The 288358-nt window shown below is 38.5% G+C and overlaps 2 protein-coding genes and 2 pseudogenes across 5 annotated transcripts; 1 reads left to right on the top strand and 3 right to left on the bottom strand.

Moving 5' to 3' along the window:
- Nucleotides 1-61867: 61867 nt before the first annotated feature.
- ADGB (androglobin) lies at nucleotides 61868-260014 on the bottom strand. 4 transcript variants are annotated; one of them, XR_003036243.2, is made up of 37 exons: nucleotides 256331-260014; nucleotides 226095-226251; nucleotides 220025-220117; nucleotides 217126-217197; nucleotides 214817-215026; nucleotides 203437-203576; nucleotides 199768-199854; nucleotides 182642-182871; nucleotides 177885-178025; nucleotides 174705-174799; nucleotides 167394-167568; nucleotides 164250-164340; nucleotides 157676-157805; nucleotides 153181-153214; nucleotides 151407-151590; nucleotides 150324-150387; nucleotides 145889-145991; nucleotides 143575-143716; nucleotides 141610-141724; nucleotides 136962-137129; nucleotides 130571-130706; nucleotides 129809-129946; nucleotides 127863-127956; nucleotides 124361-124495; nucleotides 123466-123619; nucleotides 121117-121304; nucleotides 116054-116238; nucleotides 107587-107780; nucleotides 105492-105603; nucleotides 85896-86068; nucleotides 79749-79925; nucleotides 78909-79011; nucleotides 75880-76014; nucleotides 65075-65165; nucleotides 64209-64392; nucleotides 63840-64016; nucleotides 62493-62575 (listed from the first exon to the last, which is right to left on the bottom strand). XR_003036243.2 is itself a non-coding variant. In XM_024996676.2 (36 exons), exons 1-36 carry the CDS (start codon nucleotides 256402-256404, stop codon nucleotides 62390-62392), a joined length of 4890 nt encoding a protein of 1629 aa, XP_024852444.1. In that variant the 5' UTR covers nucleotides 256405-260014; the 3' UTR covers nucleotides 61868-62389.
- Nucleotides 82023-85667, bottom strand: LOC101906904 (calcium-independent phospholipase A2-gamma-like; annotated as a pseudogene).
- Nucleotides 227885-229360, bottom strand: LOC101906837 (medium-chain specific acyl-CoA dehydrogenase, mitochondrial). Its single transcript, XM_059889927.1, has one exon. It carries the CDS (start codon nucleotides 229289-229291, stop codon nucleotides 228194-228196), a length of 1098 nt encoding a protein of 365 aa, XP_059745910.1. The 5' UTR covers nucleotides 229292-229360; the 3' UTR covers nucleotides 227885-228193.
- An 874-nt stretch (nucleotides 260015-260888) lies between the features above and the next one.
- LOC781799 (F-box only protein 25-like) lies at nucleotides 260889-270667 on the top strand (annotated as a pseudogene).
- Nucleotides 270668-288358: the final 17691 nt, after the last annotated feature.

Here is a 288358-nt window from a genome sequence, read left to right as displayed (position 1 = left end):
AAGTAAGCCAGAAAGAAAAACACCAATACAGTATACTAACGCATATATATGGAATTTAGAAAGATGATAACAATAACCCTGTATACGAGACAGCAAAAGAGACACTGATGTATAGAACAGTTTTTTGGACTCTGTCGGAGAGGGAGAGGGTGGAATGATTTGGGAGAATGGCATTGAAATACGTATAGTATCATATATGGAGCGAAAAAAAAAAGTTTTTCAAAATAAAATGTTAACTGTGTAAATAACTGAAGTAAAATACCTAGCATCACATCAGGCATGTGCTTGTTTTGTATTGATTCAGTTCAGTTCAGTTCAGTCGCTCAGTCGTGTCTGACTGTTTGCGACCCCATGAATCGCAGCACGCCAGGCCTCCCTGTCCATCACCAACTCCCGGAGTTCACCCAGACTCACATCCATTGAGCAGGTGATGCCCCAGCCATCTCATCCTCTGTCGTCCCCTTCTCCTCCTGCCCTCAATCCCTCCCAGCATCAGAGTCTTTTCCAATGAGTCAACTCTTGGCATGAGGTGGCCAAAGTACTGGAGTTTCAGCTTTAGCATCATTCCTTCCAAAGAACACCCAGGGCTGATCTCCTTTAGAATGGACTGGTTGGATCTCCTTGATTACCTTTTCCCTTTTCTTCCTTTCCCCTCTACTACATGTGTCCACTTTCTTCCAATTGTGATTAGCCCTCATTATGCTTGTTTAAATAGGTCTAGTTGAATTACCCTAACATGAAAAGTAGTTTCAGAAAAAGCGAAGGCACAAAAAAGGTAGAGTGCTGTAAAAATGCCCGGAGTAGTGCTAATTGGCAGCTCCGCAAGGTTGTTCTGTTCTCTGAAAGAAGTGTCCCATGGTGTAGCCTGTTAAACACTGGCATAATTAAGAAATCAGTAGTGTAGAAAAAAGAAAAGATCTCAGAATATAAACATTTCTCAATACTGAAATAGACCAAACATTTTATTTCAGAGTGCTGATTCAGTAATGCAAAACCAAGGTTATCTTTTCTTAGAGCTTTTCTCCCCAAAGTATTACTGATAGGTGGTAATGCCAGTGGAAATGATGAGCATTTATCTGGAAGTTGCCTCAGGGCCCTGAATTATGTGCACATTTAATGATATACCGTGAAAGATATGTCTGCCAAACCTCCTGGCCAGCTTCACTAGTGGGTAGTGTTCTGGGATAGCTTTTCTTCTCTGTGACAGCTTCGTGCCCCTAAAGTTGGAATGGATGTAGGGAGGAAATGGAGTCTGAGTGACCCTTTGGGCCAAGATTCTCTTGAATTTTACTTCTCTTGGCCCCTTTGTAAAATGAGCCCCCTGCCTTTAAAAAAAATAATTCCACCATTAATCCTTAAGCTTCCCTGGTCAAGAGAAGAGAGTGGCAAATTATCTACTGCAACCTGTAGAGCAAGGAAACAGTAGGAATCATGGGGAAATTATTTTCTAAAACCGTACAGTAAAAACTCAGTTTCTCCTTCTACTTTTATTTTACTCCGTGTATATGAAGCAGTATGTGAAATACAGAAAGATGTGAGGAAGAAAGGCATTTAGGGCATAGTTTCTGCTAACTAAATAATCATGACACTAACAACAAAAATATATGATTGTGTGACATTGTGCTAGCTGAAAAATTCTACCCATGTGTAGGCTGCTATGATTTTATTCAACAAAGTCATCATCATCTTCCTCTTCATCCTCCTCTGTGTTTATATGATAGGATTCTTGGAAATTGAGGAAGAAAGAAGAAACATTATTTACTGTTTGGGAAAACTAATTATAAGTAAATTTTGAGTGAAATCCATCATACTGAAGATTTTTAAAGACATACTTGTGCAAAGGGTGGGACAATTGTCTTCAAAGGGAAGATGTTGCTGGTGTGATGAGGAATGAGTTCAGTTCAGTCACTCAGTAGTGTCTGACTCTTTGTGACCCCACGGACTGTAGCACTTCAGGCCTCCCTGTCCATCACCAGCTCCTGCAGCTTGCTCAAACTCATGTCCATTGTGTCGGTTATGCTATCCAACCATCTCATCTCCTCCTGCCTTCAGTCTTTCCCAGAATCAGGATCTTTTGGAGTTAGTTCTTCGTATCAGGTGGCCAAAGTATTGGAGTTTCAGCTTCAGCATCAATCCTTCCAATGAATATTCAGGAGTGATTTCTTTTAGGATGGACTGATTGGATCTCCTTGCAGTCCAAGGGACTCTCAAGAGTCTTCTCCAACACCACAGTTAAAAAGCATCAATTCTTCGGCGCTCAGCTTTCTTCACAGTCCAACTCTCACATCCATACATGAATACTGGAAAAACCATAGCTTTGACTACACGGACTTTGTTGACAAAGTGATATCTCTGCTTTTCAATATGCTGTCTAGGATGGTCATAACTTTTCTTCCAAAGAGCAAGTGTCTTTTAATTTCATGGCTGCAGTCACCAACTGCAGTGATTTTGGAGCCCCCCAAAATAAAGTCTGTCACTGTTTCCCCATCTATTTGTCATGAAGTGATGGGACTGGATGCCATGATCTTAGTTTTCTGAATGTTGAACTTTAAGCCTGTTTTTTTTTTTTTTTTCACTCTCCTCTTTCACTTTTATCAAGAGGCTCTTTAATTCTTCTTCACTTTCTGCCATAAGGGTGGTATCATCTGCATATCTGAGGTTATTGATATTTCTCCCAGCAATCTTGATTCCAACTTGTGCTTCATCCAGCCCAGCATTTCTCATCATGTATTCTGCATATAAGTTAAAAAGCAGGGTGACAATATACAGCCTTGACATACTCCTTTTCGATTTGGAACCAGTCTGTTGTCCCATGAGAGAGAGGATGAAAAACTAACTCTTGGCAGCAGAATGGTAAAGTAGCAAGAAATATGGCAATCAGGGTTGGAATAAAATGTGAGAGGATTGGAGGCCCAGCAGTTGAAAGGCAATGAAGCCTGTAGTCTTAGATTTTAATGGGATTCAGTTCAGTTCAGTCGTTCAATCGTGTCTGACTCTTGGCGACCCCATGAACCGCAGCACGCCAGCCTCCTTGTTCATCACCAACTCCCGGAGCTTGCTCAAACTCATGTCCATCAAGTCAATGATGCCATCCAACCGTCTCATCCTCTGTCATCCCCTTCTCCTCCTGCCTTCAAAGGATCAGGGTCTTTTCCAATGAGTCAGCTCTTCACATCAGGTGGCCAAAGTATTGGAGTTTCAGCTTCAAGAGGCAGGTAAAGAACAACTCTAGGATTCTAAGAGAGCGAATATTGTGATAAAATGACACTTGGGAAGATGAATTATTTTCAAGTGTTTTGCCAGCATTGCTTTGCTGACAAAGGTCCGTCTAGTCAAAGCTATGGTTTTTCCAGTAGTCATGTATGGATGTGAGAGTTGTACCATAAAGAAAGCAGAGCACCGAAGAATTGAAGCTTTTGAACTGTGGTGTTGGAGAAGACCCTTTAGAGTCCCTTGGACTGCAAGGAGATCCAACCCGTCCATCCTAAAGGAAATCAGTCCTAAATATTCATTGGGAATTTTTATTCAGAAGGACTGATGCTGAAGTTGAGGCTCTAATACTTTGGCCATGTGATGTGAAGAACTGACTCATTGGAAAAGCCCCTGATGCTGGGAAAGATTGAAGGCAGGAGAAGGGGACGACAGAGGTTGAGATGGTTGGATGGCATCACTGACTCGATGGACATGAATTTGAGCAAGCTCCAGGAGTTGGTGATGGACAGGGAGGACTAAAGTGCTATAGTCCATGGTGTTAAAAGAGTCAGACATGACTGAGCAACTGAACTGAACTGAACTGTAGTGTGGACAGTTGAAACCAGAAGAGGAAGAAGGTTTTTAAAATAGAACTAGTTCAATGAAATGAAGATTTTGATTTGATCAGCTATGCTAAGATCAAAACAGTGGACGTTTTGAGAATACACCTGGCACAAATTGCTCAAGAAGTAAGGTTTTGTCTAGACCTTAGGTGTGTGGGAACAAAAGCAGACTATAAGGTATCTAAAGTCAGAAAAGATTCCCCCGGGAGCCTGGAAAGAAAGAGGGACCTAAATGAAACTCAAGCCTGTTAGATGAGACCAGAAACCAAATTAGCATTAAAATTCGTGCAGGGAAGATCTTGTCTCTCCCAGCCATCATCTGAAATCTGCTGATCACTGGCTCCCGCTCTCTAGTTCTCTGTGTCTCCAGAGTTACTGTGAAAGAATCTTCTCTCCATCTCAGAGCTGCAGGGCTCCAGACGTCCTGTTGTGGTCTCCCATTACCAGGACAGAGTCAGTGCCAGGGCAGTGATCAGCAGCTTGCCAATGCATATGTGTGAGGTCTTGCTGTTGCTGTTTCTTCTTGTTTTGTCTCAGAGAATTTCAAGTAGCATGTGATTTTAAAAATTGATGTCATCTCCTTATTGCTGACTTGTATACTGTCCTTGCAAAAAAAGAATTGAGTTGCCCTGCAGTGTTCTCCCTGAACTCAAATGTGCTGCATGGCACAACCTGTGGATGTACACATAGACGAGATGCAGAGGATGCTATGATGATCTGGAACCATGTCCCTGTCTGTGGCTCCCATTCTCCTCACAAGGTCCCATAGTTTCCTCTCCCTGCTGTCCAGTATTGTGGGAAGAAAGAAATTCTAGAACCATGTTTTTTAATTTATCTTTTTACTATATATTTTTCTATCAGGACGCCCAAGAACTCCTCATACCATCATATGTGTGTGTGTTAGTTGTTCAGTCGTGTCTGACTCGTCACGATCCCATGGACTATAGCCCACCAGGATCCTCTGTCCGTGGGATTCTCCGGGCAGCAATACTGGAGTGTGTTGCTATTTCCTTCTCCACATACCATCATATTATATATTTATCATGAAGATGACTAAGTCCACAGGGGCCCAGAGGCTTCCCAGGTGGCTCCGTGGTAAAGAATCTGTCTGCCCATGCAGGCAACATAGGTTTGGAAAAATTCTCTGGAGGAGGAAATGGCAATTCACTTCAGGATTCTTGCCTGGAGAATTCCATGGACAGAGAAGCCTGTCAGACTGCAGTCCATGGGGTCACAAAGAGGCGGACACGACTGAAGAGACTGAGCAAGCACACATGCATAAGGCAGATATAATTCTCTTCCTCACTGTCTTTGTTTTTTATGTTTTTAATGTTCGTTTGGTGGGGACCATTTTTAAAGTCTTCATTGAATTTGTTAAAGTATTGCTTCTGCTTTATGTTTTGATATTTTGGCTGTATCATCTGTCATATCATCTTTGTTTCCCTTGGGTATCATATGACCAATCTTCAAATTTCAAAGGCAGCTGATATAAATAACTCAGAACTCTCATTTTTATCATTCCAGGATACCACTGTGGTAACTGATGTGGTTGTTTTTGAGTCACTAGCCCAAATCCAGCTTTACCAGTGACTGTTCATCCATGCAATTAAAACATAAAGGGAGGGTGCTGGTGGTGGTGGTGCTGGGGCTTCTTCCCTGAGCAGAAGATTATGGCCTGAGCAGTTTCTAGTGGTAAAGACTCTGTGTTTCCACTACAGTGGGCATGGGTTCAATCCCTGGTTGGGGAACTAAGATCCTACATGCTTGTGGCAGGGCCAAAAAAAAAAAAGAAAAGAAGGGGTCTCTGGGTATGACAAGCCTTATGACCTCTGTATGCAAACACCTCCATTCTAGCCAATGTGTGTGCTCACTACAGTCCAAACCTATTTTATGCTTTATGCTTTGGTTTTGGTTTATGCCTTTTCCTCTTTCAGTAGTATCTCTTCACTTTATTGGCCTAAATCCTTCCTATCATTGAAAACTCAATTGAAATTGTCCAAGAAGTCTTCCAAGCTTATCCCACCTGGAGACTGTTGCTATCAGATTTTAATTTATGTTCCATTTATTTTGCACACATCATTTACCACTTTTTATAGCTTACTCATGAGTCAATGACTCATCTCCCCAATGACATTGTATGCTATTTGAGTCTACACAATGGATATTTAATAAAAGCCTGTTAATTGAGAGTCACTTCAACTAAAATCTCTGGGAACTCATTGGGGTCTTAATTTTCTCTTGTCAATCAATATCCTGAAGGGGTGCCCCATTCCCCTGAAGTACTAATGTTACAGAAGTGTGTCAAGGGCAAAACCAAGAGTAGAACGCTGTCTGTTAACCAAAGGGAGGGAAGAAGTATCAGAGGAGGCTCTAACAAGGAGATTCAATGACCTTGACTACCTAATTTTAAGGCAGCAAGGATTTTAGGCTCCCAGAATCTATCCCATCTCAAGTAAAGCCAACAAAAACAATGGCACTAGATGGGTGGATTATCAGACTCATTTCCACTAAGATCATGCCATCCTGCAAACAAATATAAAAGAGGAGATTCATGAACTAGAAAATCAATTTAGAATCTATGGGGAAGCCAAAGGCTATCTTAGTTTGACCTTTAGCACACAGTTTATTTCAGACTAAATTTTGTTATGAAGGCACATTCCACAATAGGCTTATAGTGAGGAATAGAATCTAATCAGAGCTGACAGCAGCTCCCAGCCTTAGCAGTACTAACAGTCTGAATGAGAACTTGGCCAGGTGGGAATCTGAAAGGAAAATAGGGTAAGATTATAAGATGAGTATCTCCACGAAACCCGAGGAGGGGCTAACAGGGACACTAGTTACATGGAGTAGACTGGCAATGGTTAAAAAGTTAAGTAACTTACTGCATTGAGGAAAGGAGCTAAATAAATGCTGTTTTTGAAGTCTGTCTGTCAGCAAAAATTCAAGTGAGAACAGAAGTAGCTAAAATATATGAACACAAATCAGAGGAAAAAACCCCACACAAGACAAAGAAATGGTTTACAAAAATAATTCTTTGAATTTAAAGGATTAACATGAAAATATTCTACTCTTTCTTTATGGATCCTAAGGAAACAATTTTTAGAACCATTGTGCATGTTTGCTAAAAAAAAATTCAATTCTGTGGTTTATTTTTTAGCATTACACTTGATTTCAAAGAAGACGAAAGTCTTACAATCATTTCACAAAGAGTTAGATATAAAAATATAAAAATGATTTCCTTACAGTTAGACAATGAGTCAGCATGGGTCCAAGTTTTGGCTAGATCTTTTGGCACCAAATCTGGAAAAATGCTTTCAAATTCTAAAATCCTATACAAATGGATATAATAATTACCAACAGCTTCCCAGGTGCCTAAGTGGTAAAGAGTCTGCCTGCCATTGCAGGGGGACGTAAGAGACATGAGTTTGATCCTTGGGTTGGGAAGATTCTCCGGAGAAGGAGGAAATAATACCCCCACTCCAGTATTCTTGCCTGGAAAATTCCATGAACAGAAGAGCCTGGTGGGCCACAGTCCGTGGGGTTGCATAGTCAGACACGGCTTAGTGACTTAGCCCTGTGCAGCATGATTACCAATAAAGACCTATTGATTTTCACATAGAAAGCCCCTTACAAATCATGTTAAATTGATTGTACACAGAGAATTGGTTTTATGTTATTTCTTTCTCTCTTGAATTGTTTTATTATCTTTTTTCCTTTCCTTTTCTTTTTTAATCTCCCCTCTTGGTAACACTTGTGCATGATATAAGTAAAAAGTTTCCCCACTTTTATTACTATAGGCAGTCAATAGTCAGTTTTGTTCGCTTCTTATGTATACTTCTAGAGTTAATCTATGCACTGATAAGCATTTACGGACAAATAGAATTATATATTGCATGTTATTCTGCATTTTAGTTTTGTAATTCTATTTGTACCATATGAACTTTTACATAATTGTCTGCCTTATCTGTCTTGGATGCCATATAACATTTCATTGTACATATTTATAAGTTAAAATATATATTTAATTACTCTCTACTGGTGCACATTTAAGTTGCTTCCAATTTTTATTGTTTTTATTTCCAGTGGGGCTTTAATTAATATATTTGTTCAAAGATATTTTGCATGAGTGGGAGTATATTAGTAGAATCCATTTCTAAAATTAAAACTTTCCGGGGAAAATGGTAGGGTGCATCTGTAATTTTGATGGATATGGCTGAATTGTTCCTTATAGGATTTATACCAACTTATATTCATAACAACAAAGAGTGAGAATTGCCAGTTTTCCCACATTCTGATCATAAGCACGTTCAGTTTAGTCACTCAGTCGTGTCTGACTCTTTGTGACCCCATGGACTGCAGCACGCCAGGCTTCCCTGTCCATCACCAACTCCTGGAGCTTACTCACACTCATGTCCATCAAGTTGGTGATGCCATCCAATCATCTCATCTTCTGTCATTCCCTTCTCCTCCTGCCTTCAATCTTTCCCAGCAATAGGATCTTTTCCGATGAGTCAGTTTTTCGTATCAGGTGGCCAAAATATTGGAGTTTCACCTTCAGCATCAGTCCTTCTAATGAGTATTCAGGACAGATTTCCTTTAGGATTGACTGGTTGGATCTCCGTGCAGTCCAAGGGACTCTCAAGAATCTTCTCCAACACCACAGTTCAAAAGCATCAATCCTTTGGTGCTCAGCTTTCTTTATAGTCCAACTCACATCCATGCATGACTACTGGAGCATGTTATTTAAGTTAAAAAAAATCATTGGCAATTTAACCCAGGCAAAATGTTATCGCCATATTTCATTTTTCATTTTTCTTTTTTCATTTCTTTTCTTGAAGAGCTGCATCATTTTAAAAAATATTTTTAATATCTATATTTTAATTTAATTGTTAAATACATTTATTAAAATTAAAAAAATTAACTCTTAAAATGTATTTGTAATTTACATCTTATTGATATAAACTGTCACATTTGCACTTCACCTGACATAGTTTTCTCTGAGCCTCTTCATTTTCTCTTCTTAAAGTGGAGAAGTGTATTATCACCAAGTGGCTTTTATTTGGCACATCACTATATCCTTTGGCAAGCTTATACATCTGTTCCTTTGTTATCTGTCTTTAAATGTCAAAATACTCATGAGTACAATCTATCTGGTTATATTATCCAATAAATGATTTGATTGGCATCAATGAGGGAAAGTGTCAGAATAAAACTGAGGGTTTTCCATGTTTCTCTTTTGAAGATGACTATGAAGTATCATTAGACTTTTTTTCTTGCAATGAACACATTTTGAAAATTCTTTATGTGATTTCAACTCATAGTTAAACCTAACTCCCCTGTTTCATCTTTGAAATTCTTCTTGAGTCTCAGAAATGGAAAGGAGATAAGATATTTGAATCTTTTAGGAGGTTCTGAGGTCAGAAAGAAGCCCCGTGCTACAGGAGATGACTTTTACTAGGAATGGAATGGACTGCATTTTTAGATACACAAATAAGGTCTGTACTATCAATGAAAACCTTCCATGTGAGACCTTCTGGTGAATGATTGATGCCATCCGTCATGTCTGCTGAAAACCTCCCTGGGAGTGTGCAGGCTCCATTTCTCTAATCTTATTTCCATGAAAACACCAGCAGAGAGTGACAGCCTACATCTGGCAACACTCGACTGTGTCACATGACTCAACAGAGCAACTCGGAGGTGGGCAAAGGAACTGCACTAGTCTCTGTTGTCAATTTTATTGACAGAAAAATGAGTCATTAAAAAAGGGCATCTGAAATTATAGACCTAGTTTAGTTCCTGTGTCTTAACCAGCAATTCAATAAAGCTCGAGAGCAGTTTCCATGTACCTAAGTGGCTGAGTGTACCTGGTTTAAAACCTGTTGAGTCAAGTGCCCAGAAAAGTCATAGATCTCCTGATTTCTGTTCCCTTCTCTAAAACATATTGCCTGAAAACCTGGAAAATATTCAGCCCTCTGCAAGATGGCATCACCTGACTAAGAAGTACAGTGTACACAGCCAATAAATATTTGATGATGTATTTTTGAAAATCATTACTCTTACTCACTTGCATTGCAGAAATCTTGCATTATTGATTCTGACAAAAATAATAATTGGAATTATAAAACTATCATTTATATGTAAGCCACCTGAAAGTTAGGGTTTATTCAATGTTCTATTTTGATTTCATAAATTATATAAGAAAGGCTTAACCTTTGGGACCATATATAAAAGGACAGTCCTTGTTCTAGCTTGCTTCGATAGCACTCTTTGAAGTAGAGTGTGACTTTATAGTTCATAGGTTTGGGGAACTTACAAAATTTAATGATCCACTGGGATTTATTTATTGTTTTCAGATTAGAATATTGAAGTCTAATATTTTCAAGGGGAACAATGACATTGACAAGGTATATTCTTATTTAAAGCTTGAAAAGGTAGAGGCAACTAACTGAGTTTAAAAGAAAGAGAAAGAGAGCACTGTAAATGTCTTAAATATTTAGGAATATCTAAATATTTCTTATGACTCAAGGTATTCAATTGAATAAAATTGATGAAGGATACTGTGCAGTTTGTAGTATCTTTTCCTTAGTATTGGATACAGCCTAGTGACTCGCTGTAGCCTTTACAACAGAGTGCACATCCGTGAGTTTGTGGCTGAACTTGAACCTAGAATGAGCTTGTAAAAGACCCTGCTGACAAAAGTCGGAGAGACACCTTAATGGATAATGTGTAGTGTTCCATAGAGTGAGTCACTAGGGTTTCAAGGCAACATCAATTTGGCCATAATATGTTTCCATGGTTTCCACACTTATCACTCTCTAACTTTGTAATGAGCCCCAATAAAATATGACCTGACTGGATTATAGCAATAGGAGAATGTGAAGAACACTCTTTTTATAGTTTCCTCTCTTATAAAACACTTGACTGACTCCTTTTGCTAAGGCTATCCTAACTTTTACTGTACGATGTGGTATGAGGTCATCAGCTTTCAGTATTTCAGGAAGATTCTATGTTGCAATCAGATCAATATTGTGTGTCTTGCTTGTGGTCTTAGAAGAAAAGTATATCTGCCTAGGAACAAGAGTAAAAAAAAAAGTGCTGGATAGAGGTGTAAACAAACACAAATACCCAGTGATGCCAGTGACTATAAAATATATGAAATGCACAAAAATCTGCATCCCTTATGGCTAAGTAACAGAGCTGGCAGGTAAAAGTTAAAAAAAAAAAAAATCTGCTGTAATATAAGTGTTCATGCAGAGTTGTCTGGAGAATAGACACAGTGCATTCAACTTTCCCCTCATTAGGTGATGATCAATGCTTAGGTGATGGAACCACATGGGAGCAATTTGTCATGTTGTGATGGTTCAAAGGTCATGGCATCACCAACTCAATAGACATAAGTCTGAGCAAACTCTGGGAGACAGTGAAGTTCAGGGAAGACTAGCATGAAAGTTGCTCAGTTGTGTCTGACTCTTTGTGACCCCATGGAATATACAGTCCATGGAATTCTCCAGACCAGAATACTAGAGTGGGTAGCTGTTCCCTTCTTCAGTGGAAACAGCTTCCCAACCCAGTACAAAGTGCACTACAATTGGGAGGAAGGAGCTTGCTCCCTGTAGTATTGAACTTCATAGGCTCCCTCTCCCACGTCAGTCCTTTCTGCCTCTCTCTTCTCTGGCACTTGGCTTGACTCACTGAAAGTGACAGTGAAAGTCGCTCAGTCTTGTTGGACTCTTTGTGAACCCATGAACTATACAGTCCATGGAATTCTGCAGGCCAGAATACTGGAGTGGGTAACCTTTCCCTTCTCCAGGGGATCTTCCCAACCCAGGGATCGAACCTAGGTCTCCCACATTGCAGGTGGTCTCTTTACCAGCTGAGCCACAGGTAAGCCCAAGAATATTAGAGTGGGTAGCCTATCCCTTCTCTAGCGGATCTTCTCAACCCAGGAATCGTACTGGGGTCTCCTACATTGCAGGTGGATTCTTTACCAACTGAGTTACTAGGGAAGCCCCACTTGTCTTGGCTTGACTTGCACTTACACTTGACTTGTACTTGGCTTGATTCACTACTGCCTCTCAACTTCCTTTTTTGGATGAGAGGCTTTACTGATGGGCTTTGGGGTGCTTAAAGCCCATCAGGTGGGGAAAGTGGCCCTGCTGGCAAAAGTCAGAGAGGCACCTTGATGGGGAAAGGGGCATGAAGGACCTTTATCTCAAGCATTTGGCAGCCCAGGTGTACCTGTAGAACCCTGAGACAGTGTTGCCTGACAACAGGTATCCTTGTGCTTGGGCATTGATTGCTGCTGATACCCGAGTCATGCATGAAGAGTCCCTGGCCAAAGGTCATAGAGATCTGTTTTTCCCAAGCTTTGAGAAAGCCCTTCTAGTGAACACTGATGAAAACCACTGGAGACCAAGTTTATTTTCAGTTTTGTTTTTGTTTTTCTCAAAGAAAACCAGAGTGAGAGAAAGAGAGAGATGTTTCTACGTTCAAGGCTAATTAAACAGGGGTTGCACAGTGACCATGAAAACTCCTATCCATTTTCATGTTCCGATACCTTGGAGACCAAAGGTTAAGAGTCTCAGAATAGAGAGGTCATCTTGTTTGGAAATTCCTCAAATGTTTATATCCAAGTAGAAAGCTCTGGTCATGACCAAGTTATCTATTTCATCCCATCGCTAGTTGTGTAACCTTGAGTAACTGATTTGCCAACTCTCTGTCATGAGTTCCTTATTTGTAAAATGGAAATAGGAATAATTTCTACAATATTGTCATCATGAAGCTTAAATGAGACAATGCCTCTGATGATGGAGTGTATGATAAAAACCCATTAAATATCACTCAGCAGTATTATGATTTCAGAGGAACAGAAAATATGTATTTTTTCTAATTACTACATATTTTCTAGCTGTTCTTTGCACAGACTACTTTTATTCAGAAAAAAATAACCTTCCAGAAGTGCTTTTATATCCCCAGGGGCTATTAAAATGTCTAGTTATATTATAAAGACTTCTGCTTTCAGCCCAATAGACATGCTCAGAAATGGAATGGACTCCAGGGCAGACAGGGTTTCAGGTTTAATGACATCAGGTACAAAGCAACTCCCACCTTAGGTAAGTTTGAAAATACCCTCTTTGCCCTTCCTAAACTAAATAGCAAGCCAAAATCAAGCAAGCTACAGAGTCAATAAATAATTTCTGGGCTCATGGGTCTGTTTTCACTAATTCTTTATTAATTATGTATTATTTATTGAGTTCTATATGTGAAAGTATAAGATAGCTGGCTTTGGGACTGTATGTAAAAAATATATCACACACAATCTATTGACCTTCAGCAGCATATGTATAGTAAAAAAAGTCATATTTTAAAATTATCATAATAGAAGTAGGTGTGGAAAGTCCTATGGGAGTTATATAAACACAGAAGCTCAGAACATTCCCTTTTTTCCTACTGAAAATTTTGGATTTTGCTGTATAATTATGCTTTGAAGAAAAAGGTACTTAGGGAGGAGAAATGACATAAACAAAGGTGTGGAAATGCTAAACATTATTACTTTAATAATGAAAACTACTAATTTGCATTTTCTACTGTGTGCTAGGCTAGCAGGTGTGTGTGTGTGTATGTGTGTGTGTGTATATATATATATATATATATATATATATATATAATCAAATTCAGATTCTAGAGAGTATGTCTTAGAGTAAGCAAGAGATTAAGCTGCAAAAATAAGCTAGGATAACAGGGTTTCTAATCCTTCAGTGATGTCAGCTCTCCCTAACAGGAATAAAGCAGTTTTCTGATCTGGGGTGAACTTCCGGCTGTGGTGCCCAATGGAAGGTGATCAAGTGAGTGTAGGTCTGGTCTGGTGGGGCAGCTCCTGGGATTCACCACTTTCCAGCCATCCTATGAGGCAGGTCCTTGTCCACTTTCAGGTGGTAAGAATGAGGCTCACAAGACCTGGGTAACTATGTCAAGGGCATTTAGACAATTTCAGAACGGGAACTAGTATCCCATACTTGCTTGGCTGACTTCCAATACAAATTCTCAAATACAGGTTGTCCATTCTTAAATACAGGTTGTTACCCCATGGCCCTGAAATACCTCATGTTGTTGATTTTAGAGAGAAAAGCAGAGCCTTTATGCACAGAGATAACTGTAACAGGTTACAATAAGTGGCAGTGAGCCCAGTATGTTTGGATTACTTGAACTGCATGTAAATTGTAGAAATGCTAATGGTTATAAATGTGCTAATATTTATTTGCGAGGAGTTAAAGGGGTAGCTTGAGAAAACTTGGGAGAGTCCCAGGACCTGAGGATTCAGGATTCATAGGATTGAAAAGTGAGAAAAGCTTTGAGATCATCTAATTTGATTTTATCAGTAAGGAAACTAAGGCTCAGAGAGATCAGGTGAATTATCAAGATCATATGGACAGTGAGTGAGGGAGGGCTAAGTCTCTCTATTATATATTAATTAATTGTTTTCTTATGAAGAATTGGCTTACATGATTATGGGGGTTAAGAAGTCTCATGATCTTTCATCTGCAAGCTGGATATCTAGCTTTACATCAGTGGTATAAATTTGTCTGAATATGAAGGTCTGAGAACCATGGGAGCTAATGGTACAAACCACAGTCTGAGGACTAGAGAAGATGAGATGAGATGTCTCAGCTCAAGAGGGAGGCAGAGAAAAATGATCCTTTATTCTGGGGGTGTTGCAGGCAATTTTGTGTTTCTGATATCCAGATCAGAATACTCATGATACTCAATGTACAGTTCTATGCTCTCCATGCCTGGAGCTGTGTCATTCTGTTTAACACATAAATTCATTTTCTGAAGATTTAGGGATGTATGCTATAACACTTAGGGCTTTCTAGATGTTCAGTTCAGTTCAGTTCAGTTCAGTCACTCAGTCATGTCTGACTCTTTGCGACCACAGGACTGCAGCACACCAGGCCTCCCTGTCCATCACCAACTGCTGGAGTTACTCAAACTCATGTTCATTGAGTCAGTGATGCCATCCAACCATCTCATCCTCTGTTGTCCCCTTCTCCGCTTGCCTTCAATCTTTCCCAGCATCAGGATCTTTTCCAATGAGTCAGTTCTTTGCATCAGGTGGCCAAAGGATTGGAATTTCAGCTTCAGCATCAGTCCTTCCAATGAATATTCAGGACTGATTTCCTTTAGGATGAACTGGTTGGGTGTCCTTGCAGTCCAAGGGACTCTCAAGAGTCTTCTCTAACACCGCAGTTCAAAAGCATCAACTCTTTGGTGCTTGGCTTTCTTTGTAGTCCAGCTCTCACATCCATACATGACCACTGGAAAAACCATAGCCTTGACTAGACAGGACTTTGTTGGCAAAGTAATGTCTCTGCTTTTCAGTATGCTGTCTAGGTTTGTCATAACTTTTCTTCCAAGGAGCAAGTGTCTTTTAATTTCATGGCTGAAGTCACCATCTGCAGTGATTTTGAAACCCCAAAAAGTAAAGTCTGTCACAGTTTCCATTGTTTCCCCATCTATTTGCCATGAAGTGATGGGACCAGATGCCATGATCTTAGTTTTCTGAATGTTGAGTTTTAAGCCAACTTTTTCACTCTCTTCTTTCACTTTCATCAAGAGGCTCTTTAGTTATTTTTCACTTTCTACCATAAGGGTGGTGTCATCTGCATATCTGAGGTTATTAATATTGCTCCCAACAATTTTGATTCCAGCTTGTGCTTCATCCATCCCAGCATTTCTCATGATGTACTCTGCATATAAGTTAAATAAGCAGGCTGACAATATACAGCCTTGGCATACTCCTTTCCCAATTTGGAACCAGTCTGTTGTTCCATGTCCAGTTCTAACTTACTTTCTGACCTGCATACAGATTTCTCAAGAAGCAGGTCAGGTGGTCTAGTATTCCCTTCTCTTGAAGAATTTTCCAGAGTTTGTTGTGATACACACAGTCAAAAGCTTTGGCATAGTCAATAAAGCAGAAATAGCTGTTTTTCTGGAATTCTCTTGTTTTTTCGATGATCTAATGGATGTTGGCAATTTGATCCCTGGTGGGTCAGACGGTACAGCGTCTGCCTACAATGTGGGATACCCAGGTTCGATCCCTGGGTTGGGAAGATCCCCTGGAGAAGGAAATGGCAACCCACTCCAGTACTCTTGCCTGGAGAAATCCATGGATGGAAGATCCTGGTGGGCTACAGTCCATGGGGCCACAAAGAGTCGGACACGACTGAGTGACTTCACTTTCCTCTGCCTTTTCTAAATCCAGACTGCACATCTGGAAGTTCACTGTTCACGTACTGTTGAAGCCTGGCTTGGAGAATTTTAAGCATTACTTTGCTAGCATGTGAGATGAGTGCAATTGTGTGGTAGTTTGAGCATATTTTGGCATTGCCTTTCTTTGGGATTGGAATAAAAACTGACCTTTCCCAGTCCTGTGGCCACTGCTGAGTTTTTAAAATTTGCTGGCATATTGAGTTCAGCACTTTCACAACATCATCTTTTAAGATTTGAAACAGCTCAACTGGAGTTCCATCACCTCCACTAGCTTTGTTTGTAGTGATGCTTCCTAAGGCCCACTTGACTTTGCATTCCAGGATGTTGGGCTCTAGTTGAGTGATCACACCATCCTAATTATCTGGGTCATGAAGATCTTTTTTGTACAGTTCTTCTGTGTATTCTTGCCACCACTTCTTAATATCTTCTACTTCTGTTAGGTCCATACCATTTCTGTCCTTAGAAAGTGAAGTCACTCAGTCGTGTATGACTCTTTACAACCCTGTGGGGTGTAGCCCTCCAGGCTCCTCTGTCCATGGGATTCTCCAGGCAAGAGTACTGGAGTGGGTTGTCATTTCCTTCTCCAGAAGATCTTCCCGACCCAGGGATGGAACCCAGGTCTCCCGCATTGCAGGCAGACGCTTTAACCTCTGAGCCACCAGGGAAGCCCTCCTAGAGGTACGTAATGTGCCTACCAATGCAGGAAACCTGGGTTCAATCCCTGGGTCCAGAAGATCCCTGGAGGAGGAAATGGCTACCCACTCCAGTATTCTTGCCTGGAAAATTCCATGGACAGAGGAGCCTGGTGGCTACAGACCATAGGGTCACACATGATTGAGCACACACGCATATGGGCTGTAACTCTTTAGAGTCTCTGATGACTGGTACAACTTGAGTAGGTGCCAAGCCCCACTCTGCGGCAGAAGGCAGGGTGTGGAGTGAGGAGCAAGTCCCAGGTGTCCCTCTTGTAACTGTGTGATTTCTTTCTCATATAATGACTGTGTCCCTGCCAAACTTGGACCTCTGATGGTCAGACCTCATGACAGCAGAGGATAATATAGCCAGGAGATACAGCAGCAGTTCTCATGCAGTTTGTCTGTCTCCTCACTCCACACCAACTGAATGGAAACCAGGAGCTCATCTACTCTTCCCAAGATCTGACCTTGTGCAGCTGTCAGAGAGGTTCCTATGCATGTTTGCTAGGAGGCTCAGGAACACAAAGGTCCAGTCTGCAGAACATAATCAGGCCCTCAGGCTCCTTCCCACAGACACATACATTCTAGAGGCCAAGGGTGTCTAGATAGGTGTCTAGCAAAGCCAGAGTCACTGTTTCTAGGCTTTGGATCCCTGCCAGGATCTCTAAACCCAAGTGAATGTGGGATAGTGTGTTCATTCTACCTTTCACAGGCAAAGCAGGTCATAGAAATGAGTTGATGAAAAGTACCTGGGAGTTTTGCCAAGCTCATTTTTAGTTCATTATGCCATCTATTATTAATACATTATTGCATAATGATCACTTGGTCTGATTTCTTTGCCTTTTGTACAAGGTGGTGGTTTTCCCCATTTGTGCATGTAGACACTATAACAGAACCATGTCCAAGGCTGAATTTTTAAATCTGATTATTTTAATACTGGGAAATTCTTTCTGATAAATACAGGTCTTTTGGGAAGTTTTTAACTGATTTTATCATGAGGCTCACATTTCAGAATGTAGAAAAGAGAAAAAGAATATTACCATTGTGAGTTGAGCAACTGGGAAGAAAAGCAAGATGGAGTGAAATGGTGAAGAATGTGGGAAAAAGCAACCCTGCTATCTTAGTGTTCAAAATAAACTAAGATAATTTGAAGAATAATAGGGCTTCCCAGGTGGCGATCATTATAAAGAACCCACCTGCCAATGCAGGGGACATAAAAGACAGGGGTTTAATCCCTGGATCGGGAAGATCCCCTGGAGGAGGGAATGGCAACCCACTCCAGTATTCTTGCCTGGAGAACCCCACGGACAGAGGAGCCTGCTGGGCTATACTCCATAGGGTCCGAAAGCATTGGGCACAACGAAGAAGCGACTTAGCATGCGCACATGCGTGGAGGATAATACAGTAGGCAGGTTTTTTGTTTTTTTAATTACTACAGAAAAATGGACACAATTTCAAAAGAAATGAGATTCTCAAAACATTCTGATGATACAATTTTGGAAGACCTTGATAGCAAGGCTGTTGAAGAAACTAGTGCAGCAGGAGAAGGCTCATTGTCTACCTTTAGGATTTTGACTAGAAAAAGGAAGGACCAGGGCATAACAAAGACAAATTTTTATAGACTCGTAAGGGGAAGTGTCTTCTTTTCCAAGAAGACTAAGGTGTGTCCCTGCTTTATTCATCTTCAACTTCAGAACTTACTGTAATACTAGAGTCACTACATTTCTTTCATTGATTCTGCATTTTGAAGAAATTTTATCTCAGGTTCTTAGATTAAGATGCTGATATGATCTCAGCATCGCTGTAGATAATCATAATGAGCAACAGAGAATAAGACAGATGTCAAAAGATGCAAAAATATTGTGGCAAAGACACCTAGTTGACCACCCCAATAGCTAGTCTCCTTTTTCTTTTTTTGGTAATGGAACTCATTTCATCCAGGGGTAATGCATTCCATAAAGGGAATACAAGTCTCAGCCTGTCTTACAGCTTGCTATGGCCATGTGACTATATTCTGGCCACAGAAGTATAACAGCCAGTGTTAATGTGCTAATGTGAAATATAAGAGCCAGTAGAAATGTGATTTCTGAGTTGACAGATCACTTAGCTGGGGTTTGTGCTCAGTCATTCAGTCATGTCCAACATTTTGAGACCCCCCATGGACTACAGCCCACCAGGTTCCTCCGTCCATGGAATTTTTCAGATAAGAAATACTAGAGTGGGTTGCCATTTCCTATTCCCAGGAGATCTTCCTGACCCAAGGATCAAACCCTTGTCTCTTGAGTCTCCAGGATTGGCAGGTGGCTTCCTTACCACTGCACCACCTGGAAAGTCCCTTAGCTGGGGAGAGTGGGCCTTTGTCTCTTTGCTGTTCTAACTACTGCCATCCTGTAGTGATGCCACTTTAGACCTGGAGGGAAGTTATGTGCTGACAATAGTGAAGGATAAAAATTGGAACCTGGATTCTTGATGGCTCCGTGGAGCCTTCATACCTAACTCTGTTTACTTCTGGACTTCTTTTATTTAAGAGGGGGGGAAAAACACTTTTATTTGATTATGATTATGTTATTTCGGAGTATCTCTTACACAGCTGACCCTAACTAATAAAATTTCCAGAGACTATAAATGGTTTTCAGAGACTAGAGATAAGTACATGTAAATTCCAGGAAAAACCCTCCTGACACATTCAATAACAATAATTCTTGTCAAATTACCTTAAGTTTTTTTGGCCTTGTTATCAGAGTAGTAGATTTCACTTAATAACCAACATTTTGGGAAGACTTACTGCTTGCTGTTTTAAATCCCTTACGTATATTATCTTTTATAATCATCACAACAGGTACTTTGAAAAATCCCATAAAGCAAATGATGAAACAGAAACAGAGAGCTTTAAAAAACTGATCCAGTGGAACACAGTTGATGAAGACAAGATACACACTCAAGGAGTCTGAGAATAGAAGCCACTATCTTAGCTCGCTTACTGCACTGTCTTTCAGGGGCAAGACACAGATAACAAGTGAATTTTAATTTTAGTGCATTGGATACAATCTCATAAAAGCAGGGTGGAGAAATGATAGATTGCCATTTAGATAAATTCAAGATGCCCAGTCAATGTCATCCTGGAAGGAAGTGTCCCGGTCCTTGTCAAGGTGTCTTAATGCACTTCTGTTTAAGAATTTTATTAATGCCTAAGACCATATCAGGTCTATTTATCAAGTGTGTGAGAACTAGCCTGGAAAGGAGAAGATTCATGAAAACATGGGAGGTCTCATCAAATATTTATTCTATAATTTTAGAGTTTCAGCAGCCTCAGAATCACCAGTTTAATGCCTTTCAGGAATGGTAGGGATGCAAAGTGGGTACAGGATCTATGGGGACACTCTTTTGAAATTCTGCAATATTTAACAATATTCTGATGTTATATATTTACCCTTTGACCCAGAAACTCCACTTCTATATTACTAACAAGATACACTGGTGAAAATAAAAAACAACCAACCAACCAAACAAACAAAAAACCCAAACAAGTATAAGGGAACAAATTCACAAAGCTATACTTTGTACACTAGTTACATACAACCTCGGAGAAGGCAATGGCATCCTACTCAAGTATTCTTGCTTGGAAAATCCCATGGATGGAGGAGCCTGTTAGGCTGCAGCCCATGGGGTCGCTGGGAGTCGGACACAACTGAGCGACTTCACTTTCACTTTTCACTTTCATGCATTGGAGAAGGAAATGGCAACCCACGCCAGTGTTCTTGCCTGGAGAATCCCAGGGATGGGGGAGCCTGGTGGGCTGCTGTCTATGGGGTCGCGCAGAATCGGACACGACTGAAGTGACTTAGCATAGCATAGCATACATACAACCTAATTTATATGATGGCTCAGATGGTAAAGAATCAGCCTGCAATGCAGGAAACCTGGGTTTGATTCCTGGATCGGGAAGATCCTCTGGGGAAAGGCATGGCATCACACTCCAGTATTCTTGCCTGGAGAATTCCATGGACAGAGGAGCCTGGCAGGCTATAGTCCATGGAGTTGCAAAGAGTCAGACACAACTGAGAGACTAATACTTCAGTTAATTTAAGAAATAAAATTGTAAGGAAAAAATAAAAATTAGATGGACAGTGGAATCTGTAGATTAAAAGAGACTTACCCTATTGTAAGCATAGGCTCTCATTTGCTTTCTCATTCAAACAAGTAGAAAGAAAGAGGGGAGAGAGATTGAGGGGTGGGGAGAATGCACAGGCTGGTGAAATGTGAGCACTGCGTGTATAGTTTAAGATATCTAGGAATTATTTGTTGTTACAAAGTCACAGTCTGTATATTTTAGAGAAACTGATTCATTATGGATAGTTTTATATGATGTTTGGGATTTGCTTCAAACAAATCCAGGGAAGAGGGAAACTGGGTGAACACAAAGATGAAATAAGACTGATCACAAGTTGGGGCTGTATTTACAGCCTGGTGTTAGTTATGAAGGCAGTCACTGTTCTGTTACATCAGCTCTTATACAGGTTTGAAATTTTTCATAACACAAAAGTAAAAGTTAAACTATGTTTCTCAATTTTAAATAAAATATTTTAACATGCTAAAACTTTTCCCTCTTGAAATGTACAGATGCAGCTCTTTAAGAAAAGAAACTTGCCAAAAAAGAAAAAAAGAAATCAATAGCAAAAACACATTTGATTTGAAGCAGAGCTAAGGAGAAAATTTGGGGCTCCAGAAAATTATTTTAGTGCTCTTTTTATTTTATGGTTGACTTTCAGTCAATGGGAAGTGATGTCAAAGGGAGCATACTGTTTTCTGATTGATTACTTATTGAAGTAATCAATAAGTGATTACTTATTGAAGTAATCAATCAAGGTTATACAAAGGTATATTTTGACTCTAAAATAACAAAAAATTTTCCTCCAATTGAGGCTATTGAGAGAAAAATTTTCTCTAGGTTTTGGCTAGCCAGGTCTGGTTGAATACACAGGTTGAGATTTGATGTCCACCTGTTAGGGATACTATAAAGAGAATTCCTGTATCAGCTTGGAGGCTACATTAGATGAATTTGAAGATCCCTTCCTACTTGGTGATGCAATAATTCTATAATGAGATGGTCCTTCTTGATTCAACACATAACTCATAACTCTTGCTGGAGGGCTGGCATGTGCTGTGGGGAGCACTGGTTCCTGATAGGAAGGAAAAACACTTGATTTTCAGGTACAGACTGATGCAGTCCTTCACAAACCAAAAACTTAAAGACTCAAATTATTAATGTGAATAATTGCAGTTTTAGTCATTTGGGTTTTAATACATATATTTAATTCCTAGAAAGTGTAAGGTGTTTGGCCATAGATGAGAAAGGCCCTGGTTCAAGTGCTGAGTGCCCAAATGGGTTTGATACCTATGGCTTCTCCTCCCCCTTCCCATAACTTGTTTTACCTGCATGGAAATCTGCTCAGAGACAAAGTTCTATGACTCACCTTGAGTGCCAAGTTTGAGTTGAAAGCAATATGTCACCATTCCCAACCATTTTTTAAGCTTTATTTCTAACTGGAATAAATATACTTATTTAAAAAATAATTCCTGATAAATCAGAAATGAAAGAGGAGACATTACAACTAATGCCATAGACATATAAAGGATCACAAGAAACTGCTACGAACAATTATGTGCTCACAAACTAGACAATCTAGAAGAAATGGAAATTTCTAAGAAATGTCAGGCAAATTTCCTATAAATCTACAAACTTCCAAGACTGAACAATAATGAAATAGAAAATCTAAACAGAATGATGATTAGTAAACAGATTGAATCAGCAATTAAAAACCTCCCAACAAACAAAAGTCCATGAATGAATGGCTTCACTGGTGAATTCTACCAAGCAGTTGAAGAAGAATTAGTGATAATTCTTCTCAAACTCTTCCAAAAGATAGAAAAGGAAGAAACATTTCCAAACTCATTTTAAGAAGCCAACATTACCCTGATACCAACCATACAAAGATATCACAAAAAAAGGGAAAATTACAGTTTAGTATTCCTGATGTCCACACTTAGCTAAGGTAATCTACAGATTCAATGCAATTTCTATCAATATTCCAATGGTGTTTTTCATAGAATTAGAACAAACAATACTAAGATTTTTATGGAACCACAAAAGACCCCCAAAAGTTAAGGCAATCTTGAAAAAGATGACCAAACTAGAGGTATCACACTCTTTGATTTCAAACTATATTTCAAAGATATAGTAATTATAAACAATATGGTATTGGCATAAAAATAGACACATAAATCAGTAGAACAGAACAGAGACCAGAAATAAATCCATGCATATCATACATGGTCAATTAATTTATGACAAAAGAGTCAAGAATATACAATGGGGATATGACAGTCTCTACAATGAATGGTGTTGGGAAGCACGGACAGCCACATAGAACAGAATAAAACTGAACCAGTATTTTATACCATACAGAAAAATTAACTCAAGATGGATTAAAGACTTGAACATAAGACCAAAACCATAAAACTCCTAGAATAAAACAGGTGATAAGCTCCTAGACACAGGTCTTGGTGATGACTTTTCAAATCTGACACTAAAAGCAAAAGTAAACTAATGGAACTACATTGAACTAAAGAGCTTCTGCACAGTAAATGAGATCAGCAACAAATAGAAAAGGCAACTAACCAATGGGAGGAAATTGTTGCAAATAATATATCTGATGAGGACTAATATCCTAAATATATATATATATATATATATATATATTTAAAAATACCTCACACAGTTCAATAGCAAAAATCCCTATACAATCTGATTTTTAAAATGGGCAGAAGTTCTGAATAGACATTTTTCCAAGGGAGACATACAGATAGCCAATGGGTACATAAAAAGATGCTTATCATCACTAATCATCAGAGAAGTGCAACTCAAAACCTCAATGGACTATATCGTCTCACACCTGTTAAAGTGGCTATTATCAAAAAGACAAGAAATGACGAGTGTTGGAGAGGGTGTAGAGAAGAGGAAACCTTTGTGCTTTGTTGGTGGGAATACATGTTGGTACAGCTGATGACAAAAGCTCAGCTCCTCTGTATACCAGTGCCAAATTGAATCTCAGAGACAGAGTTTTGGGTAAAGTAGAAGAGAACAGATTTATTATTTTGCCAGGCAAAAGGGAACACAGTAGGCTCCTGTTTTGAAAAAGTATGTGTCCCAACTTGGGAAGGATAGTGAGCAGTTTTCTAGTAATCATTCAAAGAGGGTGTGAAAAGCTCATAAACATTCTTCTGATGGGTTGGTGGTGAGGTAAGTAGGAGTCAGCATCATCAACTTCAGGTTCCAACTGGTCTGGGGTCTATAAGCTTGTGGGCAGCATACCATCCTTAATCATTAACTTCTCTTTCTTGTGGCTCAGCTGGTAAAGAATCTGCCTGCAATGCAGGAGACCTGGGTTCGATCCCTGGCTTGGGAAGATCCCCCTGGAGAAGAGAAAGGTTACCCACTCCAGTATTCTGGCCTGGAGAACTCCATGGACTGTAGAGTCCATGGGGTCGCAAAGAGTGGACACAACTGAGTGACTATCGCTTTCTCCGACCTGTAGGAGGTTTCAGTATCTGAAACGTCAAAGATATTGTTGTATATATCTGTTGATGGGGAACCACAGCCTTGTCTCAAGGCTGCACTGCTGTTTCTCTTGACCGTTTGTTTCCCTCCCTTCCCTAATTAACAACTGCTTGAATCTGCCCATTGAAACTCAGGGGAAGTCATGGAGGCTGAAAGAAGGCTATTTCCTATAATCAAAGAAATAGGGGATGCAAAGGCTTTGTCCCCACAGGGTCCTGCTCAGTATCACAGCCACTGTGGAAAATATTAGGGAGGATCCTCAAAAAATTAAAGAGAGAATTACAGTAAGATCCAGGAATTCCACTTTGGGGTATTTATCTGAAGAAAATGAAAACACTAACTCAAAAGATGTATGTACCTGCCTGTTCATACAGCGTTATTTACAATAGCCAAAATACGGGAAGCTACCTGAGTGTTCATTAATAAATAGAGTGGGTAAAGAAGACATGTGTGTGTGTATATATATATACACACACACATATACATATATACACACAAAATGGACTGTTATTCAGCCATTGAAGTCCTCATTAAAAAATAAATTTTGCCATTTGTAGCAACATAGATGGATCCACAGTGTTTATTAGGCTAAGTGAAATGTCAAAGACAACTGTATGATCTCTCCTATATGTAGAATCTGAAGGAATAGACAAAAAAAAAAAAAAAAGATCATAGATACAAAGAACAGATTGCGTGCTGCATGCTACGTGCTAAGTTGCTGTAGTCACGTCCAACTCTTTGCAATGCTATGGACTAGAGCCTGCCGGCCTCCTCTGTCCGTGGGGATTCTCCAGGCAAGAATACTGGAGTGGGTTGACATTTCGCCCCCCAGGTGATCTTCCTGACCCAGGGATCAAAAACCGCTTCTCTTATGTCTCCTGAATTGGCAGGCGCGTTCTTTACCACTAGCTCCGCCAGGGAAGCCCAAATTGGTGGTTGCCAAAAGTAGGGGGGTGCGAAGTGAGATAAATGGGTGAATTTTTTTCAGTTTAAATAAATTGAATAAAATTTTAAATAATAATAAAGAATTCCTAGTGTCAACAAATTAACAGGGTGAGGGTTGAGGTGGGTGTTCTGAAATGACACAGTATAACTAATCCAGCTGTTTTGGTGATTCCAGAGAGAAACTAACCACATGGTCTATGTCAGAGATGATCAGGAGTCCTGCTGCTCAGGCTGAAGGTGACTGCCATCCAGGAACTCAGAGTTAGCCTTGGTTCAGGGAAACCTGAATGAATGGTTCAGGGAAAAATAAGTGCTGGACTTCCAAAGATCTGTGAGTCCCTCCTGTCCCTAACATTGCTTTTAGCTTTTCTTTCTGTAGTTGTCAGTGACACTTCTGCTTTATTGATTGTGCCAAAGCCTTTGTGTAGATCACAACAAACTCTGGAAAATTCTTCAAGAGATGGGAATACCAAACGACCACCTTACCTGCCTCCTGAGAAAGCTGTATGCAGGTCAGGAAGCAACAGTTAGGACCGGACATGGAACAAAAGACTGGTTCCAAATTGGGAAAGGAGTACGTTAAAGCTGTGTATTGTCAGCCTGCTTATTTAACTTATATGCAGAGTACATCACACAAAATGCTGGGCTGGGTGAAGCACAAGCTGGAATCAAGATTGTCGGAAGAAATATCAATCACCTCAGATATGCAGATGACATCACCCTTACGGTAGAAAGTGAAGAGGAACTAAAGAGCCTCTTGATGAAAGTGAAAGAAGAGAGTGAAAAAGCTGGCTTAAAACTCAACATTCAGAAAACAAAGATCATGGCATCTGGTCCCATCATTTCATGGCAAATAGATGGGGAAACAATGGAAACAGTGACAGACTTTATTTTCTTGGGCTCCAAAATCACTGCAGATGGTGACTGCAGCCATGAAATTAAAAGATGCTTGCTCCTTGAAAGAAAAGCTATGACCAACATAGACAGCATGTTAAAAAGCAGAGACATTACTTTGCTGACAGAGGTCCATCTAGTCAATGCTATGGTTTTTCCAGTAGTCATGTGTGGATGTGAGAGTTGGACTATAAAGAAGGCTGAGCACCAAAAAATTGATGCTTTTGAACTGTGGTGTTGGAGAAGACTCTTGAGTGTCCCTTGGACTGCAAGGAGATCAAACCATGCAATCCTAAAGGAAATCAGTCCTAAATACTCATTGGAAGGACTGATGCTGAAGCTGAAACTTCAGTATTTTGGCCACCTGATGCAAAGAACTGACTCACTGGAAAATACCTTGATGCTGGGAAAGATTGAAGGCAGGAGGAAAAGGAGATGACAGAGGATGAGATGGTTGGATGGCATCATTAACTTGATGGACATGAGTTTGAGTTAGCTCTGGGAGTTGGTGATGGACAGGGAGGCCTGGAGTGCTGCAGTCCATGGAGTTGCAAAGTATTGGACACGACTGAGCGACTGAACTGAATGGAACTGAACTAAGTGACATGAATCTCAGCTCCATTCTACATGGATTATTTCTGATCTAATTCTCATAGCCCCTACATTTCAAGAGGTAGATTTAAAGATCAGATGGATATTACAGGAAAATTGGATTGTTCTGCAGCGAGTGAGATATGAAAAAGCCTTTTCACAACCAAGCAGTGGACAGAATTGTCATAGTAACTTGTGTTTCAAATAAAATGGTTCATAGATCAGAGGTGACACTGCCTTTTGTCAAGTGTGAAAATGGTCGTTCTGTCGGGCAGAATGAGGATCAAAAAAGGAAAAAGAAAGAATACCCATAGTTTACTGTCTATTTATTATGTTATGATCTGTCTCAATTCACAAATATCTACCAATACCAATATCTATAAATACAGTGATAAGTCTTTGAAAGGCTACATATTTACTACATTTTCATGCTTGGTCTAGAGCAAATCTGGTTTGAACCTGCAGACAAATCATCTCCAGCTCTAGAATGCTAAAGGGTTGACTTTAAATAGGCACCTGCTAGATTTCTAATGTGACAGATGAAAATGCCTTGCACTTATTACTCAATTATATCTCGTTTACACTCCAGGCTATATACTGTTGCACCCTTGACATTGTTTTTCAGTTCACTCTTCCACCTTTCTTAATCATTTTGGCACCCAACTCACAATTTTGCTCCTTATGTTCTGCCAAGATCCTTGGTGTCCCAGTCAATTCTGTGACCATTCTAGCACCTTACACTTTAGCACATAACACTTTGTATTGAAGTTTTACAATACATAAAATATTACATAAAATTTTATACAGATATATAAAAATAATTTTTATCCCTCGGAACACTGTAACTATAACAAACTTTACATTTCCCATATACAGACCATAATGTTGCACTGCAAAAATATAAGCATAACCAGTATTTGCTGTGACCCAATGTGTGGTGGGGACAGCTTTTATCTCGCTTTCAACCTTCTCACCATCGTTCTCACCTTTAATCCTCCCTAGAGTTTAGTATCTATCAAGGCTATGATGGTAGATCAGATCAGATCAGATCAGTCGCTCAGTCGTGTCCGACTCTTTGCAACCCCATGAATCGCAGCACGCCAGACCTCCCTGTCCATCACCAACTCCCGGAGTCCACTGAGACTCACGTCCATCGAGTCAGTGATGCCATCCAGCCATCTCATCCTCTGTTGTCCCCTTCTCCTCTTGGTAGAAGAGAGCTTTAAAAATGTAATCAGGCTGAAAAGAAGATGCACTTTTAGGAAAATTCATGAGAAAACTGTCAGGGAGCTCTTCTCAGTGCAAAATATCTGCCTATCCCTTTGTCTCTACTCTACAGACCAGATCACTTCAAGGGATCCACCCTCTTTGCCAGTCTCTCAACTTTCAAAGCCTCTCTCCAACAGTAGACCAAATACCCAGTAACTCACCCAGGGGCAGAGGTAAGTAGAGGAAGCCGTGGTTGTTATTTACTTATTTATTTCTGAAAGGCTATAAAAGGCTTCTAGAAAAGAGTATTCTGTGTGAAGATTGAGGGTGTTCTCTGTGAAAAAAATGGGGCTCAGTAAGGCCCTTTGACTGTGGATGGAGCTAGAGGGCAGGTTGGAATAAGTAAGAGAAGCTATTTCCAAATTGCCATCATTTTGTGGACTTTGAATGTATTATTAAATATTATTAAAGATCCACTATGATTCCACATAAATGCTTAGCCAGCTAACAGGTGAATCTTTAAATCCCACAGCAAGTGGTGAGTGCTGACATTATACTTAGGAATGGTACAATCTCAGGGTCTAGGTGAACTACAACTTTGGATGAGAAAGGACTGGAAAAGGGAAAGGGAAAGGAGTCATTTCCAGAAGAAGGTGCTAAAGCATGGCTCTGGGCCATTTTGTTGAGAACCAATTTACTAAAATTAACTTCATGAATGATCTCCTGATTCATGAGGGTTTTGTTTAAGTTTTGGTATAGTTCCTGCCACTACCTCTGCCTCTCCTTGACCCTGCCTCTGAACTTGACCCTGCCTCTCTAAGAAAGCAGCCTGGGTAAAACTCTGACACAGGGCCAGGGAAAGCACAGCTGATGATAACAACAAAAACTTTTTAAGTATTCTCCCAAATTTGGCCAACTAGGCATCTGACAAGCTGTTTTGAATAAATTGCATTTCAGTGCAAGTCGGTTCAGTCAATGAACTTGCTTCCCTAAAGTAGGATTATTTCCTAATTGTCCCTTTCTTTCCTAGCACGGGTTTCTGTCTCTCTCACATTCAGTTAAAATAAACAGATGAGATCTGCGAAGACATGCACACCCAGCTGCGCACACGTGCACACCCTGAGATGGCACGTGCACACCTGGATGTGCAAACAGTTATAAAATCTGAGTCCTGAGGTCAAGAAAGCCTTCTCAAAGGTCATCGTTTCCCCACTGCTACCATCTTACCTGATTGTGATGCAAAAATTACAGGATTCTCGTGTTTAGTCTTTCTGACCACAGTGGGATTTTAGTTATTAAAATTAAGTAATCAAATTTAAGAATTATTCCAACCTGGATCCCCAGGCACAGTCCCTGTCTAATCTTCCTGGCTGTGAATCTTCTCCACTAAGGATCCTTAGTCTCTATCAAAGCATCTGTCTATGCAATGTCATCGAGTCTCACGTGTCTTAAATGCCAATGTCTCCCACTGCATGTTCCTTGATTCTTCAGCCTCTATACACTCCTTTGTTGGAAAGGTCCTTAAAGGAAATCTGAGAAATTCAGAAGAAAGTGGCAGAGGAATGCCAATTAGAAAAAGTAACAAAATACTACTAGTAACCTGTATAACTGGCAGAGCATGAAAAGGAACTATATCTGTGTTGGCTCATGATTGTTGGTGAATGTACAAATTGGCATCATGGTTCTGGAGGGCATTTGCAAATACACGAACTGAGTGTCTTAAAATATCCATTGATCTTCAATTTCTCTTCCAGGATTTTTCCTAAGGAAATACAAATGTACATAAAGATTATTATCCCAGTGAAATGTACCATTGTAAAGAACGGAAATATCTTTAATTTCCATCCCTATGGGATTAACTGAATATATTACACTACATTTATGTAATATATGATAAAGAATACTATGCAGGTATCAAAAATGATCACAACAAATTAAATGAGGAAAATAATAGATTTTTAACCACCATGTAAAATATCATAATGCTTTGTATAATAGCATACACAACATTAGAGGGGAAAAGATCATTAATTCATGTACTGAATTAAATGACAGTATTTATCTCTAGGTTAAGGGAATATGGGTGAATTTTATCCTGTTTATTTCTAGACCTATATTTTCCAAACTTTTTACAATTAAGATGTTTTCAATGAAGTAAGCTTGGTTTTGATCTCTTTCTTATTTTTCTTTAAAAAATAATTTCATGGTTTTCCTATATGGAAATAATTAAGAAAAGAAAGAGATTAAAAAGGCAGCTCTAGTTCCCTACTAGAAACAACTACATAATACCTTTTCTCTCCCTTTTAAGCGGTATTTTTTTTTTTTTTTGTAGAATACGGTATCAAAAAAGATCATGACACATTTGAGGGGAATTAAAAACAAAATACATATGCAGTGTGCATGTTCACCTTAAATGGTAAAATAGCAACAAGATGCAACCGATTTCAGAGGAAAATCAACCGATATTCAATTTCCTATTCTTTCTCTAAATTGCCTGATAAGCCCAGTAAATTTGAGAAGGGATGGCTTTCCTCTCTCCTTCCCATTAAAAAACAAGCTGTAACGGTATGTTTTATATTATGTGACTTTTACCGCAATAAAAAACATTAAAACAAACAAACCAAAAGAAAAAAAAATCAAGCTGTATTTAACGTAGCAGCAAGGTCTGAAGTAAGGCGCTGGTAGGACCCCTGGCTGCTGGATGAGTGGATAGAAAACGCTGAGCAAAAAACTGCCGCACAGCGCACATCAGGCGCCCTGCTCGCTTGAGATCAGGGCACAGAGAAGCTGCTCACGGAAGGGTCCTATTATAACTATTATCATTTGGCCTTTAAAAAAAAAAAAAATTCAGGACAGCCCTTTTTGGAAAACAAACAGGAACACTGAGCTCGTGTCACCGGTTCACAGGCAGCTGACAGCTGTACGCAGCAGCAAGTCAACCAGAAGAGCTACTAAGCCGTTTCCAGGGTTTCATGGGAAGGAGGATGAGTCCCGAGAGCCCGTCCTTCCCTCTGGGGAAATGGGCGGCTGGGTCCCCAGATGCGCCTCTCTCCCGGAGTCAGACCCGCGTCAGCATCTCCAGGCCGTGAGGTCAACCGGCTCTACCGTGCGCTCTCCCGGTTGCATAACCGTCCCGCGGCGGTCTCCCGCCCGCGCGCTTGTCGGAGGCGCCCCCTGCTGAACAGACAGGAAAATGACGCTCTCGTTGACATCCCCTCTTCAGTTCAGTTCTGTCGCTCAGTCGTGTCGGACTCTTTGCGACCCCACGAACTGCAGCACGCCAGACCTCCCTGTGGACATCTCCTGGCCCCAGGCTTTCTCCACCTTCAGTAGACCGCGTTTTCTCACTGTGCTCCACCAGAAGTGCGTCGACCGCGGAGAAAGAGAGGCGATGAACCTTCATCCCGCAGCACGAACATCCACTGGAGCACTCGTCCGTTGACAGTTTCCGTGGGAGGAAGGGGTCATTCTCAGCAGTTTCCTCACATGGCTTCAGCTCTTGCCTTCAGCTGGAACACTGGAGGACAGAGAGGCCGGGCCTCCCTCTGATAGAGCCTAGAAGGGGCCAGGCAAGATTTCTTACTGTCCAGGCGAACTTGAAGGGGCAGAGTTGCAGCTTTCTCTGCCTCATCGTATCATAGAAACAGAAAGACCCTCAGATCACAGGAATGTCCTAAAGCGGCTTTCTTTTCCCTTTACTCCAATCTGGGCGAACTGTTTGTCCCTTCTGTCAATCACAAAAGTCTCTCTAGAATTTTAAGCTGTTGCCCTCACCCAGGTGTAAGAATATCAGGGGAATTCAGTTTTGCCTCTTAATCATCTCTTTTAAAAGTTTTATGGCCACTAACTTGAGTGGGCCGTTGTTCGGTCGCTAAGTCCTGTTGGACTCTTTGCAGCCCCGTAGACTGTAGCCTTCTAGGCTTCTCTGTCCATGGGATTCTCCAAGCAAGAATACTGGAGTGGGTTGTCATTTCCTTCCTTCAGGGGATCTTCCTGACCTAGGGATGGAGCCCACGTCTCCTGAGTCTCCTGCATCCAAGGCAGATTCTTCATGGTTGAGCCGCTGTAACAGCACACAATTCCCCATACCCTGTATGCTTTCCCTAGAGGAAGGTGGCATCGTTATTGTTCAGCTGAGCAAAGGTTAATGATATTGTCATCTTCCCTTTGTTCAGCTTGTGATCGATGTGACACATCTCTCACCGGAGCTGTGGCTAAAGTGTGGCTGGGCTGATCAGAGATGGTGGGAACAGCAGGGTTGTGCCAGAGCAGGACTTGGGCCCCAGAGTACTCTCTGAATCTTTTAGGCAATTCTTGCCATTTAATTTTGGTCCAAGTTATTTATGCTCCTGTCTTCTCATGGATCTCAATCATGACTGCACTTTAGAATCACCTAGGGAGTTTTTCGGAGAAGGCAATGGCACCCCACTCCAGTACTCTTGCCTGGAAAATCCCATGGATGGAGGAGCCTGGTAGGCTGCAGTCCATGGGGTCACTGAGAGTCGGACATGACTGAGCGACTTCACTTTCACTTTTCACTTTCATGCATTGGAGAAGGAAATGGCAACCCACTCCAGTGTTCTTGCCTGGAGAATCCCAGGGACGGGGGAGCCTGGTGGGCTGCCAGACGTCTATGGGGTCGCACAGAGTCAGACACGACTGAAGCGACTTAGCAGCAGCAGCAGCAGCAGGGAGTTTTTAAAAATCACTGACCCTCACCCCTGAAATGATTTAATTAGAATCTCTGGGAAGTAGAACCAGAGTATCTGTATCTTTTTTTTTTTAAGATTCTCAGATGACTACAAGGATCACTAAGCCTGAAAACCACTGCCTTAGTCTATATCTTCCCAGCTTGTAGGACATGATGTTATACAAAATGGGAACTCAGCAATGTTTGATGAATGAGTGAGTGAGTGAATGAATGAAGACTAAGAAGGGCAAATACAGGTGTATACTCCTTTATGACAAATATGCTAAAATGTTGTGGTTAATGAATTATACTGATAGTAGATCAAACAATAAAGGCAGACCCAAAACTAGGTGTGAAAAGCTCCAAAGACAGGCTTAAGGGGATGGGTCTGGTGGTTAACGCTGAAGAGGAAAGCCCTGAAAGTGTATATTGTCTGTATTTGTCTAGTAAAATCCTCCTTTTCTCCTTGGAGGGTAAGGACGACAGTACAGGAAGGAGTGGGAGAGAGGAGAAGAATTTAAAATCTCACAGCTGATTAGAAAAAGACGAGGGTGGTGCTGACCGTGTTTCAGGGAGTCAGCCTGGCAGAAGCCTTTGCTGAGCACAGAGCACATGGAACCTGGGGTGCTGGGGTTGGTGGAAGTCAAGAACCAAGGGGGTGTTCAGGGAGCAGGACCCCAACCCCTCAAAGAGACGCAGTGGCAAGAATACACATTTGGAGAATGCAGGCAAGTCCAGTCTCCCTCCCAAACTAGACAGTGGCCTTCTTGAGACCAGGAGCAGTATCTTTCTCAGACCTGGTCTGAAAAGTTTCTGATTTCTCAAATATGTGGGAAATTGGCTCAAATGTGTGGGAAATATGAGTGGACTTGGCTTCTCAAGTGAGTGCAAGCAATAGGGGAACTTACCGAAAAATTAAGGACAGAATTAAAATTCAGTGGGATTGTGTAGCATTTAAAATTCAGGCAGCGAAGGGTGGGGCAGGTGCATCACTAGAGAAGAGCCAAGTGCTTAGGAAGGAAAATGGGTCTTGGGCAGGACAAGGGTGGTCCTCAGGAACTACATCTCCAGGCTGGCAGCTGATCAGTTTTCCTAAACAACCAAGGCTATTTCTTTTTTCATTTTAAGATTCTTCATATTCAAAATAGAATTAACAACATAGAGTTTCTCTTAAGGGTTGGGGCAGAGCAGTGTGTCTTAGGACTGACTTTAGAATGATCTGCTTCATAATTCTGAGGAATCCGTTCTCTCCCAGAGAATTCCAAATACATCTGGTTTATTTAATGCAATGGAGTTGGTAGGTAAATGTGGAAACTTTTAGGTAAAAGTGGAAGGAAGAAGTTCTCATTCCATTCTGGGATGAGGGAGGGGGCTTTGGTGAGGTCTTGGACACTCACAAACATTCTTTGGCTTGGCATTCAAGAGCCTTGTCCCGTCTAATCATGACGTGATCCACTGTATAATACAAACGTGAACGCTTAATTTAAAGCATCTTCGTTCTCCTAGTTTGGGCCTCAGCCAGGCCTGGAAGAGCCAGGGGGACAGCTGAGAACCTTGGAGCCCTCTCACTTGCTAGCTGCTGTTATTTCAAGCCCACTGAGTTTAGGGGAGAATGGATACATATATATGTATGGCTGAGTCCCTTCGCTGTTTACCTGAAACTATCAAAACATTGTTAATTGGCTATACCCCAATACAAAATTTTTAAAAAAGAAAATAAATATATAAAAAAATAACATCCACTGAGTTTGGGTCCAGGGGAATAGATGGATGAATAAGGTTAAGATGAAGGTTTAGAAGCTGGCACAGTTGTCACCTCTGGTCAATGCTAGATGTTTGAAGCTCTCTTGGTGGATGTTTGTGAGTCTTTGGAGGTCCTTTCTCTGGAGACCCTGACCTGAGCTCCCTAGAAATGGGCAAAGCCTGTCGCCTGTCATCCGGCAGTCAGCTGTGACTCCCAGCTCCGTCCCTGGAATGAGAGAGGAGGACTTGCCCTGCTTAAGAGAGGGGGAGCTAGCTTGAAGTAAGGTCTGGCCCTTCTTCCACTCCTGAGGCTTATCACATCACCTCTGACTTCAGTCTTTTCAAACGTATCTCAGAATTTAGACCTTACACTCCAGGATGCACTCGTCAAAATCTCCTAAGAGTCCCCATAAATCCCTGCTCATTTGGGCTTAAAATATGGGGGCATCCATCCCTTTCCCCATGTTGGAATGACTCAGGGAACATAACAACTAACTCCAGATATGTTCTCTGGGCACTTCTATCGTAATGTCTTATAAAAGTTGCAAGTGAGGTCGAGCACCTCCCTTTAGAATACAGGGATGCTTGTCACCTCTTGCAGTTTTAAAATATACCTGTAAATTCTTTTGGACTTACCCACTGGCTCAGCAGTAAAGAATCTGCCTGCAACATATGAGCTACATGAGATATAGGTTTGATCCCTGGGTTGGAAAGATCCCCTGGAGGAGGGCAGAAACCCACTCTGGCATTCTTGCCTGAACAATTCCATGGGCACAGGAGCCTGGCAGGGTTGCAAAGAGCAGAACACGACTGAAGCAACTTAGTATGCATGCACACATAAATTCTTTTATACTCCTCCCTTTGAGAAATGGAGCCTAATTCCCTTGCCCTTGGTTATGGGCTGGACTTACTGACTTGTTTCTGGTAAATAAAATAAAGAAGTGATGTTATGAGAATTCCAAGATAAGGTCATAAAAAGCCATTGTGGCTTTCTGCTTGCCCTGTTCTTCTCCTTGGATCACTTGGTCTGGGGGAAACCCGCTTCCATATAGTGAGGATGTTCACACAACTCTCTGAAGAGGTCCATGTGGCAAGAAGCTAACCTTCCTGACAATGACCACCTGAGTGAGCCAAGGAACAGGCATCCTCCAGCCCTGGTCGCCTCCAGGAGCATTTCTCCTCTAAAGATGGAAAGGGTTGGTGGAATCATCTCAGCTGCTTCTCCTCCTGGGTGGGACAACTTGAAGACATGCTCTACTTAGTAGCTCAGGGTCTCCAGCGGGATGGGGCCCCATGTCCACAGGAATAACTAGCCCGTTTATGGGCTACATTGGCTTCCTTCCCTTCTAGATCTCACTTTCTCACTCCACTGCTGGTGTTTCCTGAGTCATTTTCCAGGAAGCATTAATTATTTGTACTCAAATTTTCAGTGTCTGCATGTGAAGAAACCTAGATTTTGTTCCTTCCACCCCTTTCCTCTTTGTCCCCTCCCCCAGGTCCCATACTCTCTTCCCTTGGAGAAGATGGACTGAACTGATTGCTGAGTTTTAGAGAAGGTGTGGAGAGTGGATATCTCAGCCAAGGCTAGGTTGTCTCATCAGAGATAAGTGTATCAAGGTCAGTGTGTGTCCTGTCTTCTTGATGCCCATAGTCTCTGCAGCCAGTGCTCCAGTTATCAGGATATACTCTGTCTTTGCATGGAGTATCTGAGATTTGAGATTTGCAAGTTCAGTGGGGATTAGATATTTTAGATAACTTGATTGTGGATCAATCTATAATTTTCAATTCTGTCCTCTCTCTAATAAACTACTGTCATTCTCTTTCCTAAATTAGTTTAGTATTCAGAAAGGGTAAAAAAGACTGTTTTTTATTTGTGCTCTAAAACTTCAACTACATGAAAAATATAGAGAGGTGAAATGTCTTATTTATGAGCATTTTCAAATAACCTGCAAAATTAATTGTAGAACATTATACTGACTAGCTGTTCTTTGTTTATTAAAGAAGCTCAATCTTTAGTGAGCCCCCATTGTTAACTGTTTATCTCAGGTAATCAGACCCTTCAAAAGTCTGAAAGGGGAAAATAATGTGGCAGAAAGCAAGTGTCCATCTAACCCTGCAGTAGGGTTCTAGAATAATGTGGGGATTTTAGCTTCACAAAATGAAATCTCTCTTTGCTTAGTGTGAATTTGTTTCTGGCACAGTTGGAAGTCCTTAGTCATAAGCTTCTGGGTATTTTCTAGTCAAGATGGTATTTAACATTTACTTTTTAGCTGCATTAAGCTGAATTCCATTGCACCCCCACACATCCCTACCATTCCTTAAGAAAAAAATAATTAGAAAATGATAAAATTTTTTTTTAATAAAAAGGATGTGGCCCACTCAAATTTTAAATTCTTTTTGAAAAGAAAAAAAAGAACAGAAACACACAGTAGAAAGTAGAGCTACAACTGTGGATGTATCAACTTGCAGGAACAGAAACAGGCGTTTTTGACTTCTGTAGGATGATGGAAACCAAATATATCCCATAGACAACAGGAATGAACCAGAGCCAGGGTCAGGGTGTAAAATTGGGACCTAGGGTGGTATTCTTCCTCCAGTGAAAGGAGACAATGAGTCTGCTCACTGTAAAGTGCTGTGACTTGTCTAAGCTGCATGAGGGGAAGAAGACCACAACCAGTACTTGAGCCAAGCCACCTGTGAGCCAATATGGAACCCAGGAGTCAATGATCTTTAAAATGCGATATGAATTTAACTGTCTCCCCAGAGCTCCCTTTGCAGCCAAACGCTTCCAGTGGTGATAAAGTCACCAAGAACACATGCCACTGTGGTCTCTCACTCTAATTTTTAAAGGATGTATTTATTACTACAAGAAAAAGGTCAGCCCAGAAGAAATAAGCAGGATTCCGGACAATGCAGCCAGTTTAGAAAAACTGTTAAAGTCTGTCAGGAAAAGTTGAGCTGCATGTATTCATGAGTTCTGTTAGTCTGATAAAATGTTGATGTGTGACAGACAACCTTCATTTATATATCCCCTGGGTTTCTTTGACCTTCCAAGGTGGCTCAGTGGTAAAGGATCCACCTGCCAATGCAGGAGATATGGATTCGATACCTGAGTGGGAAAGATCCCTGGATGAGGAAATGGCAACCCACTCCAGTATTCTTGCCTGGCAAAGCCTATGAACAGAGAAGCCTGGCGGGCTATAGTCCATGGGGTTGCGAAGAGTCAGACATGACTGAGCATGCACAAACCTCCAAGTTTCTTTAAGAAAAGGAAGTCAGTCCCTTTGATGAAAATGATAATTTATACCAGTGGCTGAGACTATATCAGGAACAATAGTGACAGAGAAATACAAGCCTGTTTGTGCTTCTGTTTTTAAGAAAAAGAGAATCATTTTGTCCTACAGTTGTGCCATTTTTTTCCCATAATATGAAAGACCATAGTGAATAAAAAAAACTTGGAAAGTGTATTTTACTTGGTTTGTAATACCTATATTTGCAATAAAAGAAAAAAGCTATAAAATATTTAAAAGTTTTGGAAAACAAAATTTTGAATGAATGAGGTTTAACGGTAATGGATCACCCTGCAGTGCGGGAGACCCATGTTCAATCCCTGGATCGGGAAGATCCCCTGGAGGAGGATATGGCAACCCACTCTAGTATTCTTGCTTGGGGAATTCCATGGACAGAAGAGCCTGGAGGGCTACAGTCCTTGGGGTTGCAAAGAGTTGACCGAGCAACTAACACTTCAATTTCAACTAAATTTATGTGTATTGACATACATACAGCATACATCTGAGTGAAAAAATCATTTTGTAGAATATTTAATAATGGCATCATATAAATTCAGTTTTAAAACCATGCTGAACATAAGCTAATACACATGTGATCATCACTTATGTCCAAAGAGATTAATACTATCATCTCACAATTTCTTCTCTTGTCCCCTGACAAACTCCCTTTCCTAAAGGTAACAAATATTTTAATACTACAGTTTTGTTTTCAAACTTTATATTAATGAAATCACTTAATATTCATTCTGTTATATCTTCATTCTTTTGTTCAACATTACTTTTGTGATATATTGATTTGGGTTTAATTATTTATTTGGAGGAAAATTCTATGTATAATCTGTTCATTTTGAAGTCATATTATATCATATGCTATTAGTTATGATACATTTAGCTTATGTTAGTAACAGTAGTAAAACACCCATAAAGTCTCAGTGGATTAACACAAAGTGTTTATTTCTTGCTCCTGCAAAATGCTCTGCAGGTCATATGAATCTCTGGAACTATCGTCCTCTACACACAATTCAAAGACCCTTGGGTTTTTTGACCCTGATATTTCAATACATGGCTTCTACACTTGCTACCAAAAGGGAAGCAAAGGAGGTGAAATCACAGAGTGCCTGTCTTCTATTCCAGCATGGAAGTGACATATCAGCTCACATCCATTTGTCACAACTAGTCATAAAGCACTGCTCACCTGCCTAAAAGCTGGAGAGCATCATCTTCTGGATGCCTAACCAAGAGAAGAGAACCAGATAATGGTGGGCACTAATGAAGTCTATCACATATACCTTAATAAAATAAACTTTTAGATTTATCTAACATAAATTATATACTGTAACTATGTTAGAAGAATTTTGGCTACTGTCTGTAATAAACTAATGATAGATGAAACTTATTTAAGCAAGATAGGAAATTCAGCTGCAATAAAGGAAAAAAGTGACAAATTTAACTACAAAATATGTTGAAATTATTGTGTATTAAGGAACATAGTAAATAAATTAAAATCTAAACAAATTGAAATGTAAGTAGCAAAAATGTGATTAAAATGTTTGGACGGAGGTTCATGACTTTGTACAGGAGACAGGGATCAAGACCATCCCCATGGAAAAGAAATGCAAAAAAGCAAAATGGCTGTCTGAGGAGGCCTTACAAATAGCTGTGAAAAGAAGAGAAGCGAAAAGCAAAGAGGAAAAGGAAAGAGATAAGCATCTGAATGCAGAGTTCCAAAGAATAGCAAGGAGAGATAAGAAAGCCTTTCTCAGAGATCAATGCAAAGAAATAGAGGAAAACAACAGAATGGGAAAGATTAGAGATCTCTTCAAGAAAATTAGAGATACCAAGGGAACATTTCATGCAAAGATGGGCTTGATAAAGGATAGAAATGGTATGGACCTAACAGAAGCAGAAGATATTAAGAAGAGGTGGCAAGAATACACAGAAGAACTGTACAAAAAAGATCTTCACGACCCAGATAATCACGATGGTGTGATCACTGACCTAGAGCCAGACATCCTGGAATGTGAAGTCAAGTGGGCCTTAGGAAGCATCACTACGAACAAAGCTAGTGGAGGTGATAGAATTACAGTTGAGCTATTTCAAATGCTGAAATATGATGCTGTGAAAGTGCTGCACTCAATATGCCAGCCAATTTGGAAAAACTCAGCAGTGGCCACAGGACTGGAAAAGGTCAGTTTTCATTCCAATCCCAAAGAAAGGCAATGCCAAAGAATGCTCAAACTACTGCACAACTGCACTCACCTCACACATTAGTAAAGTAATGCTCAAAATTCTCCAAGCCAGGCTTCAACAATACATGAACCATGAACTTCCAGATGTTCAAGCTGGTTTTAGAAAAGGCAGAGGAACCAGAGATCAAATTGCCAACATCCACTGGATCATGGAAAAAGCAAGAGAGTTCAAGAAAAACATCTATTTCTGCTTTATCGACTATGCCAAAGCCTTTGACTGTGTTGGATCACAATAAACTGTGGAAAATTCTGAAAGAGATGGGAATAACAGACCACCTGACCTGCCTCTTGAGAAATTTGTATGCAGGTCAGGAAGCAACAGTTAGAACTGGACATGGAACAACAGACTGGTTCCAAATAGGAAAAGGAGTACATCAACGCTGTATATTGTCACCCTGCTTATTTAACTTATATGCAGAGTACATCATGAGAAACGCTGGGCTGGAAGAAGCACAAGCTGGAATCAAAATTGCCAGGAGAAATATCAATAACCTCAGATATGCAGATGACACCACTCTTATGGCAGAAAGTGAAGAGGAACTCAAAAGCCTCTTGATGAAAGTGAAAGAGGAGACTGAAAGGGTTGGCTTAAAGCTCAACATTCAGAAAACTAAGATCATAGCCTCTGGTCCCATCACTTCATGGGAAATAGATGGGGAAACAGTGTCAGACTTTATTTTGGGGGGCTCCCAAATCACTGCAGATGGTGATTGCAGCTATGAAATTAAAAGACTCCTTGGAAGGAAAGTTATGACCAACTTAGACAGCATATTAAAAAGCAGAGACATTACTTTGCCAACAAAGGTCCGTCTAATCAAGGCTATGGTTTTTCCAGTGGTCATGTATGGATGTGAGAGTTGGACTGTGAAGAAAACTGAGCGCCCAAGAATTGATGCTTTTGAACTGTGGTTTTGGAGAAGACTCTTGAGAGTCCCTTGGACTGCAAGGAGATCCATTCTAAAGGAGATCAGCCCTAGGTGTTCTTTGGAAGGAATGATGCTAAAGCTGAAGCTCCAGTACTTTGGCCACCTCATGAGAAGAGTTGAGTCATTGGAAAAGACTCTGATGCTGGGAGGGATTGGGGGAGGGAGAAGAAGGGGACGACAGAGGATGAGATGGCTGGATGGCATTACCGACTCAATGGACATGAGTCTGAGTGAACTCCGGGAGTTGGTGATGGACAGGGAGGCCTGGCGTGCTGTGATTCATGGGATCGCAAAGAGTCGGACATGACTGAGCGGCTGAACTGAACTGAAAGACATTAAACATGCTTATATATAAAGCATGTTATATATATATGCAAGGTTTTTTATGATTGCTAAGTGAAAAAAAGCCAAATTACTGAATATTTTATGTTATTACCTCTTTTTGGCAAAAATGATTGGGAATGACACTATGAACAGTGATTGTGTCTGGGCTCATACAGCATACTAATTACTAGTTTTAAGATCCTGAGACAATGCAGAGGAATACATCCCAGCTCCACAACTTACTGTAAAACTTTGGGTAATATAATCTCCTCCTCTTTAGTCTTACATTTTTTAAAAACTGAATATCTAGGATGCTAATTATTCTACTTCACAGGGAGGTTGTTATAATTAAATAAATAGACTAATTGTCAGACAATAGATAAACTACACACTGCATCTCTTATATATGTTGTTATTATCTGTATTATTCAAATTTATTTTAAAATGAGCATGTATTAGCTCTGTAAAAATTAGAAGAAATCTATAAGGTGCACTGAACTTTTCAAATAGGTTTTCCTATACTACATATGACTGCTCTTTCCTGAATAATTTGAATAAATGCATAAATTTGAATAAATCTGAATGTGTATAGGTGCATATACACCTATACATGATTCCTGCAGCTAGTACTGGCTCCCTTTCCACCTTCCTGCTACTGACTGATTGAGATGCTTCTCTAGTTTTTGACTCCTAGATAAAGCAGGTTTTTTCATTTTGAGTACCATAATCAAAAATTTTTATCATCTTTACCTATTTCTCCTGTACATTTGGAGCACTGTAATTTTAAATAACAATGAAATACATGTTTTTTCACATAAGGTATAAATAGCCACCATTCTTTGGTCCTTATTTCTGTCTTTCTTTTTGTTTTCGTTTTTTGAGGGGAGAAGAGACTTTAATGTAGAAACCCTGACTCCATGGTTCCCACTCACCTGCCTTTTGGGGACACTGAAGATCGGGTCTGGGAGAAGTTAGGGAGCTCCTAGAAATGTGATAGCAAACTTTGAGGATTAAGGAAAAGCAAAATCCTAGACTCAGACTATCTACCCAGTGACAATATTCTTCGGAAGAATGTGTTAAGAATGTATTAAGAATGTATGAAGTATTCAGAGCATGAACAAGCCTTCTTTCCCTTAAATTATAACCAAATGCTTTGTTGTTGTCATTCAGTCACTCAGTCGACCCCATGGACTCTTGTGATATCATGGACTACAGCTTGCCAGGGTTCCCTGTCCTTCACTGTCTTCTGAAGTTTGCTCAAACTCATGTCCATTGAGTTGGTGATGCCATCCAATCATCTTATCCACTGTTGTCCCCTTCTCTCCTGCCTTCAGTTTTTTCTAGCATCAGGCTCTTTTCCTTTGAGTTAGCTCTTCGCATCAGGTGGCCTAAGTATTGGAGCTTCAGCTTTAGCATCAGTCCTTCCAATGAATATTCAGAGTAGATTTCCTTTAGGATGGACTGGTTTGATCTCCTTGCTGTCCAAGGGGCACTCAAGAGTCTTCTTCAGCACCGCAGTTCAAAAGCATCAACTCTTCAGCATTCAGCCGTCTTTATGGCTTGTCCCTTAGCAATTGTGAGGAGGAAGACAGACAGTAGGTTGAAAACGAAAAAGGTGAAGACTATGACAAAGCTGAGGGAAGGTAGTGAATCAGTGTAGATATATAAAGATGTAATTTTTTCCCCTCTGCTTCATTATGAGAAAATTTACATAATGAACTTTAATATTGTTGGGAATTACAGCAAATCAGTTTGCAACATCAAGCTTCCTTCCCCTGGCCTTCCTTAGTTTTAGGTCATCACATATTAGGAGTTATTCTGGGTGCTCTGTTATTCAGCCTTGTATCTGAGGCTTGGGAATCATTTCACATTTCACCGTATCTTTAAATGTGGCGTCAAGTTATCTCATAATTGACTCGTTGCCACTCGGTGTTTTAACACACAACATTTCAGCCAAATTAAAGTACAGCAGATGGGAAAAGTCACTTGGAAAGGAACACTAGTGAATCAATTTAACTTGCTCTTGGCAAGTTAGGATTAATATACTGATCTCAGATACCTAAGGATTTATTTCAGATACTTTGTGTTTGGAACATAGGTACGTAGGTTGAAAATCCATGCAACATTTAATGCTTATTTTGAGCCTGTAAGAAAATCTCCCCATTTCAGCTGGTTCTTTATCATAGTCATCTTGTATCATGATCACCATCATAGGTATGGAGCTCCTGTTTGAGCATTGACCTGCTGCTCACTGCTTGTGAGATCAGCCAACACTACTGGCATCAACTTGGTGCTTATCAACCCTGTTCACAGACAGGGATAAAGCAAGAAAATCAGAGCTAGTCAGGACAACTCTAAACAAAGCCCCAAACACAAAGCTCTCAATGGCATAGTCTTCTGCTGTAATATAATGTCCCGTTTAGGATATTTGCCCTGATACAATTCACCAATCTTATTCAGATTTCTGTAGTTTCACTTGTAGTCATCTCTCGGTGTGTATTTATTTTTATGAAATTTTGTCATTTGTGTAGCTATGTGGGTCCGTTACCATAGCCAAGATGCTGGGTACTTCCCACACAACAAGAGTACCCAGTGTTGCCCTTTTAAAATGAAACCAAGATCCTCTCTCCAAATCCTGGCAACCATGAATTTGTCCTCCACTTCTAAAATGTTGTCATTTCTACAAAGGTATATAAAGGGAATCATGTACGTAACTGGGGGATTGGTTTTTTCACTGATTGTCATTCCCTAGAAATTTATCTGCGTCATTGTGTGTGTGTGTGTGTGTGTGTGTTTAATTGCTGAGTAGTATAACCATGGTATATGACTAGCACCATTTATTTGCTTAATAATTTACCTATTGAAGTACATTTGGGCTGACTCTAAATTTTGGCTAGTGTATAAAGCTACTATGAGCACTCATGTAAAAGTTTTTGGGTAAAATGTAGTTTTCATTTCCTGGGATAAATGCCCAAGAGTTCAACTGCTGGATTATAAGCATGGGAATTGAAGCACATCAGTTTGCAACATCAAGTTTCCTTCCCTGCGGCCTTCCTTGGTTTTAGATCTTTACAGATTAGGAGTTATTCTAGGCGCTTTCTCATTCAGCCTGTAGCTGAGCTTTGAATGATTTCATTTTTTTTTTGAGAAACCGCCACATTGTTGGCCAAAGTGGCTGTACCATTTTATATTACTACCATATAAATATATGTGTGATCTAGTTTTTTCTTATCCTCACTGGCATTTGGTGTTGTCAATATTTTTCATTTTAAGCATTCTAATAAACTATACGGTGGTATCTTATTGTGGCTTTACTTTGTATTTCCCTGATGGTTAATGATGTTGAACAATTTTTGTTGTGTTTATTTGGTGTCTCTGTTCTCTTCAGTGATGTCTCATGTCATTTGCCCATTTTCTAATTCCTACTGCTGAGTTTTGAGAGTTATTCATATAAATACTAGTTCTTTGTCAGGTATGAGGTTTGCATATATTTTCTCCCAGTGTGTGGTTTGACTTTTTCTTCTCTTCATATGATGCTTAAGTTTTTAATTTTGATGAGGCCCAATTTACTAATTTTTCCCTTTAATGGATTGTGATTTTGATGACAAATCTAAGAATTCTTTGCCAAAGATCCCAAGGGTTTTATGTTATGCTTTTCTAAAAGTTTTATGTTTCCAGTTCAAATGTGCGATCCATTTTGAGTTAAATTTTGTTTGAGGAAAGAGTTTTAGGCTGAGATTCTTTTCTCTTTTTCTCTTTTCTTTTTTCTCCTCCTCCTCCTCCTTCTTCTTGTCTATGGATATGCAGTTGCTCTGGCAACATTTATTGTAAGGCTATCTTCTTTCCACTGCAGGAGTTTTGCATCTTGGTCAAAAATTAGGTAGGCATACTTGTGTGGGTCTGTTTCCTGGATTCTTTATTCTGTTCCACTGATTTATTGCCTATCATGCTATATATATCATATTGTTTTGATTACAATAGGTAGATAGTTAGTCTTAATATTGAGTGGAGTAATCTCGCCTTTGTCAATATTATTTTAGCTACCCTAGGGCTTGTGCCTTAGAGAATCTTTGGTCCCTGGGGACAATGATGCTTCTTTGACCTGGTACCAGCTGAAGCTGGGTTTCTCCTAATGGATCACTTGACCTGCCTTGGTATTCAGTGAAAAGGGGGAGTTGCAGCCCTGGCAAGGAAGCAGAATGCTTTCTCTAGTTGCTTATCTGTGGTGGGGCTACCATTTGATCATCCTTGCCTGTGATGTCAGCTTACCTGATATTGTCAGAAAGATTCCCATTCTAACTGGGAGAACATCAACCTATTTGACTGCCTTCTTTTGCTACTCTGGTGACCAGAAAACAATGAGTCTAGGTGGTCTTCCCTTGTTGTGTGTGCATTAGTTGCTCAGTCATGTCCAAGGCTTTGTGACTCCAGGGGCTGTAGCCTGCCAGATTTCTCAGTTCATGGAATTCTGCAGGCAAGAATGTTGGAGTGGGTTGCCATTCCCTTCTCCAGGGAATCTTCCTGACCAAGGGATCTAACCCGGGTCTCCTGAATTGCAGACAGATTGTTTACCATCTGAGCCATCAGGGAAGATTTCTTTGTTGTGTGGGGAGAAGAATTATGGCCTTGCTTCTGTGCTCTTCCTGCAGTCCTGGCATCCCAAACCAGCTCACTCTCTTACAGTACTCCAGAAGTCTCCTTTGTCTGTCTCTGCCATCATTTCCAGACTTTATAGGTCAGCTTCGTGGGGAAGACCAAGGATAAGACTGTAAGTCAGTGTCTATCAAATAGATATTTTAAAAAGCAAATAGATAAGCAGCTGCTTATTTAAATAAAAAAAGATACTGGTGTGTCAAGAGCAACACTTCAACCTTTATGCACAATTAAATAGACATTTCAGAGTCTGGAAAACATGTGCCCTATCCCCAATCAACCAATGTTCTTGTGCTTTATTAAAATGCTCAAACGTTTATTCTTTTCTCTTTTTCCTTTGACAAAAATAGAGTCTGGGCTGAATTCCAATTTGAATAAGTATACTGATCTTCCAAATTCCCCTGGCAGTGTAAATCACATGCAGTTTTCTTCGTGTTCTGTCTTTAACTAGTGAAACGAGATGGCTGTGCACACTGAGATAGATGCCGAGTTCTACTGAGAGCTGCCTGGAGATGAAACACCTTTTAATTAATTATCCCACCAGATTTGCAATAACACCAAAGCCCACCAAGATGAATATTTGAGTCAGCACTCTTTCTCTCAAATTGAAACCCTCTTATTTTTCTTGCCATTGTTTTTGAACCTGATTAATGCTTTTATGAAAATAAAGAGATCTGTTTGCTGAAAAAAAATCATGTTGACATTTTCAAGTGCAACATTTGGATGGATGTATTAGCTCCTGCCAATGAATCTGTACACAATCCAGTTATTTTCCTTCCCACATGATAATTCTCCTGCAGGAAGAATCTCCACCACTACGTCTTAATTGAACATCTCCCAGTTAAATCTCTTTGCTCTTACTTCCTTCTTTTATAACAGCTCTGACATCATATAGTACTTTGTATTAGATGTCATTCTTTTTTTTTTTTTTTAAAGACAGAATCTTAAAAACTTAGGGTTGGAAAAGGTTAAAAATTCACAAGATGTCCAACTCAAATCTTTATAAGGAAGATACATTTAAGCTAAACAATTTGCACTATAATAACCTCCAGAGAAGGAACTTTCATGATAGCTAGTGCACTCTTGCCTGGAAAATCCCGTGGATGGAGGAGCCTGGTAAGCTGCAGTCCATGGGGTCGCTAAGAGTCGGACACGACAGAGCGACTTCACTTTCATTTTTCATTTTCATGCATTGGAGAAGGAAATGGCAACCCACTCCAGTATTCTTGCCTGGAGAATCCCAGGGATGGGGGAGCCTGGTGGGCTGCTGTCTATGGGGTCGCACAGAGTGGGACATGACTGAAGCAACTTAGCAGCAGCAGCAGCAGCAGTGCAGATGCATTCTAATGTTGAATAGCTTTGCTTCCAAATGAATGTCTCCAAGTTGACTAGATATAAAGCCATTCTTTAAAGAAAAAATAGTTTGCACTAAAAGAACATATTTAATTATTTTACTATCCCTTATGCTAACTGAAAACTGCAAATAAATTTCTAGAGCAGTAGTTGTTAGAATTTTATGGGATATAGGCTTCTTTAATAATCTGGTGAAATTGTAGATTTCATCTAAGGAAAATACATATAATTGCAAGAGGCTCAGGAGTCACCTAAAGCCCATCCAAAGTCCCCAGGCTAAAGAACCCTTACTCTGGAATGTAAGTCATTGTTTTTTAAAAACTTCTAAAGTGTATCTTCTAAATTTCAGAATCTAGCTAATTCAGAGAGTAGAACCCCAAATGAACTTTAAGTGTATGAGTTATGGTCCTTCAGTTATGTATAAAAGAAACAAACTCTGGTTAACTTAAGAAGAAAATCATTGAAGTGATATTTGAATAGCTCATAGATCTGAAGAAAAACCCAGACCAGAAGAGATACCAAGTGAGGTAGCAGATACTAATATAATGGACAGTCCTTCGAGATGCTCATGACTCAGCTTTAGCTTTTTTATTGATGCTAACACACACATGTGCACTCGCACACACACACACACACACACACACACACACTAATAGAGGAGATTTGGGGCAGGCAGGAACAAGAAATTAAATGTACATTATAGTATCCACAGGCTCCTAGGAAGATAAGAATGGAAACTATTGCTATCTCTTATGTAACTGCCTTTTCTATTTTTATTATGGCCACAATTATTCTATTCTCAATAATTTATACCTACTTACAAAATATCTATAGGAATTTTGAGGAACCAGGATACAAACACTGGTCAGTTTTCAAGAAGGACATACTTTCAAGCAGCTACTTCAGATATAGCCAAAGAGAATAGTAGACAAGAAGAAATTCAGAAACCTTGGAGCTCAAATGAACAGATAGGTCTCCCTAACATGGAAAATCAGACTTGAGCAAGGATCTTCTGCATTGTTTGGTGGAGGCTTCACAAGTCTACCCAGAGGAATTTCAGAGTTGCTATGATACAGTGATGGGTGTGTGTCCCATTCTTCCCCTTTCATTCACTATTATTCTGTGACTCACACTTGTATATACTTGTATACTGGAGTTGCAACTACAAATTGGCACTTGCCAAGAGCACTGCCAGGTGGCACTAGTGGTAAAGAACCCACCTGCCAATGTAGAGACACGAGACAGAGGTTCGATCTCTGTGTTGGAAGACTCCCCGGAGGAGGAAATGGGAACCCACTCCAGTATTCTTGCCTGGAGAATCCCATGGACAGAGGAGCCTGGCAGGCTACAGTCCATAGGGTCGCACAGAGTTGGACATGACTGAAGTGACTTAGCACAAGCAAGAGCTCTGTCTCTTTGGAGCAGTCTCTCATAGCTATCTGAGGTGCTGTCTCCTGGGCTACAGTCCTCATTTTGCCCCAAATAAAACTTAATTCACAGCTCTCAAGTTGTACATCTTTTTTAGTTGACAGAGTTGTGTGAGGGAAAGGGCCAAAAATCAAATAAAGGGATGCTCTTCTAGCCAAAATCATCAGTAAAAGGTATATGCTGTCATCAGATTGGAATGTTCTCATTTCGGTCTCATGGATCTGAGCTCTCTGGTTGCTTTAATGGTATACAATTTAAGATCCTATCTGGAGAATGAAGCTGTCTCAACTAGACTATGATACATGTCTCCTGTGAATGTTGCAAAATACCATTGTTGACAACCTGCCATCTGGTGTTATCACAGTCTCTTAGTGGTGTAAATCCTTTTTTAAAGCTTTGTAGATTGTATTTTTCAATATTTTCACTTGAAGGCCAATATATTTTTGAAAATTATCATAAGCATTCATATAAGCCTATTTTCACATCAGCTTAATAACCCAGATAATACAAATCTATTCAATATAATCTACTGAGTGCCTACTCTGTGCAGTTCTGTGCTATAAACTGAGGATAATTAAGATGCATAAGATATGACAATTTTAATGAGGCCCTGACACTCAAGTAGACTATAAACCATTACATAACAGAAAAAGTCTTCATACAATGCATTATAAATTATTCTAATGTGACAAACTAGTTAAATAGTAATGAGACAGCTTAAGAGATCAAGTTCATCAGCCAGATTGGAAGTATCCAGGGTACTGAAGGGCCAGGGTTATTGAAATGCGCAGATGATAGATGAGCTTTTCATGAGGAATTTTTACTTCCCTTCAGGAAATTTTTAAATCATTTCTGTAAACCACACATGAAACTCTGGTTTTCTGCTGCTTTCTTCTTTGCTGGAGATGGCTAAAACGTTGATAAATGGAAAAGGAAGAGTAAATAGAAGTCTCAATGAATCATAAATTGGAAAATGTCTTTAGATTTCAAGTTGACTATTCTAAAAACTATTTGCATAGAATGTTACTTTAAAAATTTGATGACTCCCAATGATTTGCCATGGAAATGAGGGTCCTTATACAAACAAACAGTTTAAGTCTATTTGCCAAAGGTTGTTTTCCATACATCCTAATGTAAAAATATGCAGACTTTGGGCACATGCTACTTCAGAAGCAATGAGTTAAAAGTTAGCTGAGTTCATGGAGAAATACATGAAAACTTCAAAGATCTTTGAAAGAAAAATATATAATCATGATTTTTTATTAATCAATGGAATAGTCTTTGATGAAGTTGTATTTAATATAACTTTGGCCATTTGCAAAAGTTTGAGCTAATCTTCTTGGTGAAAACAGCATGTAAAATATTTTTCAAATCCATAAAATGGTATAAATATGTTAACTAACATAGCCCAATTTCACCCAAGAGCTACAATCATGGTATATCATAGTTAACCTTTTAAAGATTAACTGATATGTCTTTAGTGAGTGAAATTTGCTCGGTTGCATTGGATTTTTTGCAACCCCATGGACTGTATAGTCCATGGAATTCTCCAGGCCAGAACAATGGAGTGGGTAGCCTTTCCCTTTTCCAGGGGATATTTTGAACCCAGGGTGTGAAACCTAGGTCTCCCATATTGCAGGCGGATTCTTTACCAGCTGAGTGGAAGGGAAGCCCAAGAATACTGGAGTGGGTAACCTATCCCTTCTCTAGCGGATCTTCCTAACCCAGGAATCAAACTGTGGTCTCCTGCATTGCAGGCAGATTCTTTACCAACTGAGCTATCAGGGAAGGTCATAAATATTTATTTATTTGTCGGTGGCAGGTCTTAGCCGCAGCATGCAGGATCTTTAATTGCAGTATCCAGGATCTAGTTCCCTGAACAGGGATGGAACCCAGTCCCCCTGCACTGGGAGTTCAGAATCTTAGCCACTGGACCACCAGGGAAGTCTTTACTATGTAACATATTAATTTGAGGGCTTCCCTGGTGGCTCAGTTGGTAAAAAGTCCACCTGCAATGGCAGAGAACTGAGTTTGATCCCTGGGCTGGGAAGATCCCCTTTCCTGTGGCTCAGGTGGTAAAGAATCTATCTGCCTGCAGTGTGAGAGACTCGGGTTCAATTCTTGTGTCTGGAAGAGACCCTGGAGAAGGGAATGGAAACCCACTCCAGTATTCTTGCCTGGAGAATACCATGGACAGAGTAACTTGGCAGGCTACATTCCACAGGACCACAAACAGTAGGACACAACTGAGCTACTAACACTTGCTTACTTACATTAATTTGATATAGTTTTCAGTATAGCAAACACCGTTTTTTATAAGTTCTTTTGAGACAACCATATGCTATCTGAATTGGTGATTCTGAATCAACAGTTTGATAAATATTGAAAATGAAGATGGTCATTATATTATATACCAGAGAGGAAAGTGATTTACAGGTTAGTGAATTTTTATAATTTACAAAGTGTATTAGAAGTGTTGAGCTTATTTGAATAAAGTTAGAATTGCTTAAAGTTACAGGTTGACTATATGTATCTATATATATTATATATATACACATACCATATATATATATGGTAGAGTGATTATACAGGTTCATTTCAAAACAAATCATACCATTCATGTGGTGATGCTGCCATCTGTATCATACCAAAAACAAGGATGTTAGCCTTAAGTTCCAGGCACTTGCAAAACCTTCAGTATGTAATGAAGCTCTTACAAGAAAACACACCTGTGGTTAGAAACTATTTTATCTAAATTAAGATGAATAAAATCTGTTTTATAATTGAGTAGACAAAAAAATACAGTGAATGGAGGCTCAGTTGGTAAAGAATTCACCTGTAATGCAGGAGACCTGGATCCGATCCCTGGGTCTGGAAGATCCCCTGGAGAAGGGAATGGCAACCACTCCAGGATTCTTGCCTGGAGAATCCCATGGACAGAGGAGCCTGGTGGGCTACAGGTCATGGGGTAGCAAGAGTCAGACATGATGTAGCAACTAAACCACCCAACAACCACAGACAAAAAATATTATAATGACCTTTTTGAAATAAAGTTCTTTTATAATGTTAATTTCAGAAATGTTCTGTAAAGGTCTTGAAGGTTTTCATTAGGCTGGTATAAATAATCCCACCCAGGATATTGTCCAATCTAGGGGTTAAGTGTGGTATTACAGTGCTTCTCTGTTGAGGTAAAGCTCATTACTGCCTGGCTCTTCCTGCCACATCTCCCCCTGTTTTTCCTTTTTCAAGAGTCAGTGGATGCAAAGATTTCTTTTGAATGAAGAGACACAAGGTAAATATCATTTACCATATCAGAATATATGCAGCATTTCACATGTAGAATATATCTTATATGTGCAAATAGTTTATATTAACAGGGAGCTTGAGACTAGAAATCAATGTTTTATTGTTTTGGAAACTTGATTTCTAGAAGCCAGTTAGAAGTTTTTTGAAGTTAGCAATTTTCTGACCCACTTAAATGAAGGCTATCTTTTGTTACATTTCAAAAAACACTTTAGTGGACACTTTGATTTTGCAAATGGAAAAATCACAATTCTATTTTTCAGTGGAGGTGTTGGAGGCTCTGGGGAGTTAAATTGCTTTTGTAATGATGTTTCATTATCACCTGAATTGCACCCTGGGGATTATAACCATTGACTCAGAGTTGAACCTTGGGGGTAATAACTATAGACTCAGAGGCAGGCCTATGACTGCTGAAGAGGAAAACTAAAGCTGTCTTTTCTGCTTTTACAAGAGACCCTAGAAAGGAAGAGTTTGTTGACCTTGAAGTACTTGGTGGGGGGTGGGTAGGTTGTAAAAATGTAGATAGCAGGAAACTAAGGAGGAAGAAATTAAATGGTAAGCCATATACTTTATCAAAGACAACAGCCTAGGGACTGTAGGAGCAATGATATATGCCTTATATTAATAGCTCTACTCTGGTTAACTCAGTCAACACTTTGGAGAATATTTGTATGCCCCTGATGGCTCAGCAGGTAAAGAATCCTGCAGTGCAGGGGACACAGGAGACCTGGGTTCGATCCCTGGGTTGGGAAGACTCCCTGGAGAAGGGAAAGGCTACCCACTCCAGTATTCTGGCCTGGAGAATTCCACAGACAGAAGAGCCTGGCGGGCTACAGTCCACGGGAAAAGAGTCTAACATGACTGAGCACAAGGCACATGTATTCTTAGAGAGTTATTTGTTAACTATGATCTACAGACATTACTGTCTTTAGCTTCCCAGCAATCTTCACTGTTTTTCTACATGAGGGTGATCTCAGTATGGAAAACACCACCTCTAGAGAATATTTAGGAAGTACGAGAGGGTGGAGGGCATTTCAGATTGTCCCAATAATAGGAGAAAACTACCGTTATTTAGTGATTGAAAGCCAAGGATGTTAGATATCTTTCAATTTTTTAGAGAGTTACAGGGAACAAAGAATTACCTTTCCTCCTATAAATGATTTGAATGGTCCAACATTCATGTAGCCTAAAAGCAAATTGGAAAACCAAGAACCTAACTTGGTAAGATATGAAAAACCTAAGTATAATTTGTGCCGGTTTGAAGTTCACTATTCAGTGAACTTTAGTGAATTTCAGGAATACAATCATTGTACACAATAAGGGCAGACTAAACATTGTTATCTTTGAAAAGAGTTATTCACTGTTAAGGAAACTGTGTCACTAATGGCAACCTCATTTCAAATATTTGAGTCACAGTTACAAACCACCTGTACATCAGTCTGCAGTTGTAACAGCTGCATTTTCAGTGACTTCAAGTATAGGTATGAACATCGGTAACAAGTGTTCCATGTACCATATATTTCTAGTGTAGTCTCTCCAAGCATTTATACATTGATATTCATATCTTATTACAAAATATTTTTGTTTTGGTTTTCTTTTATTTTAAAGATTGGCCTGTGTAATTATTTTTATTTATTAAAAATACTCTGTTAAAACTACCATCTTACCATTTATTCTCTGTTCTTACCAGTTTTTCTTTGATATATTTTTGGATTAATTGGATTATTTTTATTATTTCATTTCATTAATAACTTATTATCTTTGTTTTTTTTTTGTTTAAAGATTTGAAATTAACAATATACCATGGGGACATAAAATCTTCGTTCAAATAGTATTCTAACAGCTTGAGTATTATTTAAGAACATCACATTAGTGCATTTTATCTCCTTGTCATTTATGATGATTATATATATGTACACATATAGTGAAATGAAATGATAACCACAATCAAGTTAATTAATGTATCCATCACCTCACATGGTTACCTTTGTTTTTTTGGTGTTTGGTGAAAACACTTAAGATTTACTCTCTTATCTCTTAGTAAAGTTCAAGTAGGCAATCCAATATTATTAACTATAGTCACTGTCGGGAGCTGGGTTAGGCATTACTGACAAAATGGAGGCACGGCCCCCAGCCCCCTCTCCTCATTCTACAGGCACAGATCCTGGGATGAAGGAGTTAGGCCTTGTAATTCTGACTTGTCTTTTCCTCTCCTTGGCTGAGTTGACTGAAAAGGAATATTAAGGTGTGTATTGTTCTTGAGAGGAGCATGAGAAGGCACAAAACCTTCTGCAGTATTTCTCAGAAAATAATTCATAAAGTTAATCACTGACATTTGTTCAAGGACTTTTACAAAAGAGTGTTCCAGGATGAGCACATAGGCCATAGCTTGAGGCCATGGGAGGGATTGATATCTGAAGCCTATTTGTGAGGAGAATGTTTATGGCAAAGGAGTTTACTGAATTTAGGGCTTAGAAATAATTAAAATCGTTAGAAGTTAAAGATTTAAGGAATGTTGTAAAGTTAGCATATTTTACTATAGCTTATAGAAGTTAGGAATTTTTAGAGACACTATAGCTAGAAGCCTTTTTAAGAGATAGTGAGCTCAGGGTGTTAGGAGCAAACAGGATTTAGGAAGATAAGTAGTAAACTGAGAAATGTAGCATGAGCTACAATGTAATCACAAGTTTAGTGTGTCCTCTAGGACACATTAGAGGAGGTAGATAATAGATGATAAGGCTGATTCCGAGAGAATCGCTGAAGCGGGAACTCTGTTTGAAGAGCAACAATGATTTATGGAGATAATAATCTGGGAGAAGGGGAACTGAAAATGTCAAACCTCTGGCCTAATGTTTTTGTAAAAGTATAAAAGAGAATTTTAAACTTGAAATAAACAGGCAGTCCATGGAAAAATGAGAGGCTGTCTCATCGCCGACACCGTTCATCTTTTCAGGTTGAATTCCTGGTTGCTGGAGTTGGACTCAGGCAAGTCACCATCTATACATTAGATTCCCCAGAACATAGTCATCTTATAATTAAAATTTATACCCTTTTGATCAACATCTTCCCATTTTTTTTTTTTGCCTCCCAGCACCTGGTAACTACAGTTTTACTTTCTGATTCTATGAGTTTGACCATTTTATATTCCACATGTAAGTAAGACCTCGCAGTATTTATTTGTCTTGCTATGTCTAGCATAATGTCCTCTAGGTTCATGTTTTCACAAATGGTAGAATTTCCTTTTCTTTAATGGCTGAAATGTACCTATTACATGTATTTTCTTTCTCTATATGTCCTTTTATCTACCTGTCCTTTATCTATCCATCTGTTTATGAACACTTTGGTTGCTTCCTTACTTTAGATATTATGAATAATAGCTCAACAAACAAGGGAGATGCAGATATCTCTTTGAGACTGGGATTTTGTGTTTTTTTTTTTTTTTGGAGGATATATACCTTAAAAAAAGGTGTATATATATATATATATATATATACACTTTTTATATATATAGGGAGAAGGAAATGGCAGCCCACTCCAGTATTCTTGCCTGGAAAATCCCAGGGATGACAGAGCCTGGTGGGCTGCCGTTTATGGGGTCGCACAGAGTCGGACACAACTGAAGCGACTTAGCATAGCATAGCATAGCATTATTGGATATATAGGTATTATATATATAGGATTATTGGATACCATGGTAGTTCAATTTTTAATTTTTTTGCAGAACCTCCAGAATGTTTTCCATAGTGGCTGTATCAATTTACATCCCAATCAACAATGCACAATGGTGGGGGATCCAGAGTACTATAGCAGCAAAGTAAAATAGCTAAACGTGAGAGTTCTACCTTGAAAACCAAGGTTTATAGAGAATTAGGCAACAGAAGTGTATTGGCAAAAACCGAACCAAGCCAAGACAAAAAACTTTGATGAACCAAGATTATCTTTGAGACCGAGAAATATGGCTGGATGAAAGGCCATATTTGATTATTACAATAGGGGAGGGTATCCTTCATCCATTAAGCTGGGTAAGTTATTCTTTACTATTCATCATACATGGGCATTTCATAAGAACAAATCTTTTTAAAACAGTGGGTAAAATCTGTCTAATGCCATAAAAGTTATTAAAGGTAATGAGATGAAGGTGAAGCAAATGATGTTTAGATAGAAAATAACATACCAGACAAGTGTTCATTAATCAGAAGAAAAATGTTGCATAGTAAAAAGTTTTTAAGTTTCAGAGCTTTGGATAAATCATAAATAGAACAAAATAGAAAAGCTCAGAAAAGTAATAGGTTTAAAAGTATATCAAGAAAAGTAGAGAACAAGGAAGAACAAAGGCAAAGAAAATTTAAAAATCAAACAAATGACAGCAATAAAAAATATTGACAGAAATGATTGATGATTAAAGATACATATTTAATTTATAAGGACCAGATATGCTTTCAGGTGAATTTCATCTAACTTGAAGACAATTTACTAGAATTGAGCCTTAAACAATGTGGAGGTTAAGGGCACCAATCTCTACCCATTAAGTAGAAGTAGATTATCGCAAAGGTCTTCATCCTTATCATCTTCACATTGAGTAGTCTCAGGAGAAGGAAGAGGAAAGATTGGTCTTTTTGTGTCAAAGGTGGCAGAGGTGGTAGAAGGTGGAAAGGAAGGAGGAAGAAGAGGACGGGAGGCAGGCACACTCGGTGTAGTGTTACAGAAATACATCATAATTTGTCTGACTTTTTTGCTTTTTTATTCCTCTGAAAGCTTCTTTATGGTTCCAATCTTTCTTCCACTGTTCCCTCTAGTTTCAGTGGCTGTATTATAGAAAGGTCCAAGTTGTGAAATAAGTCAGAAGCCATCTTGAATAACTGGAGACCTTCCACCAGATTGTCTCATTTCAGTTCAGTTCGGGCACTCAGTTACGTCCAACTCTTTGCGACCCCATGGACTGCAGCATGCCAGACTTCCCTGTCCATCACCAACTTCCAGAGTTTACTCAAACTCATGTCCATCGAGTCGGTGATGCCATCCAACCATCTCATCCTCTGTCATCCCCTTCTCCTCCTGCCTTCAATCTTTCCCAGCATAAGGGTCTTTCCCAATGAGTCAGTTCTTCACATCAGGTCACCAAAGTATTAGAGTTTCGGCTTCAGCATTAGTCCTTCCAATAAATATTCAGTACTGATTTCCTTTAGGATGGACTGGTTGGATCTCCTTGCAGTCCAAGAGACTCTCAAGAGTCTTCTCCAACACCACAGTTCAAAACCATCAATTCTTCAGCACTCAGCCTTCTTGATAGTCCAACTCTCACATTGATACATGACTGCCGGAAAAACCATAGCTTTGACATTACTTCACCACCCTTGTTGGTGAAGTAATGTCTCTGCTTTTTAATATGCTGTCTAGGTTAGTCATAGTTTCTCTTTCAAGGAGCGAGTGTCTTTTAATTTCAGCTTCTCTAATGTCTATCTATTTTCCAGCACTGCTTCTGTGTCTTCTTCCTCATCATCTGGCACAGGTTTGGAAGCTCTTATCTCCTTTAAGTTATCTTCTCTCAATTCCTCTGGTGTGTTGTCTGTTAGCTTCGGAGTTTCTCCAAGATTCTTATCTTGGGACCCTTCACTCTACTCCACCACTTTGCTTTTCTTTTTTTGCCATATCCACACTTCTAAGATTTTCTTGATTGACGCCACAGTAAATCCTGTGGAGTCAGGCACACCTTCTGGATCTGGACATAGTTTTCTCCAGTAGAAATTTGTTGCATTGGGTTTGGATGGCTTTCACAGCCTTTCCCTATTACAACGATGGCATATTCAATGGTGTAATTTTTCCAGACTTTCATAATGTTCTCTTAATTGGTATTCTTTTCCATAGCATTAATACTCCTTTCCCTAGTGTTCTGTGAGTAACAAATCTTAAAGTTCCTTATTGTTACCAAGTCTAAGTTAGTACTGCTCACTTCATGTCAGGCCAATAAGTTGAGAGACAAGGTATCGGGGCAAGACACAGTGACTCTATTTGAAAAGTCAGCAATCTGAGAGGATGGCGGAACAATGTCTTAAAGAGCCACCTTCACGTGGAGTAGATTCAGGCTTCTTTTATGCTAAGGGAAAAGGGGAAATGGGAAGGTTCAAGATTAAAGGGTAAAGGCAGATTGCAGGGTTTTGGGAGTCACTTGTTCTCCAAGGGAAGCATAACATTTGTTGGTTCTACTTGCTCATATAGGCTAGATCACAAGGCTCCTGCAAAATGAGTTGTTAGCAGTTATTTTTACTTTACCATTCTTATCTCCACTTACTTGTAAGGTTTCTAGGCTGAGCTTATCTACACCATGTAACTAACAAGGACAACAGGATGGGAACTTCTCAGAATTTAATGAGCTATTTGGGCAGAAGCAACATTTCTCTGGGGTTTCCCAAGTGGTGTTAGTGGCAAAGAACCCACCTGCCAATGAAGGAGATATAAGAAACATGGGTTCGATCCCTGAGTCAGGAAGATGCCCTGAAGGAGGGAAAATGGCAACCCACTCCAGTATTCCTGCCTGGAGGATCCTATGGACAGAGGAGCCTGGTAGGCTTCATAGGAGTCCATAGGGTTGCAAAGAGTTGGGCATGACTGAAGTGACTTAGCATGCATGCACGCACAACAATTCTCTAATGTTTGACATGCAGGGCTAAAGTAATAGAATATACAGGGCTCAAGAATGAGGGATGGAGTTTCAACATGGTATTGGCACTGCTTTCCTTCTGTTGCATTATGACCCTCTGATCTGGAGGCAGCAGTAGAGCTGTTGTGTTTAGGGGCAAGTAGACCATTTGTACCTCTTCCATGCTGAGCTCAAGGGATTCTGGGGGGCCAGGGTCATTGTCCAATATCAAAAGTTAAAAGGCAGCCACTAACTGGCAAGGTAGTTCCTGACTGACCAATCCTGAAAAGGGGTTCCATTGTCCAGACCTTCCTGTGGTACAATCAAGACTGGCAACTGGTGCTGATCTTTTCATTTCAAGACTCAGAGGTTAGCAGTTTTATTGTTAAGGGCTGTTCTGATCATAAACCTGACTGTATTTGCACAGAACGACGTGTTAGCCTATTCCTTCCTACTTTAAAGCCTGGCGCTTGCTTCTCTTCCTTACTAGTAAATGTCTTTTGTGGCTTTCTTTTTTTTTTTTTTCTAGAATAGGCACTTTTGTCTGCATTAAAAACCTGTTCAGGCAGGATACCCTTTCAGAAAGATTATTCCTGTTCAGAAAGATACCCTTTCTCATTTTCTTAATGGCTTTTGGGAAATTGTCTGCTGCCTCTCGGTCAGCAGAAGCTGCTTCTCCTGTTATCTTGACATTTGTTAGGACAAATCTCTTTCTAAAAATTATCAAACCATTTTTTTGCTGGCATTAAAATTCTCTAGCTTCAGATCCTTCACCTTCCTTTTGCTTTAAGTTGTCACTTAATGATTTTGCTTTTTTTTTCAATCATATTAGAGTGTATAGATATGCCTTAGAGCAATCCTGTGCCCACAGAAAAGCTACACTTTCAATACAAGATAAAAAGGTATTTCTTTAAAAAATGCAAAGTTTTCCCACCTGTTGGCAGAGTTCCAGTAATGCCCTCATGATTTCCTTTTCTTTTTCTACTGTGGTCCCTATGCTAGATTTATTTATCTTGAAACATTGGGCAATCGCAGCAGCATACCCCAATCTACAGCACCTGTCAAGCAATTCAACTTTTTCTTGTAATGTCAGGACTTTTCTCTGTTTCTTGGGAACACTTTCAGCATCATCTGTGATACTTCATATGGGTCCCCTGGTGTTAATCAAGATTTACAGTATTGCACTGAACACAGTGAAAAATAGTTGAGTACCACAGGAGATCATTTTTTTACTGCCATATGCATTTTACTAGAGAGGTGATTGTTCACAGGGAGATGATTAGCATTGCACGGCATTTTAAGCAGGTATTTATTACACTTGCGTGTGTGCTAAGTTGTTTCAGCTGTGTCCGAATTGGTGTGACGCTGTCGGACATGACTGAGTGACTGAACTGAACTGAACTGTGGACTGTAGCCTGTCAAGCTCCTGTATTCATGGGATTCTCCACGCAAGAATACTGGAGTGGCTTCAAAATTATTACAGTAAATACTGCAGATAATTTTACTGAGTTGTGATTTAATGCTACCTCTTTTTGTTTGTTTATATTTCTCTTGATTGCTGATGGTACCACATATGATCTTCATGTGTTTGCTTTGATACATTGTAGCTTTTTATAATGGCTTTGTGACATTTTCATGGTAGTAAATGATAAAACAGATTAGGATCTACATGTACTTTATGCATTTATGACATATCTGACTTTTAATCTTCTTTTTATATTTCTAGGCTACATAGTTCATCTGTAAACTTTTTAAATTGTTGCAAATCTCCAAAATTTTTTCAAATATATTAAAAAATGATATTTGTGTGTAAGTAGACCTGTACAGTTCAAACCTATGCTGTTTAAGGGTCAACTTGAATATCTTGATCCATACACATACATGCACATTTTCCCATAGATAGCTTGTATTGCAAAAAACAAACAAAGTAATTAACTGGTTAAATTATGGTATATTTATACTGTGGAATGTGCTGTGCTGTGCCTAGTCACTCAGTCATGTCAGACTCTTTGTGACCCAGACTGTGGCCCACCAGTCTCCTCTGTCCGGTGATTTTCCAGGCAAGAATACTGGAGTGGGTTGCCATGGCCGCCTCCAAGAGATCTTCCCAACCCAGGGGTCAAACTCAGGTCCCTGCATTGCAGGTGGATTCTTTATGGTCTGAGTCACCACGGAAGGCCATACTATGTAATATTGCACAGCAATTAAAAAATAATACATTATTTTTGACTAGATTTTTTATTATATAGTGAGAAAAATCAAGATTTTTAAATGTATAATAAAATGTCAATTTTTAAACAAGCCATGATATAACAAAATATTGATGTATAATTATAGGAGATGAGTCAAAAATATGGTATCCATATAGATACCATATCCACTAATGGATACTAATATTCACATTAGATTGTTTCCATAGATTATTTGGGAGGGAAGATTGGTAGATCATAGGGCTGTAAAGGGAAGTGTAGGCAAAGAGTAATAGAGAAAACATGCATGTATTTGCATATTTAATTAAGTAAATTTACAATACATACGTATAAAGAATTACTTGTATACAGAATTATGTGTATTCTGTATACATATATGTATAAATAATTACATTTTTAATAATAATTAAATGAAAAAAATAAAACCATCTATTGAGGTGGAACAGCTTCCTTGGTGGCTCAGAGGTAAAGAATCTGCCCGTAACGCAGGAGACTCAGGTTCAACTCCTGGGTTGGAAAGATCCCATGGAGAAGGAAATGCAACCCACTCCAGTATTCTTGCCTGGGAAATCCCATTGACACAGGAGCCTGATAAGCTACTGTCCATGGGATTGCAAAGAGTTGGACACGACTGAGCAATTGAGCAGACAGGCATTGAAGCGGAATAATTTTGACCGGTTCAAAAATACTGTGGGAGTTTTTTATCACAGAAAGTCATGAACTGGAAATGTGTATTTGAGAAAGTCGGTTTCTACTATGTGTCTCAGTTAAGGCATTCACTATTTTTTGGAAACTAGCATACAAGAACATGTTCTGTGTTACAAAATTTGCAATGCTGGTACACAGAACAAGAGATGTGTGCAATCACATTCTTTATGCCTGGGTTCCTCTGACTCATTGTTAAGTGTCCAAACTCCTAACACTTTGCGTGTGTGCTTAACCCACAAATGTTCTTGTCCAATGAAGGAGGTTTGTTGACGTTCTGCTTTGAAAGAATTTAAAAAAGGAGCAAGTCTGGAGCAAATAGTTTTATTAAAATAATTTATTTTAAAGTTTCATTTATGTGGTGAGTTTCTTTCTTTTTTGAGTGTGCTTTTTCAAGCTTGCATCTAGACTCATATATTATCATCTCTATCCTATTCAATGATTTCAAAGCATATTTAAAAACATTTTCTATTTGAAAGTCTTTAAAGTAACAGAAAAACAACAACGATTTTTCTCATTGTTGAATTTTTCAAAGGCATTACGAGCCTATCCTAGTACTAACTCAAAATGAAGCAATTCAGAGTGAGACACATACATTTTATTACATTCCAAATATTTTGAGACTATTTTTTTATTGAAATTAGAAAATTTTAAACTCAAATAATAACTTTCTGGGAAAAACCAATAAATTAACATCAAAACATAGAAACTACTTCTAAGGTGGGAAAATATCTATTTTTCAGTTGACCGAACCTCTTATTTTTATCAACAGGAAAACTTCGAGATAATGAAAAATAGGGTTTTCTTCTCCAGAAGAAAGGTGGTGTTGGGCATGTCCTGGTCACTTTTTCTTCTCTTTCTTTTTTTTGTGTCCGTTGGGAGCTGGGACCTTCTTTTCTGGCTCCACTCTGCTTGCGGCTTCCTCTGCAGCCTGAGCCTCCAGCCTTAGGCGCTCAGCTTCCAGTAATTTGTTCCTATATTCTTCCCGGATGTTAAAGATCTTCTGCCGGGCTTCGTCTAAGGAGTCCTATTCCAAAATGAAACAAAATGAAACGACAAAAACAACAACAAAAACAAAAACAGCGCCCAAGTAAATAAGATCCACGGGTAGAGCCTTATTAAGGTTCCAGAAAAAAAAACAAACTACCCTTCCTTTCCTCATGCCAATAGAGTCATGTAGGAAATTAGAGAAGGAAGATGAAAGTTAGGGTATGATCTCAAATGTTTATTAATGAATAAAACATAAGATAACAAAGGACACGTTAGGTTTTACAGAATGGTGAATAAAAGCACGGGTAGGAGAAAAATAAAGAGAAAAGTGAAGAAAGAAAGAGATTTTGACAAAGCAACTGGCTACTTTAAATGAGTTCAGATATAATCTGTATAAAATATGCAGCCCAGCGTGTCTCTCACAGTAACTGTGCTCAGTAGATGACTAGTTCCCCACACATACTCTAGCCCTGACAAAATGTCTGAGTTGTACTTGGGGAACTTCCTAATAATACCACTTCTTTTCTTCCTCTCTCTTCACCTTCACTTCTTAAGGTGGATGGTGCCACCAGTTTCTGAGCTTTTGAGGGATTCTGCCACTCCAGCACTCTTGCCTGGAAAATCCCATGGACGGAGGATCCTGGTGGGCTGCAGTCCATGGGGTCACTAAGAGTTGGACACGACTGAGCAACTTCACTTTCACTTTTCACTTTCATGCATTGGAGAAGGAAATGGCAACCCACTCCAGTGTTCTTGCCTGGAGAATCCCAGGGACGGGGGAGCCTGGTGGGCTGCCGTCTATGGGGTCGCACAGAGTTGGACACTACTGAAGCAACTTAACAGCAGCAGTGGAGCAAATTAGATTGACTCTTTCTTTGTTGTTGTGTTTTTTTTTTTCTTTAATTTATTTTTTAATTGCAAGAAAATTGCTCAATAATGTTGTTTTGGTTTCTGCCTTACGACACAAATCAACCATAATAATACATATACCTCCTCCCTTCAGAGCCTCCCTCCCCTCCCCTCATCCCACTCCTCTAGGTTATCACACACCGCCAGGCTGGGCTCCCTGTGTCATGCAGCAACTTCCCACCAACTATCTATTTTACGAATGACAGTGTATATATGTTGACGTTACTTTCTGCATTCCTCCCACTCTCTCCTTCCCCCAACGTGTCCACAGTCCATTCTCTGTATCTGTGTCTGCATTCTTTCCCTGCAAATACGTTCATCAATACCATTTTTCTAGATTCCAGATATATATGTGTCACTATATGATACTTGTTTTTCTCTTTCTGACTTACTTCACTCTGTATGACAGGCTCTAGGTTCACTCTTAGGAGTTTTTGTACTGCTGGCTTAGGATTTGGCTGCCTCAAATCTGTTAATGCCATCTTCCTCCACCTACTTTCCAGATTCACAGATGTTTTGCTGTTGTTTTCTCTTCCATTCTTCCCATTTTTGTGGGTAAGTTTCTAGTACTGTGTTTAAGAGGGATTTCAGAGAATGAGTAAATTAGATGTATAATTAATTTGCCAATTTTCTGAGAAGTTGGGAATGAAAGATTTTCAAGACTTCTTTCTACCTAGTTAAAATGTGATTTTATGATATCATTCTAATATTACAAAAGAATCTGTCAACCGTGTTCCACGTGTATGCCCTTGTAGACTCACTCGCATTTCTCCATACATTTCCAGCACTTTATCTTTCACTTTAAACCTTTCTTCTTGCTTGATATCACGAATGCTATGGAGTCTGTTCCGATACTGTCGAAACTGGTGGACCTCCTCTGCCTTTTGCATTGCCTGTTGCTGAGTTAGCTCATCTGTTTGCAGCAGAGGCTCAATATTTGTTTTTCTTGATATAAAAAAATCAAAAGAAAACATAAGTCATTTGGGAACTCTGGAATGACCTTCAGCACTCAAATAATTTAAAATCTTAACAGAGTAGTGATCTGAATCAAATCAAATATCAGAAACAGAAAGAACAAACCACTATTTTTTCATGGACTGGGCTCCATTTATTAAATCACTAATATTTAAAAAAAATAAATTGGATGTACTATTTGAAGAGGTGTTTATGGAATTGGTGTTTGAAACTTTGAGAATATTTTGTAGGTTTTTTCTTTTTAATTTATAAGTTAGGTTTGAAAGTGTTTGTGCTATATAAAACTTATAAATGTGCTTGTACAATTACCTCTATTAATCTTATTGTTTGGTCCCTAAGAAAATTCAATCTAATTAAATAACAGCAGCATGTATGATGGGGTTTTTCCATAGCTCAACTCACCTTAACCAGGCTACAAATTAAGTCCTTACAGAAAGTATTTAAGTCCTTCTATAACTGACTTAATAAAACATTTGCTAAATTTAACATATTAGCTATATATTTCAAAAAATTCAGATGCACTTAATATGCTTAATAAATATATTAAGCATTTAATTTCAAATTTTCAGTTGTTTAGCAACTGCCTATTGACAATATGTTCAAAATTCTATGAACACAGATGTCTACTTTAATCATGTTTATTAAAACTTACCGTATATATTGATTTACGTCTACACATTCTAATTTCTTTCGAATAAGCTGTGGAGACATTTCCAAAATTGTTGGGGATCGTGAACGAGGCCCTATTTAAAAAAAAAAAAAAAAGTCCTAGGCTTTCAAGAAGGAACCAACAATGACTAAGTAAATGATTGTATATATTATTTAAATTGAAATATGTTGGGCTTGCCATGCTTAATGTGATTTAATGACTTTACTGAAGCTTAATTGTGTTTTATGCTTATCCTCTAGCTGGTGTTACCATACTTGTAGTTAAATGGTGATAACAAAATTAATATAGAAAAAAATGAATATGCTCTATAAGAAGAGTTACAAAATCACTCTGTTTTAATTAAATGAAAACAGAGACCAAAGAAGGTCATACTGTGTTACAAAATTTCATTATAAGCAAGTTAAATAATCTAATATTTAAAGAGTTTGATCTATTCGTGCAAGCTATACTAAGCACTATGGGAGTGGAATGTAAAACTGTTTTTAAGACAGTAGCCAGGAAATGGAAACAACTGAAATGTCCAGTGACAACTGAATGGATAGAGATGATGTGGTGTATATATAGATATACACCCACACAGTGGAATATTACTCAGTCATAAAAGGAACATAATTGGGTCATTTGCAGAGATGTGGATGGACCTAGAGTCTGTCATATAGAGTGAAGTAAGTCAGAAAGAGAAAAACAAATATCATTTATTAATGCATATACAAGGATACAGATGAACCTATTTCCAGAGCAGGAATAAAGATGCAGACAGAGAGAATGGACATGGGGACACAGATGAGTAAGGGGAGGGTGGAATGAACTGGGAGATTAGGATTGACATATATCCACTACCACGTGTAAAACAGACAGTTAGTGACAGCCTGATGTATAGCACAGGGGACTTAGCTTGGTGCTCTGTGATAATCTAGAGGGGTGGGATGGAGGGTGGCAGGGAGGTACAAGAGGGAGAGAATACATATATAAATAGTATAAACATATAACTGATTCACTTCTTTGGATGGGTGGGAATGAGAGAGCTGCTGCTGCTGCTGCTAAGTCGCTTCAGTCGTGTCCGACTCTGTGCGATCTCATAGATGGCAGCCCACCAGGTTCCCCCGTCCCTGGGATTCTCCAGGCAAGAACACTGGAGTGGGTTGCCATTTCCTTCTCCAATGCATGAAAGTGAAAAGTGAAAATGAAGTTGCTCAGTCGGTCTCTGACTCTTAGCGACCCCATGGACTGCAGCCCACCAGGCTCCTCCGTCCATGGGATTTTCCAGGCAAGAGTACTAGAGTGAGTTGCCATTGCCTTCTCTGGTTTTATGAAGCTAATAATAATCAAAACATTATGACTTGACATTTTCTTAAAAATTTAACCATAGTTTTTGATCCCTATTTGCATAAAATATCCAGGAATGGCAAATCTACATAGAGAAAAAGACTGAGGCTGTTGATGGGAATGCAGAGTGACTTTAAGAGGGCACAAAATAATTTATTTGGATAAAAGGAATGTTTTGAAACAATATTTGGTGCTGGTGGCACAACTCTGTAAATTACTAAAAAGTATTGAACTATACTTTCAAAATTGGTAATTTGAAGGTATGTAAATTACACTTCAGTATTTTTTTAAAAGAAATTAAATGGTCTGGAAAGGCTGAATGGTTAATATCTTAGTCTCTAAAGTTTCTTTCTTGAATCTATTCTTCTGGGTTCATATGAGTCTGTGGGGGTAAAAACAACAACAGCAACAACAACAAAAACAGTTACTTTTGATTTTCAGTGTTCACTTGTTATACATTATCTACTCTACTGGACTAAAAGATACTGTATGTTTTTTGTTTTTCTTTGAGAATAATTGCTTTACAATGCTCTGTTAGTTTCTGGTGTACAACAAAGTGAATCAGCTATATGTTTATACTATCTATATATGTATTCTCTCCCTCTTTTACCTCCTTGCCACCCTCCATCCCACCCCTCTAGATTATCACACAGCACCAAGCTAAGCCCCCTGTGCTATACAACAGGTTGCCACTAACTGTCTATTTTACACATGGTAGTGGATATATGTCAATCCTAATCTCCCAATTAATTCCACCCTCCCCTTACCCATCTGTGTACACATGTCCATTCTCTATGTCTGCATCTTTATTCCTGTTCTGGAAATAGGTTCATCTGTACCATTTTTCTATATTCCATGCTGCTGCTGCTAAGTTACTTCAGTCGTGTCTGACTCTGTGCGACCCCACAGACGGCAGCCCACCAGGCTCCCCCGTCCCTGGGATTCTCCAGGCAAGAACACTGGAGTGGGTTGCCATTTCCTTCTCCAATGTATGACAGTGAAAAATGATAGTGAAATCGCTCAGTCATGCCCGACTCTTAGCGACCATATGGACTGCAGCCCACCAGGCTCTTCCATCCATGGGATTTTCCAGGCAAGAGTACTGGAGTAGGGTGCCATTGCCTTCTCCATCCATGTATATGCATTAATAAATGATATTTGATTTTCTCTTTCTGACTTACTTCACTCTATATGATAGACTCTAGGTCCATCCGCATCTCTGCAAATGACCCAATTATGTTCCTTTTATGGCTGAGTAATATTCCATGGTATATCTTTATTCATTCATCTGTTATTGGACATTTCAGTTGTTTCCGTTTTCTGGCTACTGTCTTAAAACATTTTTATATTCCACCCGAATAGTGCTTAGTATAGCTTGAGCAGACAGATCAAGTGTAAGGATAGCTCCCCCTCCCCCCCAAAAAAGAAATTACACTGAATTTATGGGTAAATTTAGGGAGAATTAGTATCTCAGTATATTGAGTCTTCTAGCCCAAAGAATTCCCACCTTCTATCCTCCCCACAAAAAAAGATACCTCATGTCTAAAGGCAAAGGAGAAGCCCCAGCAAGATGGTAGGAGGAGCAAAATCATGTTTAGAATCAAACCCCAAACCCATCAGAGACACTCAGAGGGCTCAAACAAAACATTAAGTGCACCAGGATCCCAAGACCCCACAGACACTGAGCCAGACCTGTGTTTGAGTCTCTTGCATAGGTACAGGTCAGCAGTGGCCTACCAAAAGGGCACGAGCTCTGGGTGCAGCTACCTGGTCACACAGCCTGTGGCATAAGCCCTCTTGGAGGAGGTCGCCATTAACTCCACCATAGAGCCACCAAGCAGACGACCCACAAACTGCAGAACAATCATATCAGAGAAATCCTCACACTGTTAAGAAAGTTCTAGGGCACACAACAGATTTCCCAAACTAGGGATCTGGCAAAGGAACTGAGAACCCCCAGGGAATTTGATTTTGGAGGCCAGTGGGATATGATTACAGAACATACACAGGACTGGGGAAACAGACTGTTGGAGGGCACAAACAAAACCCTGCATGCACCAGGACCCAAGACAAAGGAGCAGTGACCCCACAAGAGACCAGACTTGCCTGTGAGTGTCCAGGAATCTCCAGCAGAGACATGGGCTGGCAGTGGCCTGCTGCAGTCTCGGGGCACTGAGTGTGGCAGTGGGACCTTTTGAAGGAGGTCTCCATTATCTTCATTACCTCCACCATAGTTTGGTCTCAGGTCAAACAACAGGGAGGAAACCCCACCCATCAACAGAAAATTGAGTTAAAGATTTAGAGTATGGCCCCCATCAGAAAGCTTCATAAGCCTCTTATCCTTATCCATCAGAGGGCAGACAGACTGAAAACAACAATCACAAAAATCTAACCAATCTGATCACATGGACCACAGCCTTGTCTAACTCAATGAAACTATGAGCCATGCCATGTAGGGCACCCAAGAAGGATGGGTCATAGTGGAGAGTTCTGACAAAATGTGGTCCACTGGAGAAGGGAATGGAAAATTACTTCAGTATTCTTGCTTTGAGAAGTCCATGAACAGTATGAAAAGGCAAAAAGATAGGACACTGAAAGATGAACTCCCAAGGTCAGTAGGTGCCCAATATGCTACTGGAGATCAGTAGAAAAATAACTCCAGAAAAAATGAAGAGATGGGTCCAAAGCAAAAACAACACCCAGCTGTGGATGTGACTGGTGATGGAAGTAAAGTCCAATGCTATAAAGAGCAATATTGCATAGGAACCTGAAATGTTAGGTCCATGAATCAAGGCAAATTGGAAGTGGTCAAATAGGAGATGGCAAGAGTGAACATTGGTATTTTAGGAATCAGAGAACTAAAATGGACTGGAATGGGTGAATTTAACTCAGATGACCTTTATATCTACTACTGTGGGCAAGAATCCCTTAGAAGAAATGGAATAGCCATAGTCAACAAAAGAGTCCAAAATGCAGTAATTGGATGCAATCTCAAGAATGAAGAATGATCTCTTCGTTTCCAAAGCAAATCATTCAATATCACAGTAATCCAAGTCTATGCCCCTACCAGTAATGCTGAAAAAGCTGAAGTTAAATGGTTCAATGAAGACCTACAAGATCTTATAGAACTAACACCCCCCAAAGATGTCTTTGTCATTATAGGGGACTGGAATGCAAAAGTAAGAAGTCAAGAAACACCGGGAGTAACAGGCAAATTTGGCCTTGAGTACAGAATGAAGCAGGGCAAAGGCCACTAGAGTTTTGCTGAGAGAACACACTGGTCATAGCAAACACCCTCTTCCAACAACACAAGAGAAGACTCTACACATGACATCACTAGATGGTCAATACTGAAATCAGATTTATTATATTCTTTGCAGCCAGCGATGGAGAAGATCTATACAATCAGCAAAAACAAGACCGGGAGCTGACTGTGGCTCAGATCATGAACTCCTTATGGTCAAATTCAGACTGAAATTGAAGAAAGTGGGGAAACAACTAAATCATTCAGATATGACCTAAGTCAAATCTCTTATGACTATACAGTGGAAGTGAAAAATAAATTTAAGGGACTATATCTGATAGACAGAGTGCCTGATGAACTATGGATGGAGGTTCATGACATTGTACAGGAGACAGGGATCAAGACCATCCCCAAGAAAAAGAAATGCAAGAAAGCAAAATGGCTGTCTGAGGAGGCCTTACAAATAGCTGTGAAAAGAAGGAAAGTGAAAAGCAAAAGAGAAAAGGAAAGATATACCCATTTGAATGCAGAATTCCAAAGAATAGCAAGGAGAGATAAGAAAGCCTTCTTCAGAGATCAGTGCAAAGAAATAGAGGAAAACAACAGAATGGGAAAGATTAGAGATCTCTTCAAGAAAATTAGAGATACCAAGGGAACATTTCATGAAAAGATGGGTTCAATAAAGGACAGCAATGGTATGGACCTGACAGAAGCAGAAGATATTAAGAAGAGGTGGCAAGAATACACAGAAGAACTGTACAAAAAAGATCTTCATGACCCAGTTAATACCAATGGCATGATCACTCACCTAGAGCCAGATATCCTGGAATGTGAAGTCAAGTGGGCCTTCGGAAGCATCACTACGAACAAAGCTAGCGGAGGTGATGGAATCCCAGTTGAGCTATTTCAAATCCTGCAAGATGATGCTGTGAAAATGCTGCACTCAATATGCCAGCAAATTTGGAAAACTCAGCAGTGGCCACAGGACTGGAAAAGGTCAGTTTTCATTCCAATCCCAAAGAAAAGCAATGCCAAAGAATGCTCAAACTACAGCACTACTGCATTCATCTCACACACTAGTAAAGTAATGCTCAAAATTCTCCAAGCCAGGCTTCAGCAATACATGAACCATGAACTTCCAGATGCTCAAGCTGGTTTTAGAAAAGGCAGAGGAACCAGAGATCAAATTGCAAACATCCGCTGGATCATCAAAAAAGCAAGAGAGTTCCAGAAAAACATCTATTTCTGCTTTATTGACTATGCTAAAGCCTTTGACTGTGTTGGATCACAATAAACTGTGGAAAATTCTGAAAGAGATGGGAATACAAGACCACCTGACCTGCCTCTTGAGAAACCTACATGCAGGTCAGGAAGCAACAGTTAGAACTGGACATGGAACAACAGACTGGTTCCAAATAGGAAAAGGAGTATGTCAAGTCTGTATATTGTCATCCTGCTTATTTAACTTCTATACAGAGTACATCAAGAGAAATGCTATGTTGGATGAAGCACAAGCTGGAATCAAGATTGCCAGGAGAAATATCGATAACCTCAGATATGCAGATGGAACCACCCTTAAGGCAGAAAGTCAAAAAGAACTAAAGAGCCTCTTGATGGAAGTGAAAGAGAAGAGTGAAAAAGTTGGCCTAAGTCTCAACATTCAGAAAACGAAGATCATGGCATCTGGTCCCATCACTTCTTGGCAAATAGATGGGGAAACAGTGGAAATAGCGGCTGACTTTATTTTGGGGGGCTCCAAAATCACTGCGGATGGTGACTGCAGCCATGAAATTAAAAGATGCTTACTCCTTAGAAGGAAAGTTATGACCAATCTAGACAGACAATTAAAGAGACATTACTTTGTCAACAAAGGTCCATCTAGTCAAGGCTATGGTTTTTCCAGTAGTCATGTATGGATGTGAGAGTTGAACTATAAAGAAAGCTGAGCACCGAAGAATTGATGCTTTTGAACCGTGGTGTTGGAGAAGACTCTTGAGAGTCCCTTGGACTGCAAGGAGATCCAACCAGTGCATTCTAAAGGAGATCAGACCTGAACATTCATTGGAAGGTCTGATGTTGAAGCTGAAACTCCAATACTTTGGCCACCTGATGTGAAGAGCTGATTCATTTGAAAAGACACTGAATCTGGGAAAGATTGAGGACAGGAGGAGAAGGGGACAACAGAGGATGAGATGTTTGGATGGCATCACCAACTCAATGGACATGAGTTTGGGTAGGCTCTGGGAGTTGGTGATGGACAGGGAGGCCTGGAGTGCTGCAGTCCATGGGGTCACAAAGAGTCGGACACAACTGAGCGACTGAACTGAACTGATATCTGCAGAAAGTTTGCATTGTTTTAAGTCACTAAGTTCATGATTATTTTTACAGGATAGGAAAATCATACAATTAAGTTAATTTGTTTTTATTTTTGTTAAATATTTTATTTAATTGTACACCTTCAGAATTTTGAAATATTTCTAAATCAATCTTTTCCATTTGATCATTGCTTTTTGGGAGAGGCTAGGTCTAGTTTTCACTGTGTCATGCAAAAAATCCCAATCTCCCATTGACCATTTAATCATGATTTTCACATGTGGTTGTAAAAGTCTCCAGGAATATTGTAAAGTGATTAATTCATAAAAACTTTTTAAAAGGGATTATTCATTCATAAATATAATCTAATGCAAAATTTTATAAGCATGAAAAACAATATCATCAAATTAGTTTTTCATTTTTCAAAAGTATGCCTTTATCAGCAGGATACAAGTAAGAAAAAAGAATACCATACTACAAACCCCAACTTTGCTCCATCAATAAAACAGAAATTCAGCCATGTTTTTCACTTTATAACATTAGATAAAATATTCCTAAAATATTGGCATCTTATATACAACAGGACTCTTCTAGAAACCAGTGGTTAATAACTTATTTTTTCATTATGGTTACTCTGTGATTTTAGATTTCTAAAGTTCAAGTGTTTTTCTTAGGAACATATCTACTTTTGTTGCATTTATTTTTGGCATTCAAACTTAAATTGTTTCTTTTTTTATTTTATTTTATTTTTTAACTTTACAATATTGTATTGGTTTGCCATATATCAAAATGAATCTGCCACAGGTATACATGTGTTCCCCATCCTGAACCCTCCTCCCTCCTCCCTCCCCATACCATCCCTCTGGGTCGTCACAGTGCACCAGCCCCAAGCATCCAGTATTGTTAAGACGCCAACTCTGCTCACTTTGATTGGAAAGAAAATGTTTTTGATTAATTAGATGTTTATGTTCTTTTGCATCCTGCCAAATAATATATATTTTAACAGAGAGGATGTAAAAGGGGCCAAGAAGGTTAATCTTCATGTTCATCTGTAAAACTGTTGTATCAGAATAAAGTGTATCTGAATAAGGTGCTTCCCAGGTGGCACAGTGGTAAAGAATCCACCTAACAGTGCAGGAGATGTAGGAGACATGGGTTTGATAGCTGCATTGGGAAGACGCCTGGAGAAGGAAATGGCAACCTACTCCATTATTCTTGGATGGAAAATCCCATGGACAAAGGAACCTGGCAGGCTACAGTCCACGGGGTCACAAAATAGATGGACGCGACAGAGCGTGTGTGCACAAAATAAGGTGTAAGCAGAGGATGGACTTGGACCTCCATAACAGTGTAGCTCAAAGAGTCTGTGTGTGTGTGTGTGTGTGTGTGTGTGTGTGCCCGCGTGTGCTGTCGTGCTGCAAACAGATACTCTATGGGATGAGTCTTGAGAGTGCACATTTAGAAATATTTTTATAGCAACTACTCATCACTGGATCATTTTATTGTATCCTATAAAAGTTTCAGTTTGCAACAGAATCAGCAGAAAACTTTTCATTGTAGATAGTAAGAAAATAACCATTTAAAAGGAATGGTGAAGAATGAGTAAGTGAAGTTGCTCAGTCGTGTCCGACTCTTTGCGATTCCATCAACTATAGCCTACCAGGCTCTTCCATCCATGGGATTTTTCAAGCAAGAATACTGGAGTGGGTTGCCATTTCCTTCTCCAGGAGATCTTCCTGATCCAGGGATTGAACCTGGGTCTCCTGCGTTGTAGGCAAACGCTTTACCATCTTGAGCCACAAGGGAAGATCCATCAACTTATTGTAAAGCCTGGAGAAAAGTTTGGGAATAAAGACCAAGGCACTTTCCAAGGCCCCCAGAAATAATAGGGAAATTGAAAGCCAAGTTGGCACTCGACCTTGATGATGGCTTGGTGTTGCAAAAAAAATGCTTGGATGTGAAATCAATAATGATATTGTTTACATGTCCTCTGGCATTATGGAGGAAGTTGTTCTAAGTTACCTATTATATATGAAGATAGTAGCAAGAGTAGGGTAGTATTTGAAGAGTCACAAACAAATGAGTAAATAAATATACATATATGTATATGTATGTTGCTATTTGGGGATTCCAGGTGGTGCTAGTGGTAAAGAACCTGCCTGCCAGTGCGGGAGACATAAGAGACGTGGGTTTGATCCTTGAGTTGGGAAGATCCCCTGGAAGAGGGCATGGCAACCTACTCCAATATTCTTGCCTGGAGGATCCCTTGGACAGAGGAGCCTGGCGTGCTACAGTCTACAGGGTTGCAAAGAGCTGGACACAACTGGAGCAACACGGCACACACATATATTGCTGTTCAGTCACCAAGTCATGTCTGACTCTTTCAAGCCCATGGACTGTAGCCCTCCAGGCTCCTCTGTTCATGGAATCCTCCAGGCAAGACTGCTGGAGTGGGTTGCCATTTCCTTCTCCAATGTATGTGTGTATATGTATACAAATGTAAAGCCCAGAGCATGTAAAGCTGTCACAGGGTCTACAGTCTCCTATGGGTAAGGTGTCTTCAGGAGAGAGGGCCAATTTGTGATGCACCAACAGCAGAGGTGGGAGCAACACACAAAGTTCCAGAGAACAGCTAGGTAACTGGACCTGTGATTCTGAAGCAGGATGGCTGCTACAGCAGCAGTATCTGGGGTATACAACAGGGTTTCAGAGCCATATGATGTACTAGAACCACACAGTAGCACATCCCTTTTTGGTGGGAGGGTAAGTAAATTTCTTTTTGATGGTACATAATTAAACTTATCATTTTATATTAAAATAAAATGATAATAAGACATATTTAAGAGTTCTTTGAAGAATTTTTTGCTTGAGGACAGGCTGCTTTGGTCACTAGATCTTCCATCCCTACTCATTTTTACCTGTCCTCTCTGTTTTGTGACCCCTCCTTATTACCCCAAACTATACCCACATAAGGGGTTAATATCTAAAATATATAAACAGCTCATACAACTCAATATCAAAAAAATACAAATCTGATTAAAAATGGACAGAAGACCTGAATATACATTTTTCCAAAGAAGACATACAAATGACAAATAGGCACATTATAAGATGCTCAACATGCTAATCATCAGAGAAATTCCAATCAAAACCACAATGAGGTATCACTTCATACCTTTGGAATGACTATTGTCAAAGAAATTATAAATAACAAATATTGGCAAGGGTGTGGAGAAAAGGGAACCCTTGTACACTGCTGGTGAGTATGTAAATTGGTGCACCCATTGTGGAAAACAGTCTGGAGGCTCTTTAAAACACTAAAAATAGAGCTACCGTATGATCTACTCCAGGGTATATATCTGAATTCCGCTCTTGGGTATATAGCTGAAGAAAATGAAAACACTATTTCAAATAAGATACATGCACCTCAAATGCACATGCTCCATAGCAGCACAATTTACCATAGTCAAAATATAGAAGCAACCTGAGTGTCATCAGCTGATGAATAGATAAATAAGATATGTTGTGTACACACACACACACACACACACACACATATATTTGGCCACCTGATGCAAAAAGCTGACTCATTGGAAAAGACCCTGATGCTGAGAAAAATTGAGGGCAGGAGAGCAGGAGAGCACGGGGTGATAGAGGATGAGATGGTTGGATGGCATCATTGACTCAATGGACATGAGTTTGAGCAAACTCCAGATGGTGAAGGACAGGGAAGCCTGGCATGCTGCATTCTATGTGGTTGCAAAGAGTTGAGCATGACTTAGCAACTGAATAATCAGTCAGTCAATCTATCTATATATAATATAATGGAATATATTGTATATATATAGTGGACAAATTTGTGTTCAAAACATGGATTTACCTTACCAATAAGGGCAATACTTACTGATGTTTTCCTTCCGTAAGCTCTGATCACGCTCTTCCTTCCCTGCTGGGGAAGATCCTCCACTTTCACTGTTTGTTGACTTTGCTAGATCCTTCATGCCCTTGCCTGCTTGCCACTTCTTCCACAGCATGCTCCCTGATGGGTATAGACTCTTTGTTACCAAAATTCATGGAACTTTTTATGACTCTTTTATGGCACTCGAAGATGTTACTACTAAGTACGACATATACAGCACTAAAAAAACCTTGCATTCTATGAAATCACACACAAAAATAACAAGACATATAGAATACATAAATATGTAAAGTTCAAGAATGGGAAAAATTAATTCATCATCATAGAGATCAGATGAATGGTTTCTTTGAGGAAGGAAAAGTCTGGGAAAGAGAATGAAGAGGACTATTCAGAAAACGAAGATCATGGCGTCTGGTCCCACCACTTCATGGGAAATAGATGGGGAAACAGTGGAAACAGTGTCAGACTTTATTTTTCTGGGCTCCAAAATCACTACAGATGGTGACTGCAGCCATGAAATTAAAAGACGCTTACTCCTTGGAAGGAAAGTTATGACCAACCTAGATAGCATATTCAAAAGCAGAGACATTACTTTACCAACAAAGGTCCGTCTAGTCAAGGCTATGGTTTTTCCTGTGGTCATGTATGGATGTGAGAGTTGGACTGTGAAGAAGGCTGAGCGCCAAAGAATTGATGCTTTTGAACTGTGGTGTTGGAGAAGACTCTTGAGAGTCCCTTGGACTGCAAGGAGATCCAACCAGTCCATTCTGAAGGAGATCAGCCCTGGGATTTCTTTGGAAGGAATGATGCTAAAGCTGAAACTCCAGTACTTTGGCCACCTCATGCGAAGAGTTGACTCATTGGAAAAGACTCTGATGTTGGGAAAGATTGAGAGCCGGAGGAGAAGGGGATGACAGAGGATGAGATGGCTGGATGGCATCACTGACTCGATGGACGTGAGTCTCAGTGAACTCCGGGAGTTGGTGATGGACAGGGAGGCCTGGCGTGCTGCAATTCATGGGGTCGCAAAGAGTCAGACACGACTGAGCGATGGATCTGATCTGATCTGATCTGACTGGGATGTTTTATCGTGATCTGAACAGTGGCTCCCGAGTATACATGTATGTGAAAATACATCAAGCTGTTCAATTAAAATATGTGTCTTTATTAACTGTAGTTTACATGATAAGGTCAGCCTTCTCTGAGCTCTGTTCTCCACTTGGCTTTGTCCTTAACTGGTGGTGAATCCCAGTTTTAGCAAAGAATCCAGCTAAACTAGTTTGAGAATCTCCCCACCACTGATATCTAATTAAACTTCTTATCCTCCTCTTCCCCGACCCTTGATACCTAGTCAAATTCATAGAGGTATTTTTTCATTAGTTCCCTGCTTGTTATAAGTCTTCAGTTGTTTGTGTTGTGTTCAGAATTGAGTTCAATCTCTCTCCTCTTACAATGGTCTTGAATATAATCTTCTTTGCCATTTTTAACAAGTATTCAGTGCAATAAATTTTCTTTTACATAAACTTAACATAACTTTTAAAAACTTAATAATAAAATATAGAGCTTAATGAACAAGGACTGTATTCTATTCACCTTTATATTCCTAACATTATATTGAAAAGAAAGTGAAAGTATTAGTCACTCCATCATGTCCAACTCTTTATGACCCCAAGGAGTGTAGCCCACCAGGCTCCTCTGTCCATGGGATTCTCCAGGCAAGAATACTGGAGTGGGTTGCCATTCCCTTCTCCAGGGGATCTTCCCAACCCAGAAACTGAACCCAGGTCTCCTGCATTGCAGGAAGATTCTTTACTGTTTGAGCTACCCAGAAAGCCATTACATTAGACTCTACTTATTACAGGAGTGAGTACTTTAAGAGTTAGAAATATTTAAATTTTTGTCAATTTTTAGATATATGATGTAGGAAGAATAAGGTGACCCTCTGAGTTTTTGTCTCTAAATGCTATAAAATAGGAATAAATAGTAAGGTGTACCTCATAGTTGCCATAGGTTAAAGTCAGGTAATAAGCAAAAGCACTTTGCGCCCACCCCAGAAAAACAGGATTAGGATGAAATTTATTGTTTATACTTTTCATATGAAAAGTTATGGAACATTACTTTTATAACAGTTATTGAGTTATACTCCCAAAGATGTGAAAGTGGAAAAGCACAATTTGTGAAGTGAATGTCTTTAGCTTCCCTGGACAGTGCAGTGCGGTGATAGATGTAGGCAGATGAGTATTTGTGGGAAGACTATTGGGTGACAAAGAGCACTGTCTGCTTGCTGGCTGTTTCTTGGTAGCTTGTGAATTTAGAAAGTTACTCTGGGTCTGTGTCCTGGTAAGTTGGAAATAATATTATATATCAGTGGGATGAAGTGAGTAGTAGATGAGATAGAAGTAAAGAATCTGTCGGCCAATGCAGAAGACGCATGTTTGACCCTGGCTGGGGAAGATCCCCTGCAGAAGGAAATGGCAACCCATTCCAGTATTCTTGCCTGGAAAATCCTATGATCAGAGGAACCTCGTGGGTTACAGTCCATGGGGTCACAAAGAGTTGGACACAACTTAGCAACTAAACAACAGCACCTGATTAGTATTTCATAATCCCAGACCCAAGCAAGTCGCTCAATAAAAGTAGTTAACTTCATTACTATGATTCTTATTGCTATTATTTATTGTTATTGGGATTAGAAAAGTGCCAGATTTATAGTTGTATCCCTGCCTTCAAGTTTATATACTGCTACTTTCTAACCAGACTGCACCCTTATTTCTGGTTTCATCTTTTCTTAAGTGGTGAAAATCATATCTACTTGGGGACAAAGTGAACATCTGCTTGGTAAAAAGAAAATGCTTCAGAACCTATTTTCTTATTGAACAGTCCATGACTTTACAATCCTATAAGGAAACAGATTCTGAATTTTTTCTTTTTAGCAAGCATGACTTGTTGACTAGCTATTAAGACGTGCAGGTAACGGCTCCATGCTTGGGGCAGCTGGGACAGGGCCCACTGACCTTCTTCCCCTGCTTTGATTTGGCTTTCAGACACAGGCACGCACTCAGCATCAGGCGTTTTCCTAATGAACTGGCTGAGATAATGGAGACGAGCCTGGGCAGCCTAAAAGACAGACAGCATCAACACATAGTCCAGGAAACACCATCTCAACAGTACTCGTGACAAGGGGAAATGTCAGTGAATATGGCAGTCTGGTCCAGGCCAGCTCTTACGAATCATCAAAGAAAAAAATTCTGAACCATTCATGATTTTGACAGTGATTTGTGAGAACTAGTGAAGAAGCAGTCCTAAAACTTAGACACTGGGCATGCCAGCTTAGATCCAATTGCTCCTGAACTGTTTTTGTCTGTCTCAATAACCCTGAGTTGGGGATATGAAACATATATAATAACAATGTTTCACTATGGCAATGATTCTTATATAAAATAGAGAGAGGGGGAATCATAAAGTATCTGTATTTCACAAGGGCAGTGCATGCTTCTTCTTTATCTAAGGCATGTTCAGAATACTTGAAAGCATGTATTAGACATTTTTATGCTTTTTTAGTTGGCAGTGTTAAGGACACAGAGTGTTAATCCCAGATGATGTGAAAGAACAAGGTGACCTAAGGTTTGGGCCATAATGGTACCATAATGTGCTTTGCTTTCGCAAGTCATCTGGGTATCCAGATAGTATTAATAACATTTCACAATGTGTCCAAATGTGGTCTTAACTTAGTTAGTTGATGTCTGACAAAATTTCAGATATTTCCTAAAGGCTGTGGTTTCACCAATATGGCTCTTCCTTCAGACCACGCCCAGGAATGAAAGGTAAAGGACAATTTTTCAAACTCAGATAACCTTGATTGATCTTCCTGGCTCCGCCATCTCCCAGGCTTGCTTCATGGCTCGGATTTCATCTGCTCGTTCTGTATCTTTTTTCACTTCAAAAAATTCCGCTTCATTGTGCTCAGTGACCAGCCTCAGAATCCAGTAGGGTTTATTTGGGTCGTCTTGTTGAGGGTGGGCAGCGCACATCTGACAAGGCACAGTAAAAAAGTTTGGGTCAGATGCTTTCTTCCTTTCAAGAGGGTCTAGATTTTACCTTATGATCCATAATTTCAGTATTAAGTAGTTTACCCAAGAGAAATGAAAACATGTACTTGCAAAAAGACTTGGAAGAGAACATTTATTATAGCCTCGTTCATAACAGCCAGAAAATGGAAAACGATATAAACATCTGTCAATTGATGAATGGATAAACCAACTGTAGTATATTACTTTGTTGTTGTTGTTTAGTCGGGAAGTTGTGTCAGACTCTTTGCGACCCTATGAACGGTAGCCCACCAGGCTCCTCTGTCCATGGGATTTCCCAGGCAAGAGTGGCTTGCTATTTCCTTCACCAGGGGATCTTCTCAATCCAGGGATCAAACCTATCTCTCCTGCTTGGAAGACAGATTCTTTTCCATGAGCCACCTGGGAAGATCACATGGACCACTACTTAACATTAAAAAGTAATAAACTATTAATGCACACCATCGTGTGATTGAAGTTCACACAGACAATATTCTGAAATAAAGAAGTTGAACATAGAAGAGTACATCTTGTATGATTCATTTGTATGAAATTCCAGGACAGGAAAAACTTGTATGGGGGAGAGGTGTGGGGATGACATAATCCACTGTGGGGAGGTTTAGGGGAATTGCTAGGCTTATGGACATGGGCTATAACCTAAACCTTGACAGAGATATATAGGTACATGATGAGTGCACTTGGCAAAATTCATCTCACTGAAGTGTATATTTAATATTGCTGTATTTCATCGTATGCAAATTTCAACTGAAAACTATAAATAATTCTAAATTCCACTTAGGCTCATTCATACCATCTCTTTACATAAGGGCAGAAATAGTTATTTCCAAGTCTGTATATATTGATATACATTTGTTATGAAAGATAACATTTTGATGTCCTGTAGGATCACTTTCATGTACCTTAAGCTGGGAGATGATCGTCATAGGACTTGAAAATGTCTAAAAAATTGAGACTTATGGGTAGCAATCTGGTAGGGAGAGGAGCTTGAATCTGATGTGGTTTCTAGCACTTTCCATAAGACTGAGACAATGGCAATTATCCATATTACATAATGCAGATGGGGAAGTGGAGATTGGTGGGGCCACTGAATAAAGTTTTCATAAGCAGTTTGGTTTTAATGTTACCAAAAAGATCTCCTAGCTTTCTACAATATTCCTTTACTACTCTGATGAAAATTTAAATCTCACAATTGGAAATTCTTTTATTTGTTCTTTCTAAAGCACAGCACATAAGCTCTTGCCATCTTTCATACTGCTTGATAAATAAGTCTTTAAGAACCTTCTCCAGGATAAAGTTTTGATTAGGGAAGGGAACACTTTGAAGAACTAAGGGAAGGCCACGTGTCTGTAAGAATTTATGGATTGAATTTAGCTTGTTTGCTTTAACGTGGAATAGTTTTGTTGTAGTTGTTAATGATAGGACTATTTTCTCAGAAAATTCAAATAATTGATTTTATATCAGTGAATGATAAACTGGAGCTTCATTTAGAAAAGTTAACACTCAACATTATCTTGAAGTTTCAAGGCAAAAAAAAGTGGTTGATTGGAACTTCATCTATATTTTTGAGCCACATAATGTTGCAAGAAACACATTTCAAATAGAAAACATCATCTGATTCTTTCACATTTCAAACATAATTGTAATTTGATAGAGAATGTTCCATTTTTCTGCATGTTTTTCAGATGATATTACACTAAAAGGCAACATTTGGACTGCAGAATACAGCTAGTGAGAACATAAGTAATGTAAATTTAGGAAGAGATTAGCTTCTTCATATGAAATAAGACCAGTGATCAAATAAATTCAACATGATTTTGGTGACTAAAGCAAAAATGCAAAGTGTATGATGTTTGGTTCATATGTTAATAAATTTTCAAACAACCAACAGTATCATACCAAAAGCTACTAAAATCAACTAGCACAATATTAAGATTCCTAAAACTTAGTTCATTATTAATGTCATAAAACCCAACTCCCATATGAATTCTGAAAGCAAACATACCCTTTGTACTTCACATGATGGTCTAAACATCACCTTTTTCAGGATTCCCTAGAACTTTTGGGTGTTTGAAAGTTACCTCATGCTGAATCCCACAATTCCATACTAAACTTGATGTATCTTCGGAACAGACTTTCATTTCGGAGAATATGCAGGCATTCCTCACAGTTTGGAAGAGAACAGAAGGCTTTCACACATGTCCATTTTTAGTTTTATCCAATCATTAGCTTTCTGAATAAATTTTTTGGACAATATTTCTGCAAGTTTTTCCATTTTTTCCTTATTTTCTTTCTATGGACTTCAATCTTTTTACCTGAATCTTATCTAGCCTTTTGTTTCAGCTTTCATCTAGAGTTAAGTGTTTACACATTATGAGATTGAATCTAAAGTAGTAACAGGAAATAACAGAACATCAAGTATTATACGGGTTTTTTCTGTATCTGTAGCACTGTTGATAACTTCAGTTTGGTTTTCAAGTGTGTGTATGTCACAGTTTTTCTCACATCACTCTCATAATGTCCAATGCCCAATATTCCATGTCCTAGGCACGCTAATCGGATGTCTGACCAAAGACATTTACACTCATTCGTTGCTAATACTGAGGGGTTAGTTGGAACCAAACTTCCCTCTTGATGAAGATCATTTTCCAAATGCACACTTTGCAAAGTAGCCTGAAGCAGCAGATGCAGCTCTGGTGGCCTACCACATCTTATACTGACAGCCTTCCAACTACTAAGAGCTAGTAATAAAAGCTGTGGGCATTATCCCTCTGTTTACCGTGGTACCTACTGCAGCTACCTTAAGACTTCTGGGATTTCTTGCTATTCCTATCATCAGTGTGTATCCCATTTTATCCTTAAGAATATTTCGCAAAGTTTGATTATCATAAAATGCAGGGCTCCAATTCATTCTGACGGTTCCAACAAGTACATTTTGTGAAAACACATCCTATCTTCATTTTTGACAGAGTTCCTTGCATTCACCCAAGGACATATGAAATGATTCCAATGTGAAGCTAATATGGTGCTTGTACTTCCACCACAAATGCAACCAAAGAACTGATAAACTGGCTTGTGTGTGAGTTCACCTGATTTCCATAATGTCTGAAGAGTTGTCACGTCCCTTATTCCTCCATCATCAATTGTGCAAATTCTTCCTTTCACTGGATTCATGTAGCTAAATTAAAGCCAACATTTTTCTAAATACAGTCTGAAAAATGCCATCTTCAATTTGTCTCAGTCCTAAAAAATATGGAATAATTCTTTCCTTGGCAGCCACTCCTTTTCCCTAAGGAAATTTTCGAAGATGAAAGTCACTTCTTCAATCCATTAATGCAGAGCTTTGGGTCAGTTGTTCTTAATGCTTGAATGAATGCCCAGGTTCTGTCATCAATACCTATCCTGGCACTTTTTTCTTATTGAAGAGATAAATGTTTTTTCTTCTCTCCTTTTTTGTCTTTGCTCCTAGTCTTGCTTACTTTTAACTGCCTCTTCCTGGAACTGAATCATACTTTAATTTGGTAACGAGTACACCAATATAACTACCTACACTAAAGCTCATCCACCTTCATTGAAATGAGTAAGAGAGTTTGCAATACTTTGCTTAGTATTAATAGAAGCTAGAGGAAGCTCAAGTGACCCACTTGGACCTACAGGCTTGTCCACAGCATATAAAGAAGATTCTGAGTCTAGCTTCTTACAAGTCAGGACACCAGTAACTGAAGAACTGTATTTTCTCTTTTCAGTGTTTCTATTTTCAATTTATGATTTGTCTTGGAAATGTCTATTTCTTTTTTTTGAGACTTTTCCCCTCACCTTTCAGGCATGAATTAATATGATTTGATAAAAGATAGAATGACTCTCCAAATTTTGTGGTTAAACCATTTGTGCTATGAAAACGACTTTGTTTACTCTTCCTTCATCTTTATACCCTGACTTCTCTTTTCTGCTGATTTAACACTATTTTTTCAGAGATTTGGCAGTTTGCTTAACATTTACCTGTTTTCATTGGCCACTGTAGGATACTTTTCTTAATATTTGAGAACTTGCTTTATTGAGCTAAACATGAAATCATTTCATTCTGATTGCCAAAACAGCCTTTGAAACAAAGTTCAAGGGTGACATATGAATGCTCACTTTTCTAAGTCCCTTAGGAGCACAAATGCTAAATTTCAAGATTCTAATATATAAACCTTGGTTGCTTGTAGAGTACCAGTGTTACTTGAAGTACGCGCTTCATTGTGGTCTGTTTACACTTCATTTTGCTTTTACGAAATCCTCTTTGTAAACTGATGTGGCTTATCCTCCAATAATGCTGAGGTGGGCCTAAGAAATACAGTTGCTTGCTTCTCTACTTCTTCAAAAGACCATTTGCATTATGGGATGCAGGCTGAAACTGCTTTTGTGACAGTGGCAATTCTCCTCTTCCTGGCATCGACATCGGACTGGAGCTGGCTTGCAACAGCTGAGCTTTCAACACAAACAGAAGAGCAGCACCCTAAGCACCACCAGCCCCTCAGTTTCCCCTTGTCACCAGTGGAAGTTAAGTTAAGGTTATTTACCTTTCAATGTTTCCAAAGGTATACACTAAGAACTAAGAAATTACACCTTGAAAATGCAAGTGGACAGGTATTTCTATGACTGGAGTATGGGAAAATGGAGTCATCATCTTTGAATCTGTTCATTTTTCTTTAGTGTCTGTTTTACTACCAATTGGAGAAGGAAAGGGCAACCCACTCCAGTATTCATGCCTGGAAAATCCCATGGACTGAGGAGCCTGGTGGGCTACACTCCATGGGGTCGCAAAGAGTCGGACATGACTGAGCGACTTCTGTGTGTTACTACCAATATACTATTTGGTTAACCAAGCTGGGAGATATCCTTTGTTCCTTCTTGCTGTTTGTCACCCCCTTTGGATTAATAACTACATACTGAGTTTGTTTCTTAGCTCAGACCAGTTTGTTTTTTAGTTCTTTATTTCTCTTCTTCCTTTCTTTGACCTGTATCTGAAACAGCTTGTACTCTTTTGTCTGGACTATTGCACTGCTTTCTGATGGTCTTCCTATCTCTAGTCTTTTTGCCTTTAATTTCATACCTTTAAAAGTCATCAAGGTATCTGAAATGTAAATCTCATCATGTCAATACACTTCTTAAAGGCTCCACCTCCCACCCGTCAGCCTTGCATAGCCTAAGCTGCAAGCACCAATGATGGGAAGATTTTGTCCTTAAAGATAATTTGTCTTGAGTTCAGTGTTTAAACGGCTTGAATCTGAGTATCTTTAGGATTGTACTTGTACTCCTCAAATTTCCCACCCACATACTCCTCCTTACCCCTAATCACTGGGATTACTTAACAGGCAGTGAAAAAATTTGGAATCAGGATCCCTGGCTTGTAGAGTCCCACCTTTCTAACCAGGCTTGAAGGCTCCTCTCCATTTGACCCTTACTTAACCTCATAACTTAGTGACTAAAAAACCAGATGGTGTTGGATTTTGCCTCAGTATGTCTTTGATCACTGATTCAGTTCAGGATTCCTCTAGGCAGAGGTACCTATCCTTTCTACCACTGTGTATATCATATGTAACATCACAACTCTCTTTTTACTTCAGTCTCCTCCATTAGACTGTGAGTTCTTTGAAGGTAGGGGTTGTATAATGTTAACATCAGAAATCCAAGTCCCCAAAACATCTTACATATTAAAAGCTCAATTAATGCTTTTTGATACTAAACTAAAGAAGACTGCTTACAGAAGATGTCCAAGGAATTGGGCATTTAAAATATTTAAAGTATCCAGATGATTGCTGGACACAAGGAGATGGAATTTTTTGATTTTTTCCTTAAAAGATATGGTTAAATAGTGACCCAAGGAGCCTAAAGCTATGAAGCGATTCTGATAAGAAAGAGCATCACACCCACCTGAGGCTCAAAGCGAGGTGCTTGTTTTTCTTTGGCTGTCTTTTCTTTCTCAGAAGACTTTTCTTTACCTTTTCTTGTTGCTTTGGAAGTTCCTGAAGATTTTTGTCCCTCACTAATAGTGTGGGAATCTGGACTTCCTAAGGTAATTAATTCCTCATGTTTCTCTCCATGTGCTAGTGGAAAAAAAAGGAAACCAGTGAGTCATAATATAACATATCATATAGGAAGAAGGGAAGAAGTCAAAGAAAAATGGTTAGTACAGACCTTTGTATTTTTTTTCTTTTTTTAAACAAACAAGTAAGCAAATGAACAGAATTTTTATAAAGACCTATGAGACTCACTTGTATACAATCGAGAGATAATTCACATACTATAAACTCCCCATTGAAATTATAAATCTGTAGTTTTGGTTTATTCATAAAGTTATGTAATGATCACTACTATCTAATTTATTCCTGATCTGGATGTTCTTAGGTCCTTTTCTTGCCTAATTGCCTTGACTAATATCTTCAGTACAATGTTGAATTGATTTATCTCTGTTTTAATATTTATTAATCCCTTCCCACTGCCTATTTTGGGTTTAGTTTTTTCTTTCTTTTCCAGTTTTCTAGATTTTTTTTTTAAGGTGGAAAGTTATTGATTTGAGATCTTTGTTCATTTTAAATGCAAGCATTTACAGCTATAAATTTCCCTCCTAGTACTGCTTTCATTGGGCTTCCCAGGTGGTGCTAGCCGTAAAGAACCCGCCTGCCAATGCAGGAGACATAAGAGACATGGGTTCAATCCCTGGGTAGGGAAGATCCTCTGGAAGAGGGCATGGCAACTCACTCCAGTATTCTTGCCTGGAGAATTCCATGGACAGAGGATTCTGTTGGACTCTGGTCCACAGGGTCACAAAGAGTTGGACACAACTGAAGTGACTTAGCACTCATGCAGGCACTGCTTTCGTGGCATCTGGTATGTTTTGCTATGTTGTTAATTGTTTTTCATTCATCTCTAAGTACTTTTAAATTTCCCTTATAGTGCACTTCATGTGGATATGAGTTACTGCCTACTGTCCTTTGATTTCAGCCTGAACGACTTCCTCTGGTGTTTCTCATAGAGCAGATTTGTTGGTAACATTTTTTTCAGTTTTTGTTTTTCTAGAAATGAGGCTTTGAAAGAGATTCAGTTCCATTTTCCTGTACCAGGAACACAGATTGTTAGATTTCAAAGACACTGCTTTGCTGGAGACCATGGGATGGGAGTGGGACAAGTAAAAACCCTATAAACCTTCCTGTCCTTAAAGAGATAGGGTCATTTTTCTGGAAAAGAGCCTTTGATGATTTCTAGAATTCTAAAAGTTGATTCTGATAATCTCTGCTAGCTTTTTTTATTGTTTTTATTGAGGATTTAATTTTTTTAATCCTTTTTATATTTTTTTGGTATTTCCATTGATGTTCTCATGGATTTCTTTTCTTCTTTTAACCTTCTGAGTTATCTCTGCACGATGTTTGTCTGGAGCAGAATCCTGAGAGAATGGAGAGTTCACATAGGCCAGTTTTCTCACAGTTGCCTGGAGACCTTGTCATAAGAGCATGAAATAGCGAAAAGCTCTGTGGAGGTAGGTGAGATTCCATTCCAAACAGCTCAGCCCTTGAATGTGATGAGTAGGCAAAGTAAAAAACGAACTGATTTAACTTGTGGGCAGAAAAGTGAAAATAATAAGACCACAGAAAGAAAATAAGGTTACTTAAATGAGAGTAAGAGTGAGGCACAAGGGTAGAGAAATGATGAATCATGGCAACTGAACCAAGAGACAAAGAAGGAAGGAAGACAAAGATTTTTATAGGAAGCCACACAATAAAATCATCTTCTATCAGAAACTCAGGAGAGAATGTAGAGACACTGCAAAGGACATGTTTTCTCTTTGGTTTTTTTGAGATCCTTGGTTAGCCAAAAACTTTGATGGTGAAAAAGCAGTACTTGCACAGAAATGGGAGCCCATGTATTTCAGCACTGCTTCCCTGCAGAGCCCCTCATGGTGCCTCTGGTACATACAGATGGTGCAGTACCAGCTCTCCACCTGTAGCCCAGGTATGAGAAAACTGGGCCTTGACCAGTCTCATTGGCTACTACCCCAGTAAAATGCAGGTCCCAGAAGTCTCAATGGCAGCAAAGTCAGGATTTAACTATATGTTAGAGATCTATCTATCTGTGACCAGTGCTACATAACAGGACCTCATAAAAGCTGGAGTAGAGGAAGTCATTCCTTATCATAAAGCAGCAATTCACAATTGTAATGAATGTATGAATTACTCAGGAAGACTGAAAAATGTAGATCTTGAAGCCCAAACCTCAGTCAAACCCCTTAGAGTTTAATATTGTTGTTGTTCACTTGCTCAGTTATGTCTGACTCTTGCGACCCCATTGGATTACAGCACACTAGGCTTTCCTCTCCTTCACTATCTCCTGGAGTTTTCTCAAACATATGCATTAAGTTGTTGATGGCATCCAACCTTCTCATCCTCTGTCACCCCCTTCTCCTCCTGCCTTCATCTTTCCCAGCATCAGGGTCTTTTCCAGTGAGTCAGTTCTTTGCATCAGGTGGCCAAAGTATTGGAGCTTCAGCTTCAGCATCAGTCCTTCCAATGATTATTCAGGATTGTTTTCCTTTAGGATTACTGGGTTTGATCTCCTTGCAGTCCAAGGGACTCTCAAGAGTCTTCAGTCTTCTCCAGCACCACAGTTCAAAAGCATCAATTCTTCAGTGCTCAGCCTTCTTTATGGTCCAACTCTCACATCTGTACATGACTGCTGGAAAAACCATAGCCTTGACTATATAGACTGGCAAAGTGATGTTTCTGCTTTTTAATACACTGTCTAGGTTTGTCATAGTTCTTCTTCCAAGAAGCAAGCATCTTTTAACTGATATGGAGCCCAGAAATGTACAGATTTAAAACTACCTCAAGTAGTTCTGGGAGAAGGCAATGGCACCCCACTCCAGTACTCTTGCCTGGAAAATCCCATGGACGGAGGAGCCTGGTAGGCTGCAGTCCATGAGGTCGCTACGAGTTGGACACAACTGAGTGACTTCACTTTGACTTTTCACTTTCATGCATTGGAGAAAGAAATGTCAACCCACTCCAGTATTCTTGCCTGGAGAATCCCAGGGACGGGGGAGCCTGGTGGGCTGCCGTCTATGGGGTCGCACAGAGTCGGACAGGACTGAAGTGACTTAGCAGCAGCAGCAAGTAGTTCTGAGTCATACTTAAGACTTTTAAGCAATGTATACAGCTTTCCCTTTCCATCGAAGCAAATGCTGCAAAGAGCTGGGCTGAACGGAAGAATACCACTGAGTGAGAGTTCAATGAAGCTGAAGGTAACTTTGATTTTTATTTTATTTATTTATTTATTTTATATTTAGAAAAATTATTTATTTTAATTGGAGGCTAATTACTTTACAATATTGTAGTGGTTTTTGCCATACATTGACATGAATCAGCCATGGGTGTACATGTGTTCCCCATCCTGAACCCCTCTCCCACCATCCTCCCCATACCACTCATGGGTCATACCAGTGCACCAGCCCTCAACACCCTGTCTCATGCGTCGAACCTGGACTGGCAATCTGTTTCACATATGATAATATACAAGTTTCGACGCTATTCTCTCAAATCATCCCACCCTCGCCTTCTCCCACAGAGTCCAAAAAAACTGTTCTATACATCTGTTTCTCTTTTGCTGTCTCTCATGTAGGGTTATCGTTACCATCTTTCTAAATTCCAGATATATGCATTAGTATACTATATTGGTGTTTTTCTTTCTGACTTACTTCACTCTTATAATAGACTCCAGCTTCATCCACCTAATTAGAACTGATTCAAATGTATTCTTTTTAATGGCTGGGTAATATTCCATTGTGTATATGTACCACAGCTTTCTTATCCATTCATCTGCTGATGGACATCTAGGTTGCTTCCATGTCCTGGCTATTATAAACAGTGCTGTGATGAACATTGTGGTACACATGTCTCCTTCAATTCTGGTTTCCTCAGTGTGTATGCCCAGCAGTGGGATTGCTGGGTCATATAGCAGTTCTATTTCCGGTTTTTTTAAGGAATCTCCACACTGTTTTCCACAGTGGCTGTACTAGTTTGCATTCCCACCAACAGTGTAAGAGGGTTCCCTTTTCTCCACACCCTCTCCAGCATTTATTGTTTGTAGACTTTTGGATAGTAGCCATTCTGACTGGCATGAGATGGTACCTCATTGTGGTTTTGATTTGCATTTCTCTGATAATGAGTGATGTTGAGCATCTTTTCATGTGTTTGTTAGCCATCTGTATGTCTTCTTTGGAGAAATGTCTATTTAGTTCTTTGGCCCATTTTTTGATTGAGTCATTTATTTTTCTGGAATTGAGCTGCAGGAGTTGCTTGCATATTTTTGAGATTAGTTGTTTGTCCGTTGCTTCATTTGCTATTATTTTCTCCCATTCTGAAGGCTGTCTTTCACCTTGCTTATAGTTTCTTTCATTGTGCAAAAGCTTTTAAGTTTAATTAGGTCCCATTTGTTTATTTTTGCTTTTATTTCCGTTTCTCTGGGAGGTGGGTCATAGAGGATCCTGCTGTGATTTATGTCGGAGAGTGTTTTGCCTATGTTTTCCTCTAGGAGTTTTATATGTTTAGATCTTTAATCCATTTTGAGTTTATTTTTTGTGTATGGTGTTAGAAAGGGTTATAGTTTCAATCTTTTACAAGTAGTTGACCAGTTTTATGGCAGAAAGTGAAGAGGAACTAAAAAGCCTCTTGATGAAAGTGAAAGAAGAGAGTGAAAAAGTTGGCTTAAAGCTCAACATTCAGAAAAGTAAGATCATGGCATCTGGTCCCATCACTTCATGGCAAATAGATGGGGAAACAGTGGAAACAGTGTCAGACTTTATTTTGGGGGGCTCCAAAATCACTGCAGATGGTGATTGTAGCCATGAAATTAAAAGACGCTTACTCCTTGGAAGGAAAGTTATGATCAACCTAGATAGCATATTAAAAAGCAGAGATATTATTTTGCCAACAAAGGTACATCTAGTCAAGGCTATGGTTTTTCTAGCAGTCATGTATGGATGTGAGAGTTGGACTGTGAAGAAGGCTGAGCGCCAAGAATTGATGCTTTTGAACTGTGGTATTGGAGAAGACTTTTGAGAGTCCCTTAGACTGCAAGGCGATCCAACCAGTCCATCCTAAAGGAAATCAGTTCTGGGTGTTCATTGGAAGGACTGATGCTAAGCTGAAACTCCAATACTTTGGTCACCTCATGCAAAGAGTTGACTCATTGGAAAAGACCCTGATCCTGGCAGGGATTGGGGACAGGAGGTGAAGGGGACAACAGAGGATGAAATGACTGGATGGCATCACTGACTTGATGGACATGAGTTTGAGTGAACTCTGGGAGTTGGTGATGGACAGGGAGGCCTGGCTTGCTGTGGTTCATGGGGTCACAAAGAGTCGAACACAACTGAGTGACTTGACTGAACTGAACTGACCAGTTTTCCCAGCACCACTTGTTAAAGAGATTGTCTTTTCTCCATTGTATATTCTTGCCTCCTTTGTCAAAGATAAGTGTCCATAGGTGTGTGGATATGTCTCTGGGCTTTCTATTTTGTTCCATTGATTTATATTTCTGTCTTTGTGCCAGTACCATGCTGTCTTGATGACTGTAGCTTTGTAGTATAGCCTGGAGTCAGGCAGGTTGATTCCTCCAGTTCCATTCTTCTTTCTCAAGTTTGCTTTGGCTGTTCGAGGTTTTTTGTATTTCCATACAAATTGTGAAATTATTTGTTCTAGTTCTCTAAAAAATACTGTCAGTAGCTTGATAGGGATTGCATTGAATCTATAGATTGCTTTGGGTAGTATACTCATTTTCACTATATTGATTCTTCCAATCCATGAACATGGTATATTTCTCCATCTATTTGTGTCCTCTTTGATTTCTTTCATCAGTGTTTTATAGTTTTCTATATATAGGTCTTTTGTTTCTTTTTTTTTTTTTGCTTCCATGAAGACAATTTTTATTTTTCTTCTTTACATTTTATTTTGGATATGCCTTAGCTAGATTAAGAGAAAACAAGGATTTGAAAAGCAGAGTATCCCTTTTATTATAGTTTCTTTTTACATAACCTTTTCGACCTAGATTCAGGTCTCTCTCCCATCAAAGGAGAAGGGTCCTGCACATTACAACAGGCAAAAAAAGGCTTTTAGGAAATAAAATATTTTAAATTGATTCATTACAATTTTTCAGTTTTCTTGAGTACATTGGAAGGTGGGAAAAAGGCAGGAGGGAAAGATGGTGCTTCAAACAACCTGTAGGTAGATATATTCCCAAGTATTTTGTTCTTTTCGTTGCAATGGTGAATGGAATTATTTCCTTAATTTCTCTTTCTGTTTTCTCATTGTTTAGTGTATAGGAATGCAAGGGATTTCTGTGTGTTAATTTTATATCCTGCAACTTTACTATATTCATTGATTAGCTCTAGTAATTTTCTGGTGGAGTCTTTAGGGTTTTCTATGTAGAGGATCATGTCATCTGCAAACAGTGAGAGTTTTACTTCTTTTCCAATCTGGATACCTTTTATTTCTTTTTGCTCTGATTGCTGTGGCCAAAACTTCCAAAACTATGTTGAATAATAGTGGTGAGAGTGGGCACCCTTGTCTTGTTCCTGACTTTAGGGGAAATGCATTCAATTTTTCACCATTGAGGATAATGTTTGCTGTGGGTTTGTCATATACAGCTTTTATTATGTTGAGGTATGTTCCTTCTGTGCCTGCTTTCTGGAGGGTTTTTCTCATAAATGAATGCTGAATTTTGTCAAAGGCTTTCTCTGCATCTGTTGAGATAATTATATGGTTTTTATCTTTCATTTTGTTAAAGTGGTGTATTATGTTGATTGATTTGTGGATATTAAAGAATCCTTGCATCCCTGGGATAAAGCCCACTTGGTCATGATGCATGACCTTTTTAATATGTTGTTGGATTTTGTTTGCTAAGGATTTTTGCGTCTATATTCATCAGTGATATTGGCCTGTAGTTTTCTTTTTTTATGGCATCTTGATCTGGTTTTGGTATTAGGGTGATGGTGGCCTCATAGAATGAGATTGGAAGTTTACCTTCCTCTGTAATTTTCTGGAAGAGTTTGAGTAGGATAGGTGTTAGCTCTTCTCTAAATTTGTGGTATAATTCAGCTGTGAAGCCGTCTGGTCCTGGGCTTTTGTTTGATGGAAGATTTCTGATTACAGTTTCAATTTCCTTGCTTGTGATGGGTCTGTTAAGATTTTCTATTTCTTCCTGGTTCAGTTTTGGAAAATTATACTTTTCTAAGAATTTGTCCCTTTCTTCCATTTTATTGGCATATAGTTGCTAATAGTAGTCTCTTATGATCCTTTGTAATTCAGTGTTGTCTGTTGTGATTTCTCCATTTTAATTTCTAATTTTGTTGATTTGATTCTTCTCCCTTTGTTTCTTGATGAGTCTGGCTAATGGTTTGTCAATTTTATTTATCTTCTTAAAGAGTCAGCTTTTAGATTTGTTGATTTTTTGCTATGGTCTCTCTTTTTTTTCTTTTGCATTTTTTCTGTCCTAATTTTTAAGATTTCTTTCCTTCTATTAACCCTGGGGTTCTTCATTTCTTCCTTTTCTAGTTGCTTTAGGTGTAGAGTTTGGTTATTTATTTGACTTTTTTCTTGTTTCTTGAGGTAAGCCCTTATTGCTATGAACCTTCCCCTTAGCACTGCTTTTACAGTGTCCCATAGGTTTTGGATTGTTGTGTTTTGATTTTCGTTCATTTCTATGCATATTTTGATTTCTTTTTTTATTTCTTCTCTGATCTGTTGGTTATTTAGCCTCCATATGTTGGGATTTTTAATAGTTTTTCTCCTGTAATTGAGATCTAATCTTACTGTGTTGTGGTCAGAAAAGATGCTTGGAATGATTTTAATTTTTTTGAATTTACCAAGGCTAGATTTATGGCCCAGGATGTGATTTATCCTGGAGAAGCTTCCGTGTGCACGTGAGAAAAAGGTGAAATTCATTGTTTTGGGGCTATAGATATCAATTAGGTCTAACTGGTCCATTTTGTCATTTAAAGTTTCTGTTTCCTTGTTAATTTTCTGTTTAGTTGATCTATCCATAGGTGTGAGTAGGGTATTAAAGTCTCCCACTATTATCGTTATTGTTAATTTCCTCTTTCATATTTGTTAGCATTTGCCTTACATATTGTGGTGCTCCTATGTTTGGTGCATATATATTTATAATTGTTATATCTTCTTCTTGGGTTGATCCTTTGATCATTATGTAGTGTCCTTCTTTGTCTCTTTTCACAGTCTTTATTTTAAAATCTATTTTATCTGATATGAGTATTGCTACTCCTGCTTTCTTTTGATCTCCATTTGCGTGAAATATCTTTTTCCAGCTCTTCCCTTTCAGTCTTTATGTGTCCCTTGTTTTGAGGTGGGTCTCTTGTAGACAACATATATAGGGGTCTTGTTTTTGTATCCATTCAGCCAGTCTTTGTCTTTTGGTTGGGGCATTCAACTCATTTACATTTAAGGTAATTATTGATAAGTATGATCCCATTGCCATTTATTGTTTTGAGTTTGAGTTTATACACCCTTTCTGTGTTTCTTGTCTAGAGAAGATCCTTTAGCATTTGTTGAAGTGCTGGTTTGGTGGAGCTGAATTCTCTGAGCTTTTGCTTGTCTGTAAGGCTTTTGATTTCTCCTTCATATTTGAATGAGATCCTTGCTGGGTATAGTAATCTGGGTTGTAGGTTTTTCTCTTTCATCATTTTAAGTATGTCCTGCCATTCCCTTCTGGGCTGAAGAGTTTCTATTGAAAGATCAGCTGTTATCCTTATGGGAATTCCCTTGTGTGTTATTTGTTGTTTTCCCCTTGCTGCTTTTAATATTTGTTCTTTGTGTTTGATCTTTGTTAATTTGATTATTATGTGTCTTGGAGTGTTTTGCCTTGGGTTTATTCTGTTTGGGACTCTCTGGGTTTCTTGGACTTGGGTGACTATTTCCTTCTCCATTTTAGGGAAGTTTTCAACCATTATCTCCTCAAGTATTTTCTCATGGCCTTTCTTTTTGTCTTCTTCTTCTGGGACTCCTATGATTCGAATGTTGGGGCATTTAACATTGTCCCAGAGGTCCCTGAGGTTGTCCTCATTTCTTTTAATTCTTTTTTCTTTTTTCCTCTCTGTTTCATTTATTTCTACCATTCTATCTTCTGCCTCACTTATCCCATCTTTTGCCTCCATTATTCTATTGTTGGTTCCCTCCAGCGTGTTTTTGATCTCATTTATTACATTAGTCATTATTGATTGACTCTTTTTTATTTCTTCTAGGTCCTTGTTAAACATTTCTTGCATCTTCTCAATCCTTGTCTCCAGGCTATTTATCTGTAACTCCATTTTGTTTTCAAGATTTTGGATCATTCTCACTATTATTATTCTGAATTCTTTTTCAGGTAGACTCCCTATCTCCTCCTCTTTTGTTTGGTTTGGTGGGCATTTATCCTGTTCTTTTACCTGCTGAATATTTCTCTGCCTTTTCATCTTGTTTAGATTGCTGTGTTTTGGGTGGCCTTTCTGTATTCTGCCAGTTTGTGGTTCCTCCTTATTGTGGAGGTTCCTCCCTGTGGGTGGGGTTGGACGAGTGGCTTGTCAAGATTTCCTGGTTGGGGAAGCTTGTGTCAGTGTTCTGGTGGATGGAGCTGGATTTCTTCTCTCTGGAGTGCAATGAAGTGTCCAGTAGTGAGTTTTGAGATGTCTGTGGGTTTGGTGTGACTTTGGGCAGCCTGTATATTAAAGCTTGGGGCTCTGTTCCTGCATTGCTGGAGCATTTGTGTGGTTTGTCTTGCTCTGGAACTTGTTGGCTCTTGGGTTGTGCTTGGTTTCAGTGTAGGTATGGAGACTTTTGGATGAGTTCTTATCAATTAATGTTCCCTGGAGTCAGGAGTTCTCTGGTGTTATCAGGTTTTGGACCTAAGCCTCCTGCCTCTGGTTTTCAGTCTTATTCTTACAGTAGCCTCAAGACTTCTCCATCCATACAACACCAATGATAAAATATCTAGGTTAATGGTGAAAAGATTCTCCACAGTGAGGGACACCCAGAGAGGTTCACAGAGTTACATGGAAAAGAGAAGAGGGAGGAGGGAGATAGAGGTGACCAGGAGGAGAAGAGGGAGAATCAAAAGGGGAGAGAGGAGTCTAGCCACTAATCAATTCCCTATGCACTCTCCACAGTCTGGAACCCTCAATGAGGTTCACGAAGTTACACAGAGAAGAGAAGAGGGAGGAAGGAGATAGAGGTGACCAGGAGGAGAAAAGGGGGAATCAAAAGGAGAGAGAGAGATCTAGCCAGTAACCAGTTTCCTAAGTGTTCTCCACAGCCTGGAACACACAAAGAGATTCATAGATTTGGGTAGAGAAGAAAAGGGGGAAGGAGTAAATAGAGGTGACCTGGGGGAGAAAAAGGAGAGTCAAAAGGGGGACAGAGTAATCAAGACAGTAATCACACTCCTCAGTAAAAATGGGTACTGAAGATTGGGTTCTTAAAGGTACAAAATTGATAACATACCAAAAAGCAAAGGTGAAAAATCTAGAGTAGAGGTTAGACTCTCAAAAATACAATATTAAAAAAAAAAAAATCACAAAAATTATAAAAAATATATGAAGTTTGCCTTAAAAATAGGGTCTTTTTTTTTGCAAAGTAATAGTAGGTTATAAAAATGAAAATTAAAGGAATAATAGAGGACTTAAAATTTTTTTTAATTTAATTAAAAAAATGATAATACTAAAAATATATCTAGGAATTTCTCTAGAGCTGTTGCAAGCAGGGTGGGGTCAGTTCAGTTTCAGATAGGTCCTTGTTCCAGCTTATGCTTCTCAAGATCTATAGGCCCCTCCAACATAGTCGGTGCTAACTACAGGGTTTTAATCTGTTGTACCTGTCACTTCCAAAGCGGTTCCCTCTGTTTATTTTGGCTTCTTCTGTTTGCAGTTCTCTTCAGTGTCTAATTTCCACCCTGACACAAGGCGGTGAATGTGGTCACTTATTTAGACTCACGTTCAGTTGTGCTGTGGGGAGGAACACTGCAAACAAATATCACTGGCGTCTGTGGGGAGTGCTCGCAGTGTCTGGGCCACACTGGGTTTGCCCCTGCTCACGGCGTGTATGCTTTCCCAATCTACACTGCTCAGGCTCTGGGTTGCTCTGCAGAGGAACTGTCTAAAATGGGCCCTGGGTTGCGTGCACTTCCCAGGTCTAAACCGCTCAGGTTCCGGTTCTCGGGTACTCCACACAGGTGCAGACTTGGTTGGCCTGCGTTTTGTGCCCTTCCTAGGTCTGAGCAGCTCAGGTGACCAGGTGCTTGGTGAGTGCATTCTCCCCAGCTGAGGTGTGCATCTTATCGCCTCCCCTGTCCCAGCCGCTCTGTTTCCTGGGTGTGCAGTGGGCGCGCTGTCTCAGGTGTGCTGTGTGTCTACTGGGGAGCTGATCTCTGGCTGCAACCCTTTCAGAGGATGTCAACTGTCCAGAATCCCAGGAAGTCTTGGTTAGCAACTGGGAGCCTGCTCGCAGTTTGGTAGAGGATACCGTCTCTGGGGGCCGAGATTGCCCCTTTCTGGTTCTGGCTGCTGCCTGCCTGCCTCCCTGCCTCTGGCGGGGGATGGGCTGGTCTGCAGCTGGCTAGCTCTCCTCTGGTATTCGCTCAGTCCTTTGTTGTGTGAGAGGCCTGGCAGTGCCTTAGGTTAGGGCTTTTCGCGGGATAGTTCTCTCTCTCTCTCTTGTTTTCCCTCTCTCTGGCTATCCCACAGTTTGGGTTGCTATGTCACCTTACTTCCCTCAGATTGCCCTCAGGGCATTCAGGCCTGGTCCTTATCCTAAGCAATGCAGCCCGCGCCTCCCTATTCAGCCCCTGCTTGCTGGTGGCAGAAGCGAGCATCTGGGCTACTTCTCTACTGGGAAGCTGTTAAGGCACGTAATCTGTGGGGTTTATTTATTTATTTTTCCTCCCGCTTATGTTACCCTCTGAGATTCCAAAACTCCCCACAGACCCGCTGGTGAGAGGGTTTTCTGGTATTTGAAACCTTCTCCTCTTTTACGACTCCCTTCCCGGGATGGGTCTCCATCCCTAACTCTTTTGTGTCTCTTTTTATCTTTTGTATTTTGTTCTACCTCCTTTCAAAGACAATGGGCTGCCTTTCTGGGTGCCTGATGTCCTCTGCCAGCGTTCAGAAGTTGTTTTGTGGAATTTTCTCAGCGTTCAATGTTCTTTCAATGAATTTGTGGGGGAGAAAGTGGTCTCCCCATCCTATTCCTCCACCATCTTAGGACCGCTCCCCTATGTTTGGCTTTTAGTTATGTCTGATTCTCAGTCGTGTCCGACTCTTTGCAGCCCCATGGACTGCAGCACTCACTGATAGTCTGTCCATGGGATTTTCTGGGCATGATTACTGGAGTGGGTAGCCAATTCCTACTCCAGGGTATCTTCCCGACACAGGGATTGAACCAATGTCTCTTAGTCAGTTCAGTCGCTCAGTCATATCCGACTCTTTGCTACCCCACGGACTGCAGCACACCAGGCCACCCTGTCCATCACCAACTCCTGGAGCTTATTCAAACTTATGTCTGCAAGTCAGTGATGCCATCCACCATCTAATCCTCTATTGTTCCCTTCTGCTCCTGCCTTCAATCTTTCCCAGCATTAAGGTCTTTTCCAATGAGTCAGTTCTTGGCATCAGGCGGCCAAAGTATTGGAGCTTCAGCTTCAGCATCAGTCCTTCCAATGGATATTCAAGACTGATTTCCTTTAGGACTGATTTGTTGGATCTCCTTGAAGTCCAAGGGACTCTCAAGAGTCTTCTCCAATACCACAGTTCAAAAGCATCGATTTTTCAGTGCTCAGCTTTCTTTATGGTCCAACTCTCACATTCATACATGACTACTGGAAAAACCATAGCTTTGACTAGACGTACCTTTGTTGGCAAAGTAATGTCTCTGCTTTTTAATATGCTGTCTAGTTTGGTCATAGCTTTTCTTCCAAGGAGCCAGCATCTTTTAATTTCATGGCTGCAGTCCCCAACTGCAGTGATTTTGGAGCCCAAGAAATAAAGTCTCACTGTTTCCATTGTTTCCCCATTTATCTGCCATGCAGTCATGGGACCAGATGCCATGATCTTAGTTTTCTGAATGTTGAGTTTTAAGTCAATTTTTTCACTCTCCTCTTTCACTTTCATCAAGAGGCTCTTTAGTTCTTCTTCACTTTTTGCCATAAGGGTGGTATCATCTGAACATCTGAGATTTATTGATATTTCTCCCGGCAGTCTTGATTCCAGCTTGTGCTCATTCAGCCTGGCATTTCTCATGAGGTACTCTGTATATAAGTTAAATAGACAGAGTGACAATATACAGCTTTGGAGTACTCCTTTCCAGAAATGGAACCAGTCTGTTGTTCCATGTTCAGTGCTAACTTCTGCTTCCTCACCTGCATACAGATTTCTCAGGGGGTAGGTCAGGTGGTCTGGTATTTCCATCTCTTGAAGAATTTTCCACAGTTTGTTGTAATCCACACAGTCAAAGACTTTGGCATAGTCAACAAAGCAGAAATAGATGTTTTTCTGGGACTCTTTTGCTTTTCCGATGATCCAGTGGATGTTGGCAATTTGATCTCTGGTTCCTCTGCCTTTTCTAAATCTAGCTTGAACATTTGGAAGTTCACCGAGGCCTGGCTTGGAGAATTTTGAGCATTACTTTGCTAGCATGTGAGATGAGTGCAATTGTGTAGCAGTTTGAACATTCTTTGGCATTCCCTTTCTTTGGGATTGGAATGAAACTAACCTTTTCCAGTCCTGTGGCTACTGCTAAGTTTTCCAGTACAGCATTTTAACAGCATCATCTTTTAGGATTTGATGATTCCAACTGGAATTCCAACACCTCCAATAGCTTTTTCCTTAGTGATGCTTCCCAAAGCTCATTTGTCTTCACATTCCAGGATGTCTGGCTCTAGGTGAGTGATCACACCATTGTGGTTATCTGGGTCATTAATATGTTTTTTATATAGTTCTTCTTTGTATAGTTCTTCTTCTTTTTTGTATAGTCTTTTGTATAGTTCTTTGTGTATGTGTATATATATATATATATGAACTATATATACAAAATATATAGTTTATATATATATATACTATAAATACAAAAAACTATACAAAAATCCACCTATTCTTACTATCTTCTGCTTCTGTTAGGGCCATACCATTTCTGTCCTTTTTGTGCCCATCTTTGCATGAAATATTCCCTTGGTATCTCTTATTTTCTTGAAGAGATCTCTAGTCTTTCCCATTCTATTGTTTTCCATTTCTTTGCATTGATCACTGAGTAAGGGTCTCTTATCTCTCCTTACTATTCTTTGGAACTCTGCATTCAAATGGGTATGTCTTTCCTCTTGCTTTTCACATCTTTTCTTTTCTCAACTATTTGTAAGGCCTCCTCAGACAATCATTTTGCCTTTTTGCATTTCTTTTTCTTTGGGGTGGTCTTGATCACCGCCTCCTGTACAATGTCACAAACCTCCATTCCTAGTTCTTCAGGCACTCTATCAGATCTAATCCCTTGAATCTATTTATCACTTCCACTGTATAATCATAAGGGATTTGATTTAGGTCATACCTGAATGGTTTAGTGGTTTTCCCTACTTTCTTCAATTTAATCCTGAATTTGGTAATATTGAGCTTGGTAATATTTGGTATTATTTGGTAATGATCATGAGCTCATGATCTGAGCCACAGTCAGCTCTGGGTTTTGTTTGTGCTGACTGTATAGAGCTTCTTCATCTTTGGCTGCAGAGAATATAATCAATCTGATTTCAGTATTGACCATCTGGTCATGTGTAGAGTCTGGTCATGTGTAGATGACCTTACTTGTCTTCTCTTCTCTTGTGTTGTTGGAAGAGGGTGTTTGCTATGACCAGTGCGTTCTCTTAGCAAAACTCTGTTACATCTCTAGCATAACATGTTTTTACGTCTCTTTTATTGGCAGGAGAATTCTTTACCACTAGTACCATCTTGGAAGCTCTGACACCATTCCCATAGACTTTAAATAATCAATAAAGAACATATGAAATAATATCATACCTATGAATAGTATCATACACTCTATGTTTTTAAGATGTTAACAAATGTCTGATGAAATAGAATCTCAAGCTGCCCCATTAGGTATTTCTGGGGCATTCTTTTCCTACCACTCATAGTTCTTAATGAGTCATACAGTAGGCATATTTGATTCCACTCAAATGAGCATATTCTAAGGAGAAGGGCATGGCAACCCACATCAGTATTCTTGTCTGGAGAATCCCCATGGACAGAGGACCCTGATGGGCTACTGTTCATGGGATAACAAAATCTGAAATGGCTGACTAAGCACAGTACATATTCAAGTTGACATACGTGAACATTACATAACTATATATATTTATATATTCATATATATATGTATAGTATTTCTATTTATATATACCAAGTTTGATTATAATTGTATTGGTGTCTGTGTGGTATATATATATAAATCTACAGCATTTGTTTTCTTCAGACTCTGAACTGAAAATATACCATGCACATAGGTTTTTCTGTTTATATTTACCATGTGTGATTGTAATTGTATTGGTGTGTGCATGTGCTACATACATAAATGAATATATAAATATATATAGTATCTACAACCTTTGGTTACTTCAAAGACTCTGAACTGGATACACCATGCATGTATTGTGCCTGAGAAAAAGCAACAATAATATTTATTTTAATTCAGGAAATTATTTTATATTCTGCTAATAAAATTAGCACTGGGACTTGAAATCAAATACTTTTGAGAATGATAAAGCTTATGCTTAATGCACATAGATTAGAACTTCAAATATGTGGGCCAGGAACAGAAACAAAGGGCTTCCCAGGTGACTCAGTGGTAGAGAATCTGCCTGCCAGTGCAGACCATGTGTGTTAGATCCCTGGGTCAGGAAGATCCCCTGGAGGAGGAAATGTCAATCCACTCCAGTATTCTTGCCTGGGAAATCCCATGGACAGAGGAGCCTGATGGGCTATGGTCCATGGGGTCAGAAAAGAGTTGGACATGACTTAGTGATTAAACAGCAGCAACAAACATAAAGACTTTAAAATAACAAAACTGCTAATTATTATACATATAAAGGCAGACAATATCACTAAATACTACCTGCTCGGGTTTCTCCATTTTCTATTTTCTTAAGTGAAAGTAAGCAATTTTCACTAAAACGTAAAGTACTGAAATATACTAAAGGTGGCAGTGTTGCTTCATGTTAACCAGAGGCCAAACTTCTTAAAGTTTTATCATGGTTTCAGGTGTTACATTTTATCATGACTTGTAACAAAGTAAATCTTTGAAAAAAAATAAATTAATGTATTTTATTTCTCATATAAATTAGATACTGAGGTTAAATCAGTTAATGGGGCAACATTTCCATTTAATTTACATATAATTTTAAATTGGGTCACCAACATACTAATGAAAGAAATGTTTGACCAATTTATATTTGATATATTTATCATTGAAAAGTAAGCTAAGTTAATAATTTCAAGACATTGATAACTTAATTACTCAAAAATATATCTCACTCTTAAAGTTCTAGTTTGTAGGCTATGGGTTGTAGATATATTGGTTACCCACAAAAAGCACATTTATAAGCATGAAATTACAAAATAATTATTCTGAATTCAAAAGCTATGTAACTTTCAAAAAGATTGTCCAACATATTTTTTTCAAATAAAAAATTTTCCTAGCTCATTTTAAATACAATTCAATCCTGAATTTCTTTGCTACTTTCAGCAAAGGTGACACAAGGTGTCATTTAATTTTAGCAGCTGATCATTCACACTTAAAATTGTCAAATAGGATGTCAAAAAAGAAGACATGTAATTATTACTAAAGACATTTTCTAGTTGGAACACACAATAATGATAAAACAATTTTTTGAAGTGCTGCTGGGTTCTAGGAACTTTATATATATTATCTTGGATCTTCATAACAACTCTGAAACAGAGGAGTTATTATATAACACAGAAGTTGTTCTTATTTTACAGGTGATAAATAACCCAGTTTCCACTACTCAAATGTACAGTAGCTTAGCCACTTTACTGTATTTCTCTATTTAATGTTAACTTCATTTTAAAATTTTAATTCACACTATTAATTTGTACCATAACCAAGATCTACATTTTACATTATTCTAGTTCTTAAATTATACTACTGTGTTCAGATACTGAAAATCCACCTGTGCTGGATTTTGAACTTAAGAAACATATATGCTGTACATTACATCCCTGGGGGTTATTTATCTTGTAACTGGAAATTTGTGTCTTTTGACCACATTTACTTATTTTATATATCCCCCAGCCTCCTCTGTGGCAACCACCAATCTGTTCAAAGTTTCTATGAGTTCTCTTATTTCAGATTCTGCCTATAAGTGAGTTCATATAGCATTTGGCTTGCTCTGTCTGACTTTTTTTCCACTTACCATAATATCCTCAAGCTTCATTCAAGTTGTTTCAAAAGGCAGGTTTTCCTTATTTTCATGGCTGAATAATATTCCATTATATATATCTCACTATGTCTTTACCTGTTCATCCATCAATGGGCAATTAGGTTGTTTGCATGTCTTGGCTATTGTAAATAATGTTGCAATGAACATGGAGGTACAGATATCTCTTGATGATAATGATTTCATTTCCTTAGAACATATACCCAGAAGTGGAATTGCTTGATCTTATGGCAGTACTATTTTTAATTTTTTGAGGAATCTTCATCCTCCATCTCTAGTGGCTGCTCCAATATACATTTCCATTAACAGTGTAATAACAGTTCCGAGTGTAATAACGGTTCCGCTTTCTCCATATTCTCTCCAATATCCACTATCTCTTATCTTTTTGGTAATAGCCATTCTAATAAAATATCTCATTGTGGTTTTGAATCACATTTCCCCAATGATTAGTGATGTTGACCATCTTTTCATGTGTCTGTTGGCCATCTGTATGTGTTCCGTAGAAAAATGTTATTCAGATCCTTTGTCCATTTTTTAATTGGATTGTTTCTTTTTTTGATACTGAGTTACATGATTTCTTTGTATATGTATGTTTATATATGTGTGTTTTATGTTTATATATATATATATGTTTATTAACAATCAGATACCTGGTTTGCAAACATTTTCTCCCATTTCATAAGTTGCTTTTCATTATGTTGATGGTTTCCCTTGACATATTATTGTCAGTTTACACAATCCAGATCTAAGCATCATCCTAGCCCTTTGCACCATCAAGAAGGAATGTCATCTTTTAGGAATTTTTTTGTGGATGCTAGCAGAATGTTGCTTTTTATGGAGGAGCAGGTATTTCTAATGATGGAAGAAGGTTGGTAGATGCATAATGCAGATACGTAAGGCACAGCAGAGGAGAAACAGGAAGGCACAGGACAGAGAAATCTTTTTTATATTTCAACTTATCTAGTCTTGCCATAAATTGTGAACTTTATTTCACAGTAGTAAGTGCATTTTTAGTTTTGTAAGAAATTGAAACTCTTTCAACTTGACTGTACCATTTTGTATTCCCATCATCAGTGTGTGAAAATTTCTGTTGCTCTGCACTCTGACCAGCTTTTGGTATTGTATTATGCTCTTTTGTAGTGTACAATTTTCTTTTTAAAATAATGTACATAGGTTAATTTTATGATTGGGTAATCTTGTTTGAAATTCGAAAAGGATATACATTGAAAATATTCATTCCTTTAGATTTAATTATTAATAAATATATAAATAAATAATTAAATAAATAAATTAATAATAATAATAAGAGCCACTTCGTAAGGGTGGCTCAGTGGTAAAGAATCTGCCTGCAATGCAGGAGATGCAAGTTCTATCCCTGCACCAGGAAGATCACCAGGAATAGGAAATGGCAACCCACCCCACTATTCTTGCCTGGAAAATTCCATAGACTGAGGAGCCTGGCAGGCTGCAGTCCATGGGCTCACAAAGAGTCAGACATGAGCATGCATACATGCAATATATGTTTAAGAGTAGAGGCTGTTTCCAATTTTTTTTAAATCTAAAGCATCAGTTTGTTATTTCCTGCTCAGAAATATTGAGAATAGTTTACTTTTTGAAAAAATAAACCTGAATTCTCTTTCAGTGGAAGATTCTTTTTCTCTTAAATATTTTAAAAACATATCTTTAAAGTTATATTTTTTAATAAATTGGACAAAAATAATTTATAATTAGAAAAGTTTAGAGTACCTTTGTTAGATAATCATCAAGTAATTTTTACTAACTGGACAAAAGTTGTTTAAACTTGACTAAACAATCATATATTTTTTGGTTTTCATAACCAAATACTGAAAATGTTGAAACACGTAATCAGTTGATAGAACAGGAAATGCCACTGGATTAGAGCATAAATTGTAAGCAATAATATTTTAGTAATTACATGACAAATTTACTGTTAAATATGTATAGACAATATAAAATGCAGGAATAATATTTGGAGTGACATACCTTTGTTATCATTTTTCTCTAAGTCTTTTAGTGCTTGAACAAACATCTGTTGACTTTCAGTGAGAGGCCAACTGTTATATAACACCAAACACTGTATAATATACTTGTATACCTGGAAAAATGCAATATTTAAGTATAAACAATAAAAAATAAATGTAGTATATGCTTAATCATTTATTATTTTAGGCACATAATAAATGCATTTTTTCTGGATCATACAATAATGATTTAATTAAATACTGTTAAATGTTCTCCAAAATTCTGTAATACCACAGTCTATAATAGCCTCATATCCCCATCAATACTATCATATATTCTAGTATTTATAATTTTTGCATTCATGTTTATAAGTTAAATTTATTTTACTTTTGTTACTCAGTTTTGGCATCTGGATTACATTAATCTCTTAAAAAAGACTGGAAGGTTTGTATTGTTTTTCTATTTTCTAGAATAATTTACTCCTCAAAAGTCTGTTAGATCTATTTTGTTAAGCAGCTAGGCCTATGCTTTTTGGAAAGGTATGACTTTGATTATGATTTGTTTTATTATTCTTTCATATTTTCTGCTTTTTGTGGAGCAGCTAGTCTCTTCTTCCTCCTACCCCAGGAATTTTACATTTAAAACAATTTTTCTAAGTTTTAAATTAGCTTGTGTGTGTGTGTGTGTGTGATCAGTTGCTCAGTTGTGTCCAATTCTGTGGCCCAGTGGACTGTAGCCTGCCAGGCTCCTCTGTCCATGGAATTTTCCAGTCAAGAATACTGGAGTCAGTTGCCATTTCCTCCTAGAGGAGATCTTCCCAACCCAGGGACTAAACCTGTCTCTTGTGTCTTGCATTGGCAGACAGATTCTTTACCACTAGCACCACCTGGGAAGCTCTAGCTAATATAAAGTTGTATATAATACTTAAAAAAATTTTTAAACCTGTTGTTTGCATTTATACCTTCATCCTAATTTTTGTTCTATACTCGATTCATTTATATTTTCTTTCTTTTTTCTTAATTGATTGGTCTTACAAAACGCAAGCGTTTTTATTAATCTTAAAAACCTTAGAGTTTAATTGTTGTAGATTTTGTTCCCCATTTCTTAAATTTTTACTCATTTTATCAATATTTTTTCTCCTTATTTTTGAGTTATTATTTTACTTGTTCTCTAACTTTTTTGTTTCAATAGTTTAGTTCATTTGTTTGAATCATTCGTATTTTCTGATGAGTTAATTAAAAAAGTCAACGTTCCACTGAATGCTACTTTAGATGTGGTTTACAAATTTTGATTTGTAGTTCTCATTTTTATTGAGCGCTTTGTATTTGATACTTTTTTTTTAAAGGATTTTTAAGCTAAAGAATTATTTAGTATATTTACATGTTTTCATGTTTATGTGATTTTAAGCTGATAATTATTAATTTATATATTATTAAATTATGTTCAGATGACAATTACACAGTATAGTTTGGGTTTTTTTGAGGCTTCTTGTGTGTTCTATGAAAAAGTATATTTACTTTTTATGAGGTGAAGTGTTCTATTTAGAAATCTAAAAGATTAAGTTTATACTTAATATTTCAAATCCTACTGATCAAATGTATTTTGTTTTTCAACTTAATTTACTCTTTTCTGAAAAGTATGTGTTAAAATATTCAAATATTAACTACTAATTGATTTTTCTATGTAATTCTGTGTATGCTCAGTTGCTCAGTTGTGTCCAACTATAGTCATGTCCCATAGACTGTAGCCCACCAGGCTCCTTTGTCTATGGCATTCTCCAGGCAAGAATACTGGAGGCTTGCCATTTCTTTTCCCAGGGGATCTCCCTGACCTGGGGATCAAACTCGAGCATCCTACATTGGCAGGTGGATTCTTTATGCTGAGCCACCAGAGAGGCCCAATTACTGTCATATTAGGACTTGGTTTTGACATTTTGTTTTTATTTCTTTCAATTAATTTATTTTCTTGATCTCCAATGGATAAATCATGTTTTTATTTGCTGCTTTAAATTATATACATTGTTCTATATTTCTTCAATTTTAGGAAAATAATTGTTATGATTTATGTTGAGCTTTAGGAGTAGTACAATTGAATAAATCTTCTAAATGTTAATTACCTGCTGTGGTGTGCTAGCATTTTCGTCTATAGTGGGTATATAGCTGGTATCTTCATCCATAATAGGCTGACCAGTGTCTACTATTGCACTTCCAGGCCTTTTATAGGATTTCTGACCTCCTGCAGATTTTTTCTTGATGTATAAATCTTGCTCTTTCTTTAAAGCAGCATGAGCTGAAAGAATTTGCTTGCTGGCTGAATATGAGAAATATTGTTTATGTTAAAATATGTGGAATACATAATCATTGAAAGTGAAAGTGAAGTCGCTCAGTCGTGTCTGACTGTTTTCGACCCCATGGACACCAGGCTCCTCTGTCCATGGGATTTTCCAGGCAAGAGTACTGGAGTGGGTTGCCATTTCCTTCTCCAGGGAACTTCCCGACCCAGGGATCGAACCCAGGTCTCCCACATTGTAGACAGACGCTTTACTGTCTGAGCCACCAGGGAAGGTCAAGTTATAACGTCTACTTAAAAACCAAGCAGGGAGGACAGAACTGACAGCTTAAGAAAGAAATAACACAAACCGGTTTCCAATGTGGACTGAAAAGACTATATAATAATAATAAAACAAGTCATACTATTTAACACTAAATTATCTAGTTGCAGAGAAAGACCAAAGTTCTAGCTATAATTTTTTTTGTCTTAAAGAAAAATTTATATTTATAGAAAATTTTAAGTTTGGTAAATAATTACTACTCAAAATTTTTAGGGATGACATTTCTGGTCAAATAACATGAAGTATATTCACAAAATTGTATGACAAGCCCCTTCTTAGTCTTCTAATTATATAACATTTTTTATTATTCATGATGGGGCTTCAACATTTAAAAATTAAATATGTCATACCAACTGTAGGACATTGATATTTTAATGAATAACTAATATGAAGATACTTCCATATGAAATATAAATTTTAAAGGGTTAAGGAAGATTACTCCTGAGTAGACTTTCAACATTATTTTCTAAAGAATACTATGTTTACAGAAATATATAATCATTACTGTGTTATTTATTATATCCTTATAAAACACATTCAAAGGGACAGGTCAATTTATTTTTTCATGAGATAAAAAACATCACTGGCTTCTAGGAAATATCCTGGTTTTGAAGAAACACTGTAATGGTGTATGACTTGGATAGAACAACGCATTTTCTGAGCAACCACTGATTGCTTCAAGAATGTAATTCAACAAATTCTCATTCATGTGCCGTTTGAATGACAATAAACTAAAACCACATGTTCTGACTACTTCAGTGTTTAATACTATCCACATGCATGTTATTGTAATTTTTAATGTCTATATTATTTGATAATTGACAAATCATACAAGTACCATTATATTACTCACATGATTTGTTAATTAAATACAGCTATCAAATGGTATAATCTACATAAGTTCTTAGTCCTAGATGGAGTTCCCATAAAAATAAATTTCTTACATAGAAATTTAATAAACTAGTTGTGAAATCTGTACATTGAGGGCATGAAACATTGTTGAGAGAAATTAAAGATATATGTTCATGAACCAGAAAACTCAGTTTTGTTAAGATGCCAATGTTCCCCAAGTTTAACAAAATTCCAATAAAAATCTAAAGCTATAAACCATATGGTATATCCATACAATGGAATAACATTCAACAGTACAAAAGGGAATGGAGTAGCACAACATATATGTATCTTAAAAACATTACATTGAGTGTGCTAAAAGAGCATTTACATTTTATGGAGTTTTAGAAGATGCAAAACTAGTTTATTGTGATGGGAATGTGAACAGTGCTTGCCTCTTTGGGTGTTGGGAAATTGAATAGAAATAGCCTGAGGGAATTTTTCTGGGTAACAGAAATGTTCCATATCTTGTTAAGAGTGTAGGTCACACTGATGGATAAACTTATCAAAACTCATCAACTTAGATTTATTTTTTTGCTCTATGTAGATTATACTTCAATAAAAAATTAAAAATGAATCACACAAAGTCCCTATTCTTTCCCTCATTAATTCCTTCAAGTGTGTACTTAATCATTCATAACCCACTGTTATGAAAAATATTTGAAACAAATATAAAATAAAGAAAACATTTTCTTTAATATATGATAGTCTACACATAAATTGATGCTTTTGAACTATGGTGTTGGAGAAGACTCTTGAGAGTCCCTTGGACTGCAAGGAGATCCAACCAGTCCATTCTGAAGGAGATTAGCCCTGGGTGTTCTTCAGCTAAAGCTGAAATTCCAGTACTTTGGCCACCTCATGAGAAGAGTTGACTCATTGGAAAAGACTCTGATGCTGGGAGGGATTGGGGGCAGGAGGAGAAGCGGACGACAGAGGATGAGATGGCTGGATGGCATCACTGACTCGATGGACGTGAGTCTGGGTGAACTCCGGGAGTTGGTGATGGACAGGGAGGCCTGGTGTGCTGCGATTCATGGGGTCACAAAGAGTCGGACATGACTGAGTGACTGAGCTGACTGACTGACACATAAATTAGAAAAAAACAACTAATTCCAATAAAAAAATGGGCAAAGCACTCAAAATTTTTTTCAAAGAAGGAAATATTAAAAGGTGATATATAAAATATATAAAAATACGCTTAAACCACTCTAATGGTAAGCAAAATATAAATAAATTTTTAGCATTCAAATTGAAACCAGAAATATGAAGAACCAAAAAATATGATAACCCTGTCATTCAGGGGCATAGGTAAAAGAAGATAAATTTATGAAACTCAACAGAGGGTAATTTGACAATATATACCAAAATCACTACTGTCTGTACCCAGTGACTCAACAGTTCTAATTCTAAGCATTTATCTAATACATGCATATTATATGTTTAGAAAAATGTCTATTCAGATTTCTTTAAAAATTTAAGTACTATTTATATAAACTAATGATTAGAATGATAACACATTACTATCAGTAGGAGACTGCTTGCATTAATTTTGAAAAATCATCAACAATTTTGAACCTTATACAACTATATGAAATATAATGTTATACTACTATTCATCCATATTTCTTCCTCAAATCCTCAATTGCTTAGATTTGAAGGAAAGTTATGACCAACCTAGATAGCATATTGAAAAGCAGAGACATTAGTTTGCCAACAAAGGTCCGTCTAGTCAAGGCTATGGTTTTTCCAGTGGTCACGTATGGATGTGAGAGTTGGACTGTGAAGAAAGCTGAGCACCAAAGAACTGATGCTTTTGAACTGTGGTGTTGGAGAAGATTCTTGAGAGTCCCTTGGACTGCAAGGAGATCCAACCAGTCCATCCTAAAGGGTATCAGTCCTGAATATTCATTGGAAGGACTGATGCTAAAGCTGAAACTCCAATACTTTGGCCACCTCATGCGAAGAGTTGACTCATTGGAAAAGACTCTGATGTTGGGAAAGATTGAGAGCCGGAGGAGAAGGGGATGACAGAGGATGAGATGGATGGATGGCATCACTGACTCAATGGACATGGGTTTGGGTGGACTCTGGGAGTTGGTGATGGACAGGGAGGCCTGGTGTGCTGGGGTTCATGGGGTCACAAAGAGTTGGGCACGACTGAACGACTGAACTGAACTGAAGAAAATTTTGTGGAAAATTATGAATTTTATATTACCCTTACAGCATGAGTACTGATATTATTCCTAATAAGTATATGAGATATACAGACATGCTTTTAAAATTTCCATGAGATAGCAAAAAACCTAAAGAGGCTTAAGATCTTTGTTCCTAGCTCATTTAAAAGCCTTCAATATCTTTGCAATGGAATTTATTCCTTCTTTAGTATCATATAATGTTTGTTTACAGGCTTCCCTGGTGGCTCAGATGGTAAAGAAACTGCCTGCGATTCAAGAGACCTGGGTTTGATCGCTGGGTCTGGAAGATTCTCTGGAGAAGGAAATGGCAACCCACTCCAATATTCTTGCCTGGAGAATCCCATGGACAGAGGAACCTGGCGGGCTATAATCTGTGGGATCTCAGAGTCAGACACTACTGAGAGACTTAACACTTTACTTTTCCGTGTTTGCTTACAGAATATATAACTTAATCTGTCATGTCCCATTTCACTACAAATATAACACACATAAACACATTTTTTGCATGTATTTTTGGTGGGGGCCTTCCAGAAATACATACAGTAAAAAATTCATAAATGGATATGTTTCCAAGAGAAGCACCTTAAAAAACATTTAGAAAGGAAAAGAAATTTCAATATCTGCTTATATGATTCATAAACATAAACTAATAGCATTCTTTAAAACTAGAGTCTGTCTGACATCTAAATAAAGAAAATATCTAATTTATGATAGCTAATCTATCAAATCTGCGGAGAAAATTTGCAATCTTTTCTGTGAACCATAAAGAAGTCCTGAATAGATGGAAATAAATAGCCTTTACTTGCATAGAAATTCAATACTATGAAGGTATAATTAATCTATATATTCAAAGCAATCAGAAGGAAAATGATTTTTTTGGTTTCAGTGGAAATTTAAAATATTGTGTTAAAGTTCATTTAGAAAATACAATTATGAAATAGAAGCATCTTGTAAAAGAAGAACATTCTTGGATAATGGCTCTAATTTGGGGTCAATTTGTGAATTATGTTCTCATTATCTTTCTCCTCCATCGCTGTCACTTTCTTGGCCAGAAGTAAAAAAATACCATTGTGTCAAATGGTTATGTGTGATCCTCTTGCTAAAGCTAACTTTTTAAAAAATTAATTTTTTTGAAGGATAATTTCTTTATAGAATTTTGCTGTTTTCTGTCAAACCTCACCATGAATAGGCCATAGGTATACTTATATCCTCTCCCTTTTGAAACTCCCTCCCATGTCCCTCCCCATCCCACCCATCTAGGTTGATGCAGAGCCCCTGTTTGAGTTTCCGGAGCCATACAACCAACTCCCTTTAGCTATCTATTTTACATATGGTGATGTCAGTTTCCATGTTACTCTTTCCATACACCTCACCCTTTCTTCCCCTCTCCCCATGACCATAAGTCTATTCTCTATGTCTGTTTCTCCACTGTTGCCCTGTAAATAAATTCTTCAGTACCACTTTTCTAGATTCTGTATATATGTGTTAGAATACAGTATTTATCTTTCTCTTTCTGATTCACTTCACTCTGCATAATAGGTTCTATGTTCATCCACCTCATTAGAACGGACTCAAATGCATTCCTTGTTATGGCTGAGTAATATTACTCAGTCACAGAGTCAGACAAGACTGAGTAACTGGACTGAACTGAATATTACTCAGCCATAAAATGCTAAATTTTAAAATGAAATAATGATAAGCTATACAAGCAGGAGGAGATGGGGACAACAGAGGATGAGATGGTTGGATGGCACCACCGACTCAATGGACAGGAATTTAAGCAAGCTCGAGGAGTTGGTGATGGACAGTGAAGCATAGCATGCAGCAGTCCATGGGGTTGCAAAGAGTAGGACATGACTGAGCAACTGACCTGAACTAAACTGATATGATAAACTACAGTGTTTGCCTCTATGAATATAAATCAAAAACTTTGGAAAATAATGTTTGGGGCAACTAGTTACTTAAAGAAAAGATGTAAGGCTGTAAACAGGATAGGAGAATTGCCCACAGTACCTGCTGAAGTTTTGGGGAATTACAGTGTTCCTGCATGAAGTAAAGCAAAAAACAACAACAAAAAATCTGTACAGCATGGATTAGAGAAAAGAAAACAAAGTCATCTTCAAGAGTAAGAGTGGAATTTGGACTAGCAAAACCTAATAGTACCCTTACTGGTCTTAACATACTTGAAGAGAAATATGTATAAATATTATATTTTGTTATTTGGGCTTATCCAAATAAATATATAGAAATGGTGCAGGCAGATTGGCATGAAAAGCCACAAAGCAGAAACATGAACTAGTACTGAAGATGATCTAGAGGATGTTCAGGGATAAAGGGAAAAAGATGGGAGGAAAGGAGGCATGATCTGAATTAGAATTTTAACTAAGCTCATTGTGTTACTGATATAATAGGGAATTTCCCACCTTCCTGTGTCTAAAGCGTGACATCTGTGCCCTAATTGTGTCATTACAATGTAGTGTCTTCTCAATTCTCTGCTCCTCCAGATTTTCATTCATATTGGAAAGGAATGTCCCTGGGCAGCAATAACAGTTTCCAGGGTCAATAACAGAGGAGAAAAAGAGTCCTGATTTGGTTGCATTTATTTTAAAAAGGAGGAAGAAAAGAAACATATGAATATTAGAAAATAGGCAACAGGTAAATTCTTTTTAGTGATTTGCTTATATACTTGAGATAATCAGCATAAACGCTATTGGGAATAATGAGAGATCAGGAAGAATGCCAGCCACCACATAGCTATGCAAAGATCAGCTAGACAGTATAATCAATTTTAAAATAAAGCACGAAGGCAGAAAAAGCAAGCTTATCAAATAAATGTAAGTGGATTACATCACCCCATTTCAGAGATCAGAATCTTAGATTAAGTGGAAAAAAATACCCATTTATAAGAGAAAGGTTGAAAAGCTAAATGTGTGAACCAAAATGAACAGACAAATGATAACAAATGAAGAACCAGCATTACTATCATACAATCTATTAAAGTTGAAAAATACTGCTTTATATTTATTTTAAAAATACAGCATATAAATAAATATAAAGCAAATGCAGAACTTTTTGCAACTAACAATGTAACATATAGATATGTAAACTGGAAAATATTAGGGATAAATTTGTACACATTTTACAACTAAAATAGATCTTAACATTTTTCAAAAAATTACAAGCCAATAAGATAAAATGTAAATGACAACTGAAATTTTAAATATTGCAATTAGCAAGTTTTCTTTTTATTATATATATATAGAGAGAGACAGAGAATGTGTGTGCTGGTGCACATGTATTTAGACATCAAATCATTTACCTCCAAAATGGAGAATAAGTGTTCTTTATAAACCTCAATGTAATACTAACCAAAACTGATTTGAATTAGTTCACAGTGAAAACATCTATCCAATGCTAAAAATAGAACATATATAAATCACACTAACTCCAAAAGTTTAAGTAGATATTAACAACAAAAGACCAGCTAAAACACTTTTTGGAAATTGTAAAAATATTATAATAGTTAAAAGTTAAAGGGAAAATATCTAACAAACCAGATAAAATAGTATATTCAAAACATAGGATTATATTGAAACATCATGGATAAATAAGTTTTATTTCAAGAATGTATTCCAAATTAAAAATTAATTTATGAGACTCAAAGGGATAAAATTTGATGATTTTTATAAACAAAGAAGTAACCAATAAAGTTTCAAACCTATACTAAAATCCTTAATTATCAATAGAGAGAAACTTTCTTAAATATTACCAAGGGTATTTATCAGAAGTCAACAACAAACATCATACTGAATGGTAAATGCTCTAAGCCTTCCTATTTAAGAATAAGAAGTATATCATCATCACTCTTATTTAACATAGGTTTGAAGACCCCCACCAATGTCACAAATAAGAAAAACAAATATCAATTACCAAAACTGGTAATATTCTACTTTTGTTTAAAATGAGAATGTAAAAATGGACAGTAGAGGTGTAAGAGCTAATATGCTAACAGTATTTCTTTGTTCTGGGTTGTATGATTACAAAGGATTTCTTGCTGCCTTGTTTATAATTTTATATTTTTCAGCTTTCTACATTGGGCATGTGTTACTTTTGTAGTCATAATCAAGTTATTAAAATAAATGAATATATCTTACAGTATCACTGTTATCCCTTATTTCAGAAATAATTTTATTAGTTAAAAGCTCTGGTGACTATTACACTGCAGGTAATAATTTCAACATTTTTATTAATTTTAATAAGTAGAATATTTTCTAAAAATAGTGAATTTGGAATAAAAGTAAAAAAAGAGGCACAGATGTAAAGAACAGTCTTTTGGACTCTGGGAAAAGGTGAGGGTGGGATGATTTGAGGGTAGCGTTGAGACGTGTATATTATCATATGTGAAGCAGATCGCCAGTTCAGGTTCGATACATAAGGCAGGGCTCTCAGGGCTGGTGCATGGGGATGACCCTGGGGGATGGGATGGGGAGGAAGGTGGGAGGGGGTTCTGGATGGGGAACACAGGCACCCGTGGCTGACTCATATCGATGTTTCGCAAAAACCACTACAATATTGTAAAGTAATTAGCCTCTAATTAAAATAAATTAATTAATTTTAAAAATTCTTTCAAAATAATAAAAATCTATTTCTTATTTGAAAATCTGAGAGAGCTCAAATAATAAAGCCTTTAAAGTACAATTATAACAAATCTATTGCTCTTCAGGGATTAATGTCATGCACAAATGCAATAGTTTTCTAAAAATACTATGGTATCAAATTTTACTGATTTTACTTGCTATTTTATCTTAAAACATTTTAACCATCAGTTATATAAATATCTGTTTATGAATCTATATATGACCAATTTTAAAAGCCACACTTACACTGGGAGCTCAAGGCTTTCTCATTCCCCAGGAAGTTAATTGCCGGTATGATAGCTTGACCCTTCCCTGTAGAGCTCACGATAACTTCTTCGTTTTCTAAGATCTGTAGCTTGATGAATACATCTGGTTTGGATGTGCGTACCTGTATTGTAACAGGATGTGGCAATGCAACTTTAACTGAATACCTGTAAAGAAAAACATTCATCTTTATCAACAGTCTTTTCTTCAAATCACTAAGGAAATTGTATCATGTACTGATATGATAATCTACAAGTAAACCTACTTTATACAGTCAGTTAAAATCCTGGAAATGTTAGTGCTATTATAGACTTTGGTTAAAGATCCCAGTATGCTCGGGTAAAATGAAATTATGTATGAGGTGTTTATTACTATCACATCCCAAGCAGAGATATGTAATGTTTTATTTAGATATGGTATGTACTCACTGATAAAATTTGATAAATTGCAAACTACTGCCACATTGCACCTTTCCATCACGCCCTCCTCTCCAGTGGAACAAAGACCACAACTGGCAGTAGCTTTCAAAACTTCACTGTCACGTGTTTTCTTGGAGCCACAAAAATAGAAATCAAAAGTAGTACTTGTCACCTGTGCTCTCACCCTTTAACCATGCCGGTTGGGACCCTTGGAAAAATAACGAAAATTCCTAACTCTGTCCCTTAATGCAGTCTAAGATCTCTAGTCTTTTTGTTGGGGTTCTTTCCTACTTTAGGTGAATCCTAGCAAATGCTCAGGATTCTATAAACTTTCAGTGTCTCTACAAATTTGCTTTTCTCTCTTCTCTCTTCTGTATCTTGTTTCCTGACTTTACTACTTCTTGAGTTTGGCTTTTGTACCCAAGGAGGTCTCACCTGTTTAAAAACAGATCAAAACAAGACAAAAACCAAACTGAAAAATATCTTCAATCAACCCTGCTGTTCAGCTTCAGCTCTATTTTACTCCCCAGCTTACAGTCTAAGAAGAGTTGTCAACTTCTACTATCTCAGCTCATCACCTTCCACTCACTCACAACACCCTACTCTGCCCCCGACAAGGTGCTAAACTTGCTCTTGCCATGGTTTCAAGCAGCTTGTCACTACCCTAGAGAAATCTCAGTTCTCATCTTCCTTCATCTCTCAGGGGAATTTGACAGGGTTGAATCAACCCTCATTTCTTCTTTCTTCAAAAACCTTTCCCCATGGGCATAACAATTTTTGTACCCCCTAATTCAAGGGTGTTTTTTTTAGACTTCTCTCACATCAACATTCTCATAAATATCAGAGAATCCTAATATTCTGTCCAGTATCTGACTCTTTTTGTACAAATTTTCCCAGCCACTTCAATGGGCAGAAACAGAATACTCATTTCCAAATCCATGTTTCCAGCCCAGCACCCCTATGCAATATCTCTCATACATTTCACTGGTCTACCAAGTTTAACATGTAAAAATGAATTAATCATCCTTCTGTTGCCCAACCAGCAAATAGAGTCCTCTTCCTGAAACCTCTATTTAAATAAACAACACTTATTCTCCAACAGTTTCCAAAGTCAAACCATAATCAACCAAGATTGTCCATTTCACTTCCTTGATATCTTAAAATCCTTTATTTTCCCTCTGGATTCACTGTCACTGTTTGTTATAGGTTAAATTATTTCTTCTCAAAAACCTGCTGGAGTCCTAGACCCTAGCACCTCACCATGCCCCCATTCTTGGAGATATTATCCCACAGAAATCATCAAATTAAAACGAGGACCTTATGAAAATGAGACATCTGGAAAGAGAGAGACACAGGGAGAATGGTGCATGAAGAGGAATACAAAGACCAGGGTTATAAATCTACAAGCCAAAGAATTCCAATGACCAGCAACGTCTAAAAGAGAGAGCATGGGGTATTTTCTCCCTCACAGCCATCAATTTAGTTCAGTTCAGTTCAGTCGCTCAGTCGTGTCCAACTCTTTGCAATCCCATGAATTGCAGCATGCCAGGCCTCCCTGTCCATTACCAAATCCCGGAGTTCACTCAAACTCACATCCATCGAGTCGGTGATGCCATCCAGCCATCTCATCCTCTATCGCCCCCTTTTCCTCCTGCCCCCAATCCCTCCCAGCATCAGAGTCTTTTCCAATGAGTCAACTCTTCACATGAGGTGGCCAAAGTACTGGAGTTTCGGCTTCAGCATCATTCCTTCCAAAGAACAGCCAGGACTGATTGCCTTTAGGATGGGCTGGTTGGATCTCCTTGAGTCCAAGGGACTCTCAAGAGTCTTCTCCAACACCACGGTTCAAAAGCATCAATTCTTTGGTGCTCAGCTTTCTTCACAGTCCAACTCTTATATCCATACATGACTACTGGAAAAACCATAGCCTTGACTACACGGACCTTTGTTGGCAAAGTAATGTCTCTGCTTTTTAATATGCTATCTAGGTTGGTCATAACTTTCCTTCCAAGGAGTAAGCATCTTTTAGTTTCATGGCTGCAATTGCCATCTGCAGTGATTTTGGAGCCCCCAAAAATAAAGTCTGACATTGTTTCCACTGTTTCCCCATCTATTTCCCATCAGCAGGAATCAATTCAGCTGACGCTTCGATCTCCCAAATTTCAATGAAAGGGAATCACGTATTTAATCACATATTTAATCACGTGTGTTAGAAAGGTAACTATTCCAGTAGTAAAGGATGGATTTGTAATGAATAGGGGCTTCCCTGGTGGCTTAGATGGTAAAAAATCTGCCTGCAATGTGGGAGACCCGGCTTTAACCCTGGGTCAGGAATATCTCCTAGAAAATGGTATGATATGCACCCCAGTATTCTTGCCTGGAGAATTCCATGGACAGAGGAGCCTGGAGGGCTACAGTCCATGATGGTCACAAACAGCTGGACACAACTGAGCGACTAACACACATGTACTGAATAAGGTGATAGAGAAAGAGAGAAAGAAATAGAAAACATGAAGAAAAAGAGTGAATATAATGGAGAAATGTATTCCAGAAACACAGTGTTTCTGTAGATAAAATATAATGAAACTACGAAGTAGTGGAGGACGCTGAGAATAAAGAGGAGGGCACAAAGATGAGAAGTGTGTGGGAATTAAAACCAAAGATCTGATAAATGAAAGAGAGTGGAGTCCATGATGAGGACTACTTATCTATGTATTCTCAGGGAGATATGAGAATATATAGATAAGTATGAAAAGAAGGATGAGTTGGCAGATAAGGAGAAATATACATAAGAGAAAGTGAAAGAGGAGAGTGAAAAATTTGGCTTAAAACTAAACATTCAGAAAACTAAGATCATGGCATCTGGTCCCATCACTTCATGGCAGATAGATGGGGAAACAGTGGAAACAGTGGCTGACTTTATTTTGTGGGGGTTCCAAAATCACTGCAGATGGTGATTGCAGCCATGACATTAAAAGACACTTATTCCTTGGAAGGAAAGTTATGACCAACCTAGATAGCATATTCAAAAGCAGAGACATTACTTTGTCAACAAAGGTCCATCTATTCAAGGCTATGGTTTTTCCAGTGGTCATGTATGGATGTGAGAGTTGGACTATAAAGAAAGCTGAGCGCCAAAGAATTGATGCTTTTGAACTGTGGTGTTGGAGAAGACTCTTGAGAGTCCTGCAAAGAGGACTACAAAGAGATCCAACCAGTCCATTCTAAAGGAGACCAGTCCTGGGTATTCATCAGAAGGACTGATGCTGAAGCTGAAACTCCAATACTTTGGCCACCTGATGCGAAGAGCTGACTCACTGGAAAAGACCCTGATGCTGGGAAAGATCAAGGGCAGGAGGAGAAGGGGACGACAGTGGATGAGATGGTTGGATGGCATCACCAACTCAATGAACATGGGTTTGGGTGGACTCTGGGAGTTGGTGATGGACAGGGAGGCCTGGCGTGCTGTGGTTTATGGGGTCGCAAAGAGCTGGACATGACTGAGTGACTGAAATGAACTGAAAACTGAACTGAACACAAGAGAAGCATTAGAGATGGAACAGAACAAGGAGAGAGTAGAAAGAAGGAAGAGTGTTATGAAGAATGTTTAATGAAAGCCAAATAGGATAACTAAAGAGACTTTCAAGGAACGTGAAAGAGGAGAGTGAAAAAGTTGACTTAAAAGTCAGCATTCAGAAAACTAAGATCAGGCATCCAGTCCCATACTTCATGGCAAATAGATAGGGAACAATGGAAATAGTGAGAGACTTTATTTTCTTGGACTCCAAAGTCACTGCAGATGGCGACTGCAGCCATGAAATTAAAAAACGCTTACTCCTTGAAAGAAAAGCTATGACAAACCTAGACAGCATATTAAAAAGCACAGACATTACTTTGCCATATAGGTCTGTATAGTCAAAGCTATGGTTTTTCCAGTAGTCATGTATGGATGTGAAAGTTGGACCATGAAGAAGGTTGAGCACCAAAAAATTGATGTTTTTGATATGGTGTTGGAGAAGACTCTTGAGAATCCTTTGGACTGCAAGGAGATCAAACAAGTTAATCCTAAAAGAAATCAATCCTGAATATTCATCATAAGGACTGATGCCGAAGCTGAAGCTTCAGTACTTTGGCCACCTGATGCAAAGAGCTGACTCATTAGAAAAGACCCTGATGCTTGGAAAGATTTAAGGCAGGGAGGGGAAGGGGATGACAGAGGAAGAGATGGTTGTATGGCATCACTACATGGATGATGATGGACATGAGCTCAAACTCAATGGATATGAGTTGAGCAAGCTCTGGGAGTTGGTAATGGACAGGGAAGCCTGGCATGCTGCAGTCCATGGGGTCACAAAGAGTCGGACATGACTGAGTGACTGAACAACAATAAAAATAGGATGAGGACTGAGAAACCACTTGTGCAACATAGGCTGGATCTTACATAACATTTATACAATCATATTGCTGTTTTCAAAAGAGTATAAAATTGAAGTTCAAAATTAGGATTTTACCAAAAAAATTATTTTGATAATATCAATATTTAAATAAAATATTTAAATTTAAAGTCAACTATGTAGTACAAGATATTGATATTTTAAAGGAATGCATTTCCTTTCTGTTACATACCTGAATATAATTTTCTTATCATTGGGTATGTAATAATCTCTGATTTCCTTTATGGCAAAGGTGTTACATGGAGGGTCTCGAGACAGGCACGGGAGTGGATGATAAGAACCAATGAGACGCAGTTTCCATCGAGAGGATGACACATACATGTCACCAGTATATGCTTCAGCCACAAATGTATAGCCTTTCTACAACAAAGAAGAATTACACTGAAGTAAGTAATATTGTTCGGAGAAGGCAATGGCAGCCCACTCCAGTACTCTTGCCTGGAAAATCCCACGGATGGAGGAGCCTGGTAGGCTGCCGTCCATGGGGTCGCTAAGAGTCGGACACGACTGAGCGACTTCACTTTCACTTTTCACTTCCATGCATTGGAGAAGGAAATGGCAACCCACTCCAGTGTTCTTGCCTGGAGAATCCCAGGGACGGGGGAGCCTGGTGGGCTGCCGTCTATGGGGTCGAACAGAGTCGGACAGGACTGAAGCGACTTAGCAGCAGCAGCAGCAAGTAATATCGTTACTAGTTTTCAAAGATACAATGTATGGTTTTACTAGGGTTGGTAGTATAGTGGTGAGCTTAGCTGCCTTCCAATATATAGGTGGTGCTGTCACTTCAGCTGTGTCTGACTGTGCAATCCTATGGACCGTAGCCCACCAGGCTCCTCTGTCTAAGGGATTCTCTAGGCAACAATACTGGAGTGGATTGCCATACCCTCCTCCAGGGGATCTTCCTGACCCAGGGATTGAACCCATGTCTCTTATATCTCCTGCATTGGCAGGGAAGTTCTTTACTATTAGCGCCACCTGGGAGGCCCCTTCCTATATATGGTTTCACAGTACTAAAATGCTTTATCTTAATATGCATAAAAATCTTCAAATCTCTTGATAAGTGACAAATCACTTAGTATTATGTTTTGAAATTCCTCTTAAAAACTTCCATCTTACATGTTTTTTTGAGAAAATGGAACACTCTAATATTTCTGTTTGTATGTTTCCCTGGCCATTAAAACATGCTTAACTGTGGTAGATGATTATTACATTTCCAATTCTTCTAATGCTACCTAAGACAAGTTATTTTTTTTTTTTTATCATTGCCTCCTGGATTAGCTGAATAGCTTCCTACTTGATTTTCTTGTCTTTTCAGAATCACCTTTCTAAATATGAGATGAAAAAAGCAGAAGAGTTTATGGAAATATAGTTCCCTTGGTATGATGAGTGGCAAGTAAAACTATTGAATTAGCAGAGGTCTGGTTCCATGGAACCCAGTTGTGACCCTGGAGATGAGCTCTTGGAGAAAAGAAGCAATTAAGGAACCTGGGAAAGTGATAACACACAGAAGTTCAATTCTGAGTTTATAGTTCCAGACATTTCTAACAAGGCAGGAAAATACAGGTTTTGTATGCCAGTTGCTCTCTGATGCAGAGAAAACTCTCTGATGTTTACGGTGGTTTAGTTGCTAAGTTGTATCTGACTCTTTGCAAACCCATGGACTGTAGCCCACCAGATTCCTCTGTCCATGGGATTCTCCAGGCAAGAATACTGGAGTGGGTTGCCATTTCCTTCTCATTTAAAGCTACCCCCCAAATTTAAGTTTACTCAAGGAAGGGAGGTTTACAGTGGAGCTACTAAGCAAAAGCTAAACCAAACCCAAAGAATGCTGCATGTGAATAAGAATCAGAGTCTTGTGTGGTTCTAACTAAACACCAACTAAAGATCTCTACCCAAAGTAGGTATCAATGACTAACATGATCGGTATTAGTATACTTATCTGGTGAAGTAAAGAGCTCACCTCTAGAAGTTAATGACATCTGTGAACTTAGCAGAATCTCCCTTTGAATTAAATCATCTTTTTCTTATGGATCTTTGAGACCTTTGATTTCCAATTACAAATGTAAAAAATTTTTATATTCAAAAGGAAATCTAGGCAAAATTTGGTGAGTGGCTGTGTAAACACAATCTTCAAACATATTTAGGAATCAAATAAAAAACCCAGTGGGAAACTGAGACAACCTGATGATAATTTGGCTGAGGGATAAGACTAAATGTGCTCTTTACCTCCATTTTCATTTTAAGGGTTTGTATGATTTTATAATTTTAATAATGGGGATTTCTAACATTTTCCTTTTGTCATATTTTCTTTGGCAAAAAGATAAGAAGGGGACTAAAAGGATAATATTCTGGCACTCACATTAAGTACCTATTGCTGTCAAATACAGGAGACTTCTCTGCAGAAAGACCAGGGCCTAATTATGGGCTGAAAATACATCTGTTCTACCTTCTGCTGGAAAATCTCAGGGTGCTGGCTTCTCACTGCTATTCTATCACATGAGGAGAATCAATTTAAACCTACCTTATTCTTGGTATAAAGATAAGGCACCACTTTTTGGAACACTTTTGGCACTTGTTCCATTGTGTCATTGTTAACAATGTGGAGCATACAGACTGGAAGTGAAGTATATACTTTGGGAACCAAAATCATATCTTGAGGAACCAAAAATGTTTCTCTGTAATTACAAAAGAGTGAAGTTTCCCTTGGCATGAACATCATAAAGTAAGTTTGAAATTAAGTTTGAAGCCAAGAAATAAAAAAATAAGTTTAAAGTTGCAAATAACTTAAAGGTACACATATTTTTTTCCTTTAGAATTCTAATTAATACATTATTTTTTTCATGCAAATGCTAACCTTTTAAGAAATCCTATTTATAAATAATCTGTGACTCTAACATGCTATTGCTTGGAAATGAAATAGTTCATTTCTATACTCAAAGCATATCAGTTTATTACATATGTGTGCATGCTTAGCCACTCAGTCATGTCCAACTCTTGAGACCTCATGGACTGTAGCACACCAGGCTCCTCTATTCATGGGATTTTTCAGGCAAGACTACTGGAGTGGGTTGCCTTTTCTTCTCCAGGGGTTCTTCCTGGCCCAGGGATTGAACTTGCATTTCCTGTATCTCCTGCATTGCAGGTGTATTCTTTACCTGCTGAACCATTGGAGAAGCCATATTCATCAAAAGATCTAATAGTTAACTTCATATTCTTCATATTTTGTTTAATGAAACATGGATAAAATTTCTATAATAGCTCATTTATGCACATCAGATACGGAAGGAATTTTAACTAAGTTCCGAAAGCAAGTTAAATGGTCATACTATTACTACTATCACAAATAAAACTCTCTCTATGTGAATATTTTATACCACTTAGGGGTGATATTATTCACCAATATATGATAGACTCACCTGAAAACTATAAACCAAGTGTTTGGTGGCTGGTCTGTGTAAGTCACAGTATAGTCAGCAAAAGCAATCTTAGTTTCTTCATCTTGATAGCATGGATAAGATTCCATAGATTTGCACTTGCTTTTAAACATAAGTCTGGAAAGGTAAAAATAATTTAAGTACCAATGGCAAAAGCAATTTTTGAAATAAATTCTATTTATAAAAAATGAACCAAAAAAAAAAAAAAAACCCACCCAGCATAAAATATTGCAGTCCATTGTTGGATGGATTGAGTACTTCATCAAATGAAGGCTCATTGTGTGTGGCTCAAAGGCAGAGGTGACCATTTCAGGTCAACCATGATGTCTCTCGAAAGTGCCCAAAGTTATCTGAAGTTCTTAGTTGAAGGAGAACCTAATTCCTGACTCTGGGAGTAATTAAAATTTACAGATGGGAAATCAGCACCAAAGATCAAGCTATAAGGGTGAGAAAATTAGAAGCAGGAAAACTAGCAATAAAACTGAATAGGAGCCACTGAAAGTCTGGGGATTCAATGTAGAGAATAAATAATAGAACATAGTTTACAGTGAGGAATTGATTTCTAAAAAAAAAAAAAAAAAGATTTAAAAATAAACCCTAAAAGCAAAGGCCATGAACAAGGGGAGAGTGCCAGAGTTTTCCTTGTTCATGATTTCTAGTGCAACTAGGTTTTTCCATGATTGCCCCACTGGAAGGCTGTGGTATATTCCAGAACGCAATGGAAATGATCAGAGAGATCCTGGGTCCTGTAGCTCCCACCCAGCCAGGAACCAGAACCAGCCTCAGTAGCACTAGGAGTCTCAGGTCTTTTGTATAATGTTGGGTATTAGCTGGGACAGAAGCTATAATAGTCATAGACCGTGGTTCTCTGTAGGGGTCTATACAGAGCTAGAGCTGCTCTTGGCTTCCGGATGGTGGATGGCTTGACTGTACTGTCAGTGGGAAGCAAAGCCATAGAGATCCTTAGGGAGGACAGGATTCATCTGCTCTTTCTGATTGCTGGTCTTTGGTAGTGGAAGGAAAATGATAGGTTTATATTTGCACACCCACATTTTAGTTGTGTCCACTCTTTGCACCCCTTTGGACTGTAGCTTGCCAGGCTCCTTTGTCTATGGGGTTTTCCAGACAAGAATACTGGAGTGGGTTGCCATGCCCTCCTCCAGGGGATCTTCCTGACCAAGAGATCCGGAAGACACAGGCATGCCCTGTGTCTCATGCATTGCAGGTGGATTCTTTACCCCCTGAACCATCAGGGAAGTAGGGTATTAAAAAGCTTTTAAAAATAATTACAAGAACAGAGACGAGGTTGGTTATATCTTCTGGTGCATGTGGCATTTTTTTGGGTACTTTCTATATACACAACCATATTGCCTGTAAATGGTGGCTTTATTTCTTCCCTTCAAATTCTACTGACACTTATATTGCTTTATTACCTTTTTGCCCTTTTCAGAATTTCAGGATTACCTTGAATAGAAGTGTTTGGGCAGGTATCTTTGTCTCATTCCCAACTCAAGGAAAAGCATTCAAACCTTCACCACTAATTATGTTTACAGTAATTTAAAAAATATACTAGGTACCATAACATATTAAGGAAAATCTTCTCTAAACTTAGTTAGCCAAAAATTTTTAAATTTTGAATTTGTGTTGCTTTTTTTCAAATGTTTTTTTCTGAACCTATCCGAAGGACCAAATGATTTGTTCCTTTTCCCTGTTAATGTGCCGAATTAATGCATTTCCTAATGTTAAACCACTCTTGCATGTCTCAGAGTGGAAAACCCACTTAATTAAAAGATATTATCTTTTTATATCATTCCAATTTTGATTTGCTACATTTTTTCATCTAATTTCAAGAGGGTGACTGGTTTGCAATTTCAGTTTTTTGTTTTCTTTTTTTTTTAACTAACTATGTTTGCTGAGATTTTAAAACCAAGGTTTTGAGTTGCTAAGTGTTTCCTCTTTTTTTCTGTTCTCTAGAAGATGTGTAATATTAATCTTATTTCTTAAATTCACTAGTTGATCCATTTAGCAAATTGCTAGAGAATATATTATGCATCCTTGCCTTATTAGCATTTAATCTAGATTATTACTTTTACCATTTCTGCAGTAATGCCAGAACTTTAGAACTCTGTAGCTCCATTTATCCAATTTCTGCATTTTGCATTTCTAAGGTTAAGATTTTACTCCTACATGTAGCCATTAGTCTAATTGTCCTTTGGAAATAATATGTCTCATTTTTCTGGTAACTTTGAAAATTTTTCTTCTGGCCTTTGGTTTCTGGCAGTTTGACTATGATAAGTCTAGGTATGGTTTCCTTTGTGTCTTTCCTGCACAGACTCTGCATGCAGAGTCTCTTGAAAATATAAGTTGATGTATTTTATCAGTTTTAGAAATTTATCAGCTATTATATTTTTATATTCTGATACTATAATGATATAAATACTGGACTTTCTAAGCATGTCCCACATTTTCCTTAGTTCTTTCCTTATTTTCCACTATTTTTCTATTGACCTATCTCCCAGTTCACTAATCTCTTCCTCTATTCTGCCTGATATGCTGTTAAACTCAAACATTTAAAATTCAGTTGTTAGAAACTGTATTTATGTAATCTCCATTTAACTGTGCTTTATTAATCTAAACTTTTAATCTATTTTCTCTTTATTCTTTATTTTCTTGAGCATTTCCATAATAGTTACTGTTAGAGATTTGGTCTGCTAGCTCCTACATCAAAATGGTCTGCTTCTTTTATGTATTTGTTGTTGTTCAGTTGTTAAATTGTGTCTAACTCTTTACAACCCCATGGACTGCAGTGTGCTTGGCTTCCCTGTCCTTCACTATCTCCCAGAGTTTGTTCAAACTCATGTTCGTTGAGTCAGTGATGCCATCCAACCATCATAGCCTCTGTGGCCCCCTTTTCCTCCTGCCCTCAGTCTTTCCTAGCATCAGATTTATTCCAAGAAGATTTGTGGTTAAAATGCAGTTTTCCTAAGGCCCAATTTACCTCACACTTGTCCTTGTTTCTAGAGTGCAGTTCACCAGGGATTTCAGGTGATGGCTTTCACTGTTGAAGCCTGGCTTGCTACAGTCCATGGGATTGCCAAAGAGTAGGACATAGATTAGCAATTGGACATCAAAAACAACAATAGTCTGCCCTATCAGGTCCTAAACTTTTAACTTTTGTCTCCTGAGCACCAAAAGACTTCAAGAAACTCTGCTTTGCTTCTCAGAGTTTTCCTGCTTAGAATATTAGATAAGTGCAGTGAAGACAAATAAGAAGTAGTAACTGGGGAAGTTCAGAAGCAATGGTATGTTTCTAGCTGCAGTGATTAGGGAAAAACCCTATGAATATGGTGGCATTTGAATTGGAACTTGGAGGATACCAAGATACTGCAATACAAAACCAATACAATATTGTAAAGTAATGAATCTCCAATTAAAATAAATAAATGTACATTAAAAAGAAAAAAACATCATTGAGCTGCTTTACCTTAAGAGAGAAACTGCATACTGTTCCATATTCTGTTCCAACATAGCCCAAACTTTCTGAAGCGAATCTGCAACACTGGCATTTTCCTTTGTATCTAAAAATAACAATATAAAAACTGTAAGGTGCCTGAAAAATCATCTTGTTCTAAGCCCTCCTTTTACAGGTGAAGCACTTGAAACTCACAAGTAAGGTGATATCCAGAGTCAGAAGCTTTACTAGCAATAAAAGCATGTTTAAAATAGAAAGCTAAAAAAATAAAATAAAATACAAAGCTATGAACCTTTAGCTGAGAGTTCTGATCATCATTTTATGCTGTTTCCCTTCATCTCTAGTTAAAAAAATCATAAAATGCTCTTTGATCTAATTGAATATACTCATCAAAGAGTTTACAACAAAAGATCCCTTATCACAGCAAAAAAGTCCTTATGAATGCTCTTGTATTAGAAACTATAATCCATCCATTTTTTCCCTAAAGAACAGTGGCTAATGGGATCTCACTGAAGCTTAACCTAAAGCATAATCCACAAAAGGCTTAAGAGGAGATGATCTGACAAAAAAATGTGAATCCATCATAAGCGTCTCAAATTTAACATGTCAGAAATTGACTTTTTTTTTCTAATTATCTTAATTTCTTCATAGAACTTACTGGTATCTGAAATCGTTATCTTAATATATTTACTTTCAATTGCATGCCTGGGACCACTATAACACAAGATTCATTAGAACAGAAACCTTGGAAGTTTTACTAATTTCTGTAAGGCCAGAACATAGAATAGTTCTGCATACACAAGAATTATTCAAAAATTATATGTTGAATGAGAACACAAATACTATTAAAAAGCTGCTCATTTGTTTTTTATAAAGAGAAAAAAATTATTATATGAATATGCTTTTTACAGTATATACGGACAAACAACAGGGATATTTTTCTATCACAAAACTATGCAATGTCGTTTGTTTGTTTAACATTTATGGATCTATAGTTTTTACTGCTTTGGTGAACATTTTGATATTTCTCATTGTTTCAGAGATACTTTTACAACAAAATGTTTCAAAATACTCAAAGAATTCTGTGGGAGGCAAGGCTTTTTACATAAACATGTCAACAAAATGTGCAGAATGAAAATAATCGAATATAATTTTTTTTGCCTTTGCAGTGTTTTATTTTGAGCTGATAAAACAGATCTTTTCACAAAATAGTTTCATATACAAAAATATATTTGATTTGATAAATATAATAATACACTTTGAATGCATTTTATGCTAACTGTATGATACCATGGACATACGTGGAAACATCTTCATTTAATTCATTCATGCATTCACTTTGAAAAATGGCCTAGAAATGTAAAATTATCTATGACTTAGCTGAAACTGACTGCTGTGCATTCCGCTAGGCACTGAGGATGAATGGGAAAAGGCCAGTTTCCTGTGTTTGAAGAACTCACAAAAGATGGGGAAAATACAGCTGATCATTCATTCAGCCAGTATTCACTGTGTGCTCAGTCTGTTTCAGACACAGACTAAAGCCACACTGCACTAAATTGCAGGAACAAGAGCTTGAGCATACATACCTGCACCCTGAACTCAAGAAATTTCAATATTTATAGAATTAAAAACAATTAGCTGAGCCATAGAGTTGAATGAACCTAAAATATTTTTTGTTAGCATGTAAACAAATATTCATCTTTATTTATGCAGGGGCTTCCCTGGTGGCTCAGATGGTAAGGAATCCTCCTGCAATGCAGGGGATATGGGTTCAGTGCATGGATTGGGAAGATCCCCTGGAGAAGGGAATGACTACCCACTCCAGTATTAAGGCCTCCATGGACAGAGGAGCCTGGCAGCCTACAGTCCATGGGGTTGCAAAGAGTCAGACACGATTGAATGACTTTAACTTCACTTATTTATGCAAGTTCATTTTATAAATGATTGAAAGAGCATACCTGGTGTTCTCGCTTTCATAAGTAATCTGACATATGTTCCTTTCCACATGGCTTGAATTTTAATTGCCGCTGCTACTTCCTCTGGAGAATACTCTTTATCGCTTGTTGGCACATTGTACTTAGCATCTACCCATTCCGCTAGAAAGAGAAAAACAAACTTTGGACTGAAAGTTAATCTAATCTCTACTTCAATTTTCACTGCCTTTAACTTTTAAGGCCATCTGATGTGTCAAGTGCCACAATGATTTGTTCTTATATTTAACATTGCCTTCTGCAGGTGGTTCCTTTTTAGAATATAAACATTCTGGAGAAGGGAAATAGTAAATATTGACACTTTAGTCAAATACTGTTGAATTCCTCTGTGAAAATAGCAAGAAGGATCTCTTAAAGTTGAAAAAAAAATGTTAAAATCGTGGGAATAGAGCATTGGAAAAGGAAGAAATGAAGGTTTCTGAGACCAGAATATCTTCCCAGAATTCCTCAAGTTGTACTATATACATAGGTGACGGTCTGCTTTTTAAGGTCAGAAACAAATAAAACTGGGATATTCTGGGCTCCCCTGGAAATACGTGGAACAGGGGACCATGTCAGATCTTCGGAAACTTTTGAGCTTTCTCAGGGCAATGCTTGAACTCTACAACTGTCAATACTGAATTATTCTACTTACACCACAGAAATTTTGGGTGCATTTTTCTCAAATTACGTATCCTAAATAAAGCTAGGAATTTCCTGGTCACGTAAACACCTAAAATTAATGAGTACCTAAAGAAGCCTCTTCCAAAGAAGAATCGAGTAAATCCAAGTGCAAAACCACAGCACGGAATGCAAATTTGGTGTTGGGTGGAGGTTTTGTTATTTGAGCTTTCTTCATTAAACGCCATAAAGAAATATGAAAAACCTGAAAAAGATTAAATGTATTAGTATATTTTCTAAATCAAGAAAATACTCTTACCTAGTCAGAGAGGCTCTAAAAACCTTTCTATTTCTCAGATATACACACCATCTAACAGAAGACTCTTTGAAGACTCCCTCATCTGGTAAGAGACCAAATTTATTTAACATCTGATAAATTTTAACTTAATAAGATTTAATCAACACAATGTTTATAATATATATTCAACCAAAATTAATATTAAATTAATTGAGGTGATACAGTGTAAGATAAAAAATAATGTTCTTATGCCTAAGCGACTTAAATACCAGGTTTCTCTTATTCTGAGATGCCATGTATTGTAAGATACACTATTAATTCATGTGCTTCAAGAAAGAAAATATGCCACTCAAGATTTTTATCACTTTCCATCACTTGTGAGTATTTATTTCCTATTGAAAAATCTCTTTTAAATTTATTTAGGCATAACTTCTTCATCATATATCACATTTAAACATATATGAAAAAATAAAATAAGCTACATATATTGATTAAGTATTCCAAAAACATATTCATACTCAGACTCCTACTCTTGCAAATCACTTTTTGCAAGCACTTAACATGTGTGTTTTCTATACAGTTATATTATTTGTGTTGTCAAGAGATGCACCATTGCCTCAAGAGCTTTCTTATTTTGTCCCTGGATATTTTCTCAAGCCACTGACTCTCATTCAGGAAGTGTTGATGCCAATTCATTGTTTATTTCACCAAAGAGGACTGATGGAAGGTTTCTAGACTACAACCAGAACACATATTCCTTCTTTCAAGTTCTTTTTTTTCATGATTTTTATACAGAAATGTTGACAGATTCCACATATCCAATCACACTATTATTGGTGATGATAACCAACCACGGCACATTTCTGCTTGTTTACTTGTAGCTATTTACATGTTCACAGGGAGTAAAGCACTTGATGGATTAGGTAGGGCTGAAGTGAAATGAAGTGAAAGTCGCTCAGTTGTGTCCGACTCTTTGCAACCCCATGGACTGTACAGTCCATGGAATTCTCCAGGCTAGAATACTGGAGTGGGTAGCCGTTCCCTTCTCCAGAGGATTGTCCCAACCCAGGGATCGAACCCAGTCTCCCACATTGCAGGCAGATCCTTTACCAACTGAGCCACCAGGGAAGCCCTAGGTAGGGCCCCCCTGGGCACTATTTGTGGTGACTTTCACCCAATTATACCTCTCCCTCTCCCTGAGCTCTTAGGAAGTCATTCTGATCTGAGGAAAACCCCTTTCCCTTCGTGCACACGGTCACCCCAAATGCCAGGTGAATTTAGGATTCACTATGTGTAACAAATGGTGCCATCAAATCCTTCTACTTAAGGACTGTTTATCATTTATCTTGAGAATATGTATGTAATGGACTCTATATGACGAACTATACAAAAGAGAAATGTCCTTGGGTCTTTGCAATCTCTTTAGTAGATTGCCCTTGACGTGTATCACATTCTAGTTTAAGGTTTATGCAACGATTTTCTTTTTCTTCTACTTTTGTGGAGTTTTTCTTGGTTTGAAGATTGTTCTTAATTGTCTTTCCCCAACAACACCTTATGCTCAGTTAAAGTGGAATAACAGGGAAATTAAATTTCTAGTATAAATAATTTCTAATATAATTGTACCTTATATATTGTACATACTGTTTGCTTATATGAAATTAAAAATTGGCTGAGTGAAATGATTCTAGACAGAGACCATGCACCCTTCACAAAAGTTAACTCAAAATTAAAAAATAAATAAATAAACAGTAGACTGAAATGTACAATGTAAAAGAATAAAATTTCTAGAAGATAAGATAGGAGAATATCTAGATGACCTTGGGTAGGGCAGTGCCTTTATGTATTCATCACTAAAGCCATGACACATAAGAGAAAGAATTGATAAGCTAGACTTCACTAAAATTAAAACTTCTGCTTTGTAAAGAAAATGTCAAGAGAATGAGAAGACTTTGACTTCTCTAATGACTTCATAGACTGGGAAAAAATATTTGCAAAAAGAATACTTAAAAGGCAATGATAAGAAAACAAACAACCTGATTAAAAATGGGCCAAAGACTTTAACAGACACCTCACCAAAATAGATATACAGATGGCAAATAAGCATATCAAAAGATGTTTCACACTGTATGTCATCAGGGATATGCAAATTAAGATGACTTACCACTGTGCTTTAGAAGAGCCCAAATCTGGAACACTGACAACACCAAATTCTGACTAGAATATGGAATATCAGAAACTCTCAATCATTTTGATGGGAATGAAAAATGGTACAACCACTCTTGAAGAGTCTGATGATTTTTATAAAGCTAAACATACCCTATTATACGATCCAGCAATTACACTCCTTTGTATTTACCCGAGGGGATTGAAAATGTATGTCCGCCCAAAAACTTGTACACAGTTGTTTACAGCCACTGCATTCATAGATGCCAAAACTTGGAACCAACAAAGATGTTCTTCAGTAAGTGAATAAATAAACTGTGCTATATTCAGACAATGGAATATTGTTCAGAACTAAGAAGAAATGGGGCTCCCCAGGTGGTGCTGGTGGTAAAGAACCCTCCTGCCAATGCAGGAGGCATAAGAGAAGTGGGTTCAGTCCCTGGTTGGGGAAGATCCCCTGGAGAAGGAAATGGCAACTCACTCCAGTATTCTTGCCTGGAGAATCCCATGGACAGTGGAGCCTGGTGGGCTATAGTCATAGGGTCTCAGAGGTGGATATGACTGAAGCAACTTAGCACACAAGAAGAAATGACTTATGAAGTCATGAAAAGACAGGGAGGGAACTTAAATACCTATTTCTAAGTCAAAGAAGCCAATCTGGAAAGACTACATTATGACATTTTGGAAAAGGCAAAACTATGGAGACAATAAAGAGATCAGTGTGTGCCAGGGCTTGGGGGAGGGAAGGGATGAGTAGGCAGAACACTTAGGACTTTTAAAGCAGTGAAATTACTATGTATGATACTACAATGATAGATCTATGTCATTATACATTTGTCCAAGCCCATAGAATGTATGCCAAGAGTGAATTCTAATGTAAATTGCAGACTTTGGGCTCATCAGTTGTAAGAAATGTACAACTCATGGGGGATGCTGGTAAGTAATGGGGGAGGTGTGTGGGGGGTAGGGGATATATGGGATGTCTCCATGCCTTCTGCCCAATTTTGTGATGAACCTGCAACTACTCCAAAAATTGTCTTTAATAAAACAAATTTTAACTGGGTATCCTGTGTTTTAATTTCTAACTCTAGCAACACTACTCCCCAGGGGCTATTTGACAATATCTGAAACCATTTTTAGTTGTCACAACTAGTGTTTGGAGGGTGTAGGCAAGCCATGATGCCACTGACAGTTCAGGACCACAACAAAAATCAACTGAAAGGTCGATAGTGAACAGGGGTGCCACTCTCTGTTTTGTATCCCTCCTTTAAGGCTTTCAGGAAAGGAGGATGGCAAAAGTAGGAAGTCAATACATACCTGGAGTAATGGGCAAATTTGGCCTTGGAGTACAGAATGAAGCAGAGCAAAGGCTCGTAGAGTTTTTCCAAGAGAATGCACTGGTCATAGCAAACACCCTCTTTCAACAACACAATAGAAGACTCTACATATGAACATCACCAGATGGTCGACACTGAAATCAGATTGATTATATTCTTTGCAGCCAAAGATGGAAAAGCTCTGTACAGTCAGCAAAAACAAAACTGGGAGCTGACTATGGCTCAGATCATGAAATCCTTATTGCCAAACTCAGACTTAAATTGAAGAAAATAGGGAAACCATCTAGACCATTTAGGTTTGACTTAAATTGAATCCTTTACAACTATACAGTGGAAGTGACAAATAGATTCAAAGGTTAGAGTGTCTGAAGAATTACAGACGGAGGTTCATGATGTTGTAGAGGAGACAGGGATCAAGACCATTTCCCCAAGAAAAATAAATGTAAAAAGGCAAAAAGGTTGTCTGAGGAGGCCTTACAAACAGCTATGAAAAGAAGAGAAGTGAAAGGAAAAGAAGAAAAGGAAAGGTATACCCATTTGAATGCAGAGTTCCAAAGAATAGCAAGGAGAGATAAGAAAGCCTTCCTTAGTGATCACTGCAAAGAAATAGAGGAAAACAATAGAATGAGAAAGACTAAAGATCTCTTCAAGAAAATTAGAGATACCAAGGGAACTTTTTATGCAAAGATGGACACAATAAAGGACAGAAATGGTATGGACCTAACAGAAGCAGGAATACACAGAAGAAATATACAAAAACATCTATATGACCCAGATAATCACAATGGTGTGATCACTCACTTAGAGCCAGACCTTCTGGAAGTCAAGTGGACCTTACAAAGCACCACTATGAACAGAGCTAGTGGAGGTGATGGAACTCCAGTTGAGCTACTTCAATTCTTAAAAGATGATGCTATGAAAGTGCTGCATTCAATATGCCAGCAAATTTGGAAAACTCAGCAGTGACCACAGGACTGGTCAAGGTCAGTTTTCATTCCAATCCCAAAGAAAGGCAATGCCAAAGAATGTTCAAATCACCACATAATTGCACTCATCTTACATGCTAACAAAATAATGCTCAAAATTCTCCAAAGCAGGCTTCAACAGTATGTGAACTATGAACTTCCAGATGTTCAAGCTGGATTTAGAAAAGGCAGAGGAACCAGAGATCAAATTGCCAACATCCATTGGATCATCAAAAAAGCAAGAGAGCTCCAGAAAAACATCTACTTCTGCTCCATTGACTATCCAAAAGCCTTTGACTGTGTGGATCACAACAAACTATGGAAAATTCTTCAAGAGATGGGAATACCAGACCACATGACCTGCCTCCTGAGAAATCTGTATGTTGGTCAGGAAGCAACAGTTAGAACTGGACATGGAACAACAGACTGGTTCCAAATCAAGAAAGGAGTATGTCAAGGCTGTATATTGTCACCCTGTTTATTTAACTTATATGCAGAGTACATCATGAGAAATGCTGGGCTGGATGAAGCACAAGTTGGAATCAAACATTGCCAGGAGAAATATCAATAACCTCAGATATGCAGATGACACCACCCTTATGGCAGAAAGGGAAGAAGAAATAAAAAGTGTCTCTAAGAAAGTGAAAGAGGAGAGTGAAAAAGTTAGCTTAAAACTCAACATTCAGAAAACTAAGATCATGGCATCTGGTCCCATCACTTCATGGCATATAGATGGGGAAACAGTGGAAACAGTGTCAGACTTTATTTTAGGGGGCTCCAAAGTCACTGCAGATGGCGACTGCAGCCATGAAATTAAAAGACGCTTACTCCTTGGAAGAAAAGCTATGACCAACCTAGACAGCATACTAAAAAGCAGAGACATTACTTTGCCAACAAAGGTCTGCCTAGTCAAAGCTATGGTTTTTCCAGTGGTCATGTGAGAGTTGGACCATAAAGAAAGCTGAACGCCAAAGAATTGATGCTTTTGAACTGTGGTGTTGGAGAAGACTCTTGCGAGTCCTTTGGACTCTTGCAAGGAGATCCAACCAGTGCATCCTAAAGGAGATCAGTCCTGAGTGTTCATTGGAAGGACTGATATTGAAGCTGAAATTCCAATCCTTTGGCCACCTGATGCAAAGAACTGACTCATTGGAAAAGACCCTGATTCTGGGAAAGATTGAAGACGGAAGGAGAAGGGGACAACAGAGAATGAGATGGTTGGATGGCATCACTGACTCAATGGACATGAGCTTGAGTAAGCTCCAGGAATTGGTGATGGACAGGGAGGCCTGTTGTGCTGCAATTCGTGGGGTTGCAAAGAGTTGGACATGACTAAGTGACTGAACTGACTGAACTGAAAGCTAGGATGCTGCTTAGCCCCAAAAGTGTGAGGAAATATTGATACCTCGAGAGCATCCACCTATCAGTGGGGAAGGAGTTGGTGGATAAATAGTACAGTCACCTCATCCTTTAGTAGGATGTTTCTGAGGGATACCCTCCACAGTTCACCAGGATCCCCTGGAGGACTGAGCCCCAGTAACCCACAGCAATCATTATCATATCCTTTAACAAATATGCTTTTCTTTCTCATTTCATTCTTCCTAGTCTCTCATTTCTGCTTGCTGTCATCACTTTCCAAATTGTCTTCATCCAAAACATTCTCTCAGCTCTGATTTAGGGGATCTTATCTAATATGAGATATATTATTACAAATAGAACATATTCTTCTAGGAACTGTATAGCCTGAACATACTTACCCTGAAGTGCTGTGCAGTTAGTTCTTTATCCTGGAGGGGGATAGGGTAGTGAGCTGTTTGTAGATCCTTCAGGGCTGCAGAAAGTTTAGCCTTATCTTTGAAATTAGCAATCACATGTCCAACAGCTTTCAAAATTGTTAAAGCCTGCTCTGTAAATCGGTAGCTCTCCTGTGAAGACCAAGCATAGTACTCAGCTTCATTTTTGTTTATTTAGGTGTAATTAAGTTTACAAAGATTTCGTTTCTGTTAATATATTAAAAATCTGTTACGTGACTGACTCAGCAGTTATTTATGGAAAATTTACTTGATCAAAGTATTTCACCAGGAGTCATGATCAGAGAGATGTTAAACAAGGAACCTGATTCTTGCTCTTGTAGGAACACACAGAAAGAACACCAACCCCACTGGGGGCCATGGGCAATTTCTCCACAGTATTAATATCCAACCTTTGTTCTGAAGAACGTCTAGGAATTAGTCTGACAGCTGTGTGGTATCTGATGACTGAAGGGCAGAGAAGAGTTCAGGGAGAGAGCAATTAAAAAAAAAAAAGAAAGAAGAGGCAAGAGGGTGAACTAGCATGTCTTCCTTCTGCTATAAATGCTGAAGAAACAATAAAGCAAGGAGGCGACAGGGATACCAGGAAGGGACTTATTTTTAAAGATGGAGAAAACCCTGAGGTGTTGCAGATGATGGAGAAATTGCAGAGCAGAGGGTGCTTACAGGCAGCCTGAAGAGGGTCATGCAGGAGGATAACTTTGTAAAGTCTGCTTTTGCCCCTTTCCTTAGGGGCACTAACATCACTCCGCAGTTCCCTGTAGAAATTCTAAGGACTAGTCCAGCAGGAATAGCATGAGAATGGAGCAAGAAGCTGATGAAAACAGAGGCAATTGACTCGCCATATTAATGCATTTACTTCCCCCTGACCTTCTCCCAATCCCCTCAACGCTTTGGAAAAATGTCTTCTTAATAGTTTCTCCCTGAAATGAAACCATGACCCGAAAAGTCACCTGGTTAAGTGGTAGCATTGGGAGTGATCAAGAATGGCTCTGAGAAGCTTGAGTCTCTCTGCTTTTGAACCAATCTATAGCCCCCTTTCCTTCTTGATTAGAAGTGAAGACTACTGGGGCCCAAAAGTCAGCCCCAATAACTTTTATAAGATGGAGGATAATCACAGGAAAATACGAGTTCACAGACCCGAACAGTTAATTAGGGAATTAAATCACCTAAAAAAACAAACTGCTTCCATTTCCTGACTATTGTAAACAGTTTTGCTATGAACATTGGGGTGCATACATCTTTTTGAATATAAGCCCAGGACATATGTCCAGGAGCTGGATTGCTGGATCATATGGTAGTACTTTGCCAACAAAGGTTCATCTAGTCAAGGCTATGGTTTTTCCTGTGGTCATGTATGGATGTGAGAGTTGGACTGTGAAGAAGGCTGAGTGCCGAAGAATTGATGCTTTTGAACTGTAGTGTTGGAGAAGACTCTTGAGAGTCCCTTGGACTGCAAGGAGATCCAACCAGTCCATTCTGAAGGAGATCAGCTCTGGGATTTCTTTGGAAGGGATGATGCTAAAGCTGAAACTCCAGTACTTTGGCCACCTCATTCGAAGAGCTGACTCACTGGAAAAGACTCTGATGCTGGGAGGGATTGAGGGCAGGAGGAGAAGCAGGCTAAGCAGGACAGAGGATGAGATGACTGGATGGCATCACTGACTCGATGGACTCTGGGAGTTGGTGATGGACAGGGAGGCCTGGAGTGCTGCGATTCATGGGGTCGCAAAGAGTCGGACTCAACTGAGCGACTGATCTGATCTGATGGTAGTCCTATTTTTAGTTTTTTAAGGGCTTCCCTCGTAGCTCAATTGGTGAAGAATCTGCCTGCAATGCAGGAGACACAGGTTCAATTCCTGAGTCAGGAAGATGCCCTGGAGAAGGAACTGGGAACCCATTCCAGTAGTCTTGCCTGGAGGATCCCATGGACAGAGGAGCCTGGCAGGCTACAGTCAATGGGGTCAAAGAGTTGGACATGAATTAGTGACTAAAGCACCACCACCATGGAACCTCCATACTGTTGTTCTACATAGTAGCTGTATCAATTTACATTCTAACCAACTGTGTAGGAAGGTTTCCTTTTCTCCATACTCTCTCCAGTACTTATTTTTTGTAGATATTTTGATGGCCATTTTGACTTATGTGAGGTGGTACCTCATTGTGGTTTTGCTTTGCATTTCTCTAATAATTAACAATGTTGAGCATCTTTTAAAATACCTGTTAATCTTCTCAATGTCTTCTTTGAAGAAATGTCTATTGAGGTCTTCTGCCTATTTTTTATTAGGTTGCTTTTTAACATTGAGTTGTATGAGCTGTTTGTATATTTTGGAAATTAACCCCTTGTCAGTCACATCATTTGCAAATATCTCCAGTTCCATAGACTGTCTTTTCATTTTGTTGGTTTCTTTTGCTGTGCAAAAGCTTTTTCTTTTTTATTTTATTTTATGTTTAAACTTTACATAATTGTATTAGTTTTGCCAAATATCAAAATGCAAAAGCTTTTAAGTTCGATATGTGCACCCCAGTGTTCATAGCACTATATACAGCAGCCTAAATGTCCATCAGTCGATGCATGGATACAGAACTGGAATATTACTCAGCCATAAGAAGAATGAAAAGCTGCCATTTGCAGTAACATGGATGGGCCTACAGAATATCATAGTGATTAAGTACACAAATACTGTGTGATATCACACTTGGAATAAAATACATAAGTACAAATGGATCTATTTACAAAACTGAAACCTCATAGACATAGAAAACAAACTATGACTAACCAAAGGCAAACAGGTAGGGGAGGGAAAAATTAGGAGTGTGGGTTTAATGGATACACACTGCTACATATAAAATAGATAAGAAACAACGACTTACTATATAACACAGGGGACAATATTCAATATCTTCTAATTAGCCTATAATGGAATATAATCTGAAAAAATATATATTAAAACTGAAACACTTGGCGGAACAGCTGAAACTAACATGATACTGTAAATCAGTTCTACTTCAATTCAAAAAAATAAAAAAGAAACAAATTAGATAAGCCATACTATGTAAAAAAAATTTTTTTTTGTTTATTTGTTTGGTGTTTGAAGCAGAGAAAGGTTTATTTCAGGGCCACACAAGGAGGTGGTGGCTCATGCTCTAAAAATCCCCAAGTTTCCTGAAGTTTTTTTTTTTTTAATATTATAATATCATTATGTGTGCTCAGTCACTCAGTCTTATCTGACTCTTTGAAGTCCCATGGATTGTATCTCAGCAGGCTCCTCTGTCCATGGAATTTTCCAGGCAAGAATACTGGTGTGGGGTGCCATTTCCTCCTCCAGGGGGTCTTCCCAACTCAGGGATCGAACCTGAGTCTCTTGTGTCTCTTACATTGGCAGGGGGATTCTTTACCACTTAAGCACATTTATTATTCATCTAAATCATATAATGTTGGCAGTTAAGTTGGCTGCCTTTATTTTATAGTTATCTTGAAGAATCGGACATGACTGAGTGACTAACACTTTCACTTTATGCAGTTTTATTTATACAGTTTCTTTTAGATAACACTGATTTATTCAGGTAAAAATAATTTTTTTAAAGAAGAGAAAAAACAAGAATTTAAAATAAGCAGGGTAAATCTAATTAAGGGTTTAAGGGACATAGACGGTGGGCTTGATGATCTTCCTTCTGTGTCTATTGAGCAGGAGTTAGGTCTGATGAGAGGTGATGCAGAAAGAGAAGGGGCAGCCATAGGGCATCCTTCAGGACCACTGCCTGGAGAGGGAAGAACGCATGACTGGAGCGTATCTGGGCCATGAAAACGTGAGCACGGAGTTGGTTTTGAGCCGTCCTGCTACTGCTCTGGACAAGTTTACTGACTGGCTAAGTGGATCTCATCTCACTAATATGAAGTTGTGATATATGGAGATAGATTAGAGGAGCAGGTAAAGCTGAATTATGCAGTAGAAAGGCCCTATAAATACTTGTCTCCCAAAATGCATATGCATGTGTCTGAAGATGTCCTTGAGAGGATGTCTAAACCAAGACAGGACCTGAAGGAAGATTTATTTATCTCTCTTTTCTTTCAGACTCTGTCAGAGCCAGTAGCTAGAAAAACCAAGAGGTTAAGAGCAGATGAAGAAATCACTGACCCTTTCGTGGATCCTCTCTCCCTGAATCCCAGAGTCCCTTCCTTAGGACAAAGAAAGAGGAAAGGAACATTTAAAATATCAAAAATTTAACCTGCATTGAAAAAGTCCGTACTGATCCTTTATGTTTCTCAAGGGAACAATAATATTGATACTATGGGATCTGCCTTAGGTGTTAATAGATGTGTAAGGGAATTCAACAGAGCAGAGGTGAGTAAATAAAATAAAATGAAATAAAATAATAATTATTTTTAAAATAAAATGATTTTATTTGTATCCCTACAGAGTTAAGACTGCTTATTAACATGTTGTATTTGAGAATTTCTTACAGAATATACTTAGTAGTTTTAAAAAGTAAACAAATGAGTAAGCTGAATAAAAAAATAGAAATATTATTTAGTTCAAGATCTTTGAAACTAAAGCACACACACAAAAATCACAGTTGCTAACCAACTTACCGGCTCAAAGTTGGGTAGCACAACATCTTCATCCCCAATGACGAAGGTCACCATGCTGCAGATGTGTATGGAGTGGCCCACGGGGGAGTATGCGGTGAAGAGCAGCATGTGTCTCCTAAAGAGAGTGGACACTATATATAGATCGAGGGTATCCTTTGTTGTAGTCCTTGCCTCTGTTAGCTTCTTGATGATACTTTGTGCTCAAATGAAGTCAAAGGTTAGTATGGGCTGAATTTTGTAACAGATGAGGTAATGACTGATGAATTTTTACTCTGAAAGAACCCTCAGAGAGCATGGAATCTATATTTCACTAATTATGTTGGATAAAAGCAGTCACACTAAATGACAAAGTTGCACATATTGGAGACATCTCCCATGCACTGCTGCTGCTGCTAAGTCGCTTCAGTCGTGTCCAACTCTGTGCGACCCCATAGATGGCAGCCCACCAGGCTTCCCCGTCCCTGGGATTCTCCAGGCAAGAACACTGGAGTAGGCTGCCATTTCCTTCTCCAGTGCATGGAAGTGAAAAGTGAAAGTGAAGTCGCTCAGTCATGTCTGACTCCTAGTGACCCCATGGACTGCAGCCCACCAGGCTCCTCCATCCATGGGATTTTCCAGGCAAGAGAACTGGAGTGGGGTGCCATTGCCTTCTCCGCCCATGCACTGCAGACATATTGCAAAAGACTGGTCCTGATTTTCACCTCACAACAGTAATAATTCACATTGGCCAAGTGCATTGTAGATTTCATAGTCATTTTCTCACAAATGCATAGCTTCATGTATGTTACTTATGTCTCTCCTACCAGGTTGTAGCACCATGGAGAGGACTGAGAGCATGTCTTAAAGCTTCGTGGTGGCTGCTTAGGTCCTTTTGGGGGGAAATGTAGATAGAAGTAGTAAATTGTGAAAGTGTTTAGCTGCTCAGTTGTATCCTACTCTTTGTGACCCCATGGACTGTAGTGTAGTCGGCCAGGTTCCTCTGTCCATGGAATTCTCCAGGCATGAATACTGGAGTGGTTTGCCATTCCCTTCTCCAGGGGATCTTCCTGACCCAGAGATTGGACCCAGGTCTCCTGCATTGCAGGCTGATTCTTTACTGTCTGAGCCACCAGGGAAGCCCAGATAAAAGTAGATTCTTTATCAGTTCCTCATCCTTGGTCATCTTGATGAATGAGCACTCAGACAGAATAATGATCTCTGGAAGAATCTTTCCATACTAGAGTTTTTAGGGGAGATGTGAAAAATATAGTATTTTTAAAATTCATTATTCCTCTAGGAATATTAGATGCTTGCCATAGATTATTTTAGCACTTTATCTTGTTGCTTGGGTTTTGCTTTTTGAATAAGAGCCATAAATTTTCATTAATCACATAGAATATCATGATTGATCTTGGGAAATTCAGCAAAATATTTATCTTATCTGAAATATGAGGTAATATTTTGAACTTATCAAAAATCATGAAAACTTTTCAACTATATATCTTTTCTTTAAAATGGAAAATGTGATGTGTTTAACCAATTGTATCTTAACTTAAAATAAAACTACAGGTAAAATTAAAAATAACTACAGGTAAAACTATAGATTTATAGAAAAAATGCTATTTTTCAGCCTGTTTTTAAATAAAATCATGGTCCTTATTAAGAACTATGGCATAATAAAACAAAAAAATCATTTTAATAAATTAATTTTAGGAAATACTGGGTTAAACACGTTTAAAATGTACTCTTTACTAAACACGTTTCAGATTCTTTGACAATTACACATCTTCCAAAAGATACAGCATTTCTCCAGTTTATTCATTCCCAGAATTATTTTTCTCAAGAATCATGATGATAGACCTATACTTTGTGAAATCATTGTAGGAAACAACATATTAGATTCCGTATTGTTTCATTATCTAGTAGTCAAAAGTTTACAAGTCTTCAAATAATACTTAGTATTGGAAAAATAAAGTCACTGCATACCCAACAGGCAGGCGAACCACTGTAGCCTTGGTAGCATAGGTGTGAATTGTCACAACAAGATCACGTGGCCTCAGAGATTTCCAAGAAATTGTCTCAACTGTAAGTAGTCCAGGCTCTATGGGAGGGCTGTTCTTTGTTAAAGCTTTAGGAAAAGTTAAAAAAATTATATATATATATATAAAATTTGATTGTTGGCCATCACTAGTACTGCTTTTTTATCAATATGACATTAATAATATAATTATAATGATATTAACAACAACCAACAATTAGACATATTCTGAAAATGCTCATAAAACATTAGAAATTATGCTGGGTAAATAGTTACGGGAAATAATACTCGAGAGGAAGAAAGACCTCTGGTCCTATTCCTACTTTTCTCCTCGTAGTCATTCCCCCAGCTGAGGAAACCAGAAATGGAAAAGTTAGGAAAACAGAGGTCAGCCAGGGATATTTCATTGTAGTATACCACTACTTTTCTTATGTAGAGCAGGAATCACAATATCCTGCTGGATATGCAATTTTAAAGGAGGAAAATTACTACTTCTGGGGAAATGAGAGATTTTCCTAAGAAAGTGTCAAAACAAGGGCAAAATATGCTACATTTTATCTAAGTTTTTTATCTTTGATTCTTAGCTTTAAGTGTGTGGAGAAATAACATAATTAACAAAACTTTCATTTCAATTAAATTAACATTTTAAATTTAATTGTATTTTGTAAATTAACTAAAGCAATCTAATTAACTTTTTAAAATCTGAAAATGGGTAGAAAATATTATTCTTCATTGGTAGCTGAGGGCAAAATACTTCTTACCTTGTTTTGCAGCTAACCCTCAAGCTAATGTTACAGGCCACCACGTGATCTGAAACACTTCCTTGCATTTGGAGTTTCAAAGTTCTAGGATGTGGTGCAGCTTAGGAACTGTTGGTTAGGTAGATATACTAAACTCACACTGCTGAAGTCTGGAAAGTGTATTCAACAAATATTTATTGCCTACCTGCTACACATCTGATACCACTTAAAACATTGGGTATATCTTAGTAGGAAAACCATAGTCTCTAACATCAAGGTAGGCAAGAAATTCAATATTAAGCATGCAGAAAATATGTATACCTGTACAGGGTCAGAGCTGTTCATTTGAGTTACATATAAATGCTTTAGTAAAACAAGTCAATCAAAGAATACTGTTTTGTGCATATGTGCATGTGTTCACAAGAAGAAAGAAATCTAACGGCCTTAGAGAAGAAAAGGAACAGTCAATCTGTTAGAATAGGAAGGAAAGGTGACTAGAGCTTCAGAGAGTTCAATATGAGGAGATGAGTGGGTCATTTCTGATCTCTTCTATCTCTTCAGTGAAAATAGTAGCAAGGTCATCACCTGGAAAGGAAGAAGGATAAGAGTGGGAATTGGAGATTTGAAGATGGAGAGAGATCTGCAGGTTTGCAATAATCATCCATAAGAAGGAAAGTGTGGAGAATGAATGAACTTGGGGAATGCTGACAGTGCTTAGGCCATTTGTTTGTTTGTTCTTTTTGAGGTTTGTGGTCGTCAATTTAAAATGGGGCTAGGTAGTAGGAATTGTTTTCTTCAGTTACACTCGGCTGCTCTGATGCAACCTCAGGTCAGGAACAGAGATATTTTCAACCAGTATTAGGGTTTTGTCAGGAACATAACTTGAGAGGGTAAGAAAGTACTTGTGTTGAGGGCACCTGTGAAGAAACGTCAATAAATACAATGATGGGCCATGGAAACTGTGTTGGGACTCAAAGAAATAAGGATCTAATGAGGGTGGACACAGAAAAAGTTGTAAGGTTGATGAATGGTGGTCCCCATTCAGTCCAAGAATTGTAGGGGTAGAATTCTAGAGACAGTGAGCTGGAGCTTCAGGTGTGGTGGTCAGAGAGCTTAAGATTGATTGAGATAATACAGTTATTGGTACATAAAATCTAAATAAAACCATGATAGTAGGCGCCCAGGGCAGGATGGAGATAAAGGCCTTTGGAAGAGTTAAATCAAAGAAAGAGCTTGTGATTTTAAATAGATTTTGAAAGAATCAAGAATGATGCCATGTATAAGGGGAAAGAGAAATAGAGGGACTAGGTGTGCTAAAGAGGTGATCATATGACCAGAACAAAGAGAGAGATGGGTGGCAAGAGTGAGCTTACTCCTTGATGTCAGAGGAGCAGGAAGATCTTAGGAGGTCTAGAGAGGAAATAAGTTCCTTCATTCGGTGTCTAAAACTTGCAGTATACATTTCCCCTGAATAGAAAGTGAGCTGGGCTTTCAGACTGTAATTTTCTCATGGCCCTCTTACCTCCAGATTCTCCCCAGCGTACCAATGCAGAAAGGCAGATCAGCAGTTCAATGGGCTTTAAACTGTCGACGAATAGGTGATAGGACACACGTTCATCTGAAAACTGCAAGAAATAGACTAATTGTTGCATTTCATATCAGCCTGTTAATGGTAGTATTTCCCAATTCTAATACCTGACCTTCATAGAGCATTTAGTGTGTTCTAGACATCACAACAAGTACTTTTCACTTTCATGCATTGGAGAAGGAAATGGCAACCCACTCCAGTGTTCTTGCCTGGAGAATCTCAGAGATGGAGGAGCCTGGTGAGCTGCCGTCTATGGGGTCGCACAGAGTCGGACACGACTGAAGCGACTTAGCAGCAGCAGCAGCAGCTGCATATACCACAACAAGTACTTTACAGATTTAATGAAAGAAAGAAAATCACACTGGTGCATGCTGGCAGCAGTCCATGGAAACCGTGTCTGCAGAGACTGAGACTGGCCACCATATCAGAGAGAGCCAAAGTTCTCCTCTGTGAGTAAAGAAAGGGGGTATGTTTGTTCCAGAAATGACAATAGAGGAAGAAATTGAGCCCACAGCTGAGCAGTGCTCAGAAAATAGGTCCCTGATAAGTAAACAGGGAGAGAATAGAAATGTATTAAGGTAGGCTACTTGGGCTTCCCTGTTGGCTCAGATGGTAAAGAATCTGCCTGCAATGAGGGAGACCTGGGTTCAATCCAATAGTTGGGAAGATCCCCCGAAGAAGGCCATGGCAACCCACTCCAGTATTCTTGCCTAGAGAATCCTATGGATAGAGGAGCCTGGCTACAATCCTTGGGGGTCACAAGTAGTTACACACAACTGAGTGACTAAGCACATGCTACTTGGTGTTTTTGCTATTACTCCTTCATTCTACAAGGTCTTCAGAACTATACCTATTGCATGCTGATGAACCAAACTGGGGGCTTCCCTTGTGGCTCAGCTGATAAAGAATCTGCCTGCAATGTAGAAGATGTGGGTTTGTTCTCTGGGTTGGGAAGATCCCCTGGAGAAGGGAAAGGATACCCACTTCAGAACCAAACTGGATTTGTGCTTGGGGCATGCAAGAAAGTACTGAGCACAACTGGAGTATCTCTTAGTGGACAGGAGCATAAGGATTACATGAATATGATTTCAATCCATCTTAGGTGGGTGCTATTAATATCTATAATTATGGATGAAGAAACTGAAATACAGAGGGTAAGTAATTCATCAAAGGTCACAGAGCTTGCAAGTAGCACAGCTGAGATTCAAAAGTAAGTCTGTCTATCTACTAATACGTAACTCCAATGTTGGTCTTTCAATTATTGTGCTATTACTGCACTTCAATGTCCCAGTGCTTCAACATAATTTTGACTGATGGTGTATGTTAAATGTGTTAATTTAATTGTCATTATACTTTAAAGGCTTTCTATATTATTTTACAATATTTAAATAACAAGTTGAAATGCAAAAAAAAAAAAACAAACAAGTTATATTGTGAAAAAGAAATCCTTAGTAATCAAGGATAATAAGATTTCTAGAAATGTTTGATGCAATGTAACTATTTAAAATGATTGCATCACTCAAAGTTTTCCAATAGTTAGCATTTGACACTTTATTTTAGTTTTCTTTTGTTTTCTTTGGTCTGCAACATGTTGGTAATAGAAGCAGTTGTTTCAAATACTCCCTGTCTAAAACTGTGAAGGACCTTGGATTTGCCAGTGTAGCCTATGTGAGCAAGGAGGAGGCTCTACCGATAACTCATTTGCCATCATTTTAAATTGTCTGAGAATTTGAAGATGAGGTGGCCCTAGAGGCCATATGAAGGGAATCTGCCCTGGTGCAGGCACGAGACATCTTTGCAAACCCGCTGCCAACTCCCATGACATCACCCATGGGGACAGCTAAGGGATGTGCACAGGACAAGCCTCAGACTCCGTGTTCCCAGTTCAGCAGGCAGTGCCTGTGGCCACTAAAATCAGGACTAAAGTGAAAGCGTTAGTTGCTCAGTCGTGTCTAACTCTTTGCAACCTCATGGACTGTAGCCTACCAGGCTCCTCTGTGTGTGGGGTTCTCCAGGCAAGAATACTGGAGTGGATTGCCATGCCCTTCTCCAGAGGATCTTTCCTACTCAGGTATCGAACCCGGGTCTCCTGCTTTGCAGGCAGATTCTTTACCATCTGAGCCACCAGGGAAGCCCCTAAATCAGGACTGCCTAGCCTCAGACCACGGGCAGGCCAAACTAAAGGCTGTTAATTTGGGGTACTAACAACATCCTCTAACAACATCCATCATTTTCTCAGACCATTGATGTTAAAAAAAAATTCAGGGGGATGAAGGGACTCATAATGGATGCTGTCATTTTATTTTGCCAAGCTGGAACTTTAAAAGGGAAATAAAATTCTGTATTTACCATCACTTCATAAAAATGTCCAAACACACACACACACACACACACACACACACACATATATATTAGGGTGGCAATGTATAACAAAAACTCATGTGCCAAATGCTCTTGGTAATAATAATGACAGCCAGCATTTATTTTCACTTACTAAGTATTAGGCATTCTACTAAGTGTTTTACACAAATTCTCTCATTCCTTTCTCAACTCTGATGTAGGTTCTCACTGTCATTGTATAAAAAAGTAAACTGAGGCAAAGAGTCCTATCCCAAGTGAAATCTGCATTCAAAACCAGGCAGTCTGGCTCCAGAGCCATGGATCTGCTTCCTCCAAAGGTGCACTAGTGAGAAAGGCACAGGCTTCACTGAGGACAAATCTGGTTCTCCTGATGTTTGTGCCTCTTACTAGTTTGGTGGTCTTGGGCATTTTACCCCCAAACTTGGTCTGCCTCAGTTTCCTAACCTGAAAATCGATAATAATAATAGTCTTTTCATTGGGTTTGCCTTGAAGAGTTGATGCAAAAAAGAACCTAGTTCAAGGCTGGGAACAGAGGGAGCACCTATAAATGACTATCGTTTAATTGTTGCTAGTAATTCGAATATGATGACATTCCTTAATTAACTGTAAACGGTAAATAAATATCATACCACACACTGGGTTCTGCAAGTCTCAACAGTTTGGGTTTTGTTGGTTTGCCTTTGCTTTGTTTGCTTTTTTATCTTCATAAAGTCAAAGCATTCCTCTGGGTATTTTTTGTAGACAGACTACCGAGCCAGGTCAGTCATTCTGCCAGCCCCAGTCACTAGTACCGAGCTGGTTCGTACTTTCAGAGCTGGCAACCAGCTACAAAGTACCTCTTGAGGGATGCTCAAAAAGGTTTTCTCTGTCTGCATTTTCATCTAGTACAAGTGCAAAGGGAGAAGTCATCCCCAAGCCTCCTTACTTCCTCCAACTCTGCATTAGCTCAGCGAGATGTGGAGTTATCACTGGGGGCTGCATGGCCCCATACAAGCAACAAGCATGTTTCAGTGTAATTTAGTTTCCCAGGATACATTTCATCATCTTCTCCAAAATTCTACCCAATGTGAGACTTGTTCATTAATTCATTCAACAATTTTTTTTAAAAAACCAAGTTTCTACTTCATGCCAGGGCCTGTATCGCAACAGTCAAGAAAAGGACAGAGTTCTCCTTAAGATGTTGACATGAAGTGGATAGGTAGGTGGAGGAACACAGAGGAATGACCATACAGTCAGGATGGAGGGAGGAAAGTGTTTGAGTGTGGACAATCACACAGAATGCATGGAGTGAGCATACTTGACTCAGACTCTATGGCCAAGGAAGGAGGTCTCACGGCATCCGTGCTGTTCTGAGGGACTTGTAGACATTGGCCAGAGGAAGGGGAATGAAATTCAAGCAGTGGGAAGGACTAACGTGAATTAATTTCAAGCAGAGGGAAGAATGTGGGCTGATATAGCAAAAATGATAGTGAAAATGTGCTTATGTTTTAGGAATTGTGTGCAAGTTAGTGAACATTAATTAGCAGAAGACATATGAGATGTGGTTTGATCCCTGGGTTGTGAAGATCCCTTGGAGGAGGGTTGGCAATCCATTCCAGTATTCTTTCGGAGAATGCCGTAGAGAGAGGAGCCTGTTGGGCTACAGTCCATAGCGTTGCAAAGAGTTGGAGGCAACTGAAACGACCTAGCATGCAAGCATGAATAGTGAATTTTTTGTACTTTTCCTCCCCTTATTTATAAGTCAAAATTTCCTTAGTGTGAATTTATAAAATAATGCATCTCAGGGTTGAACTGCTGCAACATAATCAGATGGATCACACTTGGAAATACCAGGTAGCAGAATTTTGCGTATTGTCTGGGTGAGCGATTGGTAGAAGACCCTAACAATTTTTAAAATACAATTATATTAGAAGTTTAGAAATGCTTGATAAATTTGAAAGTGTTTTTCACTAGCATGATTCCATCAAAAATTTAAGAAGTGAAAGAGAAGATATCATAATGTATTTACCTTGAATTCTGATTTTTGAAAGTTAAGGCAATATGAACTTGGTTTGTGGAAAATATATATAGTCCTGAAAAACATTTATAACAGATTATTGTCATTATATGCAACAGACTAGTACTACATATTAAGTTTCTCAGACATGAATAATTATAGGCAAAACAGATAAAGATAGATGAAAGCTACAAGATATAATAACAACTCAGAGAGGGAAAACATGGTTGCCAGGGCTGGGGGTGGGCAAAACAAGAAGAGATTGGTAAAAAGACTACAAACTTTCTGTTACAAGATGAATAAGGTTTGAAGATCTAACGTGAAACATGGTGAGTATTGTTGATAAGACTACATTGTATAATTAAAATGTGCTCAAAGAACAGAACTTAAATGTTCTCACACAAAATAAAAAGGTAAACATATGAGGTGATAGATGTGTTAATTAAATGGATGGGGGGATCTTTCACAATATGTATGTGTTTTAATTCATCACCATGGACACATTTGTGTGTGTGTGTGTATAATTGCTTTACAAAGTGGTGTTAGTTTCTGCTATTACAATGAAGTGAAACAGCTATACATGTACATATATCCCCTCCCTCTGGAGCCTCCCTCCCACTCCACCCCTCTAGGTCACCACAGAGAACTCAGCTAAGCTCCCTATACTATATAGCAGGTTCCCAAATCTATTTCACATATGGTAGTGTATATACGTCAGTCTTAATCTCCCAACTCATCCACCCTCCATGCATACTAAGTATTTATAATTTTATCTATCAATTGTACATAAATAAAGCTGGGAAAAAATAATAACTGTATTGAATTAGTTGCCTGACAGGGACACAAATGATTTCTCTCAGTGAATAAACTTAAACAAAAAATAAGTCTTTGAGAAGAGGCTGAAATTGGCCTGAGACTGGTTTGGCTACTCATGCTCCATGTGGACAATCAACTCATCCATATTTCCTTCTAATATTTTTGTTTACTATTAGATCAACACCAGACTAACACTGGCTTAACTCTTTTAAATGAAAGCTAAAAATCAAAGGCTTATATATCCATTATATTACACACACGCATAAAATTTATACTTACTGAAAGCATACACAGAAGTCTTCAAAATCCAACCATATTTCTTTAGAAACACCGTTATTTATTGTTGTGAGTTCCTCCTGTGATTTTTCCTGTGTTGCTGTTGTCTGGCTGACCAAATCTTTTTCCAAACTGATTCCCTCAGCTGGATGGACTGTGTCATTGACTCCATAGTCTGCTAGTTCATCTGTGCAGAGCAGAAGACAACAGTATCGAACACATCTAGGGTGTTAAATACTAAGTTATTAAGGTATGAAAAACAGTAGAGGGGAGCTCACATACTGAAGTCTGTTTTTGAGAAAATATTTCCTGAGATAGTCATTTCCACGAAGACCTCAGATTTGTAGAGGTCCATGCAGAGGCTGCAGTCCATGGGGTCGCTAAGAGTCAGACACAACTGAGTGACTTCACTTTCACTTTTCACTTTCATGCATTGGAGAAGGAAATGGCAACCCACTCCAGTGTTCTTGCCTGGAGAATCCCAGGGACGGCAGAGCCTGGTGGGCTGCCATCTATGGGGTCGCACTGAGTCGGACACGACTGAAGTGACTTAGCATAGCATAGCATGCAGAGACCCATTTTCATACGCTCAGAAGAATTTAACCCTACCTTGTATGCAGAGTGTCCAGAAAATCTGAAAACACTTTTGTAAATTTGTGCACACATTCTTTAGAGATTGTAAAGTTATAACCGAATTTAGCTGCTTTATGCTTTATGTATGATCAAACCAGTCACTCCTAAAGGAAGTCAACCCTGAATATTCACTGGAAGGACTGATGCTGAAGCTGAAGCTCCAAAACACTGGCCACCTGATGTGAAGAGATGACTCACCAGAAAAGACCCTGATGCTGGGAAAGATTGAGGGCAATTGAGGGGACAACAGAGAATGAGATGGTTGGGTGGCATCACTGAGTGAATGGACATGAGTTTGAGCAAACTAAGGGAGATAACAAAGGATAGGGAAGCCTGGCATGCTACAATTCACGGGGGCACAAAGAGTCAGACCCGACTTAGCAACTGAACAATGCATGTAAAATCTGCTATAAACTGACATTAAGAGATGGGATGGCCCAGACAATAGAAGAAGAAACAAAAACTTGAAAGATCTATGGTGACTGACGTCTTTCTATAAGACAACTGATCTCCACAGTCAGTGATTCTGCAATCTTATTTTATGTTTATCAAGGCCATAAATTTCCCGTATACTTTCTGGAACCACAATGTTATATATACACGTGCCACACTACACTGTTTTTGGATTTGAGCCTTGGGTTGGGAAGATCTCCTGGAGAAGGGAATGGCAACCCACTCCAGTAATCTTGCCTGTAGAGTCCCATGGACAGAGGAGCCTGGTGGCACTCCGTGGGGTCACACAGAGTCAGGCAAGACCAAGCATACAAGTCCATTCCAAGGGGTCACAGAGTCAGACATGATTGAGCAACTAACACTTTTACGCCCACAAGTCATTCGGAACTGAGGAATTTGCAGTGGTTTTACTGCTTTGATCCTAATGTGCATGCATTAAAACACATGAGCGTGACTCATGGGGCTTTAATCAGATTGTCTTTCATTTTGACTTTAAGCTTGAATTTAACAAGTGTGATTATCTGATTTTTCTAGCTGGGAGCAGATTAGACTCTACACATCAGAGGAGACCCTGGGGTGAGGGGAGGGCTGCTGAGAACAGGAGAAGGGAGAGCTAGAAGCTGTCAGAAAGCAGAGATCCCTTTGTATTTTGATATCTGAGAAAAAAGTCATGAGAAGATTATTGATTTACCTTTTCCGAGTACAGGTTGTGAAGCAACATTTCCCTGTGAATTGAAAGGAACACATTGAGAAATCATTTATAAATTCAACAAAACATGACTGCCCTCTAAAGCACCACGGTTTTTAAAAGGGTTCATACAGTCTTCTAAACACTGGACAAATCGAAATTTCTCTAAATCCTTACTAAAAAACATACAGCAAAATGGAATTTGTTTTCAACCTTAAAATCCAAAAGATGTGAATTTGACTGAGAGTTTACATTTGTGACATTAAAATACTGCTTATATGAGCTTATTACATGTTTGAATCTTATAAGAAAATTTACATTAAAACAATAATATCCCTGAGTAGATATGTTAGATGGTATGAGGCACCAATAATTTATAATTTATACACCAATAATTTATACTGATTGACTAAAATGAGATTATGATTAATGGTTAGTATACAGAAACTAGTGGGGCTTCCCTTGTAGCTCAGTCGATAAAGAATCTGCCTGCAATGCGGGAGACCTGGGTTTGATTCCTGGGTCGAGAAGATCCCCTGGAGAAGGAGATGGCAACCCACTCCAATGTTCTTGCCTGGAGAATCCCATGGACAGAGAAGCCTGGTGGGCTACAGTCTATGGGGTTGTAAGAGTTGGACACGACTGAGTGAATAAGCACACATATAGAAACTAGAAAGGATTATTTCAAATTATAAAAAATGGTTTCTCAAACTTTTAACAGGGAAAATACACTGAATGCACATGTGCTGCTGCTAAGTCACTTCAGTCGTGTCTGACTCTGTGCAACCCCACAAACGGCAGCCCACCAGGCTCCCCCGTCCCTGGGATTCTCCAGGCAAGAACACTGGAGCGGGCTGCCATTTCCTTCTCCAATGCATCAAAGTGAAAAGTGAAAGTGAAGTCGCTCAGTCGTGTCCGACTCTTAGCGACTCCATGGACTGCACCCTACCAGGCTCCTCCGCCCATGGGATTTTCCAGGCAAGAGTACTGGAGTGGGGTGCCTTTGCCTTTTTTCTCTGTAAATATATACAAATGCTGCTGCTGCTGCTAAGTCGAGTCAGTCATGTCCAACTCTGTGCGACTCCATAAAGCAGCAGCCCGCCAGGCAAGAACACTGGAGTGGGTTGCCATTGCCTTCTCTGAATGCACATGTAGTACTCTGCTATTTCTAAAACACAATAAAAATAATTTAAAAGATAAAATTGTATAAATTTATACAGACTAGTGATGCCAACAAAGGTCCATTTAGTCAAGGCTATGGTTTTTCCTGTGGTCATGTATGGATGTGAGAGTTGGACTGTGAAGAAAGCTGAGCACAGAAGAATTGATGCTTTTGAACTGTGGTGTTGGAGAAGACTCTTGAGAGTCCCTTGGACTGCAAGGAGATCCAACCAGTTCATTCTAAAGGAGATCGGTCTGGGGTGTTCTTTGGAAGAAATGATGCTAAAGCTGAAACTCCAGTACTTTGGCCACCTCATGTGAAGAGTTGACTCATTGGAAAAGACTCTGATGCTGGGAGGGATTGGGGGCAGGAGGAGAAGGGTATGACAGAGGATGAGATGGCTGGATGGCATCACCGACTTGACGGAGGTGAGTTTGGGTGAACTCTGGGAGTTCGTGATGGACAGGGAGGCCTGACATGCTGTAATTCGTGGCGTCACCAAGAGTTGGACACGACTGAGTGACTGAACTGAACTGAACTGAGTAATGGGTGATGCTAACAATATTTTGGATGATGTAAAGTGGGTGGAGAAGACAACAGAGTAGAGATAATTGAATGTGAAGTGTTAGTGAGAAGCAAGCCCATCCAAGCCATAGAAGCCCAGAAACAATTAGCAGGCATCTGAGAAGGAGAATACTCCTGTACTTTGGCCACCTGATGGGAAGAACTGACTCATTCGAAAAGACCCTGATTCTGGGAAAGATCGAGGGCGGGAGGAGAAGGGGACGACAGAGGATGAGATGGTTGGATGGCATCACCGACTTGAAGGACATGAGTTTGAGTAAACTCCAGGAGTTGGTGATGGACAGGGAAGCCTGGTGTGCTGCAGTCCATGGGGTTACAAGGAGTTGGACACATCTGAGTGACTAAACTGAACTGAAAAGCAGGAAATGAGATACAGGCTGAAAATGTAGGGGTGGGTTGAATGTCTGTATAAGGAACAGACAAGTCCCCACTTCTCCCTAATCCCTTCTAATTTAGCATCTATCCTTCTTCAGCCTAAATAGGACACTGGAGCTTGATTCAAGTGGAGAAATTAAATGAAAAATCTCCAGATCTGGGTTCACATCACAGACAGTATGGGAAGCAAGAAAGGCTACTACAAAGAGAGGAGAGGAATTAAGTGAACATCCACATGATGAACTTTGAGACTCTCAGGAACTCTGTTGCTTGGCTTTAATAGCTCTGGTGGATAAGAGTATGACAATCCTTACCACCACATTCCACCCCAGCAGGGAGATTAGAGAACCCTTAACCTATGAAACTGAACAGAGCTGGAGGAAAACCTCAGGGAATCTCATATTTGGAGCCAGTCCCACCCCCAAATGAAGCTCATTTATCCCCAATTATCTCAAATTAAATCTACCAGCTGACACGCTCTATCCACGCCGTAAAGCTTCTTCTAATCACCAGCCCTTTAATGTCATAAACTCCTTATATGTGTATAACAAAGTACTACCAGGCAATTGAGGAAAGAGCCCCATATAAAAGAAAGAAACTAATGGATGTGGGTAGAGAGATTCATAGGAACCAGAAATAATAATATAGGGAGATGTTTTAAAAGTTAGTATTATCAGAAAGTTAAGATAGTCATTTATCAAATAGTAAACTTCTATAAAAATACATCAAGAATAAGGTAGAGCTCTTAGAATCTAAAAACAGGAAAGTGAAATAAATTCAACAGAAAGTTTGAATGTAAAGTTGATTAAAAAAAGTGAAAAACTGAAAAACCTTTTCAAAGAAAACATAGGTGAAGAGCTTCGTTGGATTTGACACTGGTTTCTTAGATTTGACAACAAAAACACAGAAAACAAAAGTAAAAAGAAATTGGACTATGTAGAAAATCTTCTGTCATTCAAAAAGAGATAATCAACAGTGAAAATGCAGCCTATGGAATGAGAGAAATTATTTGCAAATCGTATGTGTAATAAAAGGTTAACATCAAGAATATACAAAGAACTTCTTGCTATCAAAATCTTCACTTTCCATGCATCTTTTCTCAGGGAGTATTAGAAGATGCGTGCCATTGAAATTAAAGTAGGAGGACAGTATAGTTTCCAAAAATTAGAAAATCCATCAGAGGAGAGAAGAGAAAGTCCCACGATGACAATTGCAGGTTTCTATCAGTTTGAATAAGAGCAAGAGAGCAAAGGATCCCAGGGGTGATGTCTCCAGGAAAAGAGTCGGTATTGATAGAGTTATCTCACGCGTTCATGTGGTAAAGGTGTTCAGAGGCTGTTTGTTTAATGGCATTTCTTTAAAAAAAAAAATTGTTTGGGACAGCTTCCTAATGTGTCATAGAAAAAATAAGCAAGCGAAAAAAAAAAAATGAAGCAATTAGTTGTACATACAGTTGTATAAGAAAAAATATCTAATCCTTCCACAGCTAGAATATTTTTAAAGAATGAATATTTTTATCCCTTATCATCTTTCTTCCATTACAGCTGGAAGTAATGATGAAGGTGGAAAAAGAAACAGGTGAATAATTAATTCCTGACTTGTGCTAAATCTTAATTCTTAGGGAACATCTGAAAACAGTCCTATTTTCCCTATCATTTGTATCTATTTTAAGAGGCAAAGGTAAGGCAGTTTTGCTGTTTAAAAAACATGAACCATATAAGGCTGAGCTAGTCTGTGATAACAAACCAGTCCTGAAATCTCAATGGCTTTAACACATAGGGTTAATGTCTCTCTCAGATTCAGTTCATTTTGGGGGACCCCATTTAAAAGGTTCCTTGCCCAGCTCAGACATACCAATATGAACCCTTGCATTTTGTAGCCCTACCCCTGGGACAGGAGAAGGCAATGGCACCCCACTCCAGCACTCTTGCCTGGAAAATCCCATGGACGGAGGAGCCTGGTAGGCTGCAGTCCATGGGGTCACTAAGAGTCAGACACGACTGAGCGACTTCACTTTCACATTTCACTTTCATGCACTGGAGAATCAAATGGCAACCCACTCCAGTGTTCTTGCCTGGAGAATCCCAGGGACGGGGGAGCCTGGTGGGCTGCCGTCTATGGGGTCGCACAGAGTCAGACACGACTGAAGCGACTTAGCAGCAGCAGCAGCCCCTGGGACACATGGTTTCCTGATTATTGTGGGAGGAGCAGAGGGGTACCTGTGTGGGTACTGTGAAATGGGTACATAAGAAGCTTGATTTCAGTATTATTTATTGCACTCAAATGCATTTATGTACAATATATTTCACAGATTAAGGGGAAAAAAAAAACTTTCATAGTTGAGAACTGGGCTACTAATAAGAGTAGCATAGTTACCTGAGACATAGCTTTTGTCAACTGGTTTAAGTCTATCTGGCTAAAGGTTGCAGTTTCATCATTTTCAGTAAGAGAAGATAAACCAGATCCTGGAACCAGCCCTTTCTTAATAAAAGATCGTACAAAATGACTATTCGGGAAAAAAAAATAAGAACAATTTCTGTTAATCTCTTGTTTAAAGCTACTAATAAATAACTGTATTTTTTATTGAGATATAAGTGACATACAACATTATTGTTAGTTTCAGGTATACAACATAACAATCAATATTTGTACACATGGCAAAACGGTAATCACAACTTTAAGGAATGTACATCACCACACATTAGTTACAATTTTTTCCCCTTGTGATAAGAACTTTTAAGGCCTAATCTCTTGATAATTTTCAAATATATAACAGTGTTATTAACTATGGCTTCCCTGGTGACTCAGCAGTAGAGTCAACCTGGGTCGATGCAGGAGACACGGGTTCAATCCCTAGGTTGGGAAGATCCCCTGGAGGAGGAAATGACAGCCCTCTCCAATATTCTTGCCTGAGAAATCCCATGGACAGTGGAGCCTGGCAGGCCACAGTCCAAGGGGTTGCAAGAGTCAGACATGACTTAGGGACTAAAGCACCATCATTATTAACTATAGTTACCAGGCTACACATTGCATTCCCAGGACTTATTTATTTTATAACTGGAAGTTTGTATCTTTTGATTTCCTTCACCCATTTCATCCACCCTAACCCCCTGCCTCCGGCAGCCACCAGTCTGTTCTCCTATATCTACGAGTTTGTTTATTTGCTTAGATACCACAAAGAAGTGAGAATATATGGTATTTGTCTTCCTCGTCTGCCTAATTTCACTTGACACGATGTCCTAAAGATCCATCTATATTGTCACAAGTAGCAAGATTTCCTTCTTTTTATAGTGATTGAATAATATCCCTTTGTATTAATGTTTTGTCAACAATAGAAAGTCCTGACTTTGTTCATTTTATCAATCTCCTTCTTCCACAACCACTAGTATTTTGTGTGTGTGTGTGTGTTAAAAACATTTAATTGCTTTCTATACTACTGAAGCCCTAATCTCTGTCAGTTACTGCAATGCTGTAAAACTTTTCTGGAACACGGTTTATTTTAAAGCTATGTTGGTCATCTTTGTTGATGATCAGAACACACAGGAATCTTACATTTGGAATTGATTTAATTAAGTATCAGAGCAATGTATCAGTGAAATAGGAGCCAAAATTTTAATTATGGGTGTGTGATATTTATAGTAGCTACCCAACTATCTTTCAGGTTATTACTGACATGACCCCCAAATCAACACTGCCAAAGCTAGAAGTTTATGGGTACAATATGATAGCATCACTGATTCAGTGAACATGAACTTGGGCAAACTCTGGGAGATGGTGAGGGACAGGGAGGCCGGGTGTGCTGCACTCTATAAGGTTGCAGAGTTGCACACGACTTAGCAACTGGACAATAACAACAGAAATATATTTGTTATAGTACAAATATTTTAGGTATGTGTGTTTCAAAGATAAAATTAATTTTCATGTATATAGAACTTCCTTTACTTTTGGATTTTTCCTTGCTGCTGCTAAGTCACTTAAGTCGTGTATGACTCTGTGCGACCCTATAGATGGCAGCCTACCAGGCTCCTCTGTCCCTGGGATTCTCCAGGCAAGAACACTGGAGTGGGTCGCCATTGCCTTCTGTTTGGTAAAACTTGCTTTACCTCAAGTTTTAGCTTTGTCTCAGATTTACCTGAAACTGCCACTAGAGGGTAGCACAAACACTTGTGAAGCTCTGATTCTTGCAAACAAGGCCAGGAGCCAGGAGCAGGCAAACCAGGCATATGGTTGCTACAACGACAATGTTTCAAGGAAAAGGGATTGTGTAGCAGTCACACTCCAGGGCTCCTCAAAAACAAACCAACCTACCAGCTTTTTTTTTCTGCTGACCTGAGAACTCTGACTATCGAGCAGTCAGGTAGGATGAAATGCCATTCACACATATTTTTGCTTCTGTCTAGGCCAGTTACAATGGATATACAAGGAAATCCGTATATTCAAGCAGTGAATACCTTAACTGAATCCAATCAAGGGTTGAAGTCACCTAGACCCAGGTTACAGAATTTCATCCACCTTAATTAGGTAAAGAACTGAAAGGAGGAATAAGAAAATCAAGTAAAGGAGTCACATGGGAAGTTCAGGTTATGAAGCCAACCTTTTGTGGTCCCTCTTAGCATAGAGATTCTAGACATCAGTGTGTGACACTTTGAATCCTGAAAAAATTAGTCCTGGTGGTCTGCAACTCCGGTTCACACAATCCACAAAATATTTGAGAAGTATGCAATCTCAATGAGCTAATAGATACTCAAAAACTATTTGGAATGATAAAATTATCATCTTAGTGGTAACACTAACTATAAAATTAAGTAGAAAAATTACAAGGTTTACTATTTTTATGTTTAAGAAAATTCTGTCTCTACGTGGTATTTTGTGTTTGCAACAGATGAAAAAAATGTATCATGTTACATAATCTAACAAATTAGGCCATAAAATATAGCTTTGGATTTAATTTTAGGCTTATAATGAAGTTATGGAGGCTTCCCTGATGGCTCAGCGATAAAGAATCCGCCTGCAATGCAGGAAACCCAGGTTCGATCCCTGGGTCGAGAAGGTCCTCTGGAGAAGGGAATGGCTACCCATTCCAGTATTCTTGCCTAGAGAATCCCACAGACAGAGGAGCTTGGTGGGCTACAGTCCATGGGATTGCAAAAGGTCATACACGACTGAGAGTTATAGGTATAAGAGAATTTTTGGTTTGTAAAATCTAATAGTTCAGTTCAGTTCAGTCATTCAGTCGTGTCTGACTTTTTGTGACCCAATGGACTGCAGGCCTCCCTGCTGCTGCTGCTGCTGCTAAGTCACTTCAGTTGTGTCCAACTCTGTGCTACCCCATAGACAGCAGCTCACCAGGCTCCCCCGTCTCTGGGATTTTCCAGGCAAGAACACTGGAGTGGGTTGCCATTTCCTTCTCCAATGCATGAAAGTGACAACCCAGAGGGATGGAGGAGGGTTCAAGATGGGAAACACGTGTATACCTGCGGTGGATTCATGTTGATATATAGCAAAACCAATACAATATTGTAAAGTTAAAAAATAAAATAAAAAGAAAAGTGAAAGTGAAGCTGCTCAGTCGTGCCGACTCTTAGCGACCCCTTGGACTGCAGCCTACCAGGCTCCTCCATCCATGGGATTTTCCAGGCAAGAGTACTGGAGTGGGGTGCCACTGCCTTCTCCGCCAGTCCTCCCTGTCCATCACCAACTCCCGGAGTTTACTCAGACTCATGTCCATTAAGTCGGTTATGCCATCCTGCCATCTCATCTTCTGTCGTCCCCTTCTCCTCCTGCCTTCATCTTTCCCAGCATCAAGGTCTTTTCAAATGAATCAGCTCTTTGTATCAGGTGGCCAAAGGATTGGAGTTTCAGCTTCAGCATCAGTCCTTCCAATGAACACCCAGGACTGAGCTCCTTTGGGATCGGCTGGTTGGATCTCCTTGCAGTCAAAGGGACTCTCAAGAGTCTTCTCCAACACCACGGTTCAAAAGCATCAATTCTTATGCATATGAAAAATCAAGGTTCTCCAGAAACATCATTTTGATTATTTGAATTTTTAATGATGATTTATATAATTGGTAAGGGATGTCCCTGGTGGTTCAGACAGTAAGGAATCTGCCTGCAATGAGGGAGACCTGGGTTCAATCCCTGGGTTGGGAAGATTTCCTGGAAAGGGGAATGGCAACCCAATTCAGTATTCTTTCTTGGAGAATTCCATGAACAGAGGGGCCTGGCAGACTACAGTCCATGGGGTCGCAAAGAGTCGAATATGACTGAGCGACTAACATTTTCTTCTTTCTCATATAATTGGTAAGAGTTTATTTATTATTCTTTTTGGCTTTTAAAGTACTTAAAGAAAAATAAAATATGCCACTGTTGTAAATGCAATTTAAAATGTTTAAATAAATTCAGTTAACTTTTAAAATTTATTTAAAATTTTTATAGAAATTAATAATTTATTTATAAGAATTTTTACAAGTTAAAATGAAAGTTTGAGGAAAACTAGATTTGCAAATATATAACAGAACAAATCTTTCAAACCAAAGTAGCAGCAAATTGATTTTTCTGTTTATAAGATTCGCATGGCTAGCTATGTCTACTTTGCAGCCTAGCAGTCCCTCCTCACTCACTTTTCAGTGTTTAATCATTGATGGCACAGAACTGCAGGAGCCTTAAAAGTAAGATATTTCAATATTATTTCTAATATTTTCAACTTAACTAGAATCCAAAAATTGTAGATTAACCGGCTATGATACAAACAGGCTCTAGAAGTAGGAAAATACAATGAATAGACTTCTGATCTAAATTCTGTCTGCTTTTATTCATCAGTTTATACTCTTATCATGGATTTTAATATATCCAAGGGAAGGATAAACCATATCTAGTGGTAATTGTATTCATGACATATATAAGCCTATTATATATATATATATATATATATATATATATATATAAGCCATTCAAACTTTTTAATGATTTAAAAAATTAGAAACAAGTACACACATCATAAATGTAAAACCTGATGAAAACCTACCAAATAAACATGGCCATATCACCATTATTCAGATCAAGAGATATTGTCAGGCCCCACAAATCCTGCCAGGTGTCCTTGCCCATCACAGCCAACACTCCTCCCCATGGGTAACTTCCTGACTATCGAGTTCCAGCACCATATATTGCTTTTTCTTTTTAATATCTGTTTTAGTAAAATAATTAAAAATAAACCATATATATTTTGTATATGGTTTATTTGGTCTAATATTTTTGTATGTGACATTTATCTATGCTGATTTTTGTTGCAGTATTTCTTTCACTTTATATCTATATATTATCATATGTCTTAGGTTTTACTATGATATCCAGCTGCAGTTTTCTCTGCATTTACATTATGTGACTTTTCTTAGAAATTCCTGAATCTTGATTTTTTTTTAACTTTTGGGATAATTTTCCCGTTATATTTTTATTTCATGATTATTCCCCAAACTCTATCCTGTACTTCTAGGACCCATATACAAGTATGTTGATCTTTATCAACTTGTCTTATAAGTCTTTTACTGTACTTTCCCTCATTTTTTTCTTTTTGGTTTTAGTCTCTGAACATCAGTCTGAATATTGTCTTTTGACATGTTTTTCATTTTTCTGACTTGTCTTTTTTTTTGTTTGACTTAATCTGTGATTAAACACATCCATTGAATTCTAAATATCAGTTATTTTGTCTTCCTTGGTTCTAGAATCCCATTTTTTAAACCATTTTACATACTATTGAATATTATTTATTTTTATTTTTTACAACTTTATTGAGGGATTATTGAAGTATGGTTAACTGCACAAAGAATAAAATTGATAATCCTTGATATATGTACATACCCATGTGTTAGTTATCAATTGCTTCATAACAAATCACCACACTTTTAATGGTAAAATCATATCACCCACTGCTCCTTTTCATTTCTGCTATCTGTAGACTTCATTTTCACCATGATGAACTTCCCAGGTGGCACTAGTGATAAAGGATTTGCTTGCCAATTCAGAAGATGCATGAGATGCAGATTCAATCCCTGGATGGAGAAGAGCCCCTGGAGTAGGAAATGGCAACATGCTCCAGCCCGTGTTCTTGCCTGGAAAATTTCATGGACAGAGGAGCCTGGCAGGCTACAGTCCACAGGTTCACAAAGAGTCAGACACAACTGAGTGACTGAGCACATAAACATGAACTCATTAAAAACATTAGACCCGGGATCACAGGTTTTATTTCTATCCCTACTGTCACATTGAAATATTAGTAAATTTGGGTTCTTCCTTCCCTTCTTTCTTTTTCTTCTTCATTGTCTTTGCTGTTATATTTAGTTGCTCTTTTTGTTTGTTTCCTTCTAAGAGTGACAGGCTTCATCTCCCAGGTATTTATGACAGTCTTGTGATCTTGTGATTTAATTTACCAGGTAACAAAGAGCTGACTCATTTGAAAAGACCCTGATGCTGGGAAAGACTGAGGGCGGGAGAAGAAGGGGATGACAGAGGATGAGGTGGTTGGATGGCATCACCGACTCGATGGACATGGGTTTGGGTGGACTCCAGGAGTTGGTGATGGACAGGGAGGCCTGGCGTGCTGTGGTTCATGGGGTCGCAAAGAGTCGGACATGACTGAGCGACTGAACTGAACTGAGTCAAAAACATTTCCCAATGCTAACGTTTAAAGTAAAACAAAATACTGTGTTGTTCTCAAACAGAAGCCAAAGCTGTAAAACCTGATATATTTAGGCCTGATTTTAACCAATTCAAAATTTATCTTAAATGTTTATTACTGTGAAATAGGACCTAAATTTTTGTTTTCCTATAATCACTGCATTTACACAAACTTTAATACATTTGCCACCAAACCACACAATTTTAACTGCACAAATCACAAAACACTTTATCTGTTAACAAGAGGTATTCATGGGAAAGACTGTTAAATACTTACGTTTCTGTTGGAATTGTAAATGGAGTCATTCTATAGTTCAAAAATGGACTTGAAATCTCAAGAAATTGGTCAGGCTTCTTTATTACTATTTCTAAAAAAAGAAAAGTAGTGTTCTACACTTATTAAAAGAAATATTCCAAGATTATATGTAGAATTTACCATCTAATGCAATACTGATTAGATTAGCCATTTACTCAGCAAATTTCAATAGACTTAAATAGAAATGTATGTGATACATAAAGTTTCATACTAAAAAGGCGTTATAGATCCTGCCAATTTGAGATTTCTTTAGTCTTCCTCCAGTTGCTTTCCAGATTTACAACATGAAACAATGAAATCTCAAGGGAGAAAGTCGGCCATGTCTTCCAGAGTTATTACTGTACTTGGCATTTGCTGCTATTTCAAGTACAAGAAAGACTTTCTATAAAAGTCTTTTACTAAAAAACGTGTTCTTTTAGTTAACCTCTAACAACACAATTGCTCAAGACTTAAAAAAAAAAAGTGGGCTAAATACATGAAGTTAGTAGTAGAAGAACAGAAAATGTAACAAGTAAAGGTCAGAAGTAGAAAAGAAAGCAATAGGTCAAGAAAATAGTTATGGGTATTTCTAAAGGTGTTTGAAGTAACTTCTCAACGGATAAGGCACACAGCCCATGCACTAATACGGTGAACACTGAATTAAACATTAGGCATGATTATCTTAACAAAAGCACCTATAGCAGTGGAAAAGATGCCCACAGGATGAAGAGAAGTGAGAATATGACACAGTGCATTTGACTTTTCTGTGCTTGTTCTGTGATCATCTCTAAATTGATCTCTTTCTCTGTTTCCTGTTAATTTTCACTTGAAATTCTAAACCCAGTGGACAGAAGAAAGACAGCAATGTGGTAAGCCTCAAAGTGGAAGACCTCAGTTCTGGAATCCCATCAAGCCTGAGGTTTTCTTCCACAGCTTACAACAGAGACACAGAGTTATACAACAGTCAGTAGCAAAATCAGAATAGCTGTATATTCAATATTTTTCCTTTCCTTCATCTATTTCTGATGTTCTGAAAGAACTGTTTTAAGTGTGGCTCTATGCATTTAGGGTTTCCCAGGTGGCTCAGTGGTAAAGAATCCGCCTGCCATTGGAGGAGATGCAGGAGACAGTTTTGACCCCCGAGTAAAGAAAATCCCCTGGAGGAGGAATTGGCAACTCACTCCAGTATTCTTGCCGGGAAACTCCCGTGGACAGAGGAGCCTGGCGGGCTACAGTCCATGGGGTCACAAAGAGTAAGGCACAGCTGAGCACAACAACCTTTGCATTTAATTAAAATATAGCTTTTAATTAAATTAAAATATACCAAGATTTTTCTCTCAAGCATCATGTGAATTCTGATCTTTGGAAAAATGAAAGTGGACAGGAAGGAAAGAGGGAGGGAGGAAAGTTGGAAAGTTCCTGGAATCAAAATCAACAGTTGGCACTGGAGTGGCATCAACAGCCTGTTGCAGAAACTCAAGGAATGTAAGGAAATAACTGAAATAATGAAGCAGGTGGGAGAGAGGCAGACAAGGCTAGTAAAAAAAATTAAAATAAAAATAAACTGACCGTTTCTCCTTTACATCTAAGCCAGATATTTCTTTAATCTTTATTCTTTTCTGGCAAGGATAAAACATGTTGTGCTAGAAAATTTTTGCCACCAGCTGTACTGGTTGTATCAACGTAGGCAGAAAGCAAATGTGAAGAAAATTACATGGTTAACAGTTGTTATTTATATCTTAAAAACATGTAAGTTATGGTTGGAAGTAGGAGGCAAGGAACAGGTAAATACTCCAATCTCTGTGGCTGTTGTAGTTTTAGGATCCTGAGTACCACTGAGACTTATGCATTACTGTGTGGCTGAGATACAGTTCTTCTGTCCCATGCACTGAAGGATCAGCAGTACTTGAATTGGTAGCAGGAACACAGCAAGCACCATCATTAAAAGTACAAGCCGTGGTTCATGGGACCAACCATTTAAAGCTTATTTACATGCTTTTTAGGGATGCCTTTAGTAAATTGGCACTAGGTATGTTCACTGTGGTTTTGACTTCATTGTTCATTCACGGACAGGCCTAATGCAGTAACCTCTAGAATGTGATGACCTGTTACTGGATGAGTACAATTAGAAGATAATGAGGTACTGGAAAATAAAAAGGAAGAAAATGAGAAAGCAAGGAAATGAACACACAAAAAAGATAATTTAAGCTTTTGGAATAGGAAATATATATATATATATACACACACACACACACACACATATAAACCACAGCACTACAATTCTTTATCATCTTTCATTAAAAGCTGCAAGTGTAAATTAGCTACAGAAAGGCCATATGTTTACTTTGAATCAACATAAACAAACTGAGCTATTCTGTTAGGCCATAATTTTTTAATTTTTAGTTTTTGTTTTCTAATCCCCTCTGCTCATGATTTTTCATTTATGGTCTTGCTCATTTCTTCTCTTGCCATGTTGGTCTCTCTTCCATTCAAACATGGTGCTCACAGAAGGAGTGTAAATGAAGACATAGAGAAATGATTAAAGGAATAAAAAATTAGACTTGGGTTATAAGTAATTCAGAAATAAAAGACAAAAATAAGAACCAGGTGGGAACAGACTCTTTAGCATATTCTTAGCCTGTGTGAACCTGTGTATTTCCAAGCACAATTGCTGTTCATTGGCTACACGAAAATATCGACAGGAGGCAGCCCAAGCAGAAGTCCTACTCCTATAGCAGTTTCAAATAGAATTCAGTCAATTCAAAGATGATGTCCTACTGGGCGCCACAGAATGATCCCCATATTTGAAACTCAGACCAGTGGGTTAACATATATGCTATTTAACTTTCTGCATTATTTGTTCCAAACCACTTTTCTATCACAGTTATAATCATAGTGCCATCATCCAAAGAATGGCCTTTATTTATCTGGTCAGTTTAGATGTGAAAACCAAACTAATCAGAGTCTGAGATGTGCAGAAGTCATCCTTTCAGACATAAAATTAGATGAAGGCTATAAGTGTAATGTTGGATTTCTTTTTTGATATATCTCTCACATTACAAATAGAACTATTAGAACTTCATAGAGGGAAATGTTGATTAGATTTTTGGACAATATGAACCATACCTTGAGCTTCATCTGTTATAACAGGTTCTTTTTTTTGACGAAAGAGTTTCCAAGGAGGTACAGGAGGTGGTTTTGGTGGTGCTATAAGGGGGCAGGATCTAGTTCTTGTCACCAGCACAGGATGGCTACAGATATGGGAAAGCCCATATTCTCTAAGCTTCTCAGCAGAATCAGCCTAAAAAGTGGAAGGCAGGGTTAAAAGGATTTTTTGTATCTGCTTTATGCATTTAAGATAACACTTTTCATCATTATAGAAATATTATCACCACTATTCTAGAGAGATATAGTGGTAATATTTCTGCATCCTTTAGCGTAAGCACCAGGGCTTCCCTGGTAGCTCAGATGGTAGAGAATCTGCCTGCAATGCAGGAGATCCAGCTTTGATCCCTGGGTCAGGAAGGTGCCCTGGAGAAGGAAATGGCAATCCACTCCAGAATTCTTGCCTGGAGAATCCCATGGACAGAGGAGCCTGGCGGGCTACAGTCCATGGGGTTGCAAAGAGTCAGACACAACCAAGTTACTAACACGCACACATAGTGTAAGCACTATTACTGTCTGTATTTTTTTCAATCTTTTAGGGTTTCTGGGGCTCCCTTTTTTTATTTACAAAATGAGGGACTAGAACTCGAAGTCACTTTTCAGTTCTAAGATTTTAAGATTCTATGACATTGCAGAAATCTCAGAATATCAGTTTTGGTCCAAAATTAATCAACTATTACTTTTGTTGGACTTCCCTGGAGTCTCAGATGGTAAAGAATCTGCCTGCAATGTAGGAGATCCAGGTTCGATCCCTGGGTTGGGAAGATACCCTGGAGAAGGGAATGGCTACCCATTCCAGTATTCTTACCTGGAAAATTCTATATACAGTGGAGCCTGGTGGGCTATAGTCCATATAGGGTCATAAAGAGTTGGACACAACTGAGCGACTAACACTTTCTTCAAAGGTTAAAGATTTGATACAAGTACTTAACATATAAAGTCTTTGTCAGTTTTTTTTTTTTTTTTTTTGTACCAGCAATTGCTTGATAGTTTTCAAAAAACCCCACTGCCCTTACTGTGTTGGGTCCGTGAGGGTAACCAGTTGCCTTGTCTACAGTTTATGTCCTCAGGCTTCCCTACACAAAATCCCCATGATCACTCCTGACAAAGGAGGCATTCACAGAAGGGCAGATGGTCCAGGCAAATCCAAATCAAGTCATTGGAAGAAATTCAAGTCATTGTAGAAATTCAGCTACTGACTGATGGCTGAAAGATGCGTAAGAAATCCAAAGGTATGTGAAGGTTGAAGTAACATACCCTGTAGTCAAATTCTGATATGCACGGTCTAAACCCTGACACATTTAAAGTAAAATAAAACATTAACTACATTAAAGTCAGTTTTGCCAATAACTGATTTTCTTCCTAGTGGTTTTATATCATTGATTTCTATGCAAATAGCAATGTTTGAAAATGAAAATTTACAAAGCAGTCATTTGAATTAGGGTCAGAAGCTCATCTACTAGCCTATTGGAAATTACTGCCTCAGCTAGAACATGTATTATTAAGTTCAGTAGAGTTATTTAAAAGCTTTATAAATATATGGAATAAAGAGAAAAGTTGCTTCAATGTTCTAAATTTTTTTTTTAAAAAAGCACTAATTTAAGGAGAGGAAATTGTCATGCCCTTTTTATCCCATCTATATGGTGGCAATTCATTGAAGAAATTCAGAAACCTCTGAAATTATGCTTTAATAATTCAAGGTCATCTCTTTGTGACCCTTTGGACTGTAGCCTGTGGGCTCCTCTGTCTGCTGAATTTCCCAGGCAAGAATACTGGAGTGGGTTGCCATTTTTCCCCTCCAGGGGATCTTCCTGATCCAGGGATTGAACTGGCATCTCTTGTATCTCCTGCATTGCAGGCAGATTCTTTACCCACTGAGCCACTGGGGAAGCCCTAAGTAGTATTTATAAGTTGAATAATTTCTGGATAGTTCATACATTTGCTCTACATATCTCAGTTCCTTCTTATAATTGCAACCAAAATTGTAATCCACTTGCTTTCTCTTTTGAACAGTGGGATACCAGAAAACAAAACTATTCAAGGCATTCAGAAGATGTAAGATATAGTATTAAATAATTATGTATGGTATTTCATCTATTATATTATTTAAATAATTCACAAAAGTATTAGCTTGATGTAAAGCATGTAAGCCAGTTTCTCATACTTCACTTTATTTCCAACATACTACACAATACTTCTGAATAAGGTAAAGTAATGCTTAATAATTGTTATAGTTTGATATTGAGAAACTTTGTTCAAGGGTTCCAGATTTCCTTATATTAGAATTAGGGACTGAGAGTAACTTAAAATAGTGAAACATTCTAGTAAAATACTTAATAGGCCTCTTCAGGAAATATTTTTGAATAATTCATGTTTTTGTTGTTGTTTAAACACTAAGTTGTATCTGGCTTTTTGCAAACCCATGTACTGTAATCTGCCAGGTTCCTCTGTCCATGGGATTTCCAAGGCAAGAGTACTGGAATGGGTTGCCATTTCCTTTTCCAGGGGATCTTCCTGACCCAAGGATTAAACCCACGTCTCCTGCACTGGCAGGCAGATTCTTTACCACTGAGTCCCCAGGGAAGCCCAAATGTAAGACAAACCAGAAGTTTCCTTGCCCATAACACCCTTTCACTCCCTTACTCAGCCCACCTCAGATATTCTAAAAGTAAGGTTTGAGAAGGTAGAGGAGGCTTTTTTAGAACTCCCAGTTAACCCATTTAAATAAAAAGAAAATAATAAATAAACAAATAAACTAAAATTTAGAAGACCCAGAAGTAATAAGATGGGGGAATAAGGTAGGGTAATTTGTGACACTGTTTCTTTCCAAGTTTTGCTTTGTTTTCTTGCATTCTTTACCAATTCCTCACATAAAGATAAAGTTTTATTTTACAAGTTGGTCTTGTCTTTGGGACTAGAAGTTTTTGCTATGTACTCCATTTAATAAAATTCCATTAGAAAGAATTTTCTTCTGTAGATTTATCTTCAAAACATGATATCATCTTTATATTCTGATTTCTACCAAGAGACCCTGCTTATCCTAATAGCTAATGTAAAAGAATCAACAGGAGACTATAATGTTGGAGGCAGTTCATTACAGCTTGGAAGCTCATCTCATTACTATTACAGACACTGGGCCAATTCCTGAACCACTGGTCCCTGTAAGACATTTCAACCCCCACAGGGAGGATTTATAATGCTCTACATGTCCAGGCTCCCTCCCACACCTCAGACTGCCTCTAAAACTTCTCCTTTTGCAATCTGTTCAAGCTCTAGTAGTCCCTTGAACCCAGTGGGTTATCCTTCACCTCCAAACTTTCCAACATAAGCTTCCTTCTGCTTCATGCATATGCTTTTTCCTACTTTCCAGGCTAACTTTAACGCCACAGCTGAAACAATTTTTTTTTCCTTTGGGAAGACTTCCCTCAGTTCAGTTCAGTTGCTTAGTTGTGTCTGACTCTGTGACTCCACGGACTGCAGCACACCAGGATTTCCTGTCTATCACCAACTTCGGGAGCTTGCTCAAACCCATGTCCATAGAGTCTGTGATGTCATCCAACCATCTTATCCTCTGTTGACCCTTCTCCTCCTGCCTTCAATCTTTCCCAGCATCAGGGTCTTTTCCAATGAGTCAGTTCTTTGCATCAGGTGGCCAAAATATTGGAGTTTCAGCTTCAGCATCAATCCTTCCAATGAATATTCAGGGTTGTTTTCCTTTAGGATTGATTGGTTTGATCTCCTTGCAGTCTTCTCCAACACCACAGTTCAAAAGCATCAATTATTTGGTGCTCAGCTTTCTTTATGATCCAACTCTCACATCCATACATGACTACTGGAAAAATGATACCTTTGACTAGATGAACCTTTGTCAACAAAGTAATGTCTCTGCTTTTTAATATGCTGCCTAGGTTTGTCATAGTTTTTCTTCCCAGGAGCAAGTGTTTTATAATTTCATGGCTGCAGTCACCATCTGCAGTGATTTCCCTAGTCACCCACTAGACAGAAAGATGTGTCTCTGCTATGTATTCCATATACATTTTTTTTCACTCCTTCATTAATTCATTTATTGAGTTACTCATTCAATGCACTTTATTTAAATGCTACATCTACCATATTCCAAGCAACTTCTATTATGCCAATATTCTAACTTTATTACTGTTTGCTTGTCTGCTTTTCTCATCAACTCCAAACTTTGTGGGGAGAGTCCTTATTAATCACGCTCAACATGGTGTCTTCCTCAGATTCCAGCTAGTTGTTTAGCAAAGAATAATTAATTAACATCTGTTAAATTAATGAATAAACATGCGCTTTTGGGGGGTCTTTTAAATTAAAAAATTTTGTTTACCGGTTTTTCAGTCGGAAAGACAAAAGTTCAAGTGAATTTTTCTGTGCCTTCTTTTTTGTGTAATTATGATGTAAATCTTATCTTTTTGGTTTTCAATTTTAAAAAGTATTTAAGTACTTCCCATGGAACACTCCACAAAGCATGGCTCATGGTCTTTTGTAGTCCACAGTATTAGACGGTTTAATTTCTCTGGAATAGCTAAGGCAATGGCCAGTGTCAGGTAGTAAGATTAAGAAAAATAAAAATCAGGGCTGATGCAGCCATCCTAAAAAGAGACTTAAGTTGAGGGGGGGCCCTGAGAAGCACACTTGGATTTAACCATGACTAAACTTGAATAACTTTTAATTAAAAACAGAGGAACTGCCCTTTTCTCTACATTCATAATAGCACATTATGTCCTGTTGTTTTGACAATGTTACCCTTCTTACATTGCAGACTTTTGCAGTAAGGAATGTTTCCTATCTAAAAAAGAAAAGGAAAAGGTGGAGGCAGGAAGAAGGAAAGAAACGGAAGAAGAAACGATAACATTTATGCTCCTTGGTCAAATCATCCAGAAGACAAATATAAGTGCAATAATCATACAATTGGTGTATTTACATTTCAACCAAATTTCCATTCAATTTTTTAACAGTAAGCTGTTTCTAATTAATCGAATTATTATATTACTGTCTTCTTATACTTTAATGTAATGATTTCAAACACATGGAATTCTAGCAATAAAGTGCTGGATGTCTAAAAGTCCCCCTAGAAGGTTAGGGATCAATACAAATGCAATAAGATGTTTGTCTAAATAGATTGAAGAGTAATCTGGTGAGCTTTACCCTTTAAAAGGGAAGGAGAAAAAAAAATGATTTTTTATGTCCAAAACCCAAAAATAACATAAAAATTGTGGCAAATCTACACATCTCATGTAACTGTTAAATATTATGTTGTCAAATGTTTAACATCACAGGAAAATGTTAGTGATACAGTGTCAAGTGAAAAAGCTAATTTCCAAACAGAAAGTAAAATAGAATTTCCCTGAGTAAAAAATGTATACACATATACATGTAGAAAATATGCAGAGAAGAAAAAAAAAGCAAAGTACATATGCCAAAGTGTTAACAGTGCCTATGACTAGGCATTTATGTTACAAATATTCAAATTTTATTCCCTTTGTCCATATTTTCTAAATTTTCTATAAGTTGTTAACTTTCTAAGAAAAAAGTGATTAACATTTTTGTGTGTATTACTTTAAGGCATTCATAGCAGTGGTTTACTAGATATGAATTCGTTTAATTTGTCTTAGGTTAAGAAAATACGTATGACCTGTTTATAGAGAGGTGATGTATTATGTATTAGAGGTGATGTATTAGAAATGATTTACACAGTTCTCACTGAAATACATAATTTGATGCCTTTGTTTACAATTAAAAGAATTGATAAACTATATGAAACTACATCTTTTTTTTTTTTTTTTCACGTTAAACTATTGCAATCATCTGGGCTTCCCTGGTAGCTCAGCTGGTAAAGAATCTGCCTGCAGTGTGGGAGACCTGGGTTGAATCCCTGGGTTGGGAAGATCCCCTGGAAAAGGCCATGGCAACCCACTCCAGTATTCTTGCCTGGAAAAGCCCCATGGACAGAGAAGCCTGGTGGGCTACAGTTCATGGGGTTGGTCTCAGAGTGGGACACAATTGAGGGATTAAGCACAGAACAGCATTAAGAAAACTTTGCCTGTACTGAGTCCCTGTACCGAAGTGTTTAATTACAGAGACAAGACTGAAATTCAAGAACAGAATTTTCATTGAATTCTGGTATATTTTCTACTTTTGTTGTTGCAAAAGGGTGTTGACAAGCTTTGGAAAATTCCTAAAGAGATGGGAGTATCAGACCACCTTACCTGTCTCCAGAGAAATCTGTATGCAGGTCAACAAGCAACAGTTAGAACTGGACGTGGAACATTAGACTGGTTCAAGATTGGGAAAGGAGTAGAGAAGGCTGTCTACTGTCACCTGGCTTATTTAACTTATATGAGAGTACATCATGCAAAATTCCAGGCTGGATGATCACAAACTGAAATCAAGATTGCTGGGAGAAATTTCAACAACCTCATATATGCAGATGATAGTATTCTAATGGCAGAAAGTGAAGAGGGGCTTCTTGATGAGGGTGCAAGAGGAGAGTGAAAAATCTGACTTGAATCTCAACATTTGAAACTAAAGATCATGGCATCTGGTCTCATCACTTCATGACAAATAGAATGGAAAAAAGTGGGAACAGGGACAGATTTTCCTTTTTTGGGCACCAAAATCACTGCAGACTGTGACTGTGGCCATGAAATTAAAAGACGCTTGCTCCGCGGAAAGAAAGCTATGACAAATCTGGACAGTGTATTAAAAAGCAGAGACATCACTTTGCTGACAAAGATGCATTATAGTCAAAACTACGGTTTTTCCTGTAATCATGTATGAACGTGAGAGGTGGACCATAAGGAAGGCTGAGTGCTGAAGAATTGATGCTTTTGGATTGTGGAGCTGGAGAAGACTCTCAAGAGTCCCTTGGACAGCAAGGAGACCAAACTAGTCAGTCTTTAAGGAAATAAACCCTGAAAATTCATTGGAAGGACTGATGCTGAAGCTGAAGCTCTAATACTTTGGCCACCTGATGTGAAGAGTCAACTAATTGCAAAAACCCTGATGCTGGGAAACACTGAAGGCAAAAGAAGGGGATAGCAGAGGATGAGATGGTTGAATGGCATTTCAGACTCAGTGTACATGAATTGAGCAAACTCTAGGAGATAGTGGAGGACTGGCTTGCTGCATTCCACGGGGTTGCAAAGAGTCAGACATGACTTGGTGATGAAAAAACACTTTACTATAACAAATGACCACAGACACACACAAACACCATAAATTATACCAAGTTTCTTGGCCTTGAGTGCTTACCATCTTCTCTAATAAAAATATCTTCTTTTCAAACAAATAGAGAGGTGTGAAGGTTGCATATACTGCCATCTGAGGGGACTGTATTGCTGAAGAACCTGTAAATCCAAACATATATTGTGTCATGGAAATTCTAGCCAAAATGGGTCTGGCAGGTCATGGTAGACCATTCAAATTTCTTAATGAACTTATCTTTGCGATGAAAAATAGGTAAACGACTTTACATGCATTTAAAAAATGTTAACTCTCAAATGTACATCTATTGTACAGAATATCTCATTAGTTTTACTTTCATATAATTCATTAAGAAATCATTTTACTTCAATGTAAAAAAGTTATTACATTAACTCACTCTAGCTATTAGCCTATGTAACTTAACTTTCATAGAATCTTTAATTTGAATTTAAAGAAGTCTGGGAGTTTCTATGTCATTTCAAAGAGAAAGAAAACACAAATTAATCCTCTCATGAGAAAGGGAAACTAAGAAGGTAATAAATTTGAAATGTATAATGCTTGTAGATTTGCTTCTGAGAATCAATATTTATTCCCTAATATCCCTGAAATTACTACATTTGATTCATGGTGTTTTTGTCCTTTAAAGATTCTGGTCAAAACAACAGAATTTATTTTCTTCTTGTTTTTATTTTTAATTGAAAAGTTTTGTTTTATTCCTTTAAAGTTCAAGCAGTTATATATAACTGCACTAGATAATGTTTATTGAAGAATAATATCTTTATGATTTGGGAGAATGGCATTGAAATATGTATAATATCATGTATGAAACGAGTCGCCAGTCCAGGTTCGATGCACGATACTGGATGCTTGGGGCTGGTGCACTGGGACGACCCAGAGGGATGGTACGGGGAGGGAGGAGGGTTCAGGATGGGGAACACATGTATACCTGTGGTGGATTCATTTTGATATATGGCAGAACCAATACAATATTGTAAAGTTTAAAAATAAAATTAAATTTAAAAAAATAGCTCTTGTAACGATTGAAAATTTTCCTAGATGTTTGTAATGGATACTTGCTTTCTCGTGTTTGTTAATTCTGTAATACTAAGTCCAGGCAACTTAAAATTTTTTTTGGAATGAGTTTTCACACTAAGTTGATTTTTACTGCAATTTGTTCTTGGCAAAACATTAGTGAAATCCCCATATAGCATTAGAATTAGACAGAATTACAGTTTTGTGATTTTGTGTAAATATACTGAATATAAGTTCTATTGAAGAAAAATAAGTTAAGATTTTAGTTGACAGAAGAGCACATACTTAAAAGGCTGTAAGCAGGCAAAATGACAAAATACATATTCTTTGAATTTAGGTTAGTTATATTTTACTCATAAGTATATATTTTAATCAGAAAAAATAGAGCAAAGCAAATAAATTTAGTAAATTGAATTTTATCATTGTTATAGAATATTTAATAACCAATTTTAAATAATGAAAGCCTTCTAAAAGACGCTAGTGGACAGGCAAGATCAGACAGCATTTGTCTTAGACTCATGGCTAAACTAGTAAATAAATAAAGTGAAAGTGTGGGAAAAAAAAAAAGAATAATATCTTTAAAGCCACATTATGTAAATTAGATGTGAGCCCTGGCTCACTCCAGAATGGATAAAGATGTGAAATATGCCAAACTTATAAAAATACGTTTTCACACTTAAAAAGAAACTTTGTATATGTACGGGAGCAAAATTTGTCACCCCAAAATGTATCTCCTTGGCATGAGGATTATTTTAGCCTGATGCTTTTTAAGAACAGAGAACCCCGGAATTCTTTCTTTTTACCACCTCTCATAACTATATAAAAGAATTTGAATAAAAGGCCTGGTTCAGGCATAGCACTGTCACCAGAGAGACTATAAAGAATGTGGGCCAGGTGTGTTTGGGGGGCACTCAGCATAGCCTGGAGACCGGAGTCCTCTCTGTATTCCACTGTCTCTGCCTGGCAGAGCAAACATTTGTTTTGTATACATTTGTTTTCCCATCTCCAGTGAATTGTTTTCCTCCCATTTGAAGTCACAACCCCTACCCCCTTTCTCCTTCTCTCACATGGTAGATAAGCCTCAATTACCTAACCTGTCTTTGGGTCTTTTTTTTCTTATAAGGTCCCATACGTAGTAATACATAATGATTATTATTTTTTTCTTCTGTGAATATGCCTCATGTCAATTTGATTCTTAGACCAGCTAGAAGAACCTGGAGAGACTAGAGAGAAATTTTTTCCTTCTCCAATACATATTTTTCATGGAGCAGAGATCTAAACCCAGGCAATTTTATTCCGCAGTCCAAACTTTGAACTATATTCTGTTTCTTGAGGTTGACCTTAACTATGAGTTTGGTAGAAAAAAAGGCATTACTACCTTAATTTTTACAAAGAAACTCAGAAAAAAGTTTTGCAATCTCACAACTACAAATAATTATCAGTAAATTGGGGGATGTTATGTCATCAACTATCAAAAAGATTGCTTAAGGTATCAATATAAGAAAAAAAAAATGTTTACTAGGAAATTAAAAATACAAAAAAAATGACTAGTGTTTGTATTTTCTTTACCAAACCACCAAATATCTTTCTGCAAAAATGCAAAGCCATAGCTATGAAGCTGTTCTCACAAAGAAAAACAGCAATGTATTCAGAAAGAAGACAAATGAAAAAAAAATGATAAAGCATAATACTGGGCATAAATGGACATATTTTCATGTAAAGAGGAGTGAACTGAGAATTATACATTCTGGAAGCACCAAGATATATGACTCAATGTTAGGACTATAAAGTTTTTTAGAAAATATTTTATATATACATATATATATAGAATCTATATAAAGGAGGACATATACTAATATGTATCAATATCTAATCAAATATTTATGTAAATATACTTATATATTTTATAATGTAAAATATGTTATATATACTATAATAATATATATTAGTATATATCTTCATTCACGTAAACACTTTTGTGACTTGTACCATAAGTACTTTGATAATCTTGGCTTCTGTCTCATGTAGGATCTTGCTTCATTATGCACAACCATCTGAGAGCTTAACAATTATGGGCAACTCTGAAAAGCTTATTTAGATATATCTGAACAGGAAATACATTTCTGTGCTCCAATTATCTCCAGCATTTTAGGAAATGTGTACAATAATTATTATTCTAGGAGACTGAGAGCTTACAATCTGACAGAGACTGTAGAGAATATTGTACATCTGATGAGGGTCTTGATCCATGTATTGACCATTTGAATTTTTCCTTTTCTCTTTCCTTCTCTCCATCTTTGCTCCTCTTCTTTCCAAGGTCTTTTGCATCAGCTTTATCTAACATGTTAAAAAAAATACAATAAATCCTTTAACTACAAAATCTCAATATATATTGCTTATTCAATTAGTGTTGAAAAAGAAAGCTAAAACAATAGTATTATTTAAGTGTAAAAAAAAATAGCCACAAACTTCCCCAAACACTACTCACCTCGAATTAGTAACATCAAAACAAAACAAAACAAAAAGTTTTAAAAATCGACATATATTGAGAAAGATATGGCATTAATGACAACAAATAATTTTATGCTAAATGTAATCAAGTGCATATAATTTATCTGTATAAAATCATGGTGTCAGGCTAGTCTCATTTTAAAAAGAAAAAAATGTATTTAAAGTTGAGTCCTAAATGTGAAGCCCTCTTAGATTCTCTTTATTTGGGGTCTGCATTTCAAGAAACTCAGCTTTCTGCCTCTAGAATATCTTCTGGTGGAGACTGGCCACCAACCAACATCCACACCAACATCTTATTATCAACAAGATGTGCATAGTAAACCCAGTACCCAGAACCATCTACCACTTGAATTTCCATCCTTACTTATATTTCTGTGAAACATGTTCTCCTTCACCTTAAAAAATTCCCTGAGATTTTTTATTTCCTAATAAATCCCTTCCAATTCTAAAACAGAAATTTATAATTTCTACCATTCATTCTTTTGTCATTTGCTAAATTTGTAATCAGTATTGATCAGGTTGTTTTTTTTAAAAATTGCATACATAAAAAAAACTATAATATTAACACCATGTGCTGTTTCTTAGCCTCTAAAATAAAACTATCCTGGCTCTTAGCTTTATAGTAGATTTAACATCTATGTTAGATACAAAGGCAAAGATAACTATAAGTGTAGGATGAAATATTTAATTTGGAAACAAGTATAAAATAATCAGAATTTTATTTTGTGGTTTTGACTTCAAACTAGTTACAGGTAATAATATATGACTTCATGTATGATTTTAAAAATAGGCTTCCCTGGTGGCTCTGACAGTAAAGAATCTGCCTGCAATACAATATGCCTGGGTTTAATCCCTGAGTAAGGAAGAGCCCCTGGAGAAGGGAATGGCAACCCATTCCAGAATTATTGCCTGGGAAATCCCATGGACAGAGGAGCCTGGTGAGCTATGGTCCACGAGGTTGCAAAGAGTCAGAGACAACTGAGAGACTAAAACTTTCACTTTCACTAAATGCCTATTCAAAACCCATAACTTAAAATAATATATAATAAAATCTGTAAATAGGAAAAACACACTATTTCACATAGAAATTTGGAAAAATATGCAAAAATGTTTACCATAATGTGTTTTCGCCAATACATGAATAAATTTATTGTTCGTCTGTCGTTTCATTTCACTCATCTGGCCAACCCTTCTTAGTAAAATTAGCAGCTGAGTCCTACGTCCTACTGGAGATAATCTTCCCCTCATTCTGCAAGCCTCTGCCCTATTTTAAATAATCATGAGAACCTTCCTCTCTGCCTCTACTTCACTCTCAGCTCATAAATGGTCTGCTTATAAAGAGAGAGAATAGAAGTCTTTTTTCAGAAACCCTCAACTTCTGTCCACAAACCCATTCACCCACCGATATCTACATCTATCCCCTCTCATGCTCGGTGCCAAGCTGTTAGGATGGAGGAGACATTGCTGCCCAGGTTGGACCAATCCCTTCACTTTGGCTCTCTGGAAACCTGTGCCATGGCTGTCATCTCAACTACCTCTTCCAAATCGCCACTTAAAAATACTCGACCCTTCTTCATTAGATAAACGTTTAAATATTTTCCATGAATCCCCCATTTTCCTTGATAGCTTCTACTTCTATTCTTCACAGACAAATTTATAACAGGGTTGTTTATACATTATTTTACTTCCCACTTATTTCTTAATCTCTCCAGTGTGTCTTCCACTTCCATCATTTACCAGTGCCCAGTGACCTCTGTATCGTAAAATCTAACAGAGAAATTTGAACTCCCATCATACTTCAACTCTCAACACTATTTGGAACAGACAATTCTCCGATTCTTGAAACATTCTTTTCCTTTGATTTTCAACAGTGACCTGCTCTGCTGATCTTCCTATTTTCCTGGTCATTCTTTAATCTTGTTTGCCAGCTCATTATTTTTGTACCAGCTCTCAGATATTTAGCTTCTTTCAGGCTTAGTCTTAAGGTTCCTAATCTTCTCACTCTACACCATCTCATTGGGAATATCATTCATCATTTAATTTAGCATGCATTTGTCAATGATTCCCAAGGGTATATCAACAGCCTGGAACTCCTGACGTGAAAAGTACACTTGATTTCTTAAAGGCACCTCAAACTCTATATGTTCTAAATCATTTTGTGATCTCTCCTCATAAAGCCATTCCTCTTTTTGGCATTACCCAGCTGCATTAAACATACTACCATCTATCCAGTTCTGCAAGTAAGAATTCTACAAATTATCTTTGCCATATCCTGCTATTTTTTACTTTATAAGTATCTCTCAATAATTTACTGTATCTGCTTCTCCACCATGAAAATCCTATTAACCTACTCCAAGCTACTATCATCTCTAACATGAGCTAATACAACAGTCATCAAATTGTTTTTCCTGTGAGTTCTCACGCCACTGACCTTCCACCTCCACCTGCATTCCAAGTTATTTTTTTTTTTTCAGAGAACCAGAATATCCTTTTCAAAATGTGAAATAGATCATGATTCAACTCTAAACTCTTCATTAGCTGTTAACAGCTCTTTGGTAAAAATCAAATATCTTAGCATGACCTAGAAGTTTTGACATGATCACTCTCCTACCTACTTTTTCAGGTTCTTCTTCAGCCACTTTATTCTTCACATCCTCTCTTCCAGCTGAGAACATCTACCAGGTCTTCCAAGTCACTGTCATTTCTGCTGCTGCCTCATAATATTTATATATGCTCTTTCTTCTACCTAGAATTCTCTTCCTTGCACAGTCCGTCATCTTCCCCCAGATATCCTAATTTTTGTGAACACAGCTCAAAATTCCTTAAGGAATTCTCCCTGGTGCCCCAGACTAGGTCTCCCATATGAACGATTTATAGTTTCCTGTACTTCCCTTCAAGACTCATGTCTTAGTATGTATTTATGATTTTTAAAATTAATGTTAGTCCTTCTCACATTACCTAAGCTCTAAGAGGTGAGATCCATGTCTGATTTTGTTCAAGTTACTGCTAATTCCTGGAACATTTACGGGTATTCTCAGCAAGTAGTACATTGATCTTTGTGACTCCATGGACTGTAGCCCGCCAGGCTCCTCTGTCCATGAAATTCTCCAGGCAAGAATACTGGAGTGGGTTGCCACTGCCTTCTCCAGGGGATCTTTCTGACCCAGGGTTTGAACCCAAGTCTCCACTATTGCACGCAGACCTTTACCGACTGAGCCACCAGGGAAGCCCAGGTACATTGAATGAATGGTTAATTGGATGGATGGATGCTGCTGTTGTTAAGTCTCTAAGGCATGTCAAATTCTTAGCAACCCCATGAACTGCAGCCCGCCAGGCTCCTCTGTCCATGGGATTTCCTAGGCAAGAATACCGGAATGGGTTGCCATTTCCTTCTTCGGGTGATCTTCCCAACCCAGGGATCAAACCTGTGTCTTCTGCAGGGCACGTGGATTCTTTACCACTGAGCTGCCTGGGAAACCCTGATAGATGTAGGGTAGACAGGTGTTAATTTGTGATACACGAGAAAGAGATTCCACATTCAAATTAATTTAGGATACACTGGGTAAAACAACTTTAACCTGGCTATTTTTTCATTTTTGCTTTATGGTATAAACTAATGGACATTAGATTATTTTAAGAGGGATCCATGATGGGGCAGATATCACACATACTTATTTTTTTGCTTATCTTTGAGGAACATTTACAATAGTTATTTCAGGGCAGGATATGATTAGAAATGCTGATGTGCAAGATCTAAATAAGAATAAAACATTGATATCTTATAAAGCATAAATATCTGAAAGACTGTTATAGATGTTATCACAGCTATACAAAATTTTAGTATTTTCTAGTATATTCAACTCTACTTGCAAGCATTATTGTTCACATGTATGGCTGGCTATATGAAATATTTTAGAAAGTATAAAATGACCAGTTATTAAATATATTTCTCACTTTAAGAGAAACACTTCTACACTTTGTAAAATAACCTGAAAAATATAATTTCTGGATTTTAACTTTCACTTTATAATAAACAACCTGCACAGTCTAATCTGTGTCCATTTCACATTTTCTGAAATAGGACCACTTTTCAGGTTTGGTATTTTGGCCCATTCCACTCTACATATGACATATAATAAAGATGTGTTTAATGAAGGGAAACTGAAAACTTAATGTCCTTTTTCTATATTAATACTATATTAATTTAATATCGTTAAAATATATAATTACCTTTGATTACAAGGAGAGCAAAATATAGTGAAATAATTAACATAAACACCATGCAAGCTGTAATATCCAGGAACTAGAGAAACTTGAATGACTGTTTTCACAACACTTAATAAATGACCATGCTTATAAATAGTTGTTAAATTCAGCAATGATTATAAAGCATTTATATACAATATCCATACTGAATAACATTGTGATATAAATTGTCTTACCCTTTAAAGCCCTTTCACTTTTCTCAGGCAGTTTTAGTGTCGTTATTGAATTTTCAAGTTTGAATTCCTTGCCATCTTTCACTTCTTTCCCATCCTTCACTTCTTTTCCTTGTTCTTTTAATTTGGCATCTATGTCAGTTATTTTGCTTTCAGAGCTGGACTCAGCTGACAGCTTAAACTCGGGCAATATTTCTTTCAAAAGCTCCCAAACTTTGTCCGTATATCCTGGGCTTAGGTGAAAAACAAAATTAATTTCCAAATTAAACTTTTTACTCCAGATCAAGAAATTACTGACAGAAAAAACATGAACTTGCGATTTCACAAGACCAATCAATAGTTGCTTCATATTTTAATTAAAAACACCTTTATGTATTCACTCATTCAACAAGCATTGATTAAGTGCCTACTCTGTGCTGGGCTTTGCTAACGCAAAGAAACCAAACACAGAGCTCCAGTTAAGATGGTAATATAGGAGGATTCTAAACTCACTCCTTCCTGGGGACACAGCAAATTTACAGCTACATACAGAACAGTTTTCTTGCGGAGGGGGTGGGGGTGAAAACCAGCTGAAGAATTCCTACATATCTGGGAAATGAGAATGGATAGGAGAGGCTGAGATACAGTCTTGCCATAAAACCCAGCCAGTTCAGTGACCCACAATTTGGACAGAACTCACATTCTGAAGATTTTCCCTGAGGAGGCAAGGGTTAGCACCCTGCATCATCTGGCGTTCCAACTTTTAAGACCTGCAGATCAGAGAGAAGTTCCCCAAACAGTTTTGAAAGCCAGCAGGGTTTGCATCCATGAGGCCCACAAGGTTATAGCAAACTCAGAAAGTGAAAGTTTTAGTCACTCAGTCATGTCTGACTCTTTGTGACCCCATCAACTCTAGCCTGCCAGTCTCCTATGTCCATGGAATTCTCCAGGCAAGAATACTGGAGTGGGTAGCCTATCCCTTCTCCCGTGGATCTTCCCAGCCCAGGCATAAAACTGGGTTCTCCTGAATGCAGGCAGATTCTTTACCAGCTGAGCTACCAGGGAAGCTCATTGGTCTTGAGAAACACATTAAATAAAATGGACTTAGACACATACAGAACATTCCATATGAAAGCAGCAGAATACACATGTTTCTACATGGAGTATTCTCCAGAATAGATCATGTTAAGTCACAAAAAATATTTTAATGAATTCAAGAAGATTGAAATAATAGCACCCACCTTTTCCAACCACATCTTTTCTAGTATGAAACTAGAAATTGATTACAAGAAGAAAACTTGGAAATTCACAGCTATGTGGAGATTAAACAACATGCTACTGACCAACCAACGGGTCAAAGAAGAAATCAACAAAATGCTTTGAGAGAAATAAAATGGAAGTGACAACATAACAAAAATACAACAGATACAACAATAGCAAAACAAATATAATAAGATAATAAAAGTAATTCTAAGAGGTACCTCAAGAAATCAGATCTTAAAAAAACTACATAACTTCACACCTTAAAGATCTAGAAAAGAAGAACAAATGAAGCCTAAAGTTAGTAGAAGGAAGGTAATAACAAATGTGGTGGTGGTAAGTCACTTCAGTCACGTCTGACTCTTTGAGACCCTATATAGACTGTAGCCCACCAAGCTCCTCTATCCATGGGATCCTCCAGGCAAGAGTATTGGAGTGGATTGCCATGCCCTCTTCCAGGGGATCTTCCCGAATAACAAATATCAGAGTGGAAATAAATGATTGAGAGACTAAAAAGACAATAGAAAAAATCAAAGAAACTAAGAGCTGGTTTTTTGAAAGGACAGACAAAACTGAAAAGCCCTTAACTGGACTCACTAACAAAAAACAAATACGATTAGAAATGAAACAGACATATTGTACTTAATACACAAAATACAAAGAACCATTAAAGACTATGAGAAACAAATATACCACAGATTGGACAACCTAAAAGAAATGGGTAAATTCCTAGAAACATACCACTTAAAATACAAAGAAACAGAAAATCTGAACAGACCAGGTTTTAATTTTAACTAATTCAAATTAAAATTTGAATTAATCAATAAAAAGATAATCCAATTAATAAATGGGCAGAGGGGGAGGAGCTAAGATGGCAGAGGAATAGAATGGGGAGACCACTTTATCCCCCACAAATTCATCAAAAGAACATTTAAACGCCAAGTAAATTCCACAAAACAACTTCTGAATGCCGGCAGAGGACATCAGGCACCCAGAAAAGCAACCCATTGTTTTCGAAAGGAGGTAGGAAAAAATATAAAAGACAAAAAAAGAGACAAAAGAGGGAGGGATGGAGCTCTGTCCCAGGAAGGGAGTCTTAAAAAGAGAGAAGTTTCCAAACACCAGGAAACACTCTCACTGCCGAGTCTATGCCGAGCGTTGGAAGCACAGAGGGCAACATAACAGGGAGGAAAAATAAATAAACAATTAAAACCCACAGATTACAAGCCCAACGGTAACTCCCCCAGCGGAGAAGCAGCGCAGATGCCGGCACCCGCCACTAGCTAGTGGGGGCTGGGCAGGGAGGCATGGGCTGTATCACTTAAAGATATGGCCTGAATGCCCCGAGTGCTATCTGAGCGAAATAATTTGGGCTAGCAAACCAGACTGTGGGATATCTACCACGCGAAAAGCCAGCCCTAACCTAAGACACCACCAGGCCCGCGCACGGGACAAAGGACTGAACTGAGATAGCCGGCTGCAGACTGTCCCCCTCCCATGACAGGCAGCCAGAGCCAGAAGGGGGCAATCACAGCCCCAGAGAGACATTATCTACAAAACTGTAAGCAGGCTTCTTTGCTAACTAAGACTTCTCGGGGTTCTGGACCATCAACACCCGCCTGAGAAGGTGTGCTGATTGTACACCCAGAAAACCGAGCAGCGGGGAGGCGATAAGTCACAGCAACTGCGCTTGCCAAACACCTCATCACCTGAGCTGCTTGGACCTGGGAAGGGCACAAAATGCAGGCCCAACCGAGTCTGTGCCTCTGAGGACTACCTGAGTGCCAGAACCTGAGCAGCTTAGACCTGGGAGGTGCAAGCAGCCCAGGGCCAGCCTCGGATGGTTCCCGGTGGAGCAACCTAGAGCCTGAGCAGTGTGGGCAGGGAGGGTACATGCGCTGTGAGCGGGGGCAGGCCCAGTGTGGCTGAGGCACTGTGAGCGCACGCCAGTGTTATTTGTTTGCAGCGTCCCTCCCTTCCCACAGCGTGACTGAACAAGTGAGCCTAAAAAAAAAAAAAAAAAGTGTGCACCACCACCCCCTTGGTATCAGGGCGGAAATCAGACACTGAAGAGACCAGCAAACAAAAGAAGCTATAACGGAGGGAACCACCTTGGAAGCAACAAGCAATAGATTAAAACCCTGTCGTTAGTACCGACTACATAGGAAGGGGCCTATAGATCTTGAGAAATATAAGCCGGACCAAGGAACTAGCCGAAAATGAACTGACCCCACAATACCCACAGCAACAGGAGAGAAAGTCCTAGATACATTTTTACTATTTTTAGGATCATTCTTTCTTTCGTTTTTTTTTTTTTAATTTTTAAAAAATTTTTAAGTCCTCTATTACTCCTTTAATTTTTCACTTTTATAACCTACTATTACTTTGCAAAAAAAAAAAAAGACCCTATTTTTTTGAAAAGCAAACTTCATATATATATTTTTTTTATAATTTTTGTGACCTTGTTTTTTTTTTCCTTTTTTCTTTCTTTCTTTTTTCTTTTTTTCTTTAACATTGTATTTTTGAAATTCCAAACTCGACTCTAGATTTTTAATTTTAGCTTTTTGGTATTTGTTATCAAATTTGTACCTTTTTTTAAAATAATTTTTGTGACTTTTTTTTCTCTCTTTCCTTCTCTTCTTCTTTTCTTTAACACTGTATTTCTGAAATTCCAAACTCTACTCTAGATTTTTAATTTATGCTTTTTTGTATTTGTTATCAATTTTGTACCTATATTTTCTTTATAATTTTTGTGACTTTGTTTTCTCTTTCTTTTTCTTCTTCTTTACTTTAATATTGTATTTTTGAAATTCAAAACTCTACTCTAGATTTTTAACTTTTGCTTTTTGGTATTTGTTATCAATTTTGTACCTATATTTTCTTTATAATTTTTGTGACTTTGTTTGTTTTTGTTTGTTTGTTTGTTTTCTCTTTCTTTTCCTTGTTCTTTTCTTTAACACTGTATTTTTGAAATTCCAAACTCTACTCTAGATTTTTAATTTTTGCTTTTAGGTATTTGTTACCAATTTTGTACCTTTAAGAACCCAATCTTCAGTACCCATTTTTTACTAGGGAGTGAAATTACTGGCTTGACTGCTCTCTCACCCTTTGGACTCTCCTTTTTCTCCACCAGGTCGCCTGTGTCTCCTCCCTAACCCCTCTCTAGTCTACCCAACTCTGTGAATTTCTGTGTGTTCCAGACAGTGGAGAACACTTAGGGAACTGATTACTGGCTGGATCTGTCTCTCTCCTTTTCATTCCCCCCTTTTATCCTCCTGGCCACCTCTGTCTCCTTCCTCCCTCTTCTCTTCTCTGTATAACTCCGTGAACATCTCTGAGCGGTCCAGTTGTAGAGTGCACATAAGGAAGTGATTACTGGCTAGCCCGCTCTCTCCTCTATTGATTCCACCTCATCATTCGGGTCACCTCTGACTTCCCCTTCCCTCTTCTCTTCTCCACCTCATCATTCGGGTCTCTCCTCTACTGATTCCACCTCATCATTCGGGTCACCTCTGACTCCCTCCTCCCTCCTCTCTTCTCCATGTAACGCTGTGAACCTCTCTGGGTGACCCTCACAGTGAAGAAACTTTTCATCTTTAACCTAGATGTTTTATCAATGGTGTTGTATAGAAGGAGAAGTTTTGAGACTACTGTAAAAATAAGACTGATAACTGGAAGCAGGAGGCTTAAGTCCAAACCCTGACTCCAGGGAACTCCTGACTCCAGGGAACATTAATTGACAGGAGCTCATCAAACGCCTCCATACCTACACTGAAACCAAGCACCACACAAGGGCCAACAAGTTCCAGGGCAAGACATACCAAGCAAATTCTCCAGCAACACAGGAACACAGCCCTGAGCTCCAATATATAGGCTGCCCAAAGTTACTCCAAAACCATAGACATCTCATAACTCATTACTGGACGTTTCATTGCACTCCAGAGAGAAGAAATCCAGCTCCACCCACCAGAAAACCGACACAAGCTTCCCTAACCAAGAAACCTTGACAAGCCACCTGTACAAACCCACACACAGCGAGGAAACGCCACAATAAAGAGAACTCCACAAACTGCCAGAATACAGAAAGGACACCCCAAACTCAGCAATTTAAACAAGATGAAGAGACAGAGGAATACCCAGCAGGTAAAGGAACAGGATAAATGCCCACCAAACCAAACAAAAGAGGAAGAGATAGGGAATCTACCTGATAAAGAATTCCGAATAATGATAGTGAAATTGATCCAAAATCTTGAAATCAAAATGGAATCACAGATAAATAGCCTGGAGACAAGGATTGAGAAGATGCAAGAAATGTTTAACAAGGACCTAGAAGAAATAAAAAAGAGTCAATATATAATGAATAATGCAATAAATGAGATCAAAAACACTCTGGAGGCAACAAATAGTAGAATAACAGAGGCAGAAATAGGATTAGTGAATTAGAAGATAGAATGGTAGAAATAAATGAAGCAGAGAGGATAAAAGAAAAACGAATTAAAAGAAATGAGGACAATCTCAGAGACCTCCAGGACAATATTAAACGATACAACATTCGAATCATAGGAGTCCCAGAAGAATAAGACAAAAAGAAAGACCACGAGAAAATACTTGAGGAGATAATAGTTGAAAACTTCCCTAAAATGGGGAAGTAAATAATCACTCAAGTCCAAGAAAACCAGAGAGTCCCAAACAGGATAAACCCAAGGCGAAACACCCCAAGACACATATTAATCAAATTAACAAAGATCAAACACAAAGAACAAATATTAAAAGCAGCAAGGGAAAAACAACAAATAACACACAAGGGAATGCCCATAAGGATAACAGCTGATCTTTCAATAGAAACTCTTCAGGCCAGGAGGGAATGGCAAGACATACTTAAAGTGATGAAAGAAAATAACCTACAGCCCAGATTATTGCACCCAGCAAGGATTTCATTCAAATATGAAGGAGAAATCAAAAGCTTTACAGACAAGCAAAAGCTGAGAGAATTCAGCACCACCAAACCAGCTCTCCAACAAATACTAAAGGATATTCTCTAGACAGGAAACACAAAAAGGGTGTATAAATTCGAACCCAAAACAATAAAGTAAATGGCAACAGGATCATACTTATCAATAATTACCTTAAAAGTAGATGGGTTGAATGCCCCAACCAAGAGACAAAGACTGGCTGAATGGATACAAAAGCAAGACCCCTACATATGTTGTCTACAAGAGACCCACCTCAAAACAGGGGACACGTACAGACTGAAAGCGAAGGGCTGGAAAAAGATTTTCCATGCAAATAGGGACCAAAAGAAAGCAGGAGTAGCAATACTCATATCAGATAAAATAGACTTTAAAACAAAGGCTGTGAAAAGAGACAAAGAAGGTCACTACATAATGATCAAAGGATCAATCCAAGAAGAAGATATAACAATTATAAATATATATGTACCCAACATAGGAGCACTGCAATATGTAAAACAAATGCTAACAAGTATGAAAGGAGAAATTAGCAATAACACAATAATAATGGGAGACTTTAATACCCCACTCACGCCTATGGATAGATCAACTAAACAGAAAATTAACAAGGAAACACAAACTTTAAATGATACAATAGACCAGTTAGACCTAATTGATATCTATAGGACATTTCATCCCAAAACAATGAATTTCACCTTTTTCTCAAGTGCACACAGAACCTTCTCCAGGATAGATCACATCCTGAGCCATAAAGCTAGCCTTGGTAAATTCAAAAAAATAGAAATCATTCCAAGCATCTTTTCTGACCACAATGCAGTAAGATTAGATCTCGATTACAGGAGAAAAACTATTAAAAATTCCAACATATGGAGGCTGAACAACACACAGCTGAATAACCAACAAATCACAGAAGAAATCAAAAAAGAAATCAAAATTTGCATAGAAATGAATGAAAATGAAAACACAACAACCCAAAACTTATGGGACACTGTAAAAGCAGTCCTAAGGGGAAAGTTCATAGCAATACAGGCATACCTCAAGAAACAAGAAAAAAGTCAAATAAATAACCTAACTCTACTCCTAAAGCAACTAGAAAAGGAAGAAATGAAGAACCCCAGGGTTAGTAGAAGGAAAGAAATCTTAAAAATTAGGGTAGAAATAAATGCAAAAGAAACAAAAGAGACCATAGCAAAAATCAACAAAGCCAAAAGCTGGTTCTTTGAAAGGATAAATAAAATTGACAAACCATTAGCCAGACTCATCATGAAACAAAGGGAGAAAAATCAAATCAATAAAATTAGAAATGAAAATGGAGAGATCACAACAGACAACACAGAAATACAAAGGATCATAAGAGACTACTATCAGCAATTACATACCAATAAAGTGGACAATGTGGAAGAAATGGACAAATTCTTAGAAAAGTACAACTTTCCAAAACTGGATCAGGAAGAAATAGAAAATCTTAACAGACCCATCACAAGCACGGAAATTGAAACTGTAATCAGAAATCTTCCATCAAACAAAAGCCCAGGTCCAGATGGCTTCATAGCTGAATTCTACCAAAAATTTAGAGAAGAGCTAACACCTATCCTACTCAAACTCTTCCAGGAAATTGCAGAGGAAGGTAAACTTCCAAACTCATTCTAGGAGGCCACCATCACCCTAATACCAAAACCTGACAAAGATGCCACAAAAAAAAAAGAAAACTACAGGCCAATATTACTGATGAACATAGATGCAAAAATCCTTAACAAAATTCTAGCAATCAGAATCCAACAACACATTAAAAAGATCATACACCATGACCAAGTGGGCTTTATCCCAGGGATGCAAGGATTCTTCAATATCCGCAAATCAATCAATGTAATACACCACATTAACAAATTGAAAAATAAAAACCATATGATTATCTCAGTAGATGCAGAGAAAGCCTTTGACAAAGTTCAACATCCATTTATGATAAAAACTCTCCAGAAAGCAGGAATAGAAGGAACATACCTTAACATAATAAAAGCCATATATGACAAACCCACAGCAAACATTATCCTCAATGGTGAAAAATTGAAAGCATTTCCTCTAAAGTCAGGAACAAGACAAGGGTATCCACTTTCACCATTACTATTCAACATAGTTTTGGAAGTTTTGGCCACAGCAATCAGAGCAGAAAAAGAAATAAAAGGAATTCAAATTGGAAAAGAAGAAGTAAAACTCTCACTATTTGCAGATGACATGATCCTCTACATAGAAAACCCTAAAGACTCCACCAGAAAATTACTAGAACTAATCAATGAATATAGTAAAGTTGCAGGATATAAAATCAACACAGAGAAATCCCTTGCATTCCTATACACTAATAATGAGAAAACAGAAAGAGAAATTAAGGAAATAATTCCATTCACCATTGCAATGAAAAGAATAAAATACTTATGAATATATCTACCTAAAGAAACAAAAGACCTATATATAGAAAACTATAAAACACTGGTGAAAGAAATCAAAGAGGACACTAATAAATGGAGAAATATACCATGTTCATGGATTGGAAGAATCAATATAGTGAAAATGAGTATACTACCCAAAGCAATTTATAGATTCAATGCAATCCCTATCAAACTACCAACAGTATTCTTCACAGAGCTAGAACAAATAATTTCACAATTTGTATGGAAATACAAAAAACCTCGAATAGCCAAAGCAATCTTGAGAAAGAAGAATGGAACTGGAGGAATCAACCTGCTTGACCTCAGGCTCTACTACAAAGCCACAGTCATCAAGACAGTATGGTACTGGAACAAAGACAGAAATATAGATCAATGGAACAAAATAGAAAGCCCAGAGATAAATCCACGCACCTATGGACACCTTATCTTTGACAAAGGAGGTAAGAATATACAATGGATTAAAGACAATCTCTTTAACAAGTGGTGCTGGGAAATCTGGTCAACCACTTGTAAAAGAATGAAACTAGAGCACTTTATAACACCATACACAAAAATAAACTCAAAATGGATTAAAGATCTAAATGTAAGACCAGAAACTATAAAACTCCTAGAGGAGAACACAGGCAAAACACTCTCCGACATACATCACAGCAGGATCCTCTATGACCCACCTCCCAGAATATTGGAAATAAAAGCAAAAATAAACAAATGGGTCCTAATTAAACTTAAAAGCTTCTGCACAACAAAGGAAATTATAAGCAAGGTGAAAAGACAGCCTTCAGAATGGGAGAAAATAATAGCAAATGAAGCAACTGACAAACAACTAATCTCAAAAATATACAAGCAACTCCTACAGCTCAATTCCAGAAAAATAAATGACTCAATCAAAAAAATGGGCCAAAGAACTAAATAGACATTTCTCCAAAGAAGACATACAGATGGCTAACAAACACATGAAAAGATGCTCAACATCACTCATTATCAAAAAATGCAAATCAAAACCACAATGAGGTACCATTTCACGCCAGTCAAAATGGCTGTGATCCAAGTCTACAAGCAATAAATGCTGGAGAGGGTGTGGAGAAAAGGGAACCCTCTTACACTGTTGGTGGGAATGCAAACTAGTACAGCCACTATGGAGAACAGTGTGGAGAGTCTTTAAAAACTGGGGATAGAACTGCCTTATGACCCAGCAATCCCACTGCTGGGCATACACACTGAGGAAACCAGAAGGGAAAGAGACACATGTACTCCAGTGTTCATCGCAGCACTGTTTATAATAGCCAGGACGTGGAAGCAACCTAGATGTCCATCAGCAGATGAATGGATAAGAAAGCTGTGGTACATATACACAATGGAGTATTACTCAGCCATTAAAAAGAATACATTTGAATCCGTTCTAATGAGGTGGATGAAACTGGAGCCTATTATACAGAGTGAAGTAAGCCAGAAAGGAAAACACCAATACAGTATACTAACGCATATATATGGAATTTAGAAAGATGGTAATAATAACCCTGTATACGAGACAGCAAAAGAGACACTGATGTATAGAACAGTCTTTTGGACTCTATGGGAGAGAGAGAGGGTGGGGAGATTTGGGAGAATGGCATTGAAACATGTATAATATCATATATGAAACAAGTCGCCAGTCCAGGTTCAATGAACAATACTGGATGCTTGGGGCTGGTGCACTGGGATGACCCAGAGGGATGGTATGGGGAGGGAGGAGGGAGGAGGGTCCAGGATGGGGAACACATGTATACCTGTGGCAGATTCATTTTGATATATGGAAAAACCAATACAATATTGTAAAGTTAAAAAAAAATAAATATTTACATTTCCCCTAAAAAAAAAAAAAAAATGGGCAGAGGATCTGAACAGACATATTTCCAAGGAAGATAAACCAATGGTCAACAGGTACAACAAAACGTGCTAAACATCACTAATCATCAGGTAAAATGTAAGTCAAACCCACAAGTTACAACCTAACATGCATACTGCTGCTGCTGCTGCTGCTGCTAAGTCGCGTCAGTTGTGTCCAACTCTGAGAGACCCCACAGACAGCACTCATCAGGCTCCTCCGTCCCTGGGATTCTCCAGGCAAGAATACTGGAGTGGGTTGCCATTTCCTTCTCTATGCATACTAGTTATCATCAAAAAGACTAGAAATGACAAGCGTTGGCAAGGATATGGAGCAAGAGGAACCTTTGTACACTGTTGGTAGGAACATAAGTTGATATAGCCAGTATGGAAAACAGTATGGAATTTCCTCAAAAAATTAAAAATAGAACTATCACATAGTCCCACAATTCCACTTCTGGATATTTATCCATAGGAAATGAAAGCACGAACTCAAAAAGACAGAAGTTTGTCAAAAAGAACAATCTTATGTTCCCTGCAATGTTATTTACAGTAGCCAAGATGTCTATGAATGGATGAATGAAGTGTAGTATTCATATACACAATGTAACATTGTTTATCCATAAAAAAGGAAAGAAATCTCGCCATTTGAAACAATGTGGATGGACTTTGAGGACATTAGTAGTGGTGGTTTAGTTGCTCAGTCGTGTCTGACTCTTGCAACCCCATGGACTGTAGCCTGCCAGGCTCCTCTGTCCATGGGGTTTCCCAGACAAGAATAATGGAGTCGGTTGTCATTTCCTTTTCTAGGGGATCTTCCTGAACCAGGAATAGAACCTGGGCCTCCTGCATCGCAGATGGCTTCTTTACTGACTGAGCTATGAAAGAAGCCTCTTGAGGACATTATGCTAAGTGATATACATCAAAGAAAGACAAATACTGTATGATTTGTTTCACTTATATATGGAATCTGAAAACAAACACACTCATGATATAGAGAATAGATTTGTGGTTGCCAGAGGCAAAGAGTGGGATTTGGGCAAAACAGTGAAGGTATTCCAAAAATACAAATTTCCAGTTATACGATAAATCCATCAGAACACTGTAATGCACAGCAGGGTAACTGTGGTTAATAATACAGTAGTGTATAAGTAGATCTTAAAAGTTTTCACAAGAAAAAAAAATTATAACCATGTGTGGTGATACCTGTTAACTAGATCTGTGCTGACCATTTCTTAATATATAAAAAACATTGAATTACTATGTTGTATGCATTCATGCTAAGTTGCTTCAGCTGTGTCTGACTCTGACCACATGGACCTCCACCCACCAGACTCCTCTGTCCATGAGGATTCTCCAGGCAAGAATTATTGCAGATGGTGACTGCAGCCATGAAATTAAAAGATGCTTTGCATCTTTGATTGCAAAAAAAGCTATGACAAACTTAGATAGCATATTAAAAAGCAGAGACAGATTTTCTTTCTTGGGCACCAAAATCACTGCAGACTGTGACTGCAGAAATTAACAGACACTTGCTCCTTGGAAGAAAAGCTATGACAAACCTAGACAGCATATTCAAAAGCAGAGACATCACTTTGTCAACAAATGTCTGTCTAGTCAAATCTATGGTTTTTCTAGTAGTCCTGTATAGATGTGAAAGTTGCACCATTAAGAAAGCTGAGCACTGAAGAATCGATCCTTTGGAACTGTGGTGTTGGAGAAGATTGCAAGGAGATCAAACCAATCAATCCTAAAGGAAAATAACCCTGAATATTCATTGAAAGGACTGATGCTGAAACTCCAATATTTTGGCCACCTGATGGGAAGAACTGACTCATTAGAAAAGACCCTAATACTGGGAAAGATTGAAGGCAGGAGGAGAAGGGAATGACAGAGGACGAGATGGTTGAATGGCATCACCGACTCGATGGACATGAGTTTGAGCAAGCTCCTGGAGTCAGTGATGGACAGGGAAGCTTGGCATGCTGCAGTCCATGGGGTCGCAAAGAGTCGGACACGACTGAGCGACTGAACTGACCTGAACTCCATAGTTCTCCTCAGTATGCTCTTGCTATCCTATATCCTTTCCTTAGTGAATGAATAAGCACAATCACATTTTGGGTTCACCTGTATGTGTATGTAACCTCAACCCATAAGCTCCAGCTCAAACCTCTCTGCAGATAACCAGGCTCACGTGTACAACCATCTAATAGACATCTATTCAAAAACAAATCAATTGATCAACCAACAAAAACATCCTGTTACCATCTTCTACTTTTCAGTCAACTTAGAAAAGTGAGAATGATCAAGTCTCTTAGCATGAAACTCTCCTCAAATAAAAAAATATATCCCATTGATCCTTCTTCCTCCTACTGCAGTAGACAACCCTTTCAACATTCTTTTTTTTTTAATGTTTTGTTTTATCTTTTCTTTTTTAAACATTTATTTATTTGGCTGCACTGGGTCTTCGTTGCCGCACTTGGAACCTTCCATCTTCATTACGGCATGCGGGATCTTCAGTCGTGTCATATGAACCCTTAGTTGCAGCAGGTGGGATCTAGTTCCCTGACCAGAGATCAATCCGGGGCCCCCTGCATTGGGAACGTGGAGTTTTAGCCTCAGGACCACCAGGGAAGTCCCCCTTTCTCCATTTGTATCAGTTTTTTCCATAGAAGCCCTTCTGCAATACTGCACAGACCAGTTTCCCTGCTCCAGTCACATATCTGTCCTCCTGCTCTGAGCAAGACTCCAAACTCACAAGCCTGATGGAGATCATCTTCCTGTATAAAAATTTCTCAGCAACATTCTGTTGTGAATTTCTTAACTTCGTCTGTTTTGCTCCTGTACACCTCTCCACCGCCTTCTCATCTCTTCTCTAGAATCCAGCAGTCATAATTCACTCCTGCAGATTCATGTGCTTTTCTGGGAGTACACCATGCTGTCTTGCACTTCCATGCTATTCTTTCTTCTCTGAGTTGGCTTCCCTGCCCCAGTAAGCCTCACTAGTTTCCACTAATTCTTTGAGATCAGTTTAAGCATTACTTTCTGAGGAAATTAAGCTATATGTTCCTGCACTGGATTACCACAGAATCTTTTACACACTTCTAGTTTAGCCTTTTAAAGTATTTTTAAAATTATTCATCAACAAACATTTATTCAGACCATACTGTGTACGGGTCATGCAGTGTCATTTTTTCTAAGCACAGGAAGTCTCAACATTGAGAAAGACAAAAAAAGAGTTTCTATTCTCATACACCGTACCATCTCAGTGGAAGATGGAAGGCAGACTGTGGAAGGTAGTGATAACTTTCATAATGAAAATTAATAAACAATGGGCTATGGAATCATTTGGAAAAGAAATTATTTAAACCTAGATGGCTGAAAAGGTTTTTCTGAGGAGTTGATATTTAAGCCTGGTGAGATCTAAGTGTTATGATATATCCAGCCAAGTAAATATCTGATGGAAGATCATTTAAGGCATAAAGAAAGAACAGTTCAGGTTAAGACCCTAGGGGATAATGATTTTAGAACATTTGAGAAGTGGAATGAAGATGTGGGAGGCCAGGTAGGGTTTTTTGTTTTGTTTTATGCATTTAATCCCCAAAGGCTCTGCAACCTAAGTAGTGCAATCATAACTGAGGTATAAGAGAAGGTTGCAAATTTTATGTAGTCACAAATGATAGACTAGGAAATACTAAAATCAGGATTAAAACGGATCTTTCTGAATCCAAAACCATGTGTTTTTTCCACCTACAATGTAACCAATGTTATACTGTGAAAAAGAAATATTCAAATCCCACAGGATGAGACTATACAACTTCTTGGACAGTTAGAATTAAGTATGGGATGGTGGAGTGTTCCATTCTCAAATGAATTACATCAAGATCAGACAAATTTGTGGAGAAAAAAATCATCTCTTCATTTGAAATTGCTAGACTTCTAATATCCACTCTGTGTTTCTAGTATAATACAGAGAGTTACAACTTTTTGTTTTTTGTTTTCAAATGATAAGACAGTGTCAACTGTAGGAAAACATGAGGCAAGGTCAACAATTGCAAATCTAGCAATGTCTCCCTTTGCTACTTCTATGCGAGAGGGAAGGGAAAGGGCTGTCTGTTGAAAACATCACAAAACACTTTTCACCCTATTGATTTTCATATGGAAAAAGTCAGTAGTGAACACAATTTGAAACTTCAATATTCTGATTCTCCTGGACCTCTGTTAAACCATGACCATGACCAGTGAAGTCCCTCAGGGGCTGTCTTGGCACATGGAATCCTTGGTAGTAACAGAAACATCCAACTTCTGAACAGATCATGGCTTTGATCTTATCATTCTCCTGCTTTCCATGCCCTTTTCCTCCCTTCCTCTCAAATCAAACCCAGCCAACAGTAGAGGCTCTGATCAAATCATAACTTTCTCCAGGAAGCCATGCCTGACCTCTTCCTGTATCCTTGGCAGACAGGGATTTCAAATTAAACATTTCTTAACAATCATTATTACAGTTCCATGACATTTTTTCATTTAAAATTATACACATATATACACATGAATTAACTTTGTAATTTTATAGTGTAATTGCAATTTTAAATTATATGAATAATGTGGCAGAGTATTCAGAATAAAAAATCCTACACATTATGACATAAAGAGAGTACATATCTTTTACTTTTTAATTATATTTAGAAGTAAAATGACAAACTTGAACATCTGAGTCAGTCTCACTTACTTGTCTAGACTTTTCTCTGCTTCCAAAGGTTGATTATTAGCTATCATACATACTTCTATATAATATTAAATAATCTAGTGATATGCATTAGGGGAAAGAAACTAGCACTAACTATGTCTCTACCACACATCAGCTACTTTTTCCAATACTCTCACCTTTTCAATCCCCAGAACAGCCATATAGGATAGGTAATTTTTTACCCCTATTTTACATATGGAAACTCTGGGCCCCCAAAATTATATTACTTGTAACATTTACATAGCTTGAAGTAGGAAGTATAAAAACATTAATCTAGATATACAGTTCTGAATCCAAATCTCAAGCTTCCCTCCCTTATATCATTTTCATAGACATTTTATAAGCAACCATATATTCATGCAAATTGAGCATCTAAAATAATTCAACTTTTAAAATTAATTTAATTATTAAACTGGTCTTATAATCATGAAAGTATATGAACACTGTTTTCAATTGTCATGCATAATTTCACTGTATGATTCTAGCAAGAGACTATTCACAATTTTTAATTTAATAATTTTCTAATCAAGAATTATTTTGATCTCCTGTTTCTTTACCACCCTCTGATAGATGTCTGATGTTTTCATGTCTCTGGTATCTTTATTGCAGGAAAAATTAATGGAAAATTATAAGTATCCCATCAACATTGAAGATAAAAAATTAGTAAAGTCCATGTTTATAAACCTACCCTCTCTCTACTTCTCCTTACTGATATTGACCATATTATGCCAATAAATAATCTCTTAGGTATCAGAAAATGGTTTTCCATGACAAGATATAAAAAGCTTGCCATAAAAAGCAAGGTCAGTTCTCTTCCAAGAAAAGGCATCAAGGAGTTTGTCTATCCTCCTAATTTTTCCCTACAAATATTTTAATTTGAACTAAGCAATGGCTAGCTTATCCTGCTGAAAGGATGTTTTAAATGATAGAATCCAAGTGACTAGAACCTGTCTTCAATGTCCTTTAACCTGGACCCTGGAAATGCTAGCTTTCTAACATCAAAGATCAGAGATGATCCAAACTGATAACTGTACTGTGGATTTGATCTTGTAAAAATCAGCATTCTGATTGACGGTATGTTTAGATCTATTGATATAATTATTTTCTATGTACCTTAGTCTGATTAATTTTCAGTGTCAATGTAATATTGTCAAAACATATGTCTATAATCTTTATGTATGAAACAAAAAATATTTGTGAAATTTTAAGTAAGCTTTGCATTAAATGCTCTTTCTTTATACATAGGCAAACAATTTTTATATATCTAGAATCATATGAGAGAAACACTATGTGCTTTGGCTCCAGAAATATTTAGATTCAAATTTTACCTCCAGGTACAATGTACACAGCTTTAGGGAATTCAACCACTATGAGCTTTAGTTTCCTCATTTCTAATGATATACAACACTGAGCTGATAAGGTCATATGGATGATCAAATAAAATCTTTTCAGGACTGTGAGTTTTAACTGGAATAACATATTAAAATGCCTAAGGTCTAATAGGCATTTTAGTGTTATTTATTCCCTACTATGGGTAGCTAATTAAAAGTTGCTTTAATTTTTCTGTACTGAATAAATGTATGAGTATAAAGGGGTCACCTGTAAATATTTTACCATAGTAAATAATTAACATTGTTTTAATATTTGTAATTCAGATATTTAAGGATTAAATTTACTATATATAAGGAAAAAGAGTTAATCATGCAATTCTCAATAAGTTTTATATAATACTATAACATGCTATTTTCCAAACATTTTGTAAAATGTGGCAATTTTTGAAATTTTCTTTAAGACTATTTTAGTTAAAGAAATTTTACTGGGGAAGAAACAAAAAAAATATATCAGTAATTTAATGGTCAAACATACTGGAGAGAAATGACTTCTGGTAACCAACCCGTGAGTGCATGAATCACTGTGAACTCTCCCAGTTCTCTCCTCTCTGCCACATGGATGCTGAAAAAGCAAAAACACAATAATACAGTCAATAACATTTGAAAACAGGAAGAGGTCTATAAAAGACAGGAATCTCTAACAAGCAGTGGTAAAAGAATAAATGGGCTCTCCAGATGGCTTAGTGCTAAAGAATCTGCCTGCTAAAGCAGGAGAAGTAGGAGTTTCGGTTCAATCCCTGGGTCAGGAAGATCCCCTGGAGTGGAAATGGCAACCCACTTAAGTATTCTTGCCTGGAAAATTCCATGGACAGAGGAGCCTGGTGAGCTCCAGTCCAAGTGGGGTCACAAAGAGTCAGACACGACTGAACACACACACACACACACACATACACACACACAATAAGAATAAATGTAGGGGTCCCACTGGTTATAAATGACTGAATAAGAATATACTTTTCCAGCACTCAGATGACTTGTTTTGATAAGGCATTTAAATCGATCCCTGATAGCTCAGTTGGTAAAGAATCCGCCTGCAATGCAGGAGACCCTGGTTTGATTCCTGGGCGGGAAGATCCCCTAGAGAAAGGATAGGCTACCCACTCAAGTATTCTTGGGCTTCCCTTGAAGTTTAGCTGGTAAAGAATCCTCCTGCAATGCAAGAGATCTGGGTTTGATGCCTGGGTTTGATGCCTGGGTTGGGAAGATCTCCTGGAGTAGGGAACGGCTACCCACTCCAATATTCTGGCCTGGAAAATTCCACGGGAGGAGACTGGCAGTCTACAGTCCATGCGGTTGCATAGAGTTGGACACGACTGAGATTTCACTTCATTTCACTTCATATATATAGATGATACATAATCTCTTCTGTATATTCAACATACTATCATATTCTTTTAAAAATAGGGCACTGTCTTTCCTCTTTCGAGTTTCAGTAATTATCATAAGATTCCTATGAGTCTGTATATTAAGCCAGTCTCACACATGGCAGGGCAAGATGGGCATCACACATTTTTGATAAAATCCTTAGATAATTTTAGAGAAGCCAGAAACATCCATTCTATCTTGTACAAAAGAGTGGATCTGCCACTATGGCATAAAGTCAATGAGACTGTGATTGATTAACTATCACTCTTCTTATTTTAATCCTTTACTTTTAATATTTTTCTGAAGTGATTAGTCTATTTTCAGTAACACACACAAATGTTATATCTATATTTTGCTCAGGAATCAGAGCTTCAGTTCAACCTTATGCCAGTGGTGGTGGCTGATGGTATTGATTGGTATACATGTTTTTTAATTCAGAAAGAAATATTATTCACACACTCCATCATTCAGAAATTTATATTGGTTTTTTGTTTGCAGATTATAAACTGTGATGTGTCCACATATCTCCAAGATAACAAATATCTGCTGCTGCTAAGTCGCTTCAGTCGTGTCCGACGCTGTGCGACCCCATAGACGGCAGTCCAACAGGCTCCCCCATCCCTGGGATTCTCCAGGCAAGAACACTGGAGTGGGTTGCCATTTCCTTCTCCAATGCGTGAAAGTGAAAAGTGAAAGGGAAGTCTCTCAGAGGTGTCCGACCCTCAGCGACCCCAAGGACTGCAGCCTTCCAGGCTCCTCTGTCCATGGGATTTTCCAGGCAAGAGTACTGGAGTTGGGTGCCATTGCCTTTGTAGATATTCACAGTCTAACCTCCTCTTTGAATAATCATATTTAGGAGGTGACTGTACGAAGCTCATAAAAGTAGTGTTATTTCCTCTGCACATGTCACAGTGATATTTAAATAACTACTAAATATTAATTTTTAGTGTAGAAAGCTAAAACTCACATTAAGAAATTCACTATCTACTGTAAAATCTGAGAAAAACTTTTGGACAAATATAAATTGGACCACGTAGTGATTTCCACTTCAAGGTCTAAGAAGCATCCTGCATTAAGCCTGGTCCTTTATTTACAAGTTGGATTCGTTTGTTTTTCAAAAATAACCATAATGCCATTTCTCAAGTTTTTTTTAAATTCTACTGTAGCTTTAAGAAAGATAAAAATGCCACTCCGATTATTCGGGTCAAGCATTTACTGCTTCACTGGCCTGGCTGCTCTCATTCTCAGAACTTCAAGTTAGATCTGAGAATTAGGAACATTATTTCCTTTCAAAGATAAACAAACATAGTTGTTACCATTTTAAATACTTAGTAGTATTCAACTATCTAAATGCTGTGAGCTGAGCTTTTAAAAATGATTGAAATTAAGGGTTGCAAGCTGGGTAACACAAATTCCAGATAGAAAATTGAGGGTTGGTAACAGAAAAGAGAGATGAAGAGGCTGGCAGTAGGAGGGGCTGTTTTTGTTTGTGTGGCTTTGGGAGAGAAAAAGGAAGCTAAGCCAAAAGAAAACCACAAAAAAACAGACCAGGCTTCTGACTGACATAGCTGTGTATAATAATAGAAGGGGAGGGGGCTGAGCTTTGAGCCAGTGGCTGGAGTGGCCAGTTAGAGCAAGTGGGTGTGTTCTGCTGAAAAGGACCTGGTGTGATAAACTGCAGGAGGGGGAAGGGTAGCAAATCCAAGCTGGTGCATTGTGTGTGAGAATTCTTCCACAGATTGGAGACGCACAGTTGCCTTGCATTGGCAACTCAGGTATCAGAGCTTTTTTGCATCACTCAGGCCAGAATAAAACACTAGTGGTAAAGAACACGCCCGCCAATGCAGGAGATATAAGACATGCAGGTTCAATCCCTGCCTCAGGAAGATCCCTTGGAGAAGGAAATGGCAACCCACTCCAGTATTCTTGCCTGGAAAATTCCATGGACAGAGGAGCCTGGTGGGTTACAGTCCATGGGGTTGCAAAGAGTCAAACACGACTGAAACAACTTAGCACTGGCACAAGGACCAGAATAGAGGAAGCACAGTCTGCAAGTGGAAGCTAAGACATGCCTCGCATAGGTTGGTGCAGGAACATAAGACACAAGCAGATTTCCCAGGAATATTGAAGGAAACATGACTGTTTTCATTGTGAATGTATAAAAAGGACCAGTGTTACCTAAACCATGAGGAACACATGGACATCCTTCAGAAGAGATCAGATTTTCAAGATTAGCAAATGATGGCTGCATACACAGAGCCTAAGACTTTAACTGGATCCAGGATACTTTGGAGTAAGAAACGGCAACCCGCTCCAGTATTTTTGCCTGGAAAAATCCCATGGACAGAGAAGCCTGGTGGGCTACAGTCCATGGGGTTGCAAAAGAGTTGGACACGACTTAGCAACTAAACAGCAGGACATATATTCAATAATTAGATGAACCAGTATTTTCCCCTGCAAAATAACTTCTTTCTCTCGTTAAACTGAAACTTTACTTTCCATGACTGACTTTTCCATTCATCATAAGGAAACACTGGCTACAGAATCACTTTTGAGCATTTTTATTGGGGGAATTTTGTCTCATTGCTGGCTAACATAAGACTTCAAACCAGTGGCTTTGGAATGTTTATTGTTACAGTAGAAAGTTTACTCTGTTTGGAGAAAATGCTTTTTAAAAATGATTTTTTGAAAAATAAAGGTATGCAATATTGGTGCATAGTTGTTGCTGTTTGCCATTTTGTTTTTATACAAGTGGGTGATAATTCTTTATTCTACTTACTCAACATTTGCCAGCTTAATGATAGCTTTACACAAAAGCATTGGCCAAAGTTCAAATTCATAGGTTGTAGCTGGAAGCAATAGATTATTTTCTTCATCAAAAGGCAGAAAGTCATCAATGGTTATCTTTCTCCAGCAACCCTAAAGATGCAAAGAAAGGAATATACCATTAGTGATTTATATTATTTTTCACACACATTCTTATATACTGCTGACATTATTATTTACAATTTGTACAATTTTATTTTATAAAATTTAAAATTTTATTTTATAATTGTGATTTTATTTTAGCATCTTATGCCTAATGGCTGACCTACTAGTATTGTATACTACTCTGAGAAATTTAGCTTATTATTTCATTTATTGTAATTAAAACATGTCTATATCTATATCTATAGTGTCATTATTTATGAGGTCTTTTAGCACATTCTTGGATGCCTCATCCTACATAATGGAGTAAATTGAACTATTTCAAAAGCAAAACCAAAACATCATGCAATCATGGATAAGTTTAGGCACAATTAAATAACTTATTTGTAGTCATAATGCAAATTCTCCAAATGTAACTTTAGTAATGATTTTTTATCCTCATAGGCTCAGTGAGATTATACTTCCAATTACCATATCACTCTTACTCCTAATTAAAGATCTATTTTGAATATAAAGTTAGTTAATTCTTTATCTAATAAAATCATGATATATTTACATATATATATCACTTCATAATTAAAAGTTTGAGATAAATGATAAAAATTAATGATTGTGAGCTCAAACTCCTTTAAACTTTGGTTTTACATGTGAGATTTATTTTTCAGCAGTGATGCAAGCCTTGTGAACTCAAGGATCTGCATAATACATGGCTTATACCTATACCATTGAATTGTTTATAGTCTAGAGAGGGAGGACAAATAAGAATATACAAAATACAAAATGTAATTGTAATATGTTTCAAACGCTCTGGAATAAGAAAGGAAATGTGACTAATTTGCTCAGTGGATGTCTTCACAGGAAGTTGACATTTGAATTCAAGCCTTAACTAACAGTATACTTTTCCTAGGTAGATAGGAACAGTAGAGTGAAAATGTCTTCTTTTTATGACACTTGTAACTGAATTCATACTACATTATTTAGTGGTTATGTGACTTTTTATTTCTTTCTTTGTGGATAATGTAGGGCAAGACAGGTTTGAAGGAACAAGTATTTAGCTATTCTCTCTTCTAACTTTAGGTGAAACAACTCAAAATAATACACAGTAAAATTGACTGGATTGATCTCCTTGCTGTCCAAGGAATGAATACATAAATGAAATGTTCTGTATATATAAATACAAATAATTTTTGCAGTTGGTATTTTTGGACCTAACATTTTTGCATTTGGTAATTTTTGGACCTAACAAAAGCAGAAGATATTAAGAAGAGGTGGCAAGAACACACAGAAGAACTATACAAAAAAGATCTTCATGACCCAGATAATCACAATCGTATGATAATTCACCTAGAGCCAGACATCCTGGAGTGTGGAGTCAAGCGGGCCTTAGGAAGTATAACTACGAACAAAGCTAGTGGAGGTGATGGAATTCCAATTGAGCTATTTCAAATCTTAAAAGATGATGCTGTGAAAGTGCTGCACTCAATATGCCAGCAAATTTGGAAAACTCAGCAGTGGCCACAGGACTGGAAAAGGTCAGTGTTCATTCCAGTCCCTAAGAAAGGCAATGCCAAAGAATGCTTAAACTACCACACAATTGCAGTCATCTCACACGTTAATAAAGTAATGCTCAAAATTCTCCAAGCCAGGCTTCAACACTACATGAACCATGAACTTCCATATGTTCAAGCTGGATTTAGAAAAAGCAGAGGAACCAGAGATTAAATTGCCGACGTCTGCTGGATCATCGCCAAAGCAAGAGAGTTCCTGAAAAACATCTACTTTTGCTTTATTGACTATGCCAAAGCCTTTGACTGTGTGGATCACAATAAACTGTGGAACATTCTTCAAGAGATTGGAATACCAGACCACCTGACCTGCCTCTTGAGAAACCCTTATTCTGGTCAGGAAGCAACAGTTAGAACTGGACATGGGACAACAGACTGGTTCCAAATAGGACAAGGAGTTCGTCAAGGCTATATATTGTCACCCTGCTTATTTAACTTTTATGCAGAGTACATCATGAGAAACGCTGGGCTGGAAGAAGCACAAGCTGGAATCAAGATTGCCAGAAGAAATATCAATAACCTCAGATATGCAGATGACACCACCCTTATGGCAGAAAGTGAAGAGGAACTAAAAAGCCTCTTGATGAAAGTGAAAGTGGAGAGTGAAAAAGTCGGCTTAAAGCTCAACATTCATAAAATGAAGATCATGGCATCTGGTCCCATCACTTCATGGGAAATAGATGGGGAAACAGTGGAAAGAGTGGCAGACTTTACTTTTTTGGGCTCCAAAAATCACTGCAGATGGTGACTGCAGCCATGAAATTAAAAAGACTTTTAAGTGGACCTGGGGAATTCAAGCCTATGTTTTTCCAAGGTCAACTGTAATTATCGTTATGTTCAAGCAATGGAGTACAAGGTAGATCAACAAATATTAGCATAAAAAATGTTCATGGTTAGGGAAAACATACAGAATGATGAATACTATATGATCTCACTGTTGGCACAGATTGTATATAGTGTGTTTACATATATACTTTTAAGAAAAAGGTTTAAGAGGGTAAACAGATAATTTACTATGATTGTCTGGGTAGGTAGACTCATAGGGACATTTCATTTACTAATTTAAACATTTTAATAGTTTTTGAATGTGTTTTAATAAAAGCATATACAGAGTTAATAATGGGTTTTCCTGGTGGCTCACTGGTAAAGAATCTGCCCACAACGTAGGAAACCCAGGTTTGATCCTTGAATTGGGAAGATCCCCTGGAGAAGGGGATGGCAACCCACTCCAGTATTCTTGCCTGGAGAATCCCAAGGATGGAGGAGACTGGTGGGCTACAGTCCATGGGGTTGCAAAGAGCTGGGCATGACTGAGTATGTTTTAATAAAAGCATATATAAAATTAATAATGAATTGAGAATAAAAAATTTCCATTTTGAAAATAAAAGTAATTGAATAATGGGAAAGTAATTTGTTACTGCAGCCACAAAATTAAAAGGCGCTTACTCCTTGGAAGGAAAGTTATGACCAACCTAGATAGCATATTGAAAAGCAGAGACATTACTTTGCCAACAAAGGTCCGTCTAGTCAAGGCTATGGTTTTTCCTGTGGTCATGTATGGATGTGAGAGTTGGACTGTGAAGAAGGCTGAGCACCAAAGAATTGATGCTTTTGAACTGTGGTGTTGGAGAAGACTCTTGAGAGTCCCTTGGACTGCAAGGAGATCCAACCAGTCCATTCTGAAGGAGATCAGCCCTGGCATTTCTTTGGAAGGAATGATGCTAAAGCTGAAACTCCAGTACTTTGGCCACCTCATGCGAAGAGTTGACTCATTGGAAAATACTCTGATGCTGGGAGAGGTTGGGGGCAGGAGGAGAAGAGGACGACAGAGAATGAGATGGCTGGATGGCATTACCGACTCAATGGACGTGGGTCTGAGTGAACTCAGGGAGTTGGTGATGGACAGGGAGTCCTGGCGTGCTGCGAATCATGGGGTCGCAAAGAGTCGGACACGACTGAGCAACTGAACTGAACTGAACTGAACTGATGCCTTGAAAACACTATTTAAAGAACAAAAATGTCACTGGGTGTGAGAGACTTTGTTTCAAATGCTGACTGCAAACTCTACCCAGACTGTGGGTTGGGGTAAGAAAAACGCAGGAGATAGGGTTTGTGCGGTGTGTCCTGTACCCACAGTTGAATAAACTCCAAATTCTATAATAACGTTGTGCTTAAAAAGTATAAAAGTTAACCAGAAATAAAAACTAGTATGCTTTTGTATGGAAAGATAGATGACGATTGGGGAAAACCACTGGTCTCAATGTGTGTGTTTTCTTGCTTATTCAGAGCGAAATGAAAGCACTCAGAGAAAGATTGCCAAGAGCAGTACATATTTCAAGTGGAGAGCAATAATGTAATTGCTTTTTTCAAGGAGCCCAAGGAATGCTGACATTGGAAAGTACCGAGGAGACCATGTGTAGCTCAGTAGCAGTGTTATCATTGCCAGGTGAAAGAAAAAAGAAAACTCTGTTTTATGATACTGTTCTTCATGCTACCTAATAAATTTTTATCTGGTTGATGTCAAAGAACTTTGAGGCTATTCACTTAGAATCCAAACTGGAAAAAAATGGGAATTTTTTACGGGAGAAACAATACACTGGTATAAAAACCTGAACATTAAGTGTCATGCCAAAAGGTTCTCATTGGTTGGTTTACTTTGAAGTGATTAAAGGTGAAAGTGTTAATCACTCAGTTGTGCCTGACTTTGCAACCCCATGGACTGTAGCCTTCCAGGCTTCTCTGTCCTTGGGATTCTCCAGGCAAGAGTACTGGAGTGGGTTACCATTCTCTTCTCCAGGGGATCTTCCCAACCCAGGAATCAAACTTAAGTCTCCTACATTGCAGGCAGATTCTTTACCATCTCAGCCATATAAATTCTTCAAGGGGCAATAAGAAAGAGGGAGGAGAATACATGCAAAAAGGCAGAAGGAGAAATCTACGTCCAGTAAGAAACAAATAAAAAAAGTGTCTATAAATGAAAAGGGAAAAAAAGCAATTTGTAGCAGCCTTAAGGTGTACAAGACTGCACAGGGGAAGGAAAACTGAGGTAAGGCAGAGGATGCATCTCCAGTACATCATCTTGAGTCAAACAGTAGGAGGTAACAGAGAATGTATGTATGAACGTGTTTCTGAAATATTTGCAGTGAAAACTGAAGGATAGACACATAAATACTGAATTAGAATTGGAAGAGGAAAAAGCCAGAAATTAAATTGTGTATGTCTGGAAAAGGACACATATAGTGAAAATAACAATCCATTTTACCTTTTCAGAAATCATTTCCTCTAGTTCTGTACTACACCTCATCTGGAAAGAGGTGTTGGCTCAGCCCTACCACCTGGGAATTAGGGGGAGAGAGGCAGAAATGTTTGCTCTTAGCCCAGAGAGAATAGATATCTACAACTAGAAAACCAGGCGGCCACCTCTATTCCATGAACATGGTCTCTCAAACAGCAAAGTTCTTGTTTCTGTCTCTTTAAAAATTGCCTCTGTCTATCTATTCACTTTGCTGGTGGCTCAGACTGTTAAGAATCTGCCTGCAGTTCGATCCTGGAGAAGGGAATGGCTACTCACTCCAGTACTCTTGCCTGGAGAATACCACAGACAGACGGAGCCTGGCGGGCTACAGTCCATGGGGTCACACAGAGTAGGACATGACTGGGCGACTTTCACTTTCATCTATTCACTATCATCACTCAGTATTTTTCTATCCCCTCTAGGGCTACAGTCCAATTTTAAAGAATGGATCAAAGTAGAAGAGAACTAGCAAGAGGTTACTGTAACTTGGCTTCTGTATTTACTTTACCAAAAGAACCGTAGATTGGGCTAATGGTTAAAATAAGAATATATGTATGAACAAAAGCTCTGAGAAAAGAAAGCAATAGATTCATATTGATATTCATATATATATATATATATATCCTTATATTAATGAACACACTAAGTGGATACTTCATACTCAGCTCTATAGAGAAAAGTGAAGCAGATTCAGGGAAGACAGTATCAGGGTTTCAGGTAGAGTGGAGAGTGCTCAGAATGAGTCCCTGAAGTGTTAAACACAGAAGATACTCAGGCATTGGCTGTTATATTCTAAAACAGGTTATCAGCTACTTTTTCCTTATGTAAGCAAATGATCATTCAGATAATCACGTATAAAGGAAAATAGACCTCAATATTGTTACCCCCAAAATTCACATATATATTCTAAGTAAATAAAATTTTGGAATGCATATTCCTTCTGAATGAAAGATGAAACAAAATAAAATGTTCAAGAGAAGGGAAGCTGTAGTAAAAACAAACAAACAAAAAACAATGATGAGGATTAAGGATTAACCCTTTTGTATGTAGAATAAGGAATAAACCATTATGTGTTCAAAGTTAAATACTAGTAGAAATGTTTACCCAGAAATGCTAAGAAAACATTGAAATGAGAGTAAGAGGTGCATTTTATTCTAAAAAATCAAAGCAAACTATAAATTCCTTATAGTTAAAGTAATATGGTATCTGAAGAGAACAAGGAAAAGAGTGAAAGAAAAGAGAGCTCCAAATCAAACATAATTTCAAAGTGGAAATTAGTGTATGATAACACTCAGTTTTTAAAATCAATGGGTAAAAAGTAAAACATTGACATAAAATGCTGGGGCAACTGGCTGAGGTTTTTAAGTAAAAAAAATAAACCAGTTCTTCATTCTCACAGTAGATAAAACAAATGATAGGTCTAAACATTAAAATAAAACTAAAGGGAAATATTTTTTGTATTCTTGAAGTAGTACCTTGTTTAAATGACAAATATCCTAGACTCTGTAAAGAAATATAATGACATAATTGACTACGTAAAAATTACAAATCACAGTCAGGTGGAGGCCACATAGCTAAAAAGACTAATTTTAAAAGTACTTCCTTTATACTCACATTTATTATTACCTACAATGTATAAAGCCTTCCCAAGTGGCTCAGTGGTAAAGAATTTGCCTGCAATCAGGAGATAGAAGAGATATAGGAGACACAGGTTCAATCTCTGTGTTGGGAAGATTCCCCGGAGAAGGAAATGGCAAGTAAAGTTTGGGATGTAAATTGCCTAGGAAATCCCATGGACAGAGGAGCCTGGCAGGCTATAAATCATGGCATTTCAAATAGTTGGAGACAGCTCAGCAACTAAACAATAACAACATATAAAAGAATACAATTTCATAACAAAACTTTAAATAACCTGCTTTATAAGTAGGCAATAGGGGGATACCAGAGGAACTAAGCAAGTCTGGGCAACTGAACCACAGCAAGGTCATATTGTGAGAGAATCGGGTGGAGAGTTGCCTGTGATCATTACATGCCCTCTATTTTTGCATCTGGACTCAAGATGGGCAGGAGAGTATCTGGTAAGCTGATCCTGTGATTCTCCCCTTGACTCTACCAAGGAGTAGGAGGAAGAATGATCCATTCCTTTGGCTTCCACAATAGGAGGCAGCAGTGGGGAAAGAAAGGAGCAAAGAAAGAATACAGGAAAGAAGGGAGGAAACTAATAGTGTTGAAAATCTACTATTTATCAGGACCTTCAAAATTCTCCAAGTCAGGCTTCAGCAATACATGAACCATGAACTTCCAGATGTTCAAGCTGGATTTAGAAAAGGCAGAGGAACCAGACATCAAATTGCCAACGTCTGCTGGATCACTGAAAAAGCAAGAGAGTTCCAGAAATACATCAACTTCTGCTTTATTGACTATGCCAAAGCCTTTGACTTGTGGATCACAATCAACTGTGGAAAACTCTGAAAGAGATGGGAATACCAGAACACCGGACCTACCTCTTGAGAAACCTATATGCAGATCAGGAAGCAACAGTTAGAACTGGACATGGAACAACAGACTGTTCCAAATAGGAAAAGGACTATGTCAAGGCTGTATATTGTCACCTTGCTTATTCAACTTATATGCAGAGTACATCATGAGAAACGCTGGGCTGGAAGAAGCACAAGCTGGAATCAAGATTACTGGAAGAAATATCAATAACCTCAGATATGCCGATGACACCACCCTTATGGCAGAAAGTGAAGAGGAACTCAAAAGCCTCTTGATGAAAGTGAAAGAGGAGAGTGAAAAAGTTGGCCTAAAGCTCAACATTCAGAAAACTAAGATCATGGCATCTGGTCTCATCACTTCATGGCAAATAGATGGGGAAACAGTGGAAACAGTGGCTGACTTTATTTTTGGGGGGCTCCAAAATCACTGCAGATGGTGATTAAAGCCATGAAATTAAAGACGCTTATTCCTTGAAAGGAAAGTTATGACCAACCTAGATAGCATATTCAAAAGCAGAGAAATTACTTTGCCAACAAAGGTCCGTCTAGTCAAGGCTATGGTTTTTCCTGTGGTCATGTATGGATGTGAGAGTTGGACTGTGAAGAAAGCTGAGCACCGAAGAATTGATGCTTTTGAACTGTGGTGTTGGAAAAGACTCTTGAGAGTCCCCTGGACTGCAAGGAGATCCAACCAGTCCATTCTAAAGGAGATCAGTCCTGGGTGTTCATTGTAAGGACTGATGTTGAAGCTGAAATTCCAATATTTTGGCCACCTCATGTGAAGAGTTGACTCATTAGAAAAGACCCTGATGCTGGTAGGGATTGGGGGCAGGAGGAGAAGGGGATGACAGAGGATGAGATGGTTGGATAGCATCACCGACTCGATGGACATGAGTTTGGGTGAACTCTGGGAGTTGGTGATGGACAAGGAGGCCTGGCGTGCTTCGATTCATGGGGTTGCAAAGAGTCGGACACGACTGAGCAACTGAACTGAACTGAACTATCCGGTTCTTTTACATAATTACCACATTTTATCGTTCCCTGTATTTTTTCCAGGACATATTGTATGCCTATTCTCTTGAGGGAGATGGTCTCTCTGCCTTTATGTGCAAGGGAACCTGAGGGGCCCATGTGGCCCTAAGAATGCATTTGGAGATACTGAAGATGAGAAAAGCTTTCTGTAAAGTCTCAGTGAGCACAAATAAGACCATGCCCTTCAGAGATGAGTGCCAGCAAGGGGCCTACAACATAATTCACATGGAGCTAATCATATCTCAGTGCTCAGCAGTTTAGCATCATTTCCCACATGCCATTCCTCAGGTGAATCCAAAGAGGGACCAGAAGAAGTCACTGGACATGGGGTTGTCTTTCTGATTCCTAGCCCTCTTTCCCAAGAACTACACCATCTAACGAGGCAGGTTAAATGACTGTGTCAGACTAACATTTCCAAATTGGACTAAATTCATTTTTAAAAAGTTTCTGAATTCAGGAAGGTGTAGATTTCTGAGGAATCTGTACAGTTAAACAGAAATCACATTTTCTTTACAAAATGGTATATAGTGTTAATAAACATTGACCCCTATCCAGGAGGAAATTAGAAAAGATGGGCGGATGGCAGCGAGCAGAGAGAGAAAGAAACTAACAGGGTTGGTTTAGTGTTCTGCTGACGCTGTTTTGAAATTCTTGATAATTTTGAACTTTGTTCCAACTCAAGTTTAGGCAAATGTGCAGAAGTGGGGCTAAATACCCAGGCATCCGACCTCCTCACTCCTCCCGTGTTTACTTTCTTTCTATAATCCTACACTGTCCTCTGTGTATCCACATTCTTAATGCCATGTCCTCCCTTTCACTCCTCTGTACACATGTAATACTCTGAAGTCTACTCTGTCAAATCTGCCTCCTTATTGGTCAACATAGAAGGATAAAGGAATTTAGGAAGTTATTTTCTCTAATAGCACTTTGACTTTCAAGGTCTTGAAAAAAAGGTCTTATATAAAAAAACAAATAAACCCAAACTCCCATTTTGGATATCAAAGGCTAAGATTCCCTTCTCTACCTTCTACTGTGCATGTTCAGTTGCTAGGTCATGTCTGACTGTTTTGCAACCCAATGGGCTCCTTTGTCCATGGGATTTCTCTGGCAAGAATACTGGAGTGGGTTGCCATTTCCTTGTCCAGAGAATCTTCCCAAAGTGAAAGTGAAAGTGAAGTCGGTCAGTTGTGTCTGACTCTTTGTGACCCCGTGGACTAGCTGGCTCCTCCATCCATCCATGGGATTTTCCAGGCAAGAGTACTGGAGTGGGTTGTCATTTCCTTCTCCAGGGGATCTTCCCGGCCCAGGAACTGAACCTGGGTCTCCTACATTGTAGGCAGACACTTTTACCATCTGAGCCACCAGGGATCAAACCAGCATCTCCTGCACTGACAGGCAGATTCTTTACTGCTGAGTCACCTAGGAAGCCCCTTCCTATTGTAATGATCCTATTGATTCCTAAACATTGGCCTTTGAGCATTCCCCACCCCAGGAAGAATAGATGGCTCCGGCTCATTAAGAAGAAAGCCATGTTCTTAGAAATAGACAATAGCATGATTTACTTTCCTCATTGCCTCAAATGTTCAAGAATACTTTTCCTCTGTTATCAGGCCCAACTTCATGGGTATGTGACCTGTACAGTCACATGGGACCCCACACTTTGAAGGACCTCATGCTTTGCTTAAAATGCTGATATCACCATCTTGAAATGGCTAATAACTTTTGAACAAGAGACTCTCAATCCCATAGCTGGGCCTGCTTGTGGCTCTGGGCCTTTAGAAAAGAGCATTCCACCGTGATAAACCCAAAGGTGTTTAATATAAGGTAGCATTGCTCAGTGGGGTGTGAGTCTACTTTGTTGTGTTAATTAAGGGGTTTTGAATTCTCTACCTGTGCTTCCTACTTTCCCATTTGTCTTGTTTCAGATGAAGGTAAAATATTTCCTGTGTCAAAGTGAGATTTGTTAACATGAAAACAAATATCAAGGTCAGGGCAAAAAATGGATCAGATCAGGCCCTTCAGTAGTAACAAAGAGAGGACTGGATCACACTTAAGCTCAAACCCTGTTTCCTGCCCATGACCCTGATACCACATCAGAGAGGGCAGAGCCCTATCTATGCATCCACCTGCCTACCCAGCCCGCCCACCTGCAGGGTCACAGGCAGCAGAGGACTGCCCCTCAGTGGTACCAGCAGCACTAGTTTTACAGAGTGAAGTAAGTCAGAAAGAGAAAGACAAATATCACATATTAATGCATATATGTGAAATCCAAAAAAAAATGGTATAGAAGATCTTATTTACAAAGCAGAAACAGAAATACAGGTGTAGAGAACAAACATATGTATATCAAGGGGGAAGGGGCGGGGTGGGGTGAACTGGGAGATTGGGATTGGCATATATGCACTATTGGTACTGTGTGTAAAATAGATAACTAACGAGAGCATACGGCACAGCGAGGGAACTCTACTTGGTCCTCTGTGGTGACCTAAAACGGGAAGGAAATCTGAAACAAAGGAGATACATGTATATGTATTGCTGATTCATTTTGCTATCAGTGGAAAGTAGCACAACATTGTAAAGTAACTATACGCCAATAAAAATTAAAAAAATATATATATAAACATTTAAAAAATAAAAAGCACAGGGAACTGGTATTACAGAGGATGCAACTGTGTTCTTTTAAATCTCAAATTACATATGTAAGACTTTTCCTCCAGTAGGTACACAGCTGAGAGCCTTTATAAACTGTCTCATCTTGTATTAGCTTCTTTAAAAGCAGGTAAGAGAAACATTGCAATATGAAAGACACACAAATGGTTACCTGTGTGTACAAGAACTTACCATCCAGTAAAGCTTCACCACATACTTTCCATAGCTATTAAACAAGGGTGTGTGGCCCTTCACAGCCTTGCATAGAGAGTATATGTGTTCCCAGGGCTTCCAGACCAGAAGAGGGGGGTCCCCTGCTGTTCCTTTAAAATAATTGGCCAAAGCACTCCCATTGAATATCTTCCACACGGCATAGATTTCGCTGATAATCCATCTCATTAGCTAGAGGTAAAAACCAGTAGTGTTCATTAGTTATTTTTCAATTGTTGGCACTGTGATTTTGGGAGTGGGTGGCAGTTGAAAATCTACTTCCAGTAGCATTATTAGATTCTACGTGTAATATATTCTACATTTTTATTTCTTACCTACAGAATAAAGTCATATATCTTGCTTTTGTTCTCAAAACATATAATCATAATACAAGCTAAAAATCCTTAGCTAAGAGCTGTCTTTCAGAGTAAATGGTCAGTGATTTGACACTGACCACCATTTTAGCTGTATGTGTGTGTATGTGTGTGTGTGTGCTCTCAGAATGCTTCTGAGAGCAATGATAGCTTTATTTTGGAATCTTTATAAAAGATTGAGCTGTGAAAGTGAAAGCGTTAGTTACTCAGTAGTGTCCAACTCTTTGTGAGCCTATGGACTGTAGTTCACCAGGCTCCTTTGTTCATGGGAGTCTCCAGGCAAGAATACTGGAGTGGGTTGTCATGCCCTCCTCCAGGGGATCTTCCCAGCTCAGGTATCGAACCCAAGTCTTTTAAGTCTCTTGCATTAGCAGATGAGTTCTTTACCAATAGCACCACCTTCTTGCACTACTATTCTGTAAATGTGAGAATTTGAGAAGAAAATGATCCTTCTATGTCAATAAGACCAATTAGACAAGCAACGAGACATGAGAAAGAAGTAAAACTGGGCACACACTTAAATACACTCTAAGTCCCATATTCACATGTTGATCAGCAGGTACAGCTCCAAGTAAAACTCCCACCTGCAAGGTTTTCATCAGGCAGCAAGGCACAGTGAAGAGTTGAACTTCAGAATATGTTTCACTGCCTGGTTTGTAAGGAGATTAAATACTTGAGTCTGAAGTCATAAGATTTATATTTTTCTTAACTTGGTTATCTAGAAAACTTCTTAAATGTAGGTTAAGTGGAAAAGGCAAATCAGATATCCTCCTATGTAGCTGGAGATTTTACTATAGAATTATTTTATACTTCCTTTGTGGAATCCAAAATATGACACAAATTAACCTATCTACAAAACAGAAATAGGCTGATAGACATAGAGACAGTCTTGTGGTTGCCAAGAAAGAAGGTGGGGGAGAAACGGACTGGGTGTTTGGGATCAGCAGATGCAAACTATTGTGTATATAATGGATAAATAACAAAGTCTTACTATACAGCACAGTGATCTATATTTAATATCCTGTGATAAACCATACAGAAAAAATATACAAAAGAATGCATATATATGTATATGTGTAGAATTGAATTACTTTGCTGTACAACAGAAATTAAGACAACATTGTAAATCACTACGCTTCAATAAAAATAAATAAAACATTTTACATGTCCACGGAAAATATGCTAAAGTCTTTGGAATTCATAAAATATAAAACAATTCAGAGATAATTTTATACAACTCAGTACAACCTGACTGAAAAAATTAATATTTTGATTTTAGTATTGGCCAAGATGTTAAAGATAAGAAAGACAAAATGTTTGAATCGATAATAACTACACCCCTATGACTGGGCCTTTGGAGAAAATAATGAAAAAAAAAAATCCCTGTTTCAGATCTAACTACCTTAGGGAAGTGGAACAGGTCTACTTATGATGGATAGAACCCAGGGTGGAGAGGGAGAAGGTGAATTCCCACAGGCTGTAGGACTGCTGCGCTGAAAATTTGTCTTGTATAGGTGAGGTATTGCATTTGAACTGAGTCTCCTGATTCCTCCACATTGGCAAGTCAAACACCACCAGACACCCTACTCTTGGGCATGATGTAGGCTCAAATTGGCAACAACTTTATGGTAATTGCTAGGTACATGGATCCAGAAGAGAAATGCCCAGATGGTGAGAACCTGACTACCCTGGTCCATGGCACAAACAGTGCTAATATTAACATCTCTTCCACTGACTCTGTTGCTAAACTCAACTAAAGAGCTTCTCTTCCTCTTTGAGTGTCTGGGTATGAAATATTCAGTTATACTAAAATTTAAAGGTGAGCAAGAGCACTGAAATTGACTACCCAGGAGTTGTTTAAGCAGGTCCACAAGGCATTCTTCAAGGAGCTTTTTGGTTCATACTTCCCCAACCTACCTCACTGCAGAGTAAATGCTCATTCGCTGAAAATAAGTCAAACAGGATTTCATTTTTCACAACCACTGGAGCCTGAAATAAAAATATATAGAGAGAGATATTGCTCCTTGGGAAAAATAAAGGAAATTTAGTTTACTGATACAATTTCATGTGCTACATACAGGCCAAATTTGATTTTGTTCCTCACAGAGGAATTGGAAGAAATAAAAAAATAAACATTCTATAAGATAACCTCTGATAGAGCTGTGACATTAATTTAATAATGTAATGCCTATAAAATACAGTATTTTAACATAATAAAATGTTGTAAGATGTAACATATGCAGATAAATTTAGCATGCATACACACACACAGAGTTTAAAACCCGATTTGAAATTTAAATAAACCACTCAAGTTAAACCTGAAGCTTAGTTAACATCTGGTAGCTAGAAAAATCTCTTCATCTTGGATAAAAAATATTAACTGAGACAGCTTTTAAAAATCTTGTTTGACTTCAAATCTTGTAATATCTTTTAAAGTTAATTTTGCAGTCATTATTTAATTTGTATATATCTAAAGTTGCCTTTATATATTAAGGTCAATAAAGGAAAAAGATAATAGGGAAAAATATGACTTGTAGCAAAATTTTTAATTACTTACAATTAATATCAACTTTATATATTTAACATACCAAATTAACATGAAAATGACTTTGATTAGCAAAGTAGATTTTTATAGAAACTCAATCATCTGTATAACTAACACCTTGAAAACTCAATAAAGTACTTTCAGATGTCTGAGAGAAATTTACCTACAACTCCCTTGAAGGCCAGAATTGACTCTTAAGTTCATAATTTACAAGCACAATTTATAAAATTACATACATATAATGTGTCGAGAACATATATATATATATATATTCAGTGGCTTCCCTGGTGGCTCAGCAGTAAAGAATCTGCCTGTCAATGCAGGAGACGCAGGAGATATAGGTTCGATCCCTGGGTCAGGGAATTGCAACCTACTCCAGTATCCTTGCCTGGGAAATCCCACGAACAGATGAGCCTGGCAGGCTACAGTTCATGAGGACGCAAAGAGTCAGATATGACTTGGTGACTAAACAGCAACACTATATATTCAATAAATTTTATATAGAAAGGTCATTATTATTTTACAATATTTTTGTCTAAACTTTATGTATGTCCATATTTATTGGCTCAGATGGTAAAGAATCTGCCTGCAACACAGAAGACCCAGGTTTGATCCCTGGGTCAGGAAGAACCCCTGGAGAAGGGAATGGCACCCCACTCCAGTATTCTTGCCTGGAGAATCCCGTGGACAGAGGAGCCTGATGAGCTGTAGTCCATGGGATCCCACAGGATTGGACACAACTGAGTGACTAACACTTTCACTTTTTCTTGTCCATATTTAATGTCTCAAAATCAAATGTGTTTATCACTGTGGACTCAGACAATACAACTTGGCCAGCACTAATCTAAAACTTTACTGCTTGGCTGGACTTTTAGTTCTGACTGTTCTGGTCCACTCCCAGCACGGCAGACCAAGAGAAAGGGTCAGTGCAAAGGGAGAGAGGTACAGAGATGGATGACAGTATTTCAGTAAGGTGGAAGTGTCATTGTCAACAATGAATTCATTTATTTTTAGTACAAGTGTATCTCTCAGACCTAAGGTATGCTAAAAAGGTAAAAAACTTTCTTACTTATCCAAACTTACAACACTCTCACTTCATGGAATTTACATTCTTCATTTGCTTGGAATGTAAATTCTGTACTTAGAGTGAGTAGAGCCTGAGTCTTATTAATAATACATACATATTAAGTGAATTGTATTAACATCACAGAATTTGCATTCTTCATTTCAAAGTCACCTAACAATATAACTAATTTAAAAATATGGTTTGTATAAATTTGATTTATTTTATTTAAAGTGTTTTACAGACAGGCATTGAAAAAGTACTCTGATGGACAAAGATGTACTTTGTTATTTTCTCATTTGAATAAATATTTAAGATTTAGTGTTTCTGACTTCCTTAACTAATAACAATAATTGAAAATATGATGGATAAATTGTATTTTCTTCATTAGTAGCAGTGCTTCTAAACGCTAAAACTCTTAGGAATAAAATCACTTTGCATAGAAGCAGAGATGCAATGAATTCCATAATCACAGAAGAATCTGCTCCATTTTAATCTTTTGACTAGCATTAAGTACCTAATTTAGCCTACTAGTTTCCTATGCATTAAATGAAAGTGGGAGATGGGGAAAAAGACATTAGTGATAATTAAGCCCTTAAAAATACCAAATATATTCAAACTAACATAGCTATTAATTAGGAAGATAGATCAATGTGTCTAAAGCTTTAATGTATATAAGCACTATTTAAAATGAAGTGCTATTTAAAATGAAGTTTTCTTGGGTGATGTCCACATTGGTAAAAACAACAACAACAACAACAAATGGAGTTCAGATATGAAAGTGGCCCTTGGAAAATGCTTAAAAAATTCCTGGAAGAGAGAAATCCAAGTGTTATTCTCTTGGACTGGAAAATTAATGCTAATGAACTCTAACCTAGAAAGCCCTTTACATAAGAAGCAGAGAGGAGAAAGTGTGTCAGGATTTAAGGAAAAACTTTGTGCAACATTTTAGGTTATAATTTGACATCATGCAGAGAAGAAGGAAACTTGAGGCCTTAAACAAAATGTCAATATTCTTTTGGAAACCGGTACAAACTATATTGATAAATATTTATTTCTAATTTAAATGCCAAGAAGTAATTACTTTTTCTTACTAGATACCACAGGAAAACTACCTTAAATTGTTTTTAAAATGCAAATTTTCAAAACTAGGATATTATATCTCATGACTAATACAAATTTTGTTTAATAGTAAAATTATCTCTTACCCGATTGATTAAAAAATCCTGTGGACGTTTCCAGGAATAAATTTTCAATGATGATGGTAACTCAATTTTTCCTTCAGGGTCTTCAAAAAAATGCTACATAAAAAAATGTGTTAAGTTTTTTTCTCTATATTATAGTTTTATTAAAATAAAAACAACTCTATCCCAATAAAAATGAATATATCAAATGAACCTGAACAATAAAGAAGAATTTATAGAGGAATTTGTGTGACTGTTCTCACGGCTAGTTCATAAAGTACTTAGAGAATATTGAATTAACATTGCTGTAATTAATTAATGAAACCTTGATTATTAAATAGCATTTTGATTGCAGAGGAAGTAGTCTGAACAAGCATGAGCTGCTTTGGAGCGTGAATTAGGTATGGTAGGGAGACAATTTTGAATGGGCCAGTAAGGCCATTTTTTCCACTGAAAATATTGTTTTTTTAATCTAAGTAAAGAAGATTTAAAAAATATTTACTTATTGTTCAATGGTTAGAATCATAAAAAGGATTTCATGTAAATGAAATTTGTACCTTTGACCTGACTTTGGTTTATTAATCATTTTAACTAAACTTGTTATTTTGGTGTAATCAGGATTCATAAACCATTGTATGAAACGATACAGAGAGTTCCTTGATTCTCCATCCAAGTTCTCCAGTAGTAACACCTTAAAAAACTGTAGTACACAATCAGGATATTGACACTGACACAGACAACAGAACAGTTTCACCAGCACAAGGAGCCTCGTTATACCTTTGTATAGCCATAGGGACCCTCCAGCTCCCCAGTCTGTGTTTAATCCATACCAGTTGGCAATTGCTAGTTTAGTCTTGACTTTTACAATTTTGTTATTTCAGTAATGTTATATGAATAGGACCATATAGTCTGTAACCCTTTGGATTTATTTTATTTCTCTGCCTAATTCCCTGGAGATTCAATCCATTCAAATTTTTGCATGTGTCAATAGTTGGTTGTTTATTGCCGAGTAATATTTCATGTTACAGATATTTGTTCGTTTACCATCTGCCCATTGAAGGACATCTGAGCTGTTTCCAGTTTCAGGCTGTTACTAATAAAGCTGCAATGATCACTGTGTACAGGTTATTGTTTTTTGTGTGAACGTAAGTTTCCATTTTTCTGGAACAAATGCACAGAAGGCAATTAATTCGTTAGTTTTTGACCCCCAACTATGGATCAATTGGTGAATTCTGGAGAAAGAATGGTGCCCAAATGCAAGAAGTCTAGTAAGTTAGAGACACTTCAAGTAACTGCTATGTGAAAATTCTCATGGCTCATGAGGTGGTAGGTGATGGGAGATCTTTATGAGAAATAAAGATTTATTGAGATTTTTATGAAAAATAAAGATATGAAAATTTCTAGGAGTACAAACAAGATATTACAGCAACATAATATATCTGTGGTGGGGGCAGAGAGTAAACTTCCCCTCAGTTAATGGGGACGGATCAAATAAATACTCTTTTGATTTTCATTATATGTTTACCTTAACACTCATGTGTCTTGAGAAATAGGTTGTATTTGAGGACATTGTCGGAGAGTTAAACCTAATAAATTTCTGTGTATCTGAAGGATATGGTTTATTGTCACATTTAACAATACTGGAATAATTCAAATGAAGACAAAGGCAACTCTGACATCTAGTCAAAATGATAGAAGAATGAGTTTAAAAGATAGACTGATGTTTTTCCAAGAGAAGTACTAGGCTTCTGGGGTTCCCTCACATGGCTTTTTTTTCCCTAAAAGTATTAACTTAGAAATTTTAAAGTGTCCTATCTGAAAATTCTCAGAGTTCCTTCTAAATCTGTTTCTATTATCTGTTTTTTCCTCTTAATTTTTAGTCACTTGGTTCTGTTTCTCTTCCTGTCTGGTAAATTTTGAGTGTACACTATATACTGGATATAAAAATATATACAGGTTCTAAATGGTGATGTCTTCCTCCCAAGAGGAGGATTTTATTCCCTTCTGACAGAGTGCAAGATAAACTTGACCTAGTCAACATTGGGTCTTAGGATTTGGCAAGACTAGTGTACTTTTGTTCATACTTACTCATTATGGAATGCTGTAGCCATGTTGGGGCACTAATGGAAAGTCTGGAGTGTTTATCAAGCTAACTTGGTGTACATGAAATTCCAATCTCTAGCTATCATTATGAAATGTTTTCTCAGTTATTTAACTTCCAGACTGCTGTTTTTTTATTCATTTGCTCTGCAGCAAACGCTTCACATTCATAGCTTATGAGGTACATACATGTCTCAAGATAATGTATGTAAAATTTTCAGATCATGTCTCCATAGTTACCCTGGGATCTGGGTCAAGGTCTGCTTCGGCAGCTTCAGACAATATCCTACTTCACTTCAACCCAGAAAAACTGACACAAGCTCCAGGCCACTACTTTCTTCTTGGTTTCTACTTTCCATACCTTGACTTAATAAATGACTTTGAGGAAGAAATGAGTGGGGCTCATCTCATTATGATTCCCTTTTCTCCAGGATTTGAGCCTCTCCTCTTGTTAATCGTACTCTTTTCTTGTCATGTTGCTTCAGGTATATTTCTTACATCTACCTTACAGTACTTTATCATATAGTTCTTCATTTGTTTCACTCACCATATCCTTTCTTTGCCATCACTTAGGTGAGGAACTGAGACCTAACTCTGGACTTACAGGAAATGGTCAGCTCATCTGATACCAATCTCCTGATCACTAGCCTCACATTTCAAGAAGTGGCCTTCTGTAACGTTCCAAGGAGAACTGCCAGGGTCATATGTATAAGGCAGTTTCTTCTGGTAAAACCTGCAAGAGTTTAGCTCAGTTCAGTTGCTCAGTCGTGTCTGACTATTTGAGACTCCATGAACTGCAGCACTCCAGGCCTCCCTGTCCATCACCAACTCCCAGAGTTTACCCAAACTCATGTCCACTGAGATGGTGATGCCATCCAACCATCTCATCCTCTGTCATCCCCTTCTCCTCCTGCCCTCAATCTTTCCCAGCATCAGGGTTTTTTCAAAAGAGTCAGCTCTCTCATCAGGTGGCCAAAGTATTGCAGTTTCAGCTTCAACATCAGTCCTTCTAAAGAACACCCAGGACTGATCTCCTTTAGGACGGACTGGTTGGATCTCCTTGCAGTTCAAGGGACTCTCAAGAGTCTTCTCCAACATCACAGTTCAAAAGCATCAATTCTTTGGCGCTCAGCTTTCTTCGCAGTCCAACTCTCACATCCATACATGACTACTGGAAAAACCATAGCCTTGACTAGACAGACCTTTGTTGACAAAGTAAAGTCTTTACTTTCTAATATGCTGTCTAGGTAGGTCATGACTTTCTTTCCAAGGATTAAGCATCTTTTAATTTCATGACAATTACTGCAATCACCATCTGCAGTGATTTTGGATCCCCCAAAATAAAGTCAGCCATTGTTTCCAGTTTCCCCATATAATTGCCGTGAAGTGATGGGACCGGATGCCATGATCCTAGTTTTCTGAATGTTGAGCTTTAAGCCAACTTTCTCACTCTCCTCTTTCACTTTCATCAAGAGGCTCTTTAGTTCTTCTTCCCTTTCTGCCATAAGGGTGGTGTCATCTGCATATGGCAATCTTGATTCCAGCTTGTGCTTCATCCAGCCCAGTGTTTCTCATGATGTACTCTGCATAAAAGTTAAATAAGGAGGGTGACAACATACAGCCTTGACGTACTCCTTTTCCTATTTGGAACCAGTCTGTTGTTCCACGTCCAGTTCTGTCACTTCCTGACCTGTATACAGGTTTCTCAAAAGGCAGGTCAGGTGGTCTGATATTCTCATCTCTTGAAGAATTTTCCACAGTTTATTGTGATCCACACAGTCAAAGGCTTTGGCATAGTCAATAAAGCAGAAATAGATGTTTTTCTGGAACTCTCTTGCTTTTTCGATAATCCAGCGGATGTTGGCAATTTGATCTCTGGTTCCTCTGCCTTTTCTAAAACAAGCTTGAACATCTGGAAATTCATGGTTCATGTATTGCTGAAGCCTGGCTTGGAGAATTTTGGGCACTACTTTCCTAGCGTGTGAGATGAGTGCCATCATGCGGTAGTTTAAGCATTCTTTGGCATTGCCTTTCTTTAGGATTGGAATGAGTTTATGTGCCACCATATTATAGAAATGCAATCACAAGGCGTGGAGTGTCCAGGACTCACTCCAGTGGAGACATTCTTGCTCCCTGAGCCATGAATGCTGAGCTTGTGGAACAGAACTGGGGGTGGGAAGCAGGGTTCTATCTCGGATGGCACCTCTTTGCATTGCCATAACAACCGGCATTTGAGCTGTGCTTTCCTACCTTCTGAAAGTTGCATTGGAAGAATGTGGTATTGGCTAGGTTCTGAAATGTCAAGTTCCAGTGGAACAGCAGTAGTATGAGGGGAGGGCTTCCCGAAGCATGCAGTTTCATACAGCATCCAGCAATAGTCCTATGTGTTACCCCCAAATAAAATGAACATCAAGTGACCAGCACACTTATTACCACTCCAGTCTCAATGATTTTCTTCCGATAAATTTTCTTCCAATAGACTTACGCTTGTTTCAATATTATTGAAAAGTTCCAGAATTCGATACCTGACCTTCCAGAGATTTGCGAGAACTTTTCATAATCATCTAATAAAAGCATGCTTTTATTGTAAGGTCCTTAAAATATTATTTTGTATCTCATTTCCTATTTCAGAGTTTTCAGGTACTCTGTTCTTCTCTTCCCCATTGCTTCTTTATAATTTAGAATGACTTATCCCTGAATCTTTTCCAGTGCTCAGCTGCTCAACTGAGAATTTGCAAAATCTATTTGCTGATGAGAATTCTCAAACAATCCCTATAAGATCTGAATTTCTATTAAAATATGTAAAACATGACCATTTTCATTTGAACCAGAGAGTTCAAAAGTCCCTTGCATCTAAACATTTCATAATTACTTTAGGTATGGTACAAAGAATACATTGTCTCACATATTGTTATTTGAAATTGTTCAAATGCTAACAACGTCAGCAATTAATTATATTGACTGCCTTTTATGTAAACAAATTACTGATACGAATCATGCAGTTTGTGATTCTGCACTTTGTGCACAAAATGTAAATGCTAATAAGTACCATTTCTGAGAGTTCTTTGCGAATAAAGACAATAGAGTTCAACCTAGCCATTACGGCAATTTTGTGTCTTGAAAATTGTGCTGTGTTCTAAAAGTACTTCTGTTGAATGAATTACTGCATCAAATAAATGGGCCATATTTTAAATGAAACCCAGACTAGTATTTTCTACAAAGAGGTTTTTGGAAATAAATATTCTTAAGTAAGCAATTTAACTGGAAACTGTAGGAACTCAATTCTCAGCTCCAATCTCAGGGATGCACCATGTTTGAAAGTCACAGGTAGGAACTTTACTGGTGATCAGGGGTTAAGACACTGCCTTCTAATGCACGGGGTACAGATTTGATCCCTGGTTGGGGAGCTAAGATCCCACATCTCGTGGCCAAAAAAAGCAAAAAATAAAACAGAAGCAATATTGAAACAAAATCAATAAAGACTTTAAAAATGATCCATATTAAAAAAAATCTTTTATAAAAAGTCACAGGCAAATGAAGAGTGACAGAGATTTTAACCAAAATATCTTGGGGTACATATATAAGAGGGATTCAATTTTTACCTTGTAGCATCTCTTAAAAATTTATCTTCCCTATAATCTCTAAATAACAGCTCACAATTTTGTGAGGGCTTCTCATTTCCTAAACCAACATCTCTAAATACCTGGTTCCCAAGTCTCTCGAAATCTACTAGCTAGCTTATTCTATTTCTTTCATTCTTATGAATTTTTGGTCATTTCTCTCCTCCCATTTACTTAAATGCAATTCACCAAAGCTCAGGACTAAAGACCTGGAGAGACAAGGTAGGATGAGTGGCGTCAAGGTGGACAAAGACAAAATTTCTCTTTTCAATGGAGGCTGTGGAGAAGAGTGAGCACACGCACACGTTAACAAATCCTATTCCACTTACAATCAAAGACCAAACTGAAGTCTAGCCACATTCAAGTCTACTTACAAGTACAGGGCTCTTCCCCAATTTGTCCTTTTCTTTTGCACCTTTGCCTGCATCCCACTTCTCGGCATTTATGTCTGCTTCGCTCCATTCTGGCCAGATTGGAAATTTCCCCTTCTTCTGTTCAGATGGTTGTACATTACTGCCAAAAGCATACTGACTAGAGATAAAGAGGGGAGGGGGTTTGAATTCAAATCTCTGAGGTAAAATACTAGATAATTTCATGAAATAAATTTAATTATCTTATTAGCAAACACATTAAACATACTTTTCAACAGTCATACCTGTAGATAGACAACTTCCACATGTTAAGGGTTTAAAGACTGAAATACCACAAAGAGATTATTCTGTGAGCAAATTTTGAGCATTAGCTCCTGTATAGCATCACTGACTCAATGGACATGAATTTGAGCAAACTCGAGGAGATAGAGAAGGACAGGGGAGCCTGGTGTGCTGCAGTCCATGGGGTTGCAGACTCAGATACGACTTAGCAACTGAACAAGTCCTTACTTTCTGAGGCAGGACATTTATCATCAACATAGAAGGGGAATAACAATGAAGGGCAATGGTGGTGGTTTAGTTGCTAAGTCATGTCTGACTCTTGCAACCCCAGAGACTATAGCCCACCAGGCTCCTCTGTCCATGGGATTTCCTAGGCAAGAATCCTGGAGTGAGTTGCCATTTCCTTCTCCGGGTAGGCATCCCAACCCAGGGATTGAACACAGGTCTCCTGCATTGGCAGGTAGATTCTTTATTGACTGAGCCATCAGGGAAGTCTATCAAGGGGAATTTTTACATATAATTCATACCCCCCCAAAATCCTTTACTTGTATAATAGTAATACATTAGCTATAGTAATATCTTTTTGAAGAAGAGTGCAATTACAATTTGGGTTTTTCCCAATATAAAAAGTCAACTATGGTCATCATTTTAAAAGGAAATTTAGAAATACAAATCAGATAAATAAGAAAGGCATACCCACATCATTCTAGAAACCACATCATTAAAAATTATTCATCCCCTCAGATTAATGTACAAGGATATACATCTTTCTTTAAAAATGACATTATTCATCATGGTCTCTTTTATAGATTGCTTTTTTCCACTTATCAGTACACTGTTGATAGTTTCCATGCAAATAAGTGTTTACATATGTATATACTAATTTAATGATTGCATAATATTCTGTTGTATGATATATTGTCTTTCATTTAACTAACTTTCTATATTTGGAAATTTGAAGCTTTTAATTTTTTTTTTTTTTTTTACTGAACAAATTTAAGTTTATTTTTAGAATGTATGTGCATGAAATCAGATTGTATACAACAGACCAAAGGTTAACCAGAGACCAACAGAGTCATATAAAAATAATTTAAGGGAAACTGTATTGACTTTTTAAAAATAAGGCAAGTGAAATGTGGGCTCAGAATTATGTGGGTTCAAAATTAAAAACTTCTATGTAACTTCTGGTCACTGTTTAAAGGGAGAATATGAACATCAAATTTTTGACTATTACTGTACAAAAGAGAAACCAAATGCTTTCCAAATTGCAGTAAAATTAATTCTTCTAATATAAGACCATTAAGTCTACAAAGTCACTGACAAGTTATTTAAATCCTAGAATATTTTCTCAATGTAAATTTTGGAACATTCTGAATACTTTATAAACCTTCTTTTCTGTCTTTGGAAAAACACTGAAATTCCAAGAAATTTCTGTTTCTCTAATTTTCAGAGGTTAAAACAACAAACCAAATGCATTTTTCTAGGTTAATGTAATTCAGGTACACTGGAACTAAAGGAAAACACATAACTTTAATAAAACCAAATGTGTTATAGAAAAGGCAAGTCATAAAGTTAAACAAAAGTAGAAAACTTGGGTTGGCCCAGAAGTTCATCCAGGTTTTTTCATAACATTATAAAAAAACCCAAACAAACTTTTTGGCCAACCCAATACTATTAGAATCAGTTATACAGGTTTAGTACATGAGAACCTATGTTAAAATTTTCGCTGGAAAAAAAACCTTAAAGCCCTTATTCTTTCCTGGAGTTTAAATAGTAGATCATATTCTAATTACTCAACGATTATTAACACGGTGATCTGGTTACTTCTTATACCTGCCAATGTGTTCACGGGCTATAATAAGCCTTTGAATTTGTGCTGTACCTTCATAAATCTGATAGATCTTGGCATCTCTCATTAATTTTTCTACAGGATATTCAGTATTAAATCCATTGCCTCCAAAAATCTGAACAGCATCAGAAGCTAACTGATTTGCGATATCTCCAGCATATGCCTTTGCAATAGAGGCATAATAGGTATTTCGGCGACCAGAATCAACTTCCCAAGCTGCTCTCTGGTAACTCAATCTAGCTAGTTCAACTTTCATTGCCATTTCAGCCAGCAAAAATGATATTCCTTGGTGCTCTATAAGCAGCTTTCCAAAAGTTTTTCTCTCCAGGGCATACTTGGTAGCTTCATCCAAAGCTCTCTGTGCTAGTCCCACAGCAGCAGCTGCTACTGGTGGTCTGGTTTTATCAAATGCTCCCATTGCAATTTTGAAACCAGCTCCCTCACCAATTAAAACATTTTCCTTGGGCACTCTCACATCTTCAAAGACAATTCCTCTTGTATCTGAACATCGCTGTCCCATATTTAATTCCTTTCTTCCAATCTGTACTCCTGGGGTGTCTGCTTCCACAATAAAGCCAGTAAAGGCTTTACTAGCAGGAGCCTTAGGATCCGGATCAGAATGAGCCAATAAAAAATACCAATTAGCTTTTCCTCCATTGGTGATCCACGTCTTCTGACCATTAATAATATACTCATCTCCTTTCTTTTCTGCTTTGGTTTTTATACCAGCTACATCAGAGCCTGCTACAGGTTCTGTTACACAATAGGCACACATTAATGGCTCCTCAGTCATTCTCCCCCAATATTTCTTTTGTTGTTGATCATTTCCAGCAATAATAACAGGCATTTGCCCTAGAGAATTTGCTTCAATAGCAGTCTGAACCCCTGTACATCCATAAGCCAATTCTTCAGAAATTAAACAGCTATCAAAAGTTCCAAGTCCAAGACCTCCAAAACTAAATCCTGATCCTGGCTCACGTTGTAGGGCAGTTTTTGTATGTTGTGATCTCCAGTCAAAATGAGAAAGACTTCTCAGTACCCCGCAGCTTCGCCTAAACAGCGCGATCATGGTGACTGCCGGTCCGGTTATGCAGTCTCTAACCAGTTTGTGCCTACTCCGCGGACGCGCCTGGCTAGTCTGAAGCTTTTAATTTTTAAATTATTCCCAATTATAAGCAAGACAGTGATGGTTGCCCTTTTGCCAAATCTTTGCACACATTATCATTTTGTTAGGACAAATTTTAATAAGGAAACTTACTGCATCAAAATACTTGCATGTTGAAAATTTGTGATGTATATTTTGACTAATTTTCTACAGGAAAGTTGGACTTATACTCTCACCATTAGTATACTGGAGTTTTCCTATCTCTAAACCTCTGGTTTTGCTTTTTCTATATTTTAATGAATTGTAAAATCTAAAAAAGGTATCTCTTTAACTATTTGAGTTTTAGCTACTTGTGAGGCTGGAACCCTGCTCTGGACCCTGGGATAAGTAGTGAACAAACCAGACTTAAATCTCTACTCTTATTGAGTTCAGACTCTAGCAGTGGAGACACATAATAAACAGTGTAAATTGAGTAAAATAAATAGTATTAGTATAAAGTGAAAAACACTAAAAAGAATTATAAAATAGGAAAGGGAACCTGAGGAGTTAACTTGCACAATTTTTAATATGGTGGTCATGTAAAGTGTCTATTTTATAATGTTTAAGTAAATAGTGAAAGAAAATAAAGGATCAAGCTATGTGGATACCTATGGGAAGAATGTTCCACAAACAAGGAAGAGTATTCCAGATGCAAAGAGCATCTCAGTTTATTTGAAGAATAATGAAATCAGTGTGACCAAAGAGGGGTTTAGAAAGAGAAGGTTTCTGAGAGGTAACAGGTGGGGCAAAGATAATAATGGGGATCCAAACAAAGGGAAGTACAAGGGTTTTTAGTCTGAGTGAGGCAGGAAACCAAAGGAGGGCTTTGAACAGGGGTATGACATGACGTGACTGAAATTTTCTAATCACTCTTGTAGCTGTGTTTAGGAAAGACTAAAGGAGATGAAAGAGACAACTTGGAAGGCGCTGTAACAGGTAAGAGCTGGTCGTGGTTTGGACCAGGTTGGTAACAGTAAATGAGGCAAGAAATAGTCCCTAGTGTGTATTTTAAAGGTAGAGCAAGCTGACTGAATTGATATTTCCTGAAAGACAAAAGACTATGGGATGGGACAAAACTGGGGTAGGAAATAAAGCAATATTTCACTTTTGAATGAGTTGCATTGTAGATGTTTATCATACATCCATGGAGATGCTGAATAGGTATGTAGATATAGCATTCTGAAGTTTGGGAGAAAGAGAGTAAAAGTGAAAATTTGAGAATCATTAGCATTTAAATGATATCTAACATTTTAAAACTTGGTGAAATTACCAAATCATACACAAAGAAGAGGCACTCTCAGGGATGCTATTCAAAATGCCTAACAATTGGGAAGGAAATGAGCATTAACTGATCTGAACAGATGATCTCTGCAATGCTGGATCAGGGTCTTCAAAGCCAGCAGCTCCGACAGACATTTGTTCTTTAAGTACCAGAGTGGGGGACATAAAGCCCACAGGTGGGACAGGGACCCAGGGGAAGAATCAGAGAAGTCTGGGGATCAGGGCTATGGGTGAGGTTATTGTTAAGGCTACTCACCAATCAATATAAAAACATTCCAATATTCTATCAGTTACTGCAGCTGTGTACCTGCCCTAGTACTCCATGTACAAAGAGAAGAAAAAAAATACAAACAAACAGAAAACTGAGAAAAGCAGTGAGCGCGTGTGGTTGTTGTTCAGTTGCTAAGTCATATCCAACTCAGCACCTCCACGGACTGCAGCACACCAGGCTTCCCTGTCCTCACTGTCTTCTGGAGTTTTCTCAGCCTCATGTCCATTGAGTTGATGATACCATCCAACCATCTCATACTCTGTTGCCCACTTCTCATCTTGCCCTCAATCTTTCCCAGCATCAGGGTTTTTTTCCAGTGAGTTGGCTCTTCACATAAGGTGACCAAAGTATTGGAGCTTTAGCGTCAGCATCAGTCCTTCCAATGAGTATTCAGGACTGATTTCTTTTAGGATTGACTGGTTTGATTGCCTAGCTGTCCAAGGAACTCTCAAGAGTCTTCTCCAGCACAGCAATCTGAAAGCATCAATTCCTTGGCATTCATCCTTCTTTAAGGTCCAACTCTCACACCTGTACATGACTACTGGAAAAACCATAGTTTTGACTAGACAGACCTTTGTCAGCAAAGTGTTGTCTCTGCTTTTTAATAAACGATCTAGTTTTGTCATAGCGTTTCTTCCAAAGAGCAAGCGTCTTTTAATGTCATGGCTGCAGTCACTATCTGCAATTTGGGATGATGCAGACGAACCCACTCTTTATGTTAGTTAAAGTTAGCAATCAGCACTAGTTCTCTATATCAGTCTCTCTGTGCTTGGGTGGATTTTCTCATTCACCTTCTTATAGAGGATTAAACTGGAAAGCCATGCCTTTATCTAAGGTGGGAGTGTTTCCTTTCCTCTGGGGATCAAGATCTTACCTTATATCTTTTTAAACAAAAGGTTCCACTTTCATAAACTGATAAGCCTTCCCTGGCAATCCGGCCATCATTCTGACTTCCAGTTCCCTTCTTATTTCTGGATCCTGAACATTTGTATTTATTTATGTATGTGTTTCTAGGTGTTATTATTTTTATAAATTGGAATCCACTATCTTGCTGGAAAAGAAAGTCTGATAATACATACATTGTAAAGGGGTGGTTCTAGGTAGCATGTAAGAAAATATGAAAAGGATGACTATGATAGTTATCAGGGAAAAGGGGCAATTTTTCACAATATTAATTTTTAAAAATCAAGGTATAAATTAGTGTATTATAGTACCTGTTTTACTCATTGTTGGTACAACCTTACAGATAAAAAGAAATTAGCAATTTTTTATCCATTAAAACCATGGTAAGATTACCTCATTTAAGAAGTTCAAAAACCCTAAAAACTCATTTTGTAAAAGGAAGATTTAATTTAAAAAGATAACTGTTCTATTGAGACTATGTTTTGCTTTCCTCTTCATTCTGTCAAGTGTAAGTAAATATATACTGGCTCCCTCCCTTAAGCTGTTAAGCCTTATCACTAATTGGCCTACTTTCCTTGTAACATGTCAAATTTATTTCCATCTATATTAAAGATCACATAGAAAGAATCTCATTAGAGATATTTTATACCAGCTCAGTAGCTCCCCTATTGTGCTAAACACAGTACAAGCAGTGGTCAAATACAGCCCAATGTCAAATATACCATAGGCTTTGAATGATCGCATACAATTGTTGCTTTTGAAACTTTCAGCACAGTGAGCCTTTGAATATCATTGCCAGAATGTACCTACTGTTCTAGAATAGTTGGGATCCTTTAAAATATTCAAAGCCCATTATTCCTGATTTCATCATTTCTGAGAATAAGATAATCCTTAAACACAGAAGTAACCCAGGACTTTTGAAGATTTAGGAACTGATACTTGTGGGAAATAAATTAAAAACAATTGAAACATGCAAAGAAATCAAACCTGCCCCTGAAAAAATCAGGGGTATATGCAGGGTTACTCTATTCACATAACAATATACCCAATACTAGTATATGATTCGGAGAAGGCAATGGCACCCCACTCCAGTACTCTTGCCTGGAAAATCCCATGGACGGAGGAACCTGGTAGGCTGCAGTCCATGGGGTCTCTAGCGACTTCACTTTCACTTTTCACTTTCATGCATTGGAGAAGGAAATGGCAACCCACTCCAGTGTTCTTGCCTGGAGAATCCCAGGGACAGGGGAGCCTGGTGGGCTGGCGTCTCTGGGGTCGCACAGAGTTGGGCACGACTGAAGCAACTTAGCAGCAGTATATGATTTTTAGGAGAGGCTAGCAATTTATAAACAAAACATATCTGTGGAAATTTATTGTTTTAAAAATAAATTAGTAAAAGTCAACAAGGATTGTTTATAATATAAAACATGCTCAGACACTCAGTCGTGTCTGGCTCTTTGGGACCCTATATATATTCCAAATGCCAAATGATATTCCAAAGGAAACAAATGTTTAGAGGGAAGAAAATTCTAGAAAGTCAGGCAAGGGACTGGTTTCCAGAGCAGAAATACAAAATGTAAAGGTTCTCCTGGGGAAAAGAGAGCCAACACAAAAGAAGCAAATTTACAACAGAAAGCCAAGTCAGACATCTGACGTGAAAATGATATATAAAGTGGGCAACACCCACATAGGTGTTAAAATAATTATATATTTCATTACTAAAATGAACTGATCACGATTGAAAGTTATTAAAAATGTGAGTGGCTGGTTGCCAGAGGCAGAGCGTGAGGGATGGGCAAAATGGATGTAAATGATCAGAATGTCCAAACTTTCTAAAAAAAGTAAATGTCACAACCATGTGACATTTAACATAGTGACTGTAGTTAATAATACACTGCTGCAGCTTTGAAAGTTCCTAACACAGTAGATCTTAAAAATTCACGTCACAAGGAAAAATATGTGCAGCTATGTACTGTGACACGTTGACTAGACTTATTGTGGTGATCGTTCACAATGTATACAAATATCAAATCATGATGTTCATAACTGAAACTAATATAATATTATATGTCAGTCATATCTCAAATTTTTAAAAAGTTAATGGTCTAATTACAGAAAGAACTTCCAGTGGTGGTTTGGGGACTGGGAACTGGAGTTGAGTAAGTTTTAAAGTTTATTTTGGAAAAAAAGCTGAATTCACCCTGCAAATGTCAGGAGACCAGAAATAGGCTTCTTGAATGAGCAAGTGGCTAGAGTGGGCTTCCCTGGTGGCTCAGGGGTAAAGAATATGTCTGCTAATGCAGAAGACATGGGTTCAATCCCAGGGTCAGGAAGATCCCCTGGAGGAGGAAATGACAACCCACTCCAGTATTCTTGCCTAGAGAATCCCATGGACAGAGGAACCTGGTGGGCGACAGCCCATAGGGTTACAAAGAATTGGACACAACTGAGCAACTGAGCGTGCAGGCGCAAGTGGCTAGAGTATTCATGAGCTCCCAGCCTTGAACTAAGTCTGGAATAACTCCCCTACAGTTTATGGTGTAGGAAGCAATACATCAATTCCTGTGATTCCACAAGGAAATAGGCTGGCCAAAAGGGAAAAAATGGGGATGGAGTGGCTCTCTACCTCTATGGATGGGGTACTAGGAATAGTACTTCATGCACGGGAGAAAAGTCTCCCCATGGAAAGACTTGACTGGAAGCAAAGGTGTTGTTAAAACATGATGGAAAGTAGTTTAATAATGTAGCAACTAGCCTGTCCTTTTCACTAGAGCATCCCTGCAGAATGTCAGAATGGGTGGGAAGAGACACATCCTAAAAACCATTCAAACCTAATGGCAGAAAATGGCATGCGTGAGCTTAAAATATCTACAAAATATGAACATTACAAAGCAAAAAAAAAAAGAAAGAAAGAAGGAAACTTAAAACTCAAAGGACAGTCAGGAAATCATATTCAAGGAAAGATAAATACTATAACAGATTTAAAAGATATTTTAAATGAATATATTTAGAGTTACCAAAGAGATAAAGAAAGAAATGTTTCTGCCTTACAGTGAGAACAAGAAGATACTAAACAAGTAAACAAACAAACAAAAAAAGACCAATATAAAAAATAGACATTGGAAAATTTTAGTAATGAAAACTTCAGATATTGAAAGAGTAGACTAAATAAGGCTGAAGAGGACTAATGATTTCGAAGGTACAATTTAAAAACAAATCTAGTTCTTGCATAGATAGATAAAGAGAAAATGTGAAATGACAAGTAGATCATTCTCAGAAGGATGAAATGGTTAAAATGGTGGGGGGTGGGGGAGGGTGTTTAGGAGAAATATTTTATGATATTACTGCTGAAAAATGCTCAGAATTGAGAAAGACATGTCTTCAGATTGGAAAAAACACATCAACCAATAACAAAGCACAAGTGAGAAGTCAGGAGATGGACTTCTGAATCTAGGTTTATCAGTTGGAAATTACAGGCCAATGCTGAAAATGAGAATCTGAAGATTTGAGCAGTTACCGAAAAATAAAGTACACTCAAACTGACAGCAAACAGTACACAATGTAAAGCAGTGAAGTGATGTCTTCTAAGCTGAGGTAAAATAACTGTCAACCTTGGAATTAAGACCCAATTAAGCTCTTAGTCAAAAGCGAGATAGAAACATTTATTTTAAATTAGATAAAAACATTTTAAAAATGTGAATTTACCATAACAGATTCTTGCCCCCCACTCAAAAAAAAAAATAATGAAGGATTTATCTTCAGGAAAGTAGACATGAATCTAGAACTAAAGTGTGGAATACAAGTTTGCAGTGGTAAATAAATGAATCAGTGTAATATTTTGGTAAAATTTTAAAAAGTTATTTCCTGTAAACAAATAATGATAGTAACAACTTCATGCTTTTGAAAGTATCCAAAATAAAAGAGATGGGAAAGGGAGGGAATTCTGACAGATACCAGTGTGCCTGAATTTTCTTTAGGAATAATACTAACTGTGGACTTTGTAGGAAAATACTTAAAAATGAGTGTATTTTAAAAGATCAAGGATTGTTGGGATTTCCCCGGAGGTCCAGTGGTTAGGACTCTGCCTTTCCCCTGGTAGGGGAATTAATATCTTACATGCCATGCAGTGGGGGGGGGGGGGGGGGGGGGGACAAATTGAGTAATGTCTTAGTCAATTTGGGCTGCTATAACATCATACCATTTGCCTTTTCATACTGTTCATGGGGTTCTCAAGACAAGAATACTGAAGTGGTTTGCCATTCCCTTCTCCAGTGGACCACATTCTGTCAGAACAGTATGAAAAGGCAAAATGATAGGATACTGAAAGAGAAACTCCCCAGGTCAGTAGGTGCCCAATATGCTACTGGAGATCAGTGGAGAAATAACTCCAGAAATAATGAAGGGATGGAGCCAAAGCAAAAACAATACCCAGCTGTGGATGTGACTGGTGATAGAAGCAAGGTCCAATGCTGTAAAGAGCAATATTGCATAGGAACCTGGAATGTCAGGTCCATGAATCAGGGCAAATTGGAAGTGGTCAAACAAGAGATGGCAAGAGTGAATGTCGACATTCTAGGAATCAGCGAACTGAAATGGACTGAAATGGGTGAATTTAACTCAGATGACCATTATATCTACTAATGTGGGCAGGAATCCCTCAGAAGAAATGGAGTAGCCATCATGGTCAACAAAAGAGTCCGAAATGCAGTACTTGGATGCTATCTCAAAAACAACAGAATGATCTCTGTTTTCAAGGTAAACCATTCAATATCACAGTAATCCAAGTCTATGCCCCAACCAGTAACGCTGAAGAAGCTGAAGTTGAATGGTTCTATGAAGACCTACAAGACCTTTTAGAACTAACACCCAAAAAAGATGTCCTTTTATTATAGGGGACTGGAATGCAAAAGTAGGAAGTCAAGAAACACCTGGAGTAACAGGCAAATTTGGCCTTGGAATACAGAATGAAGCAGGGCAAAGACTAATAGAGTTTTGCCAAGAAAATGCACTGGTCATAACAAACACCCTCTTCCAACAACACAAGAGAAGACTCTATACATGGACATCACCAGATGGTCAACACCAAAATCAGATTGATTATATTCTTTGCAGCCAAAGATGGAGAAGTTCTATACAGTCAGCAAAAACAAGACCAGGAGCTTACTGTGGCTCAGACCATGAACTCCTTATTGCCAAATTCAGACTTAAATTGAAGGAAGTAGGGAAAACCACTGGACCATTCAGGTATGACCTAAATTAAATCCCTTATGATTAGACAGTGGAAGTGAGAAATAGATTTAAGAGCCTAGATCTGATAGATAGAGTGCCTGATGAACTATGGAATGAGGTTCGTGACATTGTACAGGAGACAGGGATCAAGACCATCCCCATGGAAAAGAAATGCAAAAAAGCAAAATGGCTGTCTGGGGAGGCCTTACAAATAGCTGTGAAAAGAAGAAGCTAAAAACAAAGGAGAAAAGGAAAGATATAAACATCTGAATGCAGGGTCCCAAAGAATAGCAAGAAGAGATAAGAAAGCCTTCCTCAGTTATCAATGCAAAGAAATAGAGGAAAACAACAGAATGGGAAAGACTAGATATCTCTTCAAGAAAATCAGAGATACCAAAGGAACATTTCATGCAAAGATGGGCTCGATAAAGGACAGAACTGGTATGGACCTAACAGAAGCAGAAGATATTAAGAAGAGATGGCAAGAATACACAGAAGAACTCTACAAAAAAGATCTTCATGACCCAGATAATCACAATGGTGTGATCACTGACCTAGAGCCAGACATCCTGGAATGTGAAGTCAAGTGAGCCTTAGAAAGCATCACTACGAACAAAGCTAGTGGAGGTGATAGCATTCCAATTGAGCTATTTCAAATCCTGAAAGATGATGCTGTGAAAGTGCCGTACTCAATATGTCAGCACATTTGGAAAACTCAGCAGTGGCCACAGGACTGGAAAATGTCAGTTTTCATTCCAATCCCAAAGAAAGGCAATGCCAAAGAATGCTCAAACTACCGCACAATTGCACTCATCTCACATGCTAGTAAAGTAATGCTCAAAATTCTCCAAGCCAGGCTTCAGCAATATGTGAACCATGAACTTCCTGATGTTCAAGCCGGTTTCAGAAAAGGCAGACGAACCAGAGATCAAATTGCCAACATCCGCTGGATCATGGAAAATGCAAGAGAGTTCCAGAAAAACATCTATTTCTGCTTTATTGACTATGCCAAAGCCTTTGACTGTGTGGATCACAATCAACTGTGGAAAATTCTGAAAGAGATGGGAATACCAGACCACTTGATCTGCCTCTTGAGAAATCTGTATGCAGGTCAGGAAGCAACAGTTAGAACTGGACATGGAACAACAGACTGGTTCCAAATAGGAAAAGGAGTACGTCAAGGCTGTATATTGTCACCCTGCTTATTTAACTTATATGCAGAGTACACCATGAGAAACGCTGGACTGGAAGAAACACAAGCTGGAATCAAGATTGCCGGGAGAAATGTCAATAACCTCAGATATGCAGAAGACACCACCCTTATGGCAGAAAGTGAAGAGGAACTAAAAAGCCTCTTGATGAAAGTGAAAGAGGAGAGTGAAAAAGTTGTCTTAAAGCTCAACATTCAGAAAACGAAGATCATGGCATCCGGTCCCATCACTTCATGGGAAATAGATGGGGAAACAGTGGAAACAGTGTCAGACTTTATTCTTTTGGGCTCCAAAATCACTGCAGATGGTGACTGCAGCCATGAAATTAAAAGACACTTACTCCTTGGAAGGCAAGTTATGACCAACCTAGACAGCATATTCAAAAGCAGAGACATTACTTTGCCAACAAAGGTTAGTCTAGTCAAGGCTATGGTTTTTCCTATGGTCATGTATGGATGTGAGAGTTGGACTGTGAAGAAGGCTGAGCGCCGAAGAATTGATGCTTTTGAACTGTGGTGTTGGAGAAGACTCTTGAGAGTCCCCTGGACTGCAAGGAGATCCAACCAGTCCATTCTAAAGATCAGCCCTGGGTGTTCTTTGGAAGGAATGATGCTAAAGCTGAAACTCCAGTACTTTGGCCACCTCATGCGAAGAGTTGACTCATTGGAAAAGACTCTGATGCTGGGAGGGATTGGGGGCAAGAGGAGAAGGGGACGACAGAGGATGAGATGGCTGGATGGCATCACTGACTCGATAGATGTGAGTCTCAGTGAACTCTGGGAGTTGGTGATGGACAGGGAGGCCTGGTGTGCTGCGATTCATGGGGTCGCAAAGAATCGGACAGAACTGAGCGACTGATCTGATCTGATCTGATCTGAACATCATACCATAGAATCAGTGGTTTATAAACTATAGAAATATATTTTTCACAGTTCTGGAGTCTAGAAGTCTGACATCTAGGTGACAGCATGGTCAGGTTTTGATGAGAGCCTTCTTGTGTTTTACAGATGACTGACTTTTCATTGTGTCCTCATATGGAGCAAAGAGATATATAACTCTCTGGCCTCTTCTTATAAGGGCACTAATCCCAAGAATGAGGGCTTCACACTTATGACCTTATTACTTCCCAAAGCCTCACCTCCAAATGCCATCACACTGGGATAAGGGTTTCAACAGATGGATTTGGGGGTGCACAGACATTCGGCCTATTGCAAGGGCTATTTCAAGAAATAAAATATAAAACTTCCAAACTAAGAAGAGAACAGAAGGAGTAGATCTGACATTAGGGGAAAACTGACTATGCTTTGGGCAGAAGGGAAATAGGAAATATAGAATTTTAAAAGCTAAGATCAAATGAACAAATATGACTGGAGACAAAAACATTTTAGAAAAAACACTATTTGAGGATGAGAAAGGAATCTCAGCCAACAGTTCATTTATTTTTAACTCACATTTATTGAACACCTGCTGTATGATAAGCACTAAATGATGGGGTTACAGACATGTAAATATATATCTATGTTCTTGAGTTTATTTTGTAAGGCAAGCAGGTAAACAGAAAATTTCAGAATAATGTGGTATATGCAGAGATGGAAGTATTCACAGGTGGCAAAGAACGTGCCCAATATGAGACAATTAGGAGAAACTTCCTGCAATAAATAGCATCTAAACTGTCTTGAAATATAACTACAAATTTTCCAGATTGAAAAAGGAGAAAGGACATCACTGTGAAAGGAAAACAGCACACAAGACAGAGGCAAGAAATAGCAGTGTGGGTTTAGAGAATTACGAACTCTTGAGTATCTGCATGAGCATGTAGCACAAGCCAATGGGAAATCAGGTGGGAAGGAAACACAAGGTAAGTAGGCTGCCTCCATTAAGGATTTTGTTGAGGTACTTGAACCTTAGTTTGTAGTTTTTGGCGACTTGGCCCACCATACCAAGAAAATGCTTTATTTTTAGACACATTATTTAGTATTTACTCATAACAGACCACTGTATAGGACAGGAAGTTTAAGGAAGACTGAAATTGCAATACAACTCAAAAGTGAGCACAATATAATTATGAATGTCTTTTTTTGAGCTAATCTCCATAATATCTGGAAGTTGCATTCTTTCAATTAAGACTTCTATATCATGATGTCTCCATTATATTAAAACCCAATTTAAAAAAATATAATATCTTTGTGATCCAATGGAATGTAGTGCACCAGGCTCCTCTGTCTGTGGAATTTTCCAAGCAAGAATACTGGAGTGGGTTGCCATTTCCTCCTCCAGGGAACTTCCTGACCCAGGGATTGAACTCGCGTCTCTTGCATCTCCTGCATTTGCAGGCAGATTCTTTGCCATTGTGCCCCTAGGAAGCAATATACACTGGCAATTATAGTCAATTTGGAATATTATTTTAAAGAAAAGAATTCTATTCACATTTACAATATATTATTTGTGGATACATCTCTATCAGTTCAGTTCAGTTGCTCAGTCATGTCTGACTCTTTGTGACTCAATAAACCATAACATGCCCGGCCGCCCTGTCCATCACCAATTCCTGGAGTCCACCCAAACCCATGTCCATTGAGTTGGTGATGCCATCCAACCATCTCATCCTCTGTTGTCCCCTTCTCCTCCTGCCCTCAATTTTTCCCAGCATCAGGGTCTTTTCAAATAAGTCGGCTATGGCCAAAGTATTGGAGTTTCAGCTTCAACATCAGTCCTTCCAATGATTGCCCAGGACTGATCTCCTTTAGGATGGACTGGTTGGATCTCCTTGCAGTCCAAGGGACTCTCAAGAGTCTTCTCCAACACCACAGTACAAGAGCACCATTTCTTTTTTTTTTTTTTTTAATTTTATTTTATTTTTAAACTTTACATAATTGTATTAGTTTTGCCAAATATCAAAATGAATCCACCACAGGTATACATGTGTTCCCCATCCTGAACCCTCCTCCCTCCTCCCTCCCCATACCATCCCTCTGGGTCGTCCCAGTGCACTAGCCCCAAGCATCCAGTATCGTGCATCGAACCTGGACTGGCAACTCGTTTCTTACATGATATTTTACATGTTACAATGTCATTCTCCCAAATCTTCCCACCCTCTCCCTCTCCCACAGAGTCCATAAGACTGTTCTATACATCAGTGTCTCTTTTGCCGTCTCGTACACAGGGTTATTGTTACCATCTTTCTAAATTCCATATATATGCGTTAGAATACTGTATTTATGTTTTTCCTTCTGGCTTACTTCACTCTGTATAATAGGCTCCAGTTTCATCCACCTCATTAGAACTGATTCAAATGTATTCTTTTTAATGGCTGAGTAATACTCCATTGTATATATGTACCACAGCTTTCTTATCCATTCATCTGCTGATGGACATCTAGGTTGCTTCCATGTCTTGGCTATTATAAACAGTGCTGCGATGAACATTGGGGTACACGTGTCTCTTTCCCTTCTGGTTTCCTCAGTGTGTATGCCCAGCAGTGGGGTTGCTGGATCATAAGGCAGTTCTATTTCCAGTTTTTTAAGGAATCTCCACACTGTTCTCCATAGTGGCTGTACTAGTTTGCATTCCCACCAACAGTGTAAGAGGGTTCCCTTTTCTCCACACCCTCTCCAGCATTTATTATTTGTAGACTTTTGGATCGCAGCCATTCTGACTGGTGTGAAATGGTACCTCATAGTGGTTTTGATTTGCATTTCTCTGATAATGAGTGATGTTGAGCATCTTTTCATGTGTTTGTTAGCCATCTGTATGTCTTTTTTGGAGAAATGTCTATTTAGTTCTTTGGCCCATTTTTTGATTGGGTCGTTTATTTTTCTGGAGTTGAGCTGTAGGAGTTGCTTGTATATTTTTGAGATTAGTTGTTTGTCGGTTGCTTCATTTGCTATTATTTTCTCCCATTCTGAAGGCTGTCTTTTCACCTTGCTAATAGTTTCCTTTGATGTGCAGAAGCTTTTAAGGTTAATTAGGTCCCATTTGTTTATTTTTGCTTTTATTTCCAATATTCTGGGAGGTGGGTCATAGAGGATCCTGCTGTGATGTATGTCGGAGAGTGTTTTGCCTATGTTCTCCTCTAGGAGTTTTATAGTTTCTGGTCTTACGTTTAGATCTTTAATCCATTTTGAGTTTATTTTTGTGTATGGTGTTAGAAAGTGGTCCAGTTTCATTCTTTTACAAGTGGTTGACCAGATTTCCCAGCACCACTTGTTAAAGAGATTGTCTTTAATCCATTGTATATTCTTGCCTCCTTTGTCGAAGATAAGGTGTCCATATGTGCGTGGATTTATCTCTGGGCTTTCTATTTTATTCCATTGATCAATATTTCTGTCTTTGTGCCAGTACCATACTGTCTTGATAACTGTGGCTTTGTAGTAGAGCCTGAAGTCAGGTAGGTTGATTCCTCCAGTTCCATTCTTCTTTCTCAAGATCGCTTTGGCTATTCGAGGTTTTTTGTATTTCCATACAAATTGTGAAATTATTTGTTCTAGCTCTGTGAAGAATACTGTTGGTAGCTTGATAGGGATTGCGTTGAATCTATAAATTGCTTTGGGTAGTATACTCATTTTCACTATATTGATTCTTCCAATCCATGAACATGGTATATTTCTCCATCTATTAGTGTCCTCTTTGATTTCTTTCACCAGTGTTTTATAGTTTTCTATATATAGGTCTTTAGTTTCTTTAGGTAGATATATTCCTAAGTATTTTATTCTTTCTGTTGCAATGGTGAATGGAATTGTTTCCTTAATTTCTCTTTCTGTTTTCTCATTATTAGTGTATAGGAATGCAAGGGATTTCTGTGTGTTGATTTTATATCCTGCAACTTTACTATAGTCATTGATTATTTCTAGTAATTTTCTGGTGGACTCTTTAGGGTTTTCTATGTAGAGGATCATGTCATCTGCAAATAGTGAGAGTTTTACTTCTTCTTTTCCAATTTGGATTCCTTTTATTTCTTTTTCTGCTCTGATTGCTGTGGCCAAAACTTCCAAAACTATGTTGAATAGTAATGGTGAAAGTGGGCACCCTTGTCTTGTTCCTGACTTTAGAGGAAATGCTTTCAATTTTTCACCATTGAGGATAATGTTTGCAGTGGGTTTGTCATATATAGCTTTTATTATGTTGAGGTATGTTCCTTCTATTCCTGCTTTCTGGAGAGTTTTTATCATAAATGGATGTTGAATTTTGTCAAAGGCTTTCTCTGCATCTATTGAGATAATCATATGGTTTTTATTTTTCAATTTGTTAATGTGGTGTATTACATCATTTCTTCGGCGCTCAGCTTTCTTTATGGTCCAACTCTTACTCCATACATGACTACTGAAAAAATCAGCCTTGACTTGACAGACCTTTGTTGGCAAAGTAATGTCTCTGCTTTTGAATATGCTATCTAGGTTGGTCATAACTTTCCTTCCAAGGAGTAAGCGTCTTTTAATTTCATGGCTGCAACCACCATCTGCAGTGATTTTGGAGCCCCCAAAAATAAAGTCAGCCATTGTTTCCACTGTTTCCCCATTTATTTGTCACAAAGTGATGGTACTGGATGCCATGATCTTAGTTTTCTGAATGTTGAGCTTTAAGCCAAGTTTTTCACTCTCCTCTTTCACTTTCATCAAGAGGCTCTTTAGCTCCTCTTCACTTTCTGCCATAAGGGTGGTGTCTTCTGCATATCTGAGGTTATTGATATTTCTCCCGGAAATCTTGACTCCAGCTTGTGCTTCATCCAACATAGCGTTTCTCTTGATGTAATCTGCATATAAGTTAAATAAGAAGGGTGACAATATACAGCCTTGACGTACTCCTTTTCATATTTGGAACCAGTCTGTTGTTCCATGTCCAGTTCTAACTGTTGCTTCCTCACCTGCATATAGGTTTCTCAAGAGGCAGGTCAGATGGTCTGGTATTCCCATCTCTTTCAGCATTTTCCACAGTTGATTGTGATCCACACAGTCAAAGGTTTGGTATAGTCAATAAAGCAGAAATAGATGTTTTTCTGGAATTTCCTTGCTTTTTCGATGATCCAATGGATGTTGGCAATTTGATCTTTGGTTCCTCTGCCTTTTCTAAAACAAGCTTGAACATCTGGAAACTCACAGTTCATGTATTGCTGAAGCCTGGCTTGGAGAATTTTGGACATTACTTTACTAGCATGTGAGATGAGTGCAATTGTGCGGTAGTTTGAGCATTTTTTGGCATTGCCTTTCTTTGGGATTGGAATGAAAACTGACTTTTTCCAGTTCTGTGGCCATGCTGAGTTTTCCAAATTTGCTGACATATTGAGTACGGCACTTTCACAGCATCATCTTTCAGGATTTGAAATGGCTTAATTGGAATTCTATCACCTCCAGTAGCTTTGTTTGTAGTGATGCTTCCTAAGGCCCACTTGACTTCACGTTCCAGGATGTCTGGCTCTAGGTGAGTGATCATACCAACGTGATTATCTGAGTCATGAAGATCTTTTTTGTATAGTTCTTCTGTGTATTGTCATGATTTCTTAATATCTTCTGCTTCTGTTAGGTCCATACCACTTCTGTTCTTTATTGAGCCCATCTTTGCATGAAATGTTCCTTTGGTATCTGTAATTTTCTTGAAGAGATATCTAGTCTTTCCCATTCTGTTGTTTTCCTCTATTTCTTTGCATCTCTATAAATACTGCTTTAAAACTTCTCATCTTAATAGTTAAAAATAAAATGTAGAATTTAAATAATAAACCTGAGACATATGTACACTTTAGTTGGAGTAACACACTTCAACTTAGCAATATTAGTAATTACATTAAATGTAAGTAATCTAGATACCAAAATTAAAAGGCACAGATTGTAAGATTAGATAAAAATCAAGATCCTACTATATCTATAAGAAATGCTTTGTATATATATAAACAAATAATAAAGGGATGGAAGAACATGTTCACATTAATAAAAACAAATGCTTTAAAAGGATTTCAGAACAGAGAATATTATCAGGGATTGAAAATTTTAATTTCATAATGATAGAAAAAGAAAATTCATTGAGATGATGTAATAAACCTGAACATTTGTTAATACATGAATCAAAATCAGATAGACCTATAAGAATCAAAAGATAGATTCATAAATATAGTGGAAATTAGAACTATCATTCATAATATCTGATAGAACAAGCTGATTGAAAATCAGTAGGGCTGTAGAAGATATAGAATATGGAATACTACCCATTGAAATTGGCTTAATTGACATTTATAGAACACTTCATCACAACAGACACATATTCTTTTCAAGAAAATATCATTTGTCAAATCATACCATAACCCAATACATCAAACAATTCTCAATAAATTTAAAAGAATTCAAGTCATACAAAGTATGTTCTTTGGCCAATGGAAATTAAAAACCTGGAAACTTTGAAGATATTTGGAATGTAGATAAAACATTTGTGGTTAAGCAATGTGTTGGAGAATAAATCAAAAAGGTAGTTATGGAATATCTGGATTGAATAAAAATGAAAATATAACACCTTAAAATGTACAGGATGCCATTAAAGCAATAGGGGAAATTTATAGTACAAAATATCTACATTAGAGAAGAGTCAAATCTTGGAACAAAGTACTATTTCCACCTTAAGAAATGGGGAAGAAGAAGGCAAGTTAAATCTAAAATAAATTAACAAAAAAACATGAGAGCAGGTTAAAGAATTAGAAAACAACAAAATGATCAAGAAAAATCAGCAAGTCAAAAAGCTAGTTCTTTGATTAAACTCTAGTCAGGTTGATCAGGAATATAAGAGAGAAGATACAAACTACCAATTAGAAATGGAAAAAAGGACATTACTACCAACCCCACAGACATTTAAAAGATAATAAGGAAATATTACAAACAACTTTATGTTCATATATTTGATAACTTAGATGAAATGGATCAGTTTCCTGAAGAATACAAACTAAGAATACTCTGTAAAAAGAGATAGATTGGATTGGAGATGTTGAATATCCCTGTATATATTTATTAACAAAGTGAATTTAGCATTAAACATGTTCCCACAAAGAAAACTCCAAACCCAAATGGCTTCACTGGTGAAGTCTATGAAATATTTGAGAAAGACATAATATTAATTCTGCACTAATTGTTGCCAATAACATGAATGAATATCAGAATAATTATGATGAGTGAAAGAAGCCATACAAAAGCCACACAAAAGGAGCTTTATAATTCCATTTATATAAAATGCCAGAAAATGCAAACTAATTGACACTAACAGAAAATAGGACAGTGATTGCCTGGGGGCTGAGGATAGGGAAGGACAGAAAGAAGGAATCACCAAGAGATCAAGGAAAGCTTTTCAAATCATAGATCTGTTCATTATCTTGATTGTGTTGATGCTTCCATACGTGTGGATGTACGTCCACATTTAGCAGAATGCATTCTTTAAATATGTATGTCAAATACAATGCAATTTACTGGATGTCAAATTTATATGAATAAATCTGTTTTTTAAACAGAAAGGAAAGCCTGGGGATTTTAAAAGGCAAATTTAGGAAAATCCAAACATCACTTTGTGATAGCAATATTACCTGTTATTAGAGCCATAATATATAGTTTATCTTGATTCTGTGATATATTCTGCCAAGTCATATGCAACAAAATATATTTTGTCTACATATTCTGTCTTTCATGTATACTGTTCCTGGCAAATTAAACCTTGTATGATTTGGAGTTGGGGAAAAAGTCAAAACTGTCCTTATGTGTAATAGAAATAGTTCATACTTGCATTAATATATATTTGATAATCTGGTTATTAATAAAATGCCAATAAAACCACTTTTTAAAACTTAGAAGCACTTGTTAATCACCTACCTAGCAAAGATGACAAAATGATTAAAACATTCCTAGGTCACTTAACAAGATTATTTAATATAATGAAACATGTATTAATACATGAGTTGAAAACCAAAGAAAACTTTAGCTGACACAAAATCATTAAAGACTTCTAAGACAAAAAAGTTTGAAAAGAAGTAGTATCTTATTTACACACAAGCAGATACATTCTCCTATGTATGTTTTATTTAGATTACTTCCACTGTAAGGACGTTAAAAGTTCAATAATGTGTGAGTCTGGAATTTTGCTATTATTTTCTTTGATCATGCTGTTCAAGGTTGATTTGATTCATAGTGGGAGGTAGTTTATTTATGCAATGTGCAATGAGCATGCCTTATTAAGTAGGATCAGGTAATACCCTGAAGAAATCAGAATATGAATAGAATACACAATTGACTTAATTTGCATTAGGGGCATTCTGAGCCATATTCTTCAGAAACACTAAATATATGAAGAAATAAATTGCAACCTCTAAAAATTTTTTTAATTAAAAATAGTTAAAGCCAGATTGTTATGTCAATTTTTACTCACTTGGTTTGATGAAAATTATTTAATTGGACATTTAACTTTAAAAGTTCAACATTTATCTATTTTTAATACACTGTACTTGTGTGTATGTGAAAATAAATAGGTGAGGGAGATTTTTTTTTTTTTAATTTTACATAATTGTATTAGTTTTGCCAAATATGCACAATACTGGATGCTTGGGGCCAGTGCACTGGGACGACCCAGAGGGATGGTATGGGGAGGGAGGAGGGAGGAGGGTTCAGGATGGGGAACACATGTATACCTGTGGCGGATTCATTTTGATATTTGGCAAAACTAATACAATTATGTGAGGGAGATTGAGATACAAATTTTCAATTACAAAATACATGAGTCAAAGGTAAGAAATGTACAGTGTAAGGAATATAGTCAATAATTATGTAACAACAATATCTTTGTATGGTAACAGGCAGCAACTAGACTTATCATGGTGATCATTTTGAAATATATAGAAATAGCCAATCACTACTTTGTATACCAGGACCTAATGGGGTATTGCAGGTCAATTATACTTCAAAATCAAAGAAACAAACAAAACTCATAGAAAAAGAGGTCAGATTTGTAGCTACCATAAATGGGAGTGGAGAGGTGGAATTGGATGAAGGTAGCCTAAAGTTATAAACTTCCAGTCATAAATGAATACTAAGGATATAAATTTCAACACGATAAATATTCTTAATGCTGCTGTATATCATATATATGAAAGTTGTTAAAAGAATAAATCCTAAGAGTTCTTGTCACAAGAAAAAATTTTTTCTAATTCTTTACTGTTGTATCTACATGAGATGACCGTTCACTAAACTTATTGTGGTAATTATTTCATGATATATGTAAGTAAAATCATCACAAAATGAATGCTGAGCCAAGGTAGAGAAGCAATTTGAAGGGAAAATCAAAATAATATGGAAACCAACTAAACATGATGGGCAAAGGTGGGTGAAGGTCAAAGATGACTGCTCTTGAAACTCAAGGTCACACAGAGGATGGTAATAAGATTCTCTAAAATGAACAGGGGAAATCCACACATTTGGGAGAGATAAAGATGACCTCCATCTTGGACATATTTAACTTGGAGTAAGAGTACATCCAAGTGGATTTGTCCCCTTGAACTTGAGCTCAATTACATGATAAGAACCACAGGTGTTAACTCAGTCATCTTTAATCATCATTGTTTTAGATGATCAAAAGGGATAAAGGAGAAGAGAGTGAAATAAGACCATAGGAGAATGACTTAATTTGGGGAGGCGGGGAGGGGGGCATGTGGAAGAAAGAAAACAGCAGGTCAGAGAGAAAGGAGAACTCTGGGAAGGGATAAGAGAGGGTAGATTTAGGTGAAGGGACACATGTTCCTATGAGCCCTCTTAAGCGATGAGGAGAAACAAAGGGAGAGCGCGAGTTGGAGGGGGCTGCTTCTGCTGTTCTGATCCCAGTGTACACAGGCCCCCAGGATCCCGAGCTTTTGCCACCTTCCAGGATCTAACACGGTTGAGCAGCAAAGCTGATATTTTAAAGAGAAAAGGCAAAACATGGTATGAAAATACATGAAGTAATGTCCTTAATGACTTTAGCCAAAATCCACGAGAGAAACGACAGGTTCATAGTACCCGTGGCCTAGTACACGCACAGGCTCCAATTAGCCTTGTGATTTTCTTCCTGAACTCATTCTTTGTCTGTGGTGCAAAGCAATCCCAAATCCCTCCTAGACTTTGACCCAGGGTGGAGCGAACACGTGCTGTGTCCTAAATTTATAGTTAATTCATTACAACTGTGAGCAGTTTGTACAGTACAGCCTTCACCTTTGACTGTGACCTCACCTGGTTAAACTCTCACTGTGTTTCTGGCTCAGACCTGGGGCAAAAGCAGGCAAAACAGAACATAATCCTTCCTGCTTCCTCTCCTTTTGCCTGTGTATCCACACGGTTTGGTGAACTGTAGTAACCTTTTATACTAATTTATAACTAAATTAGACACATGTTGCTCCTGAACTCAAGACTGAGTGGTAAAGAAATGGGAACAGAAAGGGGACATTAACTGAAGCAAAATATGTAATTTTGATATTCATCAGGTCAGAAGGATGAAATAAAAACAATCACAAAATATTTGGACTACGGTATTCATTTGGCACCAGAAAAAAAGTATGATTACATATATATATATATATATATATTCACTTCCTATAAAAAGTTTACTTTTAATATGTACCATATGTTAATTAAGCCATACAAATCAGCATGGCTGTATCCCTAGACCCTGAAATTAACTAGCCTGAACCTACCTTAGGAAAGAATCTAACAAAATTTCAAAGCACCTAGTTGAATACTTCTGACAACATATACATGTCTTATTTGTGAAGAGTAAAAGAGAAAGATGAGTAATATTTCTACCCAATATTTCATATTATATAAATTATACAAAATTACACAAATTATATAAAAGTTATATTTCTGATGTCTTGGATACAGATTTTAGTCATTTTTATCTCACATTAATAGTTTATAGATTATTTAATTTCTTAATTTCAATAATCTTTTACCTGTAAATGTCAAAATAATAGTAAAGTCAACTAAAATATTTTTCAATGACCACTTTTGATTGAGGTAATATTACTTTGCTCTTTCAGAAGCACTAGCAACAGTGTTGTGAGTTTCAAAGTACAAATTTGACTTTGTTTTTAGGTAACCCTGAGGTACAAATTCCATGAGTTTGTGCATTTAAAATCTTTTTAATCTAATGTCTTCTACTCGTCTAATAATGGTGTAAACTGAGAAGGAACAATTTCTCCTCCAAAACTAAACAAAATAAAAACTGGTTGATTAAAAAAAAGGTTCATTGCCAGAAATGATTGTTAACCCATGTCAAGTTTCAACAAATTATTAAACAGATGCTCAGATTAATATTATTTCAAAGGGAGAACTAGTGGCAGACCCCACTAAAACTAACAGGGTATTCCTATCCTCATTGAGCAGGGCTTTTTAGCTTAGATACTTATATTTTAAAATATACAACAGATATGTATACCAGGCAAGAATACTGGAGTAAGTTGCCATGCCCTCCTCCAGGGGATCTTCCCAATCCAGGAATCGAACCCAGGTCTCCCTCATTGCAGGCAGATATTTTACCATCTGAGCCACCAGGGAAGCCCCCTGTCACCAAAGGTCACCTTTTAAATTGCGAGTCCTTAAGACATTACCTGGTGAGGTCCTCGGAGGTGACCGGGGAACCGTAAAACTCACTGTGAATCTTGAGCTGTTTTCTTATCTGCTTCTCTTCCTTCTCTGCCCTTTTATGTGGAGCTATAAGGACTAGACCTAGAGTTATAAAAGCCATCTCTCTCTCTCTCTCTCTCTCTAGTTCTCACACACATTTTTTTTTTTTCTTTTTGATTTCTGGTGGTAGAGGAATGGGTTATCTATCATCCATCAACCACTATTGCATGGTTTAATTTAAGCAGCTCTTTCTTGGACTTGATATAACCAATATTTCACTTAATTTAATCCTCAGTAAGATATGTATTCTTCTATTTTATGTTGTTTACATGGTATTAATCATAATTCCACTCTTGTAATAGCCTTGTTTTCAATGTTTTCCAGGCAAGAATACTGGAGTGGGTTGCCATTTCCGATCCCCTGGAGAAGAAAATGGCAACCTGATCCAGTATTCTTGCCTGGAAAATTCCATGGACTGAGGAGCCTGCTGCTGCTGCTAAGTGGCTTCAGTTGTGTCCGACTCTGTGAGACCCCATAGATGGCAGCCCATCAGGATCCCCCGTCCCTGGGATTCTCCAGGCAAGAACACTGGAGTGGATTGCCATTTCCTTCAATGCATGGAAGTGAAAAGTGAAAGTGAAGTCGTTCAGTTGTGTCCGACTCTTAGCGATCCCATGGACTACAGCCTACCATGCTCCTCTGTCCATGGGATTTTCCAGGCAGGCTACAATCCATGGGGTCACAAAGAGTCAGACACGACTGAGCAACTTCACTTTCACTTTCATGGTATTAATCATAATTCCACTCTTGTAATAGTCTTGTTTTCAATGTTTTGTATAAACACATTTGTTGATCTTTTTTTTGAGAATTCTATGAAATGTAAATGCACACTTCTGTAAGTATAGAAAAATTTGAGCTTTTGAAACATATTTCACCCTGTTTTGAAAAGAGGTCTAACTATATTCAATACCCTATGATAAACCATAATGAAAAAGAATGTGTGTATATATATATATATGTATAACTGGATCACTTTGCTGTACAGCAAAAATTAATGCAACATTGTAAATCAACTATACTACAATAAAATAAATTTTTAAAAAGGGGTCTAATGATATTTCATCATCTGTAAGAATCTGGAAGGTTGCATAATTCTTGTTACTTCAACAAATTTTGTTTGTTTGATCTTGGTTTTAGTGTTCTATTGGAAGTGGAACAAAATTATGGAAGTATAAGCACCAAGTTGTATCCCTATCTCAAACTTGTTGTTAAGTTCTACATATATTAGCATTTCAAGTGTAAGCATTAACACTTCTAATAACTTTTAATACTTGAATTGCATGGCTTCTTCTCCTTCTTTCCAGTTGTCTGTCATGTACACCCAGACTTATATTCAGTACTTCTAAGAAGATCAAGTGTTTGGCTTCTGTCGCTACAAATCCTTCCAGTGGCATCTAAGCAATGAAAGTACCTTGCAGGGCATACTAGTTTTCATACTAAGCTTCCCAGGTGCTTCTATTAGTAAAGAATCTCCCTGCCAACGCAGGATACATAAAAGATGCTGATTTGATCCCTGTGTCAAGAAGATACCTGGAGGTGAAAATTGCAACCCACTCTGGTATTCTTGCTGTAAAATCCCATGGACAGAGGACCCTGGCAGGCTATTGTCCATAGGGTCCCGAAGAGTCAGACACAACTGTAGTGACTTAGCACATCACTAGTTTTCAAATTGATTAAGTTGGTTTATAATTTCAAATTGTTATTAGGTGCTAATAATGAAATACATGGAAACCACTCCAGTATTCTTGTCTGGGAAATCCCATGGAGAGAGGAGCCTGGTGGGCTACAGTCCATGCAGTCTCAAAGAGCTGGACATATGACTGAAGTAACTTACCACGCAAGCACACAGAGTTTTAAAAAATCTGAAAGAATCATGGAAGTTTGGAGTTAGAGAAGAAAAAAAGAGCAGGGAGGACAGGGGATGTTGAATGGGAGCAATTTCAGGTAGATGGCCCTTCATGTAAAGGAGAAAAACTTGAATACTGGCAGAGAAAAATGACACACCAATGTCAGAAAAAATGGTCCAAAGGTGAGCCCTAGATCAGAGATTTTATTCTTGCTGATACGAAGAAATGGGGAATACATAAAATAGAAGTAAATTAATCTAATGTGAAAACTGACAGCTTAGTTACCTGGCGTACTTAGTCTTGGTGATTCAAAGTCATGTTTATTTATGAATTTGGTGACAACTGGACATACAGTGTCCTGCTTTTTCAGTTGAAACTTTTCAGTTTTTGAATTTTGCCAACAGTGGACCAGATCAGAAAGGGAGGGAGAACTGGGGTTCAATCAAATTTAGAAGGAATGAAACCAAGCCAGGCAACTGAACTATGAGCTCATTAATAAACAAATGGCAAATGGTTATTATGTGCTAGCCACTCAGCTAGGCAACAGCCAGACATGATCCTGTCCCCAGTTTGACACACAACTTTAGAGAATACAAGAAATCTGTTACAGATGGCAGCTGTAGGACAATAAAGTTTAGTGGGACAGCCATTTTCAAAGCTCTGAATACATCTTCTCTCACTTCTGGACTTGGGAACATGTCAGAGTTAGTTGCATTTATTGGATGTATAACCATAAGGTGTGGTGAAATAATAGCATATGAAAACTTACACTGTCACCAGTATATTTCAAGTGACAATTACATTGGAGCCTGGCTAGACTTTGATCCCTGGGCTCCATACTTCTGTGTGCTTAGTCGTTTGGTTGTGTCTGACTCTTTGTGACCCCATGGACTACAGCCTGCCAGGGTCCTCTGTCCATGGGGATTCTCCAAGCAAGAATATTGGAGTGTGTTGCCTCTTTCAGGGGATCTTCCCAATCCAGGTATCAAACCCAGGTCTCTAGCATTGCAGTCAGAGTCTTTACCAACAGAGCCACCAGGAAAGCCCATGCTAGGTGACACCTAATCTATGACTTGTCCTGATGTCTATCATTAGTTCTTCAGTAAAACTTAGAGGACAAACATGATTTACAATGGATTTCACATCCTATTATATAATGTTACAGCAAAATCTAATGATTTAATGTTTAATACACAATAGCTAGTTTCTAGCAAAGCCTAGATATTGTATAACTATTTGGCCTTATCTTTATTTTCATAAATATATATGTATATTTATGTACTTTTATTGCTATAATTCAATTCAGATATTTTCAGGAAAAAATAAGCATCATCTCAAAAAGAAATGGGATGCCCCAGTAAGGAACGAGTTAACAGCTTATCTGCAGGGAGTTTATCTCTATCGTGTGATAGAATCACCACAAAACTAGGCCAGGTACTGTGTTTTATGGTATCTGGTTTGAACAGCTTTTTTTTTTTTTAATGGGAGTTAATGACCTCATCTCTTTCAGCATATAAACTCTCTAAAATCAAATCACAGCTCTGTAAGAGCTGTGAGGCTTTAATGTGCATTAATTACAATCATCACTAAATTTGCTTTCTTTTTTTGGTGTATTCAAAAACTCATTTGCAATCCTGTTATTGTTTCTTATTTAATCACTGTCATTCACTCATTCATTAAATAAATATTTTTGAGTGCCTACTATATATGACCCAAACATCACTTTAGGTACTTAGGATTCAATAGTGTATAAAACAGAAGAAAAATTATTGCCTTCAGGGAACTATTTTTATTAGGATGACATATGAGTAACCATAATTTTAAAGCAAAATATATAGCATGCTAGTGAGAAAAACAATTAATGACAGAATAAAGTGCAAAGGAAAAACAGGGAGTTCTTGGTTTTGTCAGAAAAGTGGGGATTGCAACTTTAAACTAGCTGGCCAAAGAAGCTAACATGAACAAATGGCATTGAGCTAGATATCTAAAAGACGTGAGGGAGAAAGCCACATGGAAATGGCTTTCTAGCAGAGGAAATAGCCAGAGCAAAAGCCCTGGGGTAGGTATTCCAGGATGTGAAAAGGACAGTATGTGAACCAAGGGGAAGTAAAGTCAGAAATGAACAGGGGAAAAGGGAAAAGACCCTGATTCTAAATATAACAGTGTAGGACTGTCCTACCCTGGTATGTATCACAAGAGCAATTCTGTTAAAAATGACTTATGTATGTAAAATAATAACTGAAATTTAAGTCACTAATAAAATGAATGGATTATCTCCAGGAAGCTGGAAGCCTGCTTATGAGAGAGAACAGAACTGGGAACTAGAGAATCTCAGATGTGGGAATGAATGTGGGAGAGGAGTTCAGGGAGAGAAAAAGTTTAAAGAGAAGGCATCAGTGAACAGAAGTTCAACACGGGATTCTTCAGGTGAAGACAGAGATGAAGAACTGCTGCTGCTACTAAGTCGCTTCAGTCATGTCCAACTCTGTGCTACCCCATAGATGGCAGCCCCCCAGACTCCTCTGTCCATGGGACTCTCCAGGCAAGAACACTGGAGTGGGCTGCCATTTCCTTCTCCAATGCATGCATGCATGCTAAGTCACTTCAATCGTGTCCGACTCTGTGCGACCCTACAGACGGCAGCCCATCAGGCTCCTCTGTCTATGGGATTCTCCAGGCAAGAATACTGCAGAGGGTTGCCATTTCCTTCTCTGAGATGAAGAACTAGCCATCCAAAATCTAAGAGTCCAAGTAAAAATAATCTACAGTCCACCCCTCACAGGCACAGTGGGGAAAACATGAATGATCCCCCTGAAGTAGGTTTAGCAGCTGGAGCTCTCTTATAAATTTTGTAAGTTCAAAGGGGCGGGGGCGGGGATGGGGGGGTGAACGGGGCGGGGAACCCAGAGGGGGCGGAAAACATAATAAGGAGGTACATTCACAGCAAAAACCACCCCAGATCAGAGAGGCATCATTTAGATTCCATGAACTAGAGTCTGTATACTTAATCGGAGTAAACGTTGGTAACGTGAATTACATATCTATATAGTTTTAACTTTTAAAAACCATTTCATGTCTGATAGAATCTGACTAAAGCTCTTCAGTTGTTAGATGGGGCAAATACAAACAGGATTCATCAGCAAGGTGAAAGGTCTCTCTGCTGAGACTGGGCCCATGCAGATCTGGTCCTAACCTTGAGCCTCGCCTCTCTGGTAAGGAAGCCACAGCCCTTCCAAGTGCCTGGGTGGACCCTGAAGAGGAGGAGCGGCAGGAAAGGGTGGGAGGTTCGTGGACTGGAGCCAGAAGTGCAGCCACCCCGCCAAGCAGCTGAAACAGGGAAACCAGGGGCTCTGGGAGGAAGTGGATCCAGGCAGGCATGGACGAAGAATGAGGGCAAGAGTCTCCCAGGTCCGGGTTCTTACAGACGGTAAAGAAGCTGGAGGAGGCCATCTAAACTCCTGCCTTGGCCGAGTTTGCTACAGGGAAGCCGAGTCGGGACAAGGGGAAAGGACATAGGATCAAGCCGGCGGTGGGATGGGCAGGCAGAGGTCCCTTACTCTTTAGATTTATCCGATCCGTGCGCCGAGTTGATACGATGCACCTCTTTCTTCCTGGCTTGTTTGGTGGTCATGGCAGAGGTAGCCCCAGGCAGGAGCTGAGCTCTGAAGGAAGAGCCGCCTCTGCCGCCCTGGCTACGCGTCTGCCGTTGCTAGGAGACGGCCAGTGCGCGTCCTGCAGCCGCGGTGCAGGTGCTGGTCAGGTTTTAGCTGGGGCGGCCCTAGCGAAGGCAGCTCTGAGGTTGCAAAGGGACTGCGAACGCCTAAGAGCTCAGGTCTCCCCAGCGGGGTGGAAATCTAGGGGTTGGGTGTCCGGAGGAAGCCGGCCCGGGCGTGGATTTGACCATAGGATTGATAGGTTCTGATAAACTGGAGTTTTTCTATCAGGCTGACTCTGCCAGGCTTTGCTCTTCGGAAGCATATACCTCGATTAACTCTTTTGGATTTGAAGACATATACTATAAAAGTCTTCCAGGTGGCGCTAGTGATAAAGAACCGGTCTGTCAACGCAGGAGACTTAAGAGACCAGGGTTCCATCCCTGAGTGGGGAAGATCCCCTGGAGGAGGAAACAGTAACCCACTCCAGTATTCTTGTTTGGGAAATCCCATGGGCAGAGGAGTCTAGCAGGCTACAGTCCATGGGGTGCCCAAGAGTGGGACACAACTGAAGTGACTTAGCACACACTGTGCAAATCCCCTTTCCCCAGGTCTTTTCTCCTTTGAACAAGTTCCTCTACTAATAATTAAGGAGACATTATGAACACAATGAATTTGTCAATGGCTCAATCGAGGTTTCAATAATGAATACAGTGGGTACAGGGGGATCTCTGCAGGGAAGGCAGGATCATGATCTTAGTCACTTAAGGTTTGATAATGATATCTGTGATTAAAGAAGTTGGGGGTCTTGTGAGAGTTGGACTATAAAGAAAGCTGAGTGCCGAACAATTGATGCTTTTGAACTGTGGTGTAGGAGAAGACTCTTGAGAGTCCCTTGGACTGTGAGGAGATCCAACCAGTTCATCCTAAAGGAAGTCAGTCCTAGGTGTTCATTGGAAGGACTGATGTTGAAGCTGAAACTCCAATACTTTGGACACCTGATGTGAAGAGCTGACTCATTGGAAAAGACCCTGATGCTGGGAAAGATTGAGGGCAGGAGGAGAAGGGGATGACAGAGGATGAAATGGTTGGATGGCATCACCGACTCAATGGACATGGGTTTAGGTGGACTCTGGGAGTTGGTGATGGACAGGGAGGCCTGGTGTGCTGTGGTTCACGGGGTCTCAAAGAGTCAGACACGACTGAGTGACTGAACTGAACTGAACTGGGTTGTTCACATGAAAGAATAAATCCAGGTCATGGAATGGAGTGGCCTTTGATAATTTACTTGAGAAGATGCTGGAGCCAGAAGACCCAAATTGAAGCAAACCATGACCAATTAAGCCTCTGGCTTAATGGTCATTCAGTCCTGCTGATATTTGTAGTTATCTTGCCTTGGGCAAGTTCCTCCTTTTAAGCCTCCAGTTTACTTACTTGTACTTACTTGGGTTTCCCTCATAGCTCAGTTGATAAAGAATCTGCTTGCAGTGCAGGAGGCCTGGATTCGATCCCTGGGTCAGGAAGATCCTCTGGAGGAGGAAATGGCAACCCACTCCAGTAGTCTTGCCTAGAGAATCCAAATAGAAAGGGAGCCTGGCAGGCTATAGTCAATGGGGTCGCAAGAGTCCAAGAGCCAGACACGACTTAGCGACTAAACCACCGCCATATTTTCAGGCACTGATTTACTTACTTGTAAACATGAGATGTTAATACCTAACACAAGTCTCTTATGAGGATAAATGAGATGTATTTAAAATACTTAGCACACAATGAAAGCACAGAAAATAGGGGCTCCTGCTTCAAAATGCCTTCAAAGACCAGGCAGATAACGTGAATGAATGAAGCTGAGAAATGCTTGGATTGAGAACACTTTTAAGGGCATTAAAATAAAACCAAATATTACTCTGGCCCAATGTAATCTCAGTTTAGAGAGATTTAACTATCCACAGGCCTGAAGTTTAGAGCCCCTCATATTAGATGGCCTCTTCCATTAACCTAGAGATAATTGTGTGTGTGTGTGTTTAGTCCTGCAGTCATGCCCAGCTTTTTGTGACCCCATGGACTGTAGCCTGCCAGGCTCCTCAGTCCATGAGGATTCTCCAGGCAAGAATACTGGAGTGAGTGGTCATGCCCTCCTTGGGGGATCTTCCCAACCCACAGATTGAACCCAGGTCTCCCGCATTGCAGGAGGATTCTTTACTGTCTAAGCCATCTGCAGTTCAGTTCAGTTCAGTTGCTCAGTTGTGTCTGACTCTTTTCGACCCCATGAATCACAGCATGCCAGGCCTCCCTGTCCATCACCAACTTCTGGAGTTCACTCAAACTCATGTCCATTGAGTCGCTGATGCCATCCAGCCATCTCATCCTCATCCCTTCTCCTCCTGCCCCCAATCCCTTCCAGCATCAGAGTCTTTTCCAATGAGTCAGCTCTTCACATGAGGTGGCCAAAGTATTGGAGTTTCAGCTTTTGCATCAGTCCTTCCAATGAACACCCAAGGACTGATCTCCTTTAGAATGGACTGGTTGGATCTCCTTGCAGTCCAAGGGAATCTCAAGAGTCTTCTCCAACACCAGAGTTCAAAAGCATCAATTCTTCGGTGCTCAGCTTTCTTCACAGGCCAACTCTCATATCCATACATGACTACTGGAAAAACCATAGCCTTGACTAGACGGACCTTTGTTGGCAAACTCTCTGCTTTTCAATATGCTATCTAGGTTGGTCATAACTTTCCTTCCAAGGAGTAAGTGTCTTTTAATTTCATGGCTGCAATCATCATCTGCAGCGATTTTGGAGCCCCCCAAAATAAAGTCTGACACTGTTTCCACTGTTTCCCCATCTACTTCCTATGAAGTGATGGGACCAGATGCCATGATCTTAGTTTTCTGAATGTTGAGCTTTAAGCCAACTTTTTCATTCTCCTCTTTCACTTTCATCAAGAGGCTCTTTAGCTCTTCTTCCCTCTCTGCCATAAGGGTGGTGTCATCTGCGTACCTGAGGTTATTGATATTTCTCCCGGAAATCTTGATTCCAGCTTTTGCTTCATTCAGCCCAGTGTTTCTCATGATGTACTCTATATATAAGTTAAATAAGCAGGGTGACAATATACAGCCTTGACGAACTCCTTGTCCTATTTGGAACCAGTCTGTTGTTCCATGTCCAGTTCTAACTATTGCTTCTTGACCTGCATACATGTTTCTCAAGAGGCAGGTCAGGTGGTCTGGTATCTCCATCTCTTGAAGAATTTTCCACAGTTGATTGTGATCCACACAGTCAAAGGCTTTGGCATAGTCAATAAAGCAGAAATAGATGTTTTTCTGGAACTCTCTTGCATTTTCCATGATCCAGCAGATGTTGGCAATTTGATCTCTGGTTCCTCTGCCTTTTCTAAAACCAGTTTGAACATCTGGAAGTTCATGGTTCATGTATTGCTGAAGCCTGGCTTGGAGGATTTTGAGCATTACTTTACTAGCGTGTGCTGCTGCTGCTTCTGCTAAGTCGCTTCAGTCATGTCCGACTCTGTGCAGGAGGAGGGTTGAGAGGAGCTACTCCACGTTCAAGATCAGGAGGGGTGACCATAAGGAGATACCCCTAGTCCAAGGTAAGGAGCAGCGGCTGTGCTTTGCTGGAGCAGCCATGAAGAGATACCTACATCCAAGGTAAGAGAAACCCAAATAAGACGGGAGGTGTTGCGAGAGGGCATTAGAGGTCAGACACACTGAAACCATAATCACAGAAAACTAGTCAATCTGATCACAGGGACCACAGCCTTGTCTAACTCAATGAAACTAAGCCATCTTACCCATCTTTAAATAAAGACATTCCCTCTGTTCTTGGAACTGTTCATTGGCCCAGCTCTACAGGAGAGAAGCAGGTTCCTGAAAAGCAAATCTTTGAACTGCTCTGAGGAATCAATGCCTAGACTTCATTCAGCATGGCTTTTGCTTTGTCAGACTGTGTTAGTCTTATTGGGGTTTACATAGGTGACAATCAGACAGCAACCTCTTTGTATTCTATCTGCAAGGTAAATGACTTCTATCAGCTGTGCTAATATTATGACTGCAGAAATGCCCTACGAACAGCTGTATATGTGAAGAGAAGGAAGACATCTTGAACACTCTGCCTCATTTATCACAGGGCTGAGATTTCCAGAGAACTCTCCTGATTGAAAGTAAAGGATCAAGCTTAATGAAAATAGTATTTTAATACTAAATCTGATCAGTGTCATCCATGCAAAGCCATAAGCATATATGAAGACTATTGGGTAAAAATAGCACAGTTTTAAGCAACCAACCCATGGAAGGGCGAGTTTCCTCTTGAGCAAGGGCCATCCCTGAAATCATAGTTAATGGCTGCAAGATGCCAAGGCCATTACAGAAGAGTCTGTCCTTTAGTTGGAAATCAGATGATCTGCAGCTCACGCATGTTCTACAGATGAAGAACCCCTAACCAAGAGAAGAGCAAATGTCCTACAAAAAGGTGCTTGGCTTCTTGGTAGCAGAATGTGAACAAGAGTAAATAAATGGGGGAAGCTCTGGTTTAACCCAAACATATCACTACTCCACCCAGAGGCTGTTTTCTTATCTATTGTGTGTGTGTGTGGATTAGTCACTCAGTCGTGTCTGACTCTTTGCCACGCTTTGGACTGTAGTCCGCCAAGCTCCTCCGTCCATGGAATTCTCCAGGCAAGAATACTGGAGTAGGTAGCCATTCCCTGCTCCAGGGGATCTTCCCAACCCAGGGATCAAGCTTGGGTCTCCCCCATTGCAGGCAGATTCTTTATGGTCTGAGTCACCAGGGAAGCCTTTTCCTATCTACTAAATTAGGATAAAAATAAAGGAGTTTTGCACATCAAAGGAAACTATTAGCAAGGTGAAAAGACAGCCTTCAGAATGGGAGAAAATAATAGCAAATGAAGCAACTGACAAACAACTAATCTCAAAAATATACAAGCAACTCCTACAGCTCAACTCCAGAAAAATAAATGACCCAATCAAAAAATGGGCCAAAGATCTAAATAGACATTTCTCCAAAGAAGACATACAGATGGCTAACAAACACATGAAAAGATGCTCAACATCACTCATTATCAGAGAAATGCAAATCAAAACCACTATGAGGTACCATTTCACACCAGTCAGAATGGCTGCGATCCAAAAGTCTACAAATAATAAATGCTGGAGAGGGTGTGGAGAAAAGGGAACCCTCTTACACTGTTGGTGGGAATGCAAACTAGTACAGCCACTATGGAGAACAGTGTGGAGATTCCTTAAAAAACTGGAAATAGAACTGCCTTATGATCCAGCAATCCCACTGCTGGGCATACACACTGAGGAAACCAGAAGGGAAAGAGACACGTGTACCCCAATGTTCATCGCAGCACTGTTTATAATAGCCAGGACATGGAAGCAACCTAGATGTCCATCAGCAGATGAATGGATAAGAAAGCTGTGGTACATATACACAATGGAGTATTACTCAGCCGTTAAAAAGAATACATTTGAATCAGTTCTAATGAGGTGGATGAAACTGGAGCCTATTATACAAAGTGAAGTAAGCCAGAAGGAAAAACACCAATACAGTATACTAACGCATATATATGGAATTTAGAAAGATGGTAACGATAACCCTGGATACGAGACAGCAAAAGAGACACTGACGTATAGAACAGTCTTATGGACTTTGTGGGAGAGGGAGAGGGTGGGAAGATTTGGGAGAATGGCATTGAAACATGTAAAATATCATGTATGAAACGAGATGCCAGTCCAGGTTCAATGCGCGATACTGGATGCTTGGGGCTGGTGCACTGGGATGACCCAGAGGGATGGTATGGGGAGAGAGGAGGGAGGAGGGTTCAGGATGGGGAACACATGTATACCTGTGGTGGATTCATTTTGATGTTTGGCAAAACTAATACAATTATGTAAAGTTTAAAAATAAAATAAAATTAATTAAAAAAAAAGAGAGAGAAAAAAAAAACAAAAAACAAAATGTTCAACAAAATATAAAAAAAAAAAAATAAAGGAGTTGATATCAGGATGGAATGAGATAATAAAAATCTATTTTTAAAGTATAAAGTTGTGCTTTGATTCTTTGTCCAACGTTCTTTCTCTTTTATAATATTATGTATGCAGCATGCAGAAAAGGAATTTCGCCTCTTTTTTCTGAAGCCAAACTCTGGTCATATCATGATTTTAAGAGGCAAATATGCTCCTTTATAAGTCATAAGATGGTGTTTGTATGTGCCAGTGCAAAAAGAACAATTAGCCCTACATATATGTTTTTTGCAAACCCATATTCTGATGTGCAAATGGTAATCATGGTCAGTGTCATTTTGAAATGTTAGTAATACCTGTGATTTATTGAGTTCCTGTGACTTGCCAGGCTTAGGGAGGGGAGCTAGCTCCTTAGAGTATAGACAGTAGACACAGACCTGAATTTAAATACTGACTCTTATTAGCTGACTTGCCCTGGATAAGTCATTTAAATTCCCTGAATCCCATTTTCTTCATTTGTGAAAAGGAAAGGGTAATAATTCCCTGAAATGTTGTGCTTGGACCATTATCAACACTCAAGTCATGATAGGTAACGCTTCCCTTACTTCACAGGTAAGGATACTGAAATGTAGAGAGGTAAAGGGACTTTGCCTCTGACACAGGGCCAGTGGCAGAGCAGGACTGGCCTGCCTCCATGGCATTGGCCTCTGGAATCCTCTGACCAAATATACGGGCTATGGTTGTTCAGAGATGCTCCCGAAAATAGCAAGTCCAGGTGACTGCCCTGCAGCTCAGCTTAGCAGTTTCCAAGTTCTCTTGCTGTTTAACAACTTTCAAGAAACAGGGCTTGTATTGCATTAGAGCTATCCTTTCTTTAGTCTGTACTTAACTTTTTGAGGAAGAGTTGCAACTTCAGACAACAGTAACCCTGGCTCCATAGGGAAGTGGTTAGAAATACTTACTTCCTCGTGCCTGCGGAAACAGACCAAGCAGGGGTCTCTCTTTGGACTGCATGGGGAAGTGAGTTTCAGTAACCACTTCTCTACCCAGCACTGGGAGCCCAGACGACAGGAACTGAGCAGGAGAGTGGCAGCTTTTCTGGTTCTTAGAGCCATAGCTCTGGGCAGCTTCCCACTTGGTCCCACGGCCACAGGACATGACAGAGAGGGTGCTGGTCAGCCACCTCTTTGCAATTAGGTCAAGTATCAGCTTGCTCACCTTTAACCAAATCAATGAGGAAGCATAAATTCTACCTGTCCTGCTTGGGGTTCAGGTTAACTGCCCTTTCAAGTTCTGTCCTTCAGTAATCTCTTTCCCTTAGAAATCAGTATTCTTCTCCTTTATTTTCCACAGAGCTTTATTTGTTTATTTTTTTAAAAAATCCAATCTTGTTGCACCTCATTTTTATCATTACTTAGGCCCTGGTCCTTCTCACTTATAAACTGTAAGGGCACTTGGAATTTGGTGAACCAAACTCACTTCAAACTCTGCAAACCTCTGCCACACCTCATAATCAGAACTTAACATTTATTGAGCACTGACTATATGCTTGGCACTCTACAAAACTGTTGTTCTATAATAACCCACTTAATCACCATAAACACCTGAGGGATATGCTAGTATTACAATCTCTCTTTTGTAAATAAGAAAACAAGCAGAGGCTAAATTAAATTAGTAAGTATCAGGCAGCATTCAGGCCCAAGCAATCCGGTGCCACATCCGTGCTTTTTATAACCACAGTTTCTGCTTCAGACTCCCTCAGTAGTTGCAACCCTATGAAGTGTTGCTATCAGCCCATTTTACAGAAAAGGAAGGGGAGTTTTAGAAAGCTCAACACCTTGCCCAAAGTCCAAAGCACAGAGAGGGTGGAGCTGGAATGTAAATGTGAACAGTCTGGTTTCAGAGTTCATGCTTTTATTTTATTTCATTTCACTTCATTTCATTTATTGTTGTAAGCAAGGAATACAAAATCTATGTATCTAATAATTTTTTTGGTGCATAACATAGTGTTGCTAACGACTCAGTTCTTCAGGCACTCTGGTGCCTGAAGAATTATAGACAGAGGTTCCTGACTTTGTACAGGAGGCAGTGATCAAGACCATTTCCAAGAAAAAGAAATGCTAAAAGATTGTCTGAGGAGGCCTTACAAATAGCTGAGAAAAGAAGAGAAGCTAAAGGCAAAGTAGAAAAGGAAAGATGTACCCATTAGAATGCAGAGTTCCAAAGAATAGCAAGGAGAGATAAGAAAGCGTTCCTTAGTGATCAGTGCAAAGAAATAGAGGAAAAGAATAGAATGGGAAAGACTAAAGATCTCTTTAAGAAAATTAGAGATGCCAGGGGAACATTTCATACAAAGATGTGCTCAATAAAGGACAGAAATGGTATGGACCTAACAGAAGCAGAAGATATTAAGAAGAGGTGGCAAGAATACACAAAAGAACTATACAAAAAGACCTTCATCACCCAGATAACCATGATGGTGTGATCACTGACCTAGAGCCAGACATCCTGGAATGTGAAGTCAAGTGAGCCTTAGAAAGCATCACTACAAACAAAGCTAGTAGAGGTGATAGCATTCCACTTGAGCTGTTTCAAATCCTAAAAGATGATGCTGTAAAAGTGCTGCACTGAATATGCCAGCAAATTTGGAAAACTGAGTAATGGCCACAGGACTGGAAAAGGTCAGTTTTCATTCCAATTCCAAAGAAAGGCAATGCCAAAGAATGCTCAAACTACCACACAATTACACTCATCTCACATGCTAGTAAAGTAATGCTCAAAATTCTCCAAGCCAGGCTTCAACAGTATGTGAACTGTGAACTTCCAGATGTTCAAGCTGGTTTTAAAAAAGGCAGAGGAACAGAGATCAAATTGCCAACATCCATTGGATCATCAAAAAAGCAAGGGAATTCCAGAAAAACATCTACTTCTGCTATATTGACTACACCAAAGCCTTTGACTGTGTGGATCACCACAAACTGTGGAAAATTCTAGAATAGATAGGAATATTAGACCACCTTACCTGCCTCCTGAGAAATCTGTATGCAGGTAAAGAAGCAAGTTAGAAGTGGACATGGAACAACAGACTGGTGCCATATTGGGAAAGGAGTATGTCAAGGCTGTGTACTGTCACCCTGCTTATTTATCTTATGTGCAGAGTACATCATGAGAAATGTCAAGCTGGATGAAGCACAAATTGGAATCAGGATTGCCAGGAGAAATATCAATAACCTCAGATACGCAGATGACACCACCATTATGGCAGAAAGTGAAGAGGAACTAAAGAGCCTCTTGATGAAAGTGAGAGAGGAGAGTGAAAAAGTTGGCTTAAACTCAACATTCAAAAAACTAAAATCATGGCATTGAGTCCCATCACTTCATGGAAAATAGATGGGGAAACAATGAGAGACTTTATTTTGGGGGGCTCCAAAATCACTGCAGATGGTGGTTGCAGCCATGAAATTAAAAGACGTTTACTCCTTGGAAGAAAAGCTATGACCAATCTAGACAGCATATTCAAAAGCAGAGACATTATTTTGCAGACAAAGGTCCATCTAGTCAAAGCTATGGTTTTTCCAGTGGTCATGTATGGATGTGAGAGTTGGACTATAAAGAAAGCTGAGCACCAAAATATTGATGCTTTTGAACTGTGGTGTTGGAGAAGACTCCTGAGAGTCCCTTGGACTGCAAGGAGATCAAACCAGTCAATCTTCAAGGAAATCAGTCCTAAATATTCATTGGAAGTACTGATACTGAAGCTGAAACGCCAATCCTTTGGCCACATGATGGGAAGAACTGACTCATTGGAAAAGATCCTGATGCTGGGAAAGATTGAAGGTGGAGGAGAAGGGGATGACAGAGGATGAGATGGTTGGATGGCATCACTGACTTGATGGACATGAATTTGAGCAAGCTCTGGGAATTGGTGATAGACAGAGAAGCCTGCCATGCTGCAGTCCATAGGGTCGCAAAGAGTTAGACACGACTGAGTGACTGAACTGAACTGAATGGTTTAGTGGTTAAGAATCCACCTGACAATGCAGGAGACAGGGGTTTAATCCCTGGGTCTGGAAGATCCGCTGGAGAAGGAATGGCAACGCACTCCAGGATTCTTGCCTGGATAAACCCATGGACAGAGGAGACTGGCAGGCTACAGTCCATGGGGTTGCAAAGGAGTGAGACATGACTGAGTGACTAAACAACAATTATAGGCACAATGTTGAACAGCAGATTTCTAGAGCTTCTTCATCTTATTTAACTGGAACTCTTTACCTGTGTAAGCTTTCAAGGTGGGTGTTGCTGCTGCTGCTAAGTCACTTCAGTCATGTCCGACTCTGTGTGATCCCATAGATGTCAGCCCATACTGTCTGTTTTAAACAGAATGGGTACAGAACATTCTGTACTACATGTCCTTGAAAAAATTGCTATAAATTTCAACTTAGATTCAGTTTTGAACCCTAACATCCAGTCTCTTTAGAGCCCACTAATTCTGGAAGACTCGGAACTGGCAGAAATGAAACCAGTTGTCCCTGCCATAGAAAGCCTCATTTTTCAGGACAAACCTTAATGTATAGTTTTGATTGTCTTTGAAAGGAAATTCTGAACAGAGATTCTTAACAAAAGTGGGATAATAAGGAAATGATATTTTCCTGAAACTAGTTGAAAAACAATTTTCATTTCAATAAGCTGTTTAAATAAGAAACAACCGTTTTTCTGACTGTAAAAAAGAAGAATTCATTAGAATGCAAACTGACCTGCATTAATATGAGGCTGCAATCACCTATGGAGGTGGTGGTTCTTAGACTGGACTGAGGCATTTCCACCCCCACCAGAGAAAGCTCCTCACTCAGAGCATCCTGAGAGCATCCTGCATCTCAGGGGTGGGTATAAGGAGAGGGATATATGGGACAACTCTGACAGATATTTTTCTCTTTAGAGCTCCCTCATTATTGGGAGAGATGTCTCTCACAATAGCATTGCAGTTCAACCTCTACTGCCCAATTCTTCTTGCCTTATCCTCTGAGCGAGGTTACTGAGAACTCTTACTAATAAACATCATGCACACAAGTCTGAGAGTGTGGGTCTGTTTCCTGGGAACTCGCCTAGAACAGTCAATAGCAGATATGAAAGGAAAGTCTGTAGGAAGCAGACTCTAGAATGAGATATGGGAAGCCTTCTGCTTCCAAACAAGATGAAGGGACAGAGAGTGAATTTACATTCTCACAGGCAATAGCAAATACTGAATAAAATATATGAGGACATTGACTTTGAGGCAATGAATCAGTGATCCCAGAGATGAAAAAAAAAAACAAAGGTGAGTTTTCAGAAATAAACCATGCTTTTATGGACAAAGGAGGAAAGAATATACAATGGAGAAAATATAGTCTCTTTAATAAGTGATGCTGGGAAAATTGGACAGCTACATGTAAAAGAATAAAATTAGGATGTTCTCTAATACCTATACAAAAATAAACTCAAAATGGAATAAAGACCTACATATAAGCCTGGAAACCATAAAATTCCTAGAGGAAAACATAGGCAGAACAATCTTGACATAAGTCATAACAATATTTTTTTATCTTTATTCTAAAGCAAAGGAAATGAAAGCAAAAATAAACAAACAGGACCTAATTAAACTTAGAAGCTTTTGCACAGCAAAGGAAACCAGCAACAAAATGAAAAAAACAACCTACTGAAAGGCATAAGATACTTATGATATGACTGGTAGGGAATGAATATCCAAACTGTATCAACAGCTCATACCACCTAAATCAAAAAGCAAACAACCAAATTAAAAATGAATACATATTTTTCCAAAGAGGACATGCAGATGGCCAATAGGCACATGAAAAGATGCTCAACGTTGTTCTTCAGGGAAACCAAATATAAACCGCCATATCATTTATACCTGTCAGAATGGCTTCAGTGAAAAAGAACAGAAATAACAAATGTTGGCAAGGATTTGGAGAAAAGGGAGCCCTCCTGCACTGGTGGTGGGAATACAAATTGGAACAGATGCTAAGGAAAACAGTATGGGGGTGAGTGTGTCTCAAAAAACTAAAATAGAACTACCATATGACCCAGCAACTTCACTCCCAGGTATATATCTGAAGAAAAAGACCGCTAATTCAAAGGGATGCAGGCACACCAATGTTAATGGCAGTATTATTTACAATTGCTAAGATATGGAAATGACCTAAGTCTCTATCAACAGATGAATGGATAAAATATGGTGTGTGTATATTTATCTATCATCTATCTATCTATCTGTCATCTATGTATCTATCTCTATCTGCACACACATACTGGAATACTACTCAGTCATAAAAGGAATGAAAATGTGCCATTTGAAGCAATGTGAATGGACTTGGAGGGTATTATGCTACATGAAATAATTCAGAGAAACTCAGATGCTCTATGATATCACTTGTATGTGGAATCTAGTGAATATAACAAAAAAGAAACAGACTTAGATATAGAGAACAAATTAGTGGTTACCAGGCGGGAGATGGAGGGAGGTCAATATAGAGGTAGAAGATTAAGAGATACAAACTACTATGAATAAAGTAAGCTGCTGCTGCTAAGTCACTTCAGTCGTGTCCGACTCTGTGCGACCCCATAGACGGCAGCCCACCAGGCTCCCCCATCCCTGGGATTCTCCAGGCAAGAACACTGGAGTGGGTTGCCATTTCCTTCTCCAATGCATGAAAGTGAAAAGTGAATGTGAAAGGTGAAAGCGAAGCCGCTCAGTCGTGTCCCACTCCTAGCGACCCCATGGACTGCAGCCTACCAGGCTCCTCCGTCCATTGGATTTGCCAGGAGTACTGGAGTGGGGTGCCATCACCTTCTCCGAAAGTAAGCTACATGGATATAATATACAACAGGAAAAATATAGTCAATATTTTATAATAGGTATAGATGTAGCATAAACTTGACAAATTGTGAATCACAATATTGTACACCTGTAATTTATTTTTTTAATTTTTTTAATTTTTTTAATTTAATAATTTTAAAACATGTGTTCCCCATCCTGAACCCTCCTCCCTCCTCCCTCCCCATATCATCCCTCTGGGTCGTCCCAGTGCACCAGCCCCAAGCATCCAGCATCGTGCATTGAACCTGGACTGGCATCTCGTTTCATACATGACATTTCACATGTTTCAATGCCATTCTCCCAAATCTTCCCACCCTCTCCCTCTCCCACAGAGTCCATAAGCCTGTTCTATACATCAGTGTCTCTTTTGCTGTCTCGTATCCAGGGTTATCGTTACCATCTTTCTAAATTCCATATATATGCGTTAGTATTGTATGTTTTTATTGTGAAAACTGGATCTATGTCCATAAAGAAAGCACAAGAGAAAGACATGGCTACTGTACTTTGGGAGAAGCTTTTAATCGCTTAGACTTCTCGAGTGCGATCCAGGACATCCGAAGGTTCAATTATGTGGTCAGGCTATTGCAGCTGATTGCAAAGTCCCAGCTGACCTCGCTGAGTGGTGTGGCCCAGAAGAACTACTTCAACATCCTGGATAAGATCGTTCAGAAGGTTCTCGGTGACCACCAAAACCCTCGCCTGATCAAGGATCTTCTCCAAGACCTCAGCTCCACCCTGTGCATTCTGATCCGAGGAGTAGGGAAGTCTGTGCTGGTGGGAAACATCAACATCTGGATTTGCCGATTAGAGACCGTTCTCCGCTGGCAGCAGCAGCTGCAGAATCTTCAGATGACGGAGGTGGACAGTGGCCTGACGCTCAGCGACCTTCCTGTGCACATGCTCAGCAACATCCTGTACAGGTTCTCGGATGGGTGGGACATCGTCACCCTGGGTCAGGTGACCCCGACACTGTCCGCGCTCAGCGAGGACCGGCAGCTGTGGAAGAAGCTCTGCCAGTACCACTTTGGGGAGAAGCAGTTTTGTAGACACTTGATCCTTTCAGAAAAAGGCCATGTGGAGTGGAAGCTGATGTATTTTGCACTTCAGAAGCACTACCCCACCAAGGAGCAGTATGGAGACACCCTGCACTTCTGCCGGCACTGCAGCATCCTCTTCTGGAAGGACTGCCGCCTTGCTTTATTACTCGAGGACTCGGGCCACCCCTGCATGGCAGCTGCTTCACGCCTGTGTCCCCGCAGCACTTCATCGACCTTTTCAAGTACTGAGGGCCTAGCCAGGCCCACCATGACCTGGAGTCTGCGTTGGAGGCAACGTGAAAAGGGCCTGTGGGCAGGGTGCCTGTGGCTTCCACCTCTGAAACCGGGTCAGGGAACCCCAGCAAAATCCACCTTTGAAATAGGGTCAAGGAACCCCAGCAAAATCATTTCTGCTTCTCTCTTTAAAAAATTCTTCTATGTACACCTGTAATTTATATAAGGGGACTTCTCTGGTGGCTCAGTAGTAAAGAATTAGCCTGCCAATGCAGGAGACTCTGGTTCAATCCCTGGGTTGGGAACATCTCCTGGAGGAGGAAATAGCAACCCACTCCAGGATTCTTGCCTGGGAAATTCCATGGACAGAGGAGCCTGGCAGGCTACAATCCATGGGGTTACAAAAGAGTCAGACATGACTTAGCGACTAAACAACACAATTTATGTAATATTGTAAATCAACTGTACTGCAGTTAAACAGACAACAAAAAGATGGGCTTTATATCTGTCTCAGCTCACTGTGAGGGCCTGGCACAGGGTGAGGAGCCCATGCAGAGCCCGATGGTGCCCCTGGTTTGGGGAGACGGAGCTGGAATCCAGGAGTGCTAGCAGGCTGAAGCTTCTAGATGAAAGTCTGTTGAGGAGAGAGCAGTGCAGAGAGGAGAGCCTGAGAATGGGTCCTCAGTGTCTGTCAGAGTGCAGGTCTGATCAGCTGGAGCACAGGTGGAACTGCCCTGAGTCATGCAAAGAACCCTGTGAAAGGGTTAAAAGCATGAGTTCACACGGGGCCTGTTCCCACCAGCGTGGCTGCATAGACCTTAGCATTCACTGGAGATGGAACATGCAGTTTTGTTCCCTCAACAGTGGTGAAAATTTCACCCTAAATGAAACTCCTCACTGTTCCCACCTAACAAAACTTAAAAGCAAGACCTGAAATGATCAAACTATTTCCAAGGAGATTAACAGCTTCCCTGAACAAATTTAAGACTATGGCACCCCACTCCAGTACTCTTGCCTGGAAAATCCCATGGACGGAGGAGCCTGGTAGGCTGCAGTCCATGGGGTCGCTAAGAGTCTGACCTGACTGAGCAACTTCACTTTCAATTTTCACTTTCATGCATTGGAGAAGGAAATGGCAACCCACTCCAGTGTTCTTGCCTGGAGAATCCCAGGGACGGGGGAGCCTGGTGGGCAGCCGTCTATGGGGTCGCACAGAGTCGGACACGACTGAAGCAAGTTAGCAGCAGTAGCAGCAGCAGCAGTAGCAGCAGCAAAGAAGTGCAAAAATAACCAGGATCCAACAGATAAAATTCAAAAAGATTGGTATCCAATAAAACTTACTGAGCATGAAAAAAGAAGCAGGAAAATATGTCCCATTAAAAGGAGAAAAAAAATCAACCAATTGAAAATGACTCAGGAAAAAAACATGGATGACAGAATTAGCAGACAGGACTTTGAAATAGCTGTTATCATGGTGTACCACATGTTCAAGAAGCTAAAGAAAGATTAACTACATTAAATTCTTTAGAACACCCAAAACTGCACGTTCGATGTCTATGTTGAAAAAATACACTGATTGGGATGAATGGCAGATTAGAGATTGCAGAAGAACAGATCAATTCATTTGAAGACACAGCAACAGAAACAATCCAATATGAAACACAAGGAAAAAAAGAATAGGATCTCAGGGAGCTGTGGAACAACTTTACATAGACTAACACACATGCAGCGAGCATGTGTGTGCATGCGCTAAGTCGCTTCAGTCATGTCCGACTTTGTGACCCTGTGGACTAGCCCTCCAGGCTCCTCTGTCCATGGGATTCTCCAGACACGAATCCTGGAGTGGGTTGGCATGCCCTCTTCCAGGGAATCTTCCTGACCCAGGGGTCAAACCAGCATCTCTTATGTATCCTGAATTGGCAGGCAGGTTCTTTACCACCAGTGCTACCTGTGAAGCCCCACATGAGACTGGAGTCCCTGAATAAACAAGCAAGGAGGGCAGATGTGGGGGTTGGGAGAAGAAGATCCAGAAAACATTAGACAGGAAAATAATGATGAGAATTTTTCCAAATTTTGTCAAAGCTATAAATCTCAGAAACTCAATAAACTCTACTGCAAACAAACAAACCAACCAAAAAATCGTGGCGAAAACTACACCCAGGGACACCATAACAAAGTTAATTAAAATCACTGTTAAAAGCAAGATCTTGATATGGAACTTCATGGCTGAGCAACAGGTAATGTGGAACCCTTCATTGGTGAGAGCTGGAGCACTGGCAGCTCCTATGTGGGATTGCAATGCAATTGCTCAACATCAACTTGCGGTAAACCAGGGCAGGATAATAGTGGAAGAGAATGCACCAACGGATACGTCTCAGGCCTATGGGAGGTCCAGGGAAACACTACTTAGATGGATAGCTTTTGCCATCTTAAAAGTATTACATATAGTTACAATAACTGTTTTAAGAACTTACTATTAAATTTGTCATCTATGTCATATGAATGTCATATATATCTAGGACAATTCCAGTTGACTTGATTTTGTTTTTCCTCCTAATGGGATATATTTTTTATTTGTTGTGTTTTTATTATCATTTTGTGAATTCTACTTTGTTTGGTGCTGGCAATGTATTCTCTGATAAATAATGATTTGAAACTAATTGTTTTTATTTGGATGTTTAGTTTACCTGGACATTTCATTTTATGCATTGGGTAATGGCAACCCACTCCAATATTCTTGCCTGGGAAATCCCATGGACAGAGAAGCCTGGTGGGGTACAGTCCATGGGGTCACAAAGAGTCAGACACAACTTAGTGACTTAATAATAACAAATTTCTAAATATATGAAGAAAATTTGGTTCCTGCCCCTGAAAAACTAATAATCTTATGGGGTGAACAAAAACTGGAATGATATTTATAAGACAATGCAATGAATTCTATACAAAAAGTGTGAATGAAGCACAGAGGCAACCCCGAGTAAGGCTATCCGACAGGATGTACTTAGGAAGTTCTTTTGGAAACAAGTATCTAGCTGCTGTCAAGGCCACGTGGACTCAGCAAAGGACAGATACCTGGTGATAGGGGTGGAATGACAATTGAGATCTGGATCATGGAGTAGCCCTGGGTGACATACTGCTGTAAGTTCTGGATAGTGAGAGATGACCCTTTGAGGTGCCTAAGAGTGAAAAATTAGGATAAACATCTCCATTTTCTCACTTGTGTCAAGAAATGCCACCACGGTAATGTAGTAAATATTAATATTTGCTATGAATATTATAGTATATGAATATTACTATAAATATTTACTAATATTAATATTCCTGGAGAAGGAAATGGCAATCCACTCCAGTACTATTGCCTGGAAAATCCCATGGACAGAGGAGCCTGGTAGGCTACAGTCTACGGGGTCACAAAGAGTCGGACATGACTGAGTGACTTCACATATAATATATAGTAAAATATTCTATATAGATGACTGGATTAAAAAGATGTGGTATATATATTGTATATAAATATATACACACAGCACAACACATACACACATACATACACACAAAGGAATATTACTCAGCCGTGAAAGAAAGAAACCCTGCCATTTGCAGTAAGGAGGATGGACTTATACTAAGTGAAATGAGTCAGAGAAACAAGTATTGCATGATATCACTTATATGTGAAATCTAAAAATAATATGAATGAACGTATGTGCACAACAGAAACAGACTCACAGACATAGAAAACAAGCTTGTCGTTACCAAGGAGAAGAGGGAGTGGGGAAGGGACAAACTAGGGGTGTGAGATTACCAAATGCTATGTGTGAAATAGACAAGCAGTAAGGCTGCGTTATATGTATATACTGTGTATAGCAAGAGGATTATAGCTATTATCTTGCAATAACTTATAATGGAGTAAATCTTCAAGGATAGTCACTCACTATGCTGTACATCTGAAACTAATGTAATATTGTAAATCAACTATACTTTAGTAAAAATAAAATATAATATTCTGTATAAACAGTATTATGTGCGTTTATGGGCATGTAGACTTGCACTGCAACCTAGCTCCATGACATCCTGGAGGTATGAAGCTAGGCAAGTTATTTAGACTCTCTGAAGTCATTTTACTCATGTAAGCAATGGTTATAAACTGGTTATTGTGAAGACTGATTGAGATGCATATGGTGCGAGAAAGAAAAACAAAGTAAAATAAGCATAATCATTCCATGAATATTCACTATTTTTCTACATGAAAGTTCTAAAATAGCTTGGCAAAAACTGTAGTTGCAAAGAAGAGACTAATAAGATTTCATGCTATGATGATTTATAAGGGCTTCAAATAATTTTTAAAGGTTTTTGGAGCGTAAGAAAATAATTTTGCATAATAAGGAAGTATAATCTTTAAACAAAAAAATTAAACAGAAAAAAGTAAGGCTTCCTGATTATAACTAGCTATATTATTCTCCTCCCCAAACCTTCACCTTGTATACCTGTTTCAGAGAGTTAGAAATCATTTTCTATTTTGACCTAACTGCTAGTAATTCTATACATCTATGAAGTTTGCTGAATTTTCCATACATTTATGCCTCACATATATCTTACACATGCTATTTATATAAGAAAAGTTAACACATAGACATATATTTCATTGTTTAAAAATGCACACCTTAAAGTTCACTGGATGTGTGATACAAGGGAAAACTTCAAAATGGATTTTTATTTAAATGCATTTATTTTGGAATTATGAAAGTGGAAAAATAAATTAAAAAATTTGCTAATCCTATTATCCAGAAGTAACCACTGATTTTTTTTTTTTTGATGTGTAGAGCCTTGTCATCATTTACACAACTATTTTATATAATTGAGGTTATATTATTTGACTTTTGTTCCACTTAGCTATGCTGCCAATACTTCCCATGTCATTTAATGACTTTCTACATGATAATTTGTAAAGCTGTGTAGTAAGGTATCATATGAATATGTGTCACCATTGTTCTGTTGTTGAACTTTCAGGTAATTTCCTGTATTTAATCATCATGAATAGCAGGCTGATGAAATACATTGCAGTATAGATTAATAGGGGCTTCCCAGGTAATACTAGTGGTAAAGAACCCGCTTGCCAATGCAGGAGATATGATATGTGTTTTCAGTCCCTGGGTCAGGAAGATCCCCTGGAGAAAGAAATGACAACCTACTCCAGTATTCCTGCTGGAGAATGCTATGGATCTAGGACCCTAGATTAATAGGAATGGGGAACTGGAGACTTGGACTTGGGGCCATGTCTGAGTAGTTTTGGATAAGTCATTTCACTTCCCTGAGTTCCAGTTTCCTCATATAGAAAACTGTCAGGCTGCACTAGATGAAAGTCCAGATCCTCTGTAGTGCTACCATAGACACCAGCACTTCTGGGATTAATGAGCTCTTCGGTGGGGAAGGTCTTGCACAGGGTGTGGCCCCGGAGAATGCTGAACAACAAGAAGGTTGTGTAAGGTATATACTCTATGGTTTGTTTGTAGAACTAAAGCAGCAAGAAGTAATTAGTGCACTGGAAAAAGTGGGAAAGAACCAACACATCTCTGATTCTGCCACCCTTTCCCTCGCCCATGAGAGCTAAGAAAGATCGACATCCAACCTTGCCATCCTTCTAGACTCCAAGTGTGTGTTGCTCAGTTGGAGGATGATGCTTATGTTATTGGGCATTTTACACTATTTGCATTTGTGCATATTCTCAGCTTCATGTTCCAGCTGGATTTAGAAAAGGCAGGGGAACCAGAGATCAAATTGCCAACATCTGTTGGATCATAGAAAGAGCAAGAGGATTCCAGAAAAACATCTACTTCTGTTTCATTGACTACACCAAAGCCTTTGACTGTATGGATCACAACAACTGTAGAAAATTCTTAAAGAGAAGGGACTACCAGACCACCTGACCTGCCTCCTGAGAAATCTGTATGCAGGTCAAGAAGCAACAGTTAGAACCAGACATGGAACAATAGACTGGTTCCAAATTGGGAAAAGAGTACATCAAGGTTGTATATTGTCACCCTGCTTAATTAACTTATATGCAGAGTACATCATGTGAAATGCCAGACTGGATGAAGCACAAGCTGGAATCAAGATTGCTGGGAGAAATATCAATAACCTCAAATATGCGGATGACACCACCCATATGGCAGAAAGCGAAGAGGAACTAAAGAGCTTCTTGATGAGAGTGAAAGAAGAGAATGAAAAAGCTTGCTTAAAACTCAACATTCAAAAAACTAAGATCATGGCATCCAGTCACATCACTTCGTGGAAAATCGATGGGGAAACAAAGGAAACAGAAAGAGACTTTACTTTTTTTGTGCTCTAAAATCACTGTGGATGGTGACTGCAGCCATGAAATTAAAATGATTGCTCCTTGGAAGAAAAGTTATGACAAACCTAAACAGCATATTAAAAAGCAGAGACATTACTTTGCCAACAAAGGTCCATCTAGTTAAAGGTACGGTTTTTCCTGTGGTCATGTATGGATGTAAGAGTTGGACCATAAAGAAAGCTGAGCACCGAAGAATTGATGCTTTTGAACTGTGGTGTCAGAGAAGACTCTTGAGAGATCCTTGGACAGCAAGAAGATCCAACCCATCAATCTAAAGGAAATCAGTAATGAACATTCATTGGAAGGACTGATGTTGAGGCTGAAACTCCAATACTTTGGCCAGATGGGAAGAACTGACTCCTTAGAAAAGACCCTGATGCTGGAAAAGATTGAAGGCAGGAGGAGAAGGGGTCAACAGAGGATGGTTGGATGGTATCACCGACTCAGTGGACATGAGTTTGAGCAAGCTCCGGGAGTTGGTAATGGACAGGGAAGCCTGGTGTGCTACAGTCCATGAAGTCGCAAAGATCTGGACACGACTGAGTGATTGAACTGAACTCAGCTTCATAAACAATTTTAAAACAATTTTTTGACCCCCACCCTGTGGCATTTGGGATCTTAGTTCCCCAACCAGGGATTGAACCCATATTCTCTGCAGTGAAAGCACAGATTCTTAACCACTGGACTTCTAGGGTAGTCCTCAAATTCAAAACAGCTTCAAAACACACATCAGTTTAAAAATAATTAACTTAAAATAAGTTAGGTTTATTGCAACAAATTTATAGAGCTTATGAACTTACATTCTAGAAGAGAACAGACAAAAAAAAAATTACACAGAATATATTATGTTGTTCCAGTATCTCAGGTGGGGCTAACTGCTAAGCAGAAAAAAGGAAGTACGTTAAAGGAAATAGGAAATGTGGGAACTAAGGAGGATGTTGCTATATTATATGGAGGGCACAGGAATGGCCTTTGATAATATGACATTTATGGAGAGACCTAAAGTAAGATATCAAGCCACATAGACCTCTGAGGGGATGCGTATTCTAGGCAAGGTCAATAGCAAATATTTTTTTGAGGCGGGAGGATATATACTGTGTTCTCTGCTGCTGTGACTAGAACAAATAGAAGAAGAAGAAAAGCAGAAAAGATGAAGTCAGAGAGCCAGCTGGATTGCAGATCCTATTGGCCCTTCTCAGAAACATGGCCTCTATTCTGAGTCAGATGGAAGCAATTAGAGGAATTGGGGCAGAGAAGTGACATGATCTGGTTTAGGTTTTAAAATGATCTTTCAGGGTGCTTTATTGAAAATACACATGGGTGGGTACTGAGGGATGAGTAAAGCAGCAGCCAGCGAAAACTAGTTAAAACGTTACTGCAGTACTTCAGACCAATGCAGTGTTGGCTACACAAGGGCAGAGGTGTAAGGGGCGAGAACCAGTCAAATCCTGGGTGCATTTGAAGGAACAGCTAAAAGGATTTGCTGATAGATTGGATACATGGTGTAAGATAAAGGAAGAATCAAGAATGACAGCGAGGATTTTAGCCTGAGCAATTGAAAAGACAGAACTTCCATCCACTAAACTGAGAAAGACTTTGAAAGCAGAAAGTTTGGGGAGAAAATTAGGAGTTCACGTTTGAACACGTTCGGTTTGAGATGCCAATTAGAAACACAAGCAGAAATTTCACAAGCATTTGGTTAAAGGAGTTAGAGGTTCAAGGGACAAGTCTGGCCTAGAGACAGAAAACTGGGGGGGTCTTTATCATAATTTACCCATCCCATAAGAAATATTTTTTTAATATTTCAAGAAATGTATGAAAAAACTCAACGAGGTCAGAAAATGATTAACAAGGATTTATGTTTGAGTCCTCCTGCAAGTTGTCACCGAGGTAGTGATTTTTAAATCAAATCCATGATGCTTAGATGAAATTCTGCTACAGAACGATGTCTATGGCTTTGCTCTAGTGTTTTCCCTCTGCACTGTTGGCTTAAATGAAACTTGTATCAGAAAGGAATGAGGTTTTACAAGCAATCATTGTCTTTTAGAGCTGGAATGGCCTTAACAACCTCATTCAATCTAGGACTTAATTTTATAGGAAGAAGAAAAAAACAAGTTCAAACAGTTTCCAAATTCATTCATCTAGTATACTTATTAATTATTTACTTAACGTGACAAATTAAGTTGGGTGATATTCAATGTGTTGGAGATAAAACAGTCAACAATAAAAATAAAGACTCTGTCACACAGAATTTATAGTCCCTTTGGAGAACTAGAAAACAAACCTGTAAATATAGAATATGACACATAATTGATAAGTGCCCTGAGGAAAAATGAATCTAGGTAAGGACAGGGTGATAAATAATTTATTATTCAAATTAGGATACTTTTTACAATAAAAGGAATTGAAAACTAGGTGGGAAGCCATCTAGTTAGGAGGCATAAGCTGGGGCATCTAGCTTGGACAAATGAAAATATTAGGTCTCCCAGGTAAGTAGGATGGGGTGATGGTAAGTGGGTGAGTTAGGTTTATTTCATATAAAATGATCAGGAGTCAGGTGATACAATGACCTCTGAGAAAAGGCCTGAAGATAGTGAAGAAAGAAGCCATGAACGTATTTGGAGTAAGCTGTGGCAGACAATGGAGGAGGACATGGCAACCCCCTCCAGTATTCTTGCCTGGAGAATCCCATGGACAGAGAAGCCTGGTCCATAACCACAGAGGGCTATGGTCCATGAGGTCTCAAGCAGTTGCATGTGGCAAAGGAAACAGCAACGAAGCCTCTATGGAGGAAGGCATTTGGAGAAAGATCAAGGAGCTCAATGTGTTTGTTAGAGAGGGTACAGGGGAACAATGGTAGGAAATGAGACAAGATGAACTTTTAGACTATTAAGATGACTCTGGTGTTTATTAAGCTTAATAGAAGCAGCCATTTGTTTGTTACGATGTGAGGACTGACATCTAATTTTATTTTTAATAATAATAATTTGGCTGTCCTATTGACTATAGACTGGCATGGGGATGGGAGGTTAAACCAATGTTACAATGCCTGCAAGAAAAGTACTTGATTAATAAATTTATCAAAAGCTTTACAAGGCTCCTACCTGAAAATCTTATTGCTAAAATTAAAGAAGACCTAAACAAATGAAGAAATACATCATGTTCATAGATTAGAAGACTTAATATTTTTAAAAATGTCAATTTCCCCCAAATTCTACAGAATCAATGCTTTCCAATCAAAACTCATGCAGTTTTTTTTTTTTTTTTGGCATAAATTGACAATCTGCTATTATTTATAAAGAAATGCCAGTGACCTAGAAATATTTTTTAAAATATTTAAATAGAAGAAATTTGCAAGATTTACTTTTAAAAATTTGAAAGAATTACTATAAAGCTATAATAATTATTGCTATGGAATAGAATAGTTTAATTAAAATAAGAAGTCAAAAATAGATGACATACACAATAAAATGCAGTAATTTTAAAGATGTTAATGCAACAATGTGGACAAAGAGATTATATGTGGTTTTTAATATACAGTGTCAGAAGAACTAGCTGTCTACGTGAAAAAAAAAAAAAAGAAACTTGAACCAATATCTCACTCCATATATAAAAATTAACTCAAGATGGGTTGTAGATCTAAACATAAAAATCTAAATCTCCTTAAAAGAATACTGGCATGTATCTTTGCAACTTTCAGATGTTCAATGATTTCTTAAAACATAAAGATCACAAACCATAGTAAAAATTTTAATAAACTGAACTTCATTAAAATTAAAAAACTTTTGTTCAAAAATAGTCATTACAAGAAAATTAGAAGGCAAGCCTCAATGGGATAAAATCATCGCAATATGCTTATACAATGAAAGATTTGTATTTAGAATGTAAAAAGATTTTCCAAAATTCAATAATAAAAACATATAAAACCTAATAAAAGTTAGCACAAAACATGGACAATCACAAGCTAAGGAATATCAATAGTCAATACGCAGTCATTAGGGTAGTATAAATTAAAACACAGTGAGATATAATAAGTATGTATAATACAGACCTAGGATAATCCTGAAATCACAAAATAAAACTAACAGCAGTATACTGGATTTTTTCTGTCAATCTGATTAAATTTAGAATTATCACTCCCAGAATTTTCTTTTCTGTTTTAGATTTGGCCAAAAGAGAAACTTGTGTATAATTTAAGGCATATAAATAAAGCAGTACCCTCGGAAGTTTGTTGGTGTCTGATTTAGTGTCACACCAGTGCAGATCTAGTCACTGAGTCATGGCATGATCTTATTTCACAAGGTTGGCCAACTCATCTTCCAAAGTGATCAACAGCAGCCCCAGGTTTACCTCAGATGCTTGACTCTGGACTCACAAAAATGTTAGTGACAAAAAGACAGCAAATTCCCGTAGAATTCTCCAGGAACTTCCTGTTTTTGGTCCTACTGCAATGGCCATTCAGTTTCTCAGATTTCCCTGAAAACTCTAACTTGTCTACTTGCACCAGAACTTTGGGTAGACTCATAAATGACTCTTTTTATGAATCTCCAACAACCCTTCCAATTCACTCCATCTACTTTCACTTTCATGTGAGGTCTAATTCCTACAATGAATCCCTTATTCCCCTAACACTCATGCTACATCTGTTTTCCTGACTAACTCTTGATGACTATAGTTCTTGTAACCTCATCTATATTTGGATCTGATTTAGATAACTAGATCCTAAACTTTACAGCTGATGCCAAAACTGAAATGAAACTTTGGGGAATTCTGGAACCAGGATTATATTTTTTTCATTTGAAGATACATTAAAGGCTTTGTGATCAAAGATTTCTGAAAGGTAGATTGCTAAAAGGCCTCAAATACTTCCTATTCCTGCAATAATACTCCTTTCCAATGTGATTTTTCAGTTCTTCTATTAAAGGTGGAGCCTAATTCCTCATCTTTTAAATATGTTCTTGGCCACATGATTTTCTTTGGCTACTAGAACAAACATAAGCCAAGCAGAGGATTAGAAAGTGGAAGTGGAATGGAGTTTGTTTTTTCTTGCTGACCTTGTAACCAGCCAGCCATGTGGGTGAGTCCTGGTCAGCCTCTGAAACACACAAGGCTAAGTCATCCCTGTTATCCCAGTTGACGATAGAGTGATCACCAAATATACAAGTGAGGCTATCCTAAGCCGTCAAGTTCCAGTGAATTGGCTCAGATGGGTGTTATTTTCTGGCACCAAGTTATGTAGCAATTTGTTATGAAGCAATAACTAACCAGTACACATATTAAATTTTGAGAGGATGCCAAGCAACGCCAACTGTTAGTCACTGATGATGGGAAATGACTCTGGAAAACTGTTTGGCAGTTTCTTATAAAGTTAAACACACACCTACTATAATATCCAGAAATTCCAGTCTTAGATATTTACCTAAGAGAAATGAAAACACACAGTCACATAAAGATCTGTACAAGAAAATTCATAGCACCTTTATTCGTGATAGCAAAAGTTGGAAATAACCTAAATGTCCATCAACAGAACAAACAAAATGTGAATATTCAGTAATACCACTCAGGAATAAAAAGAAATGAGTGAGAGAGGCATACAAAGATAACTCATGAAAACTTTGGACTTCGTGAATGGAACAATATACAATTACCATGGAATTCCAAGTATATGAAGTGCCAAGAGAAACATACAAGGAAAAAGAGGCAGAGGATTAATGTGTATGTGACTAGAATGACAATCCATGGAATCTAAGCTGGGTGTGGACAAAAACTGAGGACAGCTTAAAACAACCATTTGATTACCCCTCACGTCCTGCCTGTTAATTGTGATCGCCTGAATAGTACTAGGCCAGAGCTGTCACAGTTGGGACCAGTTATTGGGTGGCTCTATTGGGCTTGAACATCTAAGATGATTCACTCAGCTGGCTGCCAGCTGATGCTGGGTGAAGCCTGGAAGCTCAGCTGGGCATATTGACCGAAGCACCTCACAGAGACCCTCAGGCAGCTTGGACTTTTCACAGATGGCAGCTAGGTTCTAGAAGGCAGAGTTATAGCAATGAGTGTTCCCAGAGGACAGAGCAAAAGCTGCCTGTCAGTCCCCTAAAAGGCTAAGCCTAGGTACTTCCCTGGTGGTCCATGGTTGGCAGTCTGCCTTGCAGTGCAGGAGACCTGGATTTCACCCCTCCTTGGGAAGCTAAGATTCCACATAGTGCAGAGCAACTGGGCCCATGCCGTGGCAACTACTCAAGCTCTGGGTCTCTGGAATCCCCCTGCCACAACTAAAGTGTCCCTGTGTCACAGCAAAAGATCCCACTTGATGCAATGCATATTCCCAGTGCCGGGGCTAGGACCCAATGTAGCCAAAAAAAAAAAAAAGGCTAATCTTAGAACTGGCATGGTGTCACTTCTGCTATATTAGTTAAGCAGCCATGGGATAAGACTAGATTCAGGTTGGGAGAAAATAAAATCTACTTCCTAAAGGAAGAGTATAAAGAACTTGTGGCCATCTTTAATCCACCAAAAGAAAGGGAAAATGCTAGTTGCTCAATCATGTCTGACTCTGCGACCCCATGGACTGTAGTCCATCAGGCTCCTCTGTTCATGGAATTCTCCAGGCAAGAATGCTGGAGTGGTTGGCCATTCCCTTCTCCAGGGGGATCTTTCTGACCCAGGGATAGAACCTGGGTCTCCCACATTGCCGGGAGATTCTTGTCTGAGCCACCAGCAAATCTTTTGTCAATAAAGCTATTAGTGTTAGCCACTCAGTTGTGCCTGACCCTTTGTGACTGCATTAACTATAGCCCACCAGGCTCCTCTGTCCGTGGAGTTCTCCAGGAAAGAATACTGGAGTGGATTGCCATTCTGTTCTGCAGGGGATCTTCTCCACCCAGGGATAGAACCCGGATCTCCTGCATTGCAGGCAGGCTCTTTACTGTCTGAACTATCAGGGAAGACCCTCAATAAAGTTATGGATTACACAAAAGGTGGTTTGAGGAAAAACATTGCTTACGTTTTCCATTTCTTCAATCTTTATCTCAATAATATAACAAATACAGAGCAAATAGTACCACATTCATAATCAACCTATAGTTCACATTTTATGTTTTTTTAAAAAATTGGAGATTGTTTAATTATTTCTGTGTAGTATAACTTTAAAAGCACAACTTTAGCAACCACAGTTGTGCCTTGCTTTCCCCATTTACTTTCATGAAAGTAAAGTCAGAGCTACCAGAGTTTCTTTCAGATCATAAAGCAAGATCTCTCTACCCCTAGGTTGTGTTTCCCCTCTCCACCAGCGACATCCCACACAGAGCATTAAATGTGAACCTGGATGACCTCCTTCATTATTTATTCCCAATTTCTAGCCTCTGCATGGTAAAATTATAACTGAGTGGGAAGCAATTTGTTCAGTTTAAGAATCTGTGGAAGTCATTCAAGTAACTTGCCCATAGCAACAGAGAGAAGCTAATGTCTTACAGCTTAATACTGAGCTCTGCACAAATATAATGTTCTTTTCTTTTTTACAAAAATGAGTACTTCGAGTGTCAGAGCAGGTATGTTCATGTGTGAGAAAGTTCAATATACAAAGTCATAAATGATAATTCTAAATTAAAGATTTAGTGTTTTTCTTTGCAATAACATTTACCTCATATTGGGAAATTCAATTTTAAAATGTCTGTCAAACTGTTATTGTGTTTAGTGTAGAGACACTTATCATATGACCTGGCACCTACTCTATGACTCTGTACTGAACCTATAACTGTCTTGATTGCTGTAGCTATGGAGTGAGTTTTAAAATCAGAAGGTGTAAGTCCTCCTAATTTTTTCTCCTTCAAGATTGGTTTGGCTATTTGATGTCTCTTGCATTTCCATATGAATTATAGGATTAACTTATCTCTTTCGGCAGAAAAAAAAAAAAAAAAGGGCAATCAGGCATTTCATAGGGATTGCATTTAACCTGGGAACTACCGTCACTTTAAGAATATTAAAAATTTCAATCCATGAATACAGGTGTCTTTCTATTTATTTAGATCTTTCATTTATTAAAAAAAAAAAAAGGTTTCCCTAGTAGTTAAGTTGGTAAAAAATCTGCCTGCAATGTAGGAGACCTGGGTTCAATCCTGGGGTCAGAAGATCCCCTGGAGAAGGAAATGGCAACCCACTCCAGTACTTTTGCCTGGAGAATTTCAAAGAGAGAGGAGCCTGGCCGGCTACAGTCCAAGGGATTGCAAAGATTAGACATGACTGTGCAACTAACTTTCACTTTTCATTTATTAAAATAATGTTTTGTTGTTTTTAGCTTACAGATTGTATACTTCCTTGGTTAAATTTATTCCTAAGTACTTTGTTCTTTTTAATGGTATTGTGAATGGAACTGCTTTGTTAATTTCATTTTCAGATTGCTCATCACTACTGTAGAGAAATATAACTATTTTTTTTATGTTGTGAATTGATCGTATTAAAGCCACTTTGCTGAGCTAGTTTATAAAAAACTAAAGCTACTAGTATTTGGGGCTTCCTTGGGAGGTCACCAGTAAAGAATCCACCTGCCAATGCAGGAGACAAAGTTTCAATCCCTGGGCTGGGAAGATCTCCTAGAGTAGGAAATGGCAACCCATTCCAGTATTCTTGCCTGGAGAATCCCATGGATAAGGGAGTCTGGCAGGTGATAGTCCATACAGTCCCAAAGAGTTGTATATGACTTAGTGGCTAAATAACAAGAACTAGTGTTTTAGTGAATTCTTTAGGGTTTTCCAAATATAATATCAAGTTTTCTACAAATAGAGATAATTTTACTTTCCAATTTAGGTATCTTAATTCTAGTCCTGCCACCCACTCTGTAGTTACATGAACCTACACCTTCATGAGGCTATTTCATCAGTACTGGTTACTCTTTATAAAGAATACTGACAATGAAGCCCAATAGCTTGGTCTCCTACATGGTTCTTGAACAAAGTCTGATTTATCTTGGCTCTACTGTAGGCATACTCTTCACCAGTTCCTTGAGTTAGTGTTTCAAGGAGGATTTGACAAAGGGTAATGTTCAAAATTCTCCAAGTCAGGCTTTAGCAATACATGAACCGTGAACTTCCAGATGTTCCAACTAGTTTAGAAAAGGCAGAGGAACCAGAGGTCAAATTGCCAACATCTGCTGGATCATTGAAAAAGCAAGAGAGTTTCAGAAAAACATCTACTTTTGCTTTATTGACCATGCCAAAGCCTTTGACTGTGTGAATCACAATAAACTCTGGAAAATTCTGAAAGAGATGGGAATACCAAACCACCTGAACTGCCTCTTGAGAAATCTGTATGCAGGTCAGGAAGCAACAGTTAGAACTGGACATGGAACAACAGACTGGTTCCAAATAGGAAAAGGAGTACGTCAAGGCTGTATATTGTCACCCTGCTTATTTAACTTCTATGCAGAGTACATCATGAAAAACGCTGGGCTAGAAGCAGCACAAGCTGGAATCAAAATTGCCAGGAGAAATATCAATAACCTCAGATATGCAGATGATACCACCCTTATGGCAGAAAGTGAAGAGGAAGTAAAGAGCTTCTTGATGAAAATGAAAGAGAAGGAAAAAGTTGCCTTAAACTCAACATTCAGAAAACTAAGATCATGGCATCTGGTCCCATCACTTCAATGCAAATAGATTGGGAAACAGTGGAAACAATGGCTGACTTTATTTATTTATTTAGGCTCCAAAATCACTGCAGATGGAAACTGCAGCCATGAAATTAAAAGACGCTTACTCCTTGGAAGGAAAGTTATGACCAACATAGACAGCATATTAAAAAGCAGAGACATTACTTTGTCAACAAAAGTGCGTCTAGTCAAGGCTATGGTTTTTCCAGTAGTCATGTATGGATGTGAGAGTTGGACTATAAAGAAAGCTGAGCACCAAAGAATTGATGCTTTTGAACTGTGGTGTTGGAGAAGATTTTTGAGAGTCCCTTGGACTGCAAGGAGATCCAACCAGTCCATCCTAAAGGAGATCAGTCCTGAGTATTCATTGGAAGGACTGATGCTGAAGCTGAAATTCCAATACTTCGGCCACTCAGTGCGAAGAGCTGACTCATTTGAAAAGACCCCAATGCACGGAAAGATTAAAGGTAGGAGGAGAAGGGGATGACAGAAGATGAAATAGTTGAATGACATCACCAACTCCATGGACATGAGTTTGGGTAAACTCCGGGAGTTGGTGATGGAAAGGGAGGCCTGGCATGCTGCAGTCCATGGGGTCACAAAGAGTAGGACACGACTGAGCGACTGAACTGAACTGAAAGTTACCAGGTGTTATCAAGGCCAGAAAAAAGGCTACCAAACCAGTGCTAACCTTTTGCTTCTAAAAGTCTATGCAGTCATATTAATTTTTTACAAGTATTACATTAATAAGTATGCTGCCTCATATTACATTTTTTATAAACACAGTACTTTAAAAAGGACACAGATTTTTGTATAATATAGTCTTTTGATATTGGTCTCGATCGTCAATCTATTTCTATATTTTAAGGACATTTATTTATAAATGTTTTGTCCATAAAAGTGTTTCCACAGAAACTAGGTATGAGATGTTTAAACAGGACAGAAGCTAGTACATGCTCCCAAGGGAAGTTGAATGAAAACCACCAAAAAAGCCTTAACTATTAAGTAAAGTACATTTTCCTAAAAGTCAATATTTGCTTGCAGACAATATAATCAGTTAGTTGGAACCTGCTGAAGAAGTAACCAAACTAATATTCTTGAGAGTGCATAACATGTCTTACATGATATTTGCTCTAACAAACATTTAATCTATCAACTTCAGGAAAAATATCATTTTTCAAAATAATAAAATTATCTCAATTTTTATCTGCATCTCTAGTATTTTGGATCCCACCAGTGTAAACATTTGCCCAGGTGTTAACTTTAGGGCACAGTAGTTTAAAAAGCCATATTCAGGAAGTATCTACTTATTACTATTTTTTAAAGTTGCCTCTGAGTTTTTTATTGAATGAAAGATTAATTACACTTAACTCTTAGACAATCTTTTTCAACATTTACAGAAAAATAACATAATATTTTGATTTTTTCCATATTACATATCATTAATAGCTTTCCTAATAATTCTAATAGTAAACAATTGTATAAACCCATCCTGGGCGTCTTATGTTGGTCTTTATTGTCCTGTTGTTTCATTTGTTAATTATTTATAAAGGGTTTTTGCCTCACTTTAAGGTTGGTAGCTAGTTTGCTACTTTCATGCACCCTTGTCAAGTTCAGTATAAATATCATGCTAACTTCATTTATATGTATATTTAATCCTGGAAAAAATGGTTTGATCATTTTTATTATAAAGGGCTTTCGTTCTAACAAATTACATTTCTTGATGTTTGAGAGTTTTGATATTTATGTAATCATCAATTCACAACAGTGGGCTGTTTCATTCTTAATAGTAAAT

This window comes from Bos taurus, chromosome 9 (genome assembly GCF_002263795.3).
Source record: "Bos taurus isolate L1 Dominette 01449 registration number 42190680 breed Hereford chromosome 9, ARS-UCD2.0, whole genome shotgun sequence".
NCBI classification, from domain to species: Eukaryota; Metazoa; Chordata; class Mammalia; order Artiodactyla; family Bovidae; genus Bos; species Bos taurus.
This window is presented reverse-complemented; position numbering and strand designations above follow the sequence as displayed.

Bases quoted from the DNA above. Each gene is read 5' to 3' on its own strand.
- LOC101906837 (XM_059889927.1), bottom strand. From the start codon at position 229,291: ATGATCGCGCTGTTTAGGCGAAGCTGCGGGGTACTGAGAAGTCTTTCT.
- ADGB (XM_024996676.2), bottom strand. From the start codon at position 256,404: ATGACCACCAAACAAGCCAGGAAGAAAGAGGTGCATCGTATCAACTCG. The intron at 141,725-143,574 runs GTATGCAGTGAC...CACTCTCTTTAG, and splicing joins GTGGTTCGCCTGCCTGTTGG to GAGACACATGCTGCTCTTCA. The intron at 64,393-65,074 runs GTAAGTTTTAAT...TTTTATATCAAG, and splicing joins GACGTAAATCAATATATACG to AAAAACAAATATTGAGCCTC.